Here is a 288,358-nt window from a genome sequence, read left to right as displayed (position 1 = left end):
GTTGTCTGAGCCCAATCTACTAGACAAACTACCTGACTCCTTATCATACTGCCCTTGGGAAACAATGGAATGGCTCAGTCTTAATCACCCAGTTGGACACTCTGACTAATGAAAGTCTATGGAGGAACGGACTTCATTAGCATCGCTGTAAAGCATCAGCTCAGTGTGGTGTTTGAGCAGGAAAAGTCACCCAAAATATCACATGATTGACAACAATGACGGCCTCCAGGTCTGCAGATAAAGGGAGGTTATTGGGACAAAACCAATTTTGTTGTCCATGCCGACCTACACTACTGTATATAGCACTGTGGGTTATTACTGAATACATCAGTGGGGCTATTTTTTAATGAAACCCATAGGTCAGTACTTCACCATGAAGAACAAAAAACTGGAAGGAAAAAGGTTCTGGTGCCTGTAGGAGCCACGACAGCCACCAGATCCATGGCAGCATGGCCAGCCCAAGACATCGCGCTGCTTGGGTCCAAGAATGAAATGCCGCCCCCCAACCAAAACCACGCGCACATCCATTATCTTATTTGATAATGAATAAATTCACTCTCTAGTGCTCTCCCACACTCTCATTCACACTCTCTCATGCTGTCTCTCAAGGTCTTCCTACCTTCTCCACCGTGTCCCGGTCTCCTTTGCCACAGCTCCACTTCTTCTCTTGCCTCTTCTTGTTCTTTTGTCTTCTTTCTTCACCCGCTTCTCCCTGAGCCTGGTCTCCTCAGGGGGTGGGGGGGGAGGAGAGGCACATCAAGGTCATCAAGCACCATCAATGGTCCTGATTATGTTCGTAAACCTACTGGAAAACGATTGGCTAATATCTAAATCCAGGGCCATGGTGGTGGTAGGAAAAAAATGGCCATTGCATTGGGGAGAGTCTAAACACCGCTTCCATGACCCGGAGATTTAAGGACATAACACTGAGAAGATGAAGGATCTCCTCAATGGAGAACACTATGGGCACCCTCCATAGTTTATTTCCACTCGGCACAGGGATATGACATCATATGGTGGAACTCAACAGTAAGAATGGCGGCTTGGAGGGGGAGTCCGGTTCAAAGGTAAATTTCAAATTTAATGACGTTATTTTTGACGTCAAGGTCATAAAAAATATGTAAAACGCAGTAAAATTCAAATTGTAATATTTCATAATGTTATCTTATTACCGAGGCATTTTTTACGATGACTCAAGAGGGCTACAAATTTTTTTTTCTTCTAGTACAAAATTAAGACGATGTCATAAATCATCTCGTTTTGATGTCATTGTGCGTTTTTTTTTTAACACAATTTAAAAATATAGAAAACAATGCGGTATATTTTTTAGGTGATTTATGTTTTTTCCCCCCGAAAGGTGGCCATTCCGCACCTGGAAGCGATTAAGTGTTGGATCCAAGCAATTCACTGGTGTAGCGCATCGTTTTGTACGCTGAATTATAAGCTTTATGTCATAGGGAGGCAAATATGTGCACTTTTGCCCTGACCTGAAATGGTTAATAAAAACCTTGGGCAGATGGAACGTGGATGCTTCGTGGGATTCATTTACAATCTGGCGAGATATATTATGTGTGCGTAGGAATCACCTTCACGGATCTTAAATTAACTTTTTTTAATTTTTTTTGTCCTGAAGCCCTCGCCCCTTTACGAAGGCTGTCTGAACCAATCAGCGACAATCAGCAACTTTACACTAAGGGAGAGATAACTTAATGGGGAGGAATAATCATACAGAGCCTCAGAACAGGAAGTTAAAATGACTGTATTGATGATTTTAATCCATAAACATAAATTGTGTAAAATTAAATAAATAGATTAAATAAATTATAAATTAAATTATTTAAATTACATAAATTATAAATTATATAAATTATAAATTAATTTAATCTATAAATTATTTAAATTACACAAATTATAATTTAAAATTAATAATTTAAATTACTTGAGTTTATCGAACTGCAAAATGAAGAGTTTAAGAAAAGTGACAGAGATTCTGCCTCGGTGTAGTTGTACGAGTAACTTTCTGCCCGCATTACTTATTCTAAACGGGACAGTTGGCAGCTATGCTTTGACTAATAATAAAGAATATCGAAAGATGGTATTCAATAAAATAAGTAAATAAACTACTTTTTATTTCTAATTATTATAATTATTATTTTATATTTTATTATTTTATATTTTATTTTATTATATATTATAATATATTACATTCAGGATTTTTTCCACTAATATATTTTATTATTTTATTATTATTTTCATTTTATTTTTTTTTATTTTTCATTTTCTGCCCATTTTTTTCCACCTATGACCACATAGCTAGAAGAATTGTTTATCAGTGATCCAGAAGGACTGAAGCCTTGAAATATTGATTTGTTCGTAGTAACATAGGGAATTAAATCCCCCGAGCACAGACCAGATATTGACTCAAACCCATCAAATTCAAAAACAATTAACATTAAACATCTACCAACAAAATGTTTCCGAAATGAATTTATCTGCATTGATTCGTGTATAATGGTGGATATTCATTGATTCTTTCATTCCTATACACTGTATGTGAACCGTTACAGCTTAGTCCGAGAAGAAAATATATTTTCCATCAAGTGGAATGGCCTCCTGTGAAAAACATGACTTTCCCCAGTAGAGAATACAAATTATAAGAGGAGGGGCATCCTAAAAAACATTGTCTCCTCCAACATCAAGGCCGGTTCCCCACCTATCAGCATCAGGGACATGAGGTGTTGTGGACTAATCTTCGTCTGGTGGTAAGGTGGACCTTAAGGTCCATCCCTCACTTGGCTCTCATAGGAGCCAAGTCTACTGTTACGCGACATAGTTACATAGTACATAAGATGGAAAACAGACCTATGTTCATCAAGTTCAACCCTAATTAAGCTACTTCGAATTCTGCCATCAGGGGAAAAAATTCCTTCTTGACTCCAAGAGGCAATCGGATTTCTCCTTGGATCCAGAAGCTCTAAAATATTAATGTTATTCTATTTATATCCCTGTATATCGTGCCTTTCTAAAAAAATATCCAGACCCCTTTTGAAGGTATCTAATGTATTGGATAACACCGCCTCCCTTGGCAGTGAATTCCGTACATTTACTGCCCTCACTGTAAAGAACCCCTTCCTTAGTCATCTATGAAACCTGCGCTCTTCCAGTCTCAGAGGGCGACCTCTTGTTCTTTGTACATTTCTGTTAATGAACAGGTCACTGAAGAGCTCGTCATATTGGCCCTGCATATATTTATAAAATGTTATCATATCCCCTCTTAGATGCCGTTTTTCCAGTTACCAATGACCTGTAAAGAGGCAAGATGATATCCTCCTCCCGTGAATCAATACCTCGTTTGAGGCATGCCAAGACCTTATTGGCCCTCGCAGCTGCTTGCTGGCATTGTGCACTGTTGTCAAGTCTGTTGTCTACCATTATTCCTGAGTCCTTCTCATTGGTCGTTTCCCCCAAGGATATTCCATTCTTAGTATAGTTTGCATTTTTATTATTTTCACCATGATGCATAACTTTGCTTTTATCTATGTTGAACCTAATCTGCCACTTGCACGCCCAGCCCCCAACTCTGTCTAAATACTCCTACAAAGAAGAAATATCAAGATTAGTCTGAATTACCCGGCCTAATTTGGTGTCATCAGCAAAAACTGTGACATGGCTCTCGATGCAGCTTGGGAGATCCTTTATAAATAAATGTAAAAAGAAGAGGACCCAGGACTGACCCCTGAGGCGCGTTAGAAAACATATAACAACTTAAAAAGATGAAGAGCCGGTTAACAGTTTACAAAATAACAAATATTGGTTAAGAAGGAGACTAATTATCATAGGGTGATGCTCTTCAGGAGGTGGCCGGCTGAACATTGGGAATTCTTTTGTGAATATTCTATTCCAGATAAAATAAAGGCTGTTGGAACGTTGAAAAAGAAAGAGACCGTGTGGTTTTTTTCCAGAATCGAGTATGCAGGAGGTGTCTCGGTACATACTTTCCCTCTTATTATCTGTTTCCTTAGCGATGAGACAATGGCTTGTATCTCGACAGTGCCGTCGAGTTGCTTGCATAAGGAAGAATGCATATGTATCAGTCAGCTGTATAACAATCAGCATCGATGGGTAAGACGCAGACAAAGAGATATCTCTTCGACTACTGACAGGCTCGGGTTAGCATAAACATAAATAATTCTTCGACGGTGGAAGAGAGAGATACCTCCCATGGCTTACGGCTCTGATGAAAGCTCTATGGAAGCTAGATTCCCCTTTTTCTTATTCTCCAGTAATTCTAAAAAAACCTGGCGATCCGCAGTGTTGGGGAACTGGTCTATACCTCAAGTAAAAACCACGTAGCTACTTGGACTTGTCCAAATGGCTTTTGAAGACCAAGACCCTACAGTGCAATCCAACAAAGTTCCTATTATCAGGAGGCACGTGGAATGACAAGAATTTTTTTCTGCGGGGCAAAAGTTTTCATCCGGTTCTTCCAGGTCTATGCTTGTGTCTCATGGCCACCTTCTACATCCCACTGCCCCCCTCGTCTACACCTCTTAAAATCTCCTTTCCCCCACCTCAGTACCCCCTGGTCTGCCTCCCTCTCCACAGATGTCCACCTCTATCCCATAGAATGGGGAATTCTGCCTACTTGTCTGCAGATGATGATGTCCTCGTCTCTATCCCCTTACAGAAAGACTGGGTTCTTATGGCTTGCCACCTAGGCTATCGCCATTATCATGGCGCCTCTTCTGCTCATTGAGGTTTCAGTAGTAAAAACACCGCAGCCCATGTGGGTTCCCTATAGAATGCTTGATCCCTAGTTGTCTTCTCCAGTTATCTTCTGGACCTTGACGTTCAATGCAACGATACATGAACCATGGTAATCAAGGTGCCTTGATGTAGGACCCAGTTAGGAATTCATACCTCGCACATTTATATATAAGTATCTGGGTCATAAAAAACCTATTAATGATCTAAACAAGAAGGATCTACTAGCGCATTGGCTTGGTTATGTCATGTCATGGACCAGATGAAAGCCTACCAACTTGGGGCTACCCATCAAATCTATCGGTTATTAGAAATAGGGAGGCCAAAGTAATTTGAGATGCATTAAAGGTCACCGAGAACCCTGTCCTACAAGTAGCGACTTTTCCGAGATAAAACCTGTTGTCCGTAATGATCGTTTGGGCCAACCTTGTAGCACAGCCGAGGTTATCTTCTGTTGCTAACTTTACCAAGTCCCTAGGGATACCGTGGCAGCTGCAGCAAACTGAATTCACATTTTTTTCTTAAAAAAAAAAAAAAAAAAAAGGAATCAGCATTACGCACGCTTAGACGCTAAGTAGCAGTGACAGGCATGTTCATGACAATTAAGAACAGAGACTAAGCAATGAGTACAGTGTAGTCGGATGATAAATATTATCGTGCTTAAGCCATCATAATATTAAGACGGCAGAATTTCACATCAAAAAGAGCTAAAGAAAATTGCCGACAAATTGTCACAACATAACACTCTTTATTTGCTTCTTTGTAACAATATGTCAATATAAATAACTATTCAATAAAAAGTAGAAGGAGACACATGAATAAAAAGTATCTTGTGACTGAATTCTAAAATATAAAAAAGATATCAAAAATTGAATGATAATCAATTATTAAACTTATGTTGTTGCCTGACCAAAAAACCAAGTGTCACAGTTGGGTTGTACCTTCATATTTTTGTAATTTTTATTTTTAAGAATTTTTAGAGCATAAAAAGCACAACACTACTTTTATATATATATTTTTATATATAATATATAATATATTTTTTATATATAATATATATTATATATATTATATATTATATATTATATATATTATATATTATATATATATATAATATATATGTTATATATTATATATAATATAAATAATATATATTATATATAAAAAAAATATATAATAATAAATATCATATATATACTATATATATATTTTATATATGATATATATTATATATATATTTTATATATGATATATATTATATTTATTTTATATATAATATTACGTATATATATATATATATATATATATATATAAAAATATATATATATATATATATATATATATACGTAATATTATATATAAAATAAATATAATATATATCATAATAAAAATACATTTAATATATATATTAAAATATATTTCTTACTATTAAACTTATGTATATTTGATTTACTTGTGATTGAGCGCTGGATCTATGTCGGAGAATGGGGATTTTTTTTTTTAATAATTACAAATTACAAAATTGTTGGGGTTATTATGGAAGAAATTCTGCAGCAACAGGAAAGCATTAATAAAAAAAAATACAAAAAAAATAATTCACTTAAATTAATAATTACACTGGTTTTTTTTAAAGCTTTGTTTTATTTAAACTAGTAAAATGTACTAAAATATAAAGTTTTTTTCTTTACATCGTTGTATGTAACGATTCTTCCGTCACATCGGAAAAGCTATTTTTCAGAATTAGTGTTCCTTTGAGGGCATTCAGCAGATTTATAGAAGTTCTTTGAACGTAAAGAAAAGCTATACTTCATTTATGTTATTTCATCTGCGTTATCTAGGGTCAAAAGAGGTTAATTATTAGCCCAAGGGGGTATATAATATATTCGCCCCATAACAGAGATGTGATTTCCGTAGGTTTGCATTCAATTGCAAAGCCCCTGATGCTTATGTGTTGGAAGCAGCAATGCAAAAATCAATGGAAACTTGATAAATATTAAAACAGCTTTGGGCATAAACTGATAAAACAAATGAGCTATTGGATAAAAGGATCCCTAAAGCCGCATAATGTGCAAACCTTTCCCAGAATTTGTTTTATTTTTTTTATTTTTTTAAACTATTTACATCATTTTAGAATCTTTCGGGGAATTCTTAATGATCATGTGACACAACAAAAACTCCCAAGGCTCCCAGGACATCCGTAAAATCTGGAGTCGGAGTCTCTTAGAGTATCGTCCAGCCACCTGTCACTCAAATATAGTCATATTATATAGAAAAAAATGTATTTATATACCATAAACTGATATTTCCGAAAATTTGGTGTGTCATGGTTTTGAGAAATTTAGGAATTTGCTTAATTAAATTTGAGATAATGTGACGAAATGTAGAAGAGCTAATATTAAATGCCTAATTAATCTTAAATTCTCTTACTTCTCCTGACTCTTACCTTTACAAGGGATCCTTGAACCAATCAGCAACGATCAGCAACATAACAATAGTGGAGAGATAGTAGAGGTGCACTTTTATTGCATATTTTAACCTTTAAATACTACAAGATATTAGGCATAATTTAAACAAATTTTTCGGGCAACGAATTTCGTTTCTCTGCCCATTCGGTTCAGCTGAAAATTTGGGGTATTTTTAATTTGGGAACAAAATTCGTTGCTCGTGGCTACATTCACTCTCGCACTCTCACACTCTCACTTACTTATTCTCATTCACTCACACCCTCTCTAAATGTTTCCGTACCTTCTCTGTGACAACTTCCACTACACCTCCTATTGTCTATATTTTCCCTTCTTTTCTCTCTTCTATCTGCAGTCTGTTATCTTCTATCTTCGTCTGCATCACCACAAGCATAACCCAATGGGAACTTCTGCCAAAATAGGGGGGCTTGTGGTGATGTCCTCTCCCAGACCCTCCAATAAGGGGGGGCATCACCGAAAGTGCCCTCATTTTGCACACACATGAACTGAGGGCAATATAGCGGCACTTGCGGTGATGTCATCTACTCGATCCTCCAATCGGGGGAGAGGACGTCACCACAAGCGCTGTGCGTTTTTAAACTCGGAAGTGAAGAAGAGGAAGTGGTCGGCAGAGAAGGTAGGGCAACATATTGAGAGTGTGAGAGAGTGTGAACGAGGATGTGAGAGGGTGAGAGTGAGTGTATGTGGGCCCAAGAATTTCGGACCAAAATTCGGAGCTTTTTGATCCGTGGGTCCGGCCTAGTTTTCGGGACTCTGTACGAATCGCTGAAATTACCAAATTTCAGTAAATTTGCAATTCATACAGATTTCAATGCACAAGTCTACTAGATATACCAATAAATGAGTTAAATAATAACAGTTTTAGCCCAAATACACCGTGTTTAGACAATATAATTATTTTATTTGATGCGTATAACAAACACATCGCTCTGTTTAAATAAACCGGAATACTTTGCCCGGTAAATTTTAATTTGTTTGCTGTTGATAAAAGATTAAAATTGCGTTAAGCAGTCTACATAAAATAATAAATCAATAGTTCTGTCAACATCCCTTTTTATTCTGTTTCATGTATAATTAATTCAGAAACCATAAAACTGTTTTCAGGCGAAGATATAAAGGAAATGTAATTAAAGGAGTAGTTAGATCATTTTATTTTTTTTCTCTCTCTGAAAGTTTAAACACAAGAAGGTTTTTATTGGTTTCTATGGCAACAGCCTATCAGTTTCTGCTTTTTGAGCCACACGGCAATTGGGTTCTCCCTGGAAAATAATGTTTGATCAAAATTTTAATGTGATTAAGAAAATGCCTGGGAAAGGAGAAAGGATAGGACACGCAGTGATGATAAGAATGATGAGCTCAAGCAGAGGACTTGCTAAAATACTCACAAGTAAGCAATTCCACCCCTAAGGGCACGAATCCAAAAATCAGCTAACTGCTTGAATACCCCTAAACATTGAAGGGGCGTCTCATAACCACAGCACATCATGCGTTAATTTCACATCTAAACCACTAAAAGTCTAAAAAGGGTTGAGGAAATCTTCTGATTGTAGCATTGCCGCATCAGAAGCTCATTACAGCCAGTAGTGTGATTACTCTTATGTTTGCTAGTGTTTCTTTTGAAGCGTCTGTACTCCTGTACACCATTTAATTTATAAAGCCATTTCCTGTTCTGTCTATACACATTATCTGGGCTTTTAGGGCTGTAGAACCCCGTGGTACCCTCATACCCCTTAAACATTCTGAGCTCCTAAAAAAGGGCATCAGGAGGATAGAGGGGAATCAGGGAAGGAAAGAAGGGCAGAGGGAGTTGGGACTCAAATAATAACTGGCCAATTTAAATTAGGACACCACCTGCATATCAGCACGCTATGTAATATGGTCTAGAGTGAGGCAGTTGCAGTTTAACGTTGATAAATGTAAAATAACGCACTTGGGATGTACAAAGAGGAACATTAGGGGATAAAGACTGGCACGGGGGAGGAAAGAGGATTGGCCAAATTAAAAAGGGACACTGGGACGGCGTGTTATACACAGTCTAAGGGAAAACTTAACAGACTGCTGTGACCTTGGTTCAATTATAATTTCAAATCATAAAGAGAAAACAGAGGATGACACACGGTGCGAAAACGACAACTATGTCACATTCGCTTTCAATTTACACGACACTGACATAAAATGCCTGCTGTCTTCGCGAAGAACAGCTGGCGTGGTAAAGGACAAATTTTGCAGACTGAACATTCTTGAACAGACGCATCAGGGAGTAAAACTTAGTAAAACTAAAGTACACTGAGCAGCACCTCAGAACGTGGCTGAGAACATTTATCTTAATGAGAAAAATGGAAATGTAGAAGTCCAGGAAAAAAAGTGAAATACAACATTATTATTATTTTAAGCTTTCTTTTTTTTATATGCGGTCAAAAATATACACTCAAAATCTCAACATATTGTGAAATAATCTGTGTAAAAACACTTAATATTTGTTAAAATGTATGAAATTGGTTAATATGGATATGCACACAGTAATCTACACTTTACATTAAAAAAAAAACCTAAATATCTTCAAAAATCATAGTTTTGTCCATATAGAAATAAAAATGGCAGATAGGGGGTCGGTCACACACACAGGAAGGGGGTGGTCATAGCTGGGAGGGGGCATGGTCAGGGCAGGACCACCCACCAACCATACTTAGCACCACCTACCATACACAGTGACGTATTCTGACCTAGAATGACTAGGACTAAGCCAATGGCAACAGACTCAATGGGAATGGCGTCTTTCCACCACAAACCAATGACGATTACGCCCCCCTGGTGTGCTGCTTCTCAATAGGCCAGTTACAGGGGAGATCTCTTATCTCCCCAACTGGCTCGTTTAAAATATGGAGGTCTGTGCTGAGCCAGAACAACCTTCAGATATGGGCATTAAAAGGGCTTGCGTTCCTCCATAGTGAGGATGGCGGCTGCCAAGGGGGCGGTTCATGGCGCTGCCCTGGGACAGGCCTAGGGCAGCACCAAAGGTAAAGACTATACCCGAGCAGCCAGAACTTAGAGTGGTAAGGTGGCCATGTGGGAGCTGCAATTGAGCAGGTTATTTGATCCAGCTTCACACGGTGCATAGAAGTTCTTTGTGCCAACTCAGCATACTTTACAGAAGCCACTAAGCCTTCTGGTAGGTAACGTTCTCCTGGCATCCGCCAACCCAGATCCGTCCATTAAACTCCCGGACAGTGAAACGTGGTTCCTCACGCCAGAGAAGACGTTTCCACTGCTCCAGAGTCCACTCCAGCCGGCGCTTGGCATTTTGCTTTGTGATCGGCCATGGAAACCCATTTTTATGAAGCTCTTGACGCACAGTGCTTGCGCTGATGATGCTTCCATCTTTGTTGTGAGCCCCACTCTATGAGGGTGCGTGGTCTACTGCACTTAGAATGGCCTGGGGCAGATCTGGCAGGGCATAAATTCCACAAACTGGCTTGTGGCAAAGGTGGCAGCCTATGACAGCGCCATCTTTAAAGTCATTGACCTCTTAAGTATGACCCATTCTACTGCCAATGTCAGTCTATGGAGATGGCTGCCTATGGGCTTGACTTTATCCACCAGTTAGCAATGGGTCTGAAACCCCCAAACCCAATAATTAGGAGGTCAACATAATTTTGTTCTTATATTGTTGGCGGATTTGGGAAAAGTAATCCGATTTTATTCACTATTTATCCGCAAAAAAAGTCTAAAAGGGTAAATGTTACTGATGAATTCCGAACAATGGACTCGTGATTTTGTTGGGTTTTTTTTTTGTATAAATTGGAAAACTTAGCTTTAACCTTGATGTTTATTGCAAAACACCCTGAATGTCTTTGTTTGACACATAATGCGTTTGGCTGCTTTCTTTTTTTTTTGCTCTCCCCGATAACCTCTAATTTATTGCAATGAAAAGCAATTAAAAAGTACGTCTGATTGAATCTCCCATCGCCGCAACAATGAAATGATCTTATCTGAGTCATTCTCGCTATTTTCATGGTCAAATAGTTCCATGCTTCAAATAAATAGATATTAATTTGTTTGACTTCCATTTCGCCGCGTGGTGGATAAAGTAAACAAAAGCTTGGAAAAGTGCAGTTAAAAAAAATAGATACCAACAGAATCTAAAGCAGATCCGTCACTTTTATCAAATCCCTGCATTTTATAGCCCACTACAAAAATTAAACCACGCAGAGGTCCCAAATCTCCCGGGAATTCCTTCTCTCTCAATGTCTCCCTACCTTCTCCACATCTGTGTCCCCGCCCCCTTTCCTGCAGCTCCATTTCTTCTCTTGCCTCTCTTTCTTCTGTCTTCTTTCTTCGTTCGCTTCTCCCCAGTATCGGCTCCCTTGACCAGGCCTCCTGGAGTACTTCCGGTAAAAGGGTGCACCACAAAGACGGTCTTCTCCCTCGTTTCTCCAAACGGGAGAGGTTGTGTGTGAGGGGGCTCCACCTTTTTGAGTAAGCGCTCCGGAAAGCCTGGTCAACGAAGCTGACAGACCAGAAGAAATGGTCGAAGAAATAAGGGATAAGGAAGCGGTTGGCTGAGAAGGTAGGGAGGCATTGAGAGAGCGCGTGAGAGTGTAGTAGCGAGTAAGAGTATGAGTAAGAATGAGTGAGAGTGTGAGAAACAGCGGGTGAGTGTGTGAGAGAGCATGAGTAAAAGTGAGAGAGAGTGTGGGTGTTATTACATTTTAAAGTGTGGGGTGCCGAATTTAGGATCTGCCCGGGTGCCAAATACTCTAGGTACACCTCTGCTTACAACTTCCTGTTTGGGCTGACAGGAGGAATCTAATGCAGTCTGCACAGAGGGATCATGGGAAACTATTACACTATTATGCTGTATTTAACGTGAAATGTTGCTTCAGATATTGTGAATTTTGGTCTTCAGATCTGATCTCTGGCCGCCTTCGGAGAGAGAGAGAGAGAGAGAGAGACTTATTGTATTATTTGCACGTTTCCTAACTCCAGGGAGAAAGAGATCTTTTTTAATGTTTACCTAAGCGCTCTCCGCTGTTATTACAGAGACTACGCTGATCAAAAATGACACGCGATATATCCAGCAGGGAGCTGCATCGGACAGCCGCGTTCACAGAATAACACAAGCGCCAGAACTATGACATGGTCTCCAGTACCCATCAGTGTCAACCAGTTTATGGGGCCTAAATCTTAGGAGTTTTACTCCAATCTTAGGGAAGGGATAAAGCTAGAGGTGGTCTAAGGGGGACTGATGCCCCGAGTGTTTTCGTGGACAGCCCCAAAGATTCAACCCCAGAGACCCCATTTGGTCCTCCTGCTTCCTTTTTCAACCCCCTTTTCTGGGCGGCTCAAGAGACCCAAGGCTGGAGTTACTTCAGCCTCTGGAGCAGGCCTCGACTGGCCATCTGGCTCTATCGGGCTCTCTGGAGACTGATCAATGATCAGCGAGTCGTTAATCGTGGATCGGTTTTATTAGGATAAAAGCCAATTAAAATAAAAAAATTGTCAAAAATAAGTGACATTGATTGGTGAAGCTGATCAATAATCAGCGACCTAAACTGTCACCAATCAGTGATCAGATAGTGATCAATTATGTAAAAATCTAAAAAATAATAATAAAATATGTGAATACTTTTTAAATATTTTTTTTTTTTAGGATGTTGAGGATGTTTTTAATTTTTTTTTAGATTATTTTTAATTTCTTTCTATGTTGGTGGCGACTAAAGACATAAGCGTTAACCCCTTAATTTCTCGGGTGGGGCGGTCATGCAGCATAAACAAATTAGTACTCGGGTACGACACGCACACCCCATTTTATGGGCATTAAAAGCTCTGGGGGGGGACTTAAGGAAAAAATACACAGTGATGAAGTGACTAATTAAATGGGGGGCTATTCTGCCCCGGAAACTGAACAATCACGATAAAAATGAACCCTAAAAAAATACATGCTCCAGGAAATACTAAGGGATCTCAATATATCCGGCTTGGGGCTTAGATGGAATGTAAGGAAGGTTTAATTTACTGAGAGGTAGATAAGTGGAACAGCCTCCCAGCAGAAGTGGTAATACAGTGAGGGTACTAAACATACATGGGATAGGCGTATGGCTCCTGAATCTTTTTTTTTTTTTAACGTAAATTTTTATTCAGATTTTTTGTTTTTTTGCGAGAAAAGATAAACAAAATTGTATTAATGTACAGAGATAACACGAGTACAGTGTACAAGTCATACAGATGACATAAGTAAGATCGTTGAAATCATTTGAAAATGACAAAGAGCATTAAAAAGAAAACAGAAAACAACATAAAAGAAAAAACAGAGTGCACTTACGAAGGTTGCATACATGTAAAGTCAACATTTCTTGATGTACTACAGGAGTCAAAAGAGCTGAACCGTATTGTGTGTGCTATGTAACCATATGTCCCATTTGGCGTAAAAGGTAGGAATTCTATTTTGGGCAGTGGAAATCTTGAATTCGTGCCAGCAATTGGAGTTTATACCTTGAATAACTGCTTTAAGAGAAGGTATCAGATTAGAATTCCAACATTTAGTGATGTTATATCTCGCTGAAATCAGCGCGTGCAGAATAACGGACTTATGAAAATGGGAATATTGGTCTATATTAATGTTGAGTAGCGCTAGAGGGGCATCCAGAATAACAGGAAACCTACAAAGGGTTGACAAGAATTTGCCAATCTTCCTCCAAAATGCAAGTATTTTGGGGCATTGCCACCATATGTGAAGAAATGAACCTACATCCGAGCACCTCCAGCAGGTGTTAGAAGTTTGATTAAATAATGCCAGTCGGGACGGCGTAAGGTACCAACGATATAACAGTTTTTTGGAAGTTTCTAGGTGACTAATACATTTAGACACAGAGGTTATTACCGTATGTGCCAACTGCCACTGATCTGCAGTGAAGGAAGTATGAAATTCAGATTCCCATTTAAGTTTGTAGGAGTCAGGGAGGTCTAAGTAAGTTTTAAGTAATAGTGAGTAGCACCGTGAGATGCCTTTATGGTGTTTATTATGTTGCGTCAGCCATTGAAGCAGATCAGAGTCATTTTGATTGGGAGGCATTGTGATGGACTGGCAGGCGTGGCGTAATTGTAGGTATTTATAAAAGTCTTTGTTGCTAATGTGAAATTTAGTATGAAGGATGTCAAATGGAATCATAGTTACACCGTCCCAGATGTCTGACATACGCTGTACTCCCTTGTCAATCCAGACCTCTAAATTTAGGTCGGGTATCGCTGCCTCAAATATTTTAATAGACAGAGATAACGGATTAGTTTGAAGTAGATTGGTAGGAATAACAAACCGATGCCATAATTGCGAGATTGCTTCTAAAGTAGGATGAGAGTATGACAAAATGGACCGGAACAAAAATGCCGCAATAAGAATATCATGAATACCACAGGGGCCAAGCTCTCTCATCTCCATCTCCACCCACAATTTAGAGACGTCCCCATTCCATAAATATTTAAGTTGATCTAACAGGGTGGCCCTGTAGTACTGGAGAATAGAAGGGCAACCAATGCCCCCGTTTCTCAAAGGTAAGTAAAGAGTTCCTGCCCTAACCCTTGGTTTCTGTTTGTTCCATATATATTGCATTATGATGCTTTGTAGCTTCTGAATGTAAGCTAACGGGAGAAAGATTGGGACAGTACGGAACATATATAGTATTTTGGGAAGGATCATCATTTTAATGGCCGCTACTCTGCCTAACCAGGAAACGCCCAAGGAAGGCAAGTGCGAGATCGTGTGTTTCATGTTCTTCAATAACACAGAATAGTTTTCTTCAAAAAGACGCTTGCTAGGGAACGTCAATTTTATCCCCAAATAAGTGAGTGAGGTGGTTGTCCAGGAAAATGGAAATCTAGATTTAAGGACATTAACTATTTTAGGGGAAAGGCCCATATTAAGAATTTGAGATTTAGTTTCATTGATTTTGTAATATGAGATGGCTCCAAATTTCCTTAAAATATCAAGTATGGATGGAAGGGATGACAAAGGGTCCCTGCAAGCTATGATTATATCATCAGCGAATAAACCGATGCGATGGTCCTTCTCACCTATCGGCAAGCCCGATATCAAAGGATCAGTTCGGATTGATTCGGCCAGGGGTTCCATCACAAGAGCAAAAATGAGGGGCGACAAGGGACAGCCCTGACGTGTGCCATTCGATATATTAAATCTAGGAGATAAGAATCCTGAGGAATAAACCACAGCAGAGGGGTGAGAATACAGGGCCTTAATAGCCGAGAGTATCTTGCCTGCGAAGCCAAATTTTGCTAGAACCGATGACAAAAAACCCCAATGTACCCTGTCGAACGCCTTCTCCGCATCCAAGGAAAGTAGCAGAGAAGGCATCCGACGAGTCTCCGCAAAGTAAGTCAAGTCGATAAATCGTCTAGTTCCATCTACCGTTTGTCGGTCCTTAACAAAGCCAACTTGGTCGTTGTTAATTAAATATGGAAGGATGTCGTTAATCCTATTAGCCAGAATTTTAGTATATAGTTTTAGATCAATGTTTAGCAAAGAGATCGGTCGAAAATTTTCGGGCCTACTGGGAGCTTTACCTGGTTTAGGGAGTGTGATGATAATTGCATGTAGCATTTCAGGAGGAATGGTACCTGTATTAAGAATTTCGTTAAAGACTAGATGAAGTTGAGGAGATAAAATATGGGAATATTTTTTATAATATTCCCCAGTAAGTCCGTCTGGGCCTGGAGATTTATTTGGTTTCAAAGAGGAGATCGCCGATAGTATCTCCTCTGTTGAAATGGGTTTATTTAAAAGAAGTAAAGTGGCATCGTTAAGAGAGGGGAGGTTAATAGCTTCCAAAAAGGAAGAAATGGAGGGCGGCGTTGGCTGAGGAGTATTCGGATCCAAATGTAGGTTATATAAATCCCTATAGTAATCTGCTAATGTGTTTGTGATCAACTGTGGGTTCAGGACCTTTCGACCCCTTTTGTCACAGAGAAATGGAATTTTAGATTTTGCTATTTTCGTTTTGAAACGATTCGCTAAAAGTTTGCCAGCCCTGTTACCCTGCCAGTAGAAATGGGTTTTTGTCCTTTGAAGAAGATAGTCGAATTTGAAGTTTAAAAGTTGATAGAGTTGGAAACGTAATGATTTGAGTTCTTTAAGCAAAGTAGGATCTCTGGATACTTTGTGTGTGTCCTCAATGAGTTTAATCTTGTGCATAATGTCTTGTGTCTTAGCTAATCTGTTTCTTTTTTGGGCAGAGGCCAGTTTAATAAAGGTACCACGCAAGACAGCTTTGTGAGCACACCAATTCGTAAGAACGTTGGTATCTGAAGGGGAGTTAAAATAAAAGAATTCATTCAGGTCCCTTTCTATTGTAGTAGTAGCTTTTGGGTCGCCCAAAATAGAGTGATTGAGTCTCCAGGGGGTAGTAGGTGGGGTGTTAAATTGCTCCTTAATGGATATTGATACAGGGGCGTGGTCTGACCATGATATAATACCAATTGTGGAGGAGATAATTTTCTGGAGAAGCCATTTGTCCACCATAATGAGATCAATACGCGAATATGTGTGGTGTGGGTTAGAGAAGAACGTATAGTCTCTCTCATCAGCGTGAAGGGTTCTCCATGTGTCATATAGGTCTTCTTTAAAGAGTAAGTTATAAATATCTGTATTTTTGTCCGATATGTCGTGAGGGTTCTTATCCATACGGGGGGAAAGGACCTTATTAAAATCCCCAGCCAATATAATCGCCCCATACCTATGTTTGTCGAGAGCCTTGAGTAGGTGAGAAAGAAATCTCCCCTGTCGCTTATTGGGAGCATAGAGTGAAACAATAGAAAACTTCACGTTATTAATGTCACAATTTAAAATAATATATCGACCATTAGCATCACACGTAACATCAATCAAGCGGAACGCCACCGAGTTCTTAATAGCTATAAGTACGCCTCTTTTTTTTTTTGTATTCGGCGTAAAAAAGATATTAGGAAAGTTTTTGTGTTTAACCCTAAATGTGTCAGAGTCAAGCAGGTGAGTCTCTTGTGCGCAGATTATGTCACATTGCAAGTTGCGACATTCTTTCCAAAATAAATTTCGTTTAAAGGGGCTATTCAAGCCTTTCACATTTAGGGTAGATATTTTAACTACCATTGTGATAAATTAAGTGGATTGGATGAGATAACGCACCTGCCCAACTCCAACAATGAAGTGGTGTACCATCGAGAGCAACATGCACATAAAAAAAAAAAAAAAAAAAAAAAAATTTGAACGAGTTAAGTGCAACAAAAACAGGAAACGTGCAACTCTAGATAACAACAATAGTGTTCTGTGAGAACAAGCCGAAACCATTAGGTTTACAGTGGCAAAGGAGGGCGTGGAGATACACAAATTTTGTAAAGACATTAAGGCAGAGAGTGTAACTGACTGCCCAACCCTGAATGAAGATGAAGAGATGTCACTAACCATACACGGCTAAAGAATGTCCATTCAGGAAGGAACTGGAGCATCAAGCAAGGGAGGTTGACGGGGGGACCAGGTGTGTTGGACGGGAAGGACAAAAGATCTGTGATTCCAGAAAGGTGGATAGCACATAGCCATGTACATCTTGAGGAGTCCTGGTTTTCAAGTAGGAGATCGGGATCTTGAATGGGAGCGTCTGTGTCCCCGCGGTGGATCCACTGAGGAAGACTTTCTGACAGTGGTCCATTCTTGGTGGAGAGGGGGAGGTCTCTTCTTATGCGGCGATGTATAAGTCTCTTGTACAGAGTCAGGAAACCATTTGTTAATTAGGTGAAGTGCTGCATTGGGGTGATGAAGTGCATGAGTGGCTCCATTCCTGGTGATAAGAAGTTTCACAGGAAATCCCCAACGATAAGGGATTCCCTTTTCTCGAAGAATTGCGGTGGAAGTAGAGAACGCTCTTCGTCTTTTTAAAGTAGCGGCTGATAAGTCAGCAAATAACGCTATTTTAGAGAAGCGTTCAGGCAGTGTATGAGTATTCTTGGCTGCTTTAAGAACTTCCTCTTTATATTGGAAGAAATGGATCCTAGCCAGGACATCTCTGGGTACGTCCTTGGAGAGATGAGAAGGTTTCGGAATCCTGTGGACCCTATCAATAGCCATATCTCGTTGATCCGCTTGAGGTGTAAGAGTTGTAAAATAATCAATGAGAAAGTCTCTGAGATCCGCAGCTTGTACTGATTCAGGGATTCCACGGAATCTAATATTGTTTCGTCTAGACCTGTCCTCTAGATCTGCCAATTTCAGTTTGAGTTCGAATAAATCGTCAGTCGTTTCATTTTGAGTGTCTACTAGAGCGTTGTGGGCCTCAGTAAATTCCCCCATTTTTTCCTCAAGGTGTGCAGTCCTTTCCCCTATACTGGCAACTTCCTTGGATAAGGTACTTAGGGAGGACATAAAGTCTTGCTGTAGAGACTCCCTGAATTCTTGAAATAGAGATCTAATAGTGGTTTCTATAGTAGGTGAAAGGGTAGCGTCTCCCATTAAGGCTGTGGAAGCAGCTTCTTCCGAAAGTGTATCAGACGTTGTCGGGGTGGGTTTGGGAGGCATGGTTGAACACATAGAAGTATGGATAGGTGATAGTGAACTATAGTCACTTTGTGTATTTTCCGTTGAAGAAAGTAAATTAGATAACGACTGGTTATTATCTTTTGGAGAGTAAAATGTGGTAAGTTTGAGCGGGGTTTGTTTTTTAGATCGCCGGCTGGGCATAATGTGAGTTGATGCAAAATTGGAGAGAGCGTAGTAATCTGTATCAGGATACTTTCACATGCCCTTCGGGTGTCAAAGATATGAACACAATAACATAAAGGCCGTTCGTGTATACTACTGCTCTCCTGTGATATTGAGTAATTACGAATTTTTTTTTTTTTTTTTAATTTTATTATTTTTTTTTTTTTTTTTTTTTTTTTTTTGTTAATGAGTTTTCTGGAATGCCCTATTAGTCCATATATCTGCCGAAAATCGGACAATAATGTGAAAGATTGCTCTTGTGCCAGAAAGCTGCAAATACCAGTCTGGTTTTATAGCAGGGATTAGAGGGTGCCCCGGCTGGGAGATGTCTCAGCGTGCGTACGTGTAGAATGGCGGAGAGCCGTTGGAAAGGCGTCTCTTACCCCGTGTGTTCCCGGCTTAAAGCTGCGTGGAAGTGCCGTTTCCGCGACCGGAGCGGCAGAGATGGTGCAGCCGCTCCCAGGAGTCAGCAGAACTTCGTCCGTGCAAAGCAACGGATGGTGGCCGTGAAGCAGCAAGGATGGGAGGTAAGATGGCGCTCGTTTCGCGCCGTTTTGCGTCGGGACCGCCGTCTTCTCCGTCCTTCACACCGGTCTTGGTGTGAGGTGTGGCCAGTGAGTGCTCCGGTGCTAACAGCGTTCCGGGACTCAGTGTGCCGGTATTTTAGCCGGTTGGTGAGCTGAGTTGTGCCGGTTTTGTCAGGGTTGTGAGGAGAGGAGCTCAGCCGTGCATCCTCTCACTTCAGCTGCAGGCCACGCCTCCCTGGCTCCTGAATCTAAGACAAGACTAATGAATGATCAGTGGAAATGAACATAACGTCATCATAATTTTGTTCCATCATAATGTTTTTTTTGGTAGAATTCTTCTTTTCTCGTATTTATTTTTTTAGTCGGTGGTAGCTGCAGCTAAGATAAAATGAACACATTTGCGTATTCCGAGCACTGCTTCTCTTTAGTATTCACCGCCGGGCAAAGTCAAAAAGGAACATACTGACATTGTTGACAAAACCCACGGAGCACTGAAAAAAAAGTGTCTGAAATAAATATAAAATAGCTTTACACGATATATATATATATATAAAAAACGTTTTTTAAGGAAGTCTTCAAGCTTCTAAATATGTAACCGTTACCTGCCAAGCAACCTGGTTTTCGGTCATTGTCCTGACGTTCCGGGCAGCTGCCCCACTGTTCTGCTTATAGGATTGGGATAGTTGGCTGGCTGGGATGACCCCTCTGATCTCCCCTACGTGGCCACCTCATGACGTTCTCCACCCGATCATTGCAAGGTGGCTTTTTAGGTGGGACCCAAATCAAGCCAGGTTCCCAGGTCCGGTCACAACCGGTTTGGACACCGAGAATGTTGGGTTGGACATGGCTATCGTTCTCAACACCCAACAAGAGGACCCTGGACCTCCTCAACACATCAACAGATTGGGGCTTCTGGAGATTGTTGGACGTTCCTCCACCTCACTAGGGGTCTAGAATACAGACAACGATTACTAGGTGGGATTAAAGAGCAAATAACAACGAGGTTGGATATCCGCCTCTGCCTGTACTACCTTGGAGGTAAAGCTAAAAAAAAACTGGTGGGAAAAAAGACATTTTACCAAGCGTGAAAAGTTGAAATGAATTCATTCTGAAAATAAAGCCCCCTAAGCACTTTGTCTACCCATCTCCTGCCTACATCAGATTTTCGGTTGAAAGCCAGCGTGTAACTTACGGTCTGATAGCTCCAGTGGTGAACGGTCTCTTGAAGACAAGCCGAGCCGAGACGACTTTTATCTTCGGCTGTCAGATCTGCAGGAGCGCAGAAACTTAGTGGGTGGCTTTCGGAACCCCCCCCCTGTATTCTAATGTATCCCACAAGCAGGCGGACGGTATTTCCAACATACCGAGGAACAAGAGGTGTTCTTGATGTTCGAAAACGGCCTTAGGACCCTCGAAGAGCTGCATTTGTTTAAGCTGTCTGCTCAACTGATAAAATACTTATGTATCAAACCGTGTGTCAAATTGAAAATTCCTTATCTTATCTCTCTTTTTTTTTGCATCATGCTTTATTTTTTTTATATAAAACTAGCCCAGAGTTGTTTTTCTCGGGCAAAACTCGTTATCACGGGATGCTATCTAAGTTAAAGGCTTGTCATCGGTTGGAAGGTTCTTCTGGATCCTACGATGCCCGATAGCAATCGTCACAGTGGCTTCCCATAATGTCACCGCTTCATCTCCTTGCCTTTCTCTTATTCTTTTATCTATCCCATGACTATCTCTTTTTTTTATTTCTATGCCTGTTCTTGCTTGGTTTCCACCAGTCTCTCCCAGCATAGGAAGAACGGGAGGATACGGGTTCCATATAGAACGTGTTCCTCATGAAGAGGAACGCTTAGGGCATATGCTATATTATGGAAGACCAACCTAGATGAGGTCTCCATATTGACCCTGCAAAAAGGGGGTTTCTTCACTAAAGGTAGAATTGACAGGAGAGTTGAGGCTTCAGCTTATTGACTTCACCATGGATTATGAAGGGCCTACTCAAATAAGCTTGGTGGCCCTGTATAATGTATAGTTAAATCAGTGAGACGCCTTGGCCATTGAATTAAGCATTATGGAGGACCATGAATGATTGACATACAGAAGGAACAAACACTTCACACCAACCTTCACTGTGGGTTACGATAGGCCGACCCCGGGCTGGCCCTCTATAGTGTAGAGCTGAATTAGAGGGGTTTATTCACTAAAACGAGAGTCTCCGTAGCTGAGAAGTCTCCGTGTTTCACCCTGTAATCTTCTCATGAAGCGTTTTTTTTTTAATATTTTTTTTAATAAATATATTTTTAAAATAAATTATAATTGGGGAAAAAATACTAAATTAATTCAAATGGCTACTTAATTTTTGTTGGTTTTTATTTTTTTTTTACATATTCTAAGTGTGTGATCCAGTCCACTTCAACTGAAAAACAATCCATCTAGAAAAAAAAAAAATAAAAAGCCACGCCAATTACATCACTTATTATAAAATACGCCAATTATTTGGGGAATTTTATTCGATAATAAATTATGTAGTTGGTTGCCCATGAATGAACGATCCATTTACGTGCGTTTTAATTCTTTTAATATTTTTTTCAATAAAAAAAATGTATTAAAAAATATATATATATCTTAAAAACAATTAAATATTTTTTTTTTTTTTAAATCAATCTATTAGGGAAGTGGATGGATGTGAAGCACTTGCGTATCCAAAATTTAAAATTATTAATTAGGTTGAACCACTGCTGCTTGATAACTGCTAAAATCTAATTTGCATTTCACAGCAAAAAAAAAAAAAAAGCCAAATAATTAAGAGATGTAAAAAAAAAAAAGAAAAAAAAAGGGGGTTGGAAGAAAAAAAAAATGTAGCGTAATTATTTTTATAGTGCAATTTGTACATGAAATAGGCGTTTAAATTGAGTTCAGGGCAAAAAGAAGATAAGGGAATAATAAGGTGAAGATAGCGGCAGGAATTAAATTGAAAGGTCGGGTCTTTATAAAACTGATAAGGCGCTAGGATTAGCCCATATCCAATAAAAAGGCCCTAAATGAGGGAGATCAGATATGGGTCTCCTTCACAAGTTTTATTAACTTATTCAGATTTATGGTTTGCGACTATGATACTCCCACTTCGGATCCCGAAGAGCTTAAATACGCCTGATAATTAACCTACGAGGCTCAAATTTTAGTAGAAAAAAAGGAAACTGGGCCAATTATAGATTGCGTGATAGTTTACTAATTAAACGGGGCGATTTACTAAATAATGGTTAATGAGGATACTATGTTTAACAGGCTATACAGTGTGTGCTTTGTAAACCATGGTTTAGATGGTGTTAGAACTCCCCCTCTTATGTATGTATTGTGGAAGCGGCCATCGTAACTTCCTGTTCGCATACACCAGCGGGAGTAGCGACCTCAACTTTCTGTTAGCAGGATCTCCATTATTATCCTGGAACTACCTGGAGACAACCCTTACGGGACGTGGCTAGGACTGCCCACTGAGGTCAGTGGGCGGTTCCTCTGATGTCGGTGGGTGGTCCCTCGCAGGAAACACCCCTATATAAAGGGGAAACGATTGGAGAGTGGGATGTGTGAGGACCCCGCATCCTGCGACCCTGAAGATTCGGGTGTTGACACGGACAACAGGAGAAGCGGCACTTCTTCCGGAGTTATCCGGGCCAAACCCAGAGAGTTCCCAGGTATGCAAATTGGTGAGGTTGAGTTTGACGCCTCCCGTTCCCTACCTTCCTCTGCTCACTTCCTGTCTCGGGTATTTTACCCCAGTCTCAGGGTTTGGGGGGTTAATGCGGAGATTCTCAGGTATTTTACCCCAGACTCAGGGTGAATGCGGACATTCTTATGTATTTTACCCCTTTATCAGGGTGTTGGGGTGGAATGGTAGATTGTTTGCTATTTTACCCCAGTCTCAGGGTCTAGGGGTGAAAGGGCATATTCTCGAGGTGTTTTGCTGACGCATTCATATTGTCCTCTGATTTAATGATATCTGAGCATCCTGATTGGTGCTTTTCTCCCTGCTATATCACAGCTGGAGTCCCTGCTTGAACACAGGTGACTTCAGTCAGAATATCTTCACCTCCTGACAAGTCATGGTTTTCATAAGGACTGTTATTAGAGCCATTTGGCTGCCATCATTAGCGAGTCCCTACAATCGCATCAGTGTGATGGGCTAATAACAAAGTGTAGCCCCCTCCACCTTCCTGTTTCTGCCCCCTCTTTATTGCTGGTGGCACTGGCATGTTTCTTGTGCAGGAAGGAATGTGTTTTCCTCAAATAACTAATTGTTTAATTTGGGATAGTATCAAAAGTAGCTAAAACTACACGGACCTTCTTTTTATATCTATATATACACACATACATACACACACATACACACGTTACCGTTCACAAGTAAAATAACATGAAATTGATCAGAAATCCAGCACAGATGGGGTTAATGCTGTAAATGAATGGAATCTCTTCATAGGCCTACAGAGGCCCTTTATCACTCCCATCACTACTGTGTTCCAATGGCCCTTTATCACTCCCATCACTCCTGTGTTCCAATGGCCCTTTATCACTCCCATCACTCCTGTGTTCCAATGGCCCTTTATCACTACCATCACTCCTGTGTTCCAATGGCCCTTTATCACTCCCATCACTCCTGTGTCCCGATGGCCCTTTATCACTCCCATCACTCCTGTGTCCCAATGGCCCTTTATCACTCCCATCACTCCTGTGTCCCAATGGCCCTTTATCACTCCCATCACTCCTGTGTTCCAATGTCCCTTTATCACTCCCATCACTCCCGTGTTCCAATGGCCCTTTATCACTCCCATCACTCCTGTGTCCCGATGGCCCTTTATCACTCCCATCACTCCTGTGTTCCAATGGCCCTTTATCACTACCATCACTCCTGTGTTCCAATGACCCTTTTATCACTCCCATCACTCCCGTGTTCCAATGGCCCTCTATCACTCCCATCACTCCTGTGTTCCAATGGCCCTCAGGGGGTAAACCTTAACACTTCCCAGACCTGGAAATGTCCCTTTACCCCCTGTCATGTTGAATGTATACCAGCGCAGTGTGCTTTTCCCCTCCCGGCGATTGTATATTATTGACACACGCGGAATCGGGGACACACACACACATAAAAAAAATAAGAAGCCCTGTGAGGCCTTGAGGTTAAAACGTTGTCGCTACAATAATTATCTTATTAGAATTCCTTGGGTGAAAAGGTTGGGTGAGCATCTCGAATGGAATCGGAGAGGTAGAAGAAATAAAGCTATTACGCTTTGAATAAAACTAGTTGGGCATGTCCCGCGTTAAATGCTTGGCTTCTAACGTCTTCCCCTTTGGCTTAGCGCTATTTACATCCCTCTGGCACCCCTTTGCTTCCTTTTGTCAGATAATTAATTAAAGGAGAATCTAATTAACCCAACAATGAACTTTTGCTGAGTCGTTAGCCATTGCCGGAGGCCCTGCGAGGAAAGCGGTCTTTCTTCGGATTTTGTTAACGAAAAAAAAAACAATTTAAAAAAAAATAATAAAGTTTCAGGAATTTAATTTTTCGACGGAGACACTTTTTTGTTTCTGCCTTATACACCTAGACGGTGCCTGGATGGGGGTTTTAGGGGGTTTTCGAATAGTCCGACAACAAAAGAGGGGTGCGTTTGTGATAGGGGGTGTGTTAAATCTGTTTATGTGTTTAAATGTTTCTTTCCTGGGAACTCCCTCTTTGTGAGGGGGCCGGGCTGGCTACATGAGGGGCGGGGTCAGTCCTGCAAAGGGGCAGGGATAACCACAGACATGGGGCAGGGCTAGCCCCAAATAGCATGAAATGGATTGGGAGTGGGAGGGGCCTTAATGCCGCTTCAGCGCCCTGGAGAATGAGTGACCAAGAGACCCAGAGAAACAGCACTTCGCCTGGAGACTCCGGGTCAAACTGATTTTTAATTAGAAAAACTCCTGAAAATAACCCAATTTTTTTCAATATAAATTTTTTTTTCCTATGGGAAATTCATTGAAATTCAACTTAAATCACCTTTTTTTCCCCTGAATCTTAGCCTGATGTAAGTGTGAGGACTGGCAGCGTTTAATATAACCCCGTGCACACAGCGCATGCTGATATGACATCGTTAGCTCACACTGACAGCACTTATTTCTGACGGTCTCGGATTCAGGCAGCCGCGTGGATTCGGAGATGTAAATGCAACATCCCGGGAGCTTCAGGCTGAGTTACTGACATCTCTGTAACATCCTTCAAAAAAAAAAAAAAAAAACAACAAAAAAAACATAAAAGCACCAAGGCCACAAAAAAAAAGAAAATCATTTTTATAACCAGCGATCTATCGGCCTAGGCCTAGTGTGGCATGTCCTGCTACAAACCTGGGGTGGCAGATAGTCCCCTTTGGGGATCAGGTCCCCCCGCGGTGTCAATGGCCCCCTCACACTGAGGATGCTATGCCAGAACAGCGTAGCCTCCATCGATTGCATTAAGTGGCGCTGAGATGTGATGTCATATCTTGGCGCTGCATTGAGGATGGTGGGGCCGGGTCTTGGGCATACACCACTGTCTCTATGCGCTCCTCTTAAAACAAGACCATTCCCTGTCTATTTACCGGCACCCTTGCTGGTTAGTATCTTATTTCGCAGATGGGGAGGGTGGAGTTCTCATCAGGCTCGGACTGGCCATTTGGGGCACGGTGGCCAATGGGGTCGTATAAAAATAACGCATGGCAGCATGCTGCAATAGTGAAGGAATGTAGCATCCGACCATGCATATTTACGTGGCGGCTGGACGTCAAGTGGCCACCGACCTTAAAGTGCCAGGCCCATGTAGTCACATCCCTCCCAACTGTCCCGCTGAGTCCTGATTTTGCCTCTCTATCCTGCTGTTCCACTGAGCTATACCTCTGTCCTACAGAGGAGCTGTCGAGCTGGACTTAGGTAGAGCTCAACGGGACAGTAGGATTAGGGTGGATGTCATTATCTGGTGTCTGGCGGGAGAAGAGAGAGGGGGACATTAGGAGTGAAATTGGGAGATAGCGTGATAGAGAGTGTGAGAGAGCATGAGTGACTGTGAGAGAGCGTGAGTGAGGGTGAGTGACGAAGAATGTCCAATTTCCAAATGGAAGAAGCTCTCCCAATTTCATTTGCTCAAGTCTAATATGAATACGCTACAAGCAAGGTTTTAGTCGATTTTCTGCTGCTCTACTTGTTTTCCATCCCAGTTTTCTGTTCCGTTTTTACTTAATCACCGCAGAAAATGTCCCCCCCCTGGTCAGCGCAGCTTGGGTACTTTCCTTTGGGGTATCGCTCTCTCTCAGACCCTATGTACAGGTCTGACAAGTTGCTTTCAGCTCTCTCATATTCTCGTGGAATCAATGACTTTCTTACACGGGATTACACTTTATTTTCATGTTTTCTTAGTTCAACTTTTCTTTGCTCTGCTCCCGACCTCAATTATTCACGGGATAGCAGGTGCTGAGGTTATTTCGGAAGAGGATATTCAATTTTTAATTGGAGCCGGTGACCTAGCACAAGCAAAGGTTGTTTGTTGAGTTTTACCGAATGAAATAGGAAAGGGGGGGGGGAATACAAAAACGAACCTTATTGAAATCCAGCATCTCATATGAAAATAAAAGGGGAGGTGGATCTAAATTTTAGACTTCCCAGGCAATAATTGTTCCTCCTTACTAATGAATGAAAATTTAAGGCATACAAATTTGACAAAAACATTAAAACAAGAGTGAAGAAGCCGACTAAGTGAGTATTGGAGATAAGTTATTAGAGGCTCTGTAGGTAAGGGTCAGGAGATTAAATCAAGCTCTAGAAGGTACGACAAGCCAATGGAGGGACTGGAGCAGTGGGGCAGCAGATGAGATAAGAAGGAATGTTCTCCATAGACTGGAGTGTTGAAGGACAGAAGAGGTAAAGCCAGTGTGACAGAAGTTCTATGGCTCCTCAGGGCTCATCTAGCTGTTCTTTCTTCTCTCCTTCCTTGCTTTACTGGTTTCTTGGCACACGGCCATAGTAGGCCGGGCATAGGTTCTGCGCACTGCGCTTGCTGGATCTTAGACCACTGTTCGTCCAGATAAACCACCCTATTCTGAGAGTCATAAAATGACCTATCGCATGGCTATGAAGTCCTCTCGATCGTGGGCACTGGCCAATGCTGACATGGGCTTCCCCCACATTGTTGAAGTAACCCGAAGCTAAGCATAAACCCTTTTATTATTTTTGATGCATTAAAGATATTTAGCTGATAAACATATCTGGGAACCATCCGGGTTTCACCCGGAGACTCTGGGTGAAGCAACCTTTCTCCGGGGTCTACAGGTCTCCACAGACAAACCCTGGGTTTCCAGCAAGCCCCACTCTCCATCCACTTTCCCACCGCCCACTGATGTCAGCAGAACCTCCTACCTGCTGAAGCTTGGATGTTCCCAAGTACGCTGATGAAGGTTGTTTTAGTGAATGACTGGATGTGTAGGAAGAAGGTCAGAAGAGCAGGGCAAAGTTTGACACCAAGACAGCAAACTTGTACTTGTTGAGTAAATAGTGAAATTCTCAACAGTGATGGCGGCATCAAGAATTATAGATAGTCTTGGAGATACTGAGCTTTGAGTGGTGGGATGTCCTCGAGGATGTGATTTCTGAGGAACCCTGGAACAGATCCCTGAAGAACACCAAAGGAGAGCAGTAAAGGAGATGAACAACTGCCAGAGAGGGAGATACCGAAGGTACAGTCAGACTGGTATGGTTTGGACCAGGAGAAAAATAATTATTGAAGAGGCCAATGGAAATGAATCTTCTCATTCTTCTGTTATTAATTAACGGCTTTGTTAAAAAAATAATTACATTCAACATAACGATTATGTGGTGCTTTCCATAAACACACAAATTCCTGCATCGATTTCCTTTGACACGTTGAAGAACCTCGATAATGAAAAAAGCAATATACATTTTCCGAAAAACTCATTATCCCGTATTTATATAGATCTGGAGATCAAAAATTTGCTTCCTAAGTTGGAGAGGATTTACAAGAATATTTTTTTTCCCCTCCAAAGTAAAAAAAAGAAAATATCTATATAATAATAATAATATTAAAAAAGGATTAATAGGGTTCGTAGTCTGCATATCTCCAACTATTTCTACTTCTGCATTATCGACTCAGAACAGATGGAAGCTAAATCTTAAATAAGAGAACTTATTACAAAATCAAATCGTAAGATACGTACGGTATGTGTAATTTTTTCCCCCCCGTCTGACTCCGGTTGTATTAAGATCGTAGGGTTGATAGTACAAGAGACGAAGTTATTATTATACAAGTTCAGACGCTCTCCTCGATGTTTTTCTTAGCAGGGATAGCTGTGAAGGATACAGGTATGAATTCATAAGGGATTTAATTTTTTTTAATTTAACCAATTCACTCATTTTTGCCCTCGGCATATATATATTTATTGAGTGCTAACAGATGTACTTAGTAGTTTAGAGCTTATAGTATAATAAAGGGGTAGGTAGATTCCGATCAGGCTACAATAGGTAGGAATATATTAGGAAACAAGATCTCTGACCCATAGAGCTTGCAGTAGGTTTTAGGTTGACTCGGTAGAAGGAGAGCGTTCTGAGTTTTGTTAAATTGAGGTCTCTATGTTACCGGAGTTCTACAACAAAAGGTGTTCCTTTAGATTGCTTTTGAAGTTGTGGAGAGTTGAAGCTTGATGACCAGTGGTGGGGAGTCCCAGAGATATGGAGCAATGATAGACAAAGCCTTTAAAAGGATAGAGCTGTATCTGTTAAAGGAGAAGAGATAAACTCGCTATGGATGGAGTGTAGAGGGTGTGAAAGAGCAACAAAGGAGAAGGGCTTTAGGAGAATGGAGCTGTATCTGTCAAAGAAGAAGAGATAAACTTGCTATGGATGGAATGTAGAGGGTGTGAAGGATCAACGCAGGAGAAGGGCTTTAGAAGGATGGAGCTATATATCTGTCAAAGAAGAAGAAGAGATAAACTTGCTAAGGATGGAATGTAGAGGGTGTGAAAGAACAACAAAGGAGAAGGGCTTTAGAAGGGCATTGCCGGCTTCTGCTGTCAGGGGGGAGTCCAGGCTGTCAAACGACAGCCTGATCTCCCGTGTGGTGGCAAGGATGTGCCCTGCCACTGCAAGAAGGGCAGGACGTACCGGTACGTCCATAGGGGATTCTTGGGATGCATTTTTTGGACGTACCGGTACGTCCATAGGGGATTCTTGGGATGCATTTTTTGGACGTACCGGTACGTCCATAGGGGATTCTTGGGATGCATTTTTTGGACGTACCAGTACTTTCATAGGGGACTGAAGGGGTTAAAAATAATATGAAGGCCCTACTGATACGGAAGGAGAAGAAGGCCTTGCTTCTGGGAGCTCGCACTTACTCAGATTCCTGGACTGTTTGCTTGAGGTTTCAAAACAAAATAACGGGAAAAAAACGAAATTCTCCTGGCACTGCGTATGTAATTAATATTTTATTTTGACAAAATGTCCCTCTGGCATGTTTATGCTCAGTAACGAAGGAGCACCGTTCGGTTTGGTGGAGCATTGTGGGTAAAAAAGAAAAAACAGGTATATTTTATTGATTTTGGTAAAAAAAAAAAAAATTGAATTATTTCAAAGACCAAAATCCCAGAAGGGATAATTAGAGCTCCATTGTGTCCGTGAAACATGGTAATGGATAAATTAGAATTATGTTTCTAGAAGACCCAAGGACTTGTATTAAAATCCGCGAGGTTCGGTGACATATCTTGCATTGCTGCTTTTTAAGGGTTAACCGGGGGGGGGAGGAAAAAAATAATGGAAATAGGATCATATTAAGCTAAAACATATTATACGGGACGTCTCTCCACCGGCGAGTTAATTTGCAGCCGTGTTGCGAATGAAAACGCTGCTCCTTACAGTTTATCCAATTTATTTTAGAGGCCTGTGAGGATAATCTGACATTTACCAGCAAAACAAAAGAAAAATTTCAATATTTTTTTTTTTCCCTTTTCTCATTAAAAACGGCGAGTTGCTTGGTCTCCGATCCCGCATTAACCCGAGGCCTAGACAATTGGAAAATCCTAAAGCTCAGCATTAAAACACACGGTTTCCGATGGTTTCGGTCTTTGTTAGTCTTTTGGGGATAGGCTATTACGCTTTTTAATCAAATTCCTTTTTTTTTCTCTCCAAAATTGTAGATACTAGACAAAATCTATTATCACTTTTCGGATGACAAATTCTCTAAGAAACTAATGAAGTGAATTACTAGACTAACATAAATAAATATAATTATAGATTTTAATGTATTTCGGGCCTTTGCTTAATATTTGTTTCAGATCGATCGTAAGTTTCATAATTTGTTCAGTTTAGAAAATCAATTGTTAAGTAGCCCAAAAAAAATATTTTTATGTACAGAATTTGTGTCCTACATTCTAGGACATTTTTGTTTTGGGGGCGTGGTTAGAGGCATGACTGGGGGCGGGGCTTTGCCCAGACTTTTTATGTGACTTTGCGCCCTATCGCTGGGTATTTGTATATTAATGGGGTTTTCGTTACCTTGTTTAACTTATAAAGCCGTTTCCCACATTATAGAGGCTTTTAGGGCCGTAGAACCCTGCGATACCCTCATACCCAGCAAACATTCTGACCGCATAGAAAATAGGGGCATCAGGGGAGGAGAAAGGGGGTATCGGGGGATGAAAGAGGGCCACAGGGGAGGAAAATGGGTCATCAGTGATGGAAAAAAGAGCACCAAGGGAGGAAAGTGAGGCAGAGAGGAGGAAAGAGGGACACAGGGAAAATATATATATAAACTAATTTTATTGTATTTGATCTGTATTATTTTTCAGTTGCGTTTCTATGAACAATAAAAAAAATGTATGCTTGGGTACACATGGGTTTGGGTCCCAAAGCGAGACTTGCCCTCCTCACTTGGGGAGTTCTAGCGGCTACCTACGTGTAAGATCTTGCTAGATCATCTAAATAGTGAGGCCTATCCTAACTACGTCACCAGCCCATGGTGTACATGGTTTTGGAATGAAGAAGAAGTATTCGCACCACCAGCGACGTCCTTTGGCCAAAACAAAATGGCTTCTCCCAAGGACCTTGCATGGAACTCAACCCAAGGACTACATTCTTTGCAACTTTGTTAATCACGTGGCTAATTTCCTCCAGTAAAATAACTCTAGAACGTTCCGTCGTGGAATAAGTGAGCTGTATTTATGAACTTGGCCTGGAATTGAATTGAAGCGACGACCGCTTTCAAGTGGACTCTTTAAAAAAGGAACGCCGTTGAATGCGTTTCACCGGCCGCTCTCATCAAATGTTAATTGAACACTTGACCTTATTAGCGTAACTATCCTCGACTGAATTGTAAAATTGTAAGAGTGGCACTAATGGCCGTCACCTCTTGTTGGCTGAATAATTTCGATAAAAGATACATCCCTTCTCAGATTAGATCAATGAATGTATGTCAAGTAAAACTGCACTTGTGATTAATAATACTAGTCATTTATATATCATAGTCTTCGGCAACCAGACAAAACCTTATTTCTTCTGAAATATAATATCATTAATGATATCGGAGCGTCCCGATTGGTGCTTTTCTCCCTGCTATATCACAGCTGGAACCTCTGCTTGAATACAGGTGACTCCCGAGTCACTCTGCTTTTTCTCTAGTGTTGAACCCCTCCCCATCGTTTTTTTCACGCCCACTTAATTGGATGCCATCTGGGAATAGCCCCGCCCCTTACCAGTAGCTTGCCACACCCCCTTGCGTCGCTGAACCTCATTTTCTAGGCTTGTGACGGGGAAAATAATATTTTGTAATTTAACAACAATTTAACATTTTAAAATAAAGTACTTTTTAAGAGTGGTATAATCCTACCCAGAGGGTAAGTTGATGTTTATGTTAATAAAAGTATAATCATGAGGTTTACCAAAAAATTGATTTTAAAATAACAGATTGCTTAGCGATATGAATTATTAAAAAAATCTGTTATCAAGGAGCCCAAATCTAAAAAAACGGAGACCGTTCAATTATCTCGGTTTACCTGGATCTGAGAACATTGGAAGGGGGTAATTAGGAAATCTGAGGATTCCTCCGGGGGGGGTGGGTTTCAGCGACGCACACCCTGGAGAGCGAGGATCTGGCCAAATTTTAATTGTATCTGTTTTAGCACAGGTGTGCTAATCAGTGGTTTATTCATTTGCACTCTGGCGCGAGACTAGGGAAATTTCTAAAAAAAAAAATTGGCTTTCTGCCAAGAAAACAATTCTCAGCTCGGGGGGGGGGGGAATTGACATCAAATTTGATACGAAATAAAAGAAAAATTGCTTTTCGGCGGAATTTCAGGGCTGTCGAACACTCATACTCCGGCAAACATTCTCAAGAAAAACGGGGACGCGGGGATTTGGGGTCCGAAGAGGGACTGGTTAAAAGGAAATAGGGAGGACATTTAGATTTATGAATCCACGCCATAAAAATCATATAAAATATGGTGAATTTTAGTCTGATACGAAAATTTCAGTCTCTGGCTGTATCCTGGAATTGGAGCACTTTTTAACCCCTTACGGACAATGGGCGGCCCCTCAAACCCATTGAAAACAATGCATTTTGAGCGCTGTCATTAAGGGGTTAAAATGTTCATTGTCGGGAAGGCGGGATGGCTGCATCGTGGTAACCGTACTACAGGTATCAGATTCCATTAGTATGAAACGCATTTCATTAAACATATAACAGGTTTCTCATTATCGGCGTGACAGTATTCAGCTGAACAATTGCGATTCATTTGTCAGGAGGAATCATTACAATTAGCCATTCCGGCTTTATTGAAATAATAATTTAGCCCCCATTTGCTCTTGTATATAATCACAGAGCGTTGAAGATCTTCCGTAATCATCGTATGTCGTCTTGATCACAGAGGGGGGGATAAACCAAGCCTTCATTCTCTGTCGCACCGTTCACGTTCTTTGTTCAAACCTTCCAACAGTGGTTCATTCTTTCGCCTGTCATCATTCGTTGAGTCATCCGTCTTATTGCCAACCCCACCTACGAATTCTTCTTTTTTGGTTCTCAAAAATAATGGGGTTTACTCATAAAATAAAGCGTCATCGATGAGTTGTGTTGACGTGAAGACCCAACGGTCAACGGTCAACCCGAGTCAAGTTGGTCCTGTGTGCCGGGTACATCATGTGATTTATTTCCATGCCACTCAAGAAAATCGACCCTCAAAACTGCGGAGAGGAAAGTTATTAGGTCTTACCTGGGTCATGCATAACACACAACCGATGAAATCACTTCAGTCATTTCTGGTCCACCACCGGAGAAGACAAGTCAGTAACGAAAGAAATACTTTATGAAATGCATCGGTTCAGCTGAAGATTGTATATAAGTTCTAGCACGGCAATCAAATTACCTTTCTGTCATACGGAATGTTGCGTTAGAAGAAGCTTAACCTTGGACGAGGTTAAGCTTCTCCGAAGAGTGATGGGTCCTCGTCTTGGGAATGGATTCAATTAAAATACATACACTTTGTATACATTATGAATCGAGTGGACTCTCCGAAGGATGGACAAGGTTATAGAATGTTTTTTTTTAGATATGATTTTTTTTTAAGGTTCTTTATAAAAATGTTTTCATCTACAATCGATGGCCTCCAATAACCTTTTTAAGTAATTTTGGTACAAAAGAGAATGTTCTTTTTATTATTATTATTATTGAAGACAAATGTTTAGGATGGGGACGGGAATGGGGTAGATTTTTGATCATGCAGACACACTTATAGTGGCCCCTCCTGTGATGAAGTATTGTTTGTACTGTTAATGATAAGGTCATAGGCTGCCCTAATGGTCACCACCATATTCTGCGCCAACATGGCGGTGGTTCCAGAATTTTGGTAAACCAAATTATTTAGGTTTTAGCTAGTACTGGTGATTATTTCTGGTGGTTTGTAGGTGGGCGGGTTTTGTCACAAAGTGGTGGTGGGTCCAAGCTGGGTGCTGGGTGTGAAGCAAGATCTCAGACCTCACCAGGAGTCTTGGGTACCCTTCTAGAGAGGCCATCTCCAGAAAGTCGTTGACATATTGGAAAAAGTTCCGAGGAGGGCCTCTCAATTGGTCCAAAAAACCAAAGAAATGTCTAAATTATCTATGCTTCAGATAGACTGTAAGGAAGTGGATAAGTGGGGCAGTCTCCCAGCAGATGTGGTAGAGGGTAATACAGTGAGGGAATGTAAACATGCATGGGATAGACATACGGCTCCTGGATCTAAGACGAGACCAACGACTGATTAAAGTTTGAGTCTTTACGGCAGGAAAAAGGGGGGCCTCTAGACGGGCCGTCTGAGCTGCTGGTAAATTCTGTATTTCTCTTGTTTTTTCCCATTTTTAGAATGTTTGGAAATATTACGTTTTAGGATCACGTTCGGGTTCTTCCCTTCCTATTCCACGTCTGACCTTGTCTCCGTGTTTTCTTCGGCGGTTTCTCGAAATCCTTTCACACACGGATGGTTCATCTAATTAAATCCGAGCTCCAGATTGTTAATGATTTCGTACCAACTGCTATTTCCAACTGTAATTTTAACAACTTTTAGCACCAATAGACTACAAAGCTGCGTTTAAAGACACACAAAAAAAAAATATCAGAAAACGATACAATAAATAATATGTACAAATTACGAGGAATTTGGGGCAATTTATAAAATTAATAAAAATAATAATCTCAAAGGCTCGCAATTAAAAGGTTTTTTACATTTCCACAAAAAACATTTTTAGATGCGCTTGTATTTTTTATGATCGAAATAAAAAAAATAGAACAATAAGAAGAAGGCTAGGATATTCTAGAACATTCAAGAAGTCCCCCCTCCCCCAATTGCGTGAGTGAAATTTTTAAATGAATTTGATTTTTTTTTAACCCCTTAAGGACAATGGACGGTCTCTAAACCCATTGAAAACAATGCATTTTTGAGCCCGTACATGTACAGGCTTTGTCTTTAAAGGGTTAAAAAAGACCACGTCTTATAATTCGAGCAAATACGGTAAATACGGCAATTACACATCACATCCATTTACAAATCACATCCATTTAGGTACCGACCTTCTTATAGAGCGGGCATGCTAGCCCGCCTTACTCTTACCTTTTTCAACAAAGTATTGTTTGAAAAAGTAGTATAAAAAAGTTCCAAAGCTGTGATTTTTTTACCCCAAAATGTCAAATAACCATTATTTATGGTATCGCCATATCTATTTTCTTGGTTTTTATATATTTACTTAGCATTTGGTCAAATATTTTTTTTGTTGTTGATATTTTCCCAAAGAATATTTTCAGTTTTCACTTTTGTTTTTTCGCAACTTCCACTTTTTCTAGCACGGTTAAGAATATAAATGTATCCGTCGTAAGCCTCTCTCTATTATTTTTAGCCTCTTCAAGTCTTCTCCGGCTCGTAATTATATTCTCAAATCTCCAGATCCTGCCACATCCCAAATTACTGCATATAAATTTCTAACTTAAGGAAGCCAGATTTTGTCTTTGTGATATTTCACTTTGAAATTTTTTCCTTTCTACTTAAAGGAACAGGAAAGATTAAGCGCTCCAAAAAATCGTTAGAAATCCATATTAACTCTGTTTGGTTATTAGCTTTGATTTTAAGATTATAGCTTAGGTTTTTTTCTTTTCTTTTACAATCTAAGTCTGGCTACATTAAACATTAACCCCTTAAGGACAATGGGCGGTCCCTAAACCCATTGAAAAAATGCATTTTGAGCCCGTACAGGTACGGGCTTTGTCATTAAGGGGTTAATCTACTTAAAAAAAAAATGTTTTTCTGATTATTACATTACACGCTAATACTGTTTTGTGGCTCGGGTCCAGCAAGTGGTTTTAGCCGCTGTAGAACCGTTTAGTTTATGTTAAGATAAAGTTGCCAAAATACAAGATCTATTAACTCAAAAATCTAACAGTTCCTCTCGAAGGAAGTCAATGAAATTTACTTCCCTTATTCCATTATTTTTTTTGAGAAATTAAGGCAAAATAATAGTGTCCTGGATGGTTTCCCACAAACAAAAAGTAACTAATATTCCTTTTTTTACCCCAGTTGTAGTTTTTGCCCCATAATATAATGTTTTCAGGCAGCTGCATATCAGCCATTTGTATGAGTTCTTGCTCTGTTATTTGATCCCCGATCTACTAGACAAACACCCAGACAATAGAATGGCTCAGTCTTATTCACCCACTCGGACTCCCTGGCTAATGAAAGTCTATGGAGGAAGGGACTTCATTAGCATCGCCGTAAAGCATCAGCTCAGTGTGGTGTTTGAGCCGGGGAAGTCACCCAAAATATCACATGACTGACTCCAGACCTGCTGAAAAGTGAAGTTTATTGGAACTTTAGTGTAATTATTTTGTTTATATTCAGGTTATGGCCCAAAGTTCTCTCCCTTCTCCTCCCCCACCCTTACTAAGGCGGCCTGAACAATCTGAACTTAACAATATGGGAGAGATACGTTAATGGGGTGGGAAAATCAGGTAGGTCCTTTTCAGGTCGTTGTGACACACATGGATGGACAAAAGCCAAGCCTGCCCAGTCCCACCAATCCAAGACCAGCTTGGTTCTTTCCACTCTAGCGTCCATTACATTTTGAAAGCCTATCTATAGCCTGAAACTCATAGAACATATGTGGACTTTCATAACATATTTTTTAACCCTCTCCATCTCGACGTTTTTTTTCGGCTACTCCAGTTCTTCCATCTAAAAAACCCACGAAGAAGTTAGAGATGGTCCACATTGATTATATTCCCATGCATTTTTAGACAATTAAAATGATTTAATAAAAAAATAAAAAGAAATTCTGGTCTTACTTATGGCGACGAGGTAAAGCTTCAACACTTTTGTCCCTGTCAATCAATATTCTATTAGTTTGTAAGTCACAGCTATAAGTAGTGGCGATCCACGGAGACTTTTCAGCTTAGAAAAGTATTGTTATGTTACAAGGAGGATTTCGCGCATGCACATTTGATTTCCCCAGCTAGATATAAAATAAAGCAGAATGAACGGCCCGTCTTATTGTAACTTAAACCGAGATCTGAGTGTCAGGCGCAAATTATTGCGTTATTTGGACAACGGTATTTTAAATTCAATATATAATAGATCATTTTTCAATGTTTTTTTTCTCAATTAAAAAAATATATATTTTTTTCAATAACAAAAAAATATGGTAAAAATATAAGAAATTTTCTCTTGCCAATAAAAATGTTTTTATCCCCTTTAACGCACCGTTTAGACATGATATAGCAGAGAAACAGTATATTATAATGGCGGTTACTCAACGAACACTGAGGTGATATAGAAAAAAAATCCTAAATTCAAAGACATATAGTAAAGGATCCCCCCTAAACCAATAGGGAAGGGGGCCACGACTGCTGGCCGAGGTCAGCATCCCCATAGTGGCGTAACAAAAAAAATGGCGGCCTCCTTGGGAGGCTGATGGTGGAGGCCACCAAGCGATTTCCTTAAAGTTTCCTTAAAGTGTCCCCACTGGACAGGGGGCTCTGCTGCAATGCGGGGGCTCTCGTTAATCCAGTGCACCCCCTTTTGTTGTTACATATATGGTCTAACAAGCATATACATAGAGATTAAGGAAAGCTACTCTAGGACCAGTATGCAGCAATGTAATCACCGTTGGCACTGCCCTAGGCCCTTCACCACATTTTAAGACGCTGTTTGCCATTAAGACAAGGACCACAGGGATATGACATCATCGCCTTTTAGTGCAGTCTATGGAGCTTTTGCTGAGCCCATAAAGAGACCTCCTTAGTAACCGGCCCCTGGAGTAGCAGTACACCTTTGGGCCTTATCACCCAAGTGGACAATCTGCCCACACTGGCTATAAAGCAAGGGGACTGTCGACTCCCTGGACTTGCCTTCCAGGCCTAGGCCGTCGAGGATATGCCATTGCTAGTGTGTACATAGAACACAACCTAAATTGCAGGAGAGTCTTGTTGGGATTAGTATGGTATCACTGATTCAGCTCAATGGTAACCAATACATCCATGTTAGGATTACATAGGACCCGCCCAAATTGGGCTACCTTGACATAGCGGTGGGCTAAGCCCGATACGGCCATATAGGGTTACGGGAACCCCACTATTTATACTGGCACTTGCAGTGTTGTGCATACATATAGGTCTATATATATATAAAAAAAATTATATATAAATTTCATTCATTAATTAAAAAAAGCAATTTTTAACCATAGAAAATGGTAAGGAATTTTTTTGTATGAAATAGGACACACGCGACATTTTTTTTAAAGGACTTTTATCCGCACAATAAAACACACACATCGGAAATAAATTCCATACCGGGTTTTCCCTGCAAATGCATTCTGGTTCATACTTCAATAATTTAGTTCTTGGGAGAGTCTATTAACTCGACTCAATTAAGCATTGATGTATGAGTGTGTATGTTTAGTCCCTATGCTTCCACCCAGCTGAGAACACACATTTATTCATTTGCTTGCAGATTTTAATACTAATGCAGCTCACAGGGAAGAGAATTTCTGCCGGGGAATTTATTTTAAGTTGGATATTCAAATCCAGTGTGTGCAATTTTTTTTATTTTTTTTTTTTGGCTGCGAAACAAAGTAAAAAAAATAAATAAAAAAAATAAAATAACCGATATGTTAATTTGTCTCTAAAGTAACTAAACCACAGGATGAAAATTGTATGTGAAGTAAATGGTAATACGAGATTCAAGTGTATCTCCTGTTGAAAATATCATATAAAATAGGTAAAAGACTGTACCGGCGCCGGGCTGGGGATGACTAAGCGGCCCTGGTGGTTGAACCACACCTGGGAATGTCCAGGCTCCAGCTACCGGGAACTCTTCCTCTTCGAGATGCGGGTTGGCAGGTCCACTGACGTCACTGGTTGGTCTGCTGGCATCAGTGGGCAGGAGCTAGCCCCAAATGTGTTAAAATTGGTAGGAAGGAGAATGGGCCGGGAGTGGGTTGTGCCTCACAGCTGCTCCTGGGACCCGGAGATTTGGAGCAGTGACCCAGAGACCCTGAGCTTCACCCGGAGGGTTCCCAGGTATGGCTTTAAGGCCATAGGGCATCAAACACTGTAGGTGCGACCACCCGCTGGACATGGTCGACTCAATCTCTCAAAGCGTGTGTCCAGCTGGTGGCTGCAGGACCTGATCTTCTGATGGAGCGTCAGTATTATTAAGTACCAGCCACCAGCCCAACGTTTTGACTTTGAGGGTATGATGCTTATTTCTCAGCATCTGTCCCACTGTGAATTTTCTGCTTTCGAAAGAAATGACCTCTCCTTCACTCCTGGTGAGAAGGTAGATATGTTCTTGGTTGATCATGAATGTTGATCAGCCTCCCAAACCAAGTAATTATCGTAAAAAAATATTGTAACTAGTATTTGACATTTTTTCATGTTCACTTGGAAAAGGCTAAAGTTTCTGTCCCACTTGAGGGGAATGACTCCTCCGTCACTCCTGGTGAGAAGGTAGAGAAGTTCTTGAAGGATCATGAAAGTTGATCATCCACTCAAACCCTGGGGGTAAGTAATTATACTGAACAACTCGACTATTTTCCATAGCTTCTGGTCTACTACATCTGTCATAACATCGTTATTATTTGACTTTTTCTTATCGTTTAAGGAAAAGTCTACCTCCTAGGATCTAACATCTCCTTCTATCCTAGTGAGAATGTAGAGATGTTCTTGGTGGATCATAAAAGTTCATCGGCCACTTGAACCTAGGGGTGAAACATCCAACTATGGTCTTTCTCGTCCTCCGTAGTCTCTGGTCAACTACTATTTGTACCGATGATCCAATAGGTAAAATATCAATATGATTCCATTAAAAAAAAGTTACCTGTTTAGGTAAACGTCCAAAAATGCTAAGAATGAAGTGAGGTGGAATTCACTTTGCAGAATTCAATGTGAGATCAAATTAAGACTGGATTTGAAACGCTGATAAGTTACAAACCATTTGATTAGGTAATTGAAGGCTGTTATCGTTTACAAAGTAATTTCTAACCATTCGCAATGAAAGTAATTTCTAGTAATTGCAAGTAATTAGCAACTAATCACTTGACTTAATTTAATCGATGCTCTATAATGTAGTATATTTTTAATGCAAAGCTATTGATGAGCTGTTAAACTAATTTAGAATGTTTCAATAAAAGTATTTCAGTCGAAGGCATAGGGCCCTTGGAGATTCGTGGATATTAAAGCTACGTTATTTAAGACTTAAAGAAAAAAATCTATTTAAAAAATATTTTTTTTAATTATAGTTTGTGATATGATTAATTTATTTTTTATTTTTTTTTTAAATTTTTAATTGTATTTATTTAATTAAAAATATTTGATTAAAATATTTTTTATTTATTTTGGGGTTTCTTAAACAAAATAATTAGAAACCAACATTCCACAAAGACCAGGCGATTTCGACTCCTATGCTATGGTTTACAATCCATGCCAAGGCTCATTTTTATGAATAAAAAATATGGGATTTTGGAGGAGACACCAATGACGTTGGTTGGTCAACATGCCCAGAGTAAGTTACATGAGGTTCAAGAACTCTGAGGACTCCCCTTTCCACCTGGAGATGACATTTATGAGTAGAAGTGGGCAAAAGGTTAGATTTTCTATCTACGGGTGTATTCATGAAGACCCTTGTTTCTGTTTCTAGTGAAACCTTCCATGGGAAATGCTGAAATGCCACATGGGGTAACTAGCCACAGAAACTCTGGGGGGAATATATTCTTCCAAGAAAGTTTCTGCAGACTAGAAAGTGCCGTTCTCCACATTTTTTTAGAACATAGCCAAAGGTTATCCCAACCTCAACCTCTTGGACTTGCTCTTAGTCTACCTCTCGGTCTTGAAGGCTCTTGGATATGTAGACTAAACTACAACAAATCATTCATTTCCAAATAGAATCATCTAGAGCGCTTACCCGGGAAGATCTTTGTCATTGAGAGCCACTCCGTTATCTAATTTTCTAATGGAGATCCTTAAACCTATTGCCCCGCATCTAAATTCCAGTCACTAGACGTTTTTTTGATATTTTATTCATGGGAAATAATTTAAGAAAGCACGCTTAGGCATATGGAGATAAAATAAAACAATCATTTATTAATGACTTAAGCCGAAGTAAATGATTATTTGGTTTGAGAGGATCAGAATTTTTCTTTTATTATTTTAACCGTTGAAGACACAAAACGGCTCGCTCAAGAGTATGAAGTTTCTTGGCCTCAAGTTTGGCCAACAATGACTCTCGCGCGAGCATGGTGGCTATTTTAATGGAAGTCACCTCAGATATAGACAGACGTTAATTCCGATGGACTCATATGCTGAGATGGTGAAAGGATGCACAAATGGAGCTCTTGAGGACCAAGGTGAAGAAATGTCCTTCTCAATGACATCTATAAAATTAGCATTAAATATAAAGTCAGATCAACCCAACTTCAAAAGGAAAATGGGCCAAGATCATCTCCGATGGAATCTAGGAAGACTAGAAACTCACATGGAATACATTCTTCTAAGCCAACTACTCCAAAACCCATGAGAAGGTCATCGGTTCCAAAAAGAACCCATACCACCTGAGGTCCTATAAAAAAGATGATTTGGGAAAACATAGGACATTACGCCCATTCCATTGCTTCGTTATTTGAAGAGCAGAAGTCACCGTTCTCCGAATCTTCGCTAATTAATCAAAATCCTTCAACATCGGAGAGTAACAACAAATCAAAATCATGGCGTGACATATTTAACATGTGTTTTTGTTATCTACAGATTAAGATGTTTGCCGTGCCGTATTCAAAAGGTGCCATGGGTGGTTGGTTTTCAAAGCGTGCGTCAACACTTTGAATAATTGCCCGCTTGCCCTTTTCGCTTTGGCTGACATTGATAGTTCCGTGTTTTGACACATTTTAAGTGACACGGGGTAGGCTAACGAGAAAGCACCGATATCTGACATTCTAAGTGAAGGAAGTCTATCAAGAAAAGAAGCTGCTAAGCTGAGGAAGCGGAAAAGGTCAAAATATGCAAAGATGGAACATACGATCATGCCACTCATACATAAATACATTTCCTTCCAGCGTTCAGCGCCGGTCCTGCCTTTATGCGGATCCATTATGGGGAATAATTCTAACTAAATAACCTTTTAAAGGTTAAAATATTTTTAGTAAGAAAATTTGTATTTTGGTCTCCTTTATCACATTGGAAAAACGTTGAAATGTTGGATTCCTTTCCAAGAGATCCAATCTAACATTGACTGATATGACCGATGCTATATTACATCGTCCTAACTAGGGATTCATGTGGACTCGGGTCATCCCCATTTCATATAATTCACAGTATGCAGTGTTGCTTACAGTTTAACCCCTATAGGACAATGGGTGCTCCCTAAGCCCATTGAAAACAATGCATTTTGAGCCCGTACATGTACGGCCTTTGTCATTAAGGGGTTAAAATATATGTAATATTTGAATTAAAAACCCCACGTTATGTGTGTACTATGGGAGCAGCCATCTTGACTTCCTGTTCTCGGGATCTGCATAGTTATGGCTTCCTATTAAGTTATCTCTCCTCTGTTGTTAAGTTGCTGATTGTTGTTGAGTGGTCCAGGTGGCCTTTGTAAAGGGGAGGAAGCAGGAGAAGTGGAAGGAAACATCAATTGGATTAGTTTTTGCTAGAGACGTCATGATCACGGATCCCACTTCTGCCACCAAATCATTCGGGATGTTTGCTTTTATTATAGAGTTTTCACGTCTTGTATGGAAACAAAAGTCAGAAGTCGCTTGAAGACCAAATCTGGTCTACTAAGATGAACGAAGCTTTAAAATACAATGGCGGTGTAAACAATTACTTAGATGTAATGAATTAGGTCCCCTCTTCTGTGTTTAAGACGTAATTAATCTTCTAAAATGTTTGTAAGGGAAACAAGAAACCCATTGTTTGGAATGCACCACCAACACATTTTCCGAGTCACTTGTAAAGATGTAACAAATAATGGAAATTTCCAGTAATTGGTTTTGCTCGAAACAATTCATTGTAATGTTTAATTGCATTTCTCGCGTCTAATCTGTACCTACCTTCTTTGTTTGGAAAAGGTGCTGATTTTTTTTCCCTTTCGGTTTGAATTACAGACCAGAAAAATTAGACAAAACAGCAGCGAGACTTGAAATTGCGGTAGGACGCCTCGGGTGACACGTCCCTTCAACGTGACGAGAGGAGAGCAGAATCTATTTGTCTCTTAGCCCCTTAAGGACAATGGGCGCTCTCAAAACCCATGGAAAACAATGCATTTTGAGCCCGTGCATGTACGGGCTTTGTCATTAAGGGGTTAAAAGTTCTTTGTCAAAAAAAGGAAAATTCTAGTAGCTAGTGGTATGTGCCTGCTCTAGGAACAAACGATTTATGCATTAAATATATATGGTGTTTATATACATTCAAATAAAAATGACCTTAATGATTTATGAATTATAGATGCCCACCTTATGTGCCTCTGTATTAATTTATCTCTTCCCTATGGTCGCTGGTTGCCACGGATTGGTTCAGACAGCCTTTGTGAGGGTGGAGGGATACCCCCCCCGAGATTGACGGTGGTATGTCCTGAGAGTTGTAAGGATACCCGTACTTACCTCTTTAGAGGGTGAGGTTGAGAGGGGTCACGTAGCGTTAATGTGGGACCCAGTGGGAGTAGCATGGCGGCTTGCTGGATGAGCTCCATGAAACACACCATGGATTCTCAGGGTAGGTGACGTACTTGTGTGTCTGTCTGGGTAAGCATGTGTGAGTGTGTGTGTCTGTGTATACATGTGGGTCTGTCTGGGTATGTATCTCTGTCTGTCTGTCTGGGTAAGCATGTGTGTGTGTCTGTGTATACATGTGTGTGTGTGTCTGTCTGGGTATGTATCTCTGTCTGTCTGTCTGGGTATGTATCTCTGTCTGTCTGTCTGAGTATGTATGTGTGTCTGTCCAGGTATGTTTATGTGTTTATCTGGGAATGTTAATGTGTCTTTAAGGGTATGTTAATGTGTTTCTAGGTGTGTGTGTCTAGGTATGTTAGTATGTGTGTGTGTGTGTCAGTGTGTGTGAAAATGTCTTTGGGTATGTTACTGTGTTTGTGGGTATGGTAGCGTGTGAACATGTGTCTTTGGTTATATTAGTGTGTGTGTATTTTAGTGTAAGTGTGTGTAGGTATGTTAGCGTGTGAACACGTGTCTTTGGTTATGTTAGCGTGTGTGTCTGGGTATTTTAGTGTGTGTAGGTATGCTGTAGGTATGCTGGCTCAGATCCATTTCCTGTCATGATGCTCTCTTCCTCTTTTTGTTTCTTCAGCACGATTCTGCAATTTAACCCCTTCTTCCCTGTGTCCAAAACTCTCCCGGTCCCACCCCCCCAAAAAAAGGTCTCTTACCCCCGGCACTGAAAGGGTTAATAGGTACGGTTTTTCCTTTAATGACAGAGAAAACTTTCCTTACGATATAATATAACCAAGCGGGAATGTTTTTTGTTTGTTTTTTTGGAAACAATTCTAAATCACTTCATGTTCTTATCAACTTTTTGTGTTTTTTTTTTTTTGTTTTTTTGTTTTTCTTTTTTTCTCCCCGGCGACAACAGCTTTTTATTTTGTGTTGGATATAGATTTAGGAAGCACGCGGGGGGGGTGACAAAAAAAAAATCAACAAAAGCATAATATATAAAAAATGAACTAAACATCCAACGCCGCTCTCACAATTACACCATCTGGGAAACTGATTGAATCGTCCTAATTGAAGACTTTTGTTTGTACAAAAAAAAATGTACCAAATACCGAATATTTCCTGGCACCCCATACAGGAGAACTTTAGAACAGAAGAATAACGACAAGATGGCAAAACAAATATATATTTTTTTTTTTCCTGAAACCGGCCATAATAAATATAATTATTTTCTTTAAATTTGTTAATTTCCGAATTTCTTGATTTGGAAAAAAAAATGAAAAATAAATTAAAGACTAGGAAAATTTTTTGAAAAATATATATGTTATTGAAAGGATGCAAATTAATCGGTTATCCAGTAATTGGGTACGGCGAGGATTTGATTAGCCTATCAATAATTTATTTGCCGGGCTGTCTATAAAACATATCTCTGCTGGCACTTAAACGAATTTTGATATTGCCTCTGATAATTAAATGTCTCTTTCACGCGGTGTTCTGTAAAATCATCATTTTCTCTTCTTGCAGGAAATCGAGGCCTCCTTAAAGGGGAAAGCTTCAAGGGGAACGCGCTGTAGAGAATTTTATAATCTGATTTTTTTTCACAAATGGATGAAAAATCTGGAAAAATCTAGAATTGCAAAGTATCTTCTTTTTAATTAAATGGCTAACTTGGATTATTTACAAAAAGGGTAAGTAGGACCTCTCTGGGTTTGCTCTGAAGACCGCCATCTATTGATCTGAGGCTGGTGTCGATTTCTGGGTGGGATGGTGTCTAGCTCATCGTTCTCCCCAACCAGTTCAGTCTACTGTTGCCCTTTCATGAGTAGTCACATATATTTTGAGCAGCTATCACCACGTCCTCTGATCTGACTGAGCCCCATGCCGTCTCATATAAGGAAAGGACCTCTAGGTGACCTTAACTGATAAGGTCAAAGAAATGAATGACCAAACCTTATGAGCTTCTCCTTCTGGTGGGACTGAGCTGGTGACATACAACTGGCATGGCTATTTCTACCTCATCTAACCAAGCTCATCCTCATCCCATCTCATATATGGACAAGACCTCTAGTTGGCCTTATCTGGTAAGGTCCAAGAGATGAAAGGAAAAAGCTTCTGAGCTTCTCCTTCAGGTGGGACTGAGCTGGTCACATATAATATCCACGGCTATTTCTACCTCATGCCACCTACCTTAGCCTTATCCCATCGCATATATGGAGAAGACCTCGAGGTGGCCTTACCTGGTAAGATCCAAGAGATGAAGGACAAAATCCTTGGATTTCTTGGAAATCCACTCACTCATTTGACTATACATTATACGGGATCACTCAACACTTTACTCAGGAGGGCTCAATGGGTTATGGTCCTTCATAAGAGTTGGAAAGTTTTAACTTTGGAATGTTGGGATGTTTAATAAACACATGAAGGACTATAAATAATTCCTCTTTTATTTGTTGTAGACATTTTAATGGTGGCAGTATAATACGCCATTATAACTTTATGTGAACCCATTCCAGAAAACTTGGGATGTGCATTAAGCATTATTGTTTATTGAAGTCTTTTCCTCCATAGACTTTCATCAGTCAGAGAGTCCGACTGGGTGATTAAGACTGAGCCATTCAATAGTTTCCCACAGGCAGTATGATAACGAGTCAAGGTGCTTGTCTAGTAGATTGGGGTTCAAATAACAGTGCAAGAACTCATACAAATGACTAATTTGGGGCAAAAACTAGAACTATTTTGTAAAAACACAATATTTTTGAATTTTTTTTAAATCTGATACCAGGAATTAAAGGTATTAGTATGTTGAGTTCTCGTTTTAAGAAGTCTGGCCCTGTTCCCCAGTGCTATTACGTTCAGAATGAGACAATCTCGACCGTGAAGCTACGTCCACTGAAGCCGTACATAGAAAATGGTGTCAAAGATTGGCCCCAAAAAATGAACTTGTTACGAGGTCCCTTTGGGTCAATTTACCAAAAAATAATGCTTCTTACTCGCGAAGCTGCAGGATGATGGGGAAATATGAATATTTGGCCCATAGCAAAGTGAGGACAACAAGCCAACAGACAGTTTATCTCGCCCCATGAAATTCACAGCTGCGGACGTGTAGGGCGGCTTGGATACGATCGGATTTGTCATGGGCAATTGGAGTTTATCAATCCAGACAATGAAACTCCAGACAAAATTAACGCTCGCATTAATTGGTAGTTTCATTTCGGCCGTATACTCGACGGTCGTAGCAAAAGGCGAGAGCCAAAAGGTTTCTTAAGGACAGATTTAACGAGCGTTGGCCAAGCAGGGCACGTTACATTAAAAGGCGTAATGACTGCCTGCTCGGACTTTCTAAAAAGTCTTTGGTCCGGAACAAATCAACTATTGTTTGGCAGCTCGAGAGCAGCTCGAGAGATTTAAATACCGAAAGGGGTTTAACGAAGGACGGGAGGAGACATTGTAGAACAAGAGGCCAGAATCTAACACTAGAGGGTCAGAGGATCTCTTGGGGCTCAAGTGGAAAGGTGAATCCAGGCGTGTCCCTCTTCTCCTTAGACCGTGCCCCAATGATGAGGCCAACGAAGGCCAAAATTGATATCTGGGGAAATTTGCCTCATCTTTTGGTTCTGGACTGCTCTTTGGGTTGATTGATGATGGACATTTTTCCCTCTGTAATGACCTAAAAGAGCTAAAACTTGAGATGCTCCCAAGCGGGGGACCCACCGTAGGACAGGCTATGAAGCCACTGTCCATTCTTGGTTGATGGTCTCAAATTGGTCTTGTATACTAGAGGGTTAGATGGAATGTAAGCAAGTGCTACTCTACTGGGAAGGTGGTCAATAAGTAGAACAGCCTCCCAGCAGAAGTGGTAGAGGCTAATACAGTGAGGGGGTTTAAACATGCATGAGATAGGCATAGGGCTTCTGAATCTAAGACGAGACCACCGACTGATTAAGGTTTAAGTCTTTATAGCAGGAGAAACGGGAGGCTAGATGGATTGGGCAAACGGTATTTTTCGGCATCAGGGGAGGAAGAAGGAAAATGTCCATGTTAAACAGGGAAATATTCCAGGAGAACCTACAGAAAATGTTTTATGGTCTTATCATACCATCATATGAATGATTAAGTGATTTTCGGGGGTTGAGGTAGAGTATAAATATGGAATTATGCATGAATCTTAAGAAACGGGGCCGAAAGTGTTCTTATCTAATACGAAAATATAGTATAAGGCTAAGGATGATTAGCCAAGGGTACACTTTCAATTTTTTTGTGTTTTTTTTTTTTTTCTTCTTACCCCTACAATATTTAGCAGTAACCTTGCAGGAAATATTTCATTAACATAGAAATGAGTAACAAACCAACCCCCGGATCGGTAATTACTCTACGGTCTAGAGGACGAGAAAATTCTGTTATCATTAATCCCGCCGTATATTATCATACCCCCCCCAAAAATAAAATATATAAAATCTGAAAATAAAACCAATTGGAAAAAAATTTTATTTCGACAAAAAACATTAGGACCCATCGCGGCGACGGCGGAATGAAATGGAATTCGTTCCTCTGGGTTTCATTTGTTAAAAACACAAATCGTTACAGCTTTTCATCTTTCCGAGCGCCGTTTATGTTTTCAAAGACGTATTATGGTGTCTTAGAAGAAAAATGAGCTGTTTCGTATCAGTATACAGCGCAGGCATAGGCTTGTTGACTTAGATCTTGCTACTTAAGTGGAACAACAGACGTTCTCAAAACCTTCAGCTTTTTGACCCATTTGTGTTGCCGTATAGGGTTTAAAAGGACCGTGTGAAGTCATTAGGCACAAGAACAAATGAAGTTCATTTTATACGGCTGAGAGGCTTCTACAATTCCAAGGGCTCGGCCTCGGAAGTCGAAGCACTTGATGCGTTTGGGCGTTACACAAAGAGGAGAAACTAGTGAAATCTGTCTTAAAAGGACGCTCCAACCATCACATGCACCAGGGGATTCTGCAGACAGTGGATGATCTTCTTAGGAGTGTTGTTAGTGTTCTCTAGGTAGGCAGATGGGTAGAAGTCTCTAGGTAGGCAGATGGGTGGAAGACTCTTTGTAGGCAGATGGGCAGAACTCTCTAGGTAGGCAGATGGGTGGAAGACTCTAGGTAGGCAGATGGGTGGAAGACTCTTGGTAGGCAGATGGGCGGAAGTCTCTAGGTAGGCAGATAGGTGGAAGACTCTAGGTAGGCAGATGGACAGAAGTCTCTAGGTAGGCAGATGGGTGGAAGACTCTAGGTAGGCAGATGGGTGGAAGTCTCTAGGTAGGCAGATGGGTGGAAGACTCTTGGTAGGCAGCTTAGGCAGGTGGCTTTGGCTGGAGTAATGGAGACCCAAAAACAAAATCAGAGCGAATGCAAGGATCAAACCAGAAGAACCTGAATCAAGAGGTAGCCACGGCGATGACCAGATCCTGGCCCTGCACTCGTACCAGTCCCGCTCCCGGGCATCCATCGTTACGCAGAACCACGTTTTCTTGTGGCAGCCATACTTGTTAACTCTCTGGGTTTTGCCAGGAGGCTCCAGGTGAAGCATTGTTTCTCCTGGTCATTATGAGGAATCCCTGGGCTGCGGTAGCATCTTTTCCCTTTCCAACAATGGCGTCTGTGGCTAGCCCCGCCAATGATGCCAGAAGGACCGCCTACTGACATCATCGGGACCTCCCGCTGACATCAGCGGGACTATCGACTGACAGCGGAGCCAGAAAGTTCCCAGGTATGGTGGCAGCACCAAAGATAGGCCATGCATGAGGTAAGAGAGAGAGGTAGGCGAGGTGTGATGGGGTGAGAAGGAAAATTGTGAGAGCGGGAGATCAAGAGAAGGAAAGCATTCAGAGCAGGAGAGCTGTGATGGAGAGCTGTAAGAGGGAGAACTGTGAGGGGGAGAGATGGGGAGCTGAGAGAGTGAGTGATGCTTTATGTTTGTGTAAGTGCGTGGTGTGAGTGTGTGTGTAGGTGTGCTTAGCATCTTAAGATGGAAGAGCTGAGGAGAAGGTGAGGGGGAGAGAGAATGGAGGAAAAATTCACCAAGTGCTCTTGTGGATGCCAGGCTTTGAAAATATATAAAAAAAATAACACACACGATAGATGTTTATTACGATAGATGTTTTTTTTTGTTGAAAAAATAGTTTAAAACTGACATTTCTTTTCTAAAAGAAGTCTGAAACCACTGACATTTTTAGAAGGTAAAATATATTATTTTTTCCTCCCCGGTAGCAAAGCTTTCCAGCATCTTCTGCATGCATTTGTGCTCAGATGGGAATTTATTCACACGCATTTTTTTTTTTATTTTTTTTTTTTTTTACACCTTTTCCTGCTCTGTAATTTTGCCATACAATATTTTCCTCCGCCGCGCGGATATTATGTGCATTATTATTCCATGCACAGAAGTGATTTATCTTTTGCATCAAAACACTGTCACCCTTTTTAATAATGTGGAAACTGATGGATCGTAATCACAGCCTCGCTCGCAAACAACGGTCTTACAAGCTGCAGACATCAAGAACGTTTTTTTTTTTTTAATACAAAATAATCACCTTTAAGAATGTCTATTTACATACATTAACGTATATGTCCTGAGATGACGATATTTACTGAATTTAAACTCAGTTCATCGTCGGAAATAATAATCTACCTACTCTACGGTCGAAAGCCCAAACTTTTACCCAAAAATAACTATTGAATCAGGTAAAATGTTGCCTTGTTCGTTATTTTGCTGGGAATGCCTAATTGTCATGTGACACAAAAGCCGGCACCGATAGGCTGTTACTATAAAACCTGAAAAAAATTCAATGAATGAATTGTCTAAGCGGAAGAGCACTTTTAAAGGTAGAGTCGATATTTGTTGACATGAGTGCTCCTTCACTTCCCTGATGCTCCTTGCCTGGTTCTTCTCAAGTTCTCCTTACCGCCCCATCGGCCTGTCCATTAGGTGTCCATAACATGTCATAAGCATGTTTAACAGATAAGGGAAATGTGAGAGTCTTGTGATGTCCCACTCAGGAACGGTCCAACCATATGTAAGAACTGAGTTGATGGAGGTCTCCACCACCAGGTTGTCTCACGTGAAGAAAGAGAGACCAGAGACAAATCTTAGCTCAGGAGCTAGAAACCTCGGAGGGTTTCCCATCCAGCACCACCAACTCTTTTCTGAATCTGGATTTTGTGATGGTTTTTTAGGCGAGTATAAGTCCAAAAGTGGTAACCATCATCTTTTTCATATCTATTTTTCCCTCCATTAAATATTTTTTTGAGGAAATTGAATATTATATATATAAATATAAAAATTTAATCAAAATTTGGGAACAATGTTTAAAAATCTGGCAAAAAAGAATATATTATTTTTTTTCCAGCCGGACTCTCTGAGTAATGAAAGTCTATTGAGGAACGGACTTTATTAGCATTGCCATAAAGTGTCATCTCAGTGTAGTGTTTGAGCAAATCACTTAAAATATCACATGATTGACAACAATGGCGGCCTCCAGGTCTGCTAACTGTCCAGAACCAAACCTTGGGCCCGTGACCTTTAGACTCTTTAAATATCAGCCCTTCAGTAGGCCGTCACACAGATTCCATTGTAGTGGGGAACCAAATGGTTCTAATAAATGTCCTTATGGAAACCACGGCCAGATTCCTTTACCGTGTCTCAAGGTGGACAATAAACCATTGCAGAATCTTCTACAGCAACAACCAATCAGCGCCTAATGTTGTATATAGTTGCAAAAAGTGTCTCATTTAGAGCAGGTGGAACACCAGCTTTAATTCCTTAATTATGCCACCCCCTCCATCTTAATCCCCAGACAGTCCTTAGCGGTGAATACCGTAATATTTCTGCAGCAGTAACTATTTTATATTTCTAAAAAATATATAAAATAATAGAAAAATTAGAAACAAAAAGTAGAAAAAGTAAAAAAAAATAAAAAATATAAAAAAAATAGATTTTTTTTTAAAAAAAATCCTCTTTTTCGCATGGTTTGGTAACTAAGGAGTTAATATTTGAAAATCAACTCCTACATTCCTTTGGTTAAAAAAAAAAAAGAATTTTTGAACTATTATTATTATTATTATTTTTTTTTTTTTTTACAAAACGTTTTTTTTTTTTTTTTTTTTTTTTTAACTCTTTGCTCATAGCATGTAATATGCGCATTCTGCGTCTTGAAGACATATCGAAAACAAATCATTTTTTTTTCTTTCCGAGCCTGTGTTAGTCACCGCCCGTGATATAGAAGGTAATCCAGCAGCTACGCTCCGGTGGGTCAGGTCCATTTAGAAATTGCGGTCATTAAGCGGAAAAGTTATCCGCCGAGTAGATACTGAAAGGTCTATATTTCATGGTAAGAGTAGATGATGCCTCCTTAATTTCTAGATATCAATAGCTCCAGGAGAGGATGGGAAATAATGATTTTTCATTTCTCCGACCCAGACAGAGCTGCTTCAAAATCTGAATGTTTCAAACAAATTGCAGGCAGTGCACAAAAATAAATATATATATATAAAAAAAACCTTAAATTAAGAGGGTCTTGTGTACAAAATATCATAGGGAGGAAAGATGGAGAATGCTGGCGATGGAATTATGGAGAAGACATCATGTTGTCAACCACTGCGGTGGGAACTGACATGTAAGTATTGTCCACCAGTTGATGGACCATAGAACGTACCTGGCAAGGCTAAGACATGTCTTCTTGGATCTCCAAAAATAGTTGGGAGGTGGAGTGAGGTGGTATCACAGGCCATGTTGCGTGAGTGTAATCATGACATTGTGGAAAGTTCTGCCCATGTGTATCAGAAGCTGCTTATAGTGATAATCACACCTCTGATCAGTGCAGAAGAAAACTGAGGCATCAACTCATGTCTCCTTTCGTTTAAGAAGCTTCCATGCTCTCTTATCATACGTAAAAATGTATAATTATAACAAAGTTTGCCATTTTTTTTAATTCGTAGGAATGTCTGGAAGTGAGAAGGAACCCCAATAAAACAGCTGAACGCTCAGAATTTTCGTTTTCCACACTCACTCTCTGTCACCCTCTGTCACGTTTCAAACTGTCTCTCAATGTTCCACTTCTTGTTCTCTGCATCTTCTCCTTTCTTCTCTGGTGATTCGCTTCTCTTGACAATCCACTGCATTACTCTGGCCTCCTGGAGCACTTCCGCATTAGGGCAGAGCCTCCACATTTACCACGGGGACAACCTATACCCCGGTTAGATAAATGGGAGAGAGTTCTCTGTGGTATGTGCAGAGGCTCCGACATGATCCAGAAGTCCTCTAGGAGGCCAGAATAATGCAGAGGGGACAGAGGTTGTCCCCGTGGTGCACACTGAGGCACCGCCCTGATGCAGAAGTGCTCCAGGAGGCCAGAATAATGCAGAAGGGGCAGAAGTTGTCCCCGTGGTGCACGCTGAGGCACCGCCCTGATGCAGAAGTGCTCCAGGAGGCCAGAATAATGCAGAAGGGGCATAGGTTGTCCCCGTGGTGCACGCTGAGGTTACACCCTGATGCGGAAGTGCTCCAGGAGGCCAAAGATAATCCCACCGGATCACTGGACAAGAAAGGAAAAATAATGAAGAAGCAGAGAACAGGAAGAAGAAGAAGAAATGCAGGATAACAAGCGGAGCTGAGAAGGCAGGGAGACATTGAGAGAGAGCGTTAGAGAGAGTGAAAAATAGTGTGACAGAGTGTTTTATCGGGAGAGTTATCGACCCCCAATCTGTTTGGTTAGACAGCATATCTTTAATGCCATATCAAAACCATGAAAGTCCACCTTGATGTTAGTGGAGATAAGGTCTCTTATGGAAACCATGATGTCAAGTCAGGTCAACGCAAACCATTAATTGCTCAAATCTCTAAAGATACAGTTCCTTCTTAATGTTAATGTTTTTTTTTACGTAATTGTGTTTTCCCTGCATCTCTGATGGCATTTGCCTCGTAGAAACATCTTGAGGAACAAACGTTTCACCTTCTACTCTTAATGTTGTTCTGAATGTGATTGTGTTGCCGAAGCTGTAATCATCATATTTTTCTTCCTTTATGATTGCCGCAACAAACCTTTAATTTGTTTGTCTCTCTTCTTTTGCACGCAGACCTTTTAACGCACATTTAATGGAATATAATTAGGCAGGAAAGTACAAAACATGCAAACATTATATTGAGAAGTTTCCGCATTCTTCAGGAATATTTTTTTAATTAACAGAAGACTCGCTATATGATCTAAATACTCCAAAATAACGATTTTTTTAAAAAATAATCCATCATTTCATAGTCAATGCTAATGTATCAATCGTCTTTTTATCCTTTATCTTTTATTCTTTGGTATTGGACCATTCAGTAATGAGAAAGAAGGAAGAGAGAGAAAAAATATGGTTGAGGAACTTTAAGAAGATGGACTTTGATCATCACATCTGGGGAAAAGAATCCTACTGCATCCCAGAATCCTGGGTAATGATGTTGGTGGCTACTAGAGATGGATGAGCCAACTGTGGTCCATTATAAACCAAGTCAAGCCAAACCTTAGCTCAATGAGTCTGTGGAGGAACCAATCTGATTCAGCTGTTTTTTTCCCATGAGAACTTCCATGGGTGGAATTTGTTTTTGGAAATGGGCAAAAGGTTTTGTCTCGTTTTATGGAGAGACATACTCAGCTTCAAAGATGTTCTAGGCCTGCTGCCCTTTCCGTGATGCTTTCCTTACTACTGGGTGTCAGAATATGAAGTCATGTGCCAGTACTGGACTTTTAAGGGACCTATTGAGAAGATCAGTGGTCTCCCTTTCAACAGCCCATTAAGCAGTGGTGCTTGATCGCCCAATAGGACATCCTGGTTTTGCAGCAGAGGGGCTACTGCCCCCTCCAACCTACCGCCCTAGGTCAGTGATGGAATGTTAGAAGTCACTTCAGTGAGTCCGACCTCTGGCTTGACATGGCTTGCTCTCTCCCCTCCTACTATTTGTATCTGCATTGAGAACTTATGCTACTGAATAATGTTGGGTTACAAGTCAATCAGAAGATATAAAATCCACAGTTTATTAAGTCTCGTTGATTTCTGTGTCAGAAAATACATGCCATTAGTTGAGAAATAAGAATTCTAAAGTTTAGTAAGACTGAGTGGTTTACATATAAAAGTACCGATAAAAAATAGTATGCAACCGAGAAATGTTACAAATCCATGCATCGAATGGAAAATGGCTCCCTGCAGGCAAAACAAAATGTTTAACAAAAGCAACATTCAAATAAACATTGTCTAGGACTTTATGGAATCCTAGAAGAAGCTCTCAAATATTCAAGGTCAGACTGACTGGCAAATCAAACACAAAACCTGAGTTTGTAAGGTCAAATCAAGTCAACAAGTTTGTGGTCCTGAAGATTGACGCCTCCAGAATACTAAAAGTGAGCCAGGTGCATTAAATCAACATAAAAATAAGAAAACTAAAAATACGTATGAATGTCCTATCTCTGAGTGTCTCATTAGATGTCTACCTTCTCCGCTGAGCGCTTCGGTGTCCCTGTCTCCCTTTCTGCAGCCCTACCTTTTCTCTCGCCTCCTCTTAATTCTTCATCCACTATCCAATCCAGAGATTGCAGTTTAAGGAATGAGTTGAATGAGACGGATGCGAATGAATGAAATGAGAAGTATGTTTGTTTTATAACACAAGGCGCTAGTCCTAAAATAGATTTTATCCAGATATTACCATGATAGTGAGCACACCGCCATTTTAGAGGTGTACACTTCCAGGAAGTGGGTTACAACTTCCTGTTTTAGTCGGGAGTAGAGCTCTATTGCAGGCTGCACTGAGGGGGTAAATTAGCATGAATCGGCTCGGTTTTTTCTTTAAGGGATGTCAAAGTTGGGCAAAATATATCTGAATAAGAAAATGGAGTATTAAATGATAAATAATAGATTTTTTTTTCTTAGTTCTGGGATCATGGAAATTATTAGAATGGATCCTGATGCAGCATTCAGAAATTTTGACACTCTCTCTAAAACTGCTTCGCCTCTTAATTATGGATAGTTAGAACTGATAGATGGTTCTTTTGTGAATTATTTCAATTCGTCTTCAAGCTCGAGGACGTTAATGACCCTTTGTATAAATTGTTCTGCGTGTTGTTAAAATTTAACTGAGATGATGGATCGGACAGGACTTCCTTGTGAATGCTTTTATTTCTTAAGTACACCGCGGAAACAAATGTCCTCTGAATAATTCATTAGCGTTTCATACGGTTTCCGTGAACGTTCAGGCAGTGAGACGTTGATACAAGCTTCATTTTGCTGGGTATTCTATATTCATGTAGATGAATGTTAGCATTTCATATATTTTAAGGGTTATTAATAGAAATGAGTTTTTTTAGTATTAAAAATACATTGGAATTTTACCTAGACCTATTCTGTCTTCACTCAAGTCTATTGGAAGTCCATATGTTCTTAAATACTCTTCTAAAATCAGTGTTAGGTTTGTGTGTTCAAAGCAACAAGGGTGACAATACAAAGGCTCTAGAATAGGCCTCCATACATGCCACACAGAAGATGGCGCGGAATCGATGGGATGCTATGGATAGCGTAATATCCAACCTGTCACCTCCAGTGTAACTCGTTGAGTGATATGTGTGGAAGATGTTGACACATCTATGGAAGACTCGTTATGGCCACTTATGGTGATGTTTGGAGAAGACATTTGACCTTTAACGGCTTCTCCATTTCCTCGACACTCTTTTTGGAAGGTGTTGGGTTCCTGACTATTAATTTCTGGGTTTGTAATTTTATTTGTTATGGTTTTTTTTAGTGAACCTTCAGCTTTAGTCCACCGGTGGTCTCTCTTTTCTTACCTACATATGTGCAGAAGTCATCCATCAATATTGTCTTCCATCATAAGCATGCTGGAGTCCACTTTTCTTCTCTGAGCTGAATACGGAAAAGGAGGAACGTTAAATATCCCAGTATGCACATCCTCTTAATTCAGCGTAGTCCAACTGAATACCAGTGGGGCATTTCCTTTTTTTTTTTTTGAAGACCATAAAAACCATAAAAACATCTTTATTTTTGGTTTATTTTCCAAAAAAATAAGCTTTTTGCTCACATGAAACTATACCATGTTCTATTGTTCTCCAACAAGTCCCCAAGGCCACCAACAGACCAAAAGTGAATGGTTTCAAAGTTGTGTTTGAAGAACACTAGTCCTTTTGATTAGGCTGTCTCTATGGAGGGAGAGAAGGGATGGGACTGCCTATAGATACATGTGTCGAAGGCGAAATTAAGTTTTTTTCTTCAAAATTCTGATAATTTCAGATGCTGATCAAGCTTACGTTTGTCGATGGAGGGCTGGTGTCAACATATCTTCTGGGTGTTACCTACAGATTGTCCATCACCAACTTTTGACTTGGATGAGGCATCGTTGTCCAATAGACACATGAATCAACAGAATAGACATTTTTGGAATGATACATTTTACCAGCATTTACAATAAATTGAGGTTTAACTTCCCTCTACCCAGGAAACCCGAAAGACTTCCTGATGAAGAACCCCATATTTCGCCTAAAATGATCATAGCAGATATGCAGTAACTCAATGTTTGTGATTGGCCAATTTGAAATGATACGTCCCAGTTTCAGAATTTTAGTGGAATTTTAGTGCAAAATACACTAAACCTAGGAGCCTCAAATTTGAAATTAAATTCTGATTTAAAATAATTCAAATCTTGAATTTGTCCCGGAAACAATATATCTTTTCGTAAATCGGTGAAGGATTTGGGCTCTTTGTTCATCATCTTTGTTTCATTTGGGGGGAAAAAAATTCAGCACAAATTAAAATATTTCAGTTTCTATGTTAAAAATAATGATCCAAAAATAAAAAAAATAAAAAAAGATTTTCCGAAAATATTAAAATTTGAAATAACGCATATATTTTTTTTATTGCAAATAAATAGAACGCGAGATATTTTAAACACTGACTATGTGATGCCGGCGAGCCCAGAGTTCTAATCACAAAATGAAATGGATTCTATATTTCAGCTAAAAGGGGTATTTCGGCAATTAGCCTTCTGTCAAGAACCTAATTAAAAAGCCTCCCTCTTCATTTATTCAAAGCCCAGCAAAGCAGAGAGGAAATGCGTGCATTTTCCAAACGATTGCAGATTTTTTTTCCAGATAGAAGTCATAGACGCGCCTTTCCCACCGACTAAAAGTTTTCATTTTTATACATTTTTACCCAGATTAAAGGTGCTGTTCCACATCATAAAAAATATCATTTTATTTTCTCTGCAGCGTATTAAGAAAATCAATATTTTGAAGGTCTTATCAAATAAAAAAAATAACACGCATGTTTAGGATTGTTTTTTGAGTTTCTATGACAACAACCAATCAGGGCCTGATTTTATGTCACATGACAATTAAGCTTTCCCTGAAAAAAAAAATATGAATGAGGCAACATTTTACAGAACTAGAGAATTATTGCTCTGAAGCTGTACTGGGAATTATACTGTATGTGGAACAACCTCTTCAATCTAATGTATATATATATATATTAATATGTTAATATACTTTACTTTTTTAATATATATATTTTACGTAGGAATCTGTTTTGAAAATAGTTCTAGATTAGAGCTATGGTTTTTGAGAAGAAGATCATTTGAGAAGCCAACGGCCGTATATTGCACAGGTTAATATCGATTTCTGTTTCGGAATGTGTCTTTAGAACTAAAACAATGAAATTTGACTTAAAAAAATAATAATTTAGAAAAATATAGGTTTAGGATCGGAATTGATGTCCAAGGATTTAGATGGGTTGAGCCTACTCACATAGTAGAAGATCAAAGATGGGATCTTTAGAAGGGTTGGTCCTACTCAAATTGTAGAAGGCTAGCAGAGTTAAAATACCTGTTAGACACCCTGGATATCTTCCTGGGGCTTGAAGCCTGTTGGGATTCACCTATGGGTTGGCTGTCGAGATCTCCCTGAATAAAGCAAGAGGTCTCCACTGGATCAAATGACCACCAATGGTCCTCCATTAAGGATGAAGCTCACCTCCAGTGCCTTCATAAAAGGTTCCTTTGTGATTTGGCTGGTTGGTTGGCTGGTAAGATGGTTCAAAAGGGGTCTTCAGTAGACTTCGGAATAAGGAAGCCATATTGGTCTCCTACCAAGGACCCTACACAATCCATGTCACCCAAATCTGTTGGCCTCTCAAGTACGAAGGAAATATAGACAAATTTTGCTTAAATATATATTATTGGTTTGTTAGCTTTTTTAACAGATATATCTAGGCACAGTTAATCATATAATACTCTTAAAGTTTTGTACATGTTCTCTTACTTAACAAAAAACTTTGTCCTTATTCTTCAGCACTGTTTTGTATTGATTCATCCCTGGAGGAACGTGTTTATTGAGCTGAAGTCTTGCCTTATATTGTCCACCTCTGTTCAAGTATTAATTCCAGGTCACAGGGTTTTACTCTCTGCTATCGAGGTGCTTCGTGGCTCGATGGACCAACACCAGGTATTTTTTTGGTACCCCTGGCATGTTATATTGGGGTACGTTGGTGAGACAGATATACCGGTAGATGCTATAAGATGCTACCTTAATGTATCTGGTTGTAGTGCTTGGGACATTTACTTAGATGGGACATCTTAAAGGCCCCTGGTATGGGGTTAAAGAAAAGAGCAGGTGTATTACATGGGCAAAGGAAATGTAATTTAAGGCAAGAACGAGAATTGCGTTAACATTATGGGGAATGACTTTATCTGAACAGACCCAAAATGGCTAATGAACACATCGGACGCGGGGTGGATAAGGGCTCCAGGACGCCCAACATTTATAAATAAATAAAGTATGATACGGACATAAAAAAATATTTGTAATCCAGTGTAACAGGAGATCGGATAACCACAAATAACACATTTTGACACATTATAGGGTTATGATAAACACACGGGAAGATGCAGAGAAAGCTGTGAACGTTGGAAGCCGTACGGTAAATCCCAGACAGTCAATGGTCCATCTTCCAGACCACGCGTGATAACCTGGTTCCCTGCAGAGTTACTTTAATGAGACGAGCAAAGCCACTGCAAAGCGTTAACAAGTAAGGTTTTTGGTTTTGACCTGGTTTTCCAGAAAGTTGAGTTGGATATTCTAGAAGGGGGTGTTTAAGAAAAAGCATGACTACGGTTCTGACCCAACAGCACATTCTGTCTAGGCCTAAAGGAGAAGTTATAGGGTGAGGGGGGACATAGCCAATGTGGCACAAAACTAGAGGCCCTATTGGGTGATAAGGCTCCTCGTTGCCCTATTGCTTAATGGGCTGGTTACAAGGGAGATCAATGAGTTCCCATTCATACTAATGAGAAGGCGTGCCGGGATATGATGTCATATTTTGACACAGTATGGATGGCGGTGCAGAGGTCAGTCTGGAGAGCTGGGGACTTTCCAAGATGGCTGACCCTGAGCTCAATATGGAAGCTAGGAATATAGGCTTAGCCACACATCACACATTGCTAGTTCTTGTTATTTCAAAATGGCGGCAAAGAGATTGCCAAGGCCTATACACCATTTCATCCATGGGCTTCACAATCACACGAGGCACCTCAAGAGACCATCTTGACCCAGCTTTCTGGAAATCTAGGAGGAACTTGAGTTGATTTTCAACGGAAGGAAAAGGGAATTAACCCGTTAGTTTCCCGAGTATCCCAAAATCGTTGGGAGCGTCCCGCGTTAACCCTTAAATTTAGAACGCGCGAAAAGCCGGTGAACCGACACCATGGAGCTATCAAGTACCGTACGGAAGAGGATGTCGACAACATGCACGACACGCGTGCGCCGTTAGTAGAACGCAGAGAAAGAACACAGGAAAACGGAAAACACGCATCATAATTGTAATTGTTTCATTGGGATAAGTTGTGGCATCTTTACTTTCATTGTCAATAAAATCATATAACAAAAATACAATTATGGGGTTGTTGGTTTGTTTTTTTTCGAACGGTGATGCTTTTGGCCCTTTTTTCGTGAAAAGATTATGTATCCCGGCGGCTGTTTCGTCGCGTTTACTGCTGTAGGAATTTTTAGATCATTTTAATTCAATGGATTTAAAAGCCCTTCAGCAGTCCAACGAGTTGGGTCAACAAAGAATATATATTTTTCACACATCGATGCATTCAACGTACGCCGTGTCCCGTCAGACCTTTTCTTTCCCTTAAAAAAATATTTTGTTTAGAAAACACTATGATATGAGGGCGATAGACTATTTGGTTTTTTTTTTTTTTCTATGTAGATGCTCTTAAGTTATGCATATATATAAATTTGTTTGCTCATATCTCTCTTTTTTTTCCAGTTTTTTTTTTTTTTGTTTGTTTTTTTTTTGTTGTTGTTAGGCATCGGAGTAGGGTCCCGGGGTGGGTGGGGGTGGGGGGTTTAGTTGTCCAATCACACGTGAAGTGCCGAGTCCCTTTGCAATTCACTCCTTAAGACAAATTGTGTCTGTTCGCTTTTTGCTTTCGGGCTCATCGACAGGAAGGCCGTATTCTCGCTCGCCGTGTCGTCCGCTTCCACCACCGTCTGGCCCATGTCTTCCGACCTTCTCCTTGCGTCGGTTAATATTCTTATCTGCTCCTGCACAGTTTCGAGCAAAATTTGAACCTCTTGTTGCTCGGCTATAAGACAATTGCTAGGTGGGACATTCACCTTGACGAGTTCATTGAAATAAGAGTTCTTGCACCGTTTGTTGCCCGGCGTTTCGGAAACGTTCGGAATCTGTAGACAGGCATCGTCTAGTCCCATTGATGGTATGATGGGGATGGAGTTGGCTCTGGATGACGTGTATCCAACCGAGTCCTTTTCATCCGTGTTGTTAAAATAAGAGTGGGCTTCTCTTAAATGCAGTTGCATATTTATTGGGTTATGCTGCGGGTGACTCAAATCACTTGGACACCTGAAAAAGAACGCAAACAAAATTCAGTGGTCTCCTCAAGAAACTCAACGTTTTAAGTCAGATGAACTCCTTTAACCCCTAAATGACAAAGCCCGTACATGTACGGGCTCAAAATGCATTGTTTTCAATGGGTTTAGGGACCACCCATTGTCCTTAAGGGGGTATTGAGGGACATCAGGAACTATTCGTAACTTCCGAGAAGACTTAGTAGAACATTAACCTAGATCTCACCTAAATTCTCCACAAACTCTCTAAATCAGCAATTTTTAAGAGATTTTGAGATAGAAATGTCTTGGATGTTTCCATTGAGAAGGGGCGGAAAAACCTTTTTAGCATGCGCATCGAGTTAAGATTACGTTTCGTTCGTGATACACTACTGGGGGAAAGAAGAAAAATCAAAAATAGAATTCTATCTACTCTTGAACTCTTGAACTATGGACTATGCAAACGTATGGTTGCCTAAGTAATAAACTTTTAAAAAAACTTTATTAACACAGCAACATAACATAATATGAACAATTACGAGAAACTTTTCTAGAAACCAAGCTGTTCTTCTTTCAGAATTGGAAGTGTGATAAGTTCGGCATGTGATCCGTTAAACTGGTTGGGTTCGCGAGCCTACGATGCATCTCAACGTAGGTTCAAGTGAGAACTGAGGTTTATCCTCCTTAGAGGTCTACGGAGGGAACCAGCTTTCATTGTGATAAGATGAACTTAATGTTAAAATTGAGGTTTCTTAAGTAAAAATGGACAATATCCCCATAAAATACTGATTAAACATTAGAATATGTGCTTTAAGGATCTGAATATCAAGTAGTTGCTGTCTCGGCCTAAGATATTTGTATAGATATATATTGTATTAGGTGACACAGAAAGGTCTACTTATTAATTTCCACACCCCCAGTTATAAGTCACAAATATAATAAAATCCTACTTCCTTTGGGCGATCGGGAAATTGCTTATTAAAAATAAAGCTTTGTAATGAAGATGCAGAATTCCGATTTTTCTTTCTCACCCCCAGGCAACCAATGAATTAGTCATAATTAATTCCATGTAATTATAAACATGGATAAATAATATCCACCTCGATGAATAAAGAAGGGGATTTATTTTTGTGGTAATTACTTGTGGAAATATAGGGTCGTTATTAGAATAAGCCTTCTAAATGTTGAACAATCATGGCAAAGACCAATGGACCTTTTCTCCTGGTGGTTCCTTCTTCTTATTGTTCTTTTTTTTTTCAATATGACCCATAGTACCAGCTGGAGGGGGCCAGTAGTTCTCCAATGTTAGTCAATGACATAGACAATACGTCAATGAGAAGAGCGTATTGAACCCAGACTGCCCTATGTACAAGCTGGAGCTCAACGCCTATCTCGTGCTCCTCCAGTATCTGGCAAGGGAGTCCAGCTCAAAAAATTGGATCTGGGGGTCTAGCTCAGCTCAACCTTTCTTGCTTCAGACTCTGGCCTGCTCACCCATCTCTAAGAAGCAATATCTAAAATACCCTTCCACATATGTGTTAGTCTTTAAATGGAGTGCTTTACCACATCATCGGATGAGTGCCCAGGCAAGGTACATGTGAGTTGGCCAATGCTGGCCCATAGTGTAGAATTTGGGAGTCATGCCTTTCGTGAGATTTAACATATTGTATGCAGTCTTGACAGAGTTGATTGCCTTGGGTGTGACTTAATAATGTGCAGGTTTAGGTTCACTGCTTAGTCACTGATGTCCCATGCAGGTCCCAGACCTGACCTACCATTAGAGCGGGTAAGTAAAGGGCGCTATCGGCCAGCAGTGCACCACAATTTGCCCGGCGTGCTGGACGGCTAGTCAGGGACTGGTTGATGTTCTTCAAATCCAACCCTTGACAGGGTGCCATGTTGGTCCCAGACTGGCCATCTGGCACCCAGAGCAAATGCCGGCAGCCGACCCGGATTGTCCCTGCCGGAGACTGACCCTGATAGAAATTGTCACGCATGAATGGCGTCAATGAACATACAGTCCCTTCAGAAACTGATGGTTCCCTTACTCCAAGATCAAACGAGATAAATGAAGGTGAAGATCAAAAGAGTCCAGTAGACACCTCTTGGCCGGATTGTTGGGTTATATGATGCACGCAATCAATAATCGGAAGAAATACACATAGTAAAGTCTTATTGCTCTCTTTAGAACTCAATTCCATAGCACGCGATGGGAACAGCTGCTACAGAAATAACATTTAATCAAAATGCCTCCCACTCAATCAAATCTAAACTCTGACCTTCTCTTTTTTTTTTTGAAGGCACTTTCTAATACGACGTGACCGGCATGGAAAGCGTCGTTGGTTGAAAGCTGTCATTAGATATCGGACATTTTCCGCTGCTTAATTAGCATTGTATTAAGTGTTAAACTGTTATTAAGTCTACGCTCTTAACCCCCTATGTCAGATTCCTCCGACGGATAACGAAGCCTGACAGTTCTGCAATGAAAAAACCCGCTTGTCAGGTGTGATGAGAGCCTAGAATGATGGAGCAAAATGCCAAGGTGGACTCATCAGAGACATAACGAGAGACCGTTTCCCACAAAAACACTAAGCTCCCCATGGACATACCCAAAAACTTTGGGGGGGGGTGGCGGGTCACACAGTTGGGCGATGATGTCATATGCGACATGCTAGAGCGTTTTCTAAAGCCTACCAAGTACCAAGTATTAGGACAAAATAAGGCTTGAGTCTTAACAGCTGGAAAAATGGGGAGACTAGACGGGAGGGGCAAATGGGTCTGATTTACCGGCAGATTCTATTTCATGGCTGCCCCCGCCCCCTTAATTTTGTACCCTTCGCAGGCTATTAACGCTAATTGTTTATGGCATTTCTCTTTTTGAAAACTGGCGTCCTCGCCGGCTCCTGCCGGGGATACAGCTAACGCTTGTAAATTCATGTTTTAACAGACCCGTTGCCATGGAGATGACTGGGATATTACCGGGATTGTGTTCGTTTTTTATTTTTTTTTTCTTCTGTAGGATCGTGTCTCTAGAAACCCAGAATCTGACGGCAGATCGGCCCCCATTCGGCCCTCGTCTAGTCTTACTCCTGCTGTAAAGACTCAGATCTTAATCAGTCGTTGGTCTCGTCTTAGATTCAGGAGCCGTATGTCTATCCCATGCATATTTAATACCCTCGCTGTATTACCACCTCTTCTGGGAGGCTGTTCCACTTATGCAAAACAGGCAGACTAGAGCGGCGAGGAAAGCCAAAGGTAGTATCAATCGGTAGGAAGATTACTTTGGTTGCCATGGTGATAAGACCACAAATTTTCTTTTATGATTTCTGCCACGAAATTTTCTTGATTGTGGCCGTCACCATGCTATAAGAGGGGCACTGGGATTGAGCCCCTAATGAGGGACTGGCCAAACTATGCAGGGACACATGGGAGGTATGTAAATAATTCCGCCTGGCAGAAAGTATTTAGTTAGACAAAGTATATTCTAGGTACTTAAACAGTCTTTTAGGCTAATTAACCCCTTAATGACAAAGCCCGTACATGTACGGGCTCAAAATGCTTTGTTTTCAGTGGTTTTAGGGACCGCCCATTGTCCTTAAGGGGTTAAAACATTCTGTTTGCCTAAACTCCGGCGCCCTTCGAGACAGAACCGCTTGAATGAGGTTATTAACATCGCTCTTTGCGGGTAACGCAATTAGATTGGCTAATTGTCTCAGTTTGATTAGAAACAAAATCCATTTCTTCTCAGGTTAAATCTTTTTTTTTTTTTTAATTATTATTATTATTTAACGGAATTGTCTCCCAGGAAGTGAACACAAAATGAGTGTTAAAGGGGTTAATTCTCCGAAACAGGGGCGGGTTTTTAACCGAATCCGCTGTGTATTCCCTGGCAAATTTCTCTGTCGACCTGTTTTTTTATTTTTTTTTATTTTAACAAATATCGTTACATTTGCTAATTCCGAAAAAAGGAAAAATATTGGGACGAATTTCATCCGAACCGAAGACAGAGACGGATGAATTTCGTTGAATACGAAGAATTCCCCCCCCCAAAAAAAAAAAACTGTCTGCCGGCGCCCAAATCTACTGTGTGTTATTACTCAAATTCTAAAAATTATAAGTAGGCCGGGGTCAATACGAAATTAAAAGCCAGGTCTTCGGCCGACATCAAAGTTTAAAATTATTCTTTGATTTTAACATTTCCCGCTCTGGAAGAAAGTTGCGTCTCATGGTGATAAAGATGATACGTTTTTTGTTTTTTTTTTAATCTTGAGATTGATATTGCATTTTCACACTTCAGAGGCTTTCATCACCTACCCTTCACAAGGTATCATGTCCTGATCGGTGAGTCCCGGTTCTTCCAGCTGCTGATACGCCGGTCCTGCGATTCCGCTAAGGCGGCCTCGGGGCAGAGGGGGAGTCCTCCGAAAGGCATTTCTGTGCAACATCCTACTCCTTTGGCTGGGACTGCAGCATGATGAGAGATTTCTGAAACACAGAAGATACTTCAGCACATGGGTCTTCACAAGAGGGTTGCTACTGTTTCTTGCATTACCTTCCCAAATATGTTCTACTTCTGCACTATTTATACCTGTAGGTATTCGAGGAACATCAATGTCCAATGAAGTAGGCCGTAAGTGCTCAAAATGGCGGCCAGTGAGGCAAACCTTGGGGTCTAGTTAGGAGACACCAAGGTTTCTCTAAAGTAATGTGTAGGGCTGAATTGTAGGTATCTAAAAGCTGTTCAACTTTACTATGATTTTGAAGGTCAAATATGACTTGGATTATTCAACCTTTTTGGAATGATTTCCAATGTAACGCTACTTTCTATTCGGTCAATTTAGACCTTCCAGAAAGAGGAACTCAGAGACGGTGGTCCTTTGTCAAGCAGAGTGAACTTGGTGACATGAACATACTTGAGACTCTTCAAATACTAATCTAGTGACGTGCTAATGGTGGCAATCAAATGAGTCTAATAATGGTCCTTATAGAAACCTTGACTTGCCAGGAGTCACCTGTATTCAAACAGGGATTCCAGCTGTGGTATAGCTTGGAGAGAAGTGCCAATCGTTCAGATATCATTAAATCAGAGGAGAATATGAAGGAGCCGGGTCAAGACTGTATGACCCTGAGAATCTACCTACGACCCCAAGAATGGGATAAAAATCCAGAGAATCTGCACATTCACCCTAAGGTTGTGGTAAAACCAAGAGAATCTGCTCATTTAACCTGCAAATCATGGCTGGGAGGGTATTCCTGTTTCCATGCACCATTGACCACCATTGGTGGACAAACCCCAAAGTTCTTTGGTTTCTTCTGTAGCGTTACAGTCAATGGCAACTTGCCTCGTTCATTCTGCCAGATGAAGCAACCCTCTTTTTTAACACGTTAATCCATAAGAACATATCCTTACTTAAATTTATAACTGTGAAGCAACGTACACCATATTAGAAGACATATCGACTAAACTGAATCAATCCTTTTGTGGTGAGACCCAGAAAGACTTGTGTAATAATTCATTGAAAGCAACAGTTATGTCTGATTGTGGTTCTGAGTTATGTTACCGAAGTCTGTTGTGGACTCATTTTGATGAAAATAAAGGTTATAAAACGAACATCATAGATTTTCCATTTGTCATAGAAAATGTGGATGTTTTATGACTTTGGAGTCGTAACTTGCTTCTTGGCGGTGGGACATCAAAAATATATATCATTACATTTCCAAAGTTGGCGGACATTCTTTATATATCGGAACAAGGTCTGTGTGATGTGGATATAAATTATTTTTCCTTGAATTAAAAGAAAAAAAAAAAATCTATGTCTTCCTGGCTTCACTGTAGACATCTAAAAATATCTGTATTTAAACACATTCAACACAAGAATGTATTATTATTATTAAATATTATAAATAATAATAATTAAATAATAAAATAATTGCCACTCGGTTACAAAGCAGAATAGACATTGTAAAAAAAAATAATTAAATAAAACATAATAAGGACCATTGAGCCCAGCTAGTCTGCCCAAGTAAAACCACATTTAAGAAGATCTCTAAATTCTTGGTGCTATTTTTGACCTCAAATCTCAGCTTAAAACCAAGACCAGAAATTATAACGGCAATATCCTGAGACAAATATCCATAAGATGTTCCAGAAGCATTATGATCGACATGATTTCATCTTAATTCTGCCCCTTTTGTGTATTTTCTCCAGTTCCAATGTGTATACTGAGGAACAAAATGGGGTGGTCAGTAGGACCAGTCCTACACCAAATGGAGCCACAGCCAATAATACTCTTTGCCACCCCTCCATTTTTCCTATTCAGACATCCTGAACTTTTAAAAAGAAGGGACATCTGGGACAAAATGATGGGCACAGAGATTTTGGTTCCATCTACCACCAGTAAAGTAGACCCATGGGTTGCAGCCACTTAAGACCCTAGAAAGAAGATGCCCCACTGATTCAGGTGCTCCAGGCACCTCCTGGGGGTGTCTAGTGCTAAGACCAAGCCTGGTGTTGAGTTGATGGAATGACGAGAGGCATGAATGCCAGACTACTTAACCTGAGGAATAAGTAATGTCATGGAGGCCAAGTTCTCACCCACCTTCAAAAATGTTACTTTTTCTCTTGGTGGCCATAAATCTATTTTTTTTGCTGAGTTTCCACCACGTATTATCTAAAGAGAGTTGAAAATGGTCACTCCGCTCCATTGTTACAGTTGTAAACAAGGACCTGGTCATTTTCTAACCCTTACAGGGTCTACATATGGTCCTCAACCCCAGTTCTCCTCGACATTGTCATCTCAGGTGAACAAGTTCTTGCCCACCTTCTCTTTCCCTTTGTTGAAAACTTCCATTGTTATGTCTAATCATCTACTGCAAAGCACTACAAGGCTTTTGTAGTGCTTTATGACGATCGGCTTGCTTAGAAAGTATCGTCATGGTATGATGCGGGCTCCATGGCGGTAACGCAGAAACCATTAGAAAGATTATTCATGTATTCTCATAGGAACAAAAACATTGCAAAGGTATTACTCATAAAAAAATAATAATAACTCCCAATGATGTCTAGAAAAAAATACATGTAGGAGGCAAATATTATAAAAAAAACATAAAATGCAAAAAAAAATTATAAAAGACATGCTACACACTAGCCGAATGTTACTTGTTGATCTACCATATAGTGACACCTATCATAGTGTGATATGCGAATTATCCTAGATAGCACACGTATTACGTGCTTTCCGGAGGAGGCATGCTTTCAAAGAACCCAAGGAACCGTACGCTAGGTTTAATCAGTGTAATTAAAACGTCGTACTTGGTGAAGTCAAAGTGTCTCCGATTGTCTAGAAAAGTGAATGTAAAATGTCCATTCTTACCCGCCGTGTCCCTAATTCCTGCCCAAGTTTCTACACAATGAGAATAATAGAGGCAATTTATCCCTCTCCTTGGGGAACAAAGCAATGTATAAAGACTATTATACAGTGTGATGGCCTCACACAATGCTTTGGAGAATTCTCGTGTGCATTTCCAGTAAAAAAAAAAAAAAAATATATATATATATAAAGAAGAAAAAAAATTTACTTTCTTACTGTTTTTATATCGATTATTGGGAAATGTAGATTTATCGCTATGTTGAAAAGGATTAAATACTTTATTGTCTCCAAATGTGATAATGTAAATAATTAACGATATTGACAATAAGATTCTATAATCATTATCGAGGGCATGTTCAGCAAAAATCAATGACATTGCAGACGATGGACAAAGGTGCACTCAATGTTTATTATAAGGTCCTGATTTATAGGCCATATCATGGCTAGGGGAGCAGGCTATAGAAGTCTCATCCTTATCTCATCCTTATCGATGGAAAGGCTTTACGAAGCACATGTCCATGATGAGATCAACTTCGCCAGCTCTCTCTCATTCTTTCTTTCTCTTTTGGGGTTAACGTCATCATGGGAACCCACCACGAGTTGAAGAGCTCATAGCCTCATGTGGAATTTTAAGGACCATAAAACCCAATCAGTCTGCCCAATTTTCCTGGATTAAGACCGAAACCTTGATCAGCCGTTGGTCTCGTCTTAGGTCCAGGAGCCATATGCCCACCCCATGCTTGTTGACATTCCTTCACCGTATTAGCCTTCTGCTTCCTTGAATACTTGGTCGTTACTCTGAAGAGATGAACCCAATTTATCAATAATATGGATTCTTAGAAGCACAACCTTCATTTATGGTGCCACCTTAACAATGAACGCAGGTTTCTGATTTTTCTTGACTCTTTGAAGGACTCACCTGTGGTGTTTCATTGACTGGCTTCCTTTGTCTGGCGGAGGGGTGTCGGAGAAAGGCTGTGTTTCTGAGAAGCTGGATTCCATGACTTTTTCTTTTGAAGGCTCAGGGTTTCTTTCCGAATTCGAATACTGTTGGTAAATCAATGGGCATTTTATCAATTGATAGGAGCCAACGCAAATGGGGAGAAGATTATTTAGATTATTTCTATGTCATAAATAGATATTTTTAAAGGAAAAAAAGGAAAAAATATAATAATGTAAAAATCAACATCAACAAGATGAAAATATCGTTTACTAAAAGTTCTGTTGATTATGAAGTTGAGTTGATTTATGCAGATTTGGCCACTAGGATTAGCGAAACAGATATGAGTTAACAAGGATGGTTAAAATCCTCAATTAATAACATTCTCGAGGTTTACATAATCCAGATAATTTAGTGGGAAATGAGGAAATGTCACTAATATGGGGAAAAAAGCAGAGACAATATTAAGAGTTCTCCATGCATAGATACTGTTGTCGTACAGGTCGAATCTCACACCTTAATTCCCTTGGGTGACCGATATGCCGAAGAGACTAAAACGTGTAAGAAATCTCTATTCCAGCCTCAATTACAGTTTTTCTTAATTTTCTTAAAGATTTTTCTTAAAATCTAATTGGTTTCTTGGGGGAAAAAGTGTGTAGAAATTAGCAGCTTGTCTTAAACTTCTGCTCCGAGAAGAACATTTTTATAAAGGCAAAAAAAACTTCAAACGACAATCCCTGAAAAAATAGAATTTGATGGCAAAAAAGAGAGTCGTTGGGCCAATCCTTGAGAACATGGTAAAGGAGCTTCCTCGCCTTGGCTTTGATTGGATATTGGACATTACCAGCTGGCTTGGTCCAAACATGATCCAAGCAAAATTAACAGACGTCATTATGGGTGTCTATCAAAGCCTTGGACAAACACGATTGCAATATAATGTTGTGTCGGCCATTTTAGTGTTATTAGATTTTGCCAGGTCAGCTATACTCACCTTATGAAGCGGGACTCTGTTTTCACCCAGACTTTTTCCTTTTACTAACAAACTAGAGGCGTGAAGGCAGTAATTCTTCCCAGTCTGGACTTCTTTGAGTTGCTCTTGAATCTTTTTTGTTTGTCTTCTAAAATGAGTAAAGAAAAAGGAAACATAGACATTTCTATATAATTAAATTAAATTATTTTTTTCTTCTTCTTTCTTTACATCGAAAAATGGTAGAAAGTACACTATATGACAAAAGGTATGTGGACATAGAGCCTATGCCATGTAGCATCACTCACTACAGAGTTCCAAACTGCGTCGGGCAGAAGCGCGGTGCGTCGGGAGCTTCATGAAAAGGGTTTCTGAGCCAAGCCAAGACCACTCTGCTCAATGTCAAGTGTCGGCTGGAGTGGTGTAAAGCACAACACCACTGGACTCTGGAGCAGGTGAAACGTGTTCTCTGGAGTGATCTGAAAGTCTGATGGATGATTCTGGGTATGGTGGATGCCAGGAGAACTTTACATACCAGAATGCATAGTGCCTATTATAAAGTTTGGTGGAGGAGGAATAAATGTCTGGGGCTGTTTTTCAGGGTTTGGGCCCCTTAGTTCCAGTGAAGGGTTAATGTTAATGCTGCGCCATACAAAGACGTTCTAGACAATTGTTTGCCTCCAACTTTGTGGCACCTGTTTGGGGAAAGCCCTTTCCTTCTACAGCATGACCGTGGCCTTGGGCACAAAGTAAGGTCCATAAAGACATGGTTGGATGAGGAGGAACGTGAGTGAACGCGCAGAACCCAGACCTCAACCCCATCGAACACCTTTGGGATGAATTGGAATGCCAATTGTGACCCGGGCCTTCTTGCCCAACATCCATGCCTGACCTCACAAATGCTCTTCTGCCTGAATAGCCATAAATTCCTCCACTATCATGCAGAAAAACCCTAACCAGAAGAAGAGAGGCTGTTATTGCCACAAAGGGGGGGTGGATAACTCCATGGTTTTAGAATGGGATGTCCAACAAGCTCATATAGGTGTGATGCTCAGGTGTCCACATACCTTTGGTCATAAAGTGTACTTTACATTGCAAAAAAAAAGGGTTATTCCACCAACGCCTAAAATATACATTTTTTGAATGGTTTCCAATTCCATACTTTTTCATACTTGGGCCTGAAAAGTATTATAATGTAGACAAGATGGTCCTCATTCCTAAAATGCAAACCGTTTTTTCATAAATACATTATTTTTTTACCCAAAGTAAGACCGTATATGGACAGAATATTTATCTGATTGGGTGGGACTTACGTTTAGCCCCACCCATTCTAATGTTTGGTCTGCCATTTTGGAAAGTAATAGATAATCCAAGCACTTATTTTATAGCCTTTTTTTTAGTTATTTCAACACAATCGCTTTATTAAGATTTTTTTTGTAGTATTAAAATTCTTGCCTTTTGATTATTTAATCTTGGGGGCCGGGGGGGGGGGTGTTGCGTCTCTCTGGATCGTCCAGTCATTGAAACTGCGAATCCTTTGATCTGCTAATTTCCATTATGTTAGATTAAAATATTCAGCATTTCAATTCTGAATTTGAAATACGGACAAGAAGGAGAAATCTCTGAACTCTGAGATCGAGACCCAGACAAAACCAGAAACCCTCAGGAAATAAGAGATAGAAGTGCGCTCGTTTTCATACTTATTTCGGTTGATTTGCATATAATCAATGACGTTAATAACACCCACGTTATTGTTTGATTTTAGCTCCATTCCATAACATGTAAAAAGTGAAATTAACCCTTTAATATATCATAGTTGAAATAGAACTTTTGTGAAAGTCATCATCAAGAAGATGATGATGATGACGACGATTATTATTATTGTAACAGAACTTGTACCCATTGCGTTTCACAACATTGAACCTGTACCCATTGCATTTCAAGCTATCGATATCTTACTTTGTCTTGCAGTAGAACGCAGCACATATTAGACCCACGGAGACTATTCCAAAGACGATGCACGAGATGGACAAGACTTGTTGTTGATACACCTCCTCGCTCTCTGCAATTAAGAACACATCTGTTTACAAGAAGGTGGGTCGTTTTCACAGAAAATAACATAAAGGCATGTGTTCTTTCTCCAGGTCTACCAAACATAATATCTGATTCAAAAATATCTGGTACATTTCCATATTTGAGACTTCCAAAGCCGTACAACCTTGACTTTTTAATAGCTTGCCTAATTTGGATTCCCAAATGCGTATACTTATATTTTTTAATAAGGTCAAGAGATAAACTGTTTGCTATAAAGAATAAGAAAAATAACGATGGGTAATTGTATAAATAATCATACATTTGCATTAATCCAAGTTATCTTTTTACCTCGCAGATCAAGAGAATTGTATAATGTATATTATGTCATCATGAATGAACAGAAACGCTACAGTCGTTGACCGGGAGTTTGAGAGCTTTTATTGTATAGACATTTTAGTTACTGTCTGTTCTTCGCGGTTCAACTCTTGACCAGCGCAAAATAAAGAGTCTGATTGGAGGAACACTCTCTGGGTTGCTAGATCAACCTTAAACCATCCTAAACCAGGTGGTGGCTCAGAGCTCAATCACAAGTTTATGACAGTGCCAAGTAGGTCATGTTGAAGGCCAACAATGAGAGACCTCCTGCACACATGTACAGCAATAGCTCCAATTGATTTCAATGGGAGCTCGTTCTTGACACTGATTGGCTTCTTCGACCACTGGTGCACTCTGGAGCTGCAGCTTCTCCTAAAGGTTTCCCTTTCGGCTAAAGAATACATATTAAAGGACATAGAAAGTACGCGTTCTTTGTTGGTGGGGCTTCCAGGGGCAGTGGGGTAAATTTAGAGACAGAGATATTGGTTCCATATTCCATAGTTTGTATACCTGAGGAGCTTCGGATTAAAAAACACTTGACCGAAAATTCGTAACTACCTCGAAATGAATACATAAAATTCAAAAAGTGGCGAAAAATGGGTAAACATAAGAAGTTGGAACGGCCTAGACGAATGTAAAATAGTACTTTTTGGGGAAAGCCGTGGAACGCTCCCCATCTATTAAATTAAAATATGAAATAGAACAGTCTACACGAGTCAAGTAGCGTTTTCTGTGTATGAAGTTCTCTTGCCATACGGATTTAATATCCCTGATAACCTAGGTATCTGATTTCCCGCACACATTCTAATTCCAACTTGGTTTAAACCAGAATTAATTGATTGAAGGCTTTTGAAATCTTATCATCATATTACTTTGGTTTCTGTCATTCCAGAGTTCAAATAATCCTCTTTCGAAAAAGTTTCCTATTGAGAATCCCCCTCTCCCGCTTTTACCTTTTTTTTTTCGTCTTTACAACTTGTCTAAAAATAAGTTTTCAAGACTTAAGTCAATCTAATTTATAAAAAAAACTTCAACATTTTGATCTTCCCCTGCCACTACCCCCAAGCAACGCATATTAGCATCATAATCACTCTGAAAATTGTTCTACGTTCTTAAATCTTGACTTTCTTGTGGACAAACGCAAAGAAAACCCACCGTCCGACTAGATGTGTTCTCCATAAACCGATGCCCTGTCCATATCCCTGGGTGAGGAGGTCCAAACCCAACAAAACAGCCAAAACGGACAATTTGAACCCACCAACGTAATCCTTGACTTTTTACAGAGAATAAAGGTTATTTTTTGGACAAGGTCTGGTTGGCCATACTTATTCATTAATATTTATGGAAAACATGGAAGCCAAAGAACTATGCTCTAAAATATCGTCTTTCCTATGGATGGTTCTCCATCCCCTTACGTCCCCTGACCATAGCCCGGACCAAACATCCAAAAAGGTTCAACTTTAGAAAGGATTCGTTGAACCAAAGAACTGAATCCTTGACTTTCTACAAGGAAGACCATGGTTGACCATACTTACTCATTCATACTTACTTTCTAATCTTTTAAAACATGGAAGCCGAAGATGTTCTACATTCCAAAATCTCAAGTTTCTTACAGACAAATGCAGAACATACCCCTAATCGGATGAGTTCTCCATAAACACATGCCCTAACCATGCAAGGAGTAAGGAGAGCCAAACCCAGCTAAACTGGCAACATAAGCCGAAAGAACCTAGTCCTTGGCTTATTTTGGAGAAGACAAATAGTCATTTGGTCTGGTTGTCCATACGTGAGGTTCCTTCACACACGTTCACCTCAATATTTGCACATTATTCTCTTTCTGACATATTCTGACAAATTCCAATTTACAAGGTGGATAAATATGCAGTTGAGTCTGTTTGCACTCTCGATGTGGTCTAAATTATATTTGTACTTTAGAGTTTACCTAATGAACCGGACTATGGGATGGCTCTCTAATCATACGGGAAGCAGCTGTGTTTGTGATCCTACTGTCAAGGTAACATATGTTTTTATTACCCAATCAAATTTCCGTTCCGTTTTGACTGTGTAGTTTATCGCAGAGAATAGCGATCAAGCACACATATCTAATTATACAAAGTAGAATTAATTAAACCCGAGAACAGGCCTCAGAAATCCAGTCCTTCCTTGAATAAAATGTCCTCTTTGTCCTTTCTATAGTCTGTAAAATCGATATTTTTGTGTTAAAAGACAAAGACAATTTTGGTCCAAACAAAATAGGGGCCATGAACAATGCAGAAGATCCTTCTAGATGGCTTTCACCCCCCCAATCACAGCCAATCCTTCTGAAATCAATGAGCATAAGGGTGGTCTCATTAGACCCCTGAAACTAGGGTGACTACATTTTATTTCTGCCATTCAGGGACACATATACTGCATATATATATATCACATACACACTGATTCACATACACACACCGTCACATACACATAAAATGCATTTTATGTTATTAAGAAGCCTTGGGAACCATGTTGATTTCAGATTTAATAATATATTTATATTTTAATATACATACAATCATTACAGACATGAGCGGTTTCAGATAATTAACCTCTCTTTTACCAGAAATGAGCCGATTCAGAGAATTAACCCCTCTATTACCAAAAGTGAGCAGATTCAGAGGATTAATCCCTCTATTACAAGACATTACACAGACACACACGCAGACAAACACAGTCACGTAAACACACACCTGGTGCTGGCTGTAGCTTATACTTAGCTTGGTGTGAAGGAGGGACCCAGCCTATTAGGAGAGGTTTCTGAACTCTCAGCCAATCTGTTGAGTGTTGAGAAGTCTCTCCTGATTGGTTGAGACCTCCTTCATTCTCATTCTGGTAAAAGGCTGCCCAGGACCCGGGATTTAAAATCCCATTGCGGGACTGTCCCGGGCAATAATAATTTTAAAGGGGCTACAGCTAAAATATGCATATTATTATTTTTTCCCACAACAAATTTGAGGGATAAAGATTATTTTTTTTATTATTATTGTCCCAAGTTGGCCCAATTAAATGTACTCATCTAGCCCAAGTGTACCCATGCTCTGTGGCCAAAGGCTGGCCTCGGTCTATAAAGATACAATAAATGTTGTATATCTTCTGCTTCTGAAAATGCACGGTATATTGTACGCGCACATAATTTAAACCATGAATTAACATAATTAAAGAGCTCTAAAAAAAATCAGAGATAAATACAGGTTGCTTAATAGTAATTATAATAAAAAATAATTTTAAAACTTCAGTAATGATTAATAACTCTCAAATCCCTGGACAACGTTAGATTTCGTGTCATCTTTAATCAGCGCTTCCAGTGTAATTATAATTATAATCCTTTAATTAGACATTTTCACCGTATTAAACCTTGGCAAATAATAGTGAAAATAGCATTTTGGAGAAGCAATACAATTAGCAGTTTATTGATAATTCCTCAGTGCGATAATGATTTTCTTATCAATGACCCATTTCTAGATGTATGTAATAACACCATCCATGTTCTAATTGTTCGTCGGGGGGGGGGGATTACAGGGGCAGATCTCCTTATGTTTGGGTGCTTACTGGGTGCATGGAGGGTGTGGCTGTGGCGTGGTCAGGGTGTGGTTATGGGTGTGGCTACTCTTGTGAAAACTGAAATTTTTGGTTAAGTAGAAAGAAAGGAAGGAAGGAAGGAGAGTGCAAGAGATAGAAGAGAAAATAAAGAGAGCAAGACAAGAAAAGAGAGGAGATATCAGTGAGAGAGGAAAGGAGAGAAAAAAGGAGAACATAGAAATAGAAGAGGGAGAAGAGAGAAGGGTGAAAGGAGAGAATGATGAAAAAAAGAGAAGAAAAGGGAGAGGAGAGAGGCACATACCCCCCACGTTGCCCATCTCTTGCATTCCAGGACCTTGTTAAGTTTGTCACTGAGCTTTATTCACTTGTCCAAAGGTTGCCTAGTTCCTCCACTGTAGAATGGGGACTATCATGGCCACCAGACCACTGTTTCCAAGACATAAAGAGGTATACCCAGGACCCAGGACCTACCATCCTGGACGGTCTAAGTGAAGCTTGCACAGTTAGCAGCAGATATCACGGGGCTCTACAGCCCTTAAAGCCACAACAATGTACATAGAAACAGCCGGAGAGTTCCCAGGTATGATTATTGCTATGCTCACCAGACAGTTTCATCTTGGAGTGGACGGAGATGATCCAGACCTCCTTTCCATCCTTCATGTATCTTTGAATACTCTATGGGTTTCATTTTCCATATCTTATAAACGGCAGAAAATGAGGCTATATGGGTTTTCCAGCAATATGTGGCTTCCAGATGGGAAGTTGGACGCCTCTACTGTACCTACATGATGCCATCACAAGTTACGTTACATGCAATGTCATCACTGAGGTCTTCTGAGCTCCAGGTGGCTTGAAGGTTTTGAGAAGAAGACACAACAGTTCCAGAGTATCATGGATAGGTGAGTATTACATATTTAATGATTTCTTGGGACAACTTGGGACAGGGTGGTGGAAGTTCCTACAATGTTCAATTAAACCTCAAAACAAGACCCAAGGTTTCCAATTTTGAAGTTTAGGTTTATTCTCTACAATATCTTACTTCATCGTCTTATTATCACCCATTTAGTTTGGAAAATAATCTTCATTTTCAGGTGTGAATCAATAAATTATCTCACATACAGTATATGCTATATGTATCAAGATGGCACAGTCCATGTTTTTAAGCGCTCAATCATTAGTGCCCACATATTAGCATCTGGTGACTTGTTAAATTGCTTCCTATAAGTGTGAGTGTAGGAGAATGAGCATGTGGGTGTTACGAACTGAACATTACTTCAATCAGTAACAGAAGAAAAGAATAATTTACTGGGTATGAATGTGATTATTTATTAAAAGTCATTTTCTAAAATTCCGATGGAATCTTCAGTTGATTTTTTCCTACTACTGTTGATAACGTCATCTAAAGAGAAGGGATCCGACTTGATATGACTCTAAGTTGTGTCTAGCCATAATTTCTCAATATATCATACTTTGGGCGCACTTTTCATATAAATATATCCACCAACATTTGGTGGATCCATCAAAATGTGGTGGAGCCATCAATATGTGGTGGACCCATTAACATTTGGAGGAAAACATGACTCCTTCCTTTCATGTCTTTGGGAGAAGCACCTTGCTGATCGTTTAGGTTGGGTTACTTCTACATGCTACCCAAACATTATGTGGCCAGATTTTTGAGGGGTAGGCGGGCCAAATACACCAGAGAAAGATCTTAATTCATTCAACCCACGCCCCAACTAGCTGGCCTGGAAGGGCCATCTGGCACACTGAGCAAATGCCCGGTGGGCCACTGACTGACAGAGCCCCATGGTGACCTGGTGCGTCTCTTGGGACTCCAGGTTGGTTTCTTCAACCTATGGGCCAAGTCACTTCCTACTTCCTGCTTACTCCCCACCTACTACTGCCTCTGGCTCGCTCAACTCTCACTGGTTCTAGCCCTCTCAGCCCCTGCCTGTGAATGAAGCTTAACACCCAGGAGGTTGGGGGGCAAGATTCCAGGTATGGGTATATTAATATGTATAAAGGAACCTTTATAGACACTTCTGTTGTGGAGGCGACACTTCTCATGTTAATTTGTATTTTTTTGACAAATATTAACTTTATTAGGCTTGTTTCTGCACGCCATCATTCACCTGCCTAGTTTTTGGGGGGCACAATCACAATTATTAAGTTGCCATTATATAGCCATTATATAGCCACATCCTAGAAAATTGTCAAATATATTTCCAAAGTTTTTGTCTAAAATTGTAGGTATTTAAAAAAAAAATAAGTAAATTTAAAAGCCTTATTATTAGATTTTTTTTTTAAAAAGTATGTTTATATATTTTAGACAAAAATATGAAATGCATTTTCACCAAATTAAAATTAACAAAAAAAATATGAGGGGAAATATAAAATACTCGCAAAATTTGAAGCTCTTATTCATTTTTCTCCGATAATATCGGTATTAACAATGACGCTTTTTGTATGGAAACCTCTGAGGCAACCCAGCGTGTTTAAATTTATGGGATAAAAAAAAATATTTTTAATATTTACGACTTTCTCAAATTTATTTTGTCAGCATAGCCATTTCGTGAAATATAAACTTGGTTTGCAGGAGGATGCAAAAATATGTATTTTTTTTTTCATTTTTTTTCATTTTTTTTTTTTTTGCTTCAACGGATTCATAACCTCAAGTTTGCCATCAAAAAATGATTTACAGCGGACTATCAGCACATATTTACGATATACTCTGCCTTTTGCTTATCTTCTGCATTTTTTATGTACGTGGATGCTGCTGTAATTTCTCCTGTGGTTAGATATTGCCTTGGATGGTTTAAAAATAGGATTTTTCAATCCGACTTTAACCCCTTAATGACAAAGCCCGTACATGTACGGGCTCAAAATGCATTGTTTTCAATGGGTTTAGGGACCGCCCATTGTCATTAAGGGGTTAATAATATTTGCCCACGGCTTGGGTTAAACAATTTGATACTGTTTCGCCATAAAATCAAATGCTTGACTTTTTTCCCCTATGTCGAAATTAATGCGTTTCCCCCCATCCCCCGATATATCTCAAATTGCTCGCTTTTCACATTAACAGATGGATATTAATATGAAAAACTGCGATCATTAACTATATTAACTTAATTTTCCAAGTTATGCGCTACAAAAGAAATAAAAAAGCTTAGCAAGCTTAGCTTCGTACAAAAAAAATAAAAAATCTTAAAAACTATAAAGGATTTGCTTGGTCTAATAATAATTTATTAATAATTTTTAACAAAAATCCCTTATAATGATTTATTCTGTCTGATCTCTCAGGGGATGGTTCTATGCTCATTATCGAAACGTTCTTCGCCCATCAACATCTCGAAACAGAACGTTCTCAACCGGTACCAGCCAAGTGGCAAGATATCTGCCAGTCCTTCTTTGGGTCTCAAACCTCTGTGGCCCCTCTTTCTTCTCCTGATGCCCATCTTTTTTCTGGGAGCTCAGAATGTTTGCTGGGTATGAGGGGATCGCAGGGTTCTACAGCCCTAAAAGCCCCAATAATATGTATAGAAACATCTAGAAATTGGTTATGTTGTATACACCATGTGGAATGAGTTCACTTCCTGGCCAAATAAAACCTGGTGGTAACTGGACACTCGGTGAGGCGAAAGTTATCTAGGTAGATCTATCTCTCTTGAGGTATTGTGTCTCCAATACTGGTGGTAACCTCCTACACTTGCCAAAGGTCTCCAAAACATGTCATGGCCTTAAAAGGGAACTTGATTTTCACAACATACAGAGACCACACGTGTGTCGATGAAGGACCTTTGGCTTGGCCAATACGTCAGTTTTAGTATGTACTAGACCCAAGCGTAGCCAACTGAGATGTTCACAACAATTGATGGTGCAGTAGACATTGCGTATCTGGATTTCAGTAAGGCCTTTGACACTGTCCCACATCCCAAATAAACTGCAATCTGTGGGTTTAGATCCCAATGTTGTTGAATGGATCAGGCAGCGGCTGAGTGACAGACAACAGAGGGTTGCAGTGTCCAGTGGTGGCTATGACAAGGTTTCCTAGGGGTCTAGCAAGACCCCCTTGCGCATAGCCAACAAAAACTGTTGGGAATCGGGGGCATTGGATTCTCCACCATCTTCAGAAAGTTAAAAAAAACACATAATTATATATACTTAGTACTTTAGTATATGTATTCATCTGTGGTGGGACTGTTTAGGACAATAGAGTGGCCTCTAAATTGGCTTGAAAATTTGACCTTTTAGCGCCACAATTCTCTGTTTTATTTATAATATTTACACTTTAACTTTCGACTTTTTTTGGGCGGACACTAATTAAAGTGACATCCCGGCCCTCGCGACAAGACCTTCATGCCTCTTGAGATCCTCAGTGAGATTATTTCGGAGCTCTCTCTCTCTCTCTCTGTATATCTTCGGTGATTGTGGTGAATGTGCTTGTTCAGTAATTATCAATTAGATTTGGATGTAGACGGCTGAGGAATTTTAAATTGCCATTGATTTGTTTGCTCATATTCTTCAATTTAGCAGGAATAGGGCCTGACAACCATTTTTTTTTTTATTATTTATTACGTGCTAAATTCCTGCAACTCTAATACTCACTGATTTCACATTTTCCATCACTGTCACTTCCAACTTAACAATTTTGTTTTCTACGGCCTGCATCTGTCTTCTTGTAAATCTGCCAACATTAAAGGTTTACTCCGGGGGGGGGGGGACCCATAGGGGATGGAATCTATTGAGTTTCAGGTTATTCTAAATAGGTCAGTCTTATTATTGAGCCGTGTCAACTGCTTTATAGACTACCTGGTTGAGGATATAGTCTTTCGATACAATATTCCTCTAAACGGGTAAATTGTGTAAAATAATGTGAATTGGGTAACGGAAGGTATGAGAATGAAGAATATTAGGTGAAGGTAGATATGTACATTCCAGGTCGTATATGTCATGGATGATGGTCAGGAACTGGATAATCAGTGAGGAGAAAGTCATCTAGGTAGGTCTATCTCTTCATCTGCAATAGCTCCTTGTCTCGAGAGGTTGAGCCTCTGGGTGCTGTGTGGATACCAGGACTTGGAAACTAGGAGAACTGTGACTCTTCACCACAACAGCCACTTTCAAACTAAGACACCAGGACAGCCCCGACACAAGACAACAGAGGATGGGAGAGCATGCATTCGCTGGTGGGCCTTGGAACCTAGCAAGTGTTCCTAACCGATTGAAGTTAGATGGAAACATACTGAATCGACTGAAGCTAGACTGGATCTAGTGAAGCTAGATGGGAACATTCTGAATCAGCTGAGGCTACATTGGAACATTCCAAATTGAGTGAAGCTAGATGGGAACATTCTAAATGGAGTAGAGCTAGACGGGAACATTCTGATGTTGAGTAAGCTAGAATGGAACATTCCAAATGGAGAGAAGCTATATGGGAAGATTCTGATGTTGGGTAAGCTAGATGGGAAGATTCTGAATGGAGAGAAGTTAGGTGGGAAGATTCTGATGTTGGGTAAGCCAGATGGGAACATTCTGATGTTGAGTGAGCTAGATGGGAACATTCCGAATGGAGAGAAGCTAGATGGGAACATTCTGAATGGAGAGAAGTTAGGTGGGAAGATTCTGATGTTGGGTAAGCCAGATTGGAATATTCCGAATAGAGAGAAGCTAGATGGGAACATTCTGATGTTGAGTAAGCTAGATAAGAACATTCGGAATGGAGAGAAGCAAGATATGAACATTCTGATGTTGGATAAGCTAGATGGGAACATTCTGAATGGAGTGAAGCTACATTGGAACATTCTGAATTAAGCAAAGCTAGATCGGAACATTCGGAATGGAGTGAAGCTAGATTCCGATGTTGAGTATGCTAGGTATGGACATTCCAAACCAGATGAGAAATAATTCAGAATTGTGTAAACCTGATCAGCGACAACTGTATGTTCTTTTATAAGCTTGGCTTGACCACAGGTGTGGACTGAGTTTTGTATGTGGCATAATAGGGGCACAAGGGATTTGGGGCACAAAGAGGTTTCCCCTGGTATTTTAGAACCCAAATCCAACAAAATACATAATACATGGAACTATCTCTAACTATCCTCCGACTTACTACACAATAACAATCGTTTAGAAGTTAAAATAAATGAGATGTGAACATGTTTTTAAACCGACTCAGTTATTACCCATTAAAACTAATTACTTCTCATTAGCAAAAGAAAATAGAAATCAATACGTTCAAATGAAAAGATTAATATCCCTTGTGGGCAGTTTATTCGTATTGTATTTTTACTGGTTAGTTAGAATCCCTGTGCGGGAGCCGTCGTATCGGAAAAATAACAAAACATTATCTGGTAGATAACTACAAAATTCCCATTTGCAGAAAGCATTTTAAACAGATTCAGATTTTATGAATATATAGAAAAAAAAATAGTGCATTATATTTTTTTTTAAATTAAAAAAGGAAAAAAAAAATTAAGCCCCGCCCTCTCAAAAAATCAGAATATAATTTTTTTCACTTGGCTTAGGTACAGGAAATAACCCTAAAAAAATAATATTTCCCTTTCTTTCTGATTTTTTGAGAGGGCGGGGCTTAATCATTTTTTTTCTTTTTAATTTAATTTTCTTTTTTCATTTAAACCATGATTTTTGTTAGAAAAATGCTAATTTTAGGGTTTTTTTTTTTTTTTAAATAAAACCTTTGTTTTAATTGGCTGAAGTGTTTTGATTCTAAATTCTAGTTATATGACGAAGCATGCAAACTTCAAACTCATAACGGATAGAAACACATTGATCTTCCAGCACATTATCTTATCTCTTTAATTATGTATCTGTTCTTTCTTGGGTTGAGCTCCCTCTAGAGGTTACTCGGTGGAACTGCAAGTAAGGATTTGACGCTAATTGTGATTTCCTGATGAAAATTCTTAGAACGTGAGGATATTTAGGAAGGTCGAATACTTGAATAATTAAAACTTAAATGAGATTGATAAAATGGATCAATGATCAAAATATATTCTAATTGTATCATTAACAGTGAAGGGTATGGATCTATATTTAATAAATAAGTAGATAACAATCTTACACTTTAGTGAACAATCACCATAGAAATCAATGGAATGTTTCCAGTTATTGCTAGATGTATTTCCATTTTGCACCAATTCCGCTCGTTCTATACTCAATGTGTCACATGCCCTGTACGGACATTTTCAAGGTTATATGATCATATGTATTCAGGGCCGGCTAGATATGTTTCTGTTTCTCCATTCGTGGCCAATGAGGATAAAACGTACAGGATTCTTTCGACAGCTGCTGTGAGAATTGAAAATCCACAGCTTTCCTTAAACAGATGCTTCGGTTTCTGCCCGCCTTCTGCATCTCCCGCTATTCTGTACCCACGGGAAGTGCACCATGGGCAAAACCTTCATGTGGCCTCCACATTTCCTTGGCTCCATCAATCTCATTGTTTTTTAAAAAAATATAAAGTTATTTTGTCTACAGTTGATTCTCTTTTTGCCATTGACAGATTAGGCTGAAAATATTGAGTAATCAGATAAGATAATAGGAATGTCAGGCACTGGTCAAGATGAAAGGTGGAGGAGATGGAATGGGGCGTCTCCATCTATGACATGAGTAGGGCTTGGTGTTGTCACCAATTGTAGAGTCATTTCCGGGACACTCATTGAGTGGATGCTCTGGCGGTGTGGGTCCAGCATGGTCATTGAGTTTATTTGGTTAAGTTGGTAGGAATAAGAGGAAAGTGAGAGACTTTTAAGAACAAAGAGAAAGATGATGGGAGAGATGAGAAAGAAGCAGAGAGAGACTAAAGAGAGGAAAGAGATAAAGGAGAGGAGAGAGAGGAAACAGATGGGAGAACGAAGAGAGGCAAGAGAAAATGGAAAGTTGAAGAGATAGAAGACCCAAACGAGAGGAGGAGACAGAGAGAGAGAAAGGGAGAGAAACGAAACCCCTATTGGCTCCCCGGTTCCTGTTTCCTCCATAATGTTGACTAATATGACCACCAGCCTTACATTTTCCGGGAGTCTTTAGAAACCTGGTCTGGTGGCAACCCTAATGGGGCATGATGTGACACTACAACCCTGCCCACCTAATATCATATGTGCTCCTGCATCCTGATGACCCTTGGAAAATTACAAACAAAAGAGGGACATTTGACAGTGTAGAGCCAGAAGAAAGTTCAGAGGTTGTTCCTGTGGGGATACCAAGAAAACCCTGTGATTTCACCCCCTTGCATGTTAATACCTGCGGTAACTCCCTTGGGATTGTAGAAGGTCTGCTCTCGATGAAACATCACATGCATCGGGATGTAGACATCGAGCCCTATGTGCGTTTCCACGGGGCAGAAAGTGCTACCCTCACCAATTCTCGGCCCTACTGTACATAAAACGACAGTAAATAGGATAGAGATTGCTTTCGGTCGGCCGTTGAACAACAAGCCCACGACGGAAAGCACTATAAAACACTATAATCTCACGCGCAGTCAAGTCAGAAAATAATAGTTTATTAAAGCCAATAATGAAAGCAGTGGGTGCTTACTCTGTTCTTGTCACGCTGTTCATACCAGTACATTAGTTTAGAAAAAAATGTAATGTGGGTTCACAGCATGAAACCCTACGGAGCGGGTCTCCTGCCCGACTCTAAAAGTCTTCAAAAATGCACACGAGATCCGGTCTCTTCGAGACACAGGACCAGAAATAACCAATTGTTTGTTGCGTTTTCCCAACCGCGTTAAAAGTAGATGTTCTCTTACACTACGCCTGCCACCGACGGTTAGATATTGTACAATCGCTGACTTTGACACATACTGAGGGTAGGAGTGTTGCTAAGCAATGCATGGTGTTATGCTAAGCCTCTAACGAAGTCAGACGTGCACCTAAAATTAGCCGTCTTCTCTATCATACAATAAACAATGATATTTAAAACATGTCTGTTGGATAAACGGAGATGGATACGCTTCCTGATGATTAATGCGCTTAAGCTTTTCTCAGATTTTTTTCTTTTCCGGCTTGAAAAATGTGTTTCATGAAATTAAAAACATACAAGTGATTTTTTGTGGTCTGCTAGACCAAGAGATGGACTTTCTAGAGTTAAAGGGTATCATTCCACTCAAACAACGGATCCTGATTTTTAGGTTGTGTTACGGTGGAGATGCCATCTTAGCTTAGTTCTAAAGCCTCTTGGACTTCTCTGTCCCAGAATTCAGGGTTGATAAGTCATGGGTAGGCCTTGAGTGGCCATCTTTAAAAACTAGGTAGGTCAAGAAATTGATTTTTGTTGGAATTGATTTTTGTTGGGCTACCATTTTTTCAGGGTGGACATCTCTTCAGCTGTCCATGCATCATAGGATGAAGACGTGTATTAAGTTAGAGAGATGACCACTGGACCTTCACTTTTGCCTCTTGAAACCTCATTCTCTTTAGAAGGCTTAAGGTGCCTCAGAAATTCCAAGTCTAAAGACAGACAGCTCTGACGCCTTCAACGAATCTTAGAAAAGGAGAAGATGTTTCTACTTTTGTGAGCTTACAATCTATTAAGCTTTGAGGAGGACTGAAACATTAGTACTAGAGACAACTAAGGTCAGGGAGTCAAGCAGATGGCAGCTAGCTTGGACCTCTTTATGCCAGGTTATGAAGAGCAGTAGTCTAGTTTAATGTCTAGTTCAAAATGGCTGTCCTTCTCCCCCTGCTCAACCATGCTAGCATCCGTAGTTACTTACTTCATGTTAATCATCACCACCAGCTCAACCACTCAGAAAGTGATTTGAATAGGGGATGGAGCCTTGCTGATTATGTAGAATGAGAAGGTGGAAGGGTCGTTATGTAGGAAGACATGTATGATTTTTGAGAACGGGAGTTATAAATGGGTTAAGTGTAATGTTATTATTGGGACTCTAATGTGATGCTTTTTTGGCTTTAATTAAACTGAGAAACAGGGGAGGGACACGTTAACGGGAAGGAATAAGCATGCAGATCCTAAGAAAAGAAAGATGGCGGCTCCCATAGTATAGACATATACGGCGTATTGTAATACATACGTATGAATTATTTTTCTGTCTTAATCACTGTTTTTGTACAGAAATATAAAATGTACTATTTGGGGGGGGGTGACGGATCCAATTTAACTTGATAAAGTACAGAGTGATTATAATGCCGTAGAGACGCTTAAATTAATTTTTGATGACACTGAATTTCTCATTAAACATCTATTATTGTAAAAAAACTGTCATAGTAATTTTGCTAGAACTAGGTGAAAAAGTTGCATAAATCCATCCAATTTTGTACTACAAAAAAAATAAATCTAGTATAACTTGGTTTCTATAAAATTCTGTAGAAACTTAGATTTTCACTTTTTTTCCCTGGGTTAAAAAAAAAAAGTTTTTGAAAAACAGTAAAAAAAAGATTTCTTAATTATAGAATATTTCCATAAGAAAAGTCATCAAGTTTTCTTATTTTTTTTAAGAAACAAAATCAGATTAACCCACAGAAAAAGTAGAATCCACGTATAACTGCAGTATTGCTAAAAAAAAAAAATTTCCTTTTTAATAATTAAATGTTTTAATTTATTTATTTTGCTTTCCAGCTGTCTGGATGATTACTCAGTGTACAGAAAAAAAAAAAAAAAAACATTTTAACAATTCTCTTTTACTAGAAAATAAAATAAAAAATAAAATAAAAAAAATTCCATATGAAAATTTCAATTAAAAAAAAAATATATTTTATATATATTTTTATATATTTTTTATATATATTTTTATATATATATTTTTATATATTTTTTATATATATTTTTATATATATATTTTATATATATATAAAATATATATATTTTCACGGCTACATATAAACACAGCTTTGTAAAATACACCTCGACAGGACTATGCACCATCAGCAATTGACTCCGGCTGCTGGCAGCGAGTAGTCTCATGAGACTGTAGGTTGATAAATTCCAGCTCTAGATTGTTCTTGGCAGCACTATGTGAAACACCCGGTAGAGAGATACGGAAGATGGCTTCTGCCAAGGTCAGAGGGTCAAGAGGAATTTAAAATTCCGCAAAACTTTGTTTCAAAAATTCAGTATGCCTCTTACTGATCTACAAAGAAGTGACCATGATCTGAAGCGCCCAACGGGGGGGGGGTCAAAAGTCGCACATTGGAAAAAAAGTTTCATCATCGCCAATATCGTAATAAGGGATTAAATAACGTGATGAAGCAACCGCGGTGGAAATGAAAGGCCGCCTTCAAAAGTTCCAGTTTTTATCTTAAGGAAGTGGTCTCGTCAAAAAAACTGGTCAAACATCCAGGTTCTGTTGGCTTTCAAGATATCACCGTAAGCCTCGATCCAACAGAGGAGAAGACAATTCTAAGGGTAGGATTATGGAGAAGAGAAAGCCTTCAGAGATAAAGTAAAGATGAAAGATTAATTTACTTTACTCAACGTCGTCTTTTTTTTTTTCTTTCAAAAGCTGAGAAGAAATAGAAATTTCAGCTCTTATCTCTGCGGATAAAACCCAAGTCTTTCCTCCTTCTCCCTCTTCTTCTTCTTCTCTCCGTCGCCGGGAGGAAGTCACCATAGAGAGGTATTATTGATACCTCCGATACCCTGGGCTACAAATAAAGTTATCAGATGAGGGGACATTTTTTACCTTTGCCACTGGGTTGGCACTCAAGGGGTTAAACTGCTTTTCGGCACAGGAGGTACCAAATATCATACAAGTGCTATTCTGGATATAATATTTTTAGTACTTTTAATTTTTTTATGTTTTCTTCATTTTTCTAAGGAAATGCATTCTAAACGTAAATGTTCAATGGTTGTTACGGCGCAACGTAGTGGTCTTATCACTATAGCAACCAATGGAATGTTTCTTCCGGTTGGAGCGTTCTATTGGTTGCTATAGTAATAGGACCACAATGGCAGCCAGAGGAATGGCTGATACCTGTTTTAACCCCTTGAGAACTAATGGCATGCCAAGTGAGTCTAGAAAATGTGTCCCTAGAGGACCGGTGATGTATCTGGCATTTTATGGGTTAATGTTGGCATTGCAGCAATGAACGCAGATCAGCGAGGTGAAGCAGGAAGAGTTTCCTCGTGAGCAATTAAATTCCCTCACTGTATTAACCCATACCACTTCTGCTGGGAGGCTGTTTCCTTTGTCTACCAGGTAAAACCTCCCTATATTCCATCTAGAATCTTCTCCCTACATAATTAACCAGTTAGTGATCCAACGTCACATATAAATTAGCAATGATGCAGCCAAGTCATTTACGAATCGTTGGTATGGATTACTTAACCAGTTCCTCGGAAATTCATTACACCACTTCAATACCCGTCTGTTTTCATCCTTCGGCCTAGTTACACACGTGAAGCCCCCCCCGCCCCCCCTGAAGTCATAGGTGAATGCATTCGCTAGCCTCAATGTGTGGTATTCTAAGAAACGGACGGAGGAGATCAATAATAATTACCCCTGCCAACCAACACCTCGCGGGTGTCAGAAGCCTCTCCACCAAGTACGGCCAGTTCTGAGCCAGCATTGATTTTTTTTTTAACGCTAATTTAGTTTAGATATTTGGAAAATAAATACACATTTTTCGAATTGCTCATGAAAAATAAATAAATCATTGTAATCAAACTTAGACCTAGTGGATTCCCAGAAATAGCTGAGAAATGGAAGATGATGAGGAACACAGCGTTTTTGGCTGTTTCCATGGTAACACACGCTCTCCTGAAAGGTAGCACGCACTGCGAGATCATAAGCGGTCGCATTAATACCTTGGAATTTGGGCAAGCTACCTGGAACTCTCCGTCTTCTTGGGTTCATGAGGAGGTGGGGATAGCCGTATGTACATAGCTGGGAACTTTTAGGCTCTGGCTCCGCAGGGTGCGGCCAGGACTACCCCCGGCGGGTTAAATGGGTGGGGGGTGTCAGCACCCCACTCCCATGAGCCAGAGGATTCTCGAAAACCCAGAGAGTTCACAGGTATGAAGAAATGGGCGCTAGGCATGCATGGGGTGAGGTTTCATGCACACAGGGGTGCATCTAGCCCCAGACAGCCTTAACTGGGCTATAAGTAGTCGGGGAGCTGGCATGGTGAAATGCTGAACCCCTGCCTAGAGAAAGTGATGTGGAGACCCAAGGAAGCATTGTTTCACTTGGAGACTCCAGGTCAAACCTGGAGATGTCCTCAGTATGGTCATACGATTATTTGCTTGTTTATATAACCCTCAGGTGTCCAGGTTTTCATGGAACAGTCCCAATTTTACGGGACAGTGGGGATCATGGAGCCAGTTCGGGGACATCTTCTAATCTGAATAGCCCAAGGAATCCCACATGGCCATCTGGGCTCCTCAAGGTGGCTCTTCATTTATGATGGTTGGGTGGTCATGCCCTGACCCAACCTTCTTCTGCATCTTCTCCACCCACTCTCACTTCTGACCACACCCTCCCCATTTCTAGCCACACCCCCAAGCACATATCCCGTTTCGAAGAGCTGGAATTTATGTTTTCTACGCCTCCCTTCAAAGCACCTAACGCCATGACTCAAAATATATAAATAAACAATAAATCACTACTTTAAGCCGCTATTTCCAGTTACCAAAACAAATATAAAGATTACAAAAAAATCGTAGAGATGTTTTGTTAAATTGAGTCTTAAATTCACAATGCATTTAATATAATTATGGATAAAAGCCTCTTCAATCCACTTGAAAATATTTTCCGCTAGTATTTTTTTTCTCTGCCGGCAACACGAAAGATAATTCTATGTAATTTTAGGTAAAAAAAACCCCGGAATTCTATAAACATTGGATAACATTTCAAAATAGTCATTTCTTAAGGTTAATAAAAATATCTAACAAATACATAAATATATATAAAACATTTTTTTTTACTATAACTCTCTCCCGCTATATATATATATTTAAATATTTTATGAAAGAATTATAAAAAAAATGACTTACCCATAAATTCAATTCCTAAATGGTCAGCTGCTTAGGTGAAAGCATAGAAAAAAATGAAAGAGAGAGAGAAAAGGGAAAGATTGGGTTAAAAAAAGATTAATCTGTAAAAAAAAAGAGAGAGAAACAGGAAAAATTTGGTTAAAAAAGAGATGAATCTGTAATAGAATAAAAAAAATCCATTGGCTGTTTAGGACATGAAAAAAATTCCACCCCACCCCCACCACCTGCCAAAAAAAGGATAATTAAAACTGCTGTTCCGCCTACTCTGTTGAATTTTACATTCGTCATTCAAGCAGCATCAGAAAGAGCATTCTTTGCCGGAATAATCATTTTTAAATCAAGTAAATTTTAACCATATTTGTAATTTTTCAGGGAATACATATATTATCACATGACAGAAAAGCAAGCACTGATAGGTTGTTGCCATAGAGACTGAAATAGTATTTTTTATTACTGCGTTTTACTGTGTGCAAAATTAGTCTTCTGTCTCATTTGACTCCGCCCCTTGACTGCCTCTACAGAAGACAGGAAGTGTTTGTAAGTACACTTCCTGCACATGCTCAATAGAATTCCGATTCTCATTAATGGAAGTACCCACTCCCACGCCCCCCCCCCGATTCATTTATATGAGGACAAGGACTTCATCAGATAACCAGGACTTCATTAGCATTGCCACAAAGGATCTCCTCAATGTGGTTCTTGACCAAGTCGTCCAAAAATATTACATTGGAACATTGATAGTGTAACAATATGAAATATAATCCCCAAAAATTCCTATACAACCACATATTTAACCCCTAGAGTGTCATCTAAGTATACCTTATGTAGCTAAACGTGGCAGCATTGCTTGTGCTTTATATAGTGATTGACTTTCGTTTTCTGCACTCATCCTCTGTCACGTTCTCTCACACACTTTCATGGTCTCTCGCAACGTCTCTCTGCCTCCTCCCATCTCTCGCCTTATCAACCTGTTCCTAAGTTACGCTGGTCCCCAGGAGCACTTCCGCATCACGCAGGAGCCTTGGCGAGCACCACGGGGACAACCTCTCCCCCCGATTTGAGGAAAACGGGAGGAGTTGTCCCCATGATGCTCAACGAGGCTCTGGCTTGATGAGGAAGTGCTCCAGAAGGCCCTGGGTAACACCGAGGATAACCGGTAGAGGCGGATCACCAGAAAAGAAAGAAGAATGAAGAAATGGAGAACAGGAAGAAAAAGAAGAAGAGGGAGAAGAAACAGAGAACAAGAAGTGGGGCTGTGGAGACACGGAAAAGGTAGGGAGACATTGAGAGAGAGTATAAGAGAGTATGGTCCATGTGCACAAGTCTACTATTAACTGTACAATCAGGGGCAGGAACCCGATCCCATTGAAATCAATATTCCTTGCATGCCCATGGGTTGTCTCGTTAGAGCCCCTGAGACTTTTGCTGTGCTGACTGACGGTAAGTATATGATGTGCCAGGAAAATAGCTGGGGGTGGGCAAGAGGGTCCCCTATAAAAGACCTCTGGATCCGAGCCGGCCAACGAGTATTTAAGATATTTTCATCCCACCCTTTGCCGTTGCTCTGTTTGTACCAATTTTTTTTCTTAACGAATACATTTTATTCTGTTCTCCTTTCTGCAAACACTCATCAATATTAACAACAGGTGTATAACAGGCATTTATTTTTGATGAATACCACCTTCACGGCTTCTCACGCCTGAGAAGATCCTATTAATTTCTTCTGAGATTGCCAAAAAGGAGGCTACATGCATCCCCGAGTAACCTGGGGACAGGACAACCTCTGCTTTCTTACAAAAATTATCCGGCACAAAATACGTCCTATAATTGGTTTTTAGAGCGGTTTTTAATATTTCATGGTTACTGGTGAAGAGAATCCTACACAGGCAGAAGAAGACTTATTTGTTTGCCATTTTCACACTTATTTTTGTAATCAATCACTATTACGACAAATTCTATATATAATCATTGTTTTTTAGCATTACAAAGGGAAATACTGGGAGTTTGGAGCTATTCTGTTGAAATGGAAAGCCAAACAGTCCCGACAACCAGGCTTAAGTCCTGATTGCTGATGTGGCCAATGGCCTGACTCTCGTGGCTGCTGTGTGAATGCATACTGCCCAAATCGGACACGTTGCACGTGCAAAAGAAACATCAGACATGATGTGTTGGGCAGGTGGGACATCCTATGGCGTGTATCTGGAGACATAGCACAGGGGAGGTGTAAGGGCTTCCCGCCAGGGAAGGGACTGAGACGAGGGTTTGGGGTGGTAGGAATAGAGTTAAGAATGGGTAGGACATTAGGGGTTTGTGGGCAATTGAAGGAAGTGGTGTAAAGGGAAAGCCTAGACTCAGAGAGGTCCTTTTTTCCTAAATGCTGACTTGGACGACGCAGAAGCCCCCCCCTCTTTAATTTTGCTCGGCGAGGGGCCAGAACTTATTTGTAGGTGTTGTTTTGACATTGAACCCGGCATTCTGTTGGGATTTCCTTAATGGGGACCCTTAATTCCAAAAGAATAGTACGTGTAGTTGGGATGTTCAGAAACCATGAAACCAGAGTAGAATATGGAAAAGCCAGCAAAAGAACCCAACAGAGTCCTCTCACCATCAGGAACGCTAGATGGATCACCAGAATGGAGGTGAAGCACGTTATAAGTATGATCACGGAGTTCACGTAGGTTTCCTGTTTGCTCTCCGATATCTCATCTGTACTTTTATTACCTTTCCTCTACTTTACATCCATTTTCTCCCCTTTACTTCCTATTTTCTCCTTTCATTATCTTTCTTCTTCTCTCCTTTCCTTTTCTCTTCTTTCTTCTCCTCTCCTTTTATCTCCTTTCCTTACTATTGTTCAGATGTAAGCCCTTCTGTAAGTGTCCTATTTATCTCTTCCCCACTCATTGTCCCTCAACATTCTTCTCTCCCTCCCTCCACTTAATGACTTCACAGCCACCTTGGCAATGATCTGTGCCTTATCACTCATTCTTGACCCATACATTGCTACTAATGCCTGACCTGGGGTGTTTTCTCTTTGGAATTCATAAAAAAATAGCATGATAATAATGATTTCTTGGAAGAGCTTCCCAGAAACTAGATATTCATCCGATAAAAAAGTCATTGCCATGAAAGGCATGCCATATTTTTCGAATGTATGCCGTCGGACTAACACAGCTACCCCTCGACAGCAGGTGAGAGCAGAGACACAGCGGAAAAGGCTGAGGTCCTTCAAATGGAACCCTTTTTCCAGCTTGTCCCCAAGCCAGGACTCGCCATTGGGCAAACCGGAAAAAAACATGGTGGGCCAGTGCCCAACGGCAACACTCACTAACCTGGATACACATAGCGACACGCTAGCCCTGGGGCCGATTTTAATCTCCAGTCCCCCCCCGCATGAAGCTAAGGCTTTGTGTTATCGTCACCTTGGCCACGCGTGGCTTTATAATGTTCTATCTGTAGAGAAAACATTAAACAAAGTAATAACCTGTATGTCCCTTTCTAAGTGGTTAACTATATATTTTTTAAGCAAATTAATGCACGTTTTTGTCTTTGTTTGGCAATGTCAATTTCATGAATTATTGCATATAATTACCAGCCATTAAACTGCCTGACATTAGTCCGCTTGTTTCCCGCCGATGCATCTCAATTCCCAGATATATGGAAATGAAGGTTAATTACAGGCTAATTCTATACATTCTATTGTTGTTCATTCAATTCTCGCACGGCATTTTTCAGTGCATGTAAAAAATATATTCATGTAGTAAAACCTTCTTTTTTATTTCCTGTTGGGCTGTATGAGGGAGCCGCCATTTTGCTTCCCCATCACATGGCTTAAATCCCTGCCTCGCCCTGACACAATTGAGCTAATTGCTTTCCAGGGGACCTGCACGGCTGGAAACAATCTCTAGCGCTAAAGGGTGATGCGCCGTCCGCTAAAACAATGCGAGGAGAGAACAGGAAGTGGCTCCCAACTTCCGGCTTGGGCTGACAGGACATGAAGGCCCGACTATTATGTTGTATTGATAGCGTAATGGACCCAGGAACCTCCTAAATCAGCTGACCATCGCCAATACTCTATGTGTCAACCAAATGGCTCTAATATCAGTCGTCGTGGAAACCGTGAGTTATTATTTAAAGATATACATAACTGAGTCACCTGCCTTCAAGCAGGGCTATCAACCATAACTTACAGGTAGCAAAAGCATCACCTGGAAGGCTTAGATATGGCCACATCAGCGTAGAAACGGAAAGGGCCCACTCACGACTTCTGCTCTTTTACCATGAGACCCTGAGATTAGGACAAAAACCCAGAGACTCAGGGTCAAATCCCGAAAGTTCACAAGTATGCTAATGGCTGAATGATAATTTGAGTAGGTTTTTTAAAAAAAATATTGGAGGGAGGAACAGAGCAGGATTTTTTATGGAACCAAGGTGGGCCAACACTGCACAGGTCTTCAGGGCACATAGCTTTGTCGGTGCTATTATTTTGGGGGGGGGGCTAGATACATTAAAATAAGTGACTGATTACATTAATTAATTTTTAATAGGTCCAGCATTGTCCTGTTAGGAAGTTCTCTCCCTTCTCCTTCCCATTCTTTAGAAAAGCTGCTGGAACCCATCAACAGAAACTTAGCAAGCGATAACTTATTGGGGATGAATGATCACGCAAACAGGAAGTTAAGATGGCCGCTCCCACGGCATGCATATAAGGTGGGATTCCAATACATATATGTATTTTTGGTTCAATCTTCATGTGTTTGGTGCCTGTAAGCTGTAGGATGCGGGAAGAGTTACAGATCCGCATGAAGTCATTTTTAAATAACATTTTCATGTTCTCCGCTTGCTCTTCCTGTACTGTCGTAATCCTCGTCAACCTGCAACCCTCGGTTATCTAAGGGATTCCTTTCTCATTTAAGTCATTTTGAGCCAATGATAAGCCTCGGGCACTTTGTCAATATGAGTTCTTATCTCTCTCTCTTAAAAAAAAAGAGAGAGAGAGAGCGACAGAGAGAAGAAAAGAGAATATTAGCATCCTCTCAGAACCGGCCCTGACCCCTGCGTGTTTTTTTTTTTTTTTTCCCGACTCCGTCGCAATCACCTCTGGAAGAAATGAAAATAAATAAATTAAAATAAAAAATTGAACATCAGATCTGGCGTTATTATACTGGGTTTCCTGCCTGCAAAACAAATTATCTTCTCTCCTCTCTTGGGATGCCCAAGGTCACGGCAGCCTCTATTAAGAATAAATAATTCTTCAGGCAGTCGAAACAACCTAATTTTCCTCCCTTCTATGGTACGGCAGAATAGATCATCCAATAACTTATTGTCCTAGGCACTACTTTATGCTGTTTCGGGTTATAGGGCGATTAAAACAAACCGAGAACAAGCTACAGGAAGACCTGATTCTTTTTTTTTTCAAAATGGCCACCAAAAGGAATTTCATTTTCTTCCACATAGATCCTTTTTCCCAACATTCCTTAACTATTATGTCCTTCTCACATAGGACTCACTTTCAGCAGGGCCTCTTAACCCCTTAATGACAACGCCTGTACATGTACAGGCTCAAAATGCAGTTTTCGATGGGTTTGGGGACCGCCCATTGTCCTTAAGGGGTTAATCTGTTCCCTCTGCTCTGCTCTTGCTGGCACCTTCTCATATCACAGACAAGGCGTTTATCTTGAAGGTCTATTCGTTTAAAGGAGGCTGGGACTGGTCGTAGGCGGTCAGACTGCTGTGAGATAACACATAGAGGAGGGGGTTTGGAAAAATGCCAGCATTCTGTTGCTAAGCAGCACCAGTATCTCAATAAACATTTTAGTGCAGTTTTTAAGTGACAGGGAGCACTGAGGATTGAAAAAAGTGGGAGATAGGTTTCTATGATGAGGCAGCACTTATCTAGGGGGGGTAAGGCAACGCTCACATGGGATTAACCCTTAAATATATAGCGATAAAAAAATGGGTACCATTAAGCTGTGAAATCTTGAATATAATTATCAAAATAGGTATGGGGAAACGCCATGTCTACGATGAACGAGGCGCCGGTGCAAAATGTTCTCATTAACTCTCTAGTGTCCGGCCTTCAGGAAGGAAATGGTTAATTTTGTGTTTAAGGATTTATGGATGAGTACTAGGGAATATAACACCTTACACCTGTCCTTCACTAACTAACAGTGAAATAGAGCATCTGGAGGAAACATATGTGAGGCAGATGTCCGTATGCGAAGCAGAATTAATTTTTGGGGAAATTATCTCATGCTGAAAATTTACAGATTACGTGAGAAAATTATTGTCTTAAATATGCACAAATTCAGAAAAAAAAAATTGCCCCCCCCCATTTCTACCCCTAATGTTGATGCAAGGTTATATTTCTTCTTGAAGTTCAGTTATCATGGTACCCGGGAACTTTCTAGATGCGCTGACCCTGAGACTCTTGAAATATTAACCCTTTAATAGCCCATCATGGAGATGAAATGTAATGGCTTTGCTAATTGTGTTACCCAAATGGCTCTAATGCATTCTCATGGAAACCTGGACTTGTCATTATTTAAAGATACATTTAATTGAGTCACCTGCATTCAAGCAGGGATATCAACCATAACATACTGTGAGCAAAAGCACCTATTTGGAGTCTTATATATGATCACAGAGGGGGGGGTAGGTATGAACCAGCTCCAGACTGTGTAACCCTTCCTGATAATGGGGCAAAAATCCTGAGATTTAGGGTCAGAACCTGAGATTTCCCATAATGTTTAATGCTAAGCATAGAAACCTATTTGCCAGCAGACCAGACCCATTCGCCCCGTCTAGCCGCCCAGTTTCTCCAGACCTTAACCTTAATCAGTCGTTGGTCTCGTCTTAGATCCAGAAGCCGTATGTCTATCCCATGCATGCTATTCCTACTGTATTAACCTAATATCTCCCCAAAAAAATAAATGATGCCATCCTAAACAAATAAATACAAAGTTGTCACCATGTGATCATGACACAAGTTCTACAGAAAAAGTCCAGATAAAGAAAGTCGGTTTTCAAACATAAAGTACATCGACAGCCTTTGAAATTGGGAACAGATGCCGTTCTTTCTGTAGAAGGTTGGTAGATCCAGCAAACAGATCAGCAAATATCAAAACGGAGAAAAGGAGCTGGCATATGGGTTCATAATTTGGAAAAGCACACAAAATTAACAAGATGATTAGAATTTGGCAGACGGACGCCGACCGGCAAGATGAGGATCTGTCTGAAGGAATCTCCGAGGCATCGGACTACAGAGGATGGGATCTGTTCTTCATAAAGTTTACCAATGTCTCAACCTCCATGCACATGTCTAAAAATGGCATGGACCCCCGTCATGACCCCCTATGTTAAATGCCCCGGTATCCCAATGTTATCCTCCACACTTCTTGCTACTGATTGGCTGCTTAAGCTGCAGGAAAGTACTTCCAACGATCTCAATGAGAGTATGTTCGTGGGGTTGATTGACAGCTCAAGCAGCCAATCAGTGGCAGGGTAGTGCCCGCGCTGAAACCAATGGAACAAACACCTGTACACGGCATAAGTACATCACTGTGCATTAATAGGGAACGGGGCAAATGCATTTGGGGGTAGCCTACATAATCCCCCACGCGAAGTGGACCATACAAAAATGTAAAAGTACCGCAACCTCATCATATGCATTAAAGAGGTAGAAATCACAAGGACGGTGGCTGTGGAGGGGGCAGTTAGCAGTGTTGCCCTGGGTCAGGCCTAGGGCAACACCCAACATTAATGAGTTAATATATGTAAATAGTGATTCTGCTGCAGTCAGAAAAGGGGTCATCAAAGCGACCAAAGCAATGTCCACACACCGAAACCTCCAAGGTCTTACCCAATACTCCGTTGGTGCCACCAGGTGCCACCATTTCCCTCCCTACTCTCCACCAACTACTGGCCCACTTTAAATCTAACTGGATCTAGCCCTACCCCCTGCATGTAGCATAACCTGGCCCTTCATCTTGACCACAACCTCAGGATAGGGGTTAGCTACAGTCAGCCATGATTTCCACAAGGCCTTAATGCATTAGGTCACTAAAAAATCCTTGTATTTATTGTAGAATATTTATAACTCACACATAATTTTTTTTTGGGGGGGGGAACATATTTTTATGTTTTATAGAAATAAATAAAATGTATTTTTATTTTTTTAAATAAAATATGTATATTTCACAATTTTTAAAGTTTTATTTTATATAAAATCTAAGATATAAATATATATATATATTACATTTTATATAAATTTAAAAAATATAACATATCATATAAAATATAAAATACATATATTTTACTCGCCTATTCAGTTTAATGCAGCTAAAAAAAAAAAAATACATATCTTTTTTTTACTTTTTGTAGAGTAGTTCTCGATATGAAACATAATTAATTTAGGACTTGTTGTTCCTGTGCATTGTGGGTAATCACATGCAAATTAGCAATCATGTAGAATCATATATTGACTTTTATCCACTTTAACATCCCTTGATAAGCACCTTTAATTAGCTCAAAGAATTCATATTGGAAAAAAAATATATATCTAATTTACATGTCATTACACGCAATTTCTGGATTTAATGAGTGTTCTATACACAGTGGGATTTTATGCTATAGAGTTTTTTAAAATAGGGGAAAAAATATATATTTTTTTACATATATTTTATTGTAAATGTATTTATTTTAAATGTTATTGTCCAAATTGGTTTGCTCGCATCAGGAGAAATAGCCAGTTTTAGATGTTGTTACCTAATACTAAAAAAAATAAAAAGTTTTTTTTGAATTTCCACAATTCTCCAAAAAAAATAATAATAATAAAAAAAATAATTAATGGTTAAATGGCTAAATCCTCCTCTTTTCCACATTACGCATGGCTTTAATTGGTACAAATCTTGTAGTATTAAAGGGATATCTTTATAATCCAGATTATCCATGAACCTAATTCTTATATAATGTTACAACATATTTTTTTATTAAATATATTGTTAATATAAAATCTCCTCTATTGCTAGAGGTTTATCCGTACTCTACTGGAAAAAAAAAATGCCTGGAGAGTACAGGAAGTAGATTAGAACTTCCTGTTTCAACAGTAGAATTCTTATACAATCTGTACTGAGGGATCATGGGAAATGGTGGGGAAATTTAGATGAAATCCCCCTGGCTGTATCAGAGCTGGAAAATATAAATCTGAATAAACTTAAAAAAAAAACCCTAAATGAAAATAATATTTTAGATCCTGATCCTGATGGCTTTATTTATTTTTTCCGGACTAATCAGAACATAATTTAAAATATACATTTTATTTTTTATTTTTAACAGCATTCAGTTCTTCGTCCGATTACTTTAGTGACCCAGATGCATAAAATATATTTTTGTAAAAAAAAAAAAAAAAATCTTAAAATTTTTGGTGTTAACAAATACGTTTTTTGTTTCTTTTTTTGGATTAAAGGTCTTTTATGGGGTCATTTATATTTCTATGCAAACATGGGAAGAAAAGGTGTTTCTCAAACTCAAATTTGAAGATAAGAGCAAACACAGAGATAAAAATATTCGAGGTACTTATCTGTTCTCGTCTTCTCCGGCTGGCCTCTGAAACTAATGGTTATTTAATCTACTTTGAATCAAAAGACGCAACGTATGATAGACTTTTCTTTTAAGTGTGCCAACTGCCTACGGCTGCACAGAAGTTCATATCAGGCCTCTAGAGACTATATGCCAATTATTACAGCTCAAATCGCATCTTCATCCCAAAATCAAAGGCTCTGAAATAATTTTTGAAAAGAGTTCAAATTTAGAATCATTTCGTCCCTGGTAGGAGGTCTGTCAGGGGTCCAATGACGCTTCTGATGACTTTAGTCGTGGGATTTAAGAAAAAAGGAGTACGTTTATGGTGGAACGTCTCTTGAGGGACAAAATATCTGCTGGGATATTCCGTATTTGCGGCCTGAAGATCAGCAACATAATCCGGAACTTTTTGGACCTTAAATCTCATAGTTGAGGATAAAGTGGGACAATTATTTTTTTTCCTTATTGGATATGGATTACTTTCTATTTTTAGACTGCTTGATGGAGGAATTTAGCAGTTAAAACCTCTTTTGGGCTTCTATTTCCTCAAACATAGGAATGAGGCCAGAAAGCAGGTCTAATTTCCAGCAGAATACACTAATCGAGATAAACGGTTCCTGCCTACCTGGCATAGCCAGATTCTCAACTCCGTAAAAAAAGGAAGTATAAGCTCAAAAGAGGATTTAGCTGCTTAGAAAAAGTAAGAACCTCACAGATATGACATTTTAGTCCCAGTAATATTTGGCATCATTGGCTAGTTTTCATTTTATCGTGGCGTGCCAAACAATGTTCTCCCTGATACGATATAAATATCATGACCAATTACTTCAAGTTATTGCTGCTAGAGGTGGTTCTACAAGCTATTGAATCATAACGTCTACTTAGTCGTTCACGCATGGCTTCTCCATTTTGGCTTTATTTTTGTTGAATAAATCATGCCACTGTGTAATATGTCATGCGTTGTTGTTCATCTGAGGTTATATTCACCTCATTTTTAGACCTGCTAAAGAAACAGATGATTGTTATAATGTCCTTTCCTTACTTTCCTTTTCACATGACGATTTCCAACAATCTTAGCCAAAGGGATGGTGCACTCACGTTCTCAGTGTTAAATTACTACAAATTCTAAAGGTTCCTCTTTTGCATTTCATTCACCAACACAAAAGATGTGTCAAATAAAAACACAACATGTCTACCGCGCATCCACAGGAGTTGGGGGACACGCGTTTGTGTTTTAAGAATGAACCCTGTCAGTCCCCTAAAAAAATGAATGTATCTCCTTGTTTAACAAATTATTAACTTGGGCACATTGTTTTATTTTTGGCTCACAAGTTCTCCGATAACGAATTTCGTTCAAAAATATGGTTTGTACCCATCCGATTGCCCAATTCTCGTGTAGCAAGGCATTGTAACAAGTAAATAACAAAAGTGCGTTAACGCCATGAGTTCTTTATTCCCTTTCGGCAAAGCTCCGTCAAATTTAAAGCCTTGAGAAGATCACACGATTTCTAAAGCCCACGGCGAAAGTAAGTTTAGTAACAACGTGCAAAACGGGAGTCCCGGCAGCGTAAGAGTGAAGACTTCTCAACGGTCAGCTTTTTTCCAATTACGATCAAAAACAGGACGTAATAATAATAATAAAAAAAAGACAAAATAACATATTTCATATTGCGAGAAATCTGGAAAAGTTGAAAGGGTGCATCAAAAAAAAAAAAAAAAAAGTATCAGCAACAAAGACTTCTTCTTGTCAACGCTGTGAAATATTTTAACCAGGTCATTTAGCCCGCGAATGCTTCCACGCCAGGAAATTCTGTAAATGGTTCTCTACACTCAATTACCGGTCTATATATCTAAAGTGTGAAGGTTGGCGGGTTTTAATGGTCTACAAAACAGTGTTCTGCACAGCGCACAAATGAATATATCACAAGCTATGAGCTTTCCATCACTAAGAAAACCACGGTGTTCTCTCTCCCCTCTCTCTCTCTCTCGTGGCAACATGCAAAATCGTAAAGCGCTCCGCATAAACAGAGTTTAATACAACTCGTTCGAGCGTCAACAATGAAATATTCTCCTCCTACGATAAATAATACCAGGAGAGTAACAGTCGGATTATGCGGGGTCATGTATGAGTACATTAATTTATCATTAGGGTAAACATCTCTGGAAAGTTTCGTAGTTGGCTCTAACAGTTCTTTTATGGAAATTACGGATCAGAATCGGCCGTCGAAGAAATGGAAGTCAAGTTAATGAAGTGTACCCTCGATGGGTACCGACGTCTCATGGTCGGGCAATTCATCACTCCAGGAAATCTTTTGTGTTTCGAAGAAGAGCTGAGAATAGTTCTGTCTTTCCTTAAAAAAAACAACCCAAAAAGGACACGTGGTCTGTGGTCACGTTTGGTGGAACCATTCCATCTGAGGAGACCCCCAGGGTCCCTAAAGCTTGTGGAATTTTGGATCTTTTGTAGGTTGTCCCCATCAAAGGTATCAACTTCGACTAAAGACTGATCTATTTTTCTTGCTAAGTTAAGATATTGAAGGCTAATGGTTAAGTTTTGACATGAAGACAGTGGACCACCAACTTGCCCAACACAACTCGCGTAGGAAAAATAGAGTATATTTTCACCTTTTTTATGCGCTGAAAGAGGTTTTAATTGTGTTTTTAACAGATCCGTGAAAGAATGGGCATGGAGCTTGATCAATTTGACAATTTCTTCGGACTCTTCATGATTTATTGTAGGGCTTGGTTCTAAACATCCAGTGCTCCTGTGTTCTTGGTTTTTTAGTACATAAAAGATTAAAAACAAACAATCCCCCTTGTCTTATGTTTTTTTCACCCAGAATTTTCAGAATTTGTCATTTCTAGTGAATTCACGTATCGGGATTTGGGGCGTTTTAATGCAGATTACAAGATTGGATGTAAAGTGCAAAACGTTTGTGGGACAACGCTAGCATTATTTCTGTTGGAAGGTAAAACGCAGAGGAAACCACAACCCTCCGGACACAATGTAGCCAAACGGTATAATGACTAAGAAGGTTTAATCATTGAGGAGCATAGGAATCAGATGGACACTGGGGTAACACAAGCTAACACCACACACTCACAAACGCTAACACCTTACAATAACATACACATAGGAACACCATACGTTCATGCACGCGCATGCTACCGCCATACACTAATGGTGACACACACACTCATGTTAATGGCATACAGTAACACAAACAACACCATACACTCACACATTCTAACACTACAAGCTTATACACATGCAAACACTTTACATAAACACTGACTCCAACAGTACCATGCACATGCACACACACATACATCCACAGAAACACACATATACTACTCTTCTCACCTTATGAAGGGCTGCCTTCACTCTGCTGCCTCTGTAATATAGCAGGTTCACGTAATGCATGTTACGTGACCCCGCTGGGCATCTCAGTTGTCAGGCGCCTGGCGTACACCCTCCTTGCCTGCTTCAGAGCATATCTCCAGCCAAGCAGAGTATACGCACTGGTGTACCCAGCCTCCTGCTTGGCCTGGTCCGGCACACTGCTTCGGAGCATAACCCCTGAGCTCCTTCTGCCATAACTGAACATACTCCAGAAATGAAGGCTCTATGCTTATACCATTGCAGAAAAGAGACCTCATGGACCAAGAGATCCCCACATCACCCAACACAACAAGCATGATGTTCTTGCTGTGACGTGCAGGCAAATGTATAAATGACAATGAAGCAAGTGGGGGCCCCATGCAACGAGGGGCCCTGGGAGAAATGGCCCTTTTGTCCCAAACATCGGTGATGGGTCATAGGCAAACACATAACACATATGGCAGATAATACTGCTGTATGACGGTTTCTAATTCTATCCAGCCAGTAAAAAACATTCTTAGGAGTGAGTGCTTTGAGGAGTGTTTTTTGGGGATCATTTTGAATATTGTCTTCCAAACATTGCTGGCGTTTTAATTGATTTTATAGAATTCTTTGATCTGGTTTCCCGGGGATCTGTATATTTCATGGGGTTTTTTTTTTCTTCACCTAGACTCATTATAAGCAGAACACAAGAGTATATGGCGTGAATGTATCTTTCATGAACCATTAGCTTCGCAATACATCATCTCACGAGGGGACAGCTTTGCAAATAGATTTGCAAGGAAGGAGGCATAGGGATTCGACACACTCTGAACACCATGGTGGGGACGGTGGTACTGTAATCATTTAATGAATATGTTTGCGTAAAACAATACACAGAAAGGGAAAAAAACACAATGCGGAGGAATTTATATGAGTTTACAATATGCAGGCCGAATTAAAAGCTGCAGGTCTATCTGTGACTGGGGTTGGACTGGAGAAGACATCTTTTTGTCTTCAACTCGAAAATGGGCATCGCCATAATGGTCCCAAAAAGTTTGACTACTGATGTATTTTTTGGTTTGGCGCTGCTCTAGGCCTCACCCACCCAACCGCCACCATTGTCCTCCATAATGTGCATGGGTCAGTGACAATGGAGATCTGTGGTCCCTCTGGAACGTTCTGGTTAGGCCAGAATACACCACACACCCTATGTGTATATCATGGAAGCAGCCATCTTAATATGTCAGGACCTGCATGATTATTCCCCCTCGTTATGTTATCTCTACCCTATTGTTAAGTTGCTGACTGCTGTTGATTGGTTCAGACAGCCTTTGTAAGGGTGGGAAGAGAAGGGAGAGAACTTTAGGACATGATAGTAATCCTGCCACAGTCTGCCACCAATATTAGCCTTTTTATTAGATAAAATAGTTAATAGCTATAGCTGGTTTCTATAAATAAATTGAGTTAGCGGCTACAGAGTCTGAAACTGAGTCTGAAATATATAGATTTCCTTATATTATGAATTATTCATCAAGCGTCGGAATGTGTCAAGATTGAAGGTCAAGTTTCTACAGCCCTGGAAGCACCAATAATGTGTATAGAAATCAGCAGGAAATGGCTTTATAAATTAAAAGGGGTAAATAAAACCCCCCAAATAGCTAGAAATAGGGCACTCTATTAGGATTGACAAAAAGCATCAGCTCAGTGTGGTGATTGAGCCGGGAAAGTCACCCAAAATATCACATTACTGACAGCAATGGCGCCTCCAGGTCTGCAGATAAAGGGTTAACATGTCTAGCATTAAATTGATTGATAATTTAATAATAATTATTTATTAATAAATATGTAATAATAATAATGAAATAATTATTTATAAATAAATATATTTTATAAATAAATGTTATTATTACTAATATTATTATTATTATTATTAAAATATTTTAGTTAAAAATATTTGTTTTTTCTTTAGGAATATCTGTCCTACCGTGGCAAGTCAGAAAAAATATGATTTTGTCATAATTATTTTTTGCCCTCCCTATTAATTTGAAATTTAATATGAATAAAAAATGTAATATAAATAAAAAATAACAAAGTGGCGTCATTTATCGAACTATCGTTTTTTTTAATCACTCAACGGATTATCATTCAAACCCGAACATCAAAAAGGTCTCCTCCGAGGCCATGGAATACCTCGGCGGTGAGTCAATATTTCCCCAAGACGGGTTCACGAAACGAATTACAAAACCCCCCGTAAACAAACAACAACTCCTGGAAATAGAAAACCGAAACGCTAGCCTCGAGTGCTACAACGATTTATCAAATTTACATGCGAGGCTAGAATTTCTCTCTGAGTCATTAACTTTTTTTTTTCTCCAAATAGATATTTAAAAAAAAAAAAAAACACTCATTTCCAATGGACCTTGATTAAGGTTACTTTCTTTGGTTTAATCGCCAGCAGGTTGGTAAAGAATTCTAATTAAAAAAAAATAAAAATACAAAAAATCTCCCGTTACTGGAAAAGGATAAAAAGAAAGGAGAACGGACTAATGTTTGGTAATCAACGTTTTTTGTTTTTTTTCTCTACCCCGTTTGACGTCTCATTTTATTTGCGGGAATTTGTTCCCTTTTTTTAATCCCAACACAATAAGGGATCATTATTTACCATTCACTTGTGTATTTCAATCCACTAACGACCCCGTGCCTAATTGACGACCGGCCATTCTGCTAAAACTGCAAGAAACTGTTAAAAAAAACCCTTGAAATTTGGCCAAACAAATTTTCTACGACCTAAAATTAGAATTCCAACAGGTGGCCTCTAAAGGTTTGTTTGTTTTTTACTCTAGGAACCGCAAACTAAGGGTTAAAAACTGAGCTAATTCACGTTTCACCATTTCAACAATTTTCTAGGGAAGGGTTTAGAACAGCGTAATATTTCTCTATTCTTTTAGATGACCTTGGATAAAAAAATAGAATTTTCCGGCAGTTCGGCCCCATTCGGCCCCCCTGTCTAGTCTCTGACACCCACGCTAAGGAAGCATGCATATTAATGTACTCTTTAAATAGCCCTACCCCTCTGTGAGGACTTTAATGTGACAAGCACTTACCTTTGGAAGAAGCTGCAGGCTTGCAGCTTCCTTCCTGCACGGTGGTCCGACAATTCTTGCCACTGATTGGCTGCTTCAAGCAGCCAACCAGTTTCAGGAAAGCAATGGGCGCGCTTGCCACTCAGGCCCATAAAAGGACAAATTAGGTAGAATTAGGTGGAATCGGTAGAAATAGCTAGTAGTAGGCCGGCAGACCAGGTGAATCCAATAGTTAGTAGAGAACCTGGGTTTAGGGCACGGTTCGCTAAATAAGCGATTTCCAAAATCAGCGTGGGATTCCAAAACCGGTCAACAGAGGTCATACATGGAGCTGGATGCAAGGTACCCATGGCCAGGCAAGCACCTGTTCACGGGGGATGGGCAGGCTAAGCTCACCGGACCCCCGAGGGGCATGTGCAACAATTTATAATTTCAGTTTTCATTTGCCTACAAAAATACATTTGTCCAGCCATTTATACTTTTATTACAACTTAAAAAAAAGAAATTGTATAAATAAAATATTTTGGGGGAAAATATATATATATTTTTTATTTTTACATACCCCGCATCAACTTTATTTGACTTAATAATAATAATATTAAATAATAATAATAATAATAATATTAAATAATAATAATAATAATATTAAATAATAATAATATTAAATAATAAGTCATAAAACGCCCAATATATTTCAGATAAACAGAATGAAATGTACCTACTTGGATCGGATAATATAGAATCCGTTTTCGGCAAGAACTGGTCACAGCGCACACCTTGGTAGCCCTCTTTACACCTACAGGAACAGAGAAAAAAAATGTTTTCATGACATCATATCCACCTCCATATAAAAACTTAACTCGAAGCACCTTAATTAAAACAAGATTAATTAACTGCAGATATTTTAATATTAAAAGAAAATTTAGAAACATAACAATCCCAATTCTGCCTTTTTATCATAGTATTGTTGATATTTTGCAATATTTCGGGCCGACAATACCTACCAAGTATCCCTGTGTATTAGGTAGAGTCCCTCTTTGGGCACCTGAATCCCCTATGCCCCTCTTTTGCTCCCCTTTTTTCTAGGAGCTCAGAATGTTTGCTGGGTATGAGGGCATCGCAGGGTTCTACAGCCCCCAATACTGTGTTCAGAAACAACAAGGAATGGGTTAATAAATTAAAGGTCCACTACAGCCCAGTACCCTGTCTCTGTACACAGTCGGCAAATAACTTTGTCAACAAAGCCAAGTCCGTCGGAGCCGTTCCACCAAGAAGACGCGCCTTCCGCAGGCTTTTTCCCCCTCTCATCAAAATTACATTGTTTTTATTTATTTTCGCTGATTATTTAGATTATGGTAATTTTATTCCAAACTCTTGCATCGTTACGAAGTTCTCTTGAGCGGCAATATCACCTTGTCAAGTAAAATATATAGAAAGACCGCCGTGCGGAGGAAATGATTATCCCGGAACGCCTCATTCGGAAATCAAATATTCAAGGTTCTGTAATTGCTTGAGAAAGATCAGAAAAGCTGGTCTTCACCTAATTGATCCCGCAAGACCCGGATTAGATGGGGGGAATTTAAATGAGATTTTCCGTTTTCAAATAATCACAACACCCCGAAAAATTACCATTTTTTTAAATATATATATATACATCAAGTTGATAGTCTATGTCGTTGAGCTGAAGAGCCAACTAGACGTGGAACGTTTTGAAGTCCAAAAATTCAATGGACGTCATGAGCCTCAATCATGAGTCTAAGATACCTGAGAACTTTTCCCCCATTTGCTCACAATTCCTCAAGATCATTTGCCCTTTTCCCCTTTTCATGGGGTAGAATGGGAACGACTGTTCGTTGGGTTTGATGGCTGGATGGTGGAAATGTTAGGACGGGTAGTGAACTGGATTTGGAGATCTTAGGTACGGGGTTGGTGGACCAAACTAGAGCCCTGCGTGGGACTGCTTTTTAAATCCCGCTCCCGCCCGCTGTTTTGAATCCCGCTCCCGCCCGCTCCCGCAATGTGGGTGTTCCGCTCCCGCCACATTTGTGTCCAATCCCGCCCGCTCCCGCCACATTTGTGGCCAATCACCCCCGCCTCCTTACCTGATTTCCCGCGCAGTCCCGCAAGGCTGCCCTCGAGTTGTTCCCTCACAGCGTCTCTTCTCTTGCTCCTCTCAGGAACAAGGCGGAGTCACAGGAAGTGACGTTACATCACATGACTCCGCCTTGTTCCTGGGCGGAGCAAGATAGGAGACACTGTAATGGAGCAGCGAGAAGGCATCCTTGCGGGACTGCGCGGGATTACCGGGACCCGCAGGTACAGCGCCTGACCGCCCGCTCCAGCCCGCAGCCCCAGCAAGACCGCCCGTGCCCGCAAGTTTTTTGGCGGGTCCCGTGGTCCCGCCTCCCAATGCAGTCCTCTAGACCAAACCAATACTCTTCCTGTTAGACCAGATAAGTAATTTCATAACAGTTATGTATAACTCGGAACCATCGCGCACCCGGCAAATACTCTTTAAAAACACCTAAAAACATCTAAGACAAGAAAGAGGCATTTGTAAAAAAAAAAAATGACACGTTTTTTCCAAGCAGCTTAAGATAATTAATGTAAAATACCATAAAATATATTCAATTATACATCCTGCTTTTGGGAACCACTTAATATGCACAGGATTTCCTTCTAGTCTGGAAATAACAGTCACCTAACATCACCTTTCTCACGCTGTAAAGTACAACCCTGGATTTTAAGCAGTAACGGGAAGGGCTCCATGACTAAGCCGAGGTTAACATGAGGTGAAATGGCGGGAAAATGCTACTGACCCTTAAGGTCATCTCATTACAATGACTTTGCCTTATCTGATTTCTCGCACACCCTCTAGATCTTCTTTGTTGTCTTATTAAGGTTCTTTGGTTTTTTCGGGGGGTGGCATGGGGTCCCCAAAATGAATTGGAAGAGCTAGAATCACTGGCCATGGAGCAATAGTGCTGGTTTTCTCCTCAGAGCAGGGCACTGAAGGAGTTATGTGGCCTAATGGCATCACCGAGCCAAGAGGATGCGGCCTAGGATTATACGGCACCGGTATATGCTGTTACATATGCGGCTAGGTCAATCCTTGTGGGACCGTGCCAATTTGAACCTTGGTTTATAGATCTCTGATGGGTTTTAGGAATTTAATGGTGAAAAAAATGTTTTGATATGTTTTATAAGATGGTTTATGTTAGTCTGTTGGCCTCTTTGGACTCCAACCTGGTGTCGTGTCTTTCTTTGGTGTGGTTTTGGGCTAAGTGTTAATAGGTTCTTCCAATGGATGGTGACTAGTCTTGAAGGCATACTCAGTAGTGGCCACAGAAATAAAATCTGACCTACTAAATTATTAGCATTATAGGCATTAGCTTTGTCCTGTGAACATAGCGCTTGCTGCCAGAGCCAGACTGGAGAAGACTAGGTGGCTCTGGCACTTTAAGGCCCACAGCCACCAAATCACATTTTATAGTCATGCAGTGTGTGGCCAGCCAGTGGTACTGCGCAGAGCAGCATGTATTAGTATGAGTATGCGTATTAGTATGTCAGCCTACAGCCCATTGGGCATTTGCCTAGTGTGCCAGATGACCAGTCTGAGCCTTAGTCACAAGACCCTGATGATCACCTGAAGTATGATGTATGAAGTACACACAGGGGTGATTTCTTTCCAACTTTCCATGCCATCACAATGCTCCTTAATTGGTTACGTGACAACATGTTCATTTTTTTCAGCAAAAGGGTTAAAATGTGTAAAAAATAATCCATTATTATTCCTCTACAGTAAATGCCCCAAAAAACTAACAGTGGGGCACAAAGTCACAAAAAAAAAAGTCTAGGTAAAGCTCCGACCCAGCCGCATCTCTAACCGCACCACTAAAACAAAATGGCCTCCCTTTTTCAACGTAATTTCCAGTTTATAAACCCAGAATGGTATGTGACTGCCTGGAATTACCATTTTTTAACATCCTGAATATAAGGCAAGGATCGAAAAAAGGTTTGAGGGTTTTATAGCAAGAAAATACGGGCAGACCAGATGGTTACGAATGGTTCTTAATGGCCGATGAATTTTGTTGTCCCTCCATTTTGAAGCACGGAGAGAATTCTGGAATTTCTTTCCTATTTTGAAAGAAAAATGGATTTTTCACAAACAAAAAAAAGATTTCTCACCAATATCTCGTCGGAAGGCCCACATGCATACAAACTTTGCCTTTGAAGTTATATAATATCATATTGGGACTTTTTTTCTTTCTTCCTTCCCAAGTGCCAGAAGAAACTGCTCATCTAATCATCAAGAGACGCTCGGGTCTCTATCAGAAGGAGCGGGGGAAAAAAAATCAATAAATATGCAAATGATTCCTCTACCATAGATTAGAAAAGATGCCTGCCTCGCATACTAATTAGCCTTATGCATATGCATGTATATAGACGAGATTCTTAAACGCCACAAGACCCGTCAAACCTTTGATAGTCCAACAAAGTGGATGAAAGCAAAGCACGGCCCGTCTCAACGCGGAATAAGTTACGGAATATCGAGCGACCTTGTAATGGCAAATTACATTGATCCGTTTTGAAGGGGGGGGGTCAAGCGACTGCTAACGTGCGTTGTATGTTCCTCAAAAGAAAACAAGATGGCACGGAAAAATAAATGATAAGTCCGTTGTGTTCTACTTTAGTAGGAAAATAGTTACTCATTTGAAAGAAATAGTAGCGACCAGCCATGAAGTGAGGTGGAAGTGCCGTGTGGTCAAAAGGACAGCATGCCGATTTGTTATAGGTGTTTAAGTAAATAGCCTGGATACGTAAAAACATCATTATGACGTTATATGACCTCATAAGGCCAAATCGAAAGAGGAAACGAGTAATAATATTTTATTTTCTTGATGGTACGGTCCATCTTATGGTCCATGATCTTCTCCTGATGATCACTCTATTGACAAAACAGATGAAAAGGTGCATCCAATGGCCAGAAAATAGCTACCTTCCAAGTAGTAACTTAAGAAACAGATATGTATCTTTATTTATTGCAATTATACTGTAAAACCCCAAAAACATGGAGAACTTGACAGCGGATAAGAACCATTAGGTGGTCTCCCCGTCAAAGTGACATAAAGATAAGGAAACTGAAAGAAATAAACGGTGTTAATAAAGTCGTTGACCTAGAACATTGTTGTCCTACTAGGAGCTCTCGACAGTTTCTTTACTGTTTTTATCCGGGGGTTATGTGGAAGCAATTTCCAGAGAAATGGGTGAGAAGGGAGGAGAGGAGCAGCAGAACATGATAAGATTGTATGTTGCTGCAAGGAAGAACGCTCTGTAACGTGAGATGCATTGTACAGGGGAGAGGAATCATGGAAGACCAACCGTACGTTCTTGAGAACTTCAAGACTGGCTCATCTGACGCTTTGGTCCTTCTGTGCCATCTGGGGACAACGAGGGGTAAAAGGTTGGGCCAGCGACAATGGCCCTTATTAGATTCCAAAGGAGCCAATTGACCCTCCTTCTCACCCATAAAATAAAGAATTGACCAGGAAAATCGTCTGTCACTCCTCGAGCCTCCTGGACAAACCCAAGTATATTGAAAAATTATATAATGGTGGGTATCAAGACCCATGCATTCTCCACCCTCCTCCCCAAAAATTAAAATAAAGATTAAAAAAACTAACCCAAGGGGGAAGCCACCCTCCTCCTCCATGGTCCGACTATTCTAGCCACCGATGGACAGCTTGAAGCAGCTAATCAGTGACATAATGCGCGCCCAATGGGAGAGCTTTCCACTCATGCCAACAGAGGTCTGGGTAGTGAGGAAAACAGGCAAATGGCTATGGGAGGGGAATTCTGCAGAATGCCCCCTTAAATTGGCAAGGGGGATACCATAGACCACCAAGCTATCATATTCATTGGCTTAAAAGAAACCAAATAAACGGCGCTCATAGTATTCCCCTGAAAAACAATGGAAAATATATTTTATAGCTAGAAATCCGTGAAATTATTTAGACTACGTAAAGGTCAACTAATAAATAAAAAAAAAATCTGCTGTAATTTGCTTCGGTTTATGAGCAGCCTATTAGCTATATCACAAAAAAAAAAGAAAAAAAAAACACCAATCGAAAACAACATTTGTTGTCATCCTACAAAATTAAAAAAAAAGAAAAAAAAGTCATATCTTAACAAAATGCCAACACCTGCTTACCGGCATAAACAAGCCGTCCTTCTAAATGACATTGCTTGAGCTAATTTTATTTTTTATTTTTTTTAATTTTACATTTTGTTTTTCACCGACTCTACAAATGGGCCTCGGAAACGAGGTCACCTTCGATTACTAAACACCGTAACATAAAAAAAAAAAAAAAAAAAAAAAAGATTGATTTTGGGTATTGTTTGAAACAGAATGATGGAGCTGTAGTCTGTCTTCCCTTAATTTCCAAATGGAACCATTTAATATGCTAATGAGCTGTCACATTAACGTACTGTACTAATTTACCGTCGGAGGTTTGCTAACATTTAGCGAACAAAACAATAAAATCATTACGGTTGAATCTGTGTAATTTTTTTTCTTTTTTTTTTTCACTATTTTTTTTTTTGCCTTGGAGGCCGTTATCAGCGCGGGGCGAACATTTCCCCTTGGCGATCCATGCCACAGGGGAAAAGTAATTGGGCTACATCTATAAATACTACAATTTGGAGAAAATAAGTAAAGGATTGGAACTTAAATTATTCCTTAGAGTTTTTGGCACACATTTTTGTTAAAAAATAAAAAAAAATCTACTTTTTTTTAATAATAAATACATTTTTTCATAGATTTTTTTTTGAGAGTCTAAATTAATATTCTTTCTGGATCCAGCATAGCAACCAATGAAAATTGAAGGCCATTAAGAGATGACACATCCGTATCAATTTTCACCCTGATTAATGAAATAATGGGCAAAAACTCAAAAGGGTTTTTTTTTCCCCCCCAGATGAAATAAATCTAATAATACCAACCCATCATCTGGCCCATTTATCTGGTGAAAATGAAATTGATGATTTCATAGCTTTTAGCCAAAATCTAATTATCTCTTTTAACCCCTTCCGACATATGGAATATTCGCTCTTCTGCACTGAATGTAATAACTCCAGGCCACCCAAAAACCTTTTGTTTTTAGCATAAAGATGATTGTTATTGGATGCCTGTATAACATGTTAACCCCTTCATGACAAAGCTCGTACATGTATGGGCTCACAATGCATTGTCCTTACGGGGTTAAATAGCATTCATTAAATTCTTTGTTCCACGTTGTTAAATTATTATTTATATAATTATTATTGAAGTTATCACAAAGCCATTGGAAATATGCCGCTATCAGAAAAAAACCACATAATCTTTATGGTGTAAGCATGAGTGTGAGTGCGAGAGGAGGGAGACACAGTGTGTGTATGTGCTATAGGTGTAAGTGTATGAATGAGTGAATGAATGAGCGAGTTTGTGTGTAAGAATGTAAATGTGCTTTATTATCAGCGGGGGCGCCACAGAATTAACTGTACCCAGGTTCCCCCATCCCTAGGCTCGTCCCTGGTAATACATTTATAACACTTCCAGCCGAGAGGCTACCACATAGGCTTCTATTATCCTAATGGAAGTGCTCAAATTTTCTTACGTGCTCTTATAAGCCTTCAATGCAATATATCTTCATTTTTATCCACGGTAACCGCTTGTCCCTTTCCAGTATCGACGACCATGGCTTTGCTTAGTAATTACAGAATTACGCCATTTGAGCATGTCCCGAGTCATATAAATTCATGTGACTTCTGATCTTTTCTGATCCACTTCATAAACAACAAAGATATTACCCCCCTAGATCATTCCACCTTTAGCCTTTAAGTGCCACCTCTCTATTCTGTAATAAACTAAACGAAAAAAATCCTAAATATTTCAAAATAAATGTATTTATAGACACTCCGTTACCAATGGATTAGGATTAATACAATTTATTTTGCTAAAATTCTAAAAATAATATCTATTTAGAGTCAAGTGTTTAAATACAGAGAGAAAAAAAACATACAAAATAATAACCATATGCTATTTTCGATCCATATGGGTCTAAATATAGATTTATTATATTTATCGTATCGACATCAAGAAGAAATGTGAAAATGAGTTTATCCGTGAAATATGGCTTTAGAAAAAAAAAAAAATTAAGCAATTATTATATTTATTATCTACAATAAAATATTATATTATATAATAAATATGACTAAATAATAAAAATAAAAAACAATATTTCAGTGGTGTTGATTATAATGATGATTATTATTTTTATTATTGGTATTATTATTATAACAGAACATATTAGTGAATAATAATAATATTAATATTAATAATAATAATAATAAATACAGTATTTATTAATCGTTACTAATTGCTGTAATGTTATTACTATTATGTTTGCCTTTTAAACGATGGGGGGAATTATTACATTTCTCTTCTAGAAAGTCCGAGGTTTATTTCGTATCATTTTTTTTTACTCCGATGGTCACATTTGATATCTGGCAGATGAAAAAGTTGTGCTCAGCTGGTAATTGCGACCGTGGATGTCATCAAGAAACGTCTGCGAATGCTGCTCTTATGACTGAGAAAAATCTAAAAGAATATGGCATTTGGATGAGAAAAAAAAAACAAGAATCCACACATTTAATGATTGAGGACCAATTTCAAAATAGGTTTTTAAAGAGGAGACGTCACTTTCCCCAAATTCTGTATTTTGTAGTTCTTTAGGCTAAGAAAACCCTAAGTTTTTTTGACACATTAATATAAGTAATTCTCTCTCTCTTTCTAGTTCTCTCTCTCTATATATATATATTTATATGACTGTCACTGCAAGGATTGGTGGTCATGGTGGATGAGGCCTAAGGCGAAGGACGTTTGTCTTAAGTTTCACCCAACATGGCTGACAATTGCTCCATCGATCTGCCATTGTTAAGAGAGAAGGCTGGGAGGCTTTGTGATAGCAAGCAGTGTGGGAAAGATGTTGTGGGGCATTATGTGGTGTTTTCATCACATGATGTTGTGGCACAGTGACTACCATACCCAATACTTGCCTTAGCACAATCCTTGAGGTTCCTGAGGGTCCATGCAAGTGCACATGAAGCCCCAAAGACGGACATGGTGGGGACATTTCTCAGCGAGTAAGTTGGGAAATAGTGTGTGTGTGTAGAAGGGGGTGCAGAACTTGATGGCGGGAGTGTGTTGCTGGAGTCGACTGTAGGGTGGGACACTGGGTGGAGATGGTGTAGGGTGGGTATACTTAAACTAATGGATTGTGCTAGGGCAGGTACTGGCCATGGTATTTAGTCTACCATGATATCATTTGATGGGGCTATAGAGAGAGAGAGCCTGTGTAGTGTGATGGGGTGGTCATAGGGAAGGCTATTTGTGGTGGGAAGGTCTTGAGAGCGAGTGAACCCATGCATGGTTCTTGTTGATTGTTACTGATTGGTTCAGGTAGCCTTTGTAAGGACGGGACGAGACAATAAAAATTGATTAGCTAATGCTAGTCCTGCCATCTTTTGCCACAGATCTGATTCCCTATATTCTCATATTCTCTAACTTTTAGACTAAATATCTCCCGAAAAAATAAAAATTATTATTTATGATATATCAGATTTCTTATTGCTGAACAGTGGTCAACAAACCATCAAATATGTTCTAGTTGGAGACACGATAATTATATATATATGACCATTTCAAGATATATCGCCATGCTTTTATCTTATAACTTCAGTCGGTTTATAATTCCAACTTTTTTTTATATGAAACCGAGAATCAATAAGACAAAGCAACCCAGACGGGGGAATAAGAATTTCTTCAAGAGGCTCCATTTTTCTCTTTTGCTCCAGAGAGTAAGACATCTTCAGGTATAGCCTTATTTCAAGGTAACAAGAAATATCCGCTCTGGGAATGTTAGAAGCACAATTTTTTTGGGCAATAAAACCAAATACTTGAAAAGTAAAATCTATTTGTGTTCTGAGGTCAATAGGATTCACATAAAAAAAACATTTTTGTTTTGTTAGAAATTTGGAGGCTCAAAGGAATATTCGGAAAGGTTCCTCGGTATATATATCAAAGAATAGTGAATTCTAAAAAAATATTATTATTATTGGTAAGTAAGATGGGGTGAAGCGAGATGACCATCTACCCAAGGCTGAATGACACAAGTCTACCTTAGGTAGGTTGGTACCTGAGCTGAGCTTCATGGCTCTGAGAAATGCCTCCATCATGTCTGTCTTTGAGGCTTCATGTGCATTTACATGGACATTCAGGAACCTCATGGATGGTGCTAGGGCAGGTATTGGGTACGGTAGTCAGTGTGCCACAACATCATGTGATGAATGCAGAGGGGGCTATTGAGCAAAAGCCTCTAAAGTGTGTTGGGATGGGTATGGGGAAGGCTATTTTGGAGCCTTGAGAGAGAGGATCCATGAATGCTTGGTGAGGGTGGCGGTGGTGGGGTGAGACGCATGGTTCCTGAGCTTTAAGGCTCTAAGAAGACGGTCTTCACATCTGGAAGGCCATGAAAGGTGAGGTCAACTCATGGGTAGACTTGCTGATCAAGGTCTTGGTCTAGCTAAGTCTTAGCATGCCATGTGACTCCTGTACTTTATACATGTTATATGTAGTGTCTGCTGGATGCTGAAGGTTAAACTACTAAATATTCCTCTTATGCTAAGTCTCATGTCCTTGTGGCCATGTTTATACCATGACGGCAGCCATTTTTAACTTCCGGACCTTCATGATTATTCCTCCCAATAAATTATCTTTTAAGTTAAGTTACTCATTGTTGTTGATTGATCCAGGGAGCCTTTTTTTTAGGTGCCAGAGGAGAAGAGAGAGAAATGAATCCGATAATGCTAGTTCTGCCACAGGCTGCCACAGATATCAGCTTCTTTAAGATGGACCCTTTTCATCAAATGTCTTCAAATGAATCACACTAACAAACTAACAAATATCACACAGAACATCGGTGGCTTTCATAAATGAATTCTAAAAGTTGTGAATGCTCCCATTAAAGTTATAAAGGCACATCGTACGGCCAAAGCCCAAGGAATCATTCTTTCGCTGCAAATGAATGAGAGCTTTTATATCGATGTCTACATTATCTACAGTAACAGAAGGTTCGGCGTTAGTAAATAACCATTTCTCATTATTTTCATCCTTTTTTTCTTTGTCCCATGTCAGCAGGAAACAAATGAAACTTTTTTTTTTGGGGGGGGGAGGGGGGATTTATCTCATTTACCTGTGTCAAGAGAAACGTCGAACATCTGCTTCCAAATGAAAATACCTTAAAACGAATTCATTTGCCATTTAATTATGGTATTTTGAATCAACTCGGAACATAATGTTAGAACAGCAAAGCCCCCCACGGGGGTCTGTCAGATCAGGATGAAATTAACTATTTAAAAATAAAAAAAGGTAGTGAGTCAGAGCTCTTGGACGAGAGCCAAGTGTAAAGCAGCTGTTCCATATAGGTGTTGGTTTAGAAAAAGGTTCCAGAGTAGCCAACGTCTCTTGTTTTATCTTAACTATTCATATGTTCTCATTACGTGTTTTTTATTCCTCGTGTCATATTAAAAATACATTTTCAAAAATAGTGCTCTTTTCTTTTCCCCCAGTTGTAGTTTTTGCCCCATAATATAATGTTTTCAGGCAGCGGCATATCAGCCATTTGTATGATTCTCGCTCTGTTATCTGATCCCCAATCTACTAAATAACACCCCGACTCTTTATCACACTGCCTGTGGGGAACAATATAATGCCTCGGCCTTAATCACCCAGCCGGACTCTCTGACTAATGAAAGTCTATGGAGGGATGGACTTCATTAGCATTGCCATAAAGCGTCGGCTCAACTAGTCAGACAAAATGTGCTCCGGTCCGAGTTGCATGTGTGTATGTGTGTAGGGGGTAAGATTACACCCCTTACCAAGAGGGTAAAGGCTGCCGTGCAGGGCCCATTATCAACCAAACAGAGCCCAATGCCAGAAGCCCCCATGTTGCCTAGCAGGTCGGATAATCGCTTCCAAGAAAGTTTCAAGATGTGGAGTCTTTTGTGGTTCTAGGCCATCATATCCCAGCAAACAGCAGACAAGATGGCGCCTGAGGCTCAAGCCAATGGGCCACATTCCTCGACAGGAACTCTAAATGACCTAAATTATCATATTGCCACCAAATTTTCAAGGAGATTGGAAAAAAAAACCCACAACCAATCTTTGAACGTAATTATAACTCAATCAGAAGCTTCTAAACATGACATCGAAGAACAGCTTCTTGAAAGACTACTCGTTTTCCCATAAATCATTTAACCTAATTTAGGAATGATGAAGCCGAATTTTCTTCTTGTGACTCAAAGATTAGTCAGATGTAAAAAAATAAATAAATAAAAAAAAAATAGCAAGAATAATAACATGATTGGAATGTTTCATGAATTCTACATATTAATAATAATCCAGCACCTGCAACCTAATCATTGAAAAATGAGTTAACAATTAAGGTCGTATTTTCGATTTCTACGTTTTGCAAACCCAAAACAAATGCGCTGAGAAAATTATATAGTATCGGTAATTCTTATTCAGCGTCAAAGACGTTGCATTTTAATTGTGAACCATAGAAACCCGGAAAACCAGTGTGATTACCATGGCAACCATAGTTATTAAAAGTTCTACTCGATTATATAAATAACCAAATGATTTTTTTTTTTTTTTTTTTTTTTATGTAATCTGGAAATGAAATTTATTTTGGCAATGCTAAAAAAAAATATGAATAATACATTTTTTTTAATTAAATTAGGAAGATTTAGAAGATTTAATGCTCTGTTTGGAGCAAGGTGCTCCATTCAAAAAAATATTATCGTAGTAATTATATTAATTGCATTTTTTATTTATTTCTTTTATTTTTATTTTTTAATTTTCTAAAAAAAAAAATATAATAATAATATTTTTATTTAATATGAATTATTATATTTAATAATATTTAATCATGTTCCATGAGCTGTTCAATTAAAATAGTGTGTGTGTGTTATAGTGCAAGGCAGTCTGTGTTTTAGTTTTTTATTATAAAAATTATAAAAAAAAATATATATATTCTGATAATAATTAGCATTTTTAATTAAGTGTTAAATTGAAAAGATTTTGAAGATTTAATGTTGTGTGTATTGTAGTGCAAGGTTTCCCCCCCTTAATTATAAAAATATATAATAATAATAATAATTTACATTTTTAATGAATTTTTAAATTAAAACTATTTTGAAGATTTAATGTTGCGTTTATTCTAGCATAGGATAATTTGTGTTCTAATTTTTCTCCTTTTTTATAAAAAAAATATGACGATTTAATGCAACGTGCAAGGTAATCGCATACTACTTTTCTCTCTTTTTTTTAAAAAAAAGCAAAAAACACTTTTACTTTACTTTAAAGAATATAAACACTTTTAACTGAACCTTTAGCAGATTTGTTTTCTTTTATGCCCTACTAAAAAAGTTATATTAACTTCCTTTATGCTTAAAAAGCCGAAGAGTAAAACAAACCAACACAACAAACATAAAATGCTTTACAAAATTGTTATTTCTGATAGAAAATTGGCGTTTTAAAGGATGAAAGCTATGCACTTTTCTCGCAAAAAAAAGGCTTTTGTTCCACAAATATAGTTCTGTAGTAACTGTTTCAATTTTTTAGCTATGCTTGGTTATGTTTTCTTAATATATTATTATTATATCTGCAATCTCAGTGCCCAAGCAATGCTGAGAATACAAAATGCCTTAGCTGTTCGAATAGAGAAAACCACATATTTTGAGAATTTTTATCAGCTTTTTGCATTTGACACTATATTTTGGAATTTTGAAAAGCACAGGGGCAGGAAAAATTAATCATATGTAAGATTTGCACCTTTTTTTACAAGCCTAAATATTTTGGAAGACCACATAGGGACAATTTTGTTTAGGGCTGTGGTTTGAGGTACCGCGGGGGCGGGGCTTTTACTTTTTATGTCACTTTGTAACCTATTGATAACTATTTTTTCTTTTGAAGTCCAAGGTTCGGTCCTTCAATAAAAAGTGACAAAATGCCGAATAGTGCAAAGCAGACATGACCGTACCTCCGACATTGCAGGTGTCCAAAGTGGGACACCATTGTTGGGGGCATGGCAGCGCTCAGCTTCATAGTGTCAAATGGTGGTCAAGTGGGAGCTGTGATAGAAGTCTACGCAGCAGTAGCATGGATCTCCATTGATTCTCCAGCTTCTTGGGACCGTTAGGGGAGATCAGAGGATTTCCAAGATGGGCTTATGATGCCCACTTCCAGTTTGGACAGTGGGGCAACTCGGTAGCACATCAGGACTGTTGGGAGGTATGTAATGACAGAGTTAAATCTCCAGTTCCATAAAACTGCATTTCAGAACATAATACTTATTTACAAAAAAAGAAAATAATAATGATAATTAGACTAAGAACAATGTACTATAATTAGAGTCTTAAAGAGCCCAAGGGCATGTTTCATGCAAATTCATCGCTATTAACAGACATATAAAAATCGTTATAGAAGCTTTTTGAACTAATTCTTCTGAACATTTCTTTCTGGTGTGTATTTATAGAAGTACTGGTGCTGGTAAACCTCAGATCAGCTTCAGTGAGGTAATAGAATGACTTCTCAGAAGCAGTAAGGTTCAAAGTCGCTATATCAGGAAGAGCATCGTTAAAGAGGTGAGATGACATTCAAGAAATCTCCTCACCTTAAGGATAAATTATCGTACCCCCCCCAAAGTGCCTTAAGTTCCATTGGCCAGTAGGGATTGTGGGCTAGTTGGTGAGATCTGTGAAATCGGTGGAGGTCATCACAGCTCCCACGTGGCCTCATCAAGAAGTAGTGATGCTTTTTGCCAGGATATGATGTCATATCCTGGTGTTCTTCGTCACTACCTTGCATGGGGTAAGTTAGGTGCCCCTGGTCCCACCTATATAACCAGTCACCTAAAACCATGCCCCAATGAGAGTGTCCAGAAATGTTGGGGGGTTGCATTATACAGCACCAGCTCAACCCTTCCGCCAGGGTAGCTCACTGGGGTTGGCCCTCCAAAATGTAGAATCGCATCAAGGAGCGGAAGTGTTCAGCTCCATCACACAATTATAAATTATTGAAATCAGTGTGAACTATTTAAAAACAATATAGAAATGTTTCAATAGATGTATCAGTTTCTATGGCAACAACCTATCAGAGCCGGCATTTGCGTCACATGACAATTAAGCATCCCCTAAAAAAATTAAAATGGTGCAAAGTTTTACATGATTCAATAATTCTTTCTAGGAGGGATTTGGAGATTTTTTTAATGCTGCATTTAGTTATAAAAGTGTTAAATTAGGGGAGTAGGTAAAACAACACCTTTTGAGGGTTAAGTATGTAGGTTCTATTTATGAACATGTGTGTTAATTAAATGTCCCAAATACCTTTTAGGACATGCTCTATAATTTCAGAATGTATTGTAGTTTCTTAATTAAAACTAATGCACTTTAACTTATTCTAAATGGAGGTTCAGGTGATATCTGACTGATTGCAACTTCCTGTTTGGGCTCACAGTAGAATTCTACTGCAATCGACAGGGATCATGGGAAGTGGATGAAAATGTGCATGAAATGCTCCTGGCTATGACTTTGGTGGATGTTTGAGTTGGAAAATATAAATCTAAGTAACTTAGAAGTGGAATATTAAATACACATAACAGTAACACAAGTGATAAATTGTTTTAGTGATAAATTTGATTTGTTTTATCTCAAATACGACGATTCTTAAACTCGGCAATATACACATTTCCGTCTTAAGGAGATACTCTTGTATATAGATGTAGGTTACTGATAAAGCAATATTGTTATGTTAAAAATATTGTAATATATGATTTAAAAAAATAACAGATACAGAAACCTGATATACCATCGGGAATATGACAGTCTGGTCGGAGATGGGGAAAAAAAGATGTTTTCACCGACATGAAATTCTTCCCTCAGCACAAAATCCCATTCAGTTTTGCACTTTGCAGAGATACGTTCTTTTTTATCATTTTTAATGAGAACAACCAGAAGCTATAGCTCTTTCTGACCTTAGCAGAATCCGATGTGATGTGATTAAATTATATCTCACATCGGCGAGAAGTTATTACAAAAGATTTTCAAATGCAGGAGAGGATTTTTCTTATTGCGAAATCTACTAAATTACAATCTCCTTGGATATTAGGTTCCTGCAGCGCTCTTTTCAGGCCGTTTCATCAATTCTCTGGATAAAACGGGTGAAATGTGATTTCTTTGGAGTATTCTAGCTTGTTAAAATGCATATGTGTTCAAATCTTCAGGGTTATACAGTAGCAACGAGGTACGACGTCGCCTGGCCTACAAGAATTGGTCCTCCTATCTTTGTAGTTACATATGTAGGGGAACCAGATGTCCTCTTGACCTTCACTCAGACTTACTCCAAGGGTCCTTCCAAACCTTGTTGAGTCTAAAGGTAACGTTCTGTCCAAAAATATAGGTCTTAAAATTTAAATGCCATGAAAGGTTTTTACTTTAATCCATGTCAACGAGGATCTGGGTTGGGTTGGAGGCAGCCCATCTCGGGCAGCTTTACTTGGTGATTGACCTCTGGAGGGCCGGTTGTGGAGATCAAACGTCTTTGTGGATCTCTTTAGTATCTATCATTAATGGAGATCATCGGGATATGATGTCATATTCAAGCACTGCGTACAAGAAGACCAGCGGTGGAGGAAGATGACCACCTCGATGGTAGGTCTGGAAGGGCAGCTGGGAGTGACCTTGGGCAGTGAGTCTCCCTAAACACATCACTGGACAAAACCGCAAAAAACCTCAGAAATACAATAGAACATCTCATAAAAACATAAATTAAAAATGAAGTCAATTCAAGTAAATATTTCTGACCAGCGTCAGCGGTCAGCCTTCATTTACTTATCTCCCAGACCTTGGTCATCAAAAATGATCAGATTTATTATTTTGCTATAATTACTAAAGGAATGATTGTGGTGCTAATATATGACATCATACAATTAATCGAAAATGATTTTAATCCTTGTTGCTTTGTGAAACCGGTGCTAGCGCTATCAGAAAGCATTGTATTAAATGTGTTTTTTTTCCTCCCACAATGGCTCAACAATTTATTTTTGGACAAAATACAAGCCTCTGTATTGTAAAAGAAAACGGCTTTGTACTCTCAATAAATTGTCTTTCTAACTTTCTATGTTCCATAAGTTCACCGGCATGGCCTCTAGGGTGCAGAATGTCATTGTATATCATCAGAAGCTGAACTTCTCTGAAGTTTTTATTGTTCTCAGAACCAAGCCTTAGACTTCCCAAGACAGAAACAAAACAAATGTTGTTTGCCAAGATATATATATATATATATATATATATATATATATATATATATATATATATATATCTCAAAAAAGAATGAATGAAAAAAAATATAATATTTTTAAATAATAAATTATATATATATATATATATCAGAAAAAAAATAAAAGGAAAAAAATATACAATAATTTTATATAATAAATTATATATATATATATAAATCTCAAAAAAGAATAAATGAAAAATAATATAATATTTTTAAATAATAAATTATATATATATATATCATAAAAAGAATAAAAGGAAAAAAATATTATATTTTTATATAGTAAATTACATATATAAATCTCAAAAAAAAAATAAATGGAAAAAATATATAATACTTTTAAATAATATATATATATATATATATATATATATAAATAATATACATATACATTTTTCCCCATTTATTCTTTTTTTGCTCTATTATATTCAAGCTACAAAACAAAATAAATTAAAAGGGTAATTTTAAAAAATATATACTTAATAAACGCACAAATTTGACTTGTGAGGCATCAAAGTATTTAAGACACTGAGCACGTATATGAACGAGAGGACAAATAAAGATTGGGTCTTTTCATATCGTTTATGTGACATATGGCCCAGTATCATTTGTAAATAAAAACAGCAGACATGACACCGGATTCAGTGGCAGAGATAAATCTATTACAGTATGGAATACTTGATATAAATGATTGTATTCGAAGAAGAGCCATCTGAGATGCATCATTCATTAGTAAAGAAATTAAATATAATTGCAAGAATTTAAAAAATTCAGTTGATATTTGAAATTTGGATATGAAAAATTACAATTTTTACAATTTTTTTATGTGTTTTTAAAAGATAAAAATGCAGGACATTACTTTTGATAATGTGATTTTTTTTATCTTCATAAACACGGATTAAAAAAAACTACACTCAGTCGTGATTTTGAATTTGTCAAAATTCATATTTTTTTTTTCCCAAGAAAAAATGTCCAAATAAAATTCCATAAAAAGCTTGATTTAAAAAAAAAAGTTTGTCTCAAAATCATTCATTTTGATGATTTTTTCAACAATCAGTTTATCACAATTTTCATTATAATTAAGAATATACTATATATATATATATATAAAAAAAATAGATATCCTATATACTATAAATATACTATTTATATTATATGTATATAGTGTATATATATATATATATAATATGCATTTATATATTATATATATATTATATATATAATAAATAGATATTCTAGATATGATTGAGTTAGGCAGATTTTTTATACTATGTGATTGCTCCATTGGTGATTAAGACTGACAGTTTTAATCATGAAAATAAATTTTGTGTTGATGCGTGCAAAACTATGTTGGTATTGAAGCTTGTAATACCTTTTTTTATTGGGCTATTACTCAGTTTTATGGATGAGAATTTAAGAGGTACCTGCTGTCTTGTCAGGAATTCAAGTGGATCTGTAATGCTTTCTAAATCTTATATTTTAAAGTTCTATACACTAAATCGGCCTACGTCATTGTCTTTACTTATTAAAATAAGCAATGTGTATATGTAGTAGAAACCCCTTGCGTGGATACCATGGATGGAGCCATCTTCACTTACTATTCTCATGATCTGCATGATTATTCCTCCCCTCTAAGTTATCTCTCCTCTATTGTTATTGAGGAGCTCTGTGCCTAAATAATTTATACACCATGGGTCATAATGGCCAGAAAATGCATTTTTATATCTTTATGATATTTATCTTTTGAGTTAGAAGGGTCAACTAATAATGGCCCAAATGGGAGTAGAGATGGTTCTGGACAACCTGCATAATGGGATAAACGTATTAAGTTAATTAAAAAAACAAGTCTGCAGCCACATTACCCCACCATCTAGGCACAGATTCCCCCTTCCAGGGTATAAATAATAAATATATATTATATACAATATATAAAATAGACTGGTCTACGGGTGACGCAACTACAGCATCAACCGTGCCAATGCTCCATATCATTCTGATGATGCCATGCTCAATTATACTGGACAGGGCAAATTAACGGCACCCATGCTACACCTTATCCTGCCGATGCCCCATGCCTTGGGCAGGATTAGCATTTTGCCCCGTCCTTCTTAAAATATTTACTATCTTTCGTGTTTGAAGGATCAGCTGCACTCGGAATTCACTTGGGGTTCTTCTCCACCTCAGATACCATTGAGTTCCGTTGAGAAACACTTGACTGGGAAACTTGAGGGAGCTCCAGTATTAAGTAACTGAGCTCAACCCCGAACACGGGAATGAACAGAAGCAGAAACTAATTAATATGACCTATAACAAGTTGCACTTGAGTGCTTACATACAGTGATGTATCCAGGCCTAGGCCAGAAGGTCCTGTCCAAAAGGGGGGGGGTGCTTTGGGTGGCCCCTAAGGTGAATACACCACTGCTTACATCTGTTATGTATATGAAGGTAGCTTAATCACATCTGATTGGATTATGGCCAAATCTCATTGAAAACTGTTACTTTTCATTTTTTTTTAAAGTAAACATATATATTATATATTCTCTTTTTTTTAAATTATTTAAAAGTAAAACAGAAAAACATACATAAAACACAAGCATCTATCTTTTTTAGCCTCCACAGCTCTTATTTTCCTCTTATCGTCTCCTCGGTAGATGTAAAGATGACTCCTTTGCCCTTTTACCAACCTAAAGGAGTCGTCGGAAGAGGAAATTAATTGTGATGTCATTTCTAAAAAGGGTTTCACCTTGAAGATGAAAGAACCCGCAATAACGTGTGTTTTTTTTCTTCTTCTAAGGATCATTGTCAACAAAATTGGGCGAAGGATGGCTCGATATTCACAGTCTTTGGCATTTTAACTCTCGGTATACAACGTGAAGAGTCAATGCTGAGTGTCTAAATTGGCTTCTATGTTGAGAATCTCTTGGAAACGTGGAATTTAATTAATCTGTATCTCTTTTATACCTTCTGAAAGTCTTTGTTGCTTCAGCGCCAGTTTCTAGGAAACAGTTTCTACACAAATTCCAAGCCTATGGAGGCTGTTTAGCCATTAAAAATTGAACATGTGAACAAAGAATGCTCGCTTTCTCATCTGCTTAGACCTTGGCTACGGAAAGCGCTCAGAATAGGCTCACCTTGGGAACGTGACTGGTTAAACACAAAAGGAGAAAAAAGGAAAAGATAAGTCTATTTTTTTTCATGTAACATAACTAACGGGGCTAGTTTAAAGTTGGTATCTCCAAAGGTGTAGCTACCCCTGGTTATTCCTGTCCTCAGCGCAACATTCTTCTGCATTATGAAATCTCTCCCCTATTGTTAAGTTGCTGGTTGTTGTTAAATGGTTTAGGCAGCCTACGGTATCCTCTTATTGACCAATGAAATGCACCAAATCAAGCCCATATCACTTGTCATGATTTTTTCTTTTACAAATTATTTTTTAATTAGAAATGTAATCTAATTGGATCTGAAAAATAAATATAATTGTACCGTTCTTTAGAAATAAGTACGACCCAGACCCATCCAAACAATATGTTAAGCTCAGGCAGCCTCTCGAAATAAAGGCACGTTCTCCATTGGGAGTTCGTCGATAAGAGAGAGCTTGTCTCATCCTTACATAAATGCTTAAAACTGGACCTTGTAACCCCTCTTATCTATAGGATACAACTTGTTACAGTTACTTATGTTCCTCTCAACTGTTGTAGTTAACAATACAACAATGAAATGTAAAATACAATGCGGAAATATGTCTAGGGGGAAATGTATTTAATGTTATCTTTAACGTTCCAGAATGTGAACATTGTGTGGAGAAAAAAAAGAAAGGAAAAGAAAAATCTTTTCTACTCTATCTCAGTTTTAACTTAAGAAAATGTTCCATTGTTAGCTATGGAGAGGTTGTACATGGGATTGCTCCACGAAAGGTATCGGCAGTTCTCTCTGATTTTTGGCTCTGCTGGATCAGAAAGCTTTTTTAGTGAACCAAGGAAGGTCACGTGTTAAAACCACATAGGACTGTACATCTATATGCAACAATGAGTTCTGGGTAATTGAGCGTTGAAGGTTATGGTGAAAGGCCGAAATAAAAAACATATATTCCATGGTAACAATTGCGAAACTTTGTTTTTTGTAACGTGGAACCCTCCACAGGAAGGAAAGAGTTATTAAATTTTTGACGGACTTTTTAGAGCTTCCATTGATTAGAATACGTTTGGAAAATCTTTTTAAAAAAATATTTCCAAGTCAATTAAAGCGGAGAAGCAAAAAAAAAAGGTATAAGTAGTTCTAAATACATTTTAACCCCTTAAGGACAATGGGCGGTTCCTAAACCGATTGAAAACAATGCATTTTGAGCCCGTACATGTACGGACTTTGTCATTAAGGGGTTAATTATGTTATAAGCTCAGCTACCCTTTAAACCTCTTTTCATGTTACAAAGTATATGTTAAGTAATGATTTTTTTTTATGTGTCTGCACAATATAATGTTTAGAAGTATCAGATTATTGTTATAGAAAGGTATTTTGAATGTCAGAATATATATTAATTATCTATTTGAATAATGCTTCCGTTATTCTAATATTACTAGAGAGTAACAATTACATTTTAACATAACATTTAGAGTTATGATTTTATTCATGATTACATTTTTTAAATACACTTTGAAAAAAGGAAGATGGAAAAGTTAATGAAAAAGAAAAATAATTTCAAACATGACTTTGTCAATTTAACTCTGAAAAATTGATTTTTTAAAATGCCTTAAATGTCAGCTATTGTAACTAAAATATCAAATTATAATGTAATAATAACAAAGAGAATGTAGCAATGCAAGGTGCATGAATGAAAATTATATGCCTGGAATACAGACTTAATTCACATATTATTGTGCAGAATAAAAAATGATCAAAGGCCAAACACTAATTTTATTGGCACAATGATCAAGAACCAAGACATCGTAAGGTGAGACTTCATGAGAATAAAATAGCTGATCAACCAAGATGATTTAGGTAACACTAAACTTTAAACCTCCTAACTATTTGAAGTTATTTTTCTTTAGGTTTTGTAATTTTGGGAAAGCAGCGTGTACTGATAAACTTACAGGCGGCTTTCTCTGGGATACCAGTGATGTTTACCATTGACTAAGCTTCTGTGATTTGACACAGATCGTTAAAGATCTTAATTATCTGTAAGCAGTGGGTAAAAGGGATTGTTTCTGCCAACAAATGCGTAACTTTGGATTTCTCAACGTGAAACTCATTGGCTATGTTTTCACAACGGCACATAGGGGAATACTTGGTGCTTTGTCTTTGTCCAATTATTGGAAAACCTAACTTGGCTTATGAGGATTCCAATCCTTAAATTGTTCATGTTTGAAAACATGATTTTAGAACTTCATTGGGACTACTGGCCGTGCATCCCATGGGATATTTAACATTGATAAATTCAGTGGATTTTTTTGGTACCCGTTGGGTTTCAAAATTTTGTTGGTCAACCTTTAGGATAAATATCGGAAACAAGAAGGCTGATATTAGGAGGACCTCATAGAAATGATTTGATCCTACTTTGGGCTGATTTCTTAAAAAAAAATAATAAAGACAATACAGTCATTGTTTTTCCAAAAGTATAAAAATACATAAAAAGTACAGCCAGCCTTCCAATTATTAAAAACAACTGTGGAATCCTTGATGTGAACTCCACGGGGAAGATAAAAAATGTCTTAGCAATAATTGTAAGCATTTCAAATATCTGAGATGCAAACCGGTACCATTAGGGTCCTACGGAGGCATCCGTCACTACAAAATCCTGATTGTCATATACGAATGAGCCTCATTTGAATGGAAATGGCTCATAACTCAGTCTGGGGCACTGGCATTGCTAAAGACAATTCATATGATGTATTACCACAAGTGAAACTAATGACCCACATTGAAAAATACATGAATATTCACAATATAGCCGTTGTCACAGCTGAAGGACAAACAGATAAATGCGATATAGTTTTCTTATTTTATTAACTAAAATTATCCGGCGGTTCTTGGCAGTCTTCCTCGTGCATGGTTTCAAATCAAGATCAGATTCTACAACTTATCTGCAAATCTAGATAAATGGTGTACAAACTGATACAATGGGGGTAGATACTAAGACAATTCATTAAAAGGAAGGAAATGATTGGCTGGAGGGGTCATTGAATGAGCGCAATAGTGGACCATATGATCTTTGACCTTCCCATAGACCTTCAGCTTGATATCCTATTTTATCTTACCAAGATGGTGGCAGGTAAGTAAAGCAGCCCCTCGGCAAAAGTGTTTTATAGTTTGTATGGCCATATGGCTAAAATCTAAGACAAGACCAAGAACTGATTAAGGCTTCTCTGTAGTAAACCCTTCCTTAGTCTACTCTTCCAAAACGAACTCTTCGCGGGTAGACAGAGAAGAGTTATACTGAAGTTAGACTAGAGGAAACTGCGACACTATGCCCTTTTCAATTCACCAGGTACTTAATTTACTATCTCACTTTCTCCATGGCTTCCTGCTGGCTTCTTTTCTTCTTAAATTAAGTGCTTCTTCCTTCCCTCATAACCACGCCATCTACACCTCGGATTCCCTTCTAACGTCAATCCAGCTCACATCACACAAACGACTCCTTTCTTCTTAAAACCTGTCTATCCCTCCTCTCTCGTGCCTTCTGGGAAACATACTTTTTTCTGCAGCTTCCTGCTGTTCATGACCTTTTATTTTCTAACCACCTAAACCTCCTTGCTATCACTGAGACTTGACTCTGGTCTTCTGAGATTTCCTATCCTGTTGCTATTTCTTACAGCGGTCTGCACTTTGACCACATCCTTGGACCTGGAGACAGACAAAGAAGAATGTTGGTCTTCTTCTCATCCCCATTGCACATTTCAGTATTTTCCACCACTTCCCTCTCTCTCTCTCTCCTTTTCTTCCTTTGAGGTTCACTTTAGTTGTCGCTTCTCCCTATTTGCCATGTATGTGGCTTCAATGTACCCACCACCTGGCCCTATTTATTGATCACTTTGCTGCATGGCTCTCTCACTTTCTCCCCAAGATAGGCATAACAGGGACTCCATATTTACCAAGTGATGATCCCTCTTCCCCTGCTAAACCATTTTTTTTTTCTCATCTTCTCATTTGGTTCCTTTAGAGTGGACCATCTCCCCCACCCAGTTATGACGGACACCAGATTGACCTGGTCTCCAGTCCTACATGAGGTTGCTCCTGTATTTTATACATGCCATGCCCACTCCCCTCCTTTTTCTATAATACTTTCTCTTATTCTATCTGTTTCCTCATTAAAACCCACCTTTCAGAGAAGCTTGAAATCCTCCTGATACCCACAACCTACATCCCGAAGAAACCATCTGTCCGCCCCGTCTTGGAGACCTCCAGGCCACTGACTTCTCCACATCACCCTCGCTACAATCAAATCATCCTAACTCAAGCAACCCCTCTCTTCTGTCTCATTTCACCTCATCTTCCTAAAAGAAGTGTCCTAATAAGGTGTGTTCACCGTATTGTCACCTTTGTATATTGCCACATTTAATTTTATTGTCACTGTACACCTATTGTAATAGCGCTACGGAATCTTATGGCGCTAGATAGTAAGAAAAGAAACCCAAAACTACGGGGGGGAAATCCATTGAGCAATAAATGAACTAGATTTTCTCGATTCTTTGTATTTTCTGGGTATAAAAAAGAAACGACGCTTTAATTAAAACGTCCAATTAAACTATTTTGAAAAGAATTATTAAACCATTACACAGCTTATTGCTGTCTGCAATGTCACATACATCACTTGTAGTAAAGGGGAATGTTTAGGTCAACTCTTGTTAAATTAAATGTTTTATTAATAATCTTGTCAACTACATATTGATTTACTGTCTTTTGTTAACATGAATTACAGCAACTTGTTTCGTTTTTGTTTTGTTTTAATTATTATATTAGAAAAAAAATTCCTTTTTTTTTTTTAAAGAAAAATAATCCCAAATTACTAATGCCACGAAAAATGATTTGTATTTGCAAAGAAGAAATCTATCATTTATAATATAATTTATAAATATAATATATTTTTTTTAAGGTGAAAACCACAAGTTTATATTCACATTCCCAAAAAGTTGAAAATTCTGATTCAGTGAATGTATCTTTTTTTTTTTTGTTTTAAATAAATCATTGTGTATTTTACTGTTCTAAATGTGTTTTGGTTCATATAAAATTCTTTGGACATTAACAGAGAGAAACAGATTAGTTATGATTGCCGATCGGAGATTAGAGACAATTGCTTCCTCGTCTTTTTTTATTTTTTTTTTGCAAAAATTGTCACCTGCTGATGCATTTTGCATTTATTTGCATTAATAGAAAATTTCCCCCGTGAAATAATAAAGTAACTAATCAGGATTTATAAAGGTTACATTTGTATTTTGATTAGTATTATAAATATCATTTTAAAAAACGAAAATGAACTAAATCTCCTAATTTTCTAGAAAAATAAATGCTAACTATATTAAAATAAAAAAATTCTAATTATTTAAAAAAAAAATTAACTGTGGTCGTTACGTGAGCACCACTGCCACAATGAATTCACACAAACATATATATGTTCATATAGATCCTATTCCATTACTTGAATTTATGGTCTGTACGGAAAAACAGATGCAGCAGAATATTATTAAAACAGTCATATTAATAACGTTTAATATTATAATTTACTTGTGTATTTTGATTGTTTTGATTTTAAAATTAAAATTTCATCTAATTTTGTTGACAAAAAAATAAATAAAATACGACTAAAAAAATACAGCTTTAAGGAACTAATATATATTAAAAAAATAAATAAAAAAAATAAAAATAAAATAAAAAAAAAATAATATTTTTTTGTTGACCAACGCATTTCACTTCCAAGCCTATATTGGTCCACCTATATTGGCGATTGCTCCTTATGTTTGTAAATCAGTTCCGTTACCTTGATTTTGAGTTCTGTACACAGTAGATACAGAGGATATTTGTTCAAAGTAATATGAATAAAATGTAATAATAAATATTAATATGGCCTTGGCTTCTGAGTGACATCTTCACCTCCCACAAATTTTTGGCATTTATATCTATATATTAAGTAAAATGCGTAGGATGCTTTTGACGAGACTGACGCATGCAATGGGAATCTCCAACGACCTAGAAAGCTTTCTGACATAGCTAGTCGTTTGAGATTTTCTGTATGGCCAAAGAATGGGAGAGCTACGTCGGGGGGGGGTGATTTTTTTGAACTTTCTCGCTGTGAATAAACAGCATTCTTCCAAGTCACCGAAACAAAATGTTTGTTCGAAAGCCATGCACAGGAAAAAGCATCAACGCGGTCCATTAATTTCACGAGACGATGAGGAAAACAAGCCCATATGACAATGGATTTGTGCCATCAACTTCCATCTGTCTCGTAGCTTTCTATCTGCAAGGGCCTTTCTTTACAACTGTCAATGTGTCAAGAGAAAACTAACATATCTTTATTGGCTAACTGATGTTTTTGTATGTTCGCTAAAAGGGCCATCCTTTATAATATCCCAATATAGAGAACTAAGTAGTCCTGAAAGCTTCTGTTTCATGCGCAAATAACGGACACGTCAGTTCAATGATTTTTCCTTATACGTTGTATTTCAGACCAGATGACATATGATAACGTACTTTACTGTCTGTTTGAGGACCTAGTTACCAAATGTTTACTAGTTTTAAGCAATTATGTAAAAAAAAAAATATTCCATCAGGGCCGCCATCAGGAGCTTTGGGGACCAGTACAGATGTATCTATCACCTTCGTAACCACTTACCATGTTCTCAGAGACCACTTCTCTTTCCCAGTAGCCTCTTTCCATTTCCATGTTGCCCAGTGTCTCTGCCTCTCCTCCTAGTGTCCATACCCCTCTGCTCCCCTCTACCCCAGTCCCCATACCCTACTACCTTCGTCACCCCAGTGTATGTAGACACCTCTGTCTCCCCCAAGTGTCCATACCAATCTATCCCATCTCTCCCCATGATCCACACATATATACATATTTGCCCCCTAGTGTCCATTCTCCTGTGCCAATTCCACCCTGTCTCCATCACCCCTCAGCATCGCTCTATAGGCTTACCTTTCGTGCTTGCTGTGGGCCTGGTGTGTAGGGCAAGGCCCAACAGTGGGAAGCACGAGGTAATGTATGTGACGTCTCGAGTGTTACCTCAGGCTTCCTACTGCCAACTCTAGCGTGACACGCAAGAAAGGTGAGCACAGAGTGTTAGGGACAGTAACGCTCCATGAGGGCCCCTTACAGCCATTTTGGCTGTAACCCTCCAATGGCAGCCCTGTTTACCATAGCTATATTATCTATAGTCTATACTTTAGTGTAATCGTTTAGGAAATATTTTCTTTCTAGAAAGGTGAGACTGGTCAGCATTCTCTTCCTGTTCCCAACATTACAGAGACTGTCTGAGCCAATCAACAGCAATCAGCAACGTAACGATAGGGGAGATCCTGAGAACAGGAAGTTAAGATGGCCGCACCCAAGGCATCCACGTAGAGGGGGTTCTAATGGATATGTATTGCTCATCTTGACCCAGAATCACCGTCGCATGGTATAGAACCAGACAAAAAAATGTAGGGTTTGGAAAAGGTGGCAAATGCACAGTAGTACTTGTTTCTTAAAAACAAAGGGAATGAGCACTTCACTTCCTACGGTACATGTGCCTGCACGACAATTCCCGGGTACGACATTACTAAAATATAGCTCACGGTAATGTTTCTGCATACTTATAGTGTTAATCACCGCTTGTTTCATCAAAGGGGTTTTGCTGGGAGGAATGCGCCATTAATTATTAGCAAAGCAATTCCTGGTTTGAAGTTGTAATAATGCTTTTGCTCAAATGCAGGCTGCAATATTTAAAGAAAAGCAATTTTTAAGTTAATTATGCCTATCAAAGCATACTTCAAAGAATAGCTTATTATTTTGAGCCAAGGGAACGCAGCTCATATTCTAAGGAGGTTTTGCCATGCCATGTTTTCGTTGCTAGGGAAATAATATCAATAGCCATATTATACATGGATCTTTTAGGATCCTCGAAGGAAAATTATGGATAAAAATTGAATCAGGTGTAATTACTGTACGGGTCCGTTTGAAGTATCTGAAGGATCGTTGATGGAGCACTGACTCATAAAGAAATAGGAAGATAATAGCTGTTTCCCAGAATTAAGCAACGCAATAGGGATTCAGTGGGCTTTTATGTCTATTGATGGATCCACTGAATGATATCTAGATCCAAGGTGACATCTCGAAAGAAAGGTCAAGTGCTGAACACCTTGGTATTAAATTCTCCCTCAATAAGCGTGGTATCTCTCTGAGAAAAAAAAGAAGAACTCCTGATAGGAAAAGGAAAATGAGGCACATGGGGCCACCAGGGCTCCGTGTCCACCAGGAGAAGTACTTTTGTTGACAGTCTTCTAAATGTTCAAGTTGACCATGTTTTGAAATGATGGAATTTTGTAAAGGAAGGTTGGTAGTATTACACACCATCAACATGATCTTTAACCTGGAACAGTTGCCACATTTTGGAAGTTATGGTAACCCATGGGCATCAAAAGATAGACAGTTGAGTCAACGATGTTGAGTAAAGGTCGGCTGAGAGAGAAGAAAGAGAAGGGAATGAGATGTTAAACCACCAAATATAGGCCAAAGTGTGGGCCACGTGGCTAATAATTGGTAAACGTAGAGGACATATATTGGTGTATGAGTGGTCAGCAGGTGTATGAGTGGTCACGGTTTATGAAATGACTCATGAGTAGGTGGCCTCTTCTCATGCTGGTTCCAGCTAGGAACATCTGCCAGATGTTGAAAGATCTTCTGCTTTGTCAACCCCGTCAAGAAGTTGGATATACACTGGGCCCATTTATTTCACTGGTTCAGTTTTTTTGGCATTGTCTGAAGCTTCTTGAAGACCAGGTCATGGTCTTATCTTGTAGGCATCTGTGGACAAAAGGCTCACATCTATGGCTTTGCTTGAGTTATTATCCTGTTCGGCCTGGTGGACAATGTAGATTACTCTAGATCGTTCGTTGTAACTATTATTGCCAATGGTTGAATGTATTGTCATGGAAAAGTTTTTTCTCAATTAATATATGCATTTTCAGTTGTTGGACCACTGAACTACCAGGTCAGAAGGCCATATGCCTCTTCAACCACGCTCCTGGATTTCATTTTATCGTTAACACACGTAGATAACGGGGATTTATCATATTTCCTTAGTGAATGTCCCATTTTCATGTTAGAATTAAGCCAATAACAAAACCAAAAAAACTATATTTAATTAATTAAAAAAAAAAAAAGATACAACAAAAATAACTAAAGCAAGAAACACATTTGCTTGGCTTGCAAGACTGATAATAGAGTTTTCCGGTAGTAAGTTACAAATGGATGTGGACTTGGGCTAATTTGAACACAATTCTCCAGAGTCAAGCTGTTTTTCAGTTTCCGAATACATGACAATGATACACCACAGCTCTTTAATATATTTTTCCCCTCAATAGAATGAAGATTATACCCTTCAGAGGTTTGTGATAACAGAAGGCTATTATAATCCTGCACTCTAATGGAATATTTTAGCAAGGCTAACACTGGGCTTCCCGTAGACTTGCTTTATTCTGGTTTCTTTTGATTTTTTTGTATTTTTTTTTATTTTTTTTATATGCGACTTGTCAGCTACCGTAGTATTTTAGACTTAACCTTGTTTCGGGGGGATTTTGTTGTGGGTTTGTGAATGGCAGGTTCTCTGCCATCTGTGGCTTATATTAATTGCTGAACTACAATATTCCATTGTGTCCCCGTAAAAGCGTGAAATCCGTTTTTTGGGGAAAAAAAGACGAAATATAAGACTTTTTTTTTACTTTCCATGGATTCCTATTCTTTTGTACTAAATATTTTTGTAGTGTTACAAGAATGGAGGGCTGGTGGTTATCCATTGACTGCAGAGACGTGAAGAAGTTGTCAATGGGCTGTCATTTTTGAATTATGATGTCACCAAGTTCTAGAATGGGAAGCAACCAGCCATCTCCTCTATTCTGTGTCAGTAAATACAAATAAAAGGTATTTTTAATGGATTTTAATGTTTTTACGAAACAATCATATAGTCAAGAAGGGCTTATTCTCACACCTTGTTTCTTCTTCTGACTACTGGTCCAATGGCGATGCACAAAAGCAGACAACACACTCAATGGACATTATCCAGTCCTGCCTACAATCAAGTCTACTTGACCTGATTTCATGAGCGGTATAGTTGAGCAACCCAATGTCAGTTTAGGCATATCTGCCTAGGCCCAGTTCATCTAAAGATAAGTAGACCATTTTGGTGCTTTTGTTGGGTCATTAAGTCAAAGAAGTCTCATGAAGGGATCGTTCACGGCCAGGCTTTGCCTTTCTTCGTGTCGAACCACGTTAGGCTCTTCCCCTTCTGTTGAGTTGCAGTTAGGACAGTAGGTTAACAATAGCAAATGCTGATATATATACATAAGATCAGTAGATTCTGGTGATCCATGAGGTCCTACTGAAGAAGCGGTCCCACCAATCCCCCTTCGAAACTCAGAAACAAGCACAAGAAACCCACCATATTTATATTGACCACACTGAGCAGATTCTGGTGATTCAGGAGGTCCTACTGAAGAAGAGGTCCAAGCCACCCAGCAGAACCGACGTATGGACCAATAGGTCTGATCTGCTGCCAAATTCTATGCTTCCGTGTCCCACCCAAAGTTCCAGAAGTTTTGCCCTACCCCAAGAAGAGCCAACGTTTCGACCCTGCCTGTAGGTCGTCTACCACCGCTAGGAACGGCATTTTTAAACCAACTCACGGAAGTTCATAACAACACCGTCGTACATCATAATCTAGGGTTTTAGTTAAACAGCTGTAAGATATGTGACCTTTTAGCAGAAGATAAAGGGGAGGGAAAAAAAAACCCCATCCCCGTGTGTTCTATATTCCTCTGAGCTATTAATTAAAATTACTGTAATTAATTTCCTGGTATTTCAAAATGCCATCAATGCAGATCAATCTTGGAACATCTCAAAGAGAAAAGGATCGTTCCACGCGAAGGAAATTACCCCGTATTCAATGCCGAAGAGCGCCGAGCATTCAAGGTGCGCATCCCACAAAGAGATACTTAATAACTCTGTTTAACCTGTCAATTTTTTTGAATTGGATTAAAACGTAACCTGTTATTTCGTGAGCCGCATCCGCGACTTTTCATTATTCCCGTTTCTCGCTTTAAACTAGGCATCCGTTTTGCATATCAATCGTCGGATCAATCACACACCAATAACTTACAAAAAAGAGAAACTCGAAAATTTTACATTTTCTAGTTCTATATGCTAAAAAAAAACCCTATATAATAGGTTTCTAGGCTGAAATAAGTGATATACAAAGGGAACCGCCATCTTAACTTCAAGTTCTTCCTATTAGAAGTTTCACTTCACCGAAAGGGTGGTAGATAAGTGGAACAGCCTCCCAGCAGAGGTGGTAGAGGGTAATACAGTGAGGGGATTAAACACGCACGGGATAGACAAATGGCTCCTGAATCTAAGACGAGACCAACAACTGATTAAGGTTGGAGTCTTTACAGCAGGAGAAATGAGCAGACTAGACGGGGGCCGAATGGGGCCGATCTGCAGGTAGATTTTAGAGTTCTATGTTTTCTGATCTGCATTGTTATTCCTCCCCATTATGTTATCTCTCCCTTATTGCTAAGTTGCCTTTATTATCATTCAGGTGGTTTAATTGACCACTTACGTGGAAAAAAAGGTTGATTTGATATGGAAATCAAAAGCTGATCCAATAATATCTAAAATATATTTTTGTAAAACATAACAAAATCGATGTAATTTTACCTAATTTAGTGCATTTAAGCTAATTACAGGTACCTTGTCACCCTAAAGCTGTCCCTAACATGAAATAATTACATGCCATTACATCATGGGAGGCTGCCAAGTTCAGTTTTGGCCGTAACCCGCGTACATCCTTTGTCAAGCCAGAGAGAATGTGTGCTGAGCGCCGGGTTATGACATCATACATATATACCGTATTTGCTCGATTATAAGACGACCCTGATTATAAGACGACCCCCCAAAATCTGAATATTAACTTAGGAAAAAAAGAAAAAGCCTGAATATAAGACGACCCCAAAGGAAAAAAGTTTTACCAGTAAATGTTAATTCATGTAAACTATTTTTTTTAATAAAAGCTATGATTGAGAAAAATATTTTTTTTTCTCAAAGTTTTTATTTCTTGTATTTTCCAACCTGTCCCCCAGTTACGCACATCTGCCCCCAGGCTTGCCACTCCAATATGGCACTGTGGCCCATGATATGCCTTTTAACCCTCTATATGCCACTGTGCCCCATGGTATGCCTTTTGACCCCCTATATGCCACTCTGCCTCCAGAAATGCCTTATACCCCTATATCCCATTCTGGCATTTAGGGGGTTAAAATGCATATTATGGGGCAGAGTGGCATATAGGGAGGTATAAGGCATTCCAGGAGGCAGAGTGGCATTAAGGGAGTTAAAAGGCATTGTATAGAGCACTCTGCCTCCAGAAATGCCTTATACCCCTATATGCCACTCTGCCATTTAGGGGGTTAAAAGGCATATTATGGGGCAGAGTGGCATATAGGGAGGTATAAGGCATTTCAGGAGGCAGAGTGCACTATTAAATGCCCCCTTAACGCCACTCCAAAAATGCCCTATGCCCCCATTTAACACACACACACCCTATACCCCCATTTAACTAACTAACTAACTAACACACACACACACACACACTCTCTCCCCCCCTCTCTCACCCCCCCTTCCCCCGCTCTCCCCCCTCTCTTACCGGTGCTTCCAGCCGGGGCAGCGGGTTGACGTCGCCTTCTGCTGCAGCCGGAAGGAGGTGCGGCTAGCAGTGGGGGTTTGTATGCGTCCGTCGCGTATACTTTCCCCGGCTGTCAGAGATCAGAGTTCCCCGCACCGGTGCGGGGAACTCTGGTCTCTGACAGTCGGGGAAGGTCTATGCGACGGACGCAGACAACCCCCGCTGCTAGCCACACCTCCTTCCGGCTGCAGCGGACGTTGTCTACGTGGATCGCGTAGACGTCAACCTGCTGCCCCGGCAACACAGCAGGAAGCACCGGTAAGTGTGTGTATGATGGGGGGGGGGTGAGACAGGGGGATCCAGGTCCCCTGCAGCTGTGCGGGGGATCTGGATCTTAGTCTCCTAATCAGACCTCTATTTGAGGTCTGATTAGAAGACGACCCCGATTAGAAGACGAGGGGTATTTTTCAGAGCATTTGCTCTGAAAAAAACCTCGTCTTATAATCGAGAAAATACGGTATATAAGTCTTGCCAAAATAGACTGTATCTGCCAACCCGTGTGATGTATGTAAGCGTGTTTAGGTATGTATAAATGTGGGTGTAAGTATGTGTGTGTGTGAGTATGTGTACGTATGCATGAAAGTGCGTGTGTCTATAAGCTTGCGTGTGTGTTATGTTTTTATTTTGGAAGGTGGAAACAGAGCTGCATTACCCCAGGGGTGGGCATCAACACGCAGTGTTGGCACTTCGAGGTCTGCAACTTGGTTTCATACAGAGAATCGGGCACTCCGCCCAAAAACATCCCTTTAACTTGTATTAATGGTTAATGTTAATATGCCTTTAAATACGGCCTGGGTGATATTTTATCAATGAAGAATATATAATGGGTTAAAAGAACAGGATTGGTTGGAGCTTGTTGATCCAGTGCCATTTTGGAGCCATGAGAGATTGGGGTTTTCACCTTCTTCAGGACCAACGATGTTACTAAATGACTATGAGGCCTGAATACCCTCGCCAAGAAGCACCCTGGCTTTTTTTCTAACGCCTTCACTGAATTTGAGGTCACCACTTCCATAATTCACGAACTCCAGAGCTTTACAGTCCTGACGGTGAAGATCCTCATGCGTAACGAGGCCCTTGAAGGAGGAACCTTCAACCCATGGGTGAAGTTTTCTCCTGCGAGGGTCTCAGATGGACATTAAATGCGTTTATATATACTGTGATGAGGTCATCCCTTGGGCCCATCTTTTGTAGAGTAAGTAAATCTCATCTGACTTAATGCTCTTTAAGATCATTCCTCATGACCTCATTGTCACCTCATGAAGGTCGTTCCATGTATGGTAGATGAATGGAGCAGCGAGGGAGCTTAGCCATGCACGGGGCAGCCGTGGGGTTCCTTAATCCAAGACGGGACTCATCCATCGTCTACGTTCTTCTTAGAACTTGGTTCACAGAGTTTGTTTCCCGGAGAACGGAGCTCGGGACGGATTATGAAACCAATCAGAATAAATCATTGTTAGCGAGAGCCCCCCTGGCAATGATTCGAAGCACAAAGAAGAACGTTGAGCAGGACTGTTCAAATGGATCAGAAGAACTTGAACCAGAGCAGACTTCACTGCGATGACAAAATGACCCCCGGTCATAACTCGACCAATGTAAATTCCCGTCGATGTCCTTCAAATAAACGAGCCCGCATATTTAACTGGACTTCAACTCAAGAGCTCTTCAAAAAACAAAAATTACAGGGCTCCGAAAGAGAACGATGTTTCAGGCAAATCGAGTGCGTTAAATTTGTAAAAAAAACTTAAAAAAATTAACCTCTTACCTACAATACTTTAGAAACTCTTTAATTTATGGGTTTTTTTTAACCAAATCGAGGTTTTTCTATGGTTTTTGGGCAGCCTCCCCCGGTGTTTTTAAAGACCTTAAATAGAACTTTAAATAAGCGGTGGAAGCGGATATAGTTTGGGGGGGGTTGCGGGGGTGAACAGGTTTGGGGGTTAAGACGGGTGTTTTTTTGGGGTTTTTTTTACCATTAACCCTTTCCTCTCTTTAGCTCCTGTTGCCTGTGTGTTTAAGGGGCTTCCCCTATAATTATTTAGCTCGATCCCGTCTCCAGACCCGAGCTTCAGAGCCCCCGCATATCGAAGCTTCGCGTGTCCGCCTGAACCCCCCCCCTTTCTAGCGATTAACGGCGCGCAGAACTCCGAGGAGAGGAGAGATTCTGCATAGCAACGCGTATCAATTTCTCACCTCCTCCTACACATCGGCTCGGAAGACTTCCAGCCGATCCGACCTAAACCCTCGCTACGAACAGGCGCAGCTGCTTCTTTTGACCGTGGCTCACAAAAATAGATTTTATTCAGGGTTAAAAAAAAATATTGATTAAAAAAAAATGTTGAAAAAAACAATTACGCCCCCCCAGCCCTCCATTTTTTTTCGCCATCAAAGCTTATACTTGACTTGAATGTTGACTTTTTTTGGTTCGAAGATGAAAGAAATCCATTGAAGCTTGCATGGCCCAGTGTGTGTGTGTGTGTGTGTGTGCGTGAAGTCGAGTGGGTAGTAGATAAGTGGAACAGCTTCCCGGCAGAGGTGATAGAGGTTAATAACATAAAACGTCCTTACTGTACATCTAAGCTTCCGACGGCTTGGTCAGGAGAGGGCGAGAATAGCCGTCAGAGAGAGAGAATAAAGTAAAAACGGGGAACTGTGATAGAGACAACGATGTGATACGCAGCAAAAGCTGTTAGAAGCTCATTAGGACAGATGGCGTCTATAAAAAGAATATTATACCGTGGAGACTTAAGGAAAAGTAATTGGCTGAAATGATCAGAAACTAGTAGGATCTGATGAATTTCACACGAAGATCTGAAGACACAAAAGAGCCCCAAAAAATCGATAAAAAACAAGAAAATATTTATTTTTCGGGGGGGGGTTTGCCTAGTATAAAAGGGAAAATAATATTTCATGCTAAATGTGTTAATTAAAAATGAATATAGGTCATGGTTTTATTGTTCACGGAAACAAAAGAGGGTGGTGGATAAGTGGAACAGCCTCCCGGCAGAGGTGGTAGAGGGTAATACAGCGAGGGGATTAAACATGCATGGGATATGCATACGGCTCCTGAAACTAAAAGGGGAGACCAACGACTGGTTAAGGATTGAGTCTTTACAGCTGATCTGCCCCAAATTCTATTTCACTGACATTAAGAAGTATGGAATTTGGTTAAAAAAAAAAGTTATCGAATTAGAGGTAATAAAATATATATATATTTTTGAAATTCAAGTTAATATTCATGTTTTGCTGTTTAAATTAGCAGGACTGCATACCTAGGATACTTATTTAAATAGCTCATTGTGCTTTATTAAAAAATATTGTTTTAAAAAAATATACTATTTAATATTTTTTTATTGGACTAAAAAATGTATTATTATATTTCTCTAGAAAGACTGAATTTATTTAATTTTTTGAGCCACTATAGAGGCGCCTATTTTTTTATTTGTCTAATACAAATATTATTTTTTTAGTTAAAAAACCCCCCAAAAAAATGAATTATTTATTAAAACAATAAATTCTAAATTTTAGACAATAAACCCGTGTGACGGCGATTACAATAATTAATATATATGTACTAAAAACCCGCCTTATGTTTATACAGTGGGAGCTGCCGTAATTATTCCTCCTCATTAAGTTACTGTGCCTTGTTATTTATTTTTTCTGTATTTTTAAAATTTATTTAAAAAAAAATAAAATAAAAATAAACATTCGGGAAAGTTATCATGGAATGTATTCCATCCGTTAATATAAAGTGGTTTAAGTTGAGTGAATTCCGTTAGAGGATTGTAACTGTATTGACCTTTATCCTCATCCTTCAAGGACTAAGTGATGCGAGGAAAGACAGAGCGGACATTGTGTCTTTCTTTATCAAGTCATTGGGTCTGTTTATCGCCGAAGACATTTTATTTTTAACCTCACCTGAGTTAAGACCAACTTAGGGGACAGCAAGTCAAATAAATCGTCTAAGAGTCTCGTGTAATGTGCTGTGACACGCATTCTGGATGAACGCTGAGGTTGGACAAGGTGTTCACAACAAGACTAAGAGGTCTACCTTGACCCAGGAACCAGGTCATCAGCCTGTTACAACCCATGCTGATTCCTTTAATGGGTTAACCTCTTCCACTTCTGCTGGAAGGCTGGTCAACTTATCAACTACCCTCTCAGTAAACTAAACCTTCCATGCATTACGTGCCTAGCCTCTTCTTCTAATGTTTCTCCTCCGTTGGAGTAGATCTCCTCTCTTGAACATCAGTGCTCAGTTTATGCAAACCATTATTAGGTCAGACAATCCCTACAACGGAAGCCAAGTCGAATTGTTTGCCAGTATCTCCAGCCAATAGGCATCGAGTACCTGGGGCGTGGCCACCAATCAGCTTGAACGAACAGGCCAGAACAACAACCAGTAAGAACGGGGCAGAACGTTTGAGAACGGAGACATTTAAACAAACAACCAATGGATACATAGTAGGAGGTGGGGGTGCTGTGGGAGCGACCAATCGGGAAAGAGCTTATGTTTTGAATGTAACCACCGACAAATAACCAAGAGATACATAGTCATGAGGGGAGGTAACGGAGCAACCAATTAGGAAAGAGTTTGCCGGGGGGGTCCAGAACGCAGGGAAAACTTTCCGGTAACAGGACCGAATTCTGTTACATCGACCAATGAGAAACCAAGTATTGCTTCCATGGGCATGATGATAGGATAGAGGCATTTGACTCCCAACCAATGAAGACCTGGCCTTGACTATATTTTGTTTAAGCAGAATCACCGTGAAACGTTTTCCTTCCAATTATTCGCCTCTTTTCTGTCCTTCATATAATTGCTCCCTAATTGATCGTTTCCTAACGGAAAAGCGGTTAACTGACATTATTATCATAGATGAATCCGAAGCAACGCTAAATAAGAAACTAGCCCTGTAAGCAAAGTTTATTATAGCTTCCCGCTGCAAATTATTACAGGGAGTGTGTAATGCGTCTACCTTTTCCACAGCTATTATGGTTTATTGCGTGTTCTTCTATTAGCGATATCACCAAAGATCTCAATGGTATGTTATATCTTTTGCAGATGATAGAGAGGTCCGGAGCAGGGTAGACATTCCTGGTGGAACAAGCCAGATGGCACAGCGATTTACGTAAATTAGAAGAGTGATTGAGAGTGTGGCGGCTGCAGTTCAACATTGATAAATGTTAAATAACGCACTTGGGATATCAAAATCAGGAAGCAGGAAGAGGAAGTGTTCACAGATCACTGGTCATCTAGACTCATCTAGCGTATTGGGGACAGTTCTGGAGACCCCATCTTCAGAAGGATATTGACACACTGGAGAGAGTCTCGAGGAGGGTATTAAAATGGGTAATGGTTTGGAGGATAAAAATCTGGAGAGACTAAGGGGTCTCAATATGTCCGGCTTTGAGGAGAGAAGAGAGGGAGGGGATGGGAAAGAGACATTTAAATACTTGAAGAGATTTAACAATAGGGAAATTTTAGAACCATACTTTAAAACTGTGGGGTTCAGATGTAATCGAATGAAGTTTTACTTTACTGAGAGGGTGGTAGAAAGGCGGAACAGCCTCCCAGCAGAAGGGCTATTGGCTAATACAGTCAGAGATCAAGGACCAATTAAGATCTTACATCAGGACTAAATGGGCTGAATGTGTCTTATTTGCCGTCAAGTTCTATATCTCTGTGTATCCGAGGCACATGTTTCCCGGTGACGGACAAGCAGAAAAATCGGGCAAATCAATTACAGACGGATAAGTAGATCACTTTCTTATTTTTTTCCCTCCGTTCGCGGAGTAAACATGAAATGCCGTCCACTGAGCTAAAAGTAATCAGCGGCCGTCCTGGGTAAATATTACCGCAGCTCATATAATTGTGAGTAATTGGCAGGTCAGGTATCCGCTGAAAGGCATGGCCCGCGGCTTCTTTGTACGGCTGATTTTAAGTTGGATAATTTCTCAGTCGCAAAGAACAGGTTAACCATGATGAGTCTGTGAACTTTATACCTTCGTCTTGAGTCCAAGTCTACTTACTGCAGAAACGGGAAAGAAGTCGACATTTTCGGTTATAGCCCCCCTATGGTCACGTCGTTATTATACCTCTAAACGAGTCTACTGGTCAAAGAAGGGCACTTCTGACTAAGCTGAGAGCTAGAGGCCTTGGCGTATCCCGGCCTAGGCTACCTGAGGCAAAACCAGAGGGGGGAAGGGTAGGTTGCCCTCTTGGCCAGGGCGTATTTGGCAACAGGGGCAGAGCCTATATTTGGCACCCCCACACTCACACTCACCCTCTCCCACGCTTTCTAACTCACTCTCCAGCCCTGCCCCTTCCCGCCTCCTGTCACACCCCAACACAGGTGTCCCAATTTAAGACACCTGAAATATTGAGGGGGCACACAAAATGCAATATATAAATCTTCTGTCATGGAATGTATCATTAATATATGCTTTGCATAAATATTTTATGGGGGGGGAAATGTTTTCTTTTTTCTTTTTTTTTGCTTGATTTTTTTAATTTCATTTTTTTTTTTTTTACTTCTACTCCACCCAGTGTCCTCAGATATTCTCGTTTTTTGCTGAATATGAGCCACGCCGTGCGATCTAATTTATTCAGACATCCGATTCTACTTTAATTCGTGTCAATTGGAAGGAAGGCCTTAACCGCGTTTGACACGGGTCTGTTAGTCAGAAAGGTTTATGCCACCTCATAGCGACATTTCCTTTCAGACACACGTAGAAATCAAATAAAAAAATTCAACCCCAAACACGGGGATACGCAATCTTATAGATTATTTAAACATGGGAGGGAAACAGTCACAAGGGGGCTACACCCTCTCAGTACCTCACACACTATAATGACTGGCGCTCAGACGTAGCCAGCGTGTGAGGTCTGTGAGGGAGCAGGATCAGGAGCAGGCCTGGGACAACAAAAGTAGGATAGTGTGTGTGTGTGTGAATATGTAACTGTGTTATGTAACTGTGTGTGTTCATACCTTACTATTTGTGTCTATGTAAGTATATTACTGTATGCGTAAGTACGTTAGTATGTGTGTTTAAATAAGTGTGTTGGTGTGGGTGTAAGCAAGTTACTGTATGTATGTTAGTGTGAGTGTGTGCAAGTATGTTAGTGTGTGTAAGTATGTTAGTGTTTGTAAGTATGTTAGTGTGTGTTCATACCTTACTATGTGTGTCTGTGTCTGTGTAAGTATATTACTGTATATGTAAGTATGTTAGTGTGTGTAAGTATGTTAGTGTGTGTGTTCATACCTTACTATGTCTGTCTGTGTAAGTATATTACTGTATATGTTAGTGTGTTAGTGTGGGTGTAAGTATGTTACTGTGTGTGTGTTAGTGTGTGTCGGTGTGTAAGAATGTTAGTGTGCGTTCATAGGTTACTATGCTTGTATATTACTGTATATGTAAATATGTTACTGTGTGTGTGAGTATATGCGTTAGTATGTGTGTGTGTGTAAGTATGGTACTGTGTGTGCAGGTTAGTGTGTGTGTGTAAGTATATTACTGTATGTGTAAGTATGTTACTGTGTGTGTGCGATAGTGTGTGTCGGTGTGTAAGAATGTTAGTGTGCATTCATAGGTTACTATGCTTGTATATTACTGTATGTGTAAATATGTTACTGTGTGTGTTAGTATATGTGTTAGTATGTGTGTGTGTAAGTATGGTACTGTGTGTGCAGGTTAGTGTGCGTGTGTGTGTATGTATATTACTGTATGTGTAAGTATGTTACTGTATGTGTAAGTATGTTACTGTATGTATAAGTATGTTACTGTCTGTGAGCATATGTGTTAGTATGTGTGTGTGTGTGGGCATGTTAATATGTGTGCAGGAGGAGCTTGGGGGACAACAGGAAAACAATGCTTTACCTGAATCTAAGATGACACCAATGACTGATTAAGGTTTGAGTCTTTACAGCAGTTAAAAGAGGCAGTGTAGAAGGGCCGAATGGGGGCCGACAAATTCTATGTTTCTGTACCAGTTGCCGTTCTAGTTATGGTGTAGAAAGCCCGTAGGAACATGGCGAAAGCTAATCAATTCCTACCACTTCAGGACGAGATAATGTTCTCTGAAACTAAATCAAAGGTCCATCAGATTTGCAGAGCTCCCTTCCCTTAATGGACTTGTCACTTACCTCAGGGACACGTTCATTTCATCCCAAACCAATATCCAGAAGCCTGATTCCTCGCGTGTCGGGGGGGGAAAAAAAGAAAAAAAAACGCTTACGAGACACCGAAAACGCTTACGAGACAAGAAATGACCCTCAGAAAAAGACAAGAATAGCTCATTGTCTTTAGTTACAGACGCTAAAAAAATATAAAAATATTATGTAGCCATTTCTTCTGCTGGTCTTTGTTTTTGGTAAAACCCTGATTTTTTTTTATTTTAGTTAAATATATTACAAAATTTACAAAAATGTAAATTAAAATTAAACTAAAATGAAAGCGTCTCTACGTAAATGTTTTGAGTTTAGTATTTTTTCCCCAAAATGTTTACAATTCGTTTTAAAATGGAAAACCCTCGCACATTGGTATTCTCCGAGCGCTAAACTTAACCGTTTCAATATTAATAGAAGCCAAAGGTACAAATCAATATATCGACAAGGTTAAAGCAAATTAAATATTTAAACTCTGTTTATGAGATTCCCGCAGGATGATTAGGTTTTAATTTATGGCGCGATTTACAATGCAATAGAAGTGACAAAATGGCCGCCTTAAATGGGCCCATCAATTTTATTTCCTGTTTAAATCGTTCGGGGGAAATGGATTCTTATTTCGAACGATTTTAACAGGTCAAAGTATGACGAACGGGTAAAAACCGCCAGAAAAAGCCTTGGCGTATGTCTACAGGTCTTCGGCATTTAGATATATAATACAAAATGGCTGCCTTGTGGGATACAAGGACATGCTTGGGCTACCATTAAGCAAAATATAGAGTCAAGCTCCGAGCTGTAGGCACGTATCCATAATACTAGAAATAAAGACCCAGACTTGGGGGAGGGGGGACACGAACGTGTCTGTGCCTCCATAATACTTATGTATCAGCGAATTTAGTGGCCAATCATACATATTTAGGAGCTTCTAAGGAATACCCCCCCCCCAGAGAGGGGTGTTATTCCTTGGAAGCTTCAAAAGAGAGTCCAGTCTCTCAATATATATAATAGATGGGAGCTTGTAGGTGAAGGAACCACTGGAGGTAATATTAGCCATAAGTGAGCTTCGAAAGGGTGTTGGGTCAATAGTTGGTCTCAATTTGTCAGCTTCCGGACCAAATTGAGATACGTTGGGTGGCCATTGAATTGCTTGCTGAGCGGCACCAGGAAAATTCATTTTGGGCGACTTTCCCGTCTCAAACACCACACTGAGCTGATGCTTTATGGCGATGCAAATGAAGTCCCTTCCATAGACTTTCATTGGTCAGACAGTCCGACTGGGTGATTAAGACTGAGCCATTCTATTATTTCCCGCAGACAGCATGATAAAGAGTCAGGATGCTTACAGAACGAGAACACAAACAAACGGCTAATCTGCAGCTGCCTTGAAACATTACATTATGGGGCAAAAACTACAAAAAAACGGCAATATTGTTAAAAAAATGAATCTGACCTCTAGATTGTAAACTTGCGAGCCTGGCCCTCGAGATAGAAATGCCTAAAACTTAATGTTGTAAAGCAAATTATTTTCCCCACTTTTTCACACGGTGAAAGCTCCCCTCCCCCGCCTTTCCTTTTGCACGCTTTTTTATTTCATGTATAACTTGATTTGTTGCTCAATAAATTTCAAGTGTCACCAGCCCCGAAAATAACTAAAGGTTTATAGAATAAAGAAAAAAAAAAACCACATTAAAACATAAGGCTTGCGATCGATCAGTATCTGCGGATTCTGCTGCGGCGTACGAGGCATCAGTGAGAGCTTTATTTGGGATCTGCTGACCGCTGCGTATTTGATCTCAGAATCGATTGCTATTTTTAGCCGCTTTATAGAATGAATGATCAGAAGAATTGCACGCATTTGCAAAAACTGAGCATCCTCGCGCATGATTTGGGTCGTAAATAATGCATTTACCACAATCTGAAAACAAGCTCATCATGCCGTGTGACACGGTCCGCTCCTTAGTAAAGGAGATCAACTACGGGGTCGAACGTGCGTGGTCATCTGTTTCGAAATGACTTGAAAAGTTGCCTAAAATGTGTTGATGTGTCATATGTAGTCCTCATGCCTGAACTGTCTTGGTTTGCCCCAAGTCTCAGGGTTTTTACCCCAATCTCAGGGTCTCGAGATGAGTGGGCAGATGCTCAGGGTTTTCACCCCAGTCTCAGGGTCTTGGGGTGAATGACCTGGTTCTTGGGTTTTTACTCAAGTCTCAAGGTCTCGGAATGAATGGGCCAGGTTCTTGGGGTTTTCACCCCAGTCTCGGGGTGTTGGGGTGGATGGCCAGGTTCTTGGGTTTTTACTCAAGTCTCAAGGTCTTGGAATGAAAGGGCCAGGTTCTTGGGGTTTTCACCCCAGTCTCCGGGTGTTGGGGTGAATGGCCAGGTTCTTGGGTTTTTACTCAAGTCTCAAGGTCTTGGAATGAAAGGGCAGGTTCTTGGGGTTTTTACCCCAGTCTCACAGTCTTGGGGTGAATGGGTAGATTCTCAGGGTCATACTGTCTGAAGCCAACACCTTCATATTCTCCTCCTGATTAAATTATATCTGAGCATCCCGATTGGTGCTTTTCACAGCTGGAATCCCTGCTTGGATACAAGTGACTTCATTCAGGATGTCTTTACCTCCTGACCACTCATGGATCTCTTAAAGACCATTACTAGAACCATGTGGTTGCCCCTGTTACCAGGCCACCACAATAGGATCATTGTGATGTGTTGTTAAAGGGTTAATATTATTAATATGGAGACATGCAGGATAAAGACATTCCGGGTAGAAAACAGGGGTGACAGCAAGAAATGAGGGGTTCAGGTGAAAGGGGTGATAGTCATACCGGGTGGAAAACAGGGGTAACAGCGGGAAATGAGGGGTTCAGGTGAAAGGTGTGATAGTCATACCGGGTGGAAAACAGGGGTGACAGCAGGAAATGAGGGGTTCAGATGAAAGGTGTGATAGTCATACCGGGTGGAAAACAGGGGTAACAGCGAGAAATGAGGGGTTCAGGTGAAAGGGGTGATAGTCATACCGGGTGGAAAACAGGGGTAACAGTGGGAAATGAGGGGTTCAGGTAAAAGGTGTGATTTGAGTATATGGGGTTAGCACGTGTGTGTGTGTTACTGTAAGGTGTTAATGTATGTGAGCATATGATGTTAGCATGCGTGCCCCTATTTTATGGTGTTATATAAAATAGATGACATTTTTTATATAAAAAGTATTTTTTTGGCTTGACAGAATCCAATTTCCATTTTTTTTTATGGTTTCGTGATCACTGTAAAGCACGAACATGCGCTTCTTTTTAAAAGATACAAAGTATAACAGCAGGGCTTTAAATAAAAAATAAAGTGATTTAGAACCTTGAACCTTTTAGTAAAACATTTGCTTTGTTCGGATATCAACCGCCACAAAACAGGGATTATCCTAATCTTCTTTCTTTTTTTTTTCTTTAGAAATGCAAAATTAATTAAAAATGATAAAAGAGAAATCAAAAGTTATAACAAAACACAGATTTAACCCCCCGTTCTTTTGTTCGGGGGAACCATTATTAACATATCCACTTGATCCAATCAATTATCGTAACCAGAACACAATGAAGAGATTTAGAAGGTTTTTTTGGTTTTTCTTTTTTTTTTCTTTTAAATAATTTAACATAAAAAGGAATTAAAGGAATTTAGAAACAAAAAAAAAAAACTTAAATATTTTACCCTGTTGAACTACATGTTAATCTGGAGCTAAAACACTTCAACGAAGTCTTAAAAGACAAATGTCTTCAAGACAAATAAATAAATTCAATTAAAATGTTCGATTTTACCTATTATATTCAAAAAAAAAAAAACATTCTCAGGAGAGATTGCATACCAAATGTTCCTGTTTAGTTTGTCAAGTCCCTCTCTCAAATCACTGTGCCCTTCTTTAATCGTTAATGTTCCCTTTTCCTCACACATGCCCCTTCTTCTCTTCTTTGGTGCCCCCTTTCCTCTCCTGTGCCCCTTTCCTCCCTTGATGGCCTTCTTTCCTCCTGTTTCCCCCTCTTCCCTCCTCTAATATCCCTCTTTCCTCTCTAGACGCCCTAAACCAGCCCAGAAATCATTCTTAAATCGTGTAAAAATCTGTCCCATTCATATTATTTCAGGACATGCATAATTAATACGTATTTTCATGGGCCTTAAGGAGAGGGCACTGATAGGCTGTTGCTATAGGGACACAATAAAAACTACTAGAATGTTGTTGTACTGTTTTCATGTGAATAAACCCTTAAAAGGGCAGAAAAAGGAGCTAGAAAGGAAAAATAAGGTTTTATGGGGAGCTGCTTTCTGTGGGCACCCAACACTTCCTGCTTCAAGTTAGATGACTTCCTGTCAGGCCCGGACTGCCCATTTGGGCAGCAGGCAATGTATTTAAGAGCCAAAAAAAGCAAGCAGGGTGGTAGACTTGGAGCGCACATGTCTCCTCTGAAAGGAAATTTGTTGTCACTCAGCTCACTGACGCTCTCTCCCACTCGCACTCAGTCTGTCTCGCACTCTCAGAAGCGGCCAAAGAAAGAAGACAGAAGGACAAGAGCTAGAGAAGAAGCGGAGCTGCGGGAAAGGAGACGGGGACCCAGAAGCGGTCGTCGGAGAAGGACAGGAGAAACGTTAGAACAAGAGGCCATAATCTAAAACTAGAGGGTCGGATGCTTAGATGGAATGTTAGGAAGTTTTACATTACTGAGAGGGTGGCAGATAAGTGGAACAGCCTCCCAGCAGAAGTGGTAGAGGGTAATACAGTGAGGGGATTAAACATACATGGGGTACGCATACGGCTCCTGAATCTAAGACGAGACCAACATCTGATTAAGGTTTGAGTCTTTGCAGCAGGAGAAACGGGCGACCAGACGGGGGCCGGATGGTTCTTATCTGCCATCAAATTCTATCTTTCTATGTAAACCAATTGGTTCTTTAGCTCAGCGTTTATGCCTCTAACCCGTCAATTTCTTTTAAGCAACAAAAACGTGTTCCCCCCCCCCCCACCGAACAGATCCCAGCCTACATTTTCCATCTGCCTAGCTGTAGAAGGTTAATCAATTACAGCAGATATGTGTGGGATTTTAATCTCTGATCTTCATCTCAACCTCTGCACCTTCTAAGAGCGAGATGGGATATTTTCTGCCTTTATCATTTTATTTTCTATTTTATTTTGTTATTTTTTTAAATTAATTTTTATTTATTTATCTTGTCAGAAAAAAGAAACCTCTTCCATATGGTTACAAAAATATAAATATATATCTATAAATATATATATATATATATATATAAAACTATAAAAAAAAATATATATGAATATATATATATATATTTATTAACTCACACTATATAAAAAAAAAAATATATATATATAAAATAAATATATAATATATATATATATATATATTTATTTATTTTATATATATTTTATATAGTGTAAGTTAATAAATATATATATATTTATATTATTTATAGTTTTTTTATATATATATATATTATATATATATTTATTAACTCACACTATATAATATATATATATATAAAATAAATATATAATATATATATATATATATATATAAAACTATAAATAATATAAATATATATATATATTTATTAACTCACACTATATAAAAATATATATATATATATATATATATATATAAAATAAATATATAATATATATATATATATATATATTTATTTATTTTATATATATTTTATATAGTGTAAGTTAATAAATATATATATATTTATATTATTTATAGTTTTTTTATATATATATATATTATATATATATTTATTAACTCACACTATATAATATATATATATATATAAAATAAATATATAATATATATATATATATAAAACTATAAATAATATAAATATATATATATATTTATTAACTCACACTATATAAAATATATATAAAATAAATAAATATATATATATATATATATATATATAAAACTATAAAAAATATATATATGTAATCATTTAATTGATTTAATTGAGTTAAATGTCTTAACAATAAATATTTTTCATCGCAAGACAGCTCTCTTGCAACGTTACAAAATATTTGTTATAGTCTAATGATTTTTATTTTTTTTTTTAGCCCTTTTTATTCCTTTTTTTCAACAAGATACTAATTATGTCCCAAGAGTAGACGCTCTTCTCGGTCATATATATAATACAGCAGCAACGGATTTTTTATTTTTTTTTTATTTTTAGACAGATTTAGGCTTAGAAAAAAAAAAATATTCCAAGGAAAATCAGCAGTGGCGGCTAATGAGAATCTAATGGTTAAATTTCTATAATTGTGTATTTCTATCCCAGGTGGTGTAGAAGGTTAAGACTTACAAACATGTACACAAGTTTCTTGATGCCAAATACTTTTCTGGTATTTTCCAGGTGGAATACGGTCCACACAAAAGAAAAAAAAACAAAAAAAAACAGTAAAAATAATTTTTTTTTTTTAATATATATATTTTTAAAATTTCCTGTTTCCTTTTCCAATTATAAAATATGTTACGAATATTTAATTTTTTTTTTTTAAAATGTGCATCCAATCAGAAAGCAGGAGGCTAGTTAAATTAGCAGAATTTCAGAAGAACATAGAAAATTTATTTTATTGCAAAAATTCCTTAAAAAGGGGGGTATGATACATACTTTTTACGCTCTTTTTTTAAAGGTTTTTTTTGCTGCACCTTCTTACCAGGGAAGCTTACGATCGTGAAAATATCCAATATGGTGGATTTGCCCTGTGGGTCCAGGTATGGCAGAAAAATCAAGGACACCAGGTAGGGGCTGGTGAAAAAGATGAATTATCTTCCCACAGGTGTTACCATGAAAACATTAGAAGTGGGAACAGGATGGAGTGACCAAGCAAACATGATTTTTCTAAATAAAAAGATAAATTCTCATGTTTTTTTTGGGGGGGGGATATGGCTCTTTTCCTGCCCGTAAACCCTCCTAAAGGCTAGCCATTCTTCTCAATGACCAACAGAATGACTTTTTTGACATGTTAGTTACAGAAATTATCTCATTCTGGTGTAATTATAGCATTACTATAATCAAAGGTTTCAATTTGTCTGATTTTGGGGCATCACTTGGTGCTTAGGTTCCCCACTCATCCACTGATGTCTGATGAAGGCTGAGGAGGATATAAATACCTTGGAACTCTCCGAGTTTCTCCTGGAGACTCTGGGAGAAGACATCTTCTCATCATGGAAACCTGTGCTACTCTAAATCTTTTTCTATGTTGGCTCAACACAAGGCATGGCCTTTGACTAAAGACTCTGTCTTCTCCTGGAGCAAATAATTTTCCTTATTAGGTTAATAGTAGACCTTTGGTCAACTATCAGGTCCATCAAATGTCTTCTAGAGACCTTCTCATGGATAATGAACCTATGGCTTCTCTGTCACTGTGTGATTGTCCACCTCCTTAATACTACATTGCCTTGAGAGTCTTTAAGGACATATGGATGTCAACCACCAAACCTGCCGACTACCTTCTTAGTATGATGCTTTTAACCCACTCAGATACCGGTTGTTGTGTCCTCCTTGTTCTATAACCGAGCCTCCATAAAATCCTTTTTTTTTTCTTCATATTTACGTCTTACCGAAAACAGGGTTCAATAAACAATTGTGTGTAGCTTAGCATTTTTCTCCCAGTTGGCTTTATAATAAATATCTCCTCTTTATACATAACCCGCTTATGCAAATGGTTATATTATGGAATTCTTGCCAAAAAAAAAAAAAAATCCCCTGAATTTTCATGAGGGAGAAAATTTCCAAGAATCCTCGATGGAAACGAGATTACTCCCAGCTCTCGGCTTTTGAAATGCATTAAGCATTTACATTTTAAGAAACACTTTGCATTTTCCTATTATTATCGTTAGAAGGGAAATCTATAAGGGCCATTTAGCGGAGGGGGTCTGCCCGGCGTCGATGAGATATAAAATCTGAAAATTCGTTAAATTGGAAGTGACTTGATAAACTTTTCTTTAAGGTCTTGCTATGTACCGTAGGACCCACCTATGTGACCACCAGTCACATATAGAAAATAAGACGCTTTTCATGGTAGCAAGCCTTGGTCAAGGCTGTCCCTATCATATAGGAGATCAACGTGGATGCATGAGATGTTGACTGGTAGGGGGGCGCCATTGACTGGTAGAGGAGCCACAACCAACATTTTCCCTTGTAGGAGCCGGGTGCACTGAGCATGTTTTGCCTGGGGTGATAGAAACCCAAGGGCCAGCTCTGTCCTTGGATATACTGTATATACCCCTAGGGGTACTTCTGATGGTGGACCGGGTTGATACAATACTTACTTACTTCTAATCTTCAATCTTACAAAGGCTGGCTGGAGCAATCAGCAACATAACAATAGGGGTGAGGCAACCAGATGTGGGAACTCTCCAGGGTTTGAACCGGGAGTCTCCAGGTAAAACGCTGCTTCCCTGGGTCTCTTGGGTCAGCTTCTGCTTTCATCCAACCAGGGGTGTGGTGTTTGGCCACACCCACTCCCCACCCACTTATGGCTGTCAGGGGCTAACCCTGTCTCACACACAGCAAGCGCCACTCCCCCATGAAGCCACTCCCCCCCAGAAGAGGCAGAGCTTCAGCTGGGCTACACTGGGAAATGTCAAGATATGGAGTCAATGGGAAGGAATAATCATACCGAAGTTCTGATCACTGCTCCCGTATAAGGCGGGTTTCTAATTGTGAAATGCATTAGTGTTACATCAAAATAATATTAATAATGTGAGTGAGTGCATGGCGAGCCTCTTGTTTTTTGGCTTAAAGATGAATTTAGCCCCCAAAACCGTGCCAAAAAACAAAACCTCTCTGGGCTGCGATGCAATTTACCGTCATTAGTTATCATTATCACCGTGCCGTGGGGGCTACAACAGGGACAGCCCCCCTCGTTCCCGAAGTGCTGCTAAAAGGTCGGGTTTGAGAAGATACTGTATCTCTGCTTCAGCACAACGGAATCAATCGCCAGCTCGGTCAATGTGATTGATCTGCCTGTGTACAGCACGAGGTACCTATAAAATCTAGACTCTTAGCAGAGCTGGAGAGAAAAGAGATTGCATTGTGCCTGTGGAATCGCTCAAATATAGCACACTTAAAGTAAAAAAATAGGTGCTTTTCCTAAATTCTGTGAAATGCTTGTACCTGACAAATATTCAAAGCTCCTAGCAAATAGGGGGGGTCAGGGGAGGAAAGTGGGACACAGGGATTCTGTCCCAAAGAAGACTATCTGGGATACATGCACTGGTCTGGGTAGCCGCTCTACTTTCCAGCTATGTGGGCAGTGGGGACCATGAGCCAGTTGGGGAGATCCTGTGTTCTCTCCTGACCGGCTGAGGGACCTATAAAATCAAAGACGGTCTGCGCTGCCGCCCCTTCCCCTCCCTGCCTCTTGCCACAACCCCTGCCAACCAATATGCCATGATTTGGACATCTGAAGTATTGTGGGGTTGGGTTAAAAGATATAAAGGAAACCAAACTCTCCCTCCTCATCCCTCCACCAGCTATTCAAGCGCAGAGGTCCATCAAACAGGCCTGAGCATTTTGACGCAGCTGTCGACTTTTTTATTACATTCATATTTCCATTAACTCATGTGAACTCAACTGTCATGTTGACTACAGTTGAGGTCAACTCATCTGCCTACTCACAGCAGGTAAGTGACTTGACTATTCTTAAGTAGAGCTGGTGGTGGAGTCAAAAAGGGGGTTAAAAAAAATCAACCTGAGTCCTTGCAAAGAGGAAAGTTGACCTTGAGCTCAATGAAAGACGAGTTGGCAGTTGAGTCGGAAAATGGCTTTAACTGGATAAAATTAACTTGACTCCTTATGAAGTGGAACGTTGAGCCTGAACTCAATTAGACTCGGGAGAACTCAAGAGACGGACATCAAACACCGATGGCCAACTCGTCAGACTTGAGGACCAACTCAACAGCAGTCCAGCTGGTTCCCACTTTACTGAAGACTTGCAGCAGCACTCAACTCAAAAGCAACTCAATCTTCGTCATAAGGCTGTTACATTAATTTGCTTACTTCTGAAGACAAAAAACAATTTGCTTACTTCTGAAGGCAAGCAACTTGGTGCATGGCCTACGTAAAATGAAATTTGCCCAATCCAGCTTTCAATACAACAGTACAGCTCAGTATAGAGAGCATTGCGGTGGCACCTTTAACTTGGAAATCTGTAGAGCATACATCCATGAAATAAGTTATCTCTTTCCGAAACTGAATCAGATATGTAATATTTCTTAGCAAATATTCTATTATTGTTTTTCGCGTAAAATACACATTCGAGAAATACGATTGCATTGTTCCTCGCTACGTTTAATAAAAGAAACTGTAAGTAAGGGAAAGCGCACGACACAATCAGATAGCGGGACAAATATTAATTCGGAATAGAATGAGATATAGCATTTTTTCTTACTAAGCTAATACGCATTTTGCCTCGGATCTAGCAATTCGGCAACGGTATCTGAGAAAGTCAATACTACGGATAACGCGTAGACAGAGTCGGAATGGTCCTGCATGTAATTTAACGTCACAATTTCTCACTACCATGCAATTGTATATGATAAGAACCATTCGGCCCATCTAGTCTTCCCAAAATTGCATCCAGAACCCCCCAAAAAGCTATTGCTAAATTATGCTGTGGTTATTCTACAGGTCGGCCCAAACAGGAAGTTGGAACCCACTTCCTGTAGCGCCCCACATTGCTTTAGCAGACCTGAGCCATGAGCAAGATGGCGACAGGAAGTGGAGGAAGTGTGTTATATGATACATGACCACTAGAGGGAGCCCTTCTATTCCTTATTATCCATAATTATTTTCTATTGGTATAATTTTTAACATTAGTGATTAAATACGGATATTCTATATTACACAGGAAACTAGGACATTTTTTTCAGTCTGAAATATTCCCAATATGGTTTTAATTTTACCAAAAAAATTAGGAAATTACCCAACAATTGAAGGGCACGTGTATTTGGTATGCAAATAGTAAATTATTGATGCCATTTCACCATAATGTAATAAAATAAAGTGTTTTTTTTAAGTGTTTGCACATTAACATTTATTTCCCATAAAAAAAAATATGAATTTGTCCTTGAAAGCGTCAATTCCTGCAAAACAGTCCATTAAACTCCCTTGACTTCTCTCTGCAAAATATATTTAAAAACAAAAAAAAAAGAAGGCCGGGACCTTATTTTTTGATGTTTACCTTAAAATGTCAAAGTGAATTTTATTTTTTTTAAAGCAAGAACACCGCAATATTTTGATGCTAATTTTTGGGGACTTTTATTTTTAATTAGAGATATTTTAAATAAATGAATAAATAAAAAATTATCAGTCTATAAATAATAATAATAATAAAAATGAATTATAAAAAATTATGTCATTGAAATTATGTGATGAGAAAGTTTCTCTTCCCCCTTCTCTCTCTCTCCCCCTCTATCTTTCCCCCTTCTCTGTTCTTCCCACCCAGTTCCTCCCACTCCATATAAACCCCTCGCTCCATATCCAGCTCTCCTTTGACATCACAATCTCCATCTTGGCCTGTATCCGCTCCCAATCGGTCTTGGCCACTTTAAGCCCAGCGGGACCGACAATTCCCAAGGTGACGAGCCTATTGTATATGTAACCCTGGTATCTATAGCAGTTATACCTCCAGTTACCATAGATACAGACTTCCAGGCATAGAGTTTACCCTGTAGGACATGACCTTCCTACAGGCGGCTGAAGGTATATGTGTGATGCCTAACAAATATCGATATTGTTCCCCTTCGGTTTAAGCAAGATGTATAAAATTGGTTTAAATCTCCCTCTCGCCCCAAGAAATTTGTGATAATAGCTTTACAGAGGACCTGTGCTGCAGGGGCCACACCTGGGAACTCTCTGGGTTTGCCCCGAGACTCTGGGAGAAGCACCCGGTTCTTCCGGTTGACACACGACCGCTCCAGGTCGCAGGATCCTGACACGCCCACTCCCAGCCCATTTCCGAATTAAATGGGGTGTGTGGCCTGTTTCATCAGCGGGAACGCCCACTGATGTCAGCAGGACCGTGCGTACCCTGAGGTCAGTGGGTGGTCCTGGCCGCATCCCACAAGGGGGGGACTCTGGGTAGCCGGAGCCTAAAAGTCCACAGGTACGCTAGAGGCTCATCCGCAGTCCGCTAAAACTATGCAGGGTCGTGAACAGGAAGTGGGTAACAACTTCCTGCTTGGACTGACAGTAGGATTCCAGTGCAGTCTGCACCGGGGGATTGTGGGAAATGAAGAGAAATGTTCCATGCTTTGGTGAATATCAATAAGTTAGAAATAAAATATAACAAATAACTTAAAAAAAAGATAATAATAATACAAACACAAGTTAGGATTGTAATCAAGATTAACCGACAGACCTCTACCACTTCTACTGGGAGGCTGTTCCATCTATCTACCGCCCACTCAGTAAATGAAATCATCTCTATATCAGCCGAAAAGATATGTAAATGCAGACTGGAAAGATATAACTCTTAATAAAAAAAAATGTAATATTTGCCAGGCTGTAGAGCTTTTCCAATATTTTGAATTAAAATGCGGCATATGATATTGCTGCGCGTGTTCCTGCTTTTATATATGTGTGTGTCCTTTTATAGCTCGTAAATAAGGGTAGCGTTGGTATTTATGATACAAAAAACGTACGACGCGGGCCTCTGTTTATCATATTAACATTGAAATGTAACCTTTCCGTGCGCCGCCGTGCCTTTCTCTTTAACATTTTCTATGGATCTCATGTTTTATTAAAGGGAAACGCTTACATAGTTATATTTTATGTGAAATACATACGTTATCGTATGCAGGGTGTGCGTTTGTATGGAAAATATGGAATTTTCCCTGAAGATCGGCTCCATTTGGCCTGTTTAAAATCCCTCACTGTGTTACTCTCTACCACCTCTGCTGGGAGGCGGTTCCATTTATCTACCACCCCCTCAGTAAAGTCAATCTTCCTTCCGTTTCATCTCAGCCTCGTTGGCTGATCCTAATAAATCTTTAAAAACTGGAGATAAGCCAGGTAATAATACTTCCTTCCCTCTTGACCTTGTGTAGGTAGTTTTATAAATATTTAGTAGCAAAAAAATAGAATTTTACCCAAAAATTGAAGTTTTTTTTTTTCCAGATAAAAAGAGCCATTGGTTATTAAATGTGATTTATTGAGTATACACTGTAGTTTTCCATTATGTTTGCTGAACTGTACGCAGCCCCGGGTTAATTATCCATGGAAGGGATAAATTCCACATCCCCAGAAATGTCATTTTTCGATACAGTTGAATTACAGCCTAATTGGTTCATTTAAGCAAAACCCGAGAAAACAATTTATAAACAATTAAATGTTCTGTTTCCCAGTAAAAAAAAAATTTAGTTAAAAACCATTCCAAGTCAAATGAGCATTCTGGGCGAATTTATGACATCTGGACATCTGGTACCATTAAATTTTTGACATAATTTCAGATGTTGGATCATTTTCCAACCTAGGAAAGAAAATCTCAAGGAATCATTAATTCTTAGGAGACGTCGGACGGATTGGAGTCGATGTTCCTGTTTATTAACACCTAAAGGAAAATGGACGGTCCCTAAACCCATCGGAAACAATGCATTTTTGAGCCCGTACATGTACGTGCTTTGTCATTAAGGGGTTAAATGTGGTTTAAACAGTACAATCATACTAGGAGCTTCATGGCTCCGGGCTACGAAGAGCCCTTCTTCTACAGGGGAAAGGGCAGGGCTAGCCACAAGGGTAATGATTGGCAACCTCTTGTTTAAAAGGGTGTCCTCAGTGGGGATCACAATAAACTCGCATTCCCTCACCTGTAACTCGCAAAATGTAAAGTCTCACGCCACTACAGTCGATGGTGATCGGGTGAATTTCCCCAAAACGTAACTGACCACTCAGCCTCTTAGTGAATAGATTCATTCATTTATTTTCAGATTTCATTCTCCATATCCCAATTACACACAAATGACACAAACAAACAAAAATAAAAAGCACAAGCTATTGGTAGCTTAACTAAATTAATTTATTCCTCCGTAAACCTGCGATAAACAAAACAGCCGGGTAATAAAAGGTAAAAAAAATGTAAAAAATCCAATCTAAAAATGAATTATACTTTTATTCTAAATACCAAAATAAATAAAAATAATTTATTGGCTAATGGATCATCCGCATCGTCATTTATATGCAGAATTATAGATATTTCCTTTTTTTTTTCTTTTCAAAAAAGCGTAAATTACCCAATATTTTTATGTTCTATAATTGCAAGGTTGCGCTGCTATTCCTGTTTACTGAATACAAATGAGGGGAATTTGTTTTAGCCGAGCATTTTAACGGGCACTTATGAATTCTACCCCTCCCCCCCTTCCGGATAAACAAGGTAAATAAGTCATCCGGTTATTGTACGGAATCTCTAGAATCAGGTCGAATTTCAACAACTAAAGTATACATTTTTCAATAAATCCATTATGGCAAATATCAGGCACAAAAAAAACAAATAAATAAAAATTATTTAAAACAATTATAAAATTATTAACAAAAAAAACCCCCAGATATTCTGTATGTACGGATAAAACATCGTAAATTAGGATTGCGAGTGGCATTTATGTTAGCATGCGGATCCCGACGACTCTTTTACAAGGCAGTATCTAACGATTGCCGATCCCGGCAGATCTTAAAGCATGGACCTCCTGCCTATGCTCCTCCTACTCCTACCTATGCCCCACCCATTCCTGTCTATGCCCCTCCCGCCAACCAGTTTTATATTTCTATGTATGGGGTATACGCTTCTGTGTCAATTTGGTCCGGCATTTAAGATTTTAAACACGTTTCAAAATAATTTCTACCCAGACTCTACAAAATATTCCGTACTCCTCACCCCCCCAAAAAAAACTATTTTTTTTTTTTAATTAACAAACGTTCCGTCAACATTTCATTTACGAGTAACGCTGCGTTGTGTTAATTATATCTTCCTTTCAGGTTTCACAATAGAATAAATTATGGGGCGAAAACAAAGAATTAGCCAGGGGCTAAAGAGGACCCTCAATTTAACCCTTTGTATTCTTGTCACATTTCATATTCTTTACTGATTCTTCTCGGCTTTTGGAGCTGTTTACTCGTTTCTGTTTATTTGCCAATTTCCATCTTTTTTTCTTTTGTTTATTTGAATAATTAGAATTTTGGAATGTCTAAATTAGTATTATAATTAAATAATAATAATAATAAAAATCACTCAAAGACGCCGTCCCCATATGTAGAAGCTCATTTGCATACTGGAGACAACCAGGTCAATTAAAATAATTACCTTGTTTGTATACATTAATTGTGCATTTTTGCCATTTTAACATTAGCAAACTTTATGCAAATGAAATATATATAAGGATTTTTTTTTATAATAATGTGGATTTTAGGACCCCCCCCCCTGCGCATCTGACGGAGTTTACCCCAATTTCAAGGTCTCTTAAAGGGTTTAGTTTAAAGGGGATTGGGAGTGGTTATAGGCTGTCAGACGGCTGTGATGTAATACATTTGATGATCTCAGCTTATTATATCCATTTAAAGCAAAAAAAAAGTAAACTACAAAAAAATTGAAAAACTGGTAATTGAAAAAAAAAAGTGTTTATCGAGACCAGGCATTGAAACGAAACTTTTCTAGAAAAGAATAAGAAACCCGTCATAGACACTTAAAAAGATAGAATGCGTTTCCCCTGTAAATATTCGATACTTAAGCTAACACTGCAGCGTGGAGATAACGCTCGTCGTGGTTTTGAGTGCGTTCGACATGATTTCCCTTCATTCCGGGTAGATCGATATCTCACTGATGTATGTGTTTCTTCCGTTACCGCTATGCAATATTTTCCCGGCGTTCAGAAATGTCGTCTGATTTAATGCCCTTCGGCGTCTAAGATGCTGAATTTTACACGATTGTTTCAAAAAACGATATACTGTAGATCAAGAAAAAAATGGGGGGGGGTTGAGCACTTTTTGTTTTTTCTTAGTGAGCAGCTGTTGGCAGTTGGCCAATTATTTTCACTAAAGAAAGGGGCTAATGGCTTAAGGACGCAAAGATAGATTCGCTTGCAATGTAAGCAGTGGCTTTTTACCTAGGCCTAACCAAGGGCAGTGCCACCAGCTGCCCTCTCCACGCCGCCGCCTTACGGCGTAGCGCCATGTTATGATGTCATACTGCGACGCTCCGCCTTTCTAGGTCATGTGGCTCTGGGGGCGGAAATGAACTATGGAGGCTGTAATCTTGGTACAGTGCTCTATAATGTTACTAGGCCAGTTGGGGAGACAAAACACGAATTTCTCTCTTTAACATGGTAGGCATGTAAACCTTAGGAGATCTGTCTGATCTTTCCTTAAGTGGTTAGTTGCATGAAAACAACACAGAAACTTTTAAGAAGCTTTTTCTTCAGTTCAAATGTGTAACATGACAATAATTGGGGTAAACGACTCATGAGGTCACATGCTAAACAACTCGCATATTCACTAAAATGGGACTTAGTTGTCAATGAGATTTTGTAAGTTTCAGGCGAGAGCATGCAAGTTCAATACACTATTTCAATGATCTCACCAGAAGCTCAAAATTAAGAAGAAAAAGAAATCTGAAATAAAAAATAGAGACTGTGGTCCCCAGGGCCCCCTATTTACCAAGGTTGAGAAGAGCTAAGAAACACTCTGACTCCTTATTATATTGCCTTGTGGTGAACAAAAGAATGGCTCAGTCTTAATCACCAAGCAAGACACACTGAAAGTCTATGGAGGAAAGGACTTCATTAGCATTACCATAAAGCATCAGCTCAGTGTGGTGTTTGAGCTGGGAAAGTCTCAGAAAATATCACATGGGTGACAACAATGGCAGCCTCCAGGTTTGCAGATAAGGGGGGGGGGTCATGTGATAAAACCAGGTTTTTGCCAAAACTATGGCAGCCAGTATCCGAGGTATTGGGACATCAAGGCATGGTATAAAGAGTCCTCATAGTTGTCGGAGTAATAGAGAGCATTATCTGCAGCACAGTCTTGGAGACAGATAACATTTAGTAAATAATGGCAACAAAAATAGAACCTGTAGAATCTGGGAGGCTGTTCCACTTATCTACCACCCTCTTGGTAAAAAAACCCCAAACACCAGGTTCTTCACACTTGATGCATTTGGTTCCCTCAGCACTTCATCATGGGCTTATGATAGGACCACAAGTATAATAAAAGTATCCTTTCCAATTATTCCACCGACAATAAAAGATTTGTAGTGACAACGAATGCCCGCCTGCCCACACATTCATGTATATTGTACGGAATTGTACGGAATATTCTATGTAGGGCATGCGTTTTAACCCCTTAAGGATAATGGGCGGTCCCTAAACCCATTAAAATCAATGTCATTAAGGGGTTAATATTTGCTTTTTTTTTAGAGAGTATATGAAATGCGGCAACAAACGCACTCCGATTCCACCACTCGCGGAAAAAAAACCACCGCCCTTTGTTAATACAGCCAACCGCTCTCCAAAAGGCTCAAAGGATAATATTCAGAAAATAAACTATTCAGCCATGTACCTATTATATTCTGTTACTCATCCGTTATCAGCCGGAACGCATGAATCCGCGCAGAATGCTCCGACGCTTACGACAATCCCCTTCCACTTTTATTTCGCTTCTTGTACACGAACACTGCGCATGCAGAATGAATTAGAGAAACGTTATTATATTCGCACGCGCCGCTTTCAGTACCTTCTGGGAACTAGCGGAAGATAAGAATTTTCCATTGAAAAAAAATATATATATATTTAAAAAAAAAAAAAAAAAGTGGATTACTGTTATATATTTTGTTTGTAAAAATGAATAATTTTGAGTTCGGTTTTGATTCTGGGTCTCAACATAAGTAGCACGAGGCATCCGTTTCTCGATGATATTAATGGTTTATACTTATTAATAAAAGGGTATAAATCATTAAAGAAAAACTATCACAATCACAGCTTTCAGAGTGGAGTTCTGTCTTTTTTTACCATATGTTAGTTAAGCCCTGATTCTACTTTTTCTATATTTGAATCCGCACAAAATTCTCCCGATTACAGACATACCCCACAGACATAGTGTTTATGTTCAAGAGGCCACATGCATCCCTCCTTACATAGTACCCTATATTTTTTCTTTTTTTCCCCCTGATCGTGTGATCAGGCATTCAAACCGTAACAGTATACCAGTGCTCTTAGCACGGAACCAACAATGCTGGCTCCTGCTAGTTGAGGAGAAACCGGACTGCGGGTCATTTCTACCCATTTCTTTATTGATGAGATTCTACCACAATGGTCCACATAAAAGCCACATTTTTTAACTAATTAGTTAACTAATTACACTAACTAGTTAACTAATTACACTGCTTTATCTGTGAGGCTGATTTACGAAACTGTTATCCGCAAACAACTCCTCAATCTTCATCCCAAGTAGTCTTGTGACATCTTGACTTGGCTCCTTCAACCGAGGCCTGGTTGATGTGCTTCGAGAAAATAACAGAGGGAATTTTTTATATTAAAATGAAAAGGACTAAAAACTTGATTAATATGTTGACTATAAAAGTAAGAATCAGGATTGTGGATATTTGGAATGAAACCATTTTTTTCTTTAAGATTTTGTAAATTCTTTGTAATCTATCAAAAAATTAGCTTTTTTTTGTTCTTAGATATTGAGACATTTAGATGAATATGACAATTTCTCTTTAAAATCTGAGGAATTCTGTATTTTTTTGTTCTCAGACAATATTGACATAAGTCATCTTTTTGATCTATATTTTATATAATATAAAAATATTTTTTTTGATAATATATATGATATAATTTGGGTTGCCAGAAGACGGAAGGTATACAAATAAGACACAGATTGTTGAGCCAAGGCATGGGACCAACGCAGGCTTCACTGCCGACGAAACAAAGCCATCCACGGGGAAATCGTTTTAGACGTTTCCTATGTGGAATGTGGAAATTTGCGAGGAAAAGCTTCTCTGTTGCATACCGAACTAATCAGAACGCATATTAAGTCTAATACCTGGGAGGATCGAGAAATAAAAAAAATAAAAAAAACATGGATTTTAATTGAAATATACAGCTGTTTCTCTTATCGCTGGTAATGCGGAAAGCGAGACCAGCTCCAGTCAAATGTTAAATCCTGCCACTGAGCTAAGTGGATAATGAACTCAAGGGAAATGTAAAATTTTGGTTAATTTACTTTCACCTCTGTGCACTGAGATCAAACATTTACATAAAAAAATACCTAAAAATTCTTAGAAACGAGATAATTCCCATTCTAGGTGGAACTAAAAATAGAATGCGGGGAGGAGGGGGCGGAGCTTGAAAAGAAGGTGTGGTATCAGGCTCGGAGGAGGGGCCATCAGTTAAATGTATTTTTTATTTACATAAATAATTTAAATAAAAAATCTATCAAGAATAGATAAATTATACGTACACTTGATGTCCGTCCAGCATGACTATATATATTTTAATAAATAATGATAATAATGATTAATGAACTAATTAATACATGTGAGTGAGCTGCTTCCAGGTTGACGTGAGTCGAGTCATTGCCAACCAAACTTTGACTCACCCACCGCCAACAGAAGATCTTGCTCAAGTATCCCATTGGAGGAACGTAAGCTTTGGGAAGATCTACTCACCTTCTACAAGGAGCTTGTCCAGTTATACTAAACCCCCCAGTCTACAAGTAGCAAGATGTTTAAGGGGGATCCTCCCCACTTTTTGAATATCTAACCATCGAGTGTCAGGGGTCTAGTTATCTAGAGCTCTTTGGTAAAAGGGGTTAGAAGTACCATCAGCTCATCAATTTCCTGCCCTGAAGTTCTCTCACTTCTCCTCTCTCTCCATGAGAGCAACAACAATCAGCAAATTAAAAATGGGGGAGGGAAACCTTAATGTGGAGAGCTTATCATGTGCTTCTTGAGAATAGGACTCCAAGATGACTGCTCCCACCATATATATCTATAAGCCTGGGTAGGATAAGCCTAAGACTATCCAGAAAAGTCCTCGAACCAAGGTTGGAGGTCTTCCAGCAGTAAATAAAATAGGCCAACGTGGGTCACAGTTTGTTCCTGTACTTCTGTACTTATAACACCATGAATATTGGGCCACCTATTGTCCGATACTGTTGAAAATAAGATATTTTTTTTTTATTGTAGTACAATTTTTTTATTTTTTTTTTACAGAATTGCAGTGTTACAAAAGATTGATTTGACGACAGGAAGAACAGCTGGAAGGATTTACAGGGGAAGAAGCTGTGTTATAATACAGGATATTTCTAAGTCAAGGGCAATCAGCAAACCTCCTGTTAAGAAAATCATTGGTTTATAAGTAATGCCAAAACAAATTACCTAAATTACATAAGGGAAATTACAAATATCATCCGCTTGACGTTCTTTATATTTACCACGAAAAAAAAAGAATTAAAAAAGCACAGAGTTTGTTGAAAACATCAGTGTTCTTGCTTTGGCTGAATTAGAACCTTAAGCAAAAGTTGGTAATGCCATTCCGCCCAGCCATCCTGGGTTTCTCGAAGCTTCCCCATTGTCCTGCTTCCCTTTGATCTCCACTGGGTGGCCCAGGGAGATAAGACTGCAATGAAGGTCTGTGCTGTTGCAGCTCGAAGAGTTGCAAGGTGGCTATCTGGGTAAAGGTGGGTGGCCATGCTTCATGCCCCGCCCAATTCCAGGCACCCCCGCCCCTTGCCAACTCATGCCACACTACCAACACAAGTGTGCCCATTTGGACACCTGAAATGTTGGGGGTATGGGATACGGGTGGATGGGTTGGTGAAAGGGAGACAAGTCGAGCTGGCCCATCCTTGGACATCTAGGTACCTGGTGACCCAATGACATTTCTGGTTTGGGCACACCTCCAACTCTCCCTCCTGCCCACACTGAAGTGAGGCTGGACCAGACCCACAGTAGTATCAACTGGGAACATTCTATGATTTACTGTTATATGTAGACACACACACAAATAAGCATCATTATTACCATAGACGGCCATAAAACTTGTGTCCATTAGGCCCATTTTTGGTCTACAAGGAACAGTTTGCTCCTCAATATATACAAATGATCTAAAATTGAATCACAGTTTAATCATCGTCAGTGTTACCGCTCAAAGATTTGGGCAGACATGTCTAGAAATAATTCTTTAATCACGTGAAAACCTTCCCTGTTCATATTTCGTCCTGTAGTCATGTGACAGGAGAAGCAAGTATTGATAGGCTAAAAGTTGCCATATAAAAATAAAAAAATCAGTTTATGGTTAGCATTCTAGAATGCTCTTTCACTATAAAGCCCTATGCCTCATTAGACTTATCCTAACGGCTGATCTAATCCCGCAATAATGCGGTTTTCAGAGAAGAACAATGTTGCTAATTTCCAATATATACTCATAACGAAACCAACAGGTTCTATTACAGGTTTCTACACAAGTAATTACACCTAACTTAGATCATTATTGTTGTTGTTTTCCCCCCCTCAAGCTTAATAAAATAAGCATCGGACCCTTTTTTCATTCATTTACTGTTCGCCTCACAGCCCCCCTCTAGTGGCTGGAGGTGTTTATTGCAGCAACAAGACTAAATTTACTAGCGGTTGGCATTAAATTGCATCATTGGCCTGCAAAAATAAATAAATAAATAAAGAGATAGAGTGGAGTATTTTTTTTTCACAAAGGCAAACAAAATGCAATTGGGTTTTGCTGTTGAATTTGCTGCTTAATGGCATTTTATCAGTCTGCTGCACAGTAATTCATACAATACTGTTAAACGGCGGCGTTGATAGATACGTGAGAATGGAGTCAATGAAGCATTGCGTCTGATAAACTTGTACTGCCAGCCAAAGGAGCATATCTTAACTCACCACTGATGGTTTAATATTACTCATCAATGCAACTTAAAAGTTAACTGTCAGAGATGCTTCACGGAATGTAAAATTAGACGCTTCAACTTGCTGGCATTATAGCTCTGTCGGAGACTTTGCTACAGGGAAGGTCATCAGAACAAGCCGAGAAACAAAGAGGGTCACAGCTTAAAACAGGGGGCATTTAAACCTGGCTTTCAACTATTTCTTAAATAAAAAGGCCCCAGGTCACCCAGTTTTGGTCGCCACTCAGCATAGATGAGGCGTAAGCCACCGGTTCCCAAGAGTATTAGGGCCTGATGAAGGCTGAGGGGCTGATGTCCTTCAACCGCAAACCCCTGCTAGGTTGTCCGTAATACTCAACCTGGTTAACCCTGCTAATTAGCACTAGTACGCCATAGTAGGTTTAGCCACGCATGTATGCGATACCATGACCTACATGTCAACATACGTATTACAAACGTGTCTTCCAAATATCTTGCTCTGTAGTACAATCTGGTTATGTTTTTTGGCCATACATGGTAGATAAGTGACCTGTAAGTCGTTATTGTCTTTGCCAGCTTTCTGATGGACAAAAAGACACTTTTGTCTTAGGGTTATGTTTCAGGAACCCTTAGTGTTGGTGCTAGGGAACCTTGTCACTACCAGAAGGCACAGTAGTCACCAAAAAAGCTCAGGCTCCCCATGTGCCCTATCGTGCTAGCTTGGTTCCTGACACACTCGGGGCTTATTTATCCATCTGGGGCCTTTCTATACCGGGGCTGCCCCTACCTTATCTTGCTGGATCATTGTTCTTTGGCATTGATGTGTGTGGGTTACTCAAATGTTGTCCTGCAGTGATTAATGTCTGGTCCTCGACCATTGGCTTCAGACTAAGTTCCAGTCTAGCTCACTCAGTATCCAACCTGGCTCTCAAATTTGATGGTCTCCCTGGTGCCTATGGTACCAGATTGCTATATGCTCTGCTTCTCTGGCCTCCGTTACTGCAATCCGGCCATTCCAACATAGAACCGTCCATATATCAACATGTCAAGGACTCCTACAGTCTGCTGACTGAGGAGACATAGGAAGACATAGTGCTCATTTTATGATATCCTCATGGGAGTTGACGTTCACCAAACACTTAAATGAAGGAAACACAACATTATTATCTGATGTCCTCTTATCATTTAGGTTGCATACCAAAGTATTTACTGAATCCAAACATCAATGAACAAAGGTATATTGCCACCGGCACGTCGAAATTCTACCATACCGTAGACCAGTGACTTACCGGCAGTGTTTGTGGGATGCCGTCAGCGTTTCGATCACAAAACATTCACCGTTGTTCAAGCAGTAGGCGAGATCCTTGTCCTTACACGGTTTAAAGTGCTCAGATCTTTCTGTGAGATAAGTCGTAGTGTCTACAAAAAAAAAAGAAAAATACGAAAATGATTCAATTATTATTAAAAATATTGTTTAGATTCAACGATGCATTATTGGCCAACCATCGAGAATGTCTTCTCCAAGAGGGGACAACTTGGCTTCTGGATAATTTGTAATAAGATCACCAATTCTACTATGCGTTCATACAAATCTTCTATAACCAGGAGGGTCCTCGATGAAACAAACAAACAAAAAAAACGATTAGCAAAACCTCTGAAATCTAATTAAGATTCGTTCATTCATTTGCCTGCTTTAGCTAATTCATCTCTTTTGCCCTCTCTCTCACACATCTTTACTGGAAGGGTTGCCAGTTAATTAGAAGATGATACTTTTTGGGGGGAGGTCAGGCCGGCCTAAACAGGCTGGGATTGGCATCTTGGCACCGTTCCCTGAGAATGCGGTTAAGGTTCAAAGTGGGCACAGTCCAATAAATCTAACAGGCGCTGCTTATTAAATATTAGCTAATGCAAACGCCCCAGGAGAGAAAAAAAAGGCTATATTTAACCATTGCAGTACCGGAGATATCTATACTGAAAAGAACTATATGGCGCAAAGGAACTCAGATCACTCTAAAACGAAACTTTTAATAATATCTTTATAAATTTCAACCAAAACATTGTCTTATAATAGAGAGGTGCAGAGGTAAAAATCTCAGGGGCTCTGATCTGTTGTCAATTTTTTTATGTTTCTCTACAAAAAAACAAAGAAAAGGAAAAAAATCCAGGGGGACATCTTCTTTCCATAATACTGGGTACTGGAGCTAAACATACACTTTATGGGGAGGGGAACAAATGTTATCAAACTAACATAATTACAATTAACCATTTCAGTGTAAGGAAGGCTGTGCATCATATAGACAAGCAAATATTATTTTATAATTTAGGGTAGCCCTATTGCAGGCACTGTGTATACCACACACACGCTCCCCTCTCTCCTGTCAGTATCTTCTCAGCAGCAGCATTGTCTCGCACACTGACTCACTTTCCCTCCCACTATTGCTCTCCCACTCCCATCTGTCCTGTCAGCATCATCTCTGCAGCTGCACAGAGAGATCAGAGGAGACTAGACCGCGGCTGGAGAAGGTGAACAAACAGGTGGGGACGCAGATGCAAGACAAAGGAAAGGGCAAATACACAGGCAGGGCAAGGCGGGCAGGGAAGGCTGTGAGAAATGGGGAAAGAGAGAGGGCTAGGGGGATAAGGACAGGGGGCACAGGGAGACGTAGGGGGAGAGTGCAGGGGGCACATACAGGACTGGGAGGGGCGGGCAGAAAGCACAGACAGAGACTTATTTTTAAAAGTATTGTTTTCCAGAGAAATGCCCTGATAGTTTTATCTGTACCGAAAGGGCAGGAAATTAAGTTCTTTGTCCGAAAAAAAAACCCAAAACCAACAATTATTCCGAAACGACTTTTGGCCTCATGCACAACTCTAGTATCAACCCTTCCTCTGGTCACCATATCACAACATAAACATTCACTGACGAGGAAAAAAAAAAATAAGGAGTTTCCAATTCGATTGCTTCAAATCTCTAAAAAAATATCATAAAGAAACCTATATTAGAATTCTTTCCCCCATCTCTGGCAAATTGTCGCACAATATGACATTAACAGCAGAAAACAACTCGGTTAATTAAGAATCTTCTCCGCTTCCTCCATCCAACAAAAAGCCGCAGCTATAAGTCACAGATAAGAAGGTAAACACGGCATTCTTCACTTTTTTTTTTCGCATTCACTGCGGACCAATTATTGAGTTTCTGCTTTTTCCAATTAGTACAGTGCGGCTATTTTTATTATTTATATGCGAGATGCAAAGGTACCCGGCAAATAAACACTTAGTTGTCGCGTATTACTAATAGTGGTCTTGGTATCAGAGCCTTGTTAACGAAAAGAGATCAGGGGTGAGACTATATGATCCTAAAATACTTGATGGTCCCTGGAAGACCTTCTGGAGGTTTGGAGTCTTTGGGTTTAAACGCTACTTTTGGTATTTATTAGAAACAACGAAAGAACCAGAAGCTTGAAATTGGTGACCCATCTTCTTCTTTCTAAATTCTTATTAAGTCTCCATTTAAATGAATGCCCACCATATGTTGTGGTCACCAGGAAGCTGAATGTTTGATAGAGAAGATCCCGATTCCATAGATGAGTCTGACATTGGGAGTCTATCAGCTTTCGTTCTGGCTTTGCTCAACATGGCTGACCCACGGGACTGGTTCAGGAATGACCAGCTTGCTTATCTCATCTCCGGAATTATAATTCGCGGTATGTAGCTTGTGATGTTTCCTGAAACAAGTCAACCATGTCTTCCACCGCTTGATGTGAAATTTGTTCATTAGGGTGACCTAGAACTCCCCTGGTCTGCAAATGGCGGACTAAGCGTTGGGCTTTCTGATCACCCCCTACCCTACCAACTTTTCAGAAATAATACATGGAAAGCTAGCAAAACTGCCTAAATTCCCATGCACACTCTAACTTGGGACTTGGGCTAGCCTCTAACCTTAAGAGGAGCAACGGGGTCATTTCTACAAACCCGTGAGGCATCTAGGGGTAGATCTTGTTCCCACCAGACTTACCAAGATATTTCTTGCCTTATCCGCCCTTCGTTGGAAGGAATGTGGAGGCAAGAATACAGTGCTCCATATTTCATGGTTTCGCCCAAAGCTAAGAGGCTTTTGAAGAGATGTCGCCTCCTTGTGGTACCCAATCTTGAATTTGTGCTCCAAGGACACCAGCGCAGGTCAACAGGTCATTCAATGGAAACAGGAACCTAGAATCCGCTGGCAGACCCATCCGGCCCCCGTCTAGTCTGCCTGTTTTACCTGCTTTAAAGACTCAACCCTCAATCAGTCCTTGGTCTCATCTCATACTCGGGAGTCATATGTTTAAATGTCCCTCACTGTATGAGCCTCTACTTCTTCTCATGGGAGGTTGTTCACAGGGCATTATATGCGATTGTATGGTTTGATATGTATATCGCATATATATACTGTACCTAAAACCCATAAAAAACCTACAAAATTCCAGCAATTTAAAAAAAAAATTATAATACACGGAATGATTATTCCTTGTAATGCTCCAGTAAGTAATTTGCCCTTTATAGTAGCGGGGGGAAAAAAAGAGCATGTAATAGCTGCCCGCTTTCTGCATAAACTACCCTTTAAACGTTGAAATCACGCAAAGGAAATTAGCCGAAACCCAATTTGCCCTGCTTTTATTTCAGCTAACAGCGTGCGTTCCTTTAGAACAAATGGTCGACGTAGGATTGCGACATCGACGAAGAACCTGTTGTCATTTTTTTTTTTTTTTGGCATAAATGAGTATTTTATCGAATTTACAGAATTCTAAAGCAGAGCAGCAGATGGAAAAAGACGTACGGAAGGCAACAGGAGACAGGTACGGATATAACCGCTTTGACATCAGCGTATAACTATATGGCGCACAACATTTCCGCTCTAGCCGTATAATTATGGTTTGCACCTGCTCCTAACCTGGTTTAATCTCCCATACATCTGCCCCGATATTACTAAGAATGGTAAAATTATTAACAGTCCGTATTAGGTTTTTTCCCCAATATTTTTTCATGAAAATATTACAATGTGGCTCTTTGGGTACCGTGGGCACTCATCCAAGCCACTACCTGTTTCCTGCACCAATGATATAAGGGTAGCCGACCAGAAAGGGAAATCCAGCTGCATGCTGGGATACATTCAGCGGCATACCCTAGGCCTAGGTCGACTAAACTTAGGGTAGCAGGTCCAGGAGGCGTCAGCCCCTTTGCCACATAACCAGGAAACACCTTGAATCACACTACCAGTAGCACCACTGCTCAAAGTGCCGGTTAAAAGACCTCACCAGCTAGCCCATTAACATTATGGAGAGCTGTGTCGAGTCAGCATAGTCCTCTACAATTTCCTTCTGTCTGGCGCTACGTGTATGACATCATATCCCGGTACTTAGAAGTAAAGATGGTGTCGCAGATGGAGTGGTTGGTTGGTCAGGCCTAGAGCAGTGCCAAAGCTAAATACACTACTGGATACATGGAAGTTTGAGCATAAAAGGTTATTCTAAAGGAATAGTTGAAAAGGTGGTATATCGTCATAGCAACCAATGGAATGGTTCTAATTACTCTAAACAATCTGCTTTCCAAACTTTTTACCACTGGGCCATCTTATTCCTAACCCCCATGGTCTTGTACACATCTTTAAAGTGTTAACACACAAAATGTTAACAGGAATTGTAAACATTTTTTGAGATCAACATCAACTTTGTTTACGAGGCGACAGATCACGTTGACGGGAAAGAATATTAAAAAGGTCTTCCTAGCCCCCATGGTCTCCAGGAAAAATGTAATTGTACACCTCTTTAAAGTGTTAACACAAAAAATGTTAACAGGAATTGTAAACGTTTTTTGAGATTAACATCAACTTTGTTTACGAGGCGACAGATCACGTTGACGGGAAAGAATATTAATATGGTCTTCCTAACCCCCATGGTCTCCAGGAAAAATTTAATTGTACACATCTTTAAAGTGTTAACACAAAAAATGTTAACATGAATTGTAAACGTTTTTTGAGATTAACATCAACTTTGTTTACGAGGCAACAGATCACGTTAACAGGAAAGAATATTAAAAAGGTAATATTATTAAGTATTTCCCCTATCCTCCATGGTCCCGATGACAGTGATAGACTCATAAATGTTGGCTCTGGAATACTCGTAGCTTGTTATTCTCTCGGTGACGACAGTCGTTAACAATAGGAATATTGGGTGTAAGAGTGGAGGAGCGTGGGTGGAAATGAATCAGGACTCTGTGATAACCACGTTCTCTCCTTATTGTTGTCATCGTTGGTGCCAGAATCCATTATAAGTAGAATTCTACTACGTTCTGTGAATGAAAGAAAAACAGCCACTGATGTAGCATCGCAGGGTTGTCCCTGTAAAGACACTGGTGTTAGCGTGACTGATGTACTGCAATAACTGCAATTAGTATCTCCGCTTATTACAACCAGGATGACTAGCATTAGATTACCACCAAAGTCAACAAGTGTTAATTGTTATTTTACTTTACAGAACAGGGAACAGTCTCCCGGCAGAGGTGGTACAGGGTAATACAGTGAGGGGAGTTAAACATGCATGGGATAGACATACGGCTCCTGAATCTAAGACGGGCCCAACGACTGATTAAGGTTTGAGTCTTTACAGCAGGAAAAATGGGCCTAATGGGGCCGAGAGAAGAGAGAGATGTGTGTGCCAAATATCACATTCTCTCCTGTTTCCTAGTGAAAAAATAGGCATTATTTGAAGAAAAAAAACTCTTGTTGCTATGGTGACTGCCCCATTCTCTGCACCTTATACATACCTCCCACCCATGCGTTAACCGCAACCCCGTAACTGCCTGTAAGCGTTTATTATTTTTTTATTAACTATTTTTTATATGTTTCTAAAATTCCGCAATATTTTTTTTTTATCAAGTAAAACCGTTGCGCTTCATAAAATGTTGAAGCTCCCTCGTATTTTTTTTTTTTTCATAAAAAGAGTGCTTTTTGTCATAATATGTAAATGGTAGATATAGCACGAGGATTATTCATGTCAAAATAGAAGATGACAGCAAGTTATTTTGTGAATTGTGCTATATTAGAGCGTTATATGCAATTATACGCGTCAATCATCTGCAAACACCAAGCTATATGATAACAGTGCCATAAAATTGTGCTCCAGGCGTGAACATATGCTTGAAGACATCATACTTTCCAAGTGTCCTTGTTTGTTTTCTTCCAGTCCCTCTCCCAAATCCCCGTGCCTCTCTTTCCCCCGTAGCCTTTCCTTTCTCCCCCTTCAGATGCCTCTCTTTCCTCCCCTGTTCCCCAGATCCCCTCTACATCACTTTATTCCAATCAATGAACTATTTGGTCTTCAATCAAATAAAAAAAAGATGTTTTCCCCCTAATGAGTCTCCAATTAATTTGTACCAGCGTCAAATAGTGACGGCTAATTATACATTCTATTGTAAAATTCTTAATTAAAAAATGCCATAATTTTTTTTGCTGATTTTTTTTATTTATTCTTTTTACAAGTGCTCAGCAATTTTTGTCCCAAAGAACAAATAAATATAAAAAAGGACAAAAAAAAAAGACAAAAAAAGTATTTCCTGTATTTTGACGATCGAGGCGAAGAAATAAAATGTTTTTTTTTATTATTATCATTATTATTATGAAGCCTCCAAAAAATGTCCAGCTGGAAAAAATGAACCAAAAGCAGATGTTTATTTTGAAGGACCAAGCTTCACGTGGGTTAATGACCGCAGTTAGAAGGCATTGTGATAGCGAGCTGTGAATTCATTTTACTGCCCGTAATTTAGAATGTTTTGAAGATTCATACTGAGATTCGACCAAAAATGTCCCACTTAGATTTTTTTTATTTATTTATTATTTTTTTTTTATTTCAGATTTACTGCAAAGAAACATAAAATGTAAAGATTAAATTCTCATGAAAAATACATTCGGGTTTTCCGTTAAGACTCGCTAGTGCATCTTTTTGATGATATCAATTTTGTCAAAAAATATGTATATTTTGCCACTTTTTCAGAAACCAACTGGGGGAATCTAATTTTTTTATATATATATTTAAATATAATTAAATTTTTTAATTTTTTTTTTGTTTTTTATTAAAGCTGTCCAACAATAAACCGTATTTTTAAGGTGGGTATATTCTGGAAATATACTGAGAATCTTTGGATCTCTTCTGAAGTATGGCAGCTGATTGATGGACATCTGAGGTGGGTCTGCCCACCCAACCATACCTTGTTTCTGCCACTCCTAACAACTCCTGCCTTACTATCTCTCCACCAATTTAGCGGAGAATCTCCAAACACTTGAAGATACAGGTCTTGGTAGATCCCAAGATATCATATGAAAGAACTTTGATATGAGTTCCTCATAAAGAACCAGAGGAGTAAATATCTCCACTAACCCAACCTGTAATGGTGGCACATGAGCATATCTGGGAACTTCTCCGGTTCTCCGGGTCAAGACCCGAATCCTCCGGATTTTTCCTTTAAATGGGGGTGTTTCCCGCTGATGTCAGTGGGAAGTCCTGGCCGTGTCCGGAGCCCAGAAGTTCCCAGGTATGCACATGAGGTGTTATATTTGCTCTATGTTGGGGATGATGGAAGGCTTTCCTGCATAATGGCGGCCATAATTTCACCCTCCCCCCAATTAGAAGAACTTGGCTAAATCGTGCATAGGAGCCTGGCTTGAACAACTTTTCTGGGTAGGAAGTGTAACATTTGACTCATTATATGCCAATCCATACAAAAGTATTTGCTGCAGTGTTCTTGGAATAAACGTCTCCTTGAGGTAGAGTCTACAATTATCTCCCTGGTGTTCCTCAATGGATCTTTATTTAGAGACATTTGTTCTGGTATTGAAAGCCGCGGGTGTAGTAATATAGTAATCAGCTGAAGGCGGTGAGAACGCCCTTTTCCTTCTGACTTAAATTGTGGAGGGAAAAAAAAAAGCTTCATTGTTGAATCAGGAAGATCACGAGGTATGCTATATCTTCTGTAGGTTCATAAATGAGATGAGAAGGGGGCGGGTCTTTCAAAGACAAAATGGCTCCCTCTAGGCAGGCACAGATGTTTCAAGGAATAAATTCATTGCTTATGTTGATGCATTAAATCTGTAAAAGTCCAATCACTTATATTTTTTTTTATTTTTTTATTGATTTTTTTAAATTTTGTGTTGATTTTTTTAATTTTTTTTTTAATTTTTTTTTATTTTACGTAGGGTTTTATCAGTTTATGACACAACAAAAAAAAAGCCACTTGTAAACAGAAATAATTTATCTAGTGTTTATTAGTCAGGAGAATGCCATGTTTAATTATCCCCTCTGTATTTTTCTTCTGGGTCTTGTTGAACAGCATAGGGTTATTAAATAGCCGTGCTGCCTGTTGATTTTATTGGTTGTATGAACCGAACGAACATTACCTGAATAATGATAACACTTATTGGAATCGCGAATCCCCATTTTGAAATGTTCTGCCTGCAAATATCTCCCACAGAGATATGTGACTAACCTCACAATGACTATATGGTAATGAGACGGATTATTGTAAGCCTCGTGGGTTACCAATCAATTAACATGATAACAAGCTACACGGAATGAAGTGATTCAAATGTATTTTTAGCATCACTGCAAGGAAATATTCCAACACGTACAGGCTGGCTTCTGAAAGACGCCTTCGATGTTGATGTACGTTGTAACAATCCTCAATCCTGGTCTACCTACCTAGGGATTCTTCTATGCAAATATTTGGTTTTGTATGGTCGTATTATATTGTTAAAATTTATTTATTTCAGATAATATTCTGTACTATATGTTTTCCAAGCATCCCATTGCATACCATGGCACAAAACGTTGGTCGGTTAAGTACTCCGAGCATTTATAACAGGCCTGGACTTGCCATCTGGCACACTGGGCAAAATGCCTTGTTTGTCGGCGGCCAATAAGGTCAAATATGTACTGCTGGAATGGCATATCTGGTCCTGCAGGTGTTGTATGGAATTATTTACTGAATAGAAAAAAAAAATATTTCTTGATAAAATGATGGTTGTCCATGACAACGCCATGTAAAATTACTTGGAACACAAAAAAAATAAAAATATATCACTTTACAAACTGTGACATGGTGTCATGGTGGACAAAATAATATGAAACTCACTGTGGTATATTAAGTATCTAAGTAATTGCACCGAAATAATCTAATAATGAAACACAATAGACCTGTCAACATCATATATTTGAACCAGGTTAGATGAATTTAATAAGGCCGCGTATGCTCAATATAATATTATAGGGGAGCTGTCACATCCGAGATAAAACCATAATTGAATCAGGCACTGGAAATCATCGCTCGCTTGTGTTATTATTATCTTTATTAACTGTTCTGTTGTTTCATACAAGTTTTCCCCCATTCCCCACGAGCCCTGACTGCAGATTGCAGTAGAATTCTACTGTGTGTCCAGACAGGAAGTTGTCAGCAACATTTTTACTGCACTGTTTTAGCGCAAACGAGATTGTTTACAGATGTGCAAGTCCTCTGTAAAATACCCTTATAAAACATGCAAATATTCCTCCATTTCCTATGAGCCCTCACTGCAGATTGCAGTAGAATTCTACTGTGTGTCCAAACAGGAAGTTGTCAGCAACGTCGTGGATTTTCACTGTACTCTTTTAGCGGAGGGCACACGAGCTTCTAGAGCTATAGATTGTTCCCAGCTGTACAAGTCCTCTGTAAAATACCATTATGAAATATCTTAGAATGATACAGCAATTTAAACTACGTGATGGGTCAGGAAGATGGCGGCCATCCTCCACATACAGCACAAATAACAAAAAATGATTATAATGCAAGTGACCGGTGAATTTTATTGCACAATCACATTTTTAGTCCATGCTATGTGAGCATAAAAACGTAGGGCCAGATTGGAGATGATTATTCGGCCCTGGCACTTTAAGGCCAGTGGCCACCCGAAGGCCTAAGTAGAGCTGGTGGATAGATATGCAAGGCCACAGCCTACATTGTATTCACGCTATCAGGCCCTGGCCTTAAAGTGCCAGGGCCGACCCGTCATCACCAGTCTGGCCCTGGTGAAATATGATCAAAATATCCATACGCACTTTCATCCTGGTCGTCTTTATTACCACTTGCAAGATGCTTTCAAATGAAGCCAAGAAAAGAGAGTTCATTGAGTTGGAATATTTCTATTTAAACATAAAAAATATATAAGATGTCCATTTATATCGAATTATTTCCACTCGGTATTATAATTGTGAGCAAAGTGGAATTTAAAGCGATTTTTCTTCCATGTGCTCCGATGCGAAATTAGAAGCAAAATTACGTTTTTTCGTGCAAAAGTAATTGTATGGAATAATAGTTTTTTTTGAAGCTTAAACAAAGCTTATGACATTTCACACAATTTTTCTGCAAAGAAAAATGACGCCACGTGGTTAGGAAAGCTGTAAATTGATGTTAAACTTCTCTTTTCTTCCCATTAACGTTTCCTTTTCTTTTTTTTCTTTTTTTTGTTGGTGTGGCAGGAGTGGATATGTTAGTTTTTTTAATTAAAAAGAACAGTCAATTCAAGGTTTTCAGTTCTCACTTTGCAACCCTCAAAAACACTCCAAATGTGTTGGTAATAAAGTCTATTCTTAACACCGTCCAAAGAATATTTACTGAGATAATCTAATCTCTCAAACTGATGTGATTTCTCCACTTTACAGCTCTCTACACTAAATAAACCAGTGTAAAATATTAACAAATACAATAAAAATAAAAAATATAATCCAAATTAAAAAATACAATAAATGTAAAAAACAAAAAAAAATAAGGGCTTGAAATGTTTCAGATTTACTGCATCAACAGTCATCTTAATTTCCTTTTCCCAAAATCTCAATTATTATTGCTGCTCATTAAATTATCTCTCCTCTGTAGTTCATTTGCTGATTGTTGTTGATTGGCTGAGGCAGCTTTTGTAAGGTTGGGGTAGAAGAAGTGGGATAACCTTAGAATAGGAAATTCTGGAATTCCTACCCTTTATCCCAGATCCTAGCTTCCTTAAATGTTCTTATGGCTTTTATACCAAGACTTTTCATGGCTGACCGGCTTGTCCTTCTTATATACGAAATGGTTTTGCCTACATAAGTGTGTGGTTACGCATTTTTTAATCTTAAAGTCAGGCTTGGAGGATAAACTCCAAACTTTACCTGATGCACTTAGATTGAGGTATACACATAACCACCAACATTTCATGTGTCCAAATCAGGGCTCCTAAATTGGGTGGGATTGGCAAAAGGTTGGGGGGCATGTGTGAGGAAGATGATGGAGCCATAAAGATGGTCAGCCAGCCATCTTACCTGAAGGGGGTCACCAGGTGACCACAATGGAGGTCTTTGCTACAACAGCACAGACTTCTATTTATTTTACAGCTCCCTGGGCTGGTCAGTGGACATCAGAGTATCTCCACAATCTGCCAATCACTCCCATGGGGCTGCCTTGTGGAACAATATCCAAAATCGAGACTGTTGGGAGCTATAAGCGTGGATATCTTCGCTTCCTTTTGAAAGGCAGCAGCACCCCTTTACGTCACCATGGAGTTAAGAACATTTGTAAAACATATACTTTTGCTAACAAGGAAATTCAAGTTATGTGTCGGCTTGGACTTACCCTTTATAAGAATAACAAATGAGTTTGCCATTTTCATGCTCCGATCCAACTTAATTAAATGTATATACACGTTCCAATCCACTGAACAGAATAACATGGGGACCTCTGATGTTGTTAATTATCTTGTTTGCGTTAAGGATACTCGTGTCTCTAGGAGATTGAAAACAATCGACCGATTCGTAATTGGTGATGCGCACACAAAAGTTTCGGCACACTCATCCTTCGAGAAGAGCAACGCTCCTCAGTGTCTAACACGTGGCCAACTGGTAGCTACAGACTAAATACAATGGGAATAATTAGGTAAATTAAGAACGTTTTTGTACAGTTTAGAACTCATGAATGTTCTATGCTCTCATAAAGTGTTTTTTCCAGCTTGAACTCCTGATATATAACATATGAAATAAGGTTCTAAAGAAGAATTGGCGCCATCACATCTTTTTGGAACCAAAAGGAATTGAAGGAAGCAAGTCCTATGTACGTCGTGTATTTTGGAGGACCAGACAGTCGAGAGAAAGGAAGCCATTTTATCCGCTTCTTCATTTAGTCTCGACCTCTTCCCTACTGATGACCTAGAATTTTTCAGCTAACTTTGTATCATAGCCATGAACGTTCTCAAGCTTCCTTCTAATAATGAAAAATCGTGATCATTTAGAGCCTGGAACATCTGACATGAGTCCTCTTCGATTGGCGAGTCAAGAAGATGTTAGGTAAATGGAAAAGCCTCCCTGGAGAAGGGGTAGAGGTTAATACAGTGAGGGACTTTAAACATGCATGGGATAGGCATACGGCTCCTGACAAGCCACCCTGACGAGACCAAACACAAAAAACGGGCAGACTAGATGGGCCAGATAGGTCTGATCTGCACATCGTATAACTAATTAAACTTTAAGATAGAGGGAGGAGAAGAAGACCTCCTTTAAAGACCTAAAAATGAACCTCAAACCATTTCATGAGAAAAAGCATCAATTTTACAGCCCACGTTTGACGCTGAGCCGTTTTCTCTAAAAGTCGACAATTGTGACCGCTCGCAGTTTGTACTAACAAGTGTTTACTGACGGGTAACATTAAAGTTATTGACCCAGATGCCGCGAGACACAGAGCCGTTAGCGGGGCTGGTAAAATGCTCTCCGAGCAGGAAATTGACACTTCTCGTTGACAGCTGGTACCAAGCTTATGAAGATATTATCACTTTAAAAAAAAAAGGGATTTCGACCTTATGAAGATTTACTAAAATTATCTATATTGTGTCTTTTTTGCTTGCCAATCAGTGTAATTGTTTTGGCGGCATTGGACTTAAAAACTGCACTTTGTGGAAGCTGAGGTTAGTGGCAGCCGGTGGCAGAGCCAGTGTTATCTGATCAATTTCCTGTCCTGAGGTTCTCGCCCTTCTCCTCCTCCTCCTCCTCCTCCCGCCATTATAAAGGCTGCCTGAACCAATCAACAGCAACCATTGGACATGCAGACTACAGAATGATTTGTAAAACATCTTTGCTAATCAGATCAAGAATCCCTGTTTATATGTTTTGGGGTTTTTCAGGCTTTTTACCCCAATCTCAGGGTGTATGAGAAGACGATTCTATGTTTCTCTGAAGTCCGCATTAAAGCTCTAAACAAGCTGTTTTGAACAAAACTATCAATCATCTTGAATAAAATCCTTTTTTTTTTCCTCCAAAGACTCAGATGATAACCTTTCAGAGACTTCCTAATCTCCATAAATTGTTAGCGAGAGCTGTGTTATAACAGAGCGTCATTGATTCTGCTTTCAAGAGCTTCAATTCAGAATTGATGCCCAATCTCCGTTCTGGCGGTGTGGAAACTTACTTATACAGTAACGTGATGAATATCGCAGAGGGTCTCGTGACATACTGTATCATTTCATCTCTTTTTTAACAGAGCCTTCATCACCTCGCAGCTCGGAAACAAAAGTGACGTAGCTGGAGCCTTGTCAAGGCGAGTCCATAAGTAAGTAAATGAATGCCACCAGTCTGGAATTGACCTACAGGAGATCTTTGAGGTTTTTGGCATCTACTGGCTTTTTGAGAAAGCCAGAGGGGTTATGTATGAGCATGAATGGGTATGTGTGTATGTGAGCATCAATGCGTAAGTGTGCGTGAGCATGAATGTGTGTGTATGGGCATTAATGTGTATGTGTATGTGTGTGTGGGCATGAATGGGTGTGTATGGGCATGAATGTGTATGTGTGTGTGGGCATGAATGTGTGTGTGTGGGCATTAATGTGAATGTGTAAGTGTGTGTGGGCATGAATGTGTGTGTATGGGCATTAATGTGTGTGTGTGTGTATGAGCATGAATGTGTGTATGGGCATTAATGTGTAAGTGCGTGTGAGCATGAATGCGTGTGTATGGGCATTAATGTGTATGTGTAGGTGTGTGAGTGCATGAATTGTGTGTGTGTTTGAGCATTGTTGTGTGTGTGTAAGTGTAAGAGAGGGACTATCAGCGTGTAACTGTGTTATTGTAAGTATATGTAAGCATGAGTGTGTATGTGTGTTAGCTTGAGTGTGTAGGTTTGTGTAAATATGTATGCCGGTGCTTATTTTTGTTACCAGTGGGGAGCGATGGGGCCACTTGGGGTTACCTGTCCCCGCAGACCAGAAGGTGCTTGATCTCCCCTGGCATGAACAGAACCCTACTTAATGGTGGCACTAAATGGACAGGTGGTGGTAACACCAAATACGCTACGGTCTTTAATAAGCAAGCATGGAACCTCTGAGATCTGAGGACCTTGGTGGCATTGGATTAGACTCTCTTGCTGTTGGCCTTTATAGTCTTACAATGTTAATAAAAAATGTTATAGGCACAAAATTAAATCTTGAGTTAAGGCGAAGCTTTAAAATTTGAGTTTGGTAAAACCATCTTGTTTCCTCCATCTTGGAACCTTGGGCCATGTTTCTAAAATTCTCCATTAACGTCCTTATAAAAGCGTAAGCTCAAAAAAGCAGGGCCCTCTTCTCCTTCCGTACCAGTATGTCCTCACCAGCATGCAATGAAGAAAACTAGTCTGCTCGTTACTCCAGCTGCTGTAAGTCCTCAAACCTTACTTCTTCGTCCCTGGTTCCATCCTAGAATCAGGAGCCATATTCATATCCTTCACTGCATTAGCCTCTAATACTTCTGCTGGGAGGCTGCTCCACTACTCTAGTCATCTGAATGTTCGCCAACTCCATACTGCTAGTTCTTCCGGACGTTCCTCATGGCCGGTGGCTCCCTCCCTGTGCTGCGCGCCTGGAAATGATGTCACTTCCAGTTGAAGTTAAATCACTGCCTTAAAGGAGACAATGTGGTGGGACCTGATCAAATTGCCAGCTCGTGGAACAGATAAGAGGCCTGGGTCCCTCACGACACTGGGCCCTGGAACAATGCTGCAGTTCCACTTATCTGCTCATCTCAATGTCTCCCCACTCCCTACTACGTGTTAGACTGTAAGCTCTACTGAACAGGGACCCCCTTTCCTAATGTTCCCATCCCTCCATCAAAATGTCTGTAGGTCTCTAAAAATATATAAATATATACAAATAACCGATGAACTCTACAACAAAACACAAATAAAAGACATTCCGAGGGATATGTAATATGTGTTTTTCGAACGTTCCTCTCGGACTTAGCAAATTGTTCGAGAATGAAAATCGTCAAAACAACAGATAAAGGGGAATCCGCGAAACTATTTAAATGGCATTTTTATTCAAAAGCACATGACATTTAAAGGTTACAAAGAAAAAAACCAAAAACCTTAAATAATTGAATGGAAAAGGCCAAATTAAGAAGGGGAGAGAAAAAGAAAAAGAAAAAGCCAAGTCCTTAGTCTATAATAAAAGATACCGTCTTTTCTCCCGCGGCGCAGAGGGAGCTCACCGGTAAGATGCTGTTTCATCTTGTTGCAGATAATTACCAGTTACTGCAGCATCCGGAGACACGTATTGTAAGCTAGAAATTGATCGGCATGCATCGAGACTGCATCTGTAGCTCACGGAAGCAGACGCAGCACGGAGAGGGTGGTGGATAAGTGGAACAGGCTATCAGCAGAGGTGGTAGAGGCTGATACAGTGAGGGGATTTAAACATGCATGGGATAGACATACGGCTCCTGAATCTAAGACGAGGCCAACGACTGATTAAGGCTTGGGTCTTCAAAGATGGGCAAACTAGACAGGGGGCCGGATGGGTCTGTCGGCAAATGAATGCCCAGTTTGAATGATGATCAGACATGATTTTGGTTGATGGTCCCTTTCTGGCAATTGCATCTGATGGCCCCTTTTTAGACTTTGGGGCCTGGTGGCCCTATTGCGAGGGCAGCATTAGGAGCTTGGGGCAGGGCGATGGGGCTGGGTGGCCTTGTCTTTAGGTATTTTACTGGGCCCTGATTTACTGGGCACTGGATTTCTGATGGCGGATCTGTTTATACCCAGAAAACATTTGGAGTTCCTACAATAGATGGCTATCTAGGGAGGAAAGAGGGGCATCACGGATTTGCAGGAAGAAAGAAGGGCCATCAGGAATTTGGTAGAAGAAAGAAGGACATTGGGCAGAAAGGAACAAAAGAGGGTATAACGAGTAATGGAATGAGGTCCAAAGAAATGTAATCAAAAATTATTAATTCTAGAACTTCAGAATTTGACCTTCAAGACTCCAAATTTAATTCAACAAATGTAAAATTTAAATTCAATTTAAATTCCATATATTTTTTTACAGTCTTTCTTCATGTAGTTCTGTTTTTACTTAAATCCCCCAAATGTTTTTTTTCTTCTTTTCTAACATTTGTTTCCCTCCCGTTGATTTTATCCAACTGCCAGCAAGCAAAAAAAGAAAAAACATCTGTGTGAATTCCGGAAAGAAAAAAAAATGATTTATTCAGATCAATACCATCAATCAAGCAGGTATATAATTCTGAAATGTAAGCACATTTGAAGAAAATTACATCTGGAGGAAAACATGATTATTTTTAGCGGCAGCGGCAGAAGAAATTATGTTTATGTTAAAGTTTTCAACGTGTGACTCAATGGAACCTTTTATGATTGTTTATCGGGGCAAATTCGTTAAAGGTTATTTTTTTTTTTCAATATGTAATTTTTTTTTTTTTTTTTTCCGTTTTTAGCGATTTACTCTCGGGTCGCAAACAAAAAATGGTAATGAAATCTCTCGGAACGCTTCGCTAAGCCAATGCAAGATAAAACGAACATTGTTTGACTTTCAGAATCGGAAAGCGTGGGTTACGCGCAGCAAAATTTCATTTTAGCCCTTTTTTCCCCCCAAAATGTATTTTTTCGGGGGGGGGATTTTTTTTTTTTTTTAATTAAACATCTCCTTTGCTAATACTGGCAACCTACTCGTCGTAAGAAGGCATCGCTTGTGAACCAACCTACGATGATGAAAAGATTGACTTTTCTGATCCCTGAAATAAAAATAGGATAAAACAAAATATTCTAATTTTGGTTACATTTTCCAAAACCTAACGTTTTTTAGTTTCTAGTGATTTAGTTTTGTCCAAGGAGAGGCCTACACCCCAGTGTATCTGCTATTGTCAGGCACCTGGTCCTTCTGCACCAAGACGTCACGTTCTCCCACCTGCTCCCTCTACTACTTCTCTACCAGAGTAGGCCAAAGCACCGGTCGCGTCTCCCCAGAGGTCATCTAGGTCTTGTGGTCTCCAAATCTCCTGAAGTATCTCCATCCTAGTAAGAGACGAGCTCAAAGAAGCCACACCACAAGAAAAAGCTTTCGAAATTAACGACAAATTAAGGGGGAACGAGAAGTTCCAAAACCCCCCCAAAAAATATAGGCCTATTTTGTTTGGTTTCGAGTTGCGTAACGTGTGTGTGGTTTTTTTTTAAGACGCGGTGAATCATTATGGATTCTCTACTTCATCACGTTCCATCTGGGTTCACATATAACTTCATCTACGAAAACACTTTTGCAGTTACCGTAGAACATTTTTTAACCCCTTAAGGACAACGGGCGGTCCCAAAACCTATTGAAAGCGATGCATTTTGAGCCCGTACATGTACGGGCTTTGTCATTAAGGGGTTAAAATGCCATGATTTATCTAGGCTTTTAAGATTGTCTCTTCGAGAAAGATTGCCACTTATGAGTCTGGTAACGTCCATTACATTTAATTCAGGCCCCCCTAGGTAATGATGCTTCCTCCAGGCGTAAAGACACGTAACTGATGTTTATGGCGCCCGGCGTAAAAGGCTTTAATTAATTTGGCCTACGTAGCTATAAATTACGGTTTCATATCGCAAAGCTGTCAGCGTTCTACATATGATTTCATTCTCTTATTCTTACAAATTGAGCTCTCCCCTCCCCCACCCCCCTAAATTGTTTACAGCGAGAGCGAAATGAATAGTCCGATATAAATATTCCGCAGGCTTCCCGGGGGAATCGGGCCTTTTTGCGCGAATGAATGATGCGCAAACCGAAATTGCAAAGTTTTTGTCCGTGCCCCATAGATCACGGCCGTTGATCAGGGCGGCTTTTGCGTTATGAAATACGAGAAGCCACGGAAGAGAAAATGGAAGAGGGTTTAATGCGTCGGCCATCTATGCTTCACGCTACGAAGGCTTTGCGGTGAATAATATTGGAAAAAAAAGTGTCAAAGCAAAAAAATAATGTCCTTCCTATGTGGCGTTTTTCTCGTCGGCATTGTTTGGGCCTCCTTGTTCTGCGTTTCTCTTTCTCTGTGTATTTGTCTTCGTTGTCTGCCCTTCCTTCCTTGAGTGGAGTGTACCGGGTGGACAACGTCCAGGAGGTTGTCCCCGTGGTGCATGCCGAGGCTCTGCCATGATGGGGAGGTGCTCCAGGAGACCAGGGTAATGCTGCGGGTGACCAGAAGAAAAGAATCAAAGCAGAAGAAAGAAGAAGATGTGGGAAGAAGACGCGGAGAACAAGAAGCTGAGCCGTGGAGGCACTGAGAAAGTAGAAAGACATTAAAAGAGTGGACCTAAAACCAAACTTGTTTTTGGTCCATGTGCAGAAGCTATCAGGAGAGTACAACCAGGATCTGTGTATGGAGAATGAGCAAGCAGGGGGGTCCGGCCTCCCTGATTTGTCACAGGCCCCTTCACTGCTACTCATGTCTGGGCCCTTGCAGGCGTTGAGTACCAGCTGTCCCCTTCATAAAGGATTGGGGCCTGGTGGTCCTCTTTCTGAACTTTAGGGCCTGATGGCCCCACTGCAAGCACAGGGTAGAGAAGTGGAAGAAGCATGGGGCAGGGTGGTGGGAATAGCATGGGGTGGGAAGGAGCAGCAGCCCTGTCTTTAGATTTGATCTAGGCCCCAAGATTTCTGATGATGTCCTTGTGTGTCTGTTTGTCATTGTTAATGAACCATATGCGCAAATATTTGTGTTGAGCCATTCGCGGAGCTTCGGAATCTAGAACCGAAAGCGCATGTACACATGCATCACCTAGAATGTTCTTCTAACGCCGGCCGGCATTCCGGTCTCCTTGGCTCGTGCTCTCCAGGGTTGGAAAACACATGATTACGGAGCATTTAAATTCAAAGGACCCATTAGCCGATTCAAGACAGCTGCATTTTACTGATTATTTCTGAGGTATAAACAGCGCTGATGAAACGACCGGCACAATTTGCCAGGAAACAACAACAACAACAAAAAAAAGAGAGATACAAATACTTACAAAAATACATGAAATGTATCTTCCTGAATGAGCCGTTCTGACTCTCGCATTAAAAGATCTAATTATTTTTTCTACTTCCTGCCAAAACATTTCTGGCAACGACAGCAAAGCAATTGAAATCAAATTATATGCCTAGAAAAGACCTATTCATAAATCAAGTGTATTCAGCTATCAGGGTTCTATCTGCTTTCTAAATCCAAAATCAGAATAGAAAAGGAAAAAAAAAAAAAAAATCGCTCCTCGTAAAAAAAAACCCCAACAGTTGCCTGTAAACAAGCAATGGGTTAACCAAAACATCGCCAAATTTATTGGATTATTGTCTGCAATTAGCAACGGATCTGAAGAATTTCAGATCTCACTTCCGCCGTAGGTTAATTATTCTAGCGCGTGTACATTTAGGATGAAATAATGACTTTTAATTATTATAAATCACTAAAAATGACGAGATTTGATTTGATTAGCTCGTACATATGATGTCATTCTTCCTTGGAAAATCAGTGGTTGGCCTTTTCATCGTTTTTATTTTTCAGTAAACATTTGTGACTTAATTTTGTTTTCTCAGCTGTTAAAAGAAAGGAAATGAATGAATGAACGAATGAATGAATTTTTTTTTACAGTGGAGGTTGAACAACATATAGTTCATAACTGCTTATTGAGTCAACATGTATGCTTGCATCTAAGAGGTTAAGGGTCCACACATTTCTTTGGGGAAATTATTTTTTTAGTTAAAAAAAAGTTTTTTTTTCTATTTCATTTTATTTTTGAAAAAAAAAGTTAAAAATGTAAACAAAAAATATTATACATGATTTTTTAGAGTTTAACTCAAGTTTGAATTTGGCCAAGCGTCCTCACATATGTCCGTGAAGAACATCCGTTGATGGTGGGAAGGAGGACATTTTAGATGACAACCTCTGAGGTCAACTGGGGGGTACTGGTTATTAGATCAGACGTAGCTATACTATAAAATTTGAGAGGAGAAGAATTATTTGCTGTTAGTTTCTTTTTTATGTAGTTGGTCAGAAATGTGTCTAAATAATGGTTTGAACTTGTTAACCCCTTCACGACAAAGCCTGTACACAATGCACAATGTCATTAATGGGTTTAAGGACAATTTATTGTTGCCCCAATGAGTTTCATTGTCTTCCTTTCATCCCTCTCTTACTCAATTATTCAAAAATAAAGGGGGGTCCCCCTTTTGGAAGAGTGGAGACAACGTGATATCTTCCTGATTATTTGCTAGGCAATGCATCACCAGTCTACCTGCCCAATGGTCTACCCATTGACCCAAGGAACTACAACCACCCAAGTGGCCCACTAATCAATTCCTTCCCTTCATTCCTTTCCTTCCTGTAAAGGTCATCCACTCAACTGTCCAATGATGAAACAGCACTCCTACCAGAAGAGTAGAGACAATGTGATGCCTTCCTGATCACCTGCTATGTCGGTGACCCACCACCTCGTCCACCTGACCATCAGTCTACCCATTGACCCAAGGAACTGCGACCACCCAAGTGGCCCACTAATCAATTCCTTCCCTTCATTCCTTTCCTTCCTGTAAAGGTCATCCACTCAACTGTCCAATGATGAAACAGCACTCCTACCAGAAGAGTAGAGACAATGTGATGCCTTCCTGATCACCTGCTACGTCGGTGACCCACCACCTCGTCCACCTGACCATCAGTCTACCCATTGACCCGAGGAACTACAACCTCACAGCTGACTCACATGGTGGTTTGAACCCGTATAATTCATTGGTGCCCCAATGATCGATTTCCTTTCTCCCTTCTCTGCCTCCTTCCATCAGAAGGTTCCTTGGTTCCTTATCGAACAAACCAAATCCCACTGGCCTCGGTGGCTCGGCTCAGTTAGGCGTCGGTAGTGTTAAAAATATATTTCTGTACGGCTACAGAAAAATCTGCAGTAAAATAAAGAATTCGCAGATACTTGTAGTTGAATGGGATACATAGTGATGTTTGATTGATGGACCTCGGGTCTAAATGAATGCAGGAGAGCCTGTTTTGTTCGCTAATGCAAATAGCGGTGCTGATTGCACATAAATTTACTTCTAATATTTTCAAAGAGCCTCTAAGTGGCTTGTGCAGCTAAAATTCACATTTCAAAGGTCCACAAAGGCATCATAATAGCAGGTCCGTGGTGGTGGAAATTAAGGGACTAATATATATTCAAAGAGCTATTATCTCCGATAACAAATAGTGCAGCAGAAACTAAAAAAGAAAAAAAAAAAAAAGAAAAAAAAAGAATAAATAAAAAATAAAATAAAAAAAATATAAAAAATATAAAAATCGGTACACGCCTGAAAAACAATCAGCATATAATAGAATTAGCTCCGCTGAAATTAAAAAAAATTAAAAAGTATTTATTTGACCCTAAATATATGACACACTGCGTACTTTCTAAGCCCCCTCTATAGTCATTGGCTACAAAAAAAAAATCAGCAGCAAATAATCCACAAACACAGCTGCTAGATAAGTATTGATCTGTTGACCTGACAACATTCTAGCTTCTAACACTTCTGGATCTTAAATAGAAACTCTTGCCGATTTTTCTTTTAATTCCTGGTATCAGATTAAAAATACCTATTTTTTTTCTTTTTTCTTTTCTCTTCATTTTGCTGTTTTCTTTTTTTGCCCCAGTTTTTGCCCTCATAATATAATGTTTTAAGGCAGCTGCAAATTAGCCAATTGTATGGGTTCTTGCTCTGTTATCTGATCCCCGATCTACTAACCCCCCCGACTCCTTATCATACTGCCTGTGGGGAACAATAGAATGGCTCAGTCTTAATCACCTCCAGGACTCTCTGACTAATGAAAGTGTATGAGGGGCGGACTTCATTAGCATCGCCATAAAGCATCAGCTCAGTGTGGTGTGTGAGCCAGGAAAGTCACCCATAAACTGATGTTGTTAAGACACCAGCTTTAAAAATGATGTGTTATTTTAAAAGAAAATCATCTATTCAGCCAGCATCATATGCATAAATACAGTTTCACTTTACTGAGAGGGTGGTAGATAAATGGAACAGCCTCCCAGCAGAAGTGGTAGAGGGTAATACAGTGAGGGGATTTAAACATGCATGGGATAGACATACGGCTCCTGACTCTAAGACGAGACCAACGACTGATTAAGGTTTGAGTCTTTACAGCAGGAGAAACGGGCGACTAGACGGGGGCCGGATGGGGCCCGATCTGCCGGCAGATTCTATGTTCCTATGTAGTTCCATCTGACGCTGCGTGTCTTTAAAAGGTGGAGCGCCGGGATATGACCTCATACCCTTGCACTCAACAAAGATACATCACATTGGAGTTTTTTTTTATCCTTTTTTTTGTTCATAAACATCACATTAAAAAAATTATATTAATAATAAAAAAAATCTCCATCTTCTCATCTCCCCAATTCATTTATTTTTATAAATATTTAATACATGTTTTTCACTTTATTTTTCTTTATTTAACAGCTAATCACAAGTTGTCGGGGGTTATATTTTTTCTCATTTTTTTTTCTCCTTGTCTGTAAAAATGGATTTTAAGATAAAGGTGACGACGGGCAATCAGAATTCCCTGTTCTACGATTTATTGGGGTGAAAGGTGGTAATAGCCAAGACTATTAGCCTGAGCAAGGAAATAATGACATCTTTTTTTTTTGGGAGAGCACAGAACAGTTCTTCTGAAAAATAAAAATAAAAAAATAAAAAAAATGAAAAAATTATTTTTTTATTTAATTTTTTTTCCTTTTATTTAATTGTATTAAAATCTATTGTTCCAGACACTATAAATGGTAGAAATTGGTAGAAATTAATTATAACATTTTTATTTTAAGACTTCATTTTCTTTCTATTTCTTTTATTCATAATTAAAATTAAATTTTTTTATTTATTTTTTCCTAAACCAGTTGTAGCTTTTGCCCAATAATATTCGAGTTTTCGGGCATTTATCTACCGTCTTCTATGCCTACCAAATTAAAATTACTCTCCAGGAGGAGACAGATCACGTTAATATCTTATTGAATCTCTATAAATATTGAGATATTTTAAAGAAATATTTATTGATTTTTTTTTTTAAATTAAGTTAAATTTAAGTTAAAATCAGGAATGTCGTATGAAAAAAGGGAACTGATATCGGATAATATTACTGAACGCATGCAAGCTAACGTGCAGCTTGATGCATAACGGAACGGCGTACAAAAATAGCTGGCTGCAACGCAAAAATTAATATTTGATGGCATTGGCGTGAAACCTGGGGCCTTGGAGTCATTACATATTTATAGAGAGGAGAACAAAATAAATAAATCAAGATTTGCCAACAGTGAAAAGTATCTCATGTGATCCCTACTGATACAATCTAAGCTTCACAAGACTTTTAGGACTTCTAGTTATGCGGGGGGGGGGGGGGGTTGTGGGGGGGGTTGTGGGGGGGCAGAGCTACAGGACTTGTTAAGACAACTAGTAAACTTCTTAACAGTGGAAGAGAAACCTCTGGGAGAGGTGTATATTTACCTTGATTGTTGCCCTTGGAAGTGTCCCTGGGCCCGGGATGGATCCAGAGCACTACATTAACACACGCTAACACAAGACATTCACACTAGCACACACACATAAACACAACCAGACACACTAACACACATGCACACACACTAACATACCATACCCACAGACCCTTATTTGTCCAGACACACAGACACGCACACTAACTTACACGCACACAGACATTTACACTAACACACCCACCCAGACACTCACATTAACACACACACAAAGCCAGACACTTACACTAACATACCCACTACACTTACTTGTCCAGACACCCAGACACGCACACTAACACACACACTAACACACGCACACAAACATTTACACTAACACACCCAGACACTCACACTTGCACTGACATACACAGAAACTCATATTAAAACACATGTCCACACAGTCACACTTACACTAACATACCCAGACACACACTAACATACCCTAACACATACTTACACACACACACTAACATACCCAGACACACACAGTCACACACACTAACATACACCAGCAGTTATCCTTGATTGTGGCATGAAGGCATGAGTTCTCTTTGTATATACATAATAGAGAATATATTCAGTGCGGGCATATTAACCTCTACCCCTTCTGCTGGGAGGCTGTTCCACTTATCTACCACCCTCTCAGTAAACTAAAACTTCCCTCCGTTCCTCTGACCGTCTAGTTTTATATTACGGCCTCTTTTCCTAACATTTATCATTGCTTGAAATAACCTTCCCTCTTGTACTTCATTAAATGCCTTTAGGTATTTAACCCCTTAATGACAAAGCTCGTGCATGTATGGGCTCAAAATGCATTGTTTTCAATGGGTTTTAGGGACTGCCCATTGTCTTTAAGGGGTTAAATCCCATCTCTCTCCCTAAGCCAAAGCCGTACGCACCGAGATCCCTTCCCGTCATTCCCGGTAATTTTTATTACATGATTTCCCGACTTGATTTACATAGCGTAACATCTTCTCGAGGACACGAAACCACTCTGTATTTACAACAAGACGGCTCACCTTGTAGCGTGAATGCCGTTTGACAACGAACACGAAGAAACTTAAAAAAAGAAAAAGAAATAAGCTGTTTTCGGAATCTTTTTTATCTTCATTCAGCTCCCCAAAGCTTCTGTAGTGCAGTCAAATGGCATTATTATATTCGCGTAAAATAAGATTTGTACCGAGTGATTCACTCTGGATACATTGTGGCGTCTCGGAGACAGCGGAAAGGTCTCCAATTGAGCAAGATGTTTTTTTACCTTCAAGAAATAACAAGAACGTCACTTGAGAGCATTCAGAATTCTAACAATATTTCTGGAATTCCAGAGTCTGCGCTTCAATAAGCGAATCCGAGTCCAAAAAGGGTCGATTCGACCTGCCGTTGTAAATTCAAGGCAGGAACACGGGGTTAAATGCCTGGTGGGCCATTGTCGGTCATCACTCCATTCATACCCAATCTGCTCCTCCAGACACCTTGTGTCCGGACCCCCTGCAAGCACGCCATTACGCGGCCGCTGGCCCTCAAAGTGCCAGAGGCTCCTTGTTATCCCCCGTCCGGCCCTCATAAGGTTGACCTGGTTGTAGATCAAGAATACGGCGAAAACGTAATGAAGACAAAGCTTCATTGACCTTGAAACGTGGTCAATGCGAGATGCCTTGAAAAAGCCTACAGTGATATTGAGGTTGTCTTCCAAAGTAGGATTGATTTTTTTAGGGCTTTACAAGACCTGAACGTATAGGATATGTGATAATACCTACTAATCCTTCTTATTATTGGAGTGAACATCTCCCGGACTGCGTTACCGAGAAAAACATCTAATCCTTCACTGATGTGAAGTATCTTCTACTGAAGCTACCCATCAAGCGAAGCCATCACAAACACCTATCTATATTTCATGAGTTCCTTTGACCCGTTCACCGGGTTTTTCATAACACAAATTCATTATAAAATGCAATTTGCCATCTCTAAGACAAAGCAACAATAGGGTCCATGTCATCGTAAAATTTATTGCCTGGAAGGACTTCGGGATGCATCGGAAAGGTAAATCGACTCTACGTCTCATGTTATGAACGCGGTGAGTGGTTGGAATTATGGTTTATGGGGATTACAGAGCTAACTTGGGTCACGTAAATCTTTACAGCATCGTTGGAAAGGGTGGAAAAAAGCTTCCATTATCGTATCCGAGGTATACAAAACGTAGTGATATTACATCTTCATGTTGACACAAAATGAGACCATAAAGGGTTTGGACGTCAATGCCATTAAACCAGAGAGTAAACATTTTTTTAGTGTTTTTTCCCCCGAATATGAAAAGTGACATATGTTCCCAATATTATTTTATACTGGAAAATAGCCATGGCATGATAATAATTTATCTTCACGTAGTGGAAAGGGTGTCATTATATTGTAATTTTTTTTTGTGTGACATTTGGGCTTACAACAAATAAATAAATAAAAAAAAAATTATAATACAAAAAAAAAACAAACAAAAAAACACATTAGGACTGTTTTCCCCCGTGTTCTTTTCCTTCATCCAAGAGTATATATATCACAAAAAGAAAATTAAGAATCCATAGAGAAAACCTGATTTATGGCGGAATCTCAGGGGTTAAGCAGGTCACTTGTGGCTTATTTTTTTTTGTATACCGGTTACGTAATTTTTTTAAAACTATTCTATTCAACATCGTTCTACGTTGCTGCTTAGTTTGAGTGCAAATTAAAAATGGATTGGAATTACCTAGCGTTCCAGGAAGAGGATATTAATTAATAATGAATTTGGAGTGGTTCTGTCTGTCTTGCGCTCAGGCCGCTCATTCACACGGCTGTTGGTTCAAAAAAAGTTCATTAACAAGTCTGGATTTTTTTTTTAATTGTTAGCCTTCTGGTTGACACATAAGTGGTTAACCCCTTAATGACAAAGCCCGTTCATATACGGGCTCAAAATGCATTGTTTTCAATGGGTTTAGGGACCGCCCATTGTCCTTAAGGGGTTAAATTCCCAGTTCTCTCTTTGGGTCGTGTGCAGAAAACCACTCGTATCTGCCTGGTGAGTCTCGCTCAACCTTTGAGTGGCATTGATAAACCAACCTACAGTTTGGGTTCCATTTGCAAATGGCTGGCTCGCCAATTTTTACCAAAGCATTTTCCCAAGGTCATACGTTTTCTGATTCTAAAGCTTACATTAACATACTTCCAGGCCACGGCTACCCTGAGCCCTCCTTTTTTATGGAGGGGATGATGGAGTTATTGGGGGCCGATGATGATGATGTGGACATTTATACGGTGGTGGGAGGGATAAATGCAGCTTCTGCGACACGGGGGTTCCCAGGCGTATACGTTAAGCAAGGTCAATTCAGCCATACGTAGGGGTTGAGTCTTCATAGTTAATATTACACTGACAGCAAGTCATTTATAACCACACTTTTAGAGAATTAACCCCTTTATTAATAAAATGCCACCCCCCCATCGTGCTTGTCATAAAGTCATGTGATGTACGTGATCTAATGTATTTTGCGAGAGAACTTCAAGAAGATTAAAACGTTTTTAAAATATATCTATTTTTTTTAAAATTAAAGTTTTTTCAAAAGCGTAGAGCAATGCAGGGTGAGACGGAACGGTATTTTCGAAAGAGTTAAATCTATATAACTCCGCCTGCGACTCTCGCAAGACATCGTTTGAATGAATTAATTAAAACGAGTGCGTACAGCCTGAGGTTTAATGAGTGCCCTCATTAGGATAACAGAAAGAGAAAAAAAATCATTTGCGACGAAGCGGTGAATACCCAGACACTCGATGAAGTGCCGTAAGGACGAGCCGCTGTCCCCTATGCATAGATCAATCAATTCTCTTTCTGGCGTAGCCTGATGAATATCCCATAACAACGTGCAAGGTCCTCCGCATAAAAAAATGAGGCTTTTTTTTTTTCTCCCCTTCTTTATTTATGGAATTGTTCTCGACTGCAGAATTTCTATCAATCTGCGACTTCTCTCTCTCTTTTTTTTTTTTTTACATAAATTAATTTGCGATCCGGGTTTCCACGGACAAAGCTGATTTCTTTATTATTTTTGTTTCCCTTTGTGAAGGGCATGGAAGGGAACCATCTGAATAAATCCCCGCTTGCGTCTACTCAATGCGGCACAAGAGGTTTAGAATAAGACCATGGGGGTGTTTTATTTTATGATAAAGTACAGGATTTGGCCGCCAACATTTTCTAGACCCTCTTAGTCATGCTAAAAATGAAGGTCTGTAATTGAGAAGGCATGTGATCAAGCTTTCCATGTATATTTGTTGAGGTTTTGTACTGCTCCGTGGAACGTGATGGCGCTATATAAATGGTGCATAGGCGTTTCACCTGCCACTAAAAGGTTCGGAGTTAACAAAGCAGCCGAAGGTTCTAGGTTAATCAAATATTAAAGGGTTCCAGGTGATACAAACAACAGAAGGTTCTAGGTTAACCAAATATTAAAGGGTTCCAGGTGATACAAACAACAGAAGGTTCTAGGTTAACCAAATATTAAAGGGTTCCAGGTGATCCAAACAACAGAAGGTTCCAGGTCAACCAAATATCCAAAGATATGGATTAACAAACTGTTAACCAAATAGCCAAATGTTCTGCGTGATTCAACCAACCAAATATTCGGGGTCTAGATTAAAGAAAGAATCAAAGATTATAGAGGAATCTAAACATTTGCATGTTTGGTTGGCCAAGCAACCTATGGTTCTAGTTTAACCAAGGGTTCTCGGTGATCCAAAACAAAGGTTCTAGGTTCACCAAGAAAACTTGATTCCTTACTCACGTCGACTTCTGTTTCTGTGCATGGATCAAGAAGGCTGAGAAAGGCCATAATGGCACACGAATGGCGGTGGCCATTTTGTTTATTGACGGTGGCCATTTTGTGCCTGACTTTTAAATCTCTTAATACACAGCCTGGATTTCCACACCTGCTCATGAATATGTTATGAACTATTATTGATTTCAAAGGAGATTAGTATTTCCTTACTGCATGCTTATGATCACACAGGAATCGATATGCTAGAGCTGAAGGCACACGCAGAGGGCTTTACTCACTAAATGCAAGAAAAAAAATGTCATTTTTCCTGCAAGATGGCTTGGCTCCATCATATAACCTCAGATAAATGATGTTGATTTCACACAAGTGCTATGACATGTTTCAAGGCAAAGGACCGATGCGGGACAACGGAGAGGAGAACTACACTCACCTAAAACAAAAGTGCCCCTAAATGCTGGGAGATATCAAGAAACGTACAGCTCGGGAAGTAAAATGGTGAAGATATTTCAGGCGAACGGTCGTCACCATATGTGGTTTGCTGTGGCTTCCTATGATCATACATGGGACCTAACCGCGTTTAACTCGGGGTCTCCGGGAGAAGTACTGCTTACCCGGGTCTCCGGGTCACTCTCCTCTTGTGTGTTTAACCATGCTCACTCTCCATCTAATTCCTCTCCTACTTCTGAATATTTTAATACTGTCTGGGACTAGCCACGCCCTTGTAGGTGGCTAACCACGCCTCCCCTCATAAAGGCCACTCCCTTAGAAGTCCCTATGAATACATCTACATTTTAGTTAACAATTAACTAACAGAACAGTCTTATGTTATGTTTTTATTTATATGGAACAATGTCTTCCATATTTTAACATTTGATCAGATAATGCTAATTCTGCCACTTTTTGCCACAAATTTCAGCTTCCCTGAAATAAAATATTCTCTTATTTTATTTTTATTTTTTTTAAAATGTCTAAAAAACAACCTAAAATATAAAACTAAATTGTTGTAATGAAAGAACTTGGCTAAAAGCCCTGAATGTGACAGTTCCCTTTTTAAGTTAACATCCCCAGAAATAAATTTATTTTACTACATATACTGTCACGATAGGAAAACATACCAGAAAATATTGAATTTATATATCATTTCAACAGAAGCGATGACAATCAGAGAACTTATTTTAACAAACTTTAAAATAGTTTTTTTAGTAACTACGTTAAGCACAAAATAATTTGAATATTAAAGAAAACAGATTGTAAACATACCGAAAGTTTACGTAAACTTTTAGATAGAAAAAATCATTATTTCTCTATTTCTTAAGCAAGAATTTAATTTTGAAGTGTTGACACGGTTTCACGGCCTTTCTTAATAAATACTAAAGCTCCGCTTATAGCGTGTCACAAATTTTATGAAGTCTTAAGAATGGTATACTTTTTTTTCTGCTCGTTCCGGCCGCGATCGCACCGAAGCCACCTCTTACAACGCTGATAAATTGAGGTTACAAAATGACACCAATATCATTTGTTAAGAAATGGAGCTGACTACTCGATGACCTTGGACTCCAATCTCGGATTACGGGAACGCGATCTGACAGGTCGGTAATTACATACAAAGAGTCCTGAGACTCCTGAAAATGAGACGGGGAAAAACGGGCAAACGCCAGGAAACCACATTAGCCAAAGATTCTGTATACAAAGTGTCAAGCGACATAACTGCGGTTAACGTGGTCTTCTAAACCCTAAACCGCGTTCTTCACGGCTTGGAATTGAAACTTTTTTTTTCCAAATAGTTTCTATTATTATTATTATTATTTTTTTTTTTTTATTTTTTTTTTTAATATAATATCTTCTAAGTAAACAACAAAAACAACAAAATATAGTTATAGAGATAATGTCTTTTCTAGATGTCTCCTTGAACTCCTTGAATGTTTTTTTTTATATATATAACTAATATAATCAATGAAGAACCTTTTTAGTTTGTATAAATATTCGCCCCCACAACCAGTAATGGCCACCATCTGTAGATGAGGAGGACAATGTGACTTGCCTTGGGCTAGAGTTAGCTCCAGGAGGTTCAGAAGAAGGGATGGGACCCCTGGGGCTTCATAAGGAGTTATATTGGTTGGAAATGTGTTGTTATGTACGGTTGTCCTCATCTTCATTAAACACTTTGGACATTAAACCTCCATTCGGCCTCCATGTTGGGTTTGGAAGGGATCTCAGACTTGGCGTTTTCCAATCATATATCTGTGGCCTCAATAGACCTGCTCATCCCTACTGGCAACTCATATGACTATAGTGGAGCTGGGTGAAAAGTGAAACTTTGTTCCGGTAGGAGCTCCCCCCCTTCTAGTTCCAGTTACCCCAGCAGGAACTGTCGATGTTGACCCCTTGACATCATGTTTGTAGAAGACCACTCTACTTCATCAAAGGCTGCAACATTGTAATGTAAATGCAACCTTCAGACATCATGTGCATAGCTGGGAGCTTTCTCAACGATCTTACCCCAAGATTCTTGAAATATTAACCCTTTTATAGCTAATTGTTAAGATTCTACGCCGTAACTCCCCAAATGGCTCCAATACTGGTCCTCATGGAGACCTTGACTTATCATTCTTGAAAGGTTAGGAATAGGGGGTGAACGTTCTCCCACCTCTATGGTCGAAAAATGAATCCAATCCATCAGGGTCGATTCCAACTCTTGACCATGACTATTCATCGGCTTCTACTAAAAAAAAAAAAACGCGTTCGCAAACATTTGCTCTTCAGCTGTGGAAGTCACACATCATTTCAATAAATTGATTGTGTGTCATTTAAGAAGACAAGGTTATACTTTGTTCTGTGTTATGCTTGATAGATGCTATCAACAGAAGTGTCTATAGCAACACACAGTAAGCGAGGTAGGCTGTTCGAAAAGTACTTGGACAACTCAAGGCTAAACGGCGTTGCTATTGTCTCCGGGAAGAATAAAAGACAATAATTCAAATGGAAATTTTTTTTTAATTTTTTTTTTTTTTGTGGATTATAAAAATCACGCTTTAGAATACACAGCTCAGAATATTCCTTATTCAAGTTACAGACTGATATCCTAGAGTCTCGGGGGTTTTTAATCACAGTCTCGGGGTAAATGGGTAGATTTTCGGGGGTTTTACCCCAGTCTCAGGGCAGATTCTCAGGGCTTTTATCCCAGTCTCAGGGTTTTTACCCCAGTTGGAATCCCTGCTTGAATACAGGTGACTCCATTCAGAATATCCTTACCCCCTGACCAGTCACGGATTCCAGAAGGACCATTTTTAGAACCATTTGGTCGCCAACACTTGGAACTACACTACAACAAGATCCATCTACAACAGGGTCCATTAAAGGGTTAATGTTTGGGAAAATAGGTGATATTAAAGAAGTTTTTCTTTTATTCCATTTCTTGCTTTCAGGTATCTATTACTTTATAAGCCGTTGCTGTGGCCGTAGAGAAGATGAATTTGGCAAGTATGGGTTGACTACCTGAAAGAGAGTGACAGGTGGAGATTATTCACAACCGTGGACCCCACAATGTAGAATGTCACAGTGACCACTCAGAGGAAGGAGACTACGTGCTCCTATATCAAGGAAAGGTCCATTGAGTCAAGGAGAACGTTGCCTGCGCGGGTTTGGAATAGGGTCAAAGAGATGACTCCATGGGTTAGGTGGATCTGGAATGGTGGTGGACGTCAACCAAGATCTATATCAACCCCATGTTTCACCTGAACTGAGCTGAGGAGCCTTATGGGAGATGTAGTCCTGCAGCAGCTGGAGGGCCGCAGGTTGGACACCCCTGTCCTAGATTAAGGATCTGGCTTGAGTTATGGACAGGGCAGCTTAAAACATCATCGCACAAGGAAAACATTCTCTAAGACAACATTGAGTGACAAGGCTTATTAAGAGAAAGATCTGTTTTTACCTTACTGTGAGAGTGGTAGATAAGTGGAATAGACTCCCAGTAGAAGTGGTAGAGGGTAATACAGTGAGGGTATTTAAACATGCATAGGGTAGGCATATGGCTCCTGAATCTAAGACATCGACGTCTATAGTCAGGTTCCTGTATCGTAAGATGGAAGGCTCGGACACGTTGGGTGTTCTCCCGGCACGAATTCTCAGTATATTGCACGAAATCCAGAAATTCACGGGGATCGAGGAACATTAGCCGGTGGAGGCCTGCTGTGAGATTTAAATCCTCGATCCGACTCCCGCCGGTCACATGTCAACAGCCCAGCGGGAAACCACTTACTTGACATTTGGCACCTTAGGTGGGAATCTCAGAAGAAAAAAAGAAAAAGAGGTCGCTAATTGAATTATTGGTGTAGACAGCACTGGCGCTCACAAATGGGGCGGAAAAAAACTCATCTGGAAACTGGCGATGGGATGGATCCCACCGGGTGCACATGAAGTCATCACAATCATTAATGATGATGAATATTACATGATACATCATCATTAGTAGCTATGCAGTCATAGATTCATTGGGTAACTTTACATATCCATTAATAAATTATTTTATTATTAATTATGACTATTTAAATAATATTATTATTAATAATAATAATAATATATTTTTATAATATAAAATTATTATAATAATTATTATTATTATTATAAACAGTAATTATAATTAATTATGAATAAATAATTTATTATTTTATAATAACTATATGTCCTCACCATGTTTTTTCTCTTGTTTATTTTTCAAAATAATTGTAATTTAGGGGGAAATAAAAAAAAAAAAATTGCTAAAACATTTATTTTAAGAATAAAGAAAAAGATGAGTCAAAGCTCTGGATCAGCCTTTCGGCAGAAGTGGTAGATGTTAAAACAGTGACAGCTAGGAGTCAGGAGAGGATGAGAGACCCCCGAAGGAATCGTCTATTCCCTGTTGGCTAACCAGGTACTACAAAAGCAAATTTCATTTTTTTTTCATCACAAAAACAATGAAGACAAAAAATCCTGTTTCTATGGCAACAGCCTATCAGTGTGTCCTTTTGTGTCACATGACAATTAAGTATTCCCTGGAAAATGATGAACAAGGCAAAATAGTTCAAAATTTACAAGAATTATTCCTCTTTTTGAAAAGAAAACAAATGCAAGCCCAAGCAGCCTGTTCTCCTTGATTTTTTCTTAACTTTACTGAGAGGGTGGTAGATAAGTGGAATGACCTCCCAGCAGAAGTGGTAGAGGGTAATACAGTGAGGGGATTAAACATCCATGGGACAGACATACGGCTCCTGAATCTAAGACGATATCAAGGACTGATTAAGGTCTGAGTCTTTACAGCAGGAAGTAGACTTTCCGCACATGCTCAGTAGAACTCCCATACGATGATAGCTGAGCGCCTGTTGAAACCAATTGGAGTAGCAGCAATCACATCCATGGTATTTGTACTCCAGTCATATGATCGCATGGATGCAATTGCGTGTTGCTTCCTTCGGGGGTGCTACTGAGCATGTGCAGGAAGTGGACTGACGAATGCTTCCTGTTTTCAATAGAAGCAGATGGGGGCGGGGTTAACTCAGACAGAAGCCTCATTTTCTAACACCAATATCTAAAGAATGCCTTCACCGATTTGCATGCCGTAAAATGCGTTAGAGTCAGCGCAAAATGGACTCCAACATACAACAAAGAAACAAAAATACGCTTTTGAATCCTTTAACTGCTCCCAAGAAGAATGACTTGACCACCTTTTATAACGTATTGGAAAAAAATAATTCTAATTAATACTAATATTAAATTTATTAATAATTAAACGCATTATTCCTTTAAAATATAAGTCGCCCCTCCCCTTCCCCACTGCTTAAGATGCATTTCTGTTACTAAATGATACAAAAGTTACTTGAATTTGTTAAATCCCTCACATTTGATTATGTATTTTTAGCATCAATAAGATTTTTTCTTCACTTAACAATTTAATTTGCGGTCTACGCATGAATTAATACACAGTGGGTCTCGCATTTACATAATTGGTTCGCTGTACAGTTTAGAGTGCCTGTTTCTGAAAGTTCAATGTTGCAGAAAAATCACGGTTGAAATGTGAAAAACAGAAAGAAAACAGCTTTATGTTTTATTTTGGGATTTGTTTTTTCCATGTAAAATTACTGTTAAAAAAAAAAAATGTTGCCTCTAGTTAACCATTTATTGATTTTGTATGCTTTTCTCCTTGCTATATCACAGCTGGAATCCCTGCTTGAATGCAGGTGACTTCATTGAAAATACTTTCACCTCCTGACAAGTCACGGGGTTCCATAAGGACGGTTATTAGAACCAGCGGCCATTAATGAGTCAATACAATGAAATCTTTGTGACGGGTTATTAAAGGGTTAATATGGGATGCCAAATGACGGTTTTGAATCCAGACAAGAAGGGAGCAGCCCTGCGATACATACCGCCCAACAGTTGGTGTTTACACGACAGTCACTATTTTCACGCCCTCCCAGGCTCTCCCGCTTAGAGGGGCGGGCATGGGCCGGTTCGAGAAGATCCTCTGACCGCCCCCTGACCGCCCCAGAGGAGCCCCGCTGCAGCTTGCAAGAAGCCGCCTCGCGTTGCTGGCGTTAAAAGGAACCTATAAGGCGGGAGAGATCAGGACTGCCTTGGAAACTTCAGGATTGCTAACAGCTATGCTCTAAAAACAAACCAGGAGGGGTGGTTGCTGTAGAGGGGGGGGGTAAAATTATGTTTTCCCTCCCTTTTATGTTGCTTTTTCCCAACATAAACAAAGACAACGTTATTATACCGCTGTTTTTTTACCGCCAGGCATATATCGTTTCAGGGTCATTACAGCTGGCGGCCGCCGTACGTCTCCCTGCTTTTATTTTAATGATAATTGCTGGCTTTAATATACTTTCAAATTAAGTGCATTTAAAATATATAAATTTCCCTACAAATCCCCCCCCCGCCCCAATACAACTTGGCAATAATCACTCGTTCTGAAGGCACGCGGACGACGCACGTAAAAAATGACATCATCAAATGAAAATACGACCGTTACCCAGTTTCCTCCTACGCCTGAATTCTTTACAGTCTATTGCGGACGAAATCTAATTATTTTAATGATTATATATATATATATATATATATATATATATATAGATATATTCTGCTTTTTAAGTGTTTTATTTAATATAAATATATTTATTTATTTATTTATTTTTTATTATTTTTTCCCCTCATATATATATATATATATATATATATATATATATATATAACAATAAATTATATATACGGTATATATATATATATATATATATATATATATATATAAATTATATATACGGTATATATATATAATGTTTTTCAGTGTTTCATTGTCATGGGCATGTTTGGAGATAAAAATATATCTAGTTTTACATTTTTTTCATTTTTTATTCTTTAAAAAAAAAAAAATATAGATATATAGATAGATAGATAGATAGATAGAGTTAATATTAATTATTTTTTGTTATTTTTTTCTTTAAATGTTTAAAAGTCACGCCACGCTCAATGGTTTGTCCTAAATATTTGAATATTTTCTGATTAATGAAAGGAGCAACATAAGAAAAGAGAAAAAAGTGAAAGGAGAAAAGTGCTCTTATAGAAATAGAGAATATTAAGATCTTTTTTATTTTTTTTGATGTGCTACTGAAATGCCCATTTTTATACCCATTTATAACAGCCAGAAAAGCCAAAATACGACAGCTGTAATAAAATTCTCTACTCTTTCTTTGCATTTCTATAGCTTTCCTAATGTCACAAAAAGACCTTTTTTCGCAGGATTTTCAGCCTCTGCCGAGTGGGTTTCCCCTGAGCGTCTTCAGAATGACCATTCGAGTGAATTCAGTGATAAAAATCTGTTGACATTTTAAGAGTCGGAAAGGTGAAAAAAGATCAATGAAAGACTCGAAGTCTAGCGTTGCCGTAGCAATCTGACGGCCCCGGCAAATGGCATCCTGCGCGGGGAATGGTGAGAATGACGGACAGGAACTTAAAAGCTGCTCAATCAATTCGAGTCTTCGTGGTCGTATCGTTGTTTAAAGACGGCAAACTCGGACTTCGGTGTCCAAGACCTTTCCGGAAGTTTGCCAATATGGGAAACGTGCCAAGTTACGTGATAGTACGGTGCTAACTAGGGGCGCATGTGGTTCAGGAGGGCCTAGGTCTTGTGTTTAATTGCTTCATATAGAACCCTTATGTGTATTCCATGGGGGCGGCCATCTTAACTTCCTCTTCTCAGGGCCTTCATGATTATTTCTCCCCACTAAGTTATCTCCATACTATAACTCGTGGGCTCCGGCTACCCTTGCGGGACACTGCCAGGACTGCACGTTGGCATCTGTGGGCGGTCCTGATGATGTCAGTGGGCGTTTCCACTGACTTCGCGGGAAACACTGCCATTTAAAGGGAAAATGGGCGGGGAGCGGGGCGTGTCATGAACTCACGGGCCAATGGATTCGGGTGTCAACCCAGAGAACCCGGAGAAGCAGCCCTCCCATGTATGGTTATCTCTCCCCCATTGTTAAGTTGCTGACAATGGTGTTCCCATTGCGTATATATGGGAGGGGGATTTTCCAAGTAACCAATCAGTGGTGAGAAACAATGGACCACTGAGGGAGTGTTCTGCTGCAGCTCCGGGGCTGCAGCTTCTACTTACAGTATTATTAGACTATTAGAGTAGTTTACGATGCAGTATTTTTTGTGTGGCTGCCAGTGACATTAAACGGTCCCTTTAATCACCAATCCATGGCGTCTTATCATAAAACGCCAGTAGAAGATTTCTACGGCAAAATTGCTTCTTTCTTTGGCTTATCATATACACTTTTGCAGGCGCTTCTCTTATATTCATCTTATAGAGAAGGTCACCTGGAAACTTGTGACCTTCAGGCGGTTTTTAAATGAATAAGTCCCTCTACAGATGGTTTCCCTACACGGGCTGAATGTTAAGTCTCCGGCTTCCCAGAACAGGGCAGGGAAGGAAAAAGGCGAAGAAAATATGTCCTTGAAGATGATTCATTAAGGAACCTCGAAAATAGATAGAAATAATTAGTGTTAATCTCATTCGGCTGCTAACCTTTGGATGATTTATTATTAGATTTTTTTTTATGTATAAACAGATTATTCGTTTTTATTTTATTTTTTTTTAGATTTTTTTACATTTTATTTTGCATTCTTAGTACATATTAAAGAAAGATGAGAAAAAATTCATGAAGTGACCTCCATCATAGCCCTTTTATGCCATTATACTCACAACGTTTTAAACTCTAGTATCGAAGATGTTAAATACATACAAGCAAGTGTTGCACTCCAGTATTGAAATGGTTAAACACACACATATACAAACACGCACAGAAGTTAGGTACACCAGCTCTAAAGAGATTAACTGTACACACATATGAATGCTGCACTTCAGCATTGAAGAGGTTAACTACATCTTGCAGTAGTACTACTGCATTAAGAAGGTTAACTAAACAAAATGAGGTTTTAATTAAACTCTAGCATTGAAGAAGTTAACTACACATACGCTGAAGTAGCACTTAAGCATTGAAGAAGTTAACTACATACATTAAAGTTTTGCATGCCAGAGTTGAAGAGGTTAATTACACACACACACACACACACACATGGTATTCCAACATTGAGGACCACACAAACGGATGATTACCACTCCACACACAGTTGTTGGGCACACAGTGTTGGGTACGCCAGTGCTTAAGAGGTTAACTGCACACATACATGAATATTTCACAACAGCATTGAAGATGTTAACTACACAAATGGAGTAATTGAACTGCAGCATGTCCAAGGTAAAATACACACACACACAAACACAGGAGAAGCACTCCAGCAGCAAACTTCACACACAAATGAATGCTGCATTTCAGCATTGAAGAGGTTAACTACACACAAAGAAGCAGCATTCTGACATTGAGGAGGCTAACTACATACATATAGAGGTTTTAAACTCCAGCATTGAAGAGGTTAATTATACACACAAAAGTAGCACTCTCGCATTGAAGAGATTAACTACATACATGAAATATTTACACCCCACCATTGATGAAGTTAACTAAACACACACACTCACACACACATGTACACGTGTACTACTCAGCATGACCATGATTAATAACTACAGACAGAAGCAGCACTCTATTAGTGAAGAGGTTAACCACATAGCTGTAGATTTTCAATGCCAGCATTAAAGAGGTTAGCTACACCACCACACATACACACACGCACGCAGAAGTAGCATTCCGGCAGAAGTTAACTACACACATGGAAATTTTGCACTCCAGCACTGAAGAGGTTACCACACACACACACACTCACACACACACAGAGGTTTTGCACTCCAGTATAACAGCTACACAGTAGTTCAGTACACCAACACTAATATACACATATAGTATACACACGTATTACTTTTGCATTCCAGCATTGAAGAGGTTAACCAAACACACACAAACACACACACATGGACGTAACAGGCCAGCACTGAAGAGGTTAACCAGACAAATGGAGAATTTTGAACTCCGGTCCTAAGAGGGTGACTACACCTAGGGGCAGTGTTGAGGGAAGGGGTAGTTTTCTTCCGGTCTAATTATTTCAAACTGAGTTACACGAGTGGAGGCAGGACTGCCTAATTCCATTGTACAGCGCCACGGAATACGATGCCGCTATATAAAACTATATATATATATATTATATATATCTATAAAGAAGGGTGTGAGGTGTGTTAGAGTGAGTGTGTGTGTGAATGTGTGTTAGAGGGAGAGTGTGTATATGTACAGTGGCATGTAGCGCATTTTGGAAGAAAACTTAATCCACCGCTATACAAAATATATATAAAAAAAAATATTTAAAAATCCCCAAATAAAAATCATTTTTATAAAGGTTACGGCTGGAGCAATCAGCGGGGACATTTCATCAGTTTCCATGGAGACGCAGTTAAAATTTTTGTAAAAAGTCATTTTAATACATGCCCTTGGAATTGACAAAACAATAAAAAAAATGAAACATTTTTCATTCTTCTTAAAAAATATTTTATTTGTCTTAAAAAAAATGTCAAAAAGGAAAATGTTAAGTCCCAACAATAACTTCGTAGCGAATTTTCTGTATTTTACTAAGGAATTAATATTTAAATCTTTTGGGGGGGAAAAAGCAGCCATTTTGGCTTCGTGTTTAACCTACCGTCTGAAGGAAAAAATTGCAAATGTTAATTTGTTCCGTTTTGATAATTCTCTGATCTTGCGCGGTGCGGGAAACCTTGTGAATTATTGATGAGCTTATCTGCTTCGCAGCAGAAAAATGTGCAAATTTCCCCAAAAAAATAAGAAAAAGTAGAATACAAAGTTTCGGCTCTGTTGATTTATTAAACAAAAGTGCGTAAAGAGTTAATAGACAGCTACATACTCTCCACCGATGAAAAAAAAGGAGCTATCCAGATATTATATTTTATAGTATTTAAAAAAATGTAAAAAATAAATAAAATGGGTTTTTAATATATTTATGCATGCAAAAATTAAGTATTTAAGTAAGAAATTAAATATTTTCTCCCACATGTTCCTCCAAAAGATGATGGAGTCCACCGGACTTTCTTTTTCATATATTATTCTGTTGAAATAATTTTATTTAATTTTATTTATTTTTTATTTTTATTATTATTTTTATTATTATTTATTTTATTATTATTATTATTTTATTTTTTATTTTTTATTATTCATTATATTTTTTTTTTTTTAAATGTTCATAACTTGCATTGCATAGTGTGTGTGTGGGGGGGTATAGCAGTAAAAATCACCTTTACATCATATCCCGCCACTAAGAAGTCCATGAGTGCAGATTTTATTTAAAAAATATATTAAGAATTAACTTAAGAATTAACCCTTCACATGCATCTTTTTTTTTTTTTTTTTTTTTGCTGAAAATAAAAAAATATACCTGGATTCCTGGAAAATAAATTACCCGTAACCAGATAGTTTTTTGTTTTTTTTGCTTTTTAATGCATTATTAATGATTCCCACCAGTTACAGGCAAAGAAACCTAGAATTTGTCGGCAGATCGCCCCCCCCCGTCGACCCATCCAGCTTTCCCAGCCGTAAAGACTGAGATTCTTAGATTCAGGAGCCATATGCCTATCCCATGCATGTTTAAATCCCCTCACTGTATCACCCTCTACCACCTCTGCTGGGAGGCTGCTCCACTTATCCACCACACTCTCAGTAAAGTAAATCTTCCTTAGGAATCGACCCTCTAACATTTTTCCTCTTTTGAAATAAACAGGTTAAATCCCTTTATATATATTTAAATGTTTCTCTCCCATCCCCCTTCTCTTCTCTTCTTCATTCACCAAAAAGCGGAAGAAGCATAAATTGCATTTTGTGGAATGAAAAAGAACTATTTCTGTAATAAATAAAAAAAAAGGCGTCATACTAAATAAATTTGTTTTGTCTGAGCCATAAACAAAATCATTTTATTGCGTTCGGTATCACTGATTTTATTTTTAGCGGCGGTTGTAATGTATTCCCGTACCCGGCTTTTATATTTCCAGGGATTGAAGCGGCTGCTATTACCGCTTTTTATTAACCGACGGTAAAAAAAATGTAAAAAAAAAAATGCTAACGTTACCGTTAGTCGCGTAGCATCCTGTTGTACAGCGCTGCGGCATATGGCGGCGCTATAGTTGTCGACTGGCAAGTCGGGGGTGTCTGCGATAGACTGTAAGCTCACAAGACCAGGGTCCTCTTCTGCTTCTGTTATTGTAATATATATATAAAAAGAATCCTTAGGGAGAAGCTGTAGCTACAGAGCTGCAGCTTCAATTCTCACCCCTGATTGGCTGATTGAAGCAGCCAACCAGTGGCAGGGAAGCACTCCCATTGAAATCAATGGTGGCCTTTTGTTGTTGGACCTCCCAGCCAGCCTTGTAGAGGGGGTAAGTAGATGGAAAGGGACAAAGGGGGGGCACCATGTGAAGTTAAAGGGACCACGCAGCTCTCCTATGCATTAAAGTACACAGGAGGGCCGTACTGTCCCTTTAAGAATTTTTTCTATTGAAAAATATTATTTGAAGACTTCAGAAGGTCACCTTGGGGTGGCGGATCCTGGAAAACATTGTCAACCTACCTTGAAGTCTTTCTCCTTGGCAGAGCCATAGGGTAGCTGTGGTGTCCGCCATGCTAGATTAGGAAGACTAACGAGGCTGCGGGCCTCCGGCGGCAGGACTTGAAGATGTGAGCTGCGCTCGTTAAACGGCATCCAGCAGGTGATTAGTCCGCGTTTAATAAAATCAGTATAAAAGGGCAGAACTTAAAGGGGGGGGGATCGATGCTCCCGTCATTAAATTCAAGGAGCACTTTCTTCTTCTTCTTCGTATTTTAATAAGGTTCCCTTCCAAGTCCAAGCTGTGCCTCAATAAACGCACTTCAGAGCATCTTAAGGAGTCCGTATTCTTCAAATACGAATCGAATGACGGCCAAAACCTGGTTTATTAGAGTTTGTCATTTTTCTGCCAGGTCCTACGCCTCTATACACTTAAACGTAAGCAGTATACGTGTTTTGGAAGCCCACCTTATGTGTGAACAATTGTAGAAGACATCTTGAGTTCCCTTTCTCAGGATCTGCATTGTTTTCCCTCCCCTATGTTTTCCCTATTATTAAGCTGCTTATCGCTGCTGATTGGTTTCAAGCAGCGTTTGCGAGGGTGGAGGACAGGAGATGGGGGAGATCTTCAAGACAGGAAATTGATTAGACAATGGCGGTCCGGCCACCGATCTCAGTTTCCTTAACCGTAACTTCCATGGGGCAAGAGGGGTAGTTGCACAAAATGTCAAAAGGTAAGGGGGCGCACTTGAGCTCCCAATGCCCCAGAACTTGCTGGACATCAGAAGAGGAACCCCAACCAGCAACGAATTTTGAGTGGCAGGTCCAAGGAGCGGGTAGTAGTCCCTCACTACCGCAAAACACAGGGGGCAGATCAGCCTCATGAGCGTCCAGGCACCCTGGTGTATTGCCCATTTATTGAGGGTTGGACCAAGTTGCCACAGCCTTCTGAAGATTGCTTTCAAAGGTGCCATGCAGGTTCCTGGGATATCTCCTGTCTCGGTGCTCCTCAGAAAGGACCGCGGATGGGTGCGCCACCCAGCGTCGATCCTACACTAGCACCCAAGGCAAATACCCCACTTCCCTTAGCCCTGATCTGCTTGCAAGGGGCATTTTTAATTTCTATAGGTTTACCATTGACACACACACACACACGCTTACACTTATAATATATTATAATAATTATTATTATTATTATATAATGATGATGATGATCATAATAATAATTATTAATTTCTTTAAATACATTTTTTATATATTTTTTTAATTTGTACACCAATATTTTTCTTCTGCCGTTTTTCAGATTAGAAGTACGAGTAAAGTTCTGACGTTGCCTTGAGATGCAGGAGAAGTCATCTTCCGAGAGCATAACAAAAACACAATCAGATCCTTGCTCCGCTCTACTAGCCACCAAAATTGATGAGAACGCTAAAATTTCAATAAGCCTGCCCCCCCCCCCCCAAAAAAAGACATTTTATCATAATATACATCAACGGCCCAAACGCTCTTTCAAATGCGCATTTATGAAATGACAAGGTTCTTGAAATTGGAAGAATGATATTTTTTCTTGTATAGTGCTCTAATGCTTCTGCTCAAGGATCGGAGAAGAAAAACTGCAGAGGGTTTATCAAGACTATAAGGACCAACCATGGGAATTTAGTGAGGGGGGGGGGTTGTTTAAAAATATGGCATTTATTGGAATCAAAAAACTTGGAAATAAGAATATTTTATGCCTTATGCCCCACTGATTTCATCATCATCATTGTCATCATCGTCATCATCGCCATCATCATCGTTATTAAGTAAGGGGTAAGTATTACATACCCCTCCTAACATTTCAGGTGTCCAATTGTGACAACTGTGTCCGCTTGTGTAGCTAGGGGCAAAAGTGGGCAGGGGTAAAGTTCAATGATAGGCAAAGTGTCCGTACAAGGACACCAGTGTCCATGGCAAGGTTTGTGAAGGCCCATAGACCATCATTAAAATGTCCACCATGGACAGTGTTGAAGCCTATCACTGGTAGAGGTGGGATTGGGTGGGGCCAGAGATGTGGCCACCCACCTTACTTGAAGAGCCACCTCGCAGCTGAAGTGAGACACGAGGTGGCCAGGTGGGAGCTTCCTGGGCTGGTCGGAGGAGGTCAGAAGAACTTCCCAACTGGCCCATGATTCACTTTGGTCGTAAAAGCCCGACAGTTACCCAGGGCCCCTTGAAAATCGGGACTGTCCCATGAAAACCTGGTCACTTGGGCAGTATATTATTATTACACAATTAGTAATCTTCCTCCATCCTTAAGGAGGACCCACAAGGGGCTCCTGGAGCTCTAAGCATTAAGAAGCCAACAGCCAAGAAACATTAGAGCCTTAAAAAAAAGGGATTTTAGAGACCCGGTTCTTTTCCTAAGTATTTATAAAGTACATACCCTTTGGGGCTTTTTAGTATGTAAATAAATCGTAGTATAAGAAGGGGGTAGGGTCTGATCTGCATGGCCTCCAGCAATCCTTAGGGGGCGGAAGATCCCAGCGGAGAGGTTTCGGAGCGATTAATAAAATATATATATATTATTTATTGATTGAGATGTCTATATGTTTATTTTGCCCGTTGGGTCTCACTGCTCTGGACTACAACACTCATTAAGCTGAGCCCGATGACGGGGCTAATGGAGGCTGTGAGAAGTATTTGCCCTCCCCACACTCTTACTCACGCTCTCTCACACTCAATCACTCTAACTCTCTCACAATTCCACCCACTTTTACTCATGCTCTCACACTCATTCACTCTAACTCTCTCAGACTCTCACTCTTACTCGCGCTCTCTCACACTGACCCACTCTAGCTCTCCCAGACTCCCACCCACTCTTACTCACGCTCTCTCACACTGACCCACTCTAACTCTCTCACACTCTCACCTACTCTTACGCTCTCTCACACTGACCCACTCTAACTCTCCCAGACTCTCACCCACTCTTTCTCATGCTCTCTCACACTCACTCTTACTCTCTCACATTCTCACTCTCTCTTACACTCACTCACTATTACACTCTCTCACCAAGATGATATGATGTCCCATATCCATAAGTCACGACGACACCACCCGGGATATCAAAGCATGGTGGGAGTGATATGATGCTGGCCCTTGAAGAGCAGTAGTGTATTTACTAAGGCCTGAGAGGGTTAAAGCCTGTTTTGTTATTTTTCTTTGAAGTTCCTAAATCATTGTGCCTGTCGCGCCGCATGGGGTCGTAAACTGTCTTTCATCTCCCCCCTCCCCATTTTTTTTTTCTGTGTTTAAGAGGCGATGCACACGGGCGCCGAGATATGTTTTAACACATATCCTCCATTTGCTTCCATCTCCTGCGATTTCACGTGATCTTCCCGTGACCCTTTTTACCGAGAACATCCGTACTCCGAATCATTCCTCCAAGACTCGCTGCATGAAGAACCTTTCCGTGTCGCGGCCCCCCTAGAGAGTTTCCCAGTGTCTGCGGGAAATACTTTCATTTCAGCTGACACGGACTGACCGAAAATGCTCTTCTATGATTTAGACCAAAGAAGTCATCAAATTGCAAAATAGTTTACCAAACCTGTTGTATAGGCCCAAATTTACTATATTTTTTTTTTAAAAAAATAATGTTTTTTGGTGAAAATTGTTTTTTTTTTACTATGAATTGAATTATAATCAGCGACGAGTTCTGGGCTGGGCCAATTAAGCCTAGGACTAGTGTGGTGGTCCCTCAACCCAAAACAGGCAAGATGGCCGCCTTGGACCATCGTGTCTCTTCCACCGGTGTGCTCATTTTAACCCGGAGACTCTGGGTGAAGCGCTGCTTCTCTCGGCCTCCGGGTCACTGCTGAGAATCCCCGGGTCACAGGAGAAGTCATTTGGTATACGAAGGGCCGGTCAAATACCCTCAGCATTTCAGATGTCCAAACCTGGACACCTTTGTTGGGGGTTGTGGCAAAAGGTAAAGAAGAGAGTGGCCCGAACTTCCTTCCTTACCCAAATAGAGGTGGTCACTTAACGTCGCGAGGTGGCCTTCTGGGAGGTCTGTGGTGCAACGGCAGACTTCCATTGATTTTACAGCGGTCAGAGGAGATCAGAAAATGCCTGCAACTGGTCCGTGATCCCCATTGCCCACAGAAGAGGGACAGTGACCAAAATCGGACTATCCCGCGAAAACGGGGACTGTTGGGAGGTATGCAGAGGGGAACAGACTGGGATAATTCATCCTATCTGTATGTGAGACAGGAAAAAGTGCTAAAAAAACCCATAACGAGGAGAGTTCAATGTTCACAAACCATGCGCCCACAGCTCTTTGTGTCCCACCAAGTAATGTCACGGTTTTTAAGGTAACGGGGCCACTTTAAATAAGCCTCGTAATGATGTGTCCACCAGGCAGTCATTGAATCTCCTAGGAGGGGAGAGCTCGTAACACCAAAAAGAACACAGTCATTTTTTTTTTTTAGCTTGTTTTCTAAAACACAGCAGGTCCCGCGTTTTGCTGAGAGCTATTTGTGCCCTATAATTACATTTTCATGGGGACGGAAATGATTTCCTTCCACTATAACTAACAACCTAGTTTCAGTCCAAACATGATTGATTAGAAAATGGGTGAAGGAACAGTAGAAGACCAACTCAAGATTAACTTGGCCGAGAGTAATTTGCGAACCCCCCCCCTGCATCTACAACCTCAGACAAAATAGAATCTCGTTTTGCACCCAAGGCTAACAAGGTTCCTTTCTTCGTCCGTAAACTAAGCCGGCCGCCGCGGCGAAGCACAAGGTCAAAGCTATGAAAGGTGAGGAATATGAAAAACGACGCTTTGTGTGGCCTGGTGGTTCCATTAATCACGCAAGGCCAGCGTGCGCTCGGCTATCGTCGTGGTGGCATAACAGACGATACCCCAAAAGACAGCTTTGACATAGGTGAAAAGCAACACTAATGTATTCTTTATGGTTCTTCATGGTCTTGTTATTCATTATGTTCAGTTGTGGTTTACGGAACTTAACACTTGAGTGAAACCGGAATGTACAAGGTTGAGAATCCTAGCGTGTGAAATATTCCCCCAAACAAGCATTGACATTTCTGTGTTTGAAGACCACTTTTTGGAACGTCTTGGACCTTAGTTTTGATAAATGTTCTAGATAGAAACCAAAACTGTGGTTTAGGGGCCACCTTGTTCTTCATTTCTAACATGAAGGTCATCTCCATTATACTTCTTGTATCATCTTGAGGAGCAGTTTGGACGGACCATTGGCGGTCTACTGAGAACACATGGAAAGACAGATTCTTAAAACACCACCAATGGTCATTCTTAAGTGGTCCTCAAAGTGATCCAAGGAATATAATTAAGAAAGTGTCTGCATCTGAAGAAAATAGAAATTCTACAAATGAAGAACAAGATGGGAATAGTCCAGGACTGGGGCCACCATGGCACTTTAAGGCTGGTGGCCATCTAATGACATAAGCACGGCAGACGGCTGCATATTAGAGGCTGCACTTTACACACTTATGCTCACGTAGCGTGTCGGCCGCACACTACAGCGCCCGATCTGCTGCTGGATTTTTCCCGTGTGGCAGATGCGCCTGGAATGGTCCCTTAACCCGACGTTTTGTTTTGCGCTCTACAATAGAAATGGAACTCCGTGGACTTTGTCTCCGACTATATACAGGTAGGAGCTTTAAAAAACATTATACTTAAGGGTAAAGCTAGACCTAGACAGCACATTTTTGGTCGAATAGCAAAAAATAAGTGTTCTTCCCCTCTTTCCTTGGTTGTGAGGGTATCACAGGGTTCTACCACCCCTAAAAACCCCAATAATGTGGCCCAACATTCACGTAGAAGTCTTGGTCACTGGAAATGTTGGAAGGTGCGATATATATTCTGCCCCATTACCGTAATTTTATCCTAGGGTGTTTTTTGCCCTCTGCAAATCAGGAATAATAACCCACGGTTCTTACACTGAGACATGAAGCTTAGAATTACATGCCCAGTGAAGTTTCCAATTTGATACGGAGGTGGCTCCAAGGACGGGGCTCATATGTTGTGGGAATTCAAGGATCCCATTCCAATTATTAAATCAGCTGTGACCGAATCCCTGCCTCCATTGTAAAGGCAAGATACATTGCAGGAGCATTTAAGCTGTTTAAAGGGTGAAAAAAAAATCTATATAAAAATAAAAAAAAATCCCGACATTATGGAGAAGCTTTTGATTGACAGGAATTCATTTATGAAAAAGACGTTAAGAAGAACAGATTTAATTCACACAGCAAATATTCTAAGTTAAAAAAAAAAAAAAAAAAAAAAAAAAAGTGGCATTGGGGGCACAAGGATTTGGAAGAAGGACTGGCCGTACTAAACAGGGACACTTGGCAGGTATTCTATCAGAATTCCACTAGTGGAGGGCTAAAATATGTATAAGTAGATTTAGTACAAATCGAAGCTGCATTTACTATAACGTATTCCTAAAAAAAAAAATAAAGATTTATTAATAATTGATTTTTTTTTAAAAAAATATTTTTTTTATAGTAAGCCTGACTTAAAATAATTGATTTCATATTAAACCTGATGAATAAATTACAGAATTTTTTATCTTTTTTATTAATTTCATGTTGTTATGACAAATTTCAATTCTATTTTCTTTTGTTGAATTTTGTTAAAATATAAACTTAAAAAATATAAAAATTGACTAAAAAAAAAAAAAATTAAAAATAAAAATAAAAACATTAAATGATGCCAGAGCTCTTCTTCCCGGTCTTAATGCGAAAACATAGTGTTTTTTGCTACAATATTTGAGGATAATATCTACTCTATTGTCTACTGTCTTGAAGGTCACGGTTCCTCAAAGACCTTTGACCTCTCTTTTTTTCTCCCTGACCTTTCCCCACAATGCATCCGCTCTGAAAAGAAACTAATGAAAAGGATTGCTTTGAGGAAGACCCAATCATCCCATCCACCCAAGTGGAAAATCCTTAATTTCGGAAGACAAAGTGGTTGTAGCCACGTTGAGGCCAACAGGTGGACAGGACTTGAGAGACTCACGACGAGTGGTGATGAATCGCGTGATTTCAAAATGATCGTCAAGGAGTATCGTGGGTCGGGCGATGGATTGGAATTTTTTTGGAAGATAGAATTCCACAGACCAGCTTAGAATGTTGCACACCATTAGTTGAAATAACCATCCGCACAATCAGCCGTCTCCCTCAACAAGCTACAGAAGAGTGGCTTCTCCCTGTGGCCGTTATCAAAGCCTTCCGGCGTTGGCTCAGATGACTGAACGCCGTAATTGTAGGCGAGGGAGAAAGTCTGGTCTTATTACCTTGGGTCGGTTGATAGACAAATTAATCTTTAGAATCTGCTAAAACCGCTCTTTTTCTGGAATGAGCTACTTCATCGGAGTTCAGGTTTAAGCTCCTGGGACCTCCTGGGACCTCGAAAGTAACTTGGTTGAACATGGTTGTGGTTGCTCAATAGATAGACCACATGGTAAGCAGTTCCAATCTTTGATGGTGACCCATCCATGCAAAGTGTCCCTACCAAGTGACCTCTTCGAGGGCCTAACATTGCATCCAGACCTGAATCTAAGACCTGGTTAAGGGTTGAGTCTTCAAAACAAGTAAAATGGGCAGTCTAGACAGGTAGGTTCTAAGCCTCTATGTTTCTGGAAGTTGATGTGCTTAAGTACGTCGTCCAGCTTCCTGGGGATCTCTCCTTTAACCTCGGAGAAGTTTGAAGACGAGGGGAAAAAAATCCAGAAGAACAGGAGTGAAGTTGAAGAAACGACCTGGTCTGAGATGGAAACCAAAGGCAAACGATGATAATAAGTAGTAGAAACGTAGGAGAAATGGGAATGACTAATTACTTCTCATGTCTCCTCCCCATGGGGGGTACAAATGGTACCTATAATTGTTTTGGTAGGTTCAAGCCCCGATGGCTACTTAAAGTGGACCCACCTACCTCTTTTGGGGGGAACAAGCCCACATTGGGTCTTCAGCTATAGTAAATAATAAGTTCCTTTACTAAAGAAGCTCCATAACTTATTATCGATGGGTCACAGAGTCTTATTTATATATATATAAAAAAAATGTGTTAAAGCCCCGCCCCTTTTCACACCTCTAACCACGCCCCCTAAAACAAAGGTGCAGCTTTTAATAAGGTAGGCTATGGCCGAACACACCTCCTGGCTAGAGGGTGGGTAAAGGGGCATCTGCATACGAGGAGGGGGGACTCTCCCCCCCCAAAAAAATATTAGCCAATGGTGCACCCCAAAAGAAGCCACGCAGCCATCGTACGCATTATGACAGCAGTGGCCCTTTAATAGCCGTTATTATTCTGACTGTGGAGTCGTAGAAAACGAAATCTCTCTAGAAATCTCTAGAAAGGCGTCTTTTTCCGGCGTGAAAAGTATATTTTTTTTAGTATAGTATCACTCAAAACATGACAGCGATTGAGTGCGACAGACGTTTAGCGGCAAGCGCTTTCTTGAATGACAAAGGCGCGCTCGTTAAATCCATCCTCTGGCTTTAAACCCCTATGGCAATGTAAGTAAGTAAGCATACGGCCCAACTGTCCCGGCTTCCCTTCTTTTTTCCTCCCCATGATGCTCCCCCCTCCCGTTTCCTAGGAGGTCAGAATGTTTGCTGGGTATGAGGGTATCGCAGGGTTCTACAGCCCTAAAAGCCCCGATAATGTGTACAGAAACAGCAGGGAACGGCTTTATGAGTTAACCCATCATTCTTCCTCTAAACAAATAGCCAGAGATAGCCGCAGTAAAAAGTCTGAGAGGGTGGCAGATAAGCGGAACAGCTTCCCAGCAGAGGTGGTAAACGTGCATAGAATTGGCATATGGATCAAGGACAGTAACATTTTTTTTTTTTAATGTAACCAGCGTCACAAAAGCAATATATAGATTTCCCAATGATGGTTATTGAGCCGCGGAGTGACTGTGCAACAAACGAGCGCAGTCAGATAATTACTAACGGAAAAGAGATTGCTTACTTTCACTTAGATGGCAGTAGACAGGCGGAACAGCCGCCCAGCAGAAGTGGTAGAGGCCAATACACTGGGGGAAATTAAACAAGCAGGAGCAATATGCCGACCCCAGGCTTGTTTACACTCCCTCGCTGTATTAGCCTCTTCCACCTCTGCTAGGAGGCTGTTCCGCTTATCTACTACCCGATCCCGGAAAGCGGAAAAACATCTTTTTTTTTTTAGGTCTATCAATGAGGAACCAGGTAAAAAAAATGATTTGTAGCTTTAAGTGACCCGCCACGACCTGCGTCACAGCGCCGGAGCGGGCAGGAATGGCAGATTTATTGTTTGAAAGGTTTTATTGATCTGAAATGGCTGCGCGCGGGGAATCGTTTGGTCTCCGCTCTCTCCTCTGTGTCTCTGGTGAAAGCTCAGCACTTAGGGGTAGCGCGAGAACATTGATGGCTCCGGTGACTCGATGGGGGGGTTCTGATATCTCCCGATGCAAAAAGCACTTGGTAACAGCAGCGGTCGATTCTCCTGTATCGGAGGCAACTGCTCTTTAATCCTCAAAAGAATTAACACTATATATCTATACACTACATATATATATATATACACACTATATATATATACACACTATATATATCAACACTATATATATATACACACACTATATATACACACACTATATATACACACACTATATATACACACTATAGATATATATATATCCACACTATATATACACACTATATATATATACACTATATATATATATATATATATATACACACTATATATATATACACAGACTATATATATATATATATATATATATATATATATATATACACTATATAAATATATATATACTAAATGGAACCATTCAACGGTTTGGGATCACTTAGAAATGTCCTTTTTTTGAGAGAAAAGCACATTTTCTCCATTAAAATAACATGAAATGGTTCAGGAATCCAGCACAGGCGGGGTTAATGTTGTAAATGACTATTGCAGCTGGAAACGGCTGATTTTTTATGGAATCTCTTCATAGATGGACATCACTCTTTATCACTCCCATCACTCCTGTGTTCCAATGGCCCTTTATCACTCCCATCACTCCTGTGTTCCAATGGCCCTTTATCACTCCCATCACTCCTGTGTTCCAATGGCCCTTTATCACTACCAACACTCCTGTGTTCCAATGGCCCTTTATCACTCCCATCACTCCCGTGTTCCAACGGCCCTTTATCACTCCCATCACTCCTGTGTTCCAATGGCCCTTTATCACTCCCATCACTCCTGTGTTCCAATGGCCCTTTATCACTCTCCATCACTCCTGTGTTCCAATGGCCCTTTATCACTCCCATCACTCCTGTGTTCCAACGGCCCTTTATCACTCCCATCACTCCTGTGTTCCAATGGCCCTTTATCACTCCCATCACTCCTGTGTTCCAATGGCCCTTTATCACTCCCATCACTCCTGTGTTCCAATGGCCCTTTATCACTCCCATCACTCCTGTGTTCCAATGGCCCTTTATCATTCCCATCACTCCTGTGTTCCAATGGCCCTTTATCACTCCCATCACTCCTGTGTTCCAATGGCCCTTTATCACTCCCATCACTCAATATTTCCTGCTTTATTCATGGTGAGCATCCCTTTAACTTTAGATTTTTGTTACTTTTTCGTGTGATACATTTTTTTCTAAGAAAAAAAAAATATGTAATTTAATTTTATTATTATTATTTTTTTCATACACAGGCATAGCCTCAAGCGAACCAGAAAAAAGTTATTTAATTTTTGTAGCCGGTACAAAGCCTCCCAACGGTAAACTACCGAAAAGAAACATTTTAATATAATTTAGCTTCTTTAAAAACATGCCAAGCATATATTAAAAATCCTCGACGTATTTTTTGTTTTTCTCATCCAAAGAAAGCAATGTTTTGGGAAAGTTTTTTTCTTTTTTTTTCTTTTTTAATAAGAATTTGCATTGTTAAAAACCCATAAACGAATTAATTGAATTAGCCTTATCTTTACAGAAAAATTGGCAAAACATTTGAATAATAACAACTTATCCAAGTTGGCAATGAAAGTATTTTGTTCGAACGCCGCAAAACAATTTAATCCAATTTTTTATTTATTTATTTATTTTTATTTTTTATTTATTTATTTTTATTTTTTTTGTATTTTTTTTTTTTTAATTTTTTTTTTTTCTACTTTGGGGAAAAAAAATGTAAAAAAAATTCTAAATTGTGAATTAGAGGCCAGGAGTCAAGGGGGCCGAAGCTGGAGCTGAAATTAAGAAATTTCAATCTGACTCCTGGCAGAACAACAGGGAGAAAGTGTCTGTGTGCAACGAGATAATCTCAGCTCTGCATTAAGTCAATAATCTTCGGAGAAAAGCTTTCCCCCCTTCTCCAGTCTTTTGCCGGCTTCCTCTTCTGGTTAATGGATGCATTTTCTATCCAGTAATAGAACCGCGTCAGGTGACTCCAAAATCCCGAGGGAGAGGACTGCATAATAAGATAACCTGATGGAGTACAGCATTTCATCTTTTTTTTTTTTCTTTTCCGGAGCTTTTAAGGTGACCCTGTCCTTGTTTTTATGCTTAAATTAGAAGGTTTTTAAACGTAATGTAACTGAGAGGGTGGTAGATAAATGGGATAGCCTCCCAGCAGAGGTGGTTGAGGCATGGGATAGGCATACGGCTCATGAATCTAACACAAGACCAACGACTGATAAAGGTTTGAGTCTTTACAGCGGGAGAAACGGGCAGACTGGACGGGGGCCGGATGGGGCCGATGTGCCTATTCATACTCACAAAGACACAAATACCCAAGATGCTTCTTTTATTTCAGTTTGCTAAAGTAAAACGAACAAATGGCTTAATGTTACCACTTCTGCTGGAAGGCAATGCCAGTGTTCCACTACCCTTTAATACAAAGCAACTATGAAATGAAAAAAATCACTGGTTTGCCAGCTGGATGGGAAAAAAAATATATCAACCACTGGTTTGAACATATTAATTTATACTAACGTAAATAACTTTTTTACCCCAGTTGTAGTTTTCGCCCCATAATATAAAGTTTTCAGGCAGCTGCATATCAGCCGTTTGTATGATTCTCGCTCTGTTATCTGATCCCCAATCTACTAACCCCCCCAACTCCTTATCATACTGCCTGTGGGGAATAAAAGAATGGCTCAGTCTTAATCACACAGTAGGACTCTCTGACTAATGAAAGTCTATGGAGGGCGGACTTCATTAGCATCGCCATAAAGCATCAGCTCAGTGTGGTGTTTGATCACGAAAATCACACAAAATGTCACATGACTGACAGCAATGCATTACTGTATACAGCACTGGGGGTGTATTACTGTATACAGTGCCGGGGGGGGGTTACTGTATACAGCGTTGGGGGGACTTCCCCTTTAATGGCTTCCCGCAGAGAGTTTATTTATTTTGGCGCCGTGGCGATTACCATTAAACGTTAACTCCATCCAGTAATTACGTTCTGACTCTTGAACCCGGTTGAAGTGAATCTCCAAGTTCCCGCGATTCCAATTATTTCGCACTTCACTCACCTCGCTGCTGATTGTATCGGGGAAAGTAATTACCCGCACGCGGCGAGCTGGGGAGGAATCGGACTTATCTGACTTTTTAACTAACTGGTAATTACCTTTTTCTGCACACGCACCGATCAGCAAGCAATGAGCCTCCGTTCTTTAGAATTAGTTAAAAAAAACCAAACATTGTAACGTTCTAGAATGTTCTATTCTCGTTCCACGACCAACCACAATTAATTGATTTTAAGGCGTTTTATGACCCACCGAATTAAAAATTAGCACTTTTCGGGATGCTGATGACCAATTTTCCATGGGTTTTAGGAATCCGTCGAGCATAGAAAGGGCGGGGTGCCAAGAAGATAACACAGGAGGGGGTAAGCTATTCTCTCCCAAACACAAGTCACTCCACGTAGACAACGAGCCACATGGAACCTGAGATGAACCCTATTTCCGATTTCCACCATATGGGAATCCAATTTCTGTCGGCTGCCGAACTCTTCTTGGTTGAGTATTTTGCCCGTTTTAGTAGTTTGCCAGTTGGCGTTGTCCATGTGGAGGCCCATCTTAGAATCGTGAAGGACCACATGGCGGAACGCGACACCGATCTTGACCTAAAGTCTAAATGTCATCTCCAAACATGAGGTTGGGAAGGTCCACCACGGGTAAGGATGGCATGTTATACGTTTATGTAGATATGGATCTGTGAACCAAGAGAGGTTGACTACATCGTGCCTCACTTGGGACAGATGCCTCTCCTTCTCCCATGCCAGACCAGCCAAGGATTCTGCCCACATGGACATTTTGCCACCCTTTGCGTGAAGAAGACGGGGTTCCTTAAACAATCAGGGAACCAATTGGCTCAGAATTCTGAGTAACCAGGTTCTGTTTTAACATGAAGGTGAAAGATTTCGAAAAATACTTTTTGGGCAAAATTTCTACAATTTTATGATTTTTTTGAAAAATTATTTTCTGAGAAAATCTTCCACCACGAACCCACAAATTTAAAATCACTTTTTTGTTATAACTCGACTAACTCATCCTGTTTATTTATTTATTTAGTTTAGCTCTAGAATACTTTGGATGGCCTTTTATATATATATTTTTTTTAGCTTTAATTATCAAAAAAAATCTCTAAAAAATTACAATAAAAATAATGTTCTAGCTTTAATTAGCAAAAAAAAAAAAAACAACAAAAAACTTTTCAGTAACTTGAAAATCTGATCCTATTTATTTATTTATTTTGTTTCGCTCCAGAATACTTTGAATGACATTTTTTATATTTTTTTAGCTTTAATTATGAAAAAAATCTCTAAAAAATATAATAAAAATAATGTTGTAGCTTTAATTAGCAAAAAAACCCAAAACTTTTCAGTAACTTATCTCATCCAATTAAATTATTATTATTATTATTTTTTTTTTTTTTTTTTTTAGCTTTAGAATACTTTTATATATTTTTTTGCTTTAACTGAGGGGGGAAAAAAAAAACTCTAAAAAATATAATAAAAAATTAATTTTAACAAAATTCCCAAAGCATAATAGGCATAACCTTGAGATGAATTTAGTATTATCGGTGGCCTCATAAAATCCAGGAATTTTTGTTTTTGTTTTTTATTATTATTATATTTATTGAAAAAGGTATTAGCTTTCGCGTTCCGTTTGCAATAAAACCATTTTAAAGTATCGATAAAATCTCAGTAGTCTGCAAGCGTCCTAAGTGGCCGCGTCTTCTCCAGAATAAGTGCTTACGCCGTTTATTTCCAATACCCGGCTTTTCCATATACATTTAATACATTTCGGATATATATGTATGGCGTTCTTTATGGCGTATTAATATTTCATGAGGAAAGCTCATGAAATATTACTGAATATTACATTAAGTGAACACAGTAGTATCGGCTTTCAAACCACCTGAATGAAACTGTAAGATGGAAATAGATATTTTATATATATATATATTGTCAGAAATGTTATTACGGGTTTATAACTTGACTACCTAGGTCTTGCAGCAGGGGAGGAACGAGGGATGTAGGGACTGGACAAACTCAACAGTGACACTTGGGAGAGATAGGCATGGGATAGGCTCCTGAATCTAAGACGAGGCCGACGACTGATTAAGGTTTGAGTCTTTAAGGGCGTCTAGATGGGGTGGGATGGAGCTGATCTGCCGGCGGGTTCTATGTTGGCAGGAACGTGGCATTAAGTGGATCCATCAGGTTCAGACGTCGTTGAGTTGTTAGGGTTCTATAAGCTCAAGGAGTAGAGCAAAGACGTCTTCTCACGTCATGGATTTTACATGTACGCCTTTTGTTGACCTCACCAAAGTGTCCTTCTGAAGCAGTTCCCGTAAGACATTCCAAGCATTCCCGAGATGTCTCAGGATCTTAGGAAATCTGGGTCAACAAAAACTAGCTGATGTCACCGAAATGCAGGCCATACAAAAAACAAGGAATGGAAAGGACTTAATGTCTCAAAGGATTGGCTCATTAAGACGTGTAACATGATGAGGCCACCATCTGGAGATCAGCATTCATGTCTTGAGGAGATCCTCTGATCCCCCTGAATAGCCCAGCGAGCTGTAAAGTTGATGGCGGTCTATGCTGTGGCCCCACAGACCACCATGTCAACCATGGCTCCCACGTGGCCACCATACGATGCTGTAAAGCTGAGCACCACTAGGTGGTTCTTCAGGCAAGTAAGAGGGACAATCCTCCTCTAGACATGAATGCTGATCTCCGAATGGTGGCCTCTATGGTCAAGTTTGGGTTAACATACCAGATGGGGTACTTGTGTCTAAGACTTTCTAACATATCTTCTAGCTAACCTCAGAAAGAAAGCATGCTTTGAAAGCAGGGGCGAGAGGGTTGTAGATTACAGCCACCCAGCAGAGGTGGTAGAGGGTAATACAGTGAGGGTATTAAACATGCATGGGATAGACATACGGCTCCTGAGTCTAAGACGAAACCAACGACTGATTAAGGTTTGAGTCGTTACAGCAGGAGAAACGGGCAGACTGGACAGGGGCCGGATGGGGCCGATCTGCCGGCAGGTTCTATGTCTCCAAATAGTTTGACGCTATGAAATTCCCCAGGGAATTAACCCCGAAAGCACGTTTTCCAGCGATCGCTCGGTAGGTTTGCGTCCTACTCAAAGATCCTACATCCACGTTCATGGAAAACCACGCCTCACTTTACGTTTCACTTTTATTGCCCCTCGTACTTTTCCGTTACCGGGGGTAATGTGTTTCACAGAAATGCACTCTTTAACCCTTAGATGGCTGCTACCACGTTCATTTTATCTTCGTTCTTTAATTGGTACCGGTTTGGCCGATGAGAGGTTTAATCCCATCGTTTCGGAGGCCAAAAGTCATCTTACCGGTGTAACCCGACCAAATAAAGACTCTTGAGCTAATGCGCCAATCTTTCATATCTTACACACAAGATCAAGCTTATCTTCCGTAGTGTACTAATCATTACTCCTTAGCTTTGTGATACCACATGTGGCTCCATATTTACTACCCCTCATACCTAATTAGTTTTTTTACATCTTTACAGACCTCCGCAATAGATTATCTAATTACGCCAAGAACAGACAATAGAGCTTTGATCATCTTCACAACTCCTTCGGAGCTTTCTCTTTAGATCAATTTTCCATGTGTAGATCGGCTGCCTTGATGTGCCTGAAGTTCATTGTGTTCCATAATTTCGCAATTAACGCTCAAAGAATATCTGTCGCTTTTTCCCAAATCTTATGTTTTTGTGGTTCCTTACGCTAAATCAACCCTTAGAAACCCATCTTATGTGTATACCTGGGAGGGGGGCATCTTATTTTCCTGTTCTCATGACCTACACAAGGCTCGTGTCATAAACTTAAAGTTCCCAGGTCATGGGATGTCATGGGAGGTCATAGTTCTTAGGTTCCCGGTCAACTCGCTGAGATCCCTAAGTTTGTTAAAGTTTGAGGAGCACTAGAGAGTCTCTCGCTGGGATAAAGGAACTGAGGTGCTTCAGCTGTAATCCATGCCAGGTTGTCCCTAAAACCAACAGGGTTGTCCTCCTGGTGTGACCTGCTGAAGTTCAATGATGTCTCCTTTCCTGTCCCCTGCAGTTCTAAATGGCTTACTGTGTCGGCGATTGTCCTTCAAAAGTTGAGGGTTGGGTGGATGAAAAACTCCTGTCCCCCCCAACAGTAAACACTTTTTTGGGGTCACCAACTTTGATTACCAGAGTTGACAAACCTCTCAGGTATGTATGCATACTCCCCAACATTTAAAGTGTCCATTTCAGGTGGAGGTGGAGAGGAGCAGGGCTGGAACGGGTAGGGACTGGGGCAGAATTGCCCCCTTTCTTTCCTGAAGAACAACCTAGTGGAGCTCAGCTTTAGAGCATCATATGGTGGCCACGTGGGAGCCATAGTGGAGGTCAGTGGGACCACAGCATCGACCGCCATCAAAAAAAAAAATGAAATTCTAAAATTTCCCTTCATTTTGCTTGATTCGGTGGGGTGGAATGGGTTAAAAGAACAACTGCCGTTGTATAATCCATTCGAGGTTTGCTCAGTGCTCTAGCGTCTGTAGGTCGCGGAAATAATCTCTGCCTAAGAACTGTGCTATCAGAGCACCAGTATCCGTACACACTGCGGTGATACCTCCCAGTACGGCTCCCCTGTTAAACCAGTTTAATGGCAATAAAGAACTCTTGAGCGGACTATGTATCATATTATCCCTGTCCTCAAACTATAAGAGATTTCCAAAGGTAAATACATTTTCTGCGTTCAAATCCTCGTTTTCCCAGAATGCAGCAGCCCTTATCTGCATAAATTTACATAAATGATGTTTCAAATACCATATTTGGTAATGGACTGGAGAATTGCCATATATGGACTGGAGAACCACCAACTACCAATACTTTATATGTTGTCTCCTGCCTAGCTGTGGAGATATATATTATTATCATACATAAAAAAACAAAACATTTTTACGGTAAATAAAAATTCTGATTTTGAGCTACATTTGTAAGTAAAAATTTTTCTATATTGCCAATATTAATATTAAAAAATATTAAAAATTAATATTAATTTTTATTAGTGCTACAGAATCTTCTGGAGCTCTATAATGACCATGTAATAATTTAATGTTTTTTTCCAAATTCAGTTTTTTTTGCACCAAAATATATATATATATATATATTTTTTAATGAATTTAAGTTAAGAATTTTAGGAAATGCTCACTTTTGTAATTAAGATTAAAATTGCCAAGAAATGCCAGCCTTCTCTTAAATAGAAAGAAGAAAAAAAAGACGGAATATATATTGTAATTATCGGTTTTCACACGTATGCTCTTTGGAATCACGTAGTATATATTTAAACTTTGAACACGCAAAATTACATGTAACTGAGGGATAATTTGATTTCATATGTAAACATGCATTACGTGTTATGTATAGTCTAATTAGACAGACGTAACTATCATGTTTCCGGATTCTGTTTGCCGTTGGAGGAACGTGAAGTTAATTATCTGCCACGGTGGTTATTAAGATCTGTACCCTGGAATTAAGTAGTAGAGAGGGTGACAAGACGGACACAAACTTCAATTTCTCCATGTTTTGAAATAGCCCATGGTTCAAACACGGTACATACGTGTCTAGGGCTTTGAGGGAACTGGTGCCCAGCTGCAGGAGCCTGGAGAATTGGATTGTAGAGGAAGATCGCAGAAGATGAGTTGGCGGGGAGAAGGTATCTGAGGTCCTTGTTAACCTTACGTGTGTTAATAGAGCTCCAGGTCCAGTAGCGCTATTACTATGGTGAAGATCATGAAAAATTACAAGAATATCACATGCTATGGCCAGTCCAGAAGAAGAAGAGGTCCTTGCTCTTGGGAGCTTACAATCTACTAGGAGGTTTAGAGGAATGAGACAAAAGGAGAGGGGCTGCTTGGGTGAGGATGGTTTGGTTTGTACTGAGGGTGATGTGGAGAAGTTGATGGCCTGGAGATCTCAAAGGTGGTTAGGAACGATGGCTTCTTTGGAATCCTGGTAGAGGTTGCAAGCTTCTACGGACAGGTGGGTTTATAGTGAATGTGTAAAGTTAGAATAGGTCGGGGAGAGTCTAAAGGGAATTCCAGAGAATAGGTGCAGGGCAGAAGAAATCCTAGAGACGTGGGAAGAATAACAATGGTAGAAGAGCCACACAAGTCATGGGGACAATGAAGAGAGCAGTCTAGAAAGTATTTGGAGATGAACAAAGATGTAGAGGGCTGGGTTATTAACAGCTTGGTAGGTCAGGATATTAAATTTTATCATAGAGGGTATGGGGAGCCAATGGAGGGCCTGGCAAGGAGAAGTGACCTTTTGCTTTGGCAGTGAGGAGATCATTAGAGGGCTGCCTACATAGAGTGTTGTGGATGGAAACCATATTGTAGAGGATCAAAAATAGAGTTAGTGGAAATAAAGTGAGTTAGGAAACTATAGATTAAATGTTCCAGTAATCGGGGAGCCAAGGAAAAAGACAGGTAGGTGGATAATTTGATGAGGAGATGGGCAGGGGAGAGCTGGCCCCATCGTCCGCTTGCCTCTTCCCCTGGTAACTAAGATACACACTGGGACACATATTTACACTCACACTCTCACACACATGCTTACACAAACTTACAGACACACATACATACTCAGTGGACCAAAAGTGGGCTAGTCCAAGTCAGACAGGCCCTTTTTTGTCCTCCCCCAGAGGAATTGTTCCCCCTGCCACCAGGCCAGTCTGCCCACCCCTGGAGATGGGATATTGATGGGATATAGACATGGCATCTACTGCGGCTTGTAGGGCTGTAGAACCCTGTGATATCCTTACAAACAGAAAGTGTCCTGAGGTGCATCAGGGGAGGAAAGAGAGATCTGGAGATTTGGGGCAAAAAGAGGGACCGGACGTATTTTGTCAATAGAAATTCTATTTGAGATCATTTTTAAAAAGTTTACAAAAACCGAACATCGAAACAAATACACAAATATCTCCGTTTCTGACCACCTTTTTTTTAAATTCTCTGTGTTATTAAACATTTATCATTGTCATCAGATCAATACATTCGAAGTTGGAATGGACCGTTGTGATAACCTACTTAACTCTTAACAAATTATTGTTTACAATGCCATGTTTTGTACACCTATTATTGTGAATAATTTGGGCTTTTAAGCATTGCCAACCTTCCTTACGAGGCAGACTCACCCTTTCATTTCCTCCTTAATTGTTGGCTGCCAGCCAAGACTCGGAGAACGAGAGGCAAGGAAATATTCCATCGACAAGCAGCAGGGAGAGAGAGAGAGTGAAAAAAAAAGAGAAAGGAACAAAGGAACAAGGAAAATCTGCACTCGCTTCAGCAAAACTATCACGTATGTGCTCCGAAATCCCTTCTACAAGGTGGTAGAACACAAACGAGGGCATGTTGAGCTTGGCCAAACCCTCTTGACCCACTCGATGACCCCCTTTTCCACCCCTGATGCCCTTCTTTTCTAGGAGCTCGGAACGCTTGTTGGGTATGGATGTATCTCGATGTTCTGCAGCCCTAATGAGAACCTTCAGAAATCTGTCGACATTTTAAGGGTTAACAAGATCTCAACCATGTAGCAGATGGAGTGTTGCTACGAGTAACTCAGAAAGCCACGACCAGTTACATTTTATTGATTTCATTACCCGGTTGCATCCTGTTAGGACGGAGGGGTATAATAGAACCTGGCCTCACCCGACGGATTAACCATTATTAGTCTCCACCGTCCTCTCTTTCTTTCGTAATCACCAGAATTCGCTCTGGAATATGTGCATTTCCTAATTAGATACGTGTGAATCACGCGTGATCCTCTTTGTAGCCCTAATTCCTTCGACCGTTATTAAAATTCGCCATCTGATGGTGGGGAGGGATTTTTGGATAAGCAGATAGAAGCAGAGGACATACGAGAAGATCCCCAAACAGATTGTCCAAATGTCTGGGAGTCGTGGATGGTTCCTCTCCTCTACAAATTGTCCATAAAAATCACTGAACTCAATTTTAATGGATTCATTGGCAATATTATTTCATACAAAAACACCAAAATCAAGATGTCTAGATGGGGGGGGGTTCTCATCAATGAGAACCCTACGACTGTTTGATGTTGATAGTACTTGGCCAATGCCAACAATGATCTGATTATTTTGGCCTTGGGTCCTATACTAGACGACAATATAAATTGGTTAAATAGGGGGAAATTAAGGAAGTGTATTCTAGTGACGATGGGAGGGGGGTGTAAAAATAGATAATTATATCAAAGCTGATGCACCCCACATATTAACCCTTTAATAGGCCATCACAGGTTCTACTGTAGTGACTCGCTAATGGTGGCAACCAAATGGTTCCAATGACGGTCGTTTTGGAGGCTGTGACTTGTCAGGGCGTAGGGTTATTGCGAGTGGAGTCACCTGTATTCAAGCAGGGATTCCAGCTGTGATATAGCAGGGAGAAAAGCACCAATCGAGACGCTCAGATATCATGAAATCAGATTAGAATATGAAGGCTCTAGACTGCCCACCCTGAGACCGGGGTAAGAAGCCCAGAGACTTCGAGGGCAAATCCCGACACTTCCTTGGCATGGTTATTGACTGTTAACAACGTTGGCTCTCTAAATAAATAAATGAGTCGATATTACATGCTCTGTCATGCAATTCATTTATGTTTCTTCAAGACTGGAGCTTAATACCAAGGTTAATTTTCATGGCAAACCAAGTGTGGTAAAACAATTTCACTAGAAGAACGTCGAGAGGCAATAAACACGAGAGAGGGGGGCAACACTTTACTGGGGATATTTGCTGCTTTTTGTGTTATTAATACGACTGATAATATGATTATACCGTCATATCACGCACTGTTATTGGCCTACTTCGAGCCATATGTAGAAATTGTCTCCAGGAACCTATCACAAGACCATGCAATGAAGTTGAGAAGTTTCTTTCATCTTCATTTTCATAGAATAATATTATTATGGGAGGTTCCTGATATTTCCCCTCCCCCTTTTTTTTTTGTAACACCACGATTTCATCCTGGGGCTTGAGGAACAAATTGAGAAAATGTCCTCAAAAATAAGTCCAAGTGGAGAAGACATGGACGACCAGCCAACCTAGACCTTTGTTTACCGAGCCCTGCACGTCCGAGACATGGGAAATAGTTTTTTCTTTTTTCATCTAAATCTTTTGAGATGAATATTATTTTGAGGGGTTCTGGGTATTTTCCACTTTTTATAACTCCATGATTTCATCTTAGGGCTTGAGGAACAATTTGAGAAAATGTTCTCAACTATAAGCCCATGCGGAGAAGACCATGGGCGACCAGCCAAGCTGGACCTTTGTTTACTGAGCCCTGCACAACAAGAGGGTCAGAAGCTTAGATGGTGTTTGAGCCCAAATATCACATGACTGACGACAATAGCGCCTCCAGGTCTCCAGATAAGGGGAGGTTATTGGGACAAAATGAGATAAAACCAGGTTTTTGTCACCGACCGAAATTACTCTATACAGTGCTGGGGGGTTATATTACTGTATATAGCACTAATCCTACAGCCAGTTAAGATGGCTGCTCCTGTGATATATGTATATATATAAGATGGGTCGGTTATTTAACCTGTAAAGGCCGTTACATATGTTTGTTTTAGCATTTCAGGCTACCGCCAATCACGATGTTTTGACGTTTTGTTATTCGGTGAATAATTACCGGGATACGTGGGCTGCGCGTTCCAAACAAGAACAGCTTCTTAAGAGCACCAGATGCACCAATCAGCCGTAAGAAGACTGACGATCGCGCTGCGAACGAAACCCGCGCGTTAATATTCGGAACGGACGGAATACCCTAACTCAATATTACCAACCAGCTGATGGCGTCAGATAACTCGTAACGTTATATCCGTGTCTAATCTCAACGCGAGACTGCCAGGCTTCCCTGATTAGTCCCTCTGTCAAACTGTGTCCTTTTTTCCTCCCCTGCTTCCCCTTTTTACCTCCCCCGATGTCCATCTGCCCTCTCCTGATGCCCATCTATCCACTCTTTCCTCCACTGAAGCCCCGCTCTTCTTCTCCAATAATGCATATAATGACTGCAGGACATGGCTTTATAAACCTTAATCAGTCGTTGGTCTCGTCTTAGATACAGGAGCCGTATCCCTATCCCATGCATGTTTAATACCCTCGCTGTATTAGCCTCTACCACCTCTGCTGGGAGGCTGATACATAATATATTATCAGTGCACTCAATGAGACAGCTGCTTCGTATCTGCACCGAGAGGTGTGCCTTCTTAAGGATTCTGCAGAGACGTAAACCGAGCATCAATAGGGAAAACATCTGGATGAATCCACACTTAAGCCTGTCAGACGTGTTTCGTATTACATGCACATTTTTTAGATGGTTGATATGGGTTTTTTGGGTTTTTTTCCCCATAAGTAATCCTTTTTTTAATTTGTTCTATACGTATACTGAGTGACGTGAGAAGGTCTTCTATGATGTAGAAGGTACCTAAGATCTACTCATCTATCCTTGTAGAGATGTCCATAAAGCTAATGACTTCATCCAAACTGAGGAAGAAAGTATAAAAACCGAGGGTGAGGAGGGCAAGCTCGCCTCTTCATCTACCCCCCCATACCACCTCAACCTCTATCCTTTCTCCTCCATTGTTTCAAGGACCGAGATCCTTCACCACCCCAGGTCCATAGACCTTGACCTGGTAGAAGGTATGTCTAATCTGTATAAGAAACAAGAAGACCCAGAAGCCATGATTTCTTCTGACTTTTGGTCACAGGGACATCTGGATATTGAAACAAAGGCTTCGGGTACGAAGGCTTGGGAGGTCTAACTCAGATAGTATTTGGAGAATCCAACTAAGATGCTAAGAACATGCTCTTGGAAATATATTAAGGAGAATTCTGGAGGCGATACTGAAGCAAGGACATTCTATTGCTTTCCCGGTGACCATTGCTATTGCTAGTTCTGCCACCTTTTGCCACAGATCACCGAATTAAAATGATCTCTAGATATCTCCCAAAAGCTGTGATGGTGACTACTGGTGGTACTATTCTGGTGACAATAAAGTAAAATAATATTAGGTTTATTACTATTTTTTTTTACAAATGTTCTGTATATCCAGAGGAAACCTAGCTGTCATTCCCTCACCACCCTTGTTAGTCACACCTGAGAGAATGACTCTACGATTCTTGATTTTGTTTGGCCCTTAAGGCTTTTTCAGTTTCGACGTTCCAAGTTTGCCGTGGGCTTTGTCATCAACTTCGGTTCCTTCTACAAACATGGCAGGTCATTTTTTTTTTCCTCCCTTTTGTTTTACGCATGTTCTACCTCGATTGTTGAAGCCATGTCTTAGCTTCGTAGAAATTTGCCCACAAAATAAATGATGTCTGTATCTAGGGCTTGGGCTGATGGTATTGGGTCTGGTGGAGAGGAACACCAGCTTATATCTGCCCGAGAACACCTTGACTTTTTTCAATGTGTCCAACCTTGGGAGGTTCTAGGTATCCAGTAGGGAAATCCAGCTCTAGCTCATCTCCTCTCAAAGCTCTTTTGCTCACCTCACCAAAACAATTTTAATATGAAGCCAAAGTACAATAACCTCCGGAAAAGCTAAAGGAATCTACATGACCATGAGTAATGATGAACTCTTCAAGGGTGACGTTGTTTTATTAACATCATTGAGAAGCATCATCAGATTTGTTCCATCTACCTATTTCAAAATGACCCAGAAGCACCAGGTTCTGGGTCATGAACTAGAGTTCATCTTTGATGAAGACACTCAATCTCTTTGGACTTTGGAATCCAAAGGACTCAGTACCTACCAAACCCAAGGAGGACTTAAGCTCAGAAGCCGAACTCTGGGTGGGGGAGTGTGGGGCATTGCCCCCAACTTTTGACTGATTTCATTGGATTTTTGTACCAAGGTCTTAAAATTGAGGGTTTTCTTCTGAATTCGGCACCTTAGCTAGGCCAAGACACTCACAGTCGTGTGTCCAACATGATGGATCTGTAACACGATTGTTCTTCTGCAACATCCTAGACATTTTATGAGTAAACCTCTTAGCCACCCTTTGGAACTGTGAGACGATTTGAAGCACCATGGATAGACACAAGGCTTATACATTATTTTTGTTAAATAATCCTCAAATCAAAGGAGATTTCATAAAAAAGAAACACCAACAGAGGTTCCTTTCCTGGTTTTAATCTTTAAACCATGGAGCCTACAAGATGTCCCCTCTTATTGTCTGGTCCTCGTCCTCCCACCTCCTCTGCTATAATGGGAACTGTAAAGTGCCGTATACTCGACTGTCACGTTAGAAGCCGAGGTATACATGTATATCTTATTTTACATCCCTCGACACATCGTAGACATCCTTCTACTTTGACAGCCGAGCGATTGGAAAGAGGGATAACTACCCCTAGTGGTTCAGCCAACTTGCGCGGTTCTTTCTCCAGCCTGCTATGACTGTGTTATGCTTACCGCAGAGACATTTAAAGATTAGACATGTGACATTATAAGTGGTCCTTTGCTGCAGGATTTGGACGGAAAAAAAATGCCTTGTCATATATAAAAAAAAAAATAAAAAAAATCCATAAAAAAAAGAAAATAGCAAAAATGCCCCAGGAAGAATATAAGTACCATGTTTACTGTAGACGGATTTTATTATTTATTATGACAGGTCTGATGCTAAACCCAATTTGCCGTTTTACACCCCGAATCCGACGGAATAAAACCTGCCGTTCTCCAAATCTTCAAAAGAATTAATCCTGATTTTTATTATATATATATATTTTTTTTTTTGGGGACATTTCTTTGAAATTTACATTTTTCAGAGAGCCACCATAGCGATGCTGCAAGGGTCGTCGGATTCCGTGGAAGAGCTCAGATGTTGCGGGCCATAAACCGAGACGTGAGCTGCAGTACTTCGGGGGTTAATGTTTTTATGGAAAGCGGCAGTTAAAATGGGACGAAACGAGCTCCTACGACCGCGTATGTTGTACGTGTTCTTGACTGACCAGCAATTACTGTATTATTTATGCCCAATATTATTATTATTTATGAATATTTATGCCCATTAACCCATTGAGTCCATGAAAGAAAACTCTACTATTGTTTCAATCTAGATTTCACTGGTTAAATCCATTGTTCTTCAATCTAACGGCTGCCGATAAGCCGTCCTTCCATTTCTCCTGTACAGCTTGTTTTTGATCAAACATCTCACTGTCTCCTCATTGAGATCCACGGTCTTATCCCAGAGCGCAGCAAAAGATACAAGAGCGAGATATACACTGCCACAGAGCTCAGACCGCTCTAACGAGAGACCGCACCAAGTAATAAACATTCATTTCGGAATCTGCAGGCCATTCTCAGGAGGTCTCCAATATCTAGATCTGTAGGACATCAACCTGGTCTACTTTTATCTCTGTTCACAAGATGGAACCTCGATCAACAACGACTACCTTTTAACAGCAGTTGGAACAATGACCAAGAAAGGCATCAAACCTCTCTAGAATACCCAAGCTTCGTTAAAAAAAAATATGACATTTCTCCCGATTTAACTCGTGCCAATGGGGCAAGAGATAGATACAGATGTTCTCCAGAGAAGATTGACATTTCCATATGCTGTATCTAGCGTGGTGTTACAATGCAGATCCCCGACAATGATTAAATAAATCAATGTATCCCATCTGTGTTCCTAGCAGAACCTTTTAAAATATTCAAACCACCCATATTTAACTTGAGTAATGGTTCTACTTGTGGTTCTGTCAACCCCCCCCCACCACCACCACCACCAGCCCCAGTGGATCAAAGCCTGTCCTTGTCTGCACTCCCGAAAGTCCACCTTGTGATCGCAATGTCTCGTTGCATCATGAAAACCTCTCGGTGGCCAGACTGAGATTAGTAATTTGGTACCAGTCAACCGTCCTGTCATGCGCGGCCAGCTGATGGCACCTGGGTGATGTTTTTCCCGGGTCTGACGATGCCGTCTGCAAATCGTTAATTAATAAAGAGTCCTCCTGGTAGTCCTCTCTATGGTTATTCATAAACTAGAGAGGTAATTTGGTATATAGATATATGGCCCTTGGCTCTAAAAGACTGGTATATATTTTTAACCCTTTTCGCACGACCTGGAGAACCTCGTAGGCACACGTTGGTGAAACAACAAGAAAAAGCGTACAGAGAACCAGACAAATATGGTTGATGAGGTTAGAAAGCCAACCTACGAAGCGACCCTCTGTAGACGCACCACGGCCTGGATCACGTGGTGACCACCCCGTGCTTGGACATTGGGGCGTACAAAGAGTTAACAGAGTCTACAGAAAAAAAAAAAAAAGAAGAATCGCCCCGGTCAAAAGGTTCCATCCTCCAGTGTTGTTAACCTATTCCTCTCTGGAGCCGTAGCGCGGGCTGCTTTACATTCGCTGTACTGCAGAGAGGTCCTCTTCCCCGGCCACCGGTGACAAGGAGTTATTGCCTTGTTTGCCGTACTGATTTAACAACGGCTTTTCTCGATTTCCCCGCTTTGTCAGTTTGATATCAACCCCCCCACCCCCCCACAGATGGGTTTATGTATCCTAAGGCTTATCAACAAATGGATTTAATGAGAGGAGAAAGAAAATACCCCAGAATAAATAAATATTATTACCAAATCCTCCTAGCTCAATAATCACAGATTATCAGACGGCCAGGATTATGATCCTCGATAGTTTACACTCAAAAACAATATAAAAATATAAACGGTACACCCAGAAAGGGAGGATTTCTCCCCATTTTTAAAATCCGGGAATTCTAGAACGTCCCGCGGTTTCCTCTCTTCGTCCTGCGTAACCTTCATAGGTCGTAAGGTTCTAAGCATAAGGTTACAATCATTTTCCGATTCATTTTAACCACCGTTTACAAAAAAAAAGATAAAAAATCCAGATTTTTTTTTAACAAAATCAGCCCGATTTAGAGGACGAGTCTGGAAAATATATATATTTTTTTTAATTAAATTCATTTTAAAAATGTGAATCTAAATTTTCTGTTTTCGGGGGGGGTTTTTTTGTTTTTTATAGCCTCATTCTATAGGATTTCGAAAAAAAAAAAATAAAAAAAAAAAGGAAGTTTAATCGGATAAAGAAAATTCCTGAAAAATCAACATTTCATCTGAAGTATTTGCCCACCTTTTTCGAATCGATAGTCACGTGACCGAGGCAAGTTGCTAGATCATTTTTTTATGCAGTGTCCCGGGAATCCTTATATAACATGAAATAACGAGGCTAAGTCGTTAATTAGTCATTAGGCAGAAAAAAAAGGAAGCTGCATACGGAATAATAATACATATATAATATATAAATATTATCTGATTTATTTTTTTTCCCCCCAAAAAAATTGCGGAAATTGTACATTAGCTGCGGGGGTTGAACGTATAGAAATATATATTTTTCGGAAGGCGGGGGGGTGGGGGGGTTCTCCTGGTACCGAGGAACTTAAAGTTAACTAGAAACATGAGGAATATCTGCAGTGGCATCGTGGTCATTTTTACTCTAGGACGAGGGAGGAGGAGGAAAGGGGGGGGTTTAACCCATTATCCACCAAGGAGGACCACAACATGCCACTGAAGAACGTTCTACGGCATCGAGCATCTGGAGTATTTTTATCCATTAAATTTGGGGAAATTTTGACATATTGCTCAGCCCCATCCACACCCAAACCAGGATGACTCCCCCCCCACCCCCCGACATCTCTTTTTTTTGTTTTGTTTCTTTCGTACTTACGGTATTTGGGAAGAGTAGTGGTTTCCGGGCTGGTAGTAGACTCCTGAAATTGGGTCCAGGACAGGGTGGAATCGTGAATATAAATTTTGTAAGAAGAGGTAGAGTATTCCGCAGTGGGCCAGGCGGGCATTTGTGGAGTGGCGGGGGTCCCGGGATGAGGGCGTGAAACAAAAGTGGTCGTGCCGAGGGGTACGGTGGTTGAGATAATTGTAGGAGGGGCGACCGTGTGGCGTACGGTGGTGGTTCTAGGGCCAGCCCGGATAGGTATCCTGCTTCCCGGTATACGAGTTGGCGCCCGAGTTGTCGTAGTTAAGCGAGTGCTAATCTGATTGGGGGTCCTCGCTGTCGTCGTCGTCGTGGTGGTTGTGGTCTCCATACTTTTTGGAAAGGAGCTTGGCTTCGAAAGGAAAATTGGATCCTGGCCAATACCCTTGGAATCTATCAAATCGGTCGGGACATAATCCTTGACGGATCCCACCACGATCCACTTGAGAAGCATCAGACTCAGACCCAATCCTATGAATCCAATTAAAAGAGGCACTACACAAAGCCACGTTTGCTGCCTGTTCCATACTATGCAGTCACTGCACCGTACTTCCCGGGGGTTGCGCGCCCCATCGTCCTCCTCCGTGGTGTTTCCACCTGCCGCCTCGTCTGCGGCGGCGGCGGCGGCTCCCGGACGTACAGGTGGTGAGACGGAGGCGGCTACTTCGCTCATCCTATATACCTTTCACCCCCCAAAATACATCGGCGGCGACCAGACACTGATACATGGGCTCCCTTCCAAAAAAAAAAGCAGAAACGGGATAAAAGAGGGGGGGGGGGTGGAGGGGAGAAGAAGAAGAAGAAAAAAAAAAAGAGAAAAATCAGCATTCGATGTCAAGGATAATTAATAACGAACATTCCTCCATTCCAAACGCGGATTCTTGTGGACATCGGAAAAGCCGGTGCTGAATCAGCTAAATAAATCCCGTCCGTCCGGGTTCCAGCGTGAGATTCATCCTCGCAAGTCTTCACCTTCCCGATTTCCCATAGAAATAAACAATCCTTGGAGGGGTATTTTTTCTTCCTTCTTTTTTTCCCGAGCATCCGTAGAGGTCCTCAACTGCCCCCCCCACCCCTTTTCCACCCCACCCCACCGTTTCTCCCTTGTCTACTCGATTTGCAACATTCCGGCACAGAAGGAGCTGCCTTCCTCGTCTCCTTTTTTTTCCTCCTTCTTCGCTTTCCTTATTTTCGCTTTCTCCCTAAGCCCGCAGAAAACAGATGCAAGCAGCGTTTCTCCGCTTGCTTCCTTCCGAAGGCGACAAGGCAGCAAAATGCACCTGTTATTCAGCAGTTACTGCAACCAACCCTTGGCCAGCACTTTATGGGAGAGACCAATCCGCAGCTAGAACTAAGGAGAGACTGAGCCGGCTAAGGCAACAGCACAGACACTCGCATAAGCATTTAGCAGCACAAAAAAATCTCTCCTAAAGGATAGCAGAAGAAGAAGGAGGAGGAGGTGGTGGTGCTGGGGGGGGGGCAACTTCTACATATGGATGTATAGACATATATGCTTTCATGCATACATCTGGATATTTTTTATTTTTTTTATATTTTTTTTTTTATTTTTTTATTTTTTTTACTATAAAAAAGAAAAAAAAAATCTCTTTCCATCGTGCGCGGCGTGAACACAAAACGCTTCTGTGACAGCAAATAAATAAATAAATAAATAAAAATATCTGGGTTTTTTTTTTTTTTTCATTCTGAAATTTTTGTATCGGGATCGTCAAATTCAAAAAAAAAAAAAAAAAAAAATAATAATAATAAAAAATCCCCTGTTAAATTATTACTAAAATAATCATGCAGAGCAGGTGTTAATGATGCGGGAGGGGGGGAGATGAGGATGGGGAGGGGGGGAGGTTGGATGCATTGCTTTGCCTGCACTGGCAGTGGAAGGGTTAAATACTGCACAGCTGTGAAGTGCTACAGAGCCAGTGAGCGAGAGGAGGGGGGGGGGCGTTTCAGAGAGGGCCGTTTAACCCTTTTCAGTGCCAGAGAGCTGAGCTTCGTACTGCTCTGCCGCAGGGTTAACCGGAGAAACGTATATTGTTAGCGGCTATTAGGTTGGGTCTCAGGGTGAATGGGCAGAGTCTCAGGGTTTTGCCCCAATTTCAAGGTCTTGGGGTAAATGGGCAGATTCCCAGGGTTTTACCCCAGCCTCTGGGTGAATGGGGCAGATTCTCAGGGTCACACGCTCTGGAGCCGACTCCTCGTATTCCCCTCTGATTTAATGATATCTGAGCATCCCGATTGGTGGCTTTTCTCCCTGCTTCATCACAGTTGGAATCCCTGCTTGAATACAGGTGACTCCATTCAGAATATCTTCACCTCCTAACAAGTGCTGATTTCTAGAAGGATTTTCATGAGAACCATTTGGCTGCCGCCATGGAGACTTTCTGTTACTAATTATAATTACATTATTTTATATAGCGCCAGCAGAAATTAAGACATACTGACACGCAACAAGGAGAGCCCTGATCCTATGAGCTTACAATCAAAAATATAATAATAATAATAATAATCATAATCATAATTAAAAATAATAATAATTGATAATAATATTAGACAATAATAATAATAATAATAATTGACAATAATAATAATTAAAAATAATAATTAAAAATAATAATAATTGACAATAAGAATAATTAATAATAATAATAATTGACAATAATAATAATTAAAAATAATAATAATTGATAATAATAATAATAATAATAATTAAAAATAATAATAATTGACAATAAGAATAATTAATAATAATTACAATATGATAATATGAGTATTATAATTGAATAACCTCGGCTATTAAAGAGTTAATATTTTCGGAGAGTCAGTAAGAGGGTTCCAGGGAAAAGCATCAATCAGGATCAGGGAAAGGCTGTCCCCGTCTGCCCATCATAACCCCCAGGGGGGCACATGAAGCAAAATGATCCCCCACCTCAGCCCCTTGCCCCCCCTCTGAGTAACATACACTCTAACACTTAAACGCTCACTCTAACACACACTCACTCTAACACACTAACACATAAACCCTTATTCTAACATTCATTCTAACACACACTCACTCTAACACACTAACACATAAACCCTCACTCTAACACGCATTCTAACACACATACTCACTCTAACACATAAACACTCACTCAGACACACATACACTCTAACACACAATCTTGCACATAACACTCAAACCTTCACTCTAACACGATTTCTAACACACACTCACTCTAACACATAAACACTCACATTCTAACACGTCATCTAGCACATAAACACTTGCTCTAACACACACTCTAGCACACACACATTCACTCTAACACACACTCGCTTTATTATACTTACATATACACACTCACACCAAAACACACTCACTCTAAAACACTCCCAAACGTACACATACACACTCACACCAACACTCTACCACACAAACACCCACTCCAACACATATTCACTGTAACACGCATGCATACTCATTCACTCACTCTAACACACATCCACAAACTTACACATACACACTCACACCAACACTCTACCACACAAACACCCCCTCCAACACATACTCACTGTAACACGCATGCTAACACTCATACTCATTCACTCACTCTAACACACATTCACAAACATACACATTCACACTTATGCACCCCCACTTAGCACACACTAACTTTAATACACTTGCAGCAGCAAAATAACCAAAGGAACATGCAGCATGATGTAACCCCACTTACGCAAGTGGACTGGCCCATGTTGCCCTGGGGGGGGAATACCCAGGTCCCAGGTACCCTCAACTGCCCTACACAACACACGGAAAAATATGACAAGTTGCCATGGACTCATAGACTAAGAAGTTGCCAACAGATCGGCCCCCATACGGCCCCCGTCTAGTCTGCCTCGTTTCTCCTGCTGTAAAGACTCAAACCTTAATCAGTCGTTGGTCTCGTCTTAGATTCAGGAGCCGTATGTCTATCCCATCCATGTTTAATACCCTCGCTGTGTTACCCTCTACCACCTCTGCTGGGAGGCTGTTCCACTTATCTACCACCCTTTCAGTAAAGTGAAACTTCTTTACATTCCATCTCAGCCTGAAATTTCTAACCCGTTTCTTCTATTACAAAAGGGTAATTTTATGGGGGGTGGGGGGTTTCATTAAAAGAGCCGCACTTTAAAGCTGGATGTGATCTGTGTGTAAAAGCTCTGCGCGTATCGATTGACGGACTCGCGGGTTTTTTTTGCCTGATGCTCATCCTAAGAAGAGTAAAGCATGGGGTGCGTGAATTACGATCACGAGGACACCCATCGCTATACCTGCAAGCTTTCTATATCCTCGGGAACCGGAGATACTCGAAGCATTAACCCTTTAATAGCCCATCACATAGATCGTACATCGGTGACTCGCTAATGGCAGAAACCACACGGCTCCAATAACGGCCCTTATGGAATCTACAGCTTGTCAGGAGGTAAAGATAGTCTGAATGGCGTCACCTGTGTTCAAGCAGGGATTCCAGCTGTGATATAGCAGGGAGAGAAGCACCAATCGGGACACACCAATACCATTAAGTGAAGGAAAAGGAAGAATCGTATTTAATACAGGAAGGGGTTAATAAAGGACGGGAGGGAAGTTTATTTAAAAGGAGGAGAAACTTTAGAACAAGAGACCAAAATCTAACACTAGAGGGTCAGAGACTGAGATGGAACGGAAGAAAGTTTTACTTTACTGAGAGGGTGGTGGATAGGTGAAGCAGCCTCCCAGCAGAGGAGTGGTAGAAGGTAATACAGTGAGGGTATTAAACATGCATGGGATAGACATACGGCTCCTGAATCTAAGACGAGACCAACGACTGATTAAGGTTTGAGTCATTACAGCAGGAGAAACGGGCGACTAGACGGGGGCCGGATGGGGCCGATCTGTTGATGTTTCCTGTACTAAGTATGACACATGGCATAGGTTGCTATGGTGATAAGAATGGCACATTATATGCATAGTTAACAATATTCTGCATAACTATACCTGCCAAGTGTCCCTGTTTAGGTTGGCCAGTCCCGCCTTCCTCCCCTGATGCTCCTCAGAATGTTTGTGGGGTATGAGGGGATCGCAGGGTTCTACGGGCCTAAAAGCCCCTATAATGTGTATAGAAACAGCAGGAAACGGCTTTATTAATTAAACCGGGTATATAAAACCCCATTAGTCTTCTTCTGAATGCCCCGCCTACTGCCACGCCTCTAACCACACCCCCTAAAATTATGGTACCCAAATGTTACGTTTTTTTTTTACTTTATCCAGACCCGAGCTTTAAATGTGTTTAAAACATGGCCTTTTTTTTACGGTTATTAGCATTATCAGCTAATTATAAAGTATTTCCGCCATTAATTACATTCTATATCTGCCGTCCGGAAGATACATTAAACACCGGCCAAGGCCGCAATCACAAGGGATTTTTAGGATGTTCCCCCCCCGATGACAAAGATGGAGACCCCTTCATTACGCCATAAATCACATGGCACCGTTTTCCCATATCCAACCAACCACGTACATATTCCATAAAAACCCAAACGCTATCGTTTCAGGGCTAAATCTTAAAGAAAAGAATTTTGAAAAATTGCAACTATTAGCGACAGACGTCTCCAAAATGCCTCATGAGAAGACTGCCGAGGTGTTATAAATCACCGGCGCGGGATAACACAGTCTTATCTTTACAATTCCAACGCGAGGGTATCTACTACGCCAGTGATATCAGTCGTATTATATATACATATATTATTATTTTATTTTTTTTTTTTTATATATATAAAAAAATATACAAAATATTTTAAAAAATATAAAAAAATATATATAAAAATATAATGAATTAGCCAATTTTTGGAGCATACCTGTAATCTTTTTGACTACCATGCATCATTTTTTGTTGTATTTTTTTCCTTAATAGTTTTTACCCTGTACTGTTTTTTTTTTATTCGGGTATGCCATTATTGAGATTGTCACTTTTGTGTTATAAATAAAGTTTTTCACTGGTGGGTTGTGCCCCTTTAGGTCGGAGAAGCGTCCGAGATTGGAGGATGCAGATCCAAAAGTGTCTCCTGGATTAATGGGGCATTTAGACTCCCCTGTACACCACTGTCCTATAGACCGGATCTCCCCAACCGGTCCATTTACACTGTGGAAGAATGTGCCAAGTTGGCCTAGCCTCCAAAGCGTGTTGGACCCAGAGTCACTTGTCCGTTTGTGGCAGAGCCTTGGGCTATAGTGTCAGCAGTAAGGTGTGTGGAGAGTATGGAGAGTCCTGGGATCTCCCAACCAGTCAGCTCCCAACCAAAATACATCATTGGTCTGGGGGAAGTCTATCACCCCAATGCCCAGGTTTTTCGTCTGAAGATAACCTTTCAATGGAAGCCTTTTACTTTGTGTCACAGAGACAGTGTTCTTCTCACCAGTAGAGTTGGTCAACCCAGCCTAAAGTGTGGCATGAGCCAGCTGGTGGGGTGTCACGAGTTGGTCGCAGGCCACCAAAAAAGTATAAGAAAAGTTCTTGCAATAATCCATGGGCATCAAAATACAAAATGATGAGTTTCAGTAGGCAAGGCTCTTTCTTGGGCTCATCCAGTCTTTACAAGACAGGCCGAGACAGGCGTCGGGCCCAAAACCTGGCTTCAGCCAACCTGGGGGTAGGCAAAGTGTCTGCGCATGACTGCCCGTATTATTTACTTAATACATATAATAGGATTTTTGATCTCATGTAAATTTGCCTCAATTTCTCATGATCCCTGAACGCTGACTACATTGGAATCCCCCTGTCGGCCCAAACAGGAAGTTCTAAGCCACTTCCTGTTCTCTCCCTTCATTGTTTTAGCGGACGGCGCATGAGCCTCTAGCGCTACAGATGGTTTCCACCTCTGTAACGCTATCATCACGAATATCTTTAGGCGAGGCATGGGTCTAAGACATGTAATGGGGGTACCAAGATGGCGGCACAACAGGAAGTAACAGAAGGGAGTTAAATATTAAAGCACAAACAAAAAATTGGTTAAAATGTTGTAAATAAATTTACAAAACGGAGGTTTGGAGTCTGCCAGATCCCCTTTAAGGGATTATTTTGTGATAAACAATGAATTTTTCACACTTGAGTTTTCTGCTATTTATCAGAAATAAAAAAAAGGAGTTTTCTCGGTAAGATAAAAGCCTCCAGGAACAAAACAAAAAAAAAAAATGACAGATGGTATGCAAATCCTGGCAAAATGGCCATGCGGGGTTATTGGGTTAAACTTTTTTTTTTTTTTTTTTTTTTACAAAATATCCACAAGGCATTCGTGGAAGAACGAGTAGCGGATAATTATGGTAAATTGAGCTCACCGCCATGTCAAAATATATCTGTCTCCGCAAACGGCCAAGTGCTGGCATGATAATAACAGCATGCGCGCCGCGGCAAAAAAAAACCCTCCAATTACAAAATATACGTTGTCGGTAACATGAGAAGGTCAATAAATATATTGCGCAACTTAAAAGGCCTTAAAAGGGTAACCGCCATCGAATATAAATTAATTTGTTAAAATTTAGCTTTTTTTAATTTATTTCTGCCTCGATCTGCGTGTTTACTCTTGTGGATCAAAATAAAGGGATTATTTGACTTTGACGAAAAAGACGACAGGTGGCAGCTTGTGGCAAAACTAGCATTATCTAATTAACTTCCTGTCCGGAATATAAATTAACTTCCTGTCCATCGAATATAAATTAATTTGTTAAAATGTAGCTTTTTTTAAATTAATTTCTGCCTCGATCTGTGTATTTATTCTTGTGGTTCAAAATAAGGGATTATTTGACTTTGACGAAAAAGACGACAGGTGGCAGCTTGTGGCAGAACTAGCATTATCTAATTAACTTCCTGTCCGGAGGTTCCTCCCTCCCTACCCCCCAGGCTGCCCTAAATTAATCAGCAACAATCAGCAACTTAAGAAGGGGAAAGAGATAAGCGAATGGAGAGAGATAATCATGGAGATTCCGAGAACAGGAAGTCAAGATGGCTGCCCCCATTATATATGTATGACGGGTTGCTAATACATGTATGTAAATGCCTTAACGGCGGGGGTATTTAGCGTGTAGAACGTAACGTGAAGGATCTGGGAACGTTCGATGAGGAAGTGACCTCCTGCTTCGTCTGGGACCATGTCTCCCGCAAAGCCTCCTTGACCGGCTCAAGACGTAATAATGAAACCGCAGCGCTACGGTGGTTTCAGACGCGTCCCTCTCGTTTCCTTCCTCTTTGTTATTAATGAAAGCAGTAATGGAGCTCTCTTTCTGAATGGAGACAGATTTACGGCCATACAATTCATTATTGTGCTGAGTGTCTTCCGTGTGGAAGCCCTCTCTAAATATTTCATCCAGCAAATCCTTTTATATATATATATATATATAAATGGTTTCCAGGCACGCTCGTTATTCCATAAGTAAGTATTAATTGTTTTTACCAGGAATTCTTGCCATTCCAGACATTGGTGGTTTTAAAGGCAGAATGGTGGATTTGAAGGCTCTCCTCAACTGGCACTGCCTGCAAAAAGCGAGACAGTGGGTCGGCTACTCGAGATGAAAATCACAACTGCCCCGTGTAAAACAAGACTGTTGGGAGGTATTGTGATGGACTTCCTGGCCCAAGGTCATAGTGGTGGGGTCTCTGGAGGCCAGTGTGAGAAACTACGCAACCCTGTGCTGGTAGTAGTAGAAGAACAAGTGTCGGACACACTCAAAGGTGATAGGAGTGGATGGAGTAGCTGAGGGAGCTGGAGAGGATGCAGTAGCCGAGGGAGCTGGAGAGGATGGAGTAGCTGAGGGAGCTGGAGAGGATGGAGTAGCTGAGTGAGCTGGAAAGGATCGAGTAGCCTAGGGTGCTGGAGAGGATGGAGTAGCCAAGGGTGCTGGAGAGGATGGAGTAGTTGAAGGAGCTGGAGAGGATGGAGTAGCCGAGGGTGCTGGAGAGGATGGAGTAGTTGAAGGAGCTGGAGAGGATGGAGTAGCCGAGGGAGCAGGAGAGGATGGAGTAGCCGAGGGAGCTGGAGAGGATGGAGTAGCCGAGGGAGCAGGAGAGGATGGAGTAGCCGAGGGAGCTGGAGAGGATGGAGTAGCTGAGGGAGCTGGAGAGGATGGAGTAGTCGAGGGAGTTGGAGAGGATGGAGTAGCCGCGGGAGCTGGAGAGGATGGAGTAGCCGAGGGAGCTGGAGAGGATGGAGTAGTCGAGGGCTCTGGAGAGGATGGAGTAGCCGAGGGTGACGGATCAGAAGAGTCAACCAGGAACAAGTCAATCAAAGCTACGGTCAGAGCCAAATAGTTCTGTTGTTTTACTTCTTTGTTGTTTTCATGCAACACGCATGCAGCATCAGTGCCATTAACCCTTTGACTTCTTAGTAAATAGACCCAAATATCACAACAATACAGTTCTTGTTAATGCACTAACATACCGGCATATTAAAAAAATGGTACAGATTGTAATAACAAGAGTGCCTCTCTTTGCTCCCCAGTCTCTGATGCCCCCTTTTTTTCCTCCCCTGATGCCCCTCTTTTCTAGGAGGTCAGAATGTTTGCTGGGTACGAGGGGATCGCAGGGTTCTACAGCTCTAAAAGCCCCGACACTGTCTATAGAAACAGCAGAAAGTGGCTATTTTAAATTATTATATATAATTATATTATTATAATTATTATTATTATATATTTTATTTATTTTTGCGATTTTCATGAAAAATAAAATCCCATCGCTATTTTACTCGGCGGTTTACAAAATAAAGCCCCGTGCTTATTACAGCTGAAACTTTATTTTACTTATCATTTCCCGGCATTAAAACGGCTCCATCATTCTACTATTAACTCCGTAGATTGCGGTAAATTGGCTGGAAGCCAAACGAGGGGGAATTATTTACGGTAGAAACGACGAACAGAGCTACGCTTACCAAGCCGTGAGTGTTTAATCCGTAACGAGATGCGTTCTCCTCCGGTGGATATTTTGTAGGCATCTCTTATGGCTTTCAATATAATAGAAGCCATCGGGATGATATGTTTAAAAAAGAGGACAAAGGGCTGGGGGGGGTAAGATTTCGCATAGGTCACCAAGAATCTTCCACCAGTGAGAGCAGCCATCTTGACTGGAATAATCATCTTCTAGTTTGATTAGTCCTCCCCGTGAAGTCCCCTTTTCTCTTGTATTGCTTACCCAGTAGCTGAATCAGTGGGTCTGGGTTTTGACGGAAAAGAGACCGATAATGAGGATCCCGTGTGGCGCATACCCAGCAAACACCAAAATCTGCCAGATGGTGTTGTGTACGGGCAAAAGTGGGGCTGCTGTATTACGATATGTGCAGGGCTGTCAAGTAGTGTTTTGGGGGGCTGCTTGATAGTGTATTGTACATGGGGGGTTGTGAGTGTTGTGTGATGGAGTAGAGTCTGTTCGCAGGAGTGGGAGGGGCTGCTGGATAGTGTTGTTGGGGGGAGAAGAATAAAAAAATAGAGCATCAAGAAAGAGAAGAAAGAAAGAGAGCAACAGAGAGAAAGCGAGTGGGGAAAAGAAGGAAAGAAGGAAGAAAGAGAAGAAAGAAAAAGAGCAACAGAGAAGAAACCGAGTGGGGAAAAGAAGGGAAGAAGGAAGAAAGAGAAGTGAGAAAGAACAAAAGAGAGAAGAAAGCGGGAGAAGAACAAAAGATGGGGTAGAAGAGAAAATAGAAAGAAGAAAAATAGAGAAGATAGAGTGGAAGAGAGAGAAGAAAAAAAATGAGTGTGAGGGAAGCAAGAAAAACGAAAGAGTGAGAAAGTCCACATGATTTTTCCGACAGGCACATATGCTGGGATATTTATACTCCTAGACACACACGTTAGTGAAATCCACGCTCAGAATCCCCGTGAAAGATGTTACAATCTTACGAGCTGTTATTTAGAACATGCAACCCTGCCATTACCATGGCAATACGGCACGCGGCAAATTGATACCTAATGGACACTGTAAAGGCAGCTCGTTTTTTTTTTATCACAAGACATTCAGGTACAAACCACTTCGCCGTTGAAGACCCGGAATTTGGATCCATGTTTTCCCCACCAAGGAAAATGACCTAGGACCTAACATACGCACTTACGCTAGACTTCCATGGTTGAGGAACTTCATATGATGATAAAAGTTTAACCTATGGCAGGCAGGTGTAAATGAAGGAGATGGTGTGAGAAAGCGACGAGTTACACCCCGAGGAACTGAATTAATATTTCATTGTCATGCTGGGTTATCTCTTAATGTGTTGAGAGGTGTCAGCGTAGTCATTCTCATGAGGAAAACATAATGGTGTCTTCGGTGACCTCAGACACTGGAAAATCCATTAAATTCCACTTAAAATCTTCACAAATTCTTCGGTTCGCTGGAAACTCTCACAAGTTTTGCTACAGAGTTGAGTGGTCATTCAATGAAGTCAACAAGGACTTAATTCCCATTCAAGCTGAACTCAAAAACAACCGAAGGAACCTTCTGGACAATTGGTTATTTGGCAATCTTTTTGGATCTATGCAATGTGAAGCTTTCAGTCTAAGTGGTAGTAAGGAACGGGCAAGCATATAGATACAATTAGGGGGCAAGTTCTGATGTTCTTTTAGCTTGTTATGGTGAGGTGAAGCTTGGCACATGTCCAGTGGTAGGGGGTTCCAGAGATATGGAGCAGCAAGAGAGAAGGCCTTTAGACGAGATGGAGCAGTAGCTGCTAGGGATGGAGCATAGATGGCATGTAGTAACATGGCAGGGTATCAGAGATGAGATATGCTGTAGGATGGGGATGAGGGCTGAAGAACCTTGAAGGTAAGAAGGAGGAATCTGAAGGCCATGGGCCGATTAATAGGAAATCCACCCAAAATATTGTAGTCACACACAATATATCTAAAAGGGTCACTGATGCCACTAAAAAGAACAATATGCATCCTACTTGGTAATGGGAATTCTGTAGGATTTTTTGGTCAACTCGACTGTGAAGTGGTCAGGTTGGGTTAATGCTAAGCGTGCCGTCCATTGGACATTAGTCTTGGACGATTGGACGTTTTGCCCAACTCTCTCGATTTTCTTTTTCTCCCACTCAACCCAGCTGTAGGATGGACTCAACTCAAACTTGCTGGCCAATTTTAATCCAAAGACCATATACAAAAATCATCGGTCCCAATCTATTGGATCATTAAGCCAACTTAAGCCAACATTTTGCCATTATGGTGGAAACGTTGTCCTAATAAACTTTATTCTGACCTCATCGAGTGTGCATGGTATCATTTTTGTGTGCGTTAATCCAAAGACCAGTGGTCTAAGAAGATTGATTATTTTCACAGAATCATGGTATGACCTAGAATCAGACTTCTTAACCCCTTAATGACAAAGCCCGTACATGTACGGGCTCAAAATGCATTGTTTTCAATGGGTTTTGGGACCGCCCATTGTCCTTAAGGGGTTAATGATGGGTTATGCATTATTTTTAGTCAACCGTTTCTATCTTCGACTTTTTTCAGATCCACGAGAGCGTAAAACAAAAAAAAAAACAGAAAAAATTACATATCAACAGGGAGAAGATTTGCTCAATCAAAAAATATAATTACAGGTTTCTTTGAAATTTTACTCAAATCTCAGCATTTTTCTCGCCTGGATGCCGCACTTTAGAATTTAGCAAGCAGGAGAGATACTCGATATGCTGAATTCGTTCATGGCGTTTCATGATTCTCTGCTGAAATGTGAGGTTTATTCGTTATCAATGAACTTTTTTTTTTTTTTTTGGCCAAGTTTTTGGAAAACGAATCGCCTACCAAGCAAAACCCAAACAGATGTCCAGACCGTTAGCAGCCTGGTTGTTAAATTATGCTTCAAAAGCGCAGTGTTGCCCTTTGGACAAATGGTGTCTGCTAGCCTATTCCAGTTGAGCTTCCAAATTTCAAGAGTCCTCTGGCATCAGATGGTGTTTACTCACATTGAGGAAAGGAGGGTCCTTCACCATCGGAAACAGGGCTAGACCTTCGGTTTTCTAATTTTTTTTAGGAATTTTTGTTAAATGTTATAAATGGACTTTTTTTTCAGCCTGATTGACAGTCAAGCCACAGGAATTTCCTGTTTTGGACATGTTTCACCTATCTTATGTGACCTTATCTTCACCAATATCGGGGGGAATGGGTGAAATACCCAGGGGTCACACAGTCTGGAGCTCATTTAACGATACCTGAGCATTCCGACTGGTGACTTCATTCAGAATCTCTTTACTACCCGACGGGTCCTGGTTTCCATTAGGACCATTATCAGTAGGCCTTGGCTGACCATCTGGTTGATGTCCAGTGAACCTGTGGCTTGTAGGACCCCAGTCTTACCAATACTGCCATCCAATGCAAATCAGGTCCTGCAGTATGCGGCCATTGGATATGCGACCTTGTCTATCCAGCTACCAGCCACACGTCCATCATTTTGGGGGCCGCTGGGTGCCAGGGTCGCCCCGTTTTCCCAAGTCTGGTCCTGGTTAATAGAGCCATCTGGTTGCTGCCATTAGAGAGTCATTAAAATAGGATCTGTGTGATCGGCTACTACAGGGTTAATTTTTGAAGCGCCTCAGGGTCCAATTACAGAGGAAGTCCCTCGGTACAGCGATTGACCTCCTTCACCGTTGGAACGTGGTGATTGCATTAGACTTGCCACTATGGTACTGATAAGAGTTAATAAAATCTATTTTTATGTGACTCCTTTTAATTGCATTTTTACAGAAAATTATCGCGGCGAAGCCATTCTCCTTCAGAGCCTAATAAATGATTTTTTTTATCACGCTTCTATACTTTGCGGAAAGCATTAAATCACCCACATCATTTATTTAATGGTTTGTCTGACGGTTTTAAAACAGGGGGGTCCAGAAAAAAAAATTAAAATATTATTATTTCTTTTTTTTTTTTTATCCCATTTCGTAACCCCCCCTCCCCCATGTGCCATGATTAACCGTATAAAGGTTCTTGTCAGTCGTATGAAAAATGGCCTTGCCCCATGTCTGAAAAAACTATTTGTATGGTCATATGTTAACCTGCCCGCGGTAAAACAGATTACCATTTTTTTTCCCTTATTATATGAAATTTGATCAAAATCCAGCTGTCAAATACTCATGTGTATTAGACATGAGATATTTCTTTCCCAGCGCATGTTTTAATCCATAAATTTTAATCCCTAGAATATATTTAAATTATTAATTTAAATATATATATATATATAATAAATATAACAAATATATATTTAATATAAATTAAGAAAAAAATACTACATAAAAAGGTGACAACATTTTCTTAATATATGTTCTTCTCCTCTTCTTCTATCATCCATTTAATTCATGGCATATTTACAGGGTCCGGTACCATAAAGTCTTCTCCTTGCTTAATAGTACCTCTGCGTCTCGGCTTGAAGACCTCAACCCTCGTGGCATCAAGATATAAGGAACCATCCAAGATCAAGAACCTCCAAGAGGAAGGAACACGTGTGGATCATTAGAGGTCACACGTGTGGATCTCAAGGTTAGGCAGAAAAAAAAGCTCCCATAAAAATGCAGAAATATCCACATCAAGATCCTTTTTTCTTCCCTCTTCCCTTTCCCGTCCAGTAAAAAGGACCGCACGCTATCAGTCATGACATGAAAGAACTGCGGAAATTATGAAGAACTTCGTTAAAAAGCTTTAGGCTTCATCCGGCAATCGAACTTAAGCCAACGAAAGCACGGGTCAGTGCACTAAACAAGCGTTGGAAGCTAATGGGAAATTCTGTTTGCCTTCACATCCTACAGAGGTCAAAAAAAAAAAAGACTTTGTGTCGGCTTTACAGAAGCTCAAACGATAAAGCGAAGCCCTGAGATGCTCCATTGAAGAGTTTTTTACTAAAAAAATAAATAAATTGGGCTTAAACTAAGGAGGTCCAAGCTGTATATAATATGTATTATATCTGTATTATATGAGTATTAGCCCATACAGAAAAAACCTTTTCGGTATGGTTGGCCAACATATCGAACACTCGCGGCATCTTACCTATGGTACTGTTCAGACAGGTGGTTACTGAAGCTAAAAAGCCACCTACTGAACCTCCATTCCCATGGCCCATTCCCAGCTTCTTACAGCCTCTGGCCAAATCGTGTGACAGAGGCCAAATTAAGGTGTCTTCTTTGGTGAGCCACCAGAGACACTGAGGTCATCCTTCCAAGGATACCTCTATTATGAGGTTCTGCAGTTCTCTTCACTGCTACCAGCTTCTGCCGACATGACTGTTGACCTGAAGCTACAGTTCTTCAGAATTTCTGAACTTCCTATCAGACTACCCAACCACGGGAGGGCTGGTAACTTTTAGTTTGAGAGGAAGCCCACCCAGAAGGTCCAGAAACATAATGGAAATTACACAAGGGTCCCGTCCAACACATGTTGGCTGCATAGACCTATAGGTCGACCCTTCTTATGGGAGGTGTTAGAGGTGGAATCCGGGTAGAGGAGGTCTGGGCAAATTGTGTGGGTGAAGCTAGACACCACCCTAGTCTACCCAACTCAAACTTGTAGGTACAGAAACCAGCTTCAATACCTGAATAATGGAGACTTAATATGCACCTGTTCACAAAATATTGAAAGTATAGGAAAAAGTGTTACAATTTCATGAATTCTAAAATGAGGCCCTGTTTAATATTTCATAATTTGCTCTGTATGATCTAGATTCTGACTCAGAAGTTCATTTATATTTTCCCTTATGGTCAGCGGAACCATTTTTGCTGGAATTAAGCCGAAACGTAAGTGCATGTAAAATAAAAGCAAACAGAAAAAAAAAGAGTGTTCTGATCTTCCAAGTTGAGTCGATTGTTCCAACCTCTGGCGCTCTAATGCTTCAGAATTCCTTCTGCTTTGTCTAATTACTTATTGTCAGCGGAGGAAAGGGAGTTTATTACTGCTTCTCTCCAACCTTACCTTGGGGACCCACCTCGATGGCAGATCCTTGTCAGAAACGTCAATAGTATTTTCCATGGGAGTCATTTTACAATAAGACTTAGACCTTTGTTTATATCAGTCTTCTGACCTTAAGGCAAAACAAAGTGCTGGTTTTTTTATAGATGTTTCTGGATCAGCACGGGGTGGATTTATTACAAAGCCTAAATCACGGCTTTATTTATTTATTTATTTATTTATTATTAGACCAGGGAGAGGGCGTTGATGGTCAGTGGAAGGGCGAGAGCTAAGCTTTGTAGGTCCTGCTGATGTTCAAATCCGCTCTCCTGTACTAGGGCTAAGAGGGTGCCACCAAACATCCCCCGTGACCTCCACCTTGGTCATGGTCTCATGACCTAGGCTACTGTTGTATGCCCTGGAACCATTGATGTAATATCATTGTCGTAAAGGGGCCACCTTACTGATATCACCGGGCTTGAACCTTGGATTGAGAGGTTGTGCGCTTGTCCATTTGGCCACCAGGAGGCTCAGTGGTCGCTTGTACTGGACTTGTTCCTGACACATCTGCGGATGATCATCCTTAGTGGCTTTTAAATACTGGGTTGCTCCTAGCCTCCATTGCTGGAGTGTTGTATCTAAGCTCCTGGTCCATAAGCTCCTGACTTGCCTCTGATTATCTTCTGGTTTTGACCCTGGCTTTGGCCTTTGGTTACGTCTCACCTCTTCATACCTGTTATTGGCTTGCTGCTCACGTGTTAATGATCCCCAACTTGGACAACAACTATGTTCTTGTATTGCAAATTTGGTACTTGCTCCTGGGTGTTTTTGCCGACTCCTCCGTGGAGACCTCTTTGCAAACCCTCAACTTCATTTTTTGCCTTGTGTTGTGGTACTGTGTTCCGGCTCCTGTTTCTGTGTATGACCTTCATTAGCATTGACCCTAGTACCACCACGACCTATCTGCCAGGCTCTGCCTGAAGACTCCATTCTGGTATCCTCTGCCTGCAGACGGCCTTCTGGTCCCCCGTTTCTGCTCACCAACATGTTCAATGTTTTACACTGCCCACTGTTTTTACATCTGAACAGTTATTGTTACCTATTACATTTAAAACGCAGAATGGAGGACTCATCTTAAATGAATTTAATCTAATCAGGCCCTCGTTCCTGTTTAATGTCGGAAGAAACCACCTGTCGATGACCTTCACGTCCACCCAACACAACCCAACGGGGCCACCTCAACGTGACGGGTCTTCTCTGTGGTGCAAGCCGATACTGTTAAGGCTCCAGATCTATTTAGAATCTGAGCCTTTTTTTAAACGCCAGATTCTCAGGCCTCCAAAATTGGTTTCTTAGGATACGTCCTGAGATCGGAGGCCGACTCTTAGCTCCAGAAGGAGAAAGACATTTTTCTCGACTATCCAGATATCTATCGTCTTTGGGCTGAGTTGACGGGGTTAACATGAATAATCTAAAAGCTCCAAATAATACCCGGTATACTTGTATACAGAAAATGATTGAAAACAGCCTATTAACCCCTTCCTCAACAATTAACCCTTACACCGACGTGCCTTCATCACACTATTAACCCTTTTCGTGTCACAATTCTGGGGCACTACGCTAGTTTTTTTGGATATGTCCCGAGATCGGAGGCCGACTGTTAGCTCCAGAAGGAGAAAGACCTTGTTCTTGAATATCCAGACATCTATGGCTTTTGGGTTGAGTTTTTTTTTTCCTTTCTTTCTAGAGAAAGGGGTTAAAATGAACTCCCAAGAACCCGACACACAATAGCCGCAGCTGCGGCGTGTCCAAACCAAATTGTCAATAGCTTTTGTTTTTCTGCATCTCAATGCGATTTCGTTACAGTAAAGTGACTGTTCGCGTTGATTCGTAAAGAGGTCCTGCTGGTGGAACTGCTTTTTTTTTTTGTAAACACAACTTGTTCGCAGTGGGCAATTAGCATTCTTTTACACCGAAATTATACCTAATACAAAAATAAGCATAATAATTGTTAAAAAAACAAAAACCAAACTACGTTTCGTCCCTGCTGCTACCTTACTTTATATTGCGTTCAGCTGTTACCATCTGATGTATGTATTAGCCGAATCGGCTAATTAGAATGACAAAGAACTAACCTTTCTGGAAGATCTTTAGTTAAACAATCGTTGCCGTAAGAAAAATTGCATTTTTTCGGGGACGTGAAATCTCTATTTTTACAGAATTGTTCAAGCGCCGCTGTCAAACTGACCATAACGAATCAATTTCTAATATACATAATGGGGTGATTTACTAATTAATCATGGAATTTAAGGGACTAGACTTTTTGGCCACTTTTTTATTTTTTTTTCTTAAATGTCTAAAAATAAAATAAAAAATAAATAAATGGAGAAAAAAATCTAAAAAATTGCATTTTTTCGGGTACGTGAAATCTCTATTTTTACAGAATTGTTCAAGCGCCGCTGTCAAACTGACCATAACGAATCAATTTCTGATATATATTATGGGGTGATTTGCTAATTAATCATGGAATTTAAGGGACTAGACTTTTTGGCCACTTTTTTTTTTTTTTTTTTTTTTAAATGTCTAAAAATAAAATAAAAAATAAATAAATGGAGAAAAAAATCTAAAAAATTGCATTTTTTTGGGTACGTGAAATCTCTATTTTTACAGAATTGTTCAAGCGCCGCTATCAAAGTGACCATAATAAATCAATTTCTAATATACATAATGGGGTGATTTGCTAATTAATCATGGAATTTAAGGGACTAGACTTTTTGGCCACTTTTTTTTTTTTTATTATTATTATTTTTTTTAAATGTCTAAAAATAAAATAAAAAATAAATAAATGGAGAGAAAAAAAAATCCAGGGGGGTTGTGGAAGCTTTTGGAATAAATATATAAAAAAAAAAAATATATATTTCTAGTTACGATTGCGCAACATAAGAGAGAACGCTATCCACGGGGGGTCAAACCGTCCTGTTAAAAGTCAGCGACACCGAAATTGTCACAGATATTTTGAGGTACAAAAGACCCTTTAGAAACAGACCTAGAAAATATTAGGAAAGGCAGCACTTCAGAGTGAAAAAAAAAGTAAGCAACGAGTACAATAGATCCTTGGGGAGGAACTGCCGCCATTTTTTTGATCTGGTATCAGATCAAAAAATAGGTTTTCAAAAACATTTTTTAAAACTATCGTAGTGGCCCCCCCGGAAGGAAATTGCGGCGCGAAAAGGGTTAATAGTGTGACGATGGCACGTCGGTGTGAGGGTTAACTGTTGAGGAAAGGGTTAATAGGCTGTTTTCGGTCAGTCTCTGTATATAAGTACAACGAGCACCTTAAGGTTGAAAAAAGTTTTTTATTAAAAAAATAAATATATTTTTTTTTTTATTGGGAGAGGGGGTCTTTAGATTGGGGTGGGGCATCTACGATGTCACAACCCCTGACCCCAGCATCTTATGATTAATAAAACCTTATTCTTATTCTAGAAACTGAATTACTTTTAGCATTATATAACCCCTTTCTATTATTTTTAAAAAATATATATTTAAACAATATTTTAATAAAATAGGATTAATACCCCCCCCCCCAAACCTCAGTTTCAGTCCAAGAACGTTAATGATTTTTTCTTTTTTAAAGACTAAGAGCTTAGGGAGTGACGGAAAGTTCCTTAAACAGAAGGATTGAAGCCGTCTTGATAAATGAGTGAGATGTTTCGGTAAAAGAGAAATCGAGAACCCCCGGGCTTTGTGGAAATTTCGAATGGAATCCATGATTTTCGTAAATTCACTACATGCAATCCTCACGATGGGCTATTAAAGGGTTAATATTTCAAGAGTCTCGGGGTCAGCTCATTTGGAAAGTTCCCAGGTATCGGGGGGGGGGGCACCTGTCTTAGAGAAGGGTTGGGTGAGGTGGTGGCAAATTTTTTTGGAGTATAAATTAATTTCAACAGCATGGTGGGAAGAACTTTATTTATTTTTTTGGCTTTTTGGGAAATTTGGTATTTTTTTCAAGCCAATGGGGAACGGAAGGGACCTGCAAAACAATCTCTACGCACCGTCCACCAAAACAACGCGGGGAGAGAACAGGAAGTGAATTACAACTTCCTGTTTAGACTCATGGGACGCTTCCGATGCAGTCCGCACTGAGGGATCATGGGAAATGGAGGACAAAGTACAAGAAATTCTTTTTCTCAGATGGTTTAATCATATGACAAAAACACACAGAAACTTTTAGAAACCTTTTTTCAGTTTCTATGGCAACAACCTATCAGGGCCTGCCTTTGTGTCACATGACAATTAAGTGTTCCCTGACTAAATCATCCCGTTTTTTTCACCAGAAATATTTCTTTACCTCTATAAAATTGCACCTCATTCATAATTTTTCCTGGGAAGGCTTAATTGTCATGTGACATAAAAGCAGGCTCTGATAGGTTGTTCATTTAGAAACAGGAGAATCTTCTATGTGTTTTTTTTATGTGATTAACCCTTCAGCAGGAAGAACAAAATGACAGATCGGCTGATATGTATTCGCTTAGCAGATCTGGCATTTTACTATTGCCTCTGAAGAGTTAAATCGGATACATGAAAGCAACAAAGTTGCTGTGGCAACAGCCTGCTTTTGCATCACATGACAATTAAAAATTCCCCAACTAAATGATCAATTTAAAAAAAAATTCAAAAATTTTTGCTCGGGAACACCTAATTGTCATGTGATGCAAGATCAGGCATCTGATTGGCTGTTGCTGTCTAAAAAAAAAAAAATCTGTACACTTTGTGATTAACCCTTCAGTGGCAAGAGCAAAAAGACACCAACTGTTGTTGGATTTTTAACCCCGTGTTTACTTAATGATTTTCTAAGGCACCTTTGTAGATATCTAATTTAAACCTATTAAAAAAAAATATTAATTTTCAATTATTTGTGGGTTTTTTGTGTTTTTTTTGCTCACCTCCATTCCGCGTGCCTGCGCGCCAAGCCTAATGTCTGTTTACACAAGCCGTATCCTTCATTAAGATGAATCCTCGGAAATTCTGTCCGTCTCCCCGTTCATTTTTCTTCCTGACACATAGCCTTGGGCAGGAAGGCACGCGAGTAGAATAAATGGCTATTCCCACAGCGGATAGTAACGGAGGTGGCCGCTCTTCCTAACAAACTGCAAAGTGTCAAGGATATTCCCCGGACCCGCAAAAAAAAAAAACAAAAAAAAAAAACAATTAGCAGTAGATTTTCTAAAATGTTATTTTAATGGTACTGCGCCTTTAAAATAAAATGAATAATAATATGTTATAAATTAAAAAAATAAATTTACATTTTTAATATATAATAATTTATTTGTACATTTATTGATACGTCATTTATATAAATTAATTTGTAATACTTTATATGATTTTTTTTATACATTTAAAGCTGCTGTTCCACTTAGGTGAAACATTCATTTCTGTCTTCAGCATGTTGGTCAATTATAAGCCGATGTCTAATCGTATTTTTTTTTTAGTGTTTAAGAGGCCTCTTCATCTTATTTACCACCTACCACGGCCTGCTCTCGCATCACATGATAATGCATTTTAAAATGCTGTAGACAACACATTCATTTCTTGTTTCAGCATGTTAGCTTGTAACATTTTTCTACAATAGATGTTTTAGGTCACCGCCATTCTAAACCAGTCTAAACCAACAAGGATGGTGGCACAGGCAGGATGCTTCAGGGGCAGCGGTGGCACAGGTGGGCTGTTTTAGGGGCAGTGGAGGCTCTTTTAGGGGCCTAGACTAGTGAAATCTGCAAGAGAGGTAAGGGGGTCTGGGAAAGTGAATGAGTGTGTTAGGGGCAGAGGCCTACCACGTCAATGCCTGGCTTAGCGTATAGTGATAGGTATTATGCTGCACTACTGTCAATGACTGGCTCATTATATAGTGATAGGAGTTATGCTGTACCACCATCAATGTCTGGCTCATTATATAGTGATAGGAGTTATGCTGTACCACCATCAATGTCTGGCTCATTATATAGTGATAGGAGTTATGCTGTACCACCATCAATGTCTGGCTCAGTATATAGTGATAGGAGTTATGCTGTACCATTTATTGTATTTGATCCCGAAGGGTATCCATCGAGTAAAAAAAAAAAGTGAAGAAAATGCTTCCCAAGCCCCCTCTCCAGAATGTGGCTGTCCGCTGACATCAGTGAGTAGTCCCGTTGACGTCACAGTACCTTATGTCCCGCTTCTAGTATGTTTCCTTGTTTCCATTTGCTTTCCTGTTAGTTAATCCCTATAGCAACCGCCCCCCTGCTGGAAATTAAGCTTAAATATTAAATACCGGGGGGGGGGGTTATTGGCATTAAAATCCATCAAAGATGTTAATAAAACGAGATAATAAAGATGGCCAAGACGAAAAGCGTTTAACGAAGCAGGACCGCTTTCCACGTGCGGCCCATAATTACACCTGTCAATGTTTCATTATTGCGCGGGAGCCTAAATGTACGACGCTGCGAGTGAATCCCTCCGTTTAGACAATCTGTCCGAATCAGACACGATTCCACGGACTGCTTTGTCTAATTATCGAAATCAATTCTTCCCGCTTGACAAATAAGCTCCGCACAGTGGCACGGAATCGTGATCCATGCGCGACATCCGCATCGACAAATCTCTGAGGGATAATTTAATACCACAACTGCAAGGGGGGAAGAAAAAAAAACGTAACTATGTGTCAAGGTACAGTCCTTTAACGTGCAATTAAATGTATTTTTTGCTTTATTTTTATTTATTTATAATAATAATAAAAAAATATTACGGAAAAAAGAGGAAATTCCAATTTTTCCGCAGATTTTTTTTATTTTTTTTTGAAGACCACTGTTTGGATAGACTGGGATGGAAGAGCTAATTAAACTTCATTGTATAGTCACATTCAGGGGTCCAGAAGATTCTTTCTTAATAACGGATGGGCGTACGTCTTCACAATGTCTAGGCTGGGCTTCAGACCAATGGTGTTTTTCAGCCGCGTGATTCCAGGCCGATGACCGGGTTGCTTTCAATGAGAAGAAGATGGTAGAAGACCTTCCCTATATGTTTAATTGAAAGGAACATAACACCAGGGACAGGCAAAGAGGCCGTGCAAGGACACCAGTGTCTGTGGCAAGGTTTGTGAAGGTCCTTAGAACATCATGAAATTGTCCACCACAGACCCCAGAGAATGTCCACCACGAGCAATGTTGGTGCTGACCCTTGCATAACACTTCCATGTGTGGCATGAGACCCCATCTCTGATAAAGGTGAGCTGACCTTGCATAAATGACCCAACGAGGTGGCTTCCAAGGAATCTCGAGGAGGAGAAGCTCACCAGGGTTGACACTTTATGATAATAATATACCCCCCAAAAAATCTATCAGATTTCACCCTTGAAGGAACTTTTTGATCATCTTCAAGGAAGCCTAGTATTTACTTTACAAAAGGCAGGGTCAACAAACGGATGAGTGGAAGACCGTCCTTAATCCCACATATGGTCATTACACGTATAAGGTCATGCATTTTGGCCTCAAGTCCTTCAAGCTTTTGCTAATCACGTCTTGAGGGACGTGTATTCTCTTCCGTTACCGTTTACCTTGATGGCGTCTTGATTTATTCAAAAAGATAAAACGCCTCCATCAAAAGCTCGTTGGATCGGGACTTTAAAGTCTCAGAGTAAACAGATCTTATGCTAAAGCTGGGGGGAAAAGATTTAAATCTCAAAAATCTACTATTACATTCCTTGTATGTGAAATAGATGCAGTCAGAGGTTCCACAGTTACATACTGGAGAGTCCGTAAAGCTGAGGAAGATATTAGGAGTTTTTGTTGGGTTTTTCCAATTATAACAGAATTTCTAACCAACAAACGAGTCTTCTCCATGTTAATTAGGAACATGGGCCACCGTGGTCAGCGTCCAACTTCTTAGAGGGACAAGCGACGTTCAGCCACACAAGAATGAGTATGTTCCATTTTCCATTAAAGGTTCCATCGAAGTTATTGGTAAACTATCGTTGATGATGATGTCTGAGGAAGGCCAGGTGTGATTCCTGACTCTCGCACCACAATTCTATTTTCTCCCTGGATCTCTATGTTACATTCTAATTGGTCTACTCCTCTCCTGGGGGTTGTATTTTACCTTTCTAAACCTTCTTCTGAGGCATGGCCTGTTGTATTCACTAATGAGAAGGAAAGTTTTTATGTTTTTTATAGGCATGATAGCTTTCCATTTGGAGTTTAGGTTGCTCTGCAAACATCTTCTCACTCCTTCTTCTCGTTGTCCTGAAAGGAATGGTCAAGCCACAAGGACTTACTAGATCTTTGAAAAACACGCCAGTGGACATCTTTGAGGTGGTCCAGCTGACCTGGAGCCAAGACAACCCAATTCTGGACCATCTGTTGAGGCAATGCCGTGCTTGTTAATTAATCTGTTCTGGCCCTTGCCAAGACAAGCATCTATCTCAAGTTGTCTTAAGTTCCTGTTAAGTTCTTCCTCTGAATCTCCTTTAACAAGCTTTTCTAAAAGACCTTTCTTGGTTCCCGGCCAGAAACAGCATCTTGTTGAGACAATATTTAACTTTTATTGACTGTCAAGGGTACGGAGGTCTTCGATTCATGGGCTTCGACTCCGTGCCTTTGGTGCTGTGTATCCACCCGTCAATTCCCAGACTACCATCCGCATATTTTACTATTATCGACAAACCCCTATTTTTTTTTTTGCTATTTACCTGTTTTCTCTTCTTTTTAATAATATAATTGCTTTGTCCATTTCATTGATTTTTTTTTCCACTCTTTTCCTTAATATGTCATTAATTCATCCTGTTAGCCTAATGAAACCTGTACGACCAAGTTGCAATGTTTGTTTTCTCAACAATTTTAAATTTAATTTGTTTGTTTCTTTTCATATTTTTTTCTTAAAAAATGGGAATCATTCTTAACCCCTTAAGGACAATGGGCGATCCCTAAACCCATTGAAAACAATGCATTTTGAGCCCGTACATGTGTCATTAAGGGGTTAAAATGATTAATTTATAATAAACCAGTTTATTCTACTAAAGTCACCGGAAACCGATGCGCAATTAACAAGGCCTAGGCCTCCTGCCGACATTATTTATCGTCTGGAATTATATAAAGTGGTGCTATGCATCTGGTTGTCATGGTAACTGCCCCACCCTTATCACTCTCCGTGTCTATAGCCCCCATAGTTTATTATTCAAAGACGTTGGATCGATGAGACACACACAGCACGAGGTAATGGAAATGAAGCGTTAGCCAAACGTGCTTACTCATCATATTTTAACCCAACGAGCCGCCTTCCGTTAAACCAGAGCCGGGACTTCAGACGTTTTTTCCATCGATTAGTTATTTCGGCCGTCTATGTACGGAATTTCCATACAGAAGCCGCACGTCCTTTAAAAATCCTCAAATGATTGATCTGAGATTTGGGCTTACGCCGCTGTTATCATGCAACGTGATCCTTCCTGTTTTACCAAAATCCCTGAAAGGTTATACGGGAAATCGATGAAGCTTTTTCTTCAATCAATGTAAATCTACAATATTGTACAGCTCATAAAATCGGTAAAAAAAATGGAATTAGAAGAAAATCGCCTTCCAGCAGCCCATGTTATGTGGACATCATGACATCATGGGGAATTCTGTCCATGGGACGCTCTGTCTGTTGACAGGGATAGGGAATTCTGTGGATGGAGCACCATGTGACATGATGGTATCACTCGGGGGTCTATTTACCTTGGTGCTCCCCTAGACCTGACCTAGGTCTAGGGCGCGTGTCCATGATCCTCATTGCTGAGGGCCAAGATATGAAGTCATAGCTTAGGCCACCATGTCCTAATTCATTGTCTTTAATTCATTCAACCAATCAGCCAGTTGGGAATATCAGAGATCTCCCTTGTAACCGGCCCATTGAGAAGAGACATCCATTTTGGAAAAGGGACAGGGCTTTTATGGAGGAAACGCCACATGGCATAATGGTATGGTCCACATAACACTGGAGAGGCTTGTAGCAGCATCGCAGTGGGTGGTCCCCAGGTATCTTTATCTTCCTTGGAATTTCCTGGACACCATTTTGGAAGTTCCAAAATCAGGAAGTCGGACAAGGACCAAAAAAATAAAGAGGAGAGGGCCTTCCAGATGTCACAGCTTGAGCTTGGACATCCCTACACTTGAGTAGGACCATAAGGAAAAGGAGGCAACACTACCTTTCCTAACCAACGATGCCTACAGCCTACAGCCTACAGCCTTCCCCAACCCCAAGCTCTTCTATGGGCAGCGCTCACGGAATGTTCCAAAGTACGGGTAGAACACATACATGTTTTAATTGTCAGAATGCTCCATTTTTGTTCTGTCTTATATACGTTGTCAAAATAGCACGAAAAAAATCAACATTCTCAATTATTTAAATTTGAATTTGTTGGAAAAACACACTAAATAAATATCAAATCCTTTTTTTATTTGGAGTGAGAATGAATGCATTGAATCATTTTGCAAGACTGTTGATTTTCTGATTATGCTTGTAATTGTTTTTTCCAAGTTTAAACTCTTCGGGGATTTTTAGTCCAAAATGATTTTTCCCCCGCTAATGTTAGAATCTACCTACACATCACATTAACATCGATATAATGAAACTAAATTGCCATTAATTAAGTCTGATTTTGTTTCTGTATAACCTCATATTAATGTGTATTCCAACACAGGAAGACATTAAAGACACATAAAAAAACACACACATAAAAAAACACATAAAAACTGAAAAATAAGAGATTTTATTGGACTTGTCTTGAAAAATCAAGTGAAATAAATATTTAATTTTATTTTCAATATAACCATACCTGGTAACTATTCAGGACAGCGCTTCCTTCTGGAGTGGCTCTTTGGGGGTGGGGCTAACCAAGTGTAGAGCTGGAACTGCATGGGTGGGGCTAGTTGTACATAGAGTTAAGCAACCTTAAATAGATTGGAAGTAAGCAGGGATTGTATTTGGTCAAATGCATCTTTCCTGCCAGGAGAAAGAAGAAACTGACCCCGAGACCTGCGGAGGCAGGGCTTAACCAGGAGACTCCAAGTCGTACCCCCTGCGGGGGGTAATTATTGAATTTACCCCAAAGCCTTTGTTGTCGTTGCTGATTATCGAAGTTTCTCAAAAAGATTATTTGATGGTGGCCGACTTGTCTAACTTTCTGAATTTGCCCAAACCCTTAACCCCAATCTCAGTATGACCAAAGAGGAACTGGCCGAAAGAACCATAAAAAAAATAATAACTATTGACATCCCTTTAATCTCAGTATTTCATGTTAAAAAAAAAGTCATATCTGCGTATTAGCATTCCCCCGAGTAGTTAAGTCCCTTCACCTGCATAATGGAGACGTTAAGAATGCTCGTATTTGTGGAATATAACCTTTTATGCCCGGTAGCTGGTTCATTAACCCCTTAATGACAAAGCCTGTACATGTACGGGCTCAAAATGCATTGTTTTCAATGGGTTTCGGGACCGCCCATTGTCATTAAGGGGTTAATGTGTGCTTTTGTTGTAACAATGGGTATCTTTTCGGAACATCGCCGGTTTTGCCGCATGTTAAAATTGTTCATTCGACTTCTTTTTTTTTTTTTTTTTTCTGGAAGTTGTATAAATGCGTTCTCTCTCCAAGCGAGCGCTCGAATTAACAATACGGCTTTATCCGTTCATTTGACCTTTTCAGAACGTCCACCGCATTAGCAATTCGACTTACCCATTATCACAGCCGGATAAAAGGGGGGGGTGGGGGGACGTATAAATCCCCGTGCCTGGAATTGACCTACAACCTTTTTCACAAACGTATTTTTGGCACAATATTCATTATGTCTGATTGTTGTAGGTGCTCAGGGATTGAATGATCAGATGATTTACTTTACTGAGGAGCTGGTGGGAAAAGTGGACGGGGGCCGAATTCCATGTTTAGCACCAAAATAAGTTTAAATGACATGTTTTGAATTTTCTAAATGTCCTTAAAGGAAAAATGTCACTTTTTAGTCCACCTCTACGTTCAAGAACCTTCAAAATAATCTCCTCATGTGGTAGATCCTTCCAGAGTCACAAGAGAGGAAGCATAAGACTGACATCTGGCTACGTGATAGCCAGAAGACATCTTTTTGACATCAAGATGTTCTTAAGTGAACACAAGATGAAGACATCTCTGTATTACCCAGAGATTTCTGAGATGGGGTCCACCCAGACATGTGGTCCATCCTTGAAAAGCCAGAAGACATCTGGTTGACATTTAGTGAACACAAGATGAAGACATCTCTGTATCATCCAGAGATTCCAGACATGTGGTCCATCACAACATGTGGTCCATCCTTCAGAACAGAGGGCAACGGTTGGGTAAGAATAACATCTTAGCCAGAAGACATCTGGTTGACGTTCGGACATTTGGACATCTCTGTATCATCCAGAGTTTCCTGACGTGGTCCATCCCAACGTGGTCCATCCGTCCAGTGTTACAAACCGTAAGAGGGTAGCGGTTGCTGAAGACATTGCAGGTGAATGCGAAATGCCATAAGTAGACGATATCAAGAACACAAGAAGAAGACATCTCTTGGTCGTCCAGAGTTTCCCGACGTGTGTTGGTCTCGTTATTCTTATTATTCAAGCTGGGGCGATTTTGATGGGAGGAACATTGGTTAAAAGCTTAAACTGCTTCACCAGTCTGTTGGAGGTTGTCTAAGGTTTGCGTTGAGACGCGGTGGGCACGTTGGGCAAGAGAGGACGACGGATGCTTAAGAGAAAAAGGGTCAGTGTATGAGGAATATTAAAGCCTGAAGGCATCTTCAATAGAAGATCTTAGACTCCAGTAGATCACTTCTGGATGGAGAAGTGGATGATTATTTGAACTCTTGTCTTTGAGGTTTTAGTTTACTCAGAGGGTGCTAGATGAGTGGAACAGCCTCCCAGCAGAAGTGGTAGAGGCTAAAACGCTAAGATGATTTAAACATGCATGGGACAGGCATACGGCTACTAGAAGAAGGCTTTGGAAAGCTCTCCTTAAAAGGAACGGGGATAATAAGCCAACGTTTACTGTATCATCAATCTATCCATCCGCGGACAGATTTCTAACACACAACAGCTTTATAAAGTTTAAACAAAGCTACTAAAACGAGGTTAAGATGCAATTTTCGGACAAAGCTGGAGATAATCATTTCTTGCCACGATAACAGACGTTGAAGTTCTAATATATCTTCGGAGAACCGAGGACGGGGTAATCTCATTGTACCTGAAAACAATATTCGTGCTAATCCCTTTAGCAGAATGAAAGTGCATTGATCCGGGTCACTCGCCCCCCCCCCGCCCGCACATTGGTTTCAATGGTAAATTCACACTGATGGATCCCGGTGGGGGAGGGGACGATGGACTACACGGCGTACACAGGGTATGGTATATGTTATTATTTATTGTTTTGTATAGTGCTGTCCTACTCTGTAGCGCTGTACAATGGGTCGAGTATGAGATGGGTGGTAGATAAATGATCAAAATGGAAAGAATGAGTGTATGCTGTCAAGGGACGAATGATTGGGTGTTACGCAAGCTAAGTTTTACTTTACGGAGATGGTGGATAAGTGGAACAGCCTCATAGCAGAAGTGGTAGAGGACTAGAGGCTAATACAGTGAGGGTGAAAGAAGAAGGGGATGAAAGAGAGAGGAGAAAGAAAGGATGGGGTAGAGATCTAAAAGAGGAGGGGAGGCAATGAGATAGAGGGGGGAGTAGAAGAAGAGAAAGGAGGAAGGAAGAGAGAAGTAGAGGAAGAGAAAGGAGGAAGAAAAGTAGAAGAAGAGAAAGAAGGAAGTACGAAGCAGAAGTAGAGGAAGAGAAAGGATGAAGAAAGAGAGGAGATGTAGATGAAGAGAGAGAGGAAGAAGGGAAAGAGAGGGAAAGAGCTGGGATAGAAAGAAAGAGGAGAAAGACAGAACAAGAGAGAGAGAAGAAAGAGGGAGAGAAAGAGAAGAAAAAAGAGGGAGGGAGAAGAAAGAGGGAGAAACAGAGAAAAGATTTACTTATAATAGTACAATCTTACACTCATTTTGAGGTATAAACACATTAAAGGTATAAATAGCTCTTCTTTAATTGACTTTCTGGGGTTCCATTGATTTTTTTTTTTAGGGGGGGAAAAATACATTCTAACCGAGCTATTTTGCCACAATCCACAAAAAAATCGCTGGAGGGCAGAGGTCGCGCTTTACAAGCTCTATAAAGCCGTTCATTTCATTCACGGGGCACCGGACAGAGCCCATAAAATTAACATAATTGGTTTGCCTTTCTTGTCCTACAGTTAACCTTTCGCACGCCGGAGGGTCGAGCATGTGTTTCTCTCTCTCTCGGGATTGGCTGGCCGAGTTTTTGTATTTTTGGTAATAGTTCCATTTAGGTGACAACCATATAAAATGAAAACTATACATATATATATATATATATATATGGATCCAGGAGAGAATAAAGGGTTAAATTACAAAATATAGGTAGAAAATATAAGTGTGCGCATGTATGACAGTTTCACTATGTGCCTGATTTAACTATACATTATACAGGGCCGGGTCACTGATTTATCTATACATTATACAGGGGGCCAGCTCGCTGATTTAACTATACATTATACAGGGGGGCGGCTCCCTGATTTAACTATACATTATACAGGGGGGCTGCTCACTGATTTAACTATACATTATACAGGGCAGCTTTTCCGTATTCACTAAGGTCTCACCACATCTGTGCCGCTATATTCTAAAAATATATGTTTACATAATCCTATAAATGTCGGGGTGCCGGGGTTAAAACTGTTTGTGGAAACCGTATAAAGATGGCCGACACGTAAATTATATTTAATTACAGCAGAAATGCTTCGGAATCCTCGCCGCATACAAAACACAAACAAAAATATAGTCCGCGCCATGAATGGTACGATCCACGTTATGTTATTAAAAATACGGTCACCTATGGCAACATAGACGTTTCCATGGTACGAATAAAGTTGATTGCGGCGTATAGTTTAAAAGAAAAAAGGAAATGGCCTTATCACCACGACAACCAATGGAACATTAATATGGAAACATAAGAACTTCTGGCTCATGCAACCTGGTGTCCTCCCTCTTTGGAGGGGAGTGGTTTGACAAGGGGTGGGGTTAGCCACATGAGGGGCAGGGTTCATCTTTAATAGGGCGTGGTTAGCCTAAAATAGCTTGAATCTGACTGAAAGTGGCAGGGGAAGAGGGCGGGGAATAGGCGGGGATTACTAACCACTTCCGCGACCTGGAGAAGAGGCGCTTCACCTGAAGCGTTCCCAGATATATTAAAACGGCATTAAACGGATTATGCCATTGGTTGCCATGCGTATCTGGGAACTCTCAAAATGACCCTGAGACGCTTGAAATATTAACCCCTTAATAGACCATCATGAAGATTCCATGTAGTGTTACCCAAATGGCTCTAAAGCCGGTCGTCATGGACGCGTTGACTCGTCGTTATGTAAAGATACACTTAATTAAGCCACCTGCATTCAAGCAGGGATATCAACCATAACATACTGGGAGCAAAAGCACCCACTGGGGGTCTTATATATGATCCCACCAGGGGGGAGAATAGGAAGGAGTCCGCTCCAGACTGTGCGACCCCTGACAATCTTCACAATGGGTTGATATTTCAATTAAATTCTTAAATTTTTTTGGGGGGAAAACATGATTTTTTTTAAAGCACAAGCAACAGGCAAACAGATTTAATTAAGCGCTAAATGCTTTGACGGAGACGGCTCCCCCCCTAATTCGGCTTCTGTATAAACAATGTTATGTGTTAGAGCTTTGCCGGAATAATTTAGGGAAATCATTAATTTTTAACAGCTAGCAGCGGGCGTCTTTGCATATATCACACGCGCATGCTGTATGAGCGTACAAATCAGGATTAATGCGCGTTCTTACGGTATCGGTAATTGGCGTGGAGGATCTCAAGCTAACCCCTTTTGACTTTCATCAACCGAACTGATAAGTAAGTATGTACAGATAACGGTTCCCCTCCCCCCAATTATCTCCATCTCTCTGTTTATTAAAATGTAAAACATTCCAGTAAAGTGGGGAAAATAATTATTTGTCAATTTTATCTATATGTAAATCATTAAAAAAAATAATAATAATTCTCACTGATTAAAAAAAAAAAGAAAAAAATATCAAAAATATTAAACAAAAAATATAATTATATAATAATATTAATAACAATAATATATAATAATAATATAAGAAAATATATATTTTTAAAAAATTGGCCGATATGTGATACCGCGATTATATATTGTATATCCCTTTTTTATTGTTTTTGTACTTCATATATGTTAATATTTTTTTCCTATTATTATTATACTTTTTTTTCAATAAAAATATAGTTTTTAAAAATGAATATATACAAAAAATGTAAGGTAAAATAAAAAAAATGTGTGACGCACAGCGTAGGTGGAGACGCCGATATCAGGCAGGACCGCAGAAAAGGGTTCAAGGTCAGACAAACCAAGGTCAGGACGCCAGAGAGCCGGAATGTCGTAGAACTAGCCGAGGTCAGGGTAACAGAAATCAGGAATATCGAATAAAGAAGCCACATTTTCAAATGTTCTGGTACCTCACATGTGTCCCACGGCCATCTTGGGTGTGGCGTGCACGTAACCTCCCTTTATAAGGCGAGGTCATTTCCGGAGGCGCCACTAGAGGGCGTGAACAGGAAGCAGAGGACGACACCTCCACGATGGACCGGGATCTACCTCTTGTCTGCAGTGTTTGCGGCTGTTGCGAGGTGGAGGGAGGTCTCCCTCTTCTTCGCGGCGGCTGCTGTGTAGTAGAAGTGGGGGGTCTCCCCCTTCTTCGCAGCGGCTGAGGCTGCTGTGGCTTGTTTTATTTATTTATTTATTTATTTTTCTTTTCTCAGAAAACTAGAGAATCAGAGACTTAGATGTAATTTAAGGACGGTTACTTTACTAAGAAGCTGGTGTATAAGTGGAACAGCCATCCAGCAGAAGTGGTCATATCAGATATTATTATTTTTTTTATTAAATCAGAAGATATTATTAAATCAGAGTGGAATATGAAGGATATAACCACATAATTAAACATCAAAAACCCAATTGTGTGATAGTTTGATTAAAATTCCACTCACAAACCTTATGGATCAACTAAAGTGGGTGAAAAGAAGACGTGATCTTCTAATCAACTGAAGTGGGCTCAATCCAAATGAATCCACTCTAGTATGAAATAACGGCGAAGGAACCAACAATGAAGTATAATTTATAATTTCGCTATAGGAGTGATAAAAAAAAAGATTGCCATACACCAAAGAAATAGTCCTAATGTCCACAGAGGAACTGGACACCGAAAAGATGCGAAACTGGACTAAGCCACCCTCCTTGCTTCTGCAGTAGCCACCTGCTCTATAGCAGGAGCCAAATTGGTGATGGCTTCTTGGTTCAACGTGGACCAAACTACTTTCTCAAATCCCAAATTTAAATAAACTCGTGGCAGGAAAATCCAACCCAATGGTGAACTTGTAGTCTGACATGGGCCAAACCATTTTCTCGAATGCAGAACAGAAATAAAACGTCTGTTGGATGATATAAAGCGACTGTGATCTCATAGAACGATGTCGGCCGAACTATTTCCTCCAATCCCAAATTTCCATAGGAAAATCCAACCCAATGGTGATCTTGTAGTTTGACATGGGCCAAACCATTTTCTTGAACCCAAAACTGAAATAAAACTTCAGTTGGAAAATACAAAGCAACTTTGATCTCAGAGAATGACGTCTGCTTAACTATTTCCACCAATCCCAAATTGAAATATAATTTCCATAGGAAAATCCAACCCAATGGTGATCTTGTAGTTTGACATGGGCCAAACCATTTTCTCGAATCCAAAACTGAAATAAAACTTCTGTTGGAAAATACAACTGATCTCATAGAATGATGTCGGCCGAACTATTTCCTCCAATCCCAAATTGAAATAAAATTTCCGTAGGATAATCCAACCCAATGGTGACCTTGTCATTTGGCATGGGCCAAACCACTTTCTCGAATCTAAAACTGAAATACATTTTCTGTACAAAAATCCAAGTTGATGGTGACACAAAGAGAGGGAGGTGAGAATTACCCAGGAGGCCAACAAATAAGCATCATCTTTCGTTGGGGGGGGAACCTTTGCTTTCAGTTCAGTTTGAGATTAGAGATAATGGTTTGGCCCACAACAAACTATATCTCTCAATTTAAAAGCGTCTGGTACAGCTAAAAGTTCGGACACTTAGCTTAAGAGCGGAATATGTCTCCTTTGTGATTTTTTTTCTTTCTCACCGTCGAAAATAGTTGTTCTTCCCCTCGGCAAAACATTTCTTTTTAACTGTTCATCATTGTTGCTTTCCACTGTCATGCCGAAGCATTCTATTTTTGTGAACGGACCTCTTGTTCATCATTAGAGCAGCTCTGAAAAGTGGGAAAAGAGGAAGCCTGCTGAGAAAGGATTTCCTTCTTTAAAAGCATTCAATCCGGCATAGTGCGGTAGGGTCAACATTTAGTAAATTGAAGCTCCTACGGTACTTCTAAGCAGTTTCAAGTTTTCACATGTCGAAGCAATAAAAAAAAATCTGCCAGGCTTGTGATATGCTGTCGTGTTTAAAGCGGTATCTAGCGGCGTTTTTTTTTTTTTGGATATAGTCATGAATAATAATCTATAGAATTATCTGAGGTTTGGTAGCGAAAATACGTCGTTGGCTGGGTAGCAATTGGACGGAACTCCTCAGAAATCGGAAGCATCTTTCATGGTGGACCTGCCAAAAGACCTTACTCAAGAATGATTTTTTTTCTAGTAATAGATCATTAATTTTTTTATGAATGTGTGATGATGCAAACACTGTCTTTTATGATGTCATCATCTTAAATGTGCTGGCACACATTTGGAACTAAAGGCAGCATTATAAACATCATTTTTCTATTAGTACTAGTACTGTCAAATGCCCAAACCCTTTCCAGAAATAATTCTTCTAATTTTTTCGGGGACTGCTTAGTTGTCATATGACATGAAAACAGGCACTGATTGGTTGTTCCCTGAGAAACTGAGAAAAAACTTCTTAAAATGTTTCTGTTTGGTTTTTTATGAAAATAAAGATGAAATAATAAAATAATAACATCTCTCTTCTTGAATGTTCTTAGTAATGGTGGTGGTCTCTAACATTTCTCTGACTTGTGGACCTTTTACTCTCAATAGCGCCACTCGTACATCAATTTTCTTTTACAACAGTAACGGGGGTGGCCTCCAACATTTCCTTGAGTTGGGGACCTTCTACACTATCTCCTCTCGTACATTTATGTTCTTTTCTTGACTGTCCTTGAACAATAACGGTGGTGGCCTCCAACATTTCCTTGACTTGGGGACCTTCTAAACTAACTCCTCTCGTACATTTATGTTCTTTTCTTGAATACTCTTAAACAGTAAGCGTGGTGGCCTCCAACATTTCCTTGACTGTTTTTCTGATCTTTTTCTATAGTAACGGTGGTGGTCTCCAACTTGTCTCAAACTTGGGGATCTTCTACACCTAGTAATCCCTCTCTTTTTTTGAATGCTCTTGAACAGTAACTGTGGTGGCCTCCCAAATTTCTTTGAGTTGAGGTCTTTCTACACTTAGAAATGTCTATCATACATTTATTGTTCATTCTTGAATCTTTTTCTATAGTAACGGTGGTGGTCTCCAACATGTCTCTGGCTTGGGGACCTTCCACACCTAGTAACCCCTCTCTTTTCTTGATGTGATTTATTTGTGGTGGCCTTCAACATTTTTCTCACTTAGGGACCTTCAAAATTTTACTCTCCTTTCTCGAATGTTCTTGAACAGTAACCGTGGTGGCCTCCAACATTTCTTTGACATGTGGACCTTCTACACCTAGGAACTTGAATACAATTCTCTATATAAAAATATTATATTCCATATTAAAAAAAACCCAGTCTTCCATAAAATACTATGATTACATGCTTCTAAATTCTTTGTAATTTCCTATCATCCTATATTTGATGTTGGATCATGGAAAATAGGGACTCGTTAAGGTTTTTTTTGGGGGGGGGCTCAGCAATATGAGATGTAATCAAATCATTTTGCGCATTCCATGCACATCACAGGAAAAATGTTTTAAGAAAACCGACAACACCGGAATATTTGCTATCATTAAAAAAAAAAAGACTCTTTGGCATCCTATGACAAGTCAAGCCATCAACGCTGATAAATTAGATTTAATCTGAGGAAATGCATTTGGCAAAAAAAAAAAAAGTTCTACATTAAGAAGACGCATCAAGATTTTTAGGGAAAAAAAATAAAAAGCGGTTATTATGTTCTCGAAATCTAAAGCAACTCTAACCTTCAGAAGTCAGCGGAAAAAAAAAAAAAAGGCTGTTAGGAAACGGTATGTATCAGATATTAGAATTACACAAAATAACCTCAGCCGATGTGTTTCGATTGAATAGCCTGATGATTCAATTTGTCTTTTGGGGCCTTTCGGCTCTAAATGGGTGATAGGTCGAAATGAACTCCAACTTTTAACGTCAATAATAATCTATTAGTGTTATTTTTGCAGACGTTATTATTGTTTTTTTTTCATTTTTTTCCTAAAACATAAGCTATTTTTCCAATACAACCCCCTCCCCCCCCCCTCCCACCGCGTGTTTCAACATTAGTGTAGATGCGTTTTCTCGGTGAATGACATAAAATCCATCTCATTACTTTAGAGTATTCCGTTATACTCTTTTGTGCTCAAATGTCCTATTGCGACCCGAACAAATGGGCAACGATTGTGATTCGCACGTCGGGGACAAAAAAAAAAATAAATTATCCGAGGACATTGCGCAATAAACAAGCTTCCACTCCAATTAAGGCTCGTTGAGTGACATGCGAAGCATGGCCAATAGGGCGTAGGGATAGGCTTGTGGTGTACGGATGGATGGATTGATTCACGGAGATGATAGCGACGTATTTAAATAATAAAAATAGGGTAATTTTAGGATAGTATTTTTTAAAATAAAAATAATATACTTTATAATATAATAATTTATATTTTTATATTATTTTTTTAACATATTAAATTATTATTTTTTAAATAATCGTGAAATTAGTGAATTAGACTTTTTGTGCCCCCAACAAAATAAAATAAAAAAAATAAAAAAAAAATATATATATAAATTTTAGGCTTTTATTTTTGTTGATGTCTACGTTTTGGGGGTAAAAAGTCTTCATTGATTAAACCATAACCAGTGATCAATATATATATATTTTTACAGTAAGCTTTGGCTAGGTCTATCATTTAATGATTTGGGTACTATTAAGACCTTACATTACAGATGAAATAAACGTATGGGTCATAGACTGGACATCTAACGCCAAAGGGGTTCTGTGTATCGAGGGGTCCCTGGTGTCTAACAAGAGCTGATCCCTACCAAGGTCTGAAAAGGCTGATGTAGCTTTACCCACCATTTTAGTTGTTGGTTAACAAAAGAGTACAGTGGGACCACCTTTAACATCATCCATCCATCAAAGACAACATAGGTAATAGGGTATATTCACTAAAATGTATATGTTCACCAAGTCCTTACTAGGAGTCAACTGAAATGTAACACTATCCTCGTTGGCAACCTGGTGACTTCTTCTCAAGTGCCCGTAGGCTATATACCTTAACGTAGACCAAACTCAAATGTCAAGTCTCCATTGAAGCCACAGTTCCGGTTTATTACCATCCAAAGTAATAATGATTGAACTTTATCCAACAATTTTCAATACTATACTGTCATTAACTAGATGATGGAGACCGGCAAGACCAAAGGCTGGATCGGCTCTTCGGGAAGTGAAGGAGCTTGTGATGAACCAAAATAGCTTATACAAGCTCTTTGCCCGAGTGTCTTCAGGTGTAGGAGCCTCCATGTCTAGCTTGAGTCCATCTCAGCTCATGCTCAACTTCAGAACTCAGCCTAGGAGTTTGGGTCTCTACACTCATCAAACCCAAGGAACCATCAAGTATTCATCAAACTTCAGCTCGGAGTAGCCCCGTTTCTGTGAATCTTAGAACGTGGCCTTTGGCGGATGACCAACCTTCTGTAGTATTGGATTTCTCGCCGTGATAATTGTCGATAATGGTGGGACGCATCCGAAAAGAAGACAGGAGATGACAAATGGGCCATGGCATCGAGCAACCTAAATATAGCGTAATATATCTCCCATGGATTCACAACAATGCTCGGTATCTAATTATAGGAAACACGATACATCTATTTTCAAGTTGCTGAGCAATACACTTTAGGCTCCTTCCTAGAAACCAAAACAGTCATGATTAGGCATTTTCTTCTTAAAAAAAACCATTTCCTATTATATTAATTAATAAGAAAATACTTTAATATACGTTCTGAGGGTAACAATTGACCACGTTACGTCTTGTATTCTCAACACAACGAATTTGGCTTTACTTAAGAAACTTAAGAAGTGTTTTCTAAATGAATGGAACATCCTCGGAATAATTCTTACGGATTCAAGACGCGATATGCATAATATATGATAAAATCACATCTCCGCATTAATTATGTATGGAATGTTTACTCCAGATGCAATATCTTTCTACTGCTGTAACAATTTAATTTGCAAAGAAATGCCATTTTTTTTCTTCTTCTTCTCACTCTCTCTAAGAATCTCTCTAAATCAGGATGATGAAAAGGATTAGAAGAAATTCAATTAATTGTATAAACTTCTAATCCTTGTATAAGTTGGGTTTCCTAGAAATATGCTTCCATTCAATAGTCAATAGTCATGAAAAACGTAACCTCGTGACGTAAAGGAAACCTTTGTTAAGAATCTGTAGAGCGTGTTCTATCTTGTGTTTAGCCACATGGGTTGGAGATGGCTCCAATGGTCAAAAGAAGAGAAGCACGAGAGGAAGAGCCAAGTAGGCCTCTTGGTCCATCCCAACGTACCCATCAACACTAACTTAAAAGAGGTCTTCTCCATCAACAAAGACATGGAAAAGTAGTTTCAGAATTCCTTGGCCATCTAAGAAGAGCCATGTTGACCATGTATGAAGAGCATCTTCTGGGCATAGATCAAGGATGGGTGTACATGAGTTCCTTGTGAACAGGTCATCAGCCCTGCTTTGGAAGGACCCGTGCTGGTCAATCCTCCTCTGGTGTCCCCTTTCCTCCCGTGATGCCCCTCTTTTCTAGGAGCTCAGAATGTTTGCTGGGTATGAGGGGATCGCAGGGCTCTACAGCCCTAAAACCCCCGATAATGTGTATAGAAACAGGAGAAAATGGCTTTATTAATTAAGCGGGGTAAATAAAACCCCATAATTCTTCTTCTAACTACCGCACTCAGTTACACAAATACCCAACAATAGAGCACAAAGCTCCACCCCTGACTCCTCTAACCACACCCCCTGAAACCTTTAAAATGTGATAAATTTGGGGTAATTTAAGCCATTTAATCGATGAGTTTTCCATGGCAGATAAAAAAAATACATTAAGTAATTATCACTTATATCCACCTTCATTAGCCAACTCATCATCATCATTTCCCAATGTCTCCGCGCGTCGGATAAGTAACTTCGCTATGTCTGATTCACATTATTTCATGTTCTGTAAGTTTTATTTCCAGCTTGAATTCTGACACAATAATTTGATGTTTTCTGTCAGTTTCTGAAGCATTCAATATAACACCCAATAAAAGATCTTATGCGCACATCTTTCAAACCTCATCAAGTGTTTGAGTGTTACGAACACTTCTTCCCTATCCCGTTCTCATTTTCTCCTCGGCTCTTGTCTACTAAAACGTATAACGGTGTAAACAATGCAAAATTCATGCTCTGTTTCCCAAAATGAAACAAAAAAAAAACAAAAAAACTTTGTCATCCCAGGGGGTATCCAAGACTATGATTTTGACCCCAATCTTATTTTGGTGGAAATTGCCAATCACAGGGTGTTATAGTGAATGGGCAGATTATGATGGGTTTTTATTCCTTTTTCAGGATATAGGGGTAAATGGGCAGATTTTAAGGCTTTTTATCTCAGGGTCTTGGGGTGAATGGGAAGGTTCTAAGAGGGTTGTACCCTAGCCTCAGGCTCTAGGGGGATTTACCCCAGTCTTAGGGGTTTTACCTCAGTCTAAGGGATAAATAGCAGATTCTCAGGTTTTTTATCCCTAGTCTCAGGGTTGAGGGGTTAATGGGAAGTTTCTCAGAGATTTTATCCTAGTCTGAGGGTTAAACAGCAGATTTCAAGGGTTTTTATCCCCGTCTCAAGGTGAATGGGCACATTCTCTGGTGCACACAACCTGGAGCCGACTCCTTCATATTCTCCTCTGATTAAATGATATTTGAGCACCAAAACGGGTGCTTTTCTCCTACCATGGATGGAAATGATGAAACGTGGGCTCCTCCAGTGTTCAATTAAGCAAAGTGGCGCAAACACAAAATTTCAGCTCCCCCGTAGACACTATTCTTCTACACCAGTAGAAGAATAACATTTTGTTGAGCTGGACCAACATTGAGTGACCATGGTCTACTTTGGTCCTTAGCTTTGGACTGGTGACCTTCTCCACCTCAGCTATCGTGACCTACAAATCCCTCAATGCCACTAAAAGCCAAAGTGATCAAATGATACATCGTAGTTAACAGTTCCTACAGTGCCCAAGGCCACCCATTCCAATAATAAAAGTTACGGGACCAGTAATAAAAGCTTCTCTGGTCTACACAAAATCATTTTGGCTTCTTTGGTAGAAGAAAAGGTTACTTTTCATTTCCCTTTGGGATTTTGGGGAAAACAAGGCTCATCAGCTGAGCTCATTTCCGGTTGGTGGCCAGCCGAGAGCTGGTGGGCTGCACATGGGCGCCGATAATGTCAGACCAAGCAATGATCTATCACTGATCTTGTGCTGAAGAACGATCATTTCAGCATCCAGCCTAACAATGTCGGCCAAAAAATCACGTCATCTTCTAGTATCAGCTGCTTCCTCAAAACTCTAATAATTTATTTATTTTTTTTAATTAAAAAATATTGTCATTTTTAATTTAGATTTTTTTTAAAAAAAAACAATATATACATTCTTTCCAATTTACAAGATCTGCCTTTGAGACCATCTGCATGAATTCTTTAATGAAATTGTACCTTTTTACCAGATATTTTCCACCGATGTATTTTTCGCGTTGATTCTCCGTCAAGTAACAGGTTAAAATTTCTACCCGCTGGGATCGTAATACACGCCGCGGTACCTTCCATTTATTAAAATATTTTTTTTGTGTGTTTGTCAAGCGTTTATAGGGTTGACCTGTTGACCTCAATAGAATCTTTCATTCTAGTTTCGGTGGTTTATTTATCATCTCATAGATTTTTCTTGTAACGTTTCTCCATAACCCAGAAATATGAGTCACCGGATTGTCTATCCTAAGGCTAGTCAGAATTTGTGTTTTCAGCTTGACGGATGTCCTACCATTAATTATCATTAATAATGATTACATAATTATTGCCAAATACCTGATTATCTCAAATTGCCTAATTATTTTAGGGAAAATATTTTTACTGGTGGGTTGTTGCCAATTCTTCTCCCGAACAGTACATTGACCTGGACTTTTTTTCGGTGGCTACTGTCCAACCCTGAGCTTTTGGTAAACCTTATCTAGCTGTGGTTGCAAACTCCAGAGCATTCTTGGTAACTTAAGGAGTGGTTCCATTGAGATATGGTATCATATGGTAGCTTCTCTGAGTCCCTGGGTCACTGTAGAGTATCTCCGGGGTCGCGGGAGAAGCGTTGAGACTGCCCACTGATGTCAGCAGGACCGCCAACCTCCATGCCGTAGAATGAGGCCTCCGGGTAGCCGGAACCAGGATGTTCCCAGGCGTGGATGGTATGTGTCCACAGGACCTCTTGATGGAGAAGATCCTTGAGGAATTGTGTTTGAGGAATTGTGTTTGCTCGCTCGTGGGTTGTGTTGAATAGTTTTGGATAAACCTGCTGCCAATCCTTGTCCCATGAGTACATTGGCCTGGTCTGTATTCTGTGGACCTCTTTGTCCTGGACAACCATCCAACTCTTTTGGTAAACCTGATCTAGCTATAGAAGGCAACATCTCACAACTTAATTTATGATTTAATTTAGGTGACCACCTTCTTCTGATGGACCAAATGCTGCTCTTATGAGATTTCCCACGATTATTTTATAATTTCACGGCAGACCTAAATGTTTTTTCCTACCCCCTCCCCCGACCATTGTATCACTTGAGGGGGTTAAACGATAGCTCCCGAGAAACAGATTTACATGAGGAACGGCGTTCACGGAAATTCAAAAACGAATGTGTTCTCCGCACCTTCTTTTCAGAGACTGACAATAATAAGACGCTCGGAGCTACATTTTTATCGTGAGATGATGCAGCTGTTTGAAAGGAGTTCAATCATCTCCGGCTACAGACTCGTAAAAAAAAATATACGTTTCGTCTGTCGGACGCGTAGCATTTAAATGACAAATTCCGCAAATACACCTTAATGTTGCTTATGAAAACAACAATTGTAATTGTTTACGGGTAGAAAATGCCCGTCCGGCCATCCCTGTGAAAATAATCACTTACTTGACTTGTGCCGTGAAAGACGAACGGAAAAAAATGAGACCCTGGATGGAAATACATAATCTGGGAAGGCGGCAGACGTCAGATAACGAAACCGTCGGCTTTTAGGTGGCTGTCTTGCGTGATTGAAGGCCTTGTTTACGCATGTAATTTGGGCTTTTAAACGGTTATCCTCGAAAGAAGCTTCTTTGTTCAGAACAGGGATTTGTAAACGCTAAGTACTGGAGCCCAAGGCCACAACATAAAAATGGCACCCATCCTAAAACATATCATTAACATTAAAATCTCATAAGTGACTAAATAAACAATATAAATGTATGAGAACCCCCCCTTATGTGTATACCATGGGAGCAGCCATCTTTACTTCCTGTTCTGAGGATCTGTACGATTATTCCTTCCCTATTAAGTTATCTCTCCCCTGTTGTTGAGATGCTTATGGTCGTTGATTGTTCAGCCAGCCTTTGTAAGTCTGGGAGGAGAAGCGTGAGAACTTCAGGACATCCGGTTTATTAGACTATACTTGTTTTGCCACATTATGCCACGGATAGCTGTATCTAAGAGTTATGTGACCCCTTATGTTTTAACCCCTTAAGGACAGAGGAAGTAAGATTCTACCCTCCGTTATTGTCACTGAGTGTCAGAGGACATGGAAGGTTGAACCAGCAAAGCTTCCTAAAGTACACCTAACCATTACGCCACCGGGTGGCTTTTGGGTTGCAGGACTCTCTACCTCCCCATGGGCATAAGATACCTTCCTGCACCTTCATCGCCTGGGGCTCGCCATTTCAATCAAGGGCCTGGCTCATCTGGACTTATTGGCATGAATTTTGACCCCTCGCCATCGGCCCGTACCCTCCTGCTCTACAGAGCCTGTTTCTATGAGCCTGTTCTAAGACTCCCGGTGTTTTTCAGTTGTGTCTATACATGACGCCAAAGAGAAAGCCAAAGGCTAAAGAAGACATCCCTCCACAACTCAACACAACAGCACCCATCTGCCTCCAGCCGAGTTCGAAGCCTGGTCCTGCACAGGGACTTCAGCCTGACCCAGCCCCCATGGCCCTGACTCTGATCGATAGCTGAGGTGAGTGCAAAACCCTTTTTTTGGAGTGAATATGGCTATTTAGCTGCTTGATCACTCTATTATAGGGTGATCAGCACTATGTGTACAACTGCCTGTTTTTTAACCCTTAAATCGTTAATTTTTTTTATTTATTTTTTTTAAATCCTCATTTTTTAAAATATTTTTCTCATACTAAATTGTATATACATTTCATTTTATCAAAAAAAAAGTCCTTAAAAAGGCCTTAAAAAAAGCCCAAAAAATAATTTGTGCAGTTAAACCAAAACGAGAGAGTGGCGGAATAATGTATCCTTAGTTCTTAAGGGGTTAAACCAAAACTTACAAAAAAAAAGGTCATAAAACAAAATAACAAATTTAGTTATGCTAATGCCAGGTACCGCCAGTGTATCCGAGATTTAACGTTTCATCACTTTAATGTATTCTTCAATAAAAAAAATAAAAAATCCTACAAAATGCTGTACCCAAAAGACCCAGATTGTACTTTTAATGCCGTGTTTCACATAAATTCACTCCGGCGATTCCGTCGAATCAGTGTCGATTTACTGCTTGAAATATCACGCGTATCTGTGTCTACGAAGACCCGGAGCGTTCACTTCATGTTTAATAATTTAGTTTTTTTTTTTTTTTAAATTCTCATTCCCAGATAAAACCCAATGATTTCTCTTCGTCGCTGAATAATTTCACATTTATTCCTTTCCCGAATCCAAAAATGTGTCATTTCAAATGGCGAGCAAAAAAAAAAGTCGAATTTCTGTTCGGTAATGACATCATTAATAAAAGTAACAATGACAATAATATAATGTGCGATGCAAAAATGAGACGTCTTGACCCTCGGCTCCGCGCGCCGCTCGGTCGTGAAGCGAACCAGTTGGGTGACTGACAAATATCTGGAGGCGCTTTCTGACTTTATCGTCGCTGCCGTGTTCTCTATGTGGCATGAAGTCATGGGTAAGTGTCTCAACCAACAAGACGAATGGATCCCCTCCAGCAAGAATTCACAAACTAGCTTAAAATAAATATACTCTGTCACGGAAACGACGAGGAGAAGGACGAGCTCTGCGTGCTTATGAGGCTCGGCACGTTTCCAATATATTAATCTGTTACATATCGGCATAGCTGATTACTTGAATCAATACCTACAGATGTTTGGCCATGCGTTCCTGGACGCAAAGTCGTACATTTATTGGGATAAATGATTTTCGAGGCCTTAAATGCTCCGAAGTCTTGAGGTTGAGATAATATCTTGTTTGCGTGTCCGGCATCCAACGGGGCATCCAACACGGTGTACCTATGAAGACCTCTAGCTCCTCATGAGCTCAGTTCTTGAGGGAGCCTCATTGAAGATCTTCCTTCACCCCCCCCCCCCCGCTGAGATGTTTGGGACATCTTTGAATGGGCCAGTGTTCAAAAAGTAAGAGGAAGAGCCACATTCGTTGAAGGTCAGACATCTTCTCATCTCCTTCTAGACCACCATGAATGGGCATCATTCTTCTAAAGTGTCTGCTTACAGTACTGTGGAGAGTCGTTACAAAGGGGATATGGGTGAAAAGTAATGATTACTTACTAGGACCCTGATAAGTATGGAATATAATAAAATAAAATGAGATCAGGCCCCCTGTCTAGTCGCCCATTTCTCCTCAAAACCTTAATTAGTCGTTGGTCTTGTCTTAGATTCAGGAGCCATATGGGTTCCCTCTCTGTGTCTCTACCGCTCGTGCAGGGAGGTTGATCCACTTATCTATCATCCTCTCAGTAAAAAAAACAAAACACGTTCTTATATCATCTCTAAGCCTCTAACCCTCTAGTTTTAGATTAGGACCTCTTCAATGTGTTTAGATGGCACCATCATAGATAAGGAAAACCCTCTACAGGCCCAAGAACCATAATTTCCCAGCAAAATAACTTCACGCCAAAGCTTGTTACACATCGATTCATAATAATATCGCATTGTCTGGTATTGATTCCACACAATAAGCCGCAAAATACATGTTCTTCACAATAAGCCGAAAATACATGTTCTTGTCCATTCTCACACTTTGTAAGCATCTGAACTGTTCGGATTTTGTTTCTTTGTTCAACGTTCTCGACGGATATATATATGTAATTTTTCCTTCCCGAATGTTAACTGAAAATAAAATCTGAAAGAACCCTTTGAAAACCAAAGGTTGTAATTTCCGACGATGCCTTGACCCAATGCATTGTTTGATTCGCCCCAAACTGATGACCATCTGAGCGTACAAGAGCGCATTCTCTTCTACTGGTTTGTACGAAAGGCATAGTCTCGAAGTAGCAAAGATTAAGGATGCTGGAAATGTCTCAGACAGGATTGGGTGATCCTAGGAACATATATGTGCCAACTCGTTGAACTTTAATGCATAAGATAAACTATATGGACAAAAGTATTGGGACACCTGACCATAGCACCAACAGGGACTGTGATGACATCACACTCTTAATACACAGACATTAATATGAAGTCGGTCCCACTTTGCAGATATAACGGCTTCTGCTCTTCTAGGAAGGCTTTGCACAAGATTTTGGGGAGTTTCTGTGGGATTTTTGCCCATTCATCCAGTAGAGCGTCTGTGAGGTCCGGCACTGATGTTGGAGGAGATGCCCGGCTCGCAATCTCTGTTCCAGTTCATCCCAAAGGTGTTCGATGGGGGTTGAGGTCAGGGCTCTGTGCGGCCGGTCAAGTTCTTCCATCCTAAACTCACCCAACCGTGTCTTTATGGACCTTGTGTTGTGCATTG

The 288,358-nt window shown here is 39.8% G+C and overlaps 1 protein-coding gene and 1 long non-coding RNA gene across 3 annotated transcripts; one reads left to right on the top strand and one right to left on the bottom strand.

Annotated features, from left to right (window-relative positions):
- Nucleotides 1-61,280: 61,280 nt before the first annotated feature.
- On the bottom strand, nt 61,281-242,642 carry NRG3 (neuregulin 3). 2 transcript variants are annotated; one of them, XM_053450951.1, is made up of 9 exons: nt 241,925-242,642; nt 172,151-172,280; nt 108,126-108,199; nt 91,378-91,404; nt 73,381-73,483; nt 71,446-71,572; nt 70,434-70,561; nt 66,459-66,629; nt 61,281-62,160 (listed from the first exon to the last, which is right to left on the bottom strand). In XM_053450951.1, exons 1-9 carry the CDS (start codon nt 242,640-242,642, stop codon nt 61,656-61,658), a joined length of 1,983 nt encoding a protein of 660 aa, XP_053306926.1. In that variant the 3' UTR covers nt 61,281-61,655. The 2 variants fall into 2 exon arrangements, with proteins under 2 accessions (XP_053306926.1, XP_053306927.1); XM_053450952.1 differs by lacking the exon at nt 91,378-91,404 and having other exon boundaries at nt 241,925-242,541.
- LOC128469114 (uncharacterized) lies at nt 177,823-178,201 on the top strand. The gene is made up of 2 exons (XR_008345916.1): nt 177,823-178,099; nt 178,143-178,201. It is a non-coding gene; the product is annotated as an uncharacterized LOC128469114 (long non-coding RNA).
- Nucleotides 242,643-288,358: the final 45,716 nt, after the last annotated feature.

Source organism: Spea bombifrons, chromosome 11 (genome assembly GCF_027358695.1).
Source record: "Spea bombifrons isolate aSpeBom1 chromosome 11, aSpeBom1.2.pri, whole genome shotgun sequence".
Classification (NCBI taxonomy): Eukaryota; Metazoa; Chordata; class Amphibia; order Anura; family Pelobatidae; genus Spea; species Spea bombifrons.
The sequence above is the reverse complement of the archived record's forward strand: the minus strand, read 5'-3'. Positions and strand labels throughout refer to the sequence as shown.

Bases quoted from the DNA above. Each gene is read 5' to 3' on its own strand.
- NRG3 (XM_053450951.1), bottom strand. From the start codon at position 242,642: ATGAGCGAAGTAGCCGCCTCCGTCTCACCACCTGTACGTCCGGGAGCC. The intron at 91,405-108,125 runs GTAGGTACATTT...TCACCTAAGCAG, and splicing joins TTCTATATTATCCGATCCAA to CTGACCATTTAGGAATTGAA. The intron at 70,562-71,445 runs GTGAGTATAGCT...ATTTACCAACAG, and splicing joins ACAGAGTCCCGCTTCATAAG to TATTCGAATTCGGAAAGAAA.